Here is a 219,694-nt window from a genome sequence, read left to right as displayed (position 1 = left end):
CTCAAAAAGGGTGAAGCAGAAGGTACAAGTGACAACTTCTGGGACTGAATAGTGAAGCCAACGTCAAAGTGCCAAAAACCACAGTTCCTTAATAGCCACTTGAGGCTATTCCCATACAAGCCCATGTTAAAGTGCCAGAATTAATAGCAGAAATAAATATGTTTACAGCCTGATACAAAAAGCAGTTTTGGTCTCTATAGCTTATATCCCCCCTTCATGACAACTGTACATAGGGTGAATTTTATATAACTCACTGTTACATTTTATTAAGGTTTTAAGTTGCATTTAATTAAGAGCGATGCTGCTTGAGTGAGTCTGTGAGTCACCGCCACAATCTGAGTCAAATTCACCACTCACTCCTCCAAAGCGCCAGCCTCTCACCAAAATATGCTCACTTCTGGCAGCAAATAAAACCAAAATGGTGATGGACGAGATGCCGAACTCGAGGCTTTAAAATTGGAGTCCGCAATCCAATGGGTGACATCACAGTCAACACATTCTCACTCCAACCTCGTCACATATTGACCTTTTGGTCATGGACTTTCCACGTCCACATATGACGTGAAAGGTATCCTGGGTGCATTGGTCGTTGACGCTCTGGGACACTGTGTCAAGTTCTGCCTGTTACATGCATTGTCATCTTTTAAAATACACTTCCATTTTCACAGGAAATTTAACATTTACAGACAGTCCCTTAAAAATAAATGCATAATGTAGGTACAAGACAGTGAATTGAGTTTTTTTTCCCTTCAACAACAAACACACATGATTTGGTTTACGCAACAAAAGCAGGTGGTTAGGTTTGGGAAAAAAGAACAGAGTTTGGCTTTAGAATCTTACTGGATGTGACCACTGCTCTCTGGGGTGAAAGCTAGCATTTGTTGGACCCATCCACCACCCCTCCCGCCCACCCCAGTCAGACTTTTGCCACCTTAACTGTCCTTGTCTTGCTGGGCGCTGGTAACCTATAACGGCAACTGGCTGTGTGTCATGCTGACGTGAAAGGACGCCTTCTTTCACTGGTTTCTGATGCTGCAAGTCTCTGCCCAAGCGCCAGATTTCGACAGCTTCGCGGTGAGACTGGGTTCTCACAGTAGCTACGTCCATTATTTTTACACTCTGTGGTACCACTTCAGCTAGTCAGGGAAGTTATATCTGAACTTGGCACTGAAATGTAGTTCTTCATGTCTGAAAGTGTCACCGCAACTGTTGATGGTTAAGAAACAGCAATAGAATAAAAAGAACAGAAGTCTGGTGCTGTAAAGGCTGAATGCTTAAGATGCATACCACGTAACTGCAACGTCCTCGGGTTGAATCCATCCAGGGACCTTTGTTACATATCATTTCCCTCTTTTCCTCTTTCTTTCCTGTCTGTCCAATTAAGACAAAATAAGTGCTCATATACATATTAATATCCCCAAGAAAAGGGCCAGACTTGATAAAAGATCTCAGAAAATAAAGCATATTTTGCAGTTAGTTACAATCAAATGAATAATCGGTTATCAAAACTGCTCTTAATACTTTTCAGTTCCTCTATGAATAGGCTAAAAGCTTTTGATATGTTGTTGTAGAATTTCTGTAAGTCTCAAAGGCCCTGAACACCCACATGTTTTTAATACTTATCCTGACTGAGACGACCTGTGCTCAAGTTAACTTTAGGCAATGCTATGCTGAAAATAATATGAAGTCACCAAATCCAATAAACTAATAACACTAACAGTTCTGTCACATCTCTCATTTAAACAGAAGGAGACCACAGTTGATGTTTTGTGTTCCCATGTGAATACAGCTGCAGGAGGACCTTGGATGTGGTGCTTAACCAGGGCTGGAAGCTGACAACTGGCTCATGTGATAACACTCATAGTATGTCAACAAGCCAAATCAACTGTTGGCCAATTCACTATTGTTGGCTGCTCCTCTGCCCCTCAGCAATGTGTGTGAGACAGACATGGATAGGAGGAAAACAGACAGACAGACAGAGAGTAAGACAGACAGACGGACTGAAAGACTGACCATTGTGCAGTTTTGGCAGGATGCGGTAGATGCTTTAAACACATGCCAGTGTGACTCATAAACCAAACACACACACACACACACACACACACACACAAAGAAACACAGAACAGAAGCTGATACTGTGTGTTTCATATTCATTTTAATATTCTACAGAACTGCAATTGATGTTTGTTTGTGGTGTGTGTTTACCCAGGTAAACATTAGTTAATCATTAAGCTACATTACAGTGACGTGACTCACTCAGATAATACAGCTTGTACAATGACTTATCACATTCTTATCATACATGACTAGTTATCTACATTTGATAAACCTCAGCTTGACTCATTAGCATCTGCAGAAATGGTGTAATAAAGTAACAACATAAAGACTAGTTTAAGGTTGAGATGAAACAAAGATAACTTTCTCTAGATCAGTGAGGGCACAACATTAAACATGATAAGGAAACTGCAAGTTGGTGGTCAAGTCAAATGTTTTTGGACTACAATACCCAGAAATACAGGTGACATTAATAAACAATTTCTTCATCATCTTCTTTTTTTTGACAGCACACATTTTATATTGTCATAGCAGGAAATAGCCCAGTTGGCAGACAAAAATGTGGGCATTGTACTTTTCTGCAAACCACGAGTACATTACACAGCCACGTTCAATGTGTATTAAGATGTTTTCAAAGTGACATAGTACATCAGTTGACTTTGTCATCAGGAGGTGATGGGGTTGGTGGATGGCACATTACCTAGGCAAGATGCCAGTCAAGCTGCACACCACTGTTTGACACCAACAAACAACAAAACCAGTTCTTTTTAGCAGGTCATCACCGTGTTTCCAGCATCCAAGTGTGGGTGCAGGAATAGTTCCCCAAAACCAGGGTATTCAACACATTGTCACTCCGACCTCGTCACATATTGATGTTTGGTCATGGTCTTTCCACGCCCACATATGACATGCAAGGTACCCTGAGTGTGTTGGTTGTTGACGCTCTGGGACACCGTGTCAGGTTCTCTTTTTTCAAGATACACTCCAGTTTTCACAGGAAATTTGACATTTACATACAGTTTCTTTGAATATGAATGCACTACGTTGGTAGAACACTGCAAATTTACATTTTTTTCCTTCAGCAACAAACACACACTGTTGGATGTTGGGTTTCGGCAACAAAAGCACGTGGTTAGGTTTAGGAAAAAGATCCGGGTTTGGCTTTAAAATCTTATGGGACGTGAACATCACTCTATCAGGTGAAAGTTGGGAAATTTAACATGTACACAGAGTCTCTTTCAAAATAAACGCACTACGTTGGTACAACAGCGCAAATTAATGTTTTTTTGTCCTTCAGCAACAAACACACATGGTTGGGTTTAGGCAACAAAAGGAAGTGGTTAGGTTTAGGAGAAAAGAACAGGGTTTGGTTTTAGAATCTTACGGAACACGGACACCGCTCACTAGGTGAAAGTTGGTGTTTGTTGGACCCATCCACCACCATCCCGCCCACCTGCCCAACTAGGACTTTCGCTACCTTAACTTTCGTCCTTGTCCTGACTTGTTTCCCCTGACGCCACTGGGCGCCATTAAACTATAACGACAACCAACCGTGTATCATGCCAACGTTAAGAGCACCTTTTTTCGTTTGTTTCTGACACCACAACTCACTGCCCAAGCGTTAGATTTCAACGACTTCGGAGGGAGATCTTGGTTGGGTATTGTGAACCCAACATGATCTTTTAGTTTACCATGACCAAGTTGTTTTGGGGCCTAAACCGAACCACACATTAACCACAACATTGTTAATATGTAAAACTTTAATGTATCTACTACATAATAACATACAAGTGTGATGTATGCATGGTTACCAGAAACGTACAGTATTTATTCTGGACATTGGGTTGCAAAAGTAGGTAGCATCATCTTATAATCAGGTTCATCTTTCATTCAGGCCAAAATTTCTCATTCTCGTGGTACTCTGCAGTGTTTGAGAATGTCAGCCACAGCAGTTACATTACATCTCAATAAACCTTTGTTGCTTTTAAACCCTTGGTTCAATCATCTAGCATAAGGTATCCATGTGATCCTCTTTGATAAGTGTAGACCGTACAGTAAATCTCACACCACAGTGCGGTTGGTTTGTTGTGCAGTCGTTGTGCTGAGCCAGCTGTGGTGACGCCAGCTTCATCCATCTCAGTTCTGCTTCAGGCCCAGGCTGTAACATGTGTGTGTTCCTAAATCAAATCTCATCCCATGCTTGCTGAATGAGAGTATATTTGGAAATATTTCATGGCTGATGTAGCCTCAAGAAGTGACAGCATGCTGGCCAGGTGGTTGGTCAGTGAAGTCATTCCCTTTACCCTAATCGGAGTGCTAGGGTTCAGTTCATTACACATATGCTAAAAGTATCCTTTAGCAAGTCCTACTTGCTTCTAGTTAAACTAGGGAAAAATGATTTTCATGCCAGCTCTAAATGGATCCACAATGGGTGTAACACACTCTTGGAACAAGTGTTACATTAAGGGTTTGACAACAGTGGGATATTCTAATTGGTTATTGAGACAAAAAGCAGATAGAGATAAAATAATGCTGTGAGGCCAGACTAAGCGTTAGTGTGACTTGAGGTCTGGGGAATTTTCATCTTTTGCTCTTTCCAGTGTGTGGCATTGGCATTACTGGCTGCCAATTATTACTGTGAAATCGAGTTGTGGGTAGATTGTGCTATTATATGCAGTCTTGATTTGAGTTGTAAGCTCTTTCTTTTTCCTCAGCAGGGATATTTAGTTACCCAGCTAGGGTTTAGAGTTTCATTGATGCCCCTTGCTGAGTTCAGAAACTGTCAAGAGAAGTGTGCACACTGTGGGAGTGCTCAATGTCAGACATTTGAGCTAATGCTCCATGATACAGACCACCATAGTCTAGGGAGCTGTGTACTACAACTGCTATACTACTAATAACAATAATAACAATAACAATAAAAATGGTGTATAATGGGGCGGCACAGCGTCGCAGTGGTTAGCACTGTCACCTCACAGCAAGAGGGTCCCAGGTTTGAATCCACCAGCTGGCCAGCGGCCTTCTATGTGGAGTTTGCATGTTCACCTTGTGTCAGCATGGGTTTTCTCTGGGTGCTCCAGCTTCCTCCCACAGTCCAAAGAAATGCACGTTAGGATAACTGGTGACTCTAAATTGCCTGCATGTGTGAATAGGAGCATGAATCCTTGTCTGTCTGTATGTGCCAGCTCTGTGATATACTGGCGAGCTGTCCGGGATGTACCCCACCTCTTGCCCAATGACAGCTGGGATAGGCTTCTGCACACCCACAACCCTGTACCAAGAGGGTTATGGTGGTTATGGAAAATGAATGAATAAATGAATGAATGGAATATAATAGAAAACATGCTGGGAAGTGGATTTATATTAGATACACAATTACACATTGATAATGTAACCTTGTGGCTCCCAATATGGGGGTTGGGACCCCCCAAATGGTCACACGTTATTCTGTAGAGGGGTAAATACTGTGGTGACAGAAGTATTAAGATCCTTTACTCAAAGGAATAGTTTGCCGACTTTCAGCCTGGTCTGTGTCACCACAGTGTGTGGGGAGTGTGTGCAGATGAACAGTATTAAGGTATACCTTGTGTCTGCAGTGATGGGAACTCCCGGCCCATGCCATGAGCAAAAATCCACATAATGACACAAAATGCATCATTTTGCATAATCAGTGACACATTTCACAACATCCAACGGATTCAGCTGGTGGACAGGTGGGGAGCTCTGGGAGCTGGTGGTACAAAGGGTGCCTTACCACTGTTTATCTGCACACACACCCCACTCCATGGTGACACAGACCTGGTTGAAAATCAGTATCCCTTTAAAAAAGAAATAATATCAGCAACACACTAGATATACTCTATTACAAGAAAGAAATCCTGTATTGAAAATTTTAATTAAAAAAGACTAAAAACTAAAAAGTATCACCATCAAAGGGTACTTAGAATATCAAAAGAAAAAGCACACAGTTGGCAGCAGAATTGCAATGTCCCTGTTTTATATAATTGCATTGGTATTATTGATGCATTAATTTGTAAGAAGCATTTTTATGATGTAGTTGGTTGAGAACAAGCTAAGTTGAATTGGTGGTGTTATCTGTAGCAATGCAGTATATTTTTAAGATTATTATATTTTTGTATTAGCTCCCATGCAGGCAGAAGAGGCTCAATATGGACTCAAGGACACCACAAAAGAATTCCTAAGTGCAGAAAATGTATTTAGGTAAAGTTTCAATGACATTAACAACAAAGACAAACAACAAAGACCCTCCAGGGTAAACATAAAGCATACTAAAGAAAGAGTGGAGGGAGTGGAGGCTGAAGGAGCAGGAGCTTCTGATGTTTAAGAATCTGTGTTTAACCACGCCAGCAGCACAGCTCCAGGGATGGCGCTGTTTATCGAGTGTGGAAACACTGTATTTATTGAATGATGGACAAAAGTCCAGCATTCAAATTTTTACGTAAATAAAACTACAAACATACGAGCATCACTACTAAAAGTATCATTATTTAGGGTATCAAAAGTAAAATACTCATTTTGCAAAAATCCCCATTTTAAGATTTTAAGCTCATTGCACTTATGTGTTAGTAGTGCTTTATTTCCTCAATGCATCAGGATATTCACATTCTGTTCTTCTACACATGTAGAAGAAGCCCCTGCACACTGTCACACCAAATTTGGGATCACTCAGAGTTTGAATAATGAAATTATATGATTTCAAGTTTATCATCTCCAGCTCAGGCTGGCTTGGGATGTGTCACAAATTTCAGACCTAGGAGATTCCCCCAAACTCAAAGATGAAAGTAGCCTGTTGTTTAAAGAGTGCGCCACAAATCAACACTTTTATTTTTGTTTCCTGAATCAACTAACATTAACCCTATTAACTCCCAGCAACCAATCCAACAGCATCCTGTCAAGTTGCAGGAGAGGAGGAGAACAATGAAGAGCTAACGTTACGTCACTGTGGGCCATTTGGAGAAACATGACACCAAAGATAATTTCATTTACATAAAAAACTATGTCAACTAACTAAAACATAGCAAGCTAATGCTTAGCTAACATTAGCTTAACAGCTGTGTCATTCTTTTTAACAATTTTTTTGATTTGTGGAAATTTAGTATATTATTTTTCTAATAAAATGACATCACATTTGGTGAAGAGGTCATTATGACTTTTTTAGGACTTGAAACTCAAGCTTTAGGACTTGAAACTTGACTTGGGACTTCACTGCAAAGACTTGAGACTTACTTGTAACTTGCAAAACAATGACCTGGTCCCACCTCTCTTCCCAGCCTACCTCCTCCATCCCCATCTCTTTCTGCTCCTTCCTCATACCGCGCGCACTTGTTTATTCCTTTGCCTTATCCTCCCTCACTTCCTCGTCTTTCATGAAGTAACTTTTAAGAGAACAACCACCTGCCTACTGTAAAACCCAGGAGACTGAAATTTATTTTAACATTACATTAAGTCAGAAATGCTACAAAGCACCATGTGGGAGACGTATGAAAAACATCAGAGGATGTTCCATCACATCCTGTGTTTGTGAACAGGTTTGACCTCTGACCTCCACCCCAGTGCGGTACATTCATGATGCATGAAGGAGTGGGAGAAAGGAATGCTTGTGACTGGCCACTTCCACAGTTGTTTTTTGCAAGCTTGCAGAACAGGAACTATTTGGTGATGTCTTTGCCTTTCATCCAGGCGAATCAAATTCCTCATTGTCACTGGTAACTTCATACATCTCCCATTATTCCAGCTCGCCCAGGCTGTTCATTCAGATCATTTATAATCTTTAACAGTACGTCTCACAGAAGGATCAACTGTTTTTACATCAGTCAAACTTTAATTTTCTCTTGAACAGGGAACGAGAAAAACTTTCTTCAGTGTTTTTGCAGACAATTCCCAAAATGGTGCATGTGAGAGCATGTAAGAGAGTTTATAAATGAATGAGTGAAGGTGTGAATGTGTGCGTTTTCCCACGGTCAAAGGAGAAAACAATCCCTGAGGTTGTGTGGTGAGTTTGAAAGGCGACACTAGTGAGTTTATCAGGGAGTATATTTGTGTGTGTGAGTGTGTGTGGCTTTAGGCAGGTCCTGTGCAGAACAATTCCCCAGACCACACCCATCTTAAAGTCCCCCCTCACTTCAGCCCACTTGTCCTTATAAGGTCATACCCGCAGCTCGGCTGATGATTGGATGAAAAAAAAAAAGCATTTTGATTGAGGCACGCACACCTGTACAGGCTTGCACACACACCCACGACTTCACAGTGTTTCCTCTGCATGCACTGAGTGGGATTACTGCTGATAGTGCCATTAAATGAACACAATAAACACAACTATTAAGCTTAAGTATGTATTTAATTGACCTTCCTTTCTAAATATTATTCTAAAGCGAGCAGTGGTTCAGCTTTGAATGGCTGGAGTGATGTTGTAATTAAGTTGTGTCCACACACACACACACACACATTACACCTCTGGCACTTGTCTTGTCTAGACATGCTGCCAATAAAACTCCCATAGTCTGCAAAAACACAGTGCATACATGCATCAGCACACACGCCGCTGTTTATTTATCTGTTTCTACTAAACCCGCAGGAGGGTTAAGTGGGACAATGAAGTGCCCAAACCAGCATTCCTAACCGCCTTACATGAGACACACATGCAGCATTTTGAGGAAGTAGCTTATCAGTGGTTTGAGGAAGTTGGTCAGTTATCACCAAGACAAATTTGCTTCTGTGTCTTTCCCTCCAAGCCACATTTTTTATTGTCATGGATTCTGCAGAAAATACAAATGCCCTCAAGTGTGAACTTCACATTCATGAATTGCTGAGCTAAAAAGAATAATCTAATTCACAGAGCAGGACAGAAATTGTAAAATATGCTGAATAACTCTGAAGTGAGATACTTAACAATTCCCTGAACGAGGAGAAACAGTGTCCTCTAGCTGACACACACACAGACAAAAGCATTACAAGAGGTTCAGATTTTATTTATGTGACATACATTTTTATTACACAGATAATGACACAAGCACAGTCCATGAATTTGTGAGATTCTTTCATCAGTGGGTCGGCATGATGGTAGTTCACCCACTGTTGTCTCCTTCAGTCAGAGGGCTGTTCTGTCGACTCCAGTTCAGATAACACAGCTCTGTATGGGACACAAAAGCAAGTGTCTAATAAAGGCTGTCAGACAAGTAAATACATATGATACATTACAGAGATCAAATGCAACTAGAACATTTTCCACTGTAGTTCCCAGCTGTGTAACATCTGTCTCAGATGCTCCTCTTCTGTGTTAAAAAGGACAGGATATTATGTGGAGCTGCTGTGGCTGGAAACTTCCACTCCTAACAGAAAACTGATCTTCTTAATTTTGTCTCTGAGGCTCAAAAACTATGGATTGGTCACTGAACTGGTGTTAATTTGTTCATCCATCACACCTGACATCTCCACAGATGGGGTTCTGATTAAACCTGGGGAGACAATACGAAGCACCAAAGCTCTAACGAAGATCTGTTAGACTGCTCTGTAGCGTTCGGCCACTCTCAATGTCATCTTAGCATAAGAATTTGGCGATTACAGAGCTGTCCTTAATTAGGGATTTCCCATGTTAGGACTCCTAAATTAGGATGGTATAGCCCTATTCAAATTCAAAATAACTGCCAAAATGGCTGTCGTGAGGTCCACATGGAGATGACAATAACAACATGAACACTGAAATATAATCAACTGTATGATGACGTCATAAAAAAACCCAAACCTCCTGAAAAGGTGGGGTTTCCTCTCCTCCACTCACAATTATTGCCTTGCAGCTGAAATTGAACACCCATCTTTTTTGGTCCATGATAGCAAGCTAGCTCACCAGTTAAAAGTGAGTCGTTGATAAACATAGGAAAAATCCTTTCCTCCTATTACAGAAGCAATTTCTAAACTCGTGACTGTGTCCTATCCTACCTCAGATCTTATCCGAACTTCAAAAATCTTAACTACAACTGTAACTTAGATTCTTAATTTGGCACTTGCCCTGTCATGCTTTAGTGTACGTTGAAAACATACACAAACTGGTAGTCTCCTCAAGATGGACAAGCCAACAGCTCTCACTTGTCACTGGCTAGCGAGCTTGTTGCTATCATAGACAAAGAAGGGGCGTTTAATGTCGTCTACAAGGAGTCAGAGGCAGTAATCAGGTTGGTGGACATCGATCAAATTCAAAATAAATTATTGATTATTTTAATTATTATGCATTATTAATTAATCATCTTGACACTTGATATAGCCATTAATGCATGTTCCAAGAAATTTAAAGCTACATCGCACAATGTGAGTAGCCTGTCATCATTATATTTTGGTGTTTATGTCATCCTCATCGTCACTGCCACACAGACACATTTTTGGCAGTTATTTGGAATTAAGCACAGGGTCTATGCCCTCCTAATTTAGGAATCCAAACATGGGAAATCCCTAATTATGGACAGTTCTGTAACAGCTAAATTCCTATCCTAAGATAAGATCGGACTTTACTAAATGCAGTTAGCTTTGTATGTTTCTGTAACACCAAAAATCCTAAATGTCATCTTAAACTGACATAGGACAGGATTTCAGACTTTCTGTAATGAGGCCCCTAAACTAAAATCCATGTTTCCATGGTAACAATCAGTGACACTGTTGACCTGTGGCAAAGTGACAAAAAGAGCAAAACGTGGCTCATCATTTTTGCTTTGTAAAGTGAGTGATGAGAAGAGAAAGAGTTTTTAAAGAGTGCAGTAACGTGACAGAAATATCCAACAGAGAAGACGTTAGTCATTTTCATTAGACCAAGGAAACTTGACCCTGACCCTGACTGATGGGTTATAAGAAGTAATGAGCCCTGCCATATTTGTAAGCTACAGCGCCTCAGCTCTGCACTGACTTTAGATTCTGTGTTACTGGAATTTATTTTTATTGTGACATGCCTTTGCTGAGTCCTTGTAACTGTTTAATTATGCCAGACGGCAAACATTTCCTGCTGCAGTCAATGAAGCAGAGCAGGGTGACGATGTTGTTCCATCAATTGTCTTTAATAATTTACCCAGAATTCATAGCATATTAGCCCTACTTTAAAAAGGTAAGAGCCAGACAGCTGTATGCAACAGATGATTTTAGATGTCTATTTAAAATCTGAGTTTCAGTCTCAGTCATTGTCAGAGTGTGTCTTTGTGAAACAGGCCCCTGGTGTTTGTAAATGACAGTGATCGGCCTTTTTCTCTTTTTCCGTTATGTTTCCTGTCATGACAGTTTGTCCTTGGTTATTCTTGTTTCACCCATTATACAATGTGATGTTTTTGCAAGTGATTGTCCCAGATCAAAAAACATGTCCTGCTGTCATATAATACATCTTCTCACCTCTGTTCCTCAGTCAGATCAAACTCAGCCAGTGCTCGCGTTGCCAGCCTTGGTGTTGCAGACAGACAGAAGGCTGCAGACAGCTGAACCAGCTCCACTGCTTTTCCGGGAGATCTTTTGCTGTGACACACTGACATGAAGTCCTCTAACAGTTGCTCACTGACAGAAAACACACAGTCACAAAGAGAACATGAGCATTTATGCCAAATGTGTGCCATGTCAGAACAAGTGCTGGAATCGAATTACACGTTATACCTGCAACTTGTTTTATCTGTTGGAACAGTGACATCCTAAGTCACTCACATTCATAAATCTGATGCTTTACTATTTGTATTAATACACAATTACATTTTATGACCTTGCACTAGTGACACGTTTACCGGTTGTGTTGAAACCTCCTGTCATGATGAGTTTGAGATGCTGGAGCCAACAAAAGCAGTTTCAGTTTTATTACGTGTGATTACCAGTTTGAGGATGCCATAAAATTTCCAATGATAGTTTTTTCAAAGTGAAATATCAGTTACATTTGTTATAGTTTATATGTGAAAAATGCTTTAAATTAGAGCTCTTTGGTCACTTGAAGACTTTTTAAAGAGATTTTTTATGTTTGAAGTTGGGGCAGAGACTTACTCAGGAACTCTGTTGTTGGATTTGAAGAGCTTCAGCATCTCCCTGAAGATAAAAACAGAGTGAGGGAGAAGTCAGATTTATTTCACTTTAACAGTATTTGGCGGTGGACGTTAGCAGAGTCAGACTATGGTAAAAGCTCTCCTGTAAATGGACTGACTGACAGACAGATATACAACTATCTCCCTCACCAGGCCTGTTGGGTTCTGTTGGCTCGCAGCAGCAGGGAGATGATGTTAGAGAGGGAGGAGTTGCTCCACTCCAGACGCATCTTCCCTCTTTCCTCATCAAACACACTCTTTACATCCAGAGCACACACTGCAAAAGACTCCTGAACCTGCAGAAACACATTTATTCATAAATACAGCCTGGGTCTATGCTTCACTGTCTCCAGTCTGTCATCATGTCCCCGCCTCACTGACCTCAGGACTGTGTCTGTCTCTGGCCATCAGAGCGAGCAGCTCCTCCACCAGATCTGACTTATTATCATGACCCAGAGAGCAGATATCTGCAAACAGATTCAGAGAATAGACACAGACTCAGATGTTGTTCGTCTGACATCCTGATTTTTCTTTTTTATAACTCATTCAGTTTGTATCAGTGTCTCTGTCTTAAACTGTCTTTGCAGTGAAAAGTCAAGTTTCTAACAATGTAAACATAGTCTATGTCATTAACTGCCAGATTTTTTTTGAGTGATCGACTCAGGACATGTGCTGATATTATATCTTATTCCCACTGCATGGTTCACCCTGACTCAACTCAATTTTGGGATCAGGTCCTTTTCTCTATTTCATTTTCCCGTGCAGATGGTCTGACAGGTGGCATTAAACACTTTGAGGTATTCTGGATTTTCTTTGTTTGTTTTCAGATTAAATGAAAACTGCTTAAAGGTTATTTGGGCTGCCATTTTTTTTTCAAATCTAGGTTGAGTCAATAAAGAAATGTGGTTGCTCTTGGCAAATATTGGTAGCTTGGATATAAAAATTGGCAGGTTTGAGCAGGATGTCCCCTGTCGCTCTAGTGACAATTCTCTTTGTCCAGTGAGTGGTCTATAGTCTTATAAGTCCACCTTATAGTATCGGCTCAGCTCGCTTGGAGACTCAATTGAGACAGTACCAAAAAATACCAGTTACACCCACGTTTGCTTATGAAAACCCCAAAATGGCATGAGCCATGCTGAACCATTCAGTGAAAATGCATCATTGGATTCCTTTACCTTTCCATATAGTGGGCAGCAGGTCCAGACGACTGTCGGTGTCCAGAGCCTGCAGCAGGTCCCTCATTCCCTGATGGTGCGGGTAGTGCAACTGGAAAGACAAAATACAATCAAAAGTACTGTTTACTCCCATAAAGCAAGGGTAGATAGTAAATTATCCATCTCACTATCTCCTAGAAAGAATTACTGAGAGATAAATTCAAACATGAAAGATAAAGATTATCCCATTTTTTTTGCAAGACATCTTAAAGAAGTCTACTGTGTGTCACAGGCCTTGTCCAGGACTTAAGTCAAAGGGTGGTGACCTTAAACTGTGAACAAAACTCTTAGATAAATCTTGGTGACGGACACATCATTACACACACTGTAGAAAAGTGTGGGTAATTGCTATAATGATGAAGAATTGGTGACACAGTGATGACCTAGCTGCTGATGTACTGACCGAGGGAATGAGCTGTCTGTACCACTTCAACACCACGTCAATGTGCTCCATCATACACAGCAGGCTGAAGAAGCGACCACTGAAGAGGAGAGAGGACAGGTTCACTTGCATAGGACAAAAATGTAGGAATCCATCAACATAATTGGATCTATTCACTTTAAGTACAGGGTCCAGGCTACACTGAAGCTAATACATATATGTTCTATTACTAACATGCTTGATTAAATGACCAAAATCTCCCACAACATCCCAGTTGTTTCCTGCCACCCTGGTGCCTGGATATAGGAGGTACAGGGGACGTGTTTTAAGTCTGTGGAAGGCTTTTTACTTACTAGTATGTACTCTTTTGGTAGGGCTCTCCCAGAAGCCTCCAGTTCTGTCCCACTTCCACCAGGCTCTGGACCTTATAACTCAGCTCCAGGTCTTTACTATCCATACACTGTCATGACAAAAACAGGCAGGGAGGCAACAGGTTAGGTGGACAAACACATGAACCATTAATGTGAAGAAGGAAGGCAGGATTGATTGAACTAGAAGTTAAGCAGAAAGTGTAATTCACGATTTAACAGTAACTCTAAAGGTACACCAAAAAAAACTTAAGTGCTTGATAAAATAAAAGGCCTGAAACAACAGGCTCGTCACTAAAGACTCTGTCATAGTTCTAAAAAAGGACTTGCACTTTGCAGACACCCATTCCTGATAAATATTTAAACAAAACAGGTAATAAAAAAAGACTTACTATTCTCATTGCGCTCATGAAGAACTGAACTGGAAAGAAAAATATTCATTATTAGATCTATTTTAGACAAATGAAGGCTTATTTCCAAAAGTCATTACACACATGCACAACAACATACCATCATTAGGGTCCTGGCAGGTGAAGCTGGTTCCTGCCAGCTCTGACATCACTTTGTGTAAAATGTCAGTGTTGTTCTTGCCAGTGGAGGCTGGAGAGGAAATAAAAACCACTTAATACAACTCAGCGTGCGGACAACGTCAAAGACTGTACCAGTAATGCTCAAGTGTAATGTGACACCAAACTCTGTTTACCTGCTTTGTGAAAGATTGCCACGATGTGGTGGTAGGTGGCCAGGCTGGGAGCTGAACACACACAAACACACACAGTTACACAAAGTTGATTTTTCAGAGAAATACTATTATTGCCTCCCTACTGTACCCCTATGTGTGTGTGTGTGTGTAGTCACCTATTCCCAGAGCCTTCATCTCATTCAGAGTGGGTAGAGCTTGTGTTCTGGCCACATACCCACAGCGTCTGAGAGCTTTGAAAACGCTGTTGAAGGTCAGCAGGTTGGGCTGAACTTTCTGTTGCTTCATCTGTTTCAACAGCTCCTGCAGACGGAGAGAGAAACAACTGGGCGTTTAAACGAGCTTACCATCATGGAAACGCTTCCCCTGCCACAGGACGTGACTTTAACAGCCATGCATGTCCAAAGGAATTGCAAATTCAAATTTCACACTACAGTCTGTTCATATCTTACTCTCTCGAGTCTTAAAGTGTCTAAAGTTAAAGTAATTATCGTGCACCTCATAAAGGAATCATTAATTGGTTAAATAATTTTATTTGTTGGTTTATCTCCAATTCATCACAGACATCTTATTTAAAAATGCCATTTTTCAAAAGTCTGTTATGTCATAGAAATAGAAGAATAATGATAAACTAACATTTCAAATAAGGCTGGTTTTTAATAATTTCTTAAATAATTTCACACTTTATATATTCTACTTTTCTGTGTGAATAGTGTAGAGTAGAGTATTCATTTCATCATATCTTTTCTATTAACCTAATATCTAATTTAATGACACTAAAAGGTGTTTGATCAGGAAACCTGGTGATCTGTATCAAAGTTCTGAACAGTGAATAAAACAGTGCACGCGGTCTTACCGCGATGAGGTCCCATCTCTCGTTGAATTTTTCTCTAACATCTGGAGCTGCTGAAATCAACGCGTTGAAGATGTGGACGTCAGCTGGAAAGAGAAGGCTGGGTTATTGGTCATCTGTTTCCAGTACAATGTAACTTCAGTGAGTTACCTGCAGGCTTCAGAGAGCCACTATGTCTAGGATTTGATAATGTAATACTTTGGTACCATCTAATGGTCGTATCAGGAATAACACTGACAGCAATACACACTGTCAAAACCAATGGGCTGTATTTTCAATTGAACACACTTAAGTAAGTGATGAGCGATTTTCTCTTCCTGTTATCTGTTGAACTCACCGTTCAGCCTGTTGTTTAGCAAGTCTGTGTACATACTGAAGGCCTTTGCGTGGGCTCCATGCTGGGGACAGACAGAAAAACATATGCACTTTAATCTAGATGCACCAAAATAACTATTTTAGTGCCACAACAATCCCTCCACAACCCAGTACTCGCACTGTCAGTAATGATTGTGTCCATACCATCACCATGCCTCTGATCAGAGCGGAGTAACACCGTGTGTCTCTCTCTGGCAGCAGGTTAAAGATTCTCTCTGCATTGTTGTTTTCTCTCCAGGTGGATCTCAGCAGGTCTGCAGCCCGACCAAACCTTGTTTTCTTTCTCTTCACTTCCTCTCCTGACTCCTCCTGAAAACACACACATATATACTGTACTATTAATATGATGTCTGAAGTCTCTGGCTCAATGTATCTAGAGCTGCAACGATTAGTTGATTTTGTTGATCAACTAAATTAATGGCAGTTATTTTGATATTAACAGTTGTTTTTAGTCGTTTTTTAAAGACAAAATGCCAAAACTCCCAGCTCCCAGCTTCTCAAATGTAATTTGCTGGCTTGCTTTTTTTGCCTTTACAACTGTCAACTGAATATTTTGGGGGCTTTGGACAGTTGACTGGACAAAATATGACACTTGAAGATGTCATCTTGGACTCTGCGAAACTCTGATGGACACGTGACACTATTTTCTGACATTTTACAGACAAAACAATTATTCGAAAAATTACTGTGGATAATTGATAATGAAAATAATCATTGGTTGCAGTCTTTACTTGTCTTTGACCATCACCCTGACGTTTGGATCGGGGAGGACTCACCATGTCCTCCATCTGTGGTTGTCTCTCCTGGACAGGGTCTCTGTCACAGTAGAGACAGATCAGGTCTAACAGGTCATGGGTTGTTTCCATAGAGACCGCTGTGCCTGGAAGAATAAAATGAAAGAGTTAATGTGTGGCAACTATCTGAAATAAGAGAATATGTGCGTGCGTGCGTGCGTGCGTGCGTGCTCTTACCAGCTTGCAGGAGTCGATCATACATGTCAACAGCAGCTGTAACTCTCCTCAAGTTGATTCGTTCCTTCAGTGCCTCCTCAGTCACCTCCTCGAGAAGCAGCGACACAGTCTCTGGCATCAGACACTATACACAAACACACACACACACACACACACACACACACACACCAATGCAATGAGAATTAATTAACACTGTTGTCCAAGGCTAAATCAATAACCATAGATATTGTTTATTCTGTTAAAGGTTACATTAGCAAAGCTTTACACTTTAAAGATTCTGTATGTGACATTCAGAGCATAAATATAGCAGCAAACACCTATTTGCTGTGTAAAGATATGGAGGAGTGATGGTGTTAACCAGGGAATGAGGTCACGCCGCCTCTGTGTGTGTTGTAATCCGAGCACCTCTGTTCATTGTTGTAGCAGACTGTCCAGCCACGTGTACATGTGTGTGTGTGTGTGTGTGTGTGTGTGTGTGTGTCCCACTGGCTGGCTAATCACCACTCTGCACTGTGCTCATACGGTGGTTAGCACTGAGTGCAGAAGCTAAATGCTCGTTCTCAGGTTCCTCCCTTGTAACCACCACAAGCTCTGTCGGCACTGTTGCCGTTGTTAGTACTGTTTGTTTTAACATTTGCTGCTAGTCGCTGGATCAGCCACCTTCATGTTGAGAGCTGCGTGCAGCTATTTTGAATCATAAGCTGTTTTCCCAATGGACAAAAAACCCACTGACATCTAGGTTTTGTGTTTAATGGGAAAGGTTACAATCTGCATTCATTCTTGGGACAAGAGTCTCTGCAGTAGTCAGGGGTATTCACGTTGTCTCGAGCTTTGATGGGCTTCGATTGGCAGTGATGGAAATATGACCCCCGGGTGGACACACTGAACATAAAGGTATACTCGTCTACTGCAGAGCCGTATACACCTCTCTGCAGCACGGCAATGGGTAAGAGTCTATCGCCTATTTTTAGTGGGTTTTCTCTCACAGACACGCTCTGAATATTTTATAGAGCTCTTTTAAAGTGAAACTGGACAAGATATGTTAGACTGGGACCGAATAACTACAGTTTTCTGACATGAACTGTCCTCGATTTAAACTGTTTTCGCCTGCTGTGTAACCACGTTTGATGTCAATCCTGTGACTATGTGTTCTCCAGCCCCTCTGCATATTCACTCGTACATGTGTGTTTCTTACTGGTATATGTGGCTCAGCAAAGTCTTTGGTGAAGAACTTGGGATTGCTGTTGACAAAGTATTTAGCTGCAGATCTGCCAGCCTCCTGAGAGAAAGAGAACAGCTTCTGCAGAGAGAGAGGGACAATAATACGTCAGTTTTACTACATCCTAATTTGTTTTCGATTATTATAAATACAGTATCTCACATAAGTGAGTACACCCCACAGTGAGCATGTCCAAATTGTGCCTAAAGTGTCAATATTTTGGGTGCCAACCATTACTATCTAGCACTGCCTTAACCCTTTTGGGCATGGAATTCACCAGAGCTCACAGGTTGCTTCAGGAATCCTCTCCCACTCCTCCATGATGACATCATGGAGCAGATGGATGTGAAGACACCTTGCGCTACCCCACCTTCAGCTTGAGGATGGCCCACAGGTGCACAGGTGAGTTTAGGGCTGGATACATACTTGGCCAGTCCATCACCTTCACCTTCAGCTTCCTCAGCAAGGCAGTTGTCATCGTCTAGGTGTGTTTTGGGTCATTATCATGTTGGAAAACTGCATTGCGGCTCAGTTTCTGAAGAGGGGCGATCATGTGAAGAGCACCAAGACAACTGTCCCTTGCCTACAGTCAAGTATAGTGGTGGCAGCATCATGGTTTGGGGCTGCATGAGTGCTGCCGGCTCTGGGGAGCTCAGTTCATTTAGGGAAACATGAATTCCAAGCAGAGCATGATCGCCCCTCTTCAGAAACTGAGCTGCAATGCAGTTTTCCAACATGATAATGACCCAAAACACACCTAGAAGATGACAACTGCCTTGCTGAGGAAGCTGAAGGTGAAGGTGATGGACTGGCCAAGTATGTATCCAGCCCTAAACTCACCTGTGCACCTGTGGGGCATCCTCAAGCTGAAGGTGGGGTAGTGCAAGGTGTCTTCACATCCATCTGCTCCATCATCCATCTGAGAGGAATCCTGAAGCAACCTGTGAGCTCTGGTGAATTCCATGCCCAAAAGGGTTAAGGCAGTGCTAGATAATAATGGTTGGCACACAAAATATTGACACTTTAGGCACAATTTGGACATGTTCACTGTGGGGTGTACTCACTTATGTTGCCAGCTGTTTAGATGTTGATGGCTGTGTTTTGAGTAATTTTCAGAGGAAGGTAAATCTATACTACTATACAAGCTGTACACTGACTACTTTAAGTTATATCACAGTGTCATTTCTATAGTGTTGTCCTATGACAAGATATAATGAAATATTTCCAAAAATGGGAGGGGTGTACTCACTTATGTGAGATACTGTACATAGAGGGTTTAAACATTGTTATCAACTGAAATATAAAAAAACGTAACCAAAATTATGATAACATTTTTTCTGAGACACATCTGCATATTTGCATAATACCCATTTAAAATTAACGTCCATACCAAAATGCATGGACCAGAATAGCTTAAGCAACCCAGAGGTCCCCATATAGGCCTTTATAAATAACAGATGACTGCTTTCAGAAAAGAAATAGAGCACAAAATTAATCCAGTTGAGTAACATGATGTCAGTGTAAAAATTAGCATGTATTTGACGTACAAACTCAGCAGTGGTTCTGGGAGCGAGGTATGGATCATCCTGATACTCGTAGGGATATGCTGTAGGATCCTGGAGGTAGAAAACAAAACAAAAAGTTAACACACAGACAGATTGATACACAAGTAAAGATCCACACTGAAAGGTCATCAGAAACATGTGAAGGAGCTCTCACCCTGCCAACAGTCGAAGCCAGAGCCTCCAGCACCGCCTCCTTGCTCCTGTTCAACGAGAGGTGACATTCAGTCTGGGTGGTCTGTTTCAATATAGGGCACACAGTGTTGCCTGCACTGTATTAAACATTAAGATGTCATGTAACACACATACCATGTTTTCTTCCTGGGGATGACAATAGTCTCTGTCGATTCTGCAACGACATCAAGAAAAGGGTGTGTCTTTAATGCCACTTATATATTAAAATCAATTATAAAAAAAAACACCTTACCTCTGATGCAGTTAATAGGTGATTTGCTCAAATTAAACAGGAGCAGATTTTCTCTAAATTCTAGACATTTTCAAATAAATCAAATTACTTGAAGGATCGGTCTGTATTTTGTGTGTGTCGACAAATGCCATGTTTGTCCATCTCTTGATACTTCCCAACGTCCAAACCTATCTGTGGCTCACCCTTAAACCTTAAAATATGTAGTTTGTTTCTTTGTGTTTCTTTAAGGCTAACATGGCTAAATTATATCCTAAAACAGCTGTAAACACTGTATTTTTATGCAAAAATGACTAAAGGTGGAGTAAATAGTGCATTTGTTGGAGAGTTATTTCAGCTGTGTTTTAATGCACATTGCTCCAGTGAGTAGATTCATGGCTGCAGGATGATGTATGTCGGATCATCTCAAAATATACTGTAAATGTTGACCTTAATGTAGTAACCCTGTGCAACAGTGTGGCTCATGTTTTTGAAAATTAATAAACAGACGAATAAACCAAATCCTCCGTATATTTTATTACACAGGTATTGAAAACACGAGCAGTAACCTTTATACAAGTTTGCTGGAGGATTTAACCTCCTATAATGAGTGCATATATTAATGAGCCCTTGACACAAGGACGACAACACTTGAAATCACCTGATAAACATTTTAAAACAGTCATTCAGTCGTGGTACTTTCATCTGAGGAATAGTGCAAAAATACGTCCACAGTTATCCTTCCAGCAGTTACAATTGGTGATCCATGCCTTACTGTAATACTCTTTATTCCTGCCAAAGCCAAGACGCTTTTACCCAGTGACAGTTAGTCCAAAACTCTGCAGCAAGACTACTCACTACCACCTCTTATAGCTCTCACATCACCTTGATTCTGAAGTCACACCATTGGCTGCTGATTAAATTAGCATTAAATTCACAATCCTCCTTCTCACATATAAGGCTTTGAATAATTTTGCTCCAGAGTATATTAGTAAACTACTAATGCTGTATAACCCTGCTAGACCCCTCAGGTCCTCTGAACACGGCCTGCTAATTGTACCTCGCTGAAGACTGAAAACATGAGGGGACTGTGTGTTTGCTGTCCTGGGTGCCAGGCTGTTTAGCAGTCTTCCACCAGATCAGGTCAGCAAACTTTCTTGAGGAGTTTAAGTCACAGCTGACGACCTGTGTATATTGTAGGTGTTTTTTTATGCTTGGATCATGTACTCTGTTTTGAGCTGTGACACCGCTATATGTTGTGTGTGTGTGTGTGTGTGTGTGTGTGTTGTATTCCTCATTTGCTCTTTTAACCCCCTACAGCACTTTGTAACCTCGGTTTTAAAGGGTCCTATAGGAATAGCAACGTACTGACAACAATGTTTCAGTCATGACCAAAAATCTTACTCCAAATTACCTTTATTAGCTTCTGCAGCTTGTTGTTGTAGAGCTGAAGTCCAACCAAAACACCTAGAAAAAATGGGAAAGTAAATTAACCACTGCTACTTCAGTCCTCCGGTGGGATGTGTCAATTTATAGATCTGCTTTATGCACAATGAACATACAGTATCTATTATCCAAGTAGATTATTATTAGCTAAGATAACATCATAATAACACCCATGGTTGCAAATAATGTTCAACACAGAATGTACAGTGAGGATAACAGACAGCATTTGTCCTTCTGTAAAATCCTCATGCTCTTTTAACCGACAAATATAACCCGTATGAAATATTTGAGATAAGGTAAAAACACCTTTTACATGCCTAACACTAACTTCTTCCTCACATATATTAAGTATCAAATTTGTCAACGTTTGCTGCAGTGATGTAAGTTAGCTTCATGAAGACATGACCTCCTGTCAAATGATGCTAGCTGAAGCTCGGAGGCTCATGTAGCAACACAAATAAAAGACAATTATGTCGACTGAATAATATTCCGCTTTACAACTTTGTTTTAAAGCTGTCTTACCTGTGACCCCGCAAAAGCTCGACGTTATTCAACAAAAAGCGACTGTTTCTCTGGATGTAATGCCCTACGTGCCTGCCGGGCGCCGCCATGTTGTTACGAACTGAAGGCTTCTGGGAGGGAAAAACCATGTGGGCTCAGAAAAGGGGAGACAAAAATGACAACACTTTGTATTTTAAATGAATACGACACTTTATCCATATGTAACATCCTATTAGCACAACATTTATAAAGTTACGTTAAAAGTACAATATCCACTAAATTCGTGAAAAAGCATTGTCATCTGTATTTGTGTCCCCCCCTCTCATCTTTCGTGTGGTCTGACGGTCCCACGTGTGGAAGAGAAGCAACTTTGTGTCGCATGTGGTTTAACGCTGCGCTATGAATTTATATCAATAAACACCTCAAAGTTTGGCTAATTCTCCAAAATGTTGTTTGGAAAAGATGTGCCATGGCGGCGACTGGAGGGCATGTCGTTTGGCATGTACTCTGCCGAAGAGATAAGGTGAGACACAGCTTATTAGCTTTTGCCCTCAATGCTAAACATGAGTTCAAAACAACATGCCTGACATTTTCAATGGTGGTTTACCTTAACGTTTTGTTCCAGGACTCCAGTACGTGCAAATTACATACATATTTTAGCTAGGAGTTGCTAAGTCGATGTTTTTCATAGATGTTTCTCATCTGTTGTTTTGTGCAGCAACAGTGAATGTCAGTCAAATGGAATAGTGTCACCCTTCATTTTCAGTTTGTTCATTCTCACCTACTTTGATTTGATGTAGCAAAATGACACTAAACCAACTAAATACTGATTACACCTACACTGATCAGTCAAAACAGTACAACCATTGGCTGGCTAAGTGAGAAACATTGATCATTTCATGACAATGTATTGTTCTGCTGGGAAATCTTGGGTCCTGGCATTCATGTGGATGCCACTTTATGATCTCCACCACCCAAACACCTGCAGACCAAGTACCACCCTTCGTGGCAACGGCACTTCACCATGGCAGTGGCCCCCCAGCAGGTCAGTGCACCATGCCACCCCATAAAAGCTGTTTATAAATGGTCTGAGGAACGTGTCAAAAAGCTCAAGGCATCAACCTGACCTCCCAGCTCCCCCAAATCCCAATGTGATTGAGCATCTCTCGGAAGTGCCGGAGCCCCAGAGGCACCCCTGATCCATGGTGGGGCCTTCTTGGATCGGATTTGGCTCTGACCTGTCAAGGCTGGGCCACAGGACCTTTGGGTCGTGTCCTGTGGTGTCTGGCACCAGGGTGTTGGTGGCAGATACTTTGAGTCCTGTTGGTTGTGAGGTGGGGTACCAGCATATCTCACATATGCTCAGTCAAATTGAGATCTAGGTTGTTTGGAGTTAAGATTGATGCCTTGAGTTCTTTGTCACGTTCACTGAACAGTTTTTATGGTGTGGCATGTTGCATTGTCCGGCTGGCACGGAGAAGTGTTGTTGCCATGAGGGAGGGTACTTCATTCACAGCAGTATTTGGGTGGGTGGAGTGTGTCAGGTGGCATTCACATGAATGACAAGACCCAAGGGTTCCTAGCAGAACACTGCATTATAACAAAACGATTAATGTAATTCATCACACCAGCAAGTGGTTTTAATGTTTTGGCCGATCAGGAAACATGATAAAGCTACCAGTTATTCACTACAGTGATAGCTACCCCAAAAGTTGCTAAGAATCCAGTATTGTAGAGGCACTTAGTATAATAATGCATTCTTCTCCTCTCCTGGCTAGGAAGCTGAGCGTGAAGACGATCACTAACTTCCGGTTCCTCGATGCTGTTGGGAATGTGGCCCCAAACAGCCTCTACGATCTGGCCCTTGGACCAGCTGACAGCAAAGAGGTGCATCTCCACTGAAATCATATTACTTTATAGAGTAATGTAATGACTCAGCTGTAAAATGCCATACATCTGTCTGCTCCTGATCTGTGGCTCGACCTTACCGGCTAACTATTCTGTGTGTGTAAAGTTTAAGATTGCGAACCTTAACTTTCAGCAAGTACTTAGAATGACTTTTCTTAAATGTAACTTTCTGTTATTGTTTCTACCAGGTGTGTTCAACCTGCTGTCAGGACTTCAACCACTGTCCAGGACATCTCGGACACGTAGAGCTGCCTCTACCTGTTTACAACCCACTTTTCTTTGATGTAAGCATGTTCACAAATGCACCACACAACCATGCATATACATGCAGTACACACACGTAATGATGGACCAGCCTGAGAAATTAAGATCTTTTAAATCAGTATCGACTTTTAAATAACTTTCTGAATTTAATATTGTTTAACCTTTTCTCTTATCACCTCCTACAACTCTCTTTTAATCAGAAACTCTACCTGTTGATTCGCGGATCCTGTCTTTCATGTCACATGTTAACGTGTCCCCGAGCAGCCATCCACCTGCTGCTGAACCAGCTGAAGTTAGTGGACCATGGAGCCATGCAGGACGTCTACCAAATAGAACAAGTTCTCAGCCAGGTGGGTTTAAAGTTGAATTATAGCAGGACTGTGATGAAGTGTGATATTATTATTTGGGGTGTTCTGTGAATATTTTGGACAGGGTTTTTATTCATTGCTAATGTGTAAGTCTCGGGTCGCTCTGCTGGCTTTGGTTTCCCCACAGTAGTTTTGTAACTACCATAAACCAACAATTCTCTGTTTAAACTTTACTTATTAATTTGTGTGAACTCTGTGTGCGTGTGCATGTGCGTGTGTGTGTGTGTGTGTGTGTGTGTGTTAGCACCTAGAGGAGAATCCCAAAGCCACTGGAGATGAGATCGAGCAGGTGCTCAAGCAGTTTACAGCCACGGTAATTGGAGTGAATGCTGAAGCTTCAAAGAACACAAAACCAGTGAGTACACACTCATACACATGTCCAAAGACATGCAGAAACATGGTACTCAATTACAAACATTCACACACATAAAATCACTTGACGACTTTTTAATGTGATTTTAGATATGGAAACCATATTATTCTATACGCAGCCCTCACATTTACCTTATTTTCTGTGTGTGTGTGTGTGTGTGTGTGTGTGTGTGTGTTTCCAGATTAAACACCTTGTTGAAAAGAAGAGCAGTCTGATAAATGACTTCTGGAAGATCCACATGAAGACGAGGAAGTGCCCATATTGCAGGTAACTTGATAGAAGTGGTGAAGCACTGCACTCATTAAACGTTGTCGTGAAATACTTTGTTTATCAAATCTTAACCATATACCACCTTATTATTAGTTGTGTAGAGCCATTCATACTTACAGATGTGTATAGCATTCTGTGTACCAACTGATTTTAGGCCTTGTTTTCTACATCCAACAACTAACCATACAGGAGAAAATCTCTGAAATGGTTATTTGCTAAAAAATCAGACCAAGAGGCTAAAAATGTAGGTGGCATAATGATGAAGTGCCTCTTTACTCTGATGTAGATAATGGTCCATTGTATGCTGTAATCATGGTTTCTGTGTGTGTAGGGGCGGCAGGGTTACAGTGCGCCGTGAACACAACAGTAAGCTGATTGTCACAATGCCATCAGGAGCACAGACCGTTGTCAATACTGATGGTAAGTCATATTTGAAAGAAATTAGATTGAGAATAAACATTATTAACTTCTGAGTGACAGAGAGAGACAGAGCCTGTTCATGTCTTTGTTTTGTTGAAGTGGTGTGTAACTTGAAACTCTGCACCAACTTTGCACCCTTTGTAAAGCCCTGCCTATACATATATACATACAGTAAATTAATCTTACATTGCTTGCATTGTTTCTGTCTTCCTGTAGAAGATCTGATAGCCGGAAAGAGAGTCTACCTGACAGCTAGTACTGCAAGAGAGCACATCAACAAACTGTGGGAGAGAGAAGGTACGCCAAGAAAACAATGTCCCACCATGTGCGTGAAACTGTACTGTTTTACAATTACATCCCATTTAAAAGAATCAAAAGTGAATATCTGAAGTTTGGTTCCACCAGAAGGTCCATTAGACTTGATTGAGAAGAACATATGAAAAAACGGTCACATTTGAAACTCTATAAAAACTGAATTTTAGATTGTAAATATATAAGGATGAAAGAAGGAATCATTTGTGATGAATGACATGTTTTACATTTCTTTGTGTTTTTAGTCGCCCATTTATAACTCACTTTTTTTTTTTTTTTTTTACATTTTTTTACCACTTGTAGCTATTAGAAGGAATCATTGTCAAAGTATGAATCTTCTAACCTCTCTGTCGTCCAGGTTTCTTCTTGAAGTGTCTGTTCTCTGGGCTGGAGGAGGGGTCGGTGTCAAAGGAGGGAGAGAAAGGTTTCTATCCAGACCTCTTCTTCCTGGATCTGCTGGTGGTCCCACCTTGCAGGTACAGCGTGAGCAAACACACTCACATACTGTACATTGAACCACTGCTAGTACAAAATTATACAAATACTAGTGGAGACCTCCACAACAGTCGATACAGCAGTAATTTTGGCTCGATTTTCTTTGGTAGCATGGGAGCAAAACAAGCGTGTACAAGCTGGGAGGGATGCAAAATCAAAATATAATCTCATCTTAAAAATATTCTTTCTTTTGTGTGATCATAAATAACAGTAGTATTGGTATTAGCAGAGGATGTGTGGCCCTATTGCACTATCACACCCCTCCTCTCCCTGTCAGGTACCGTCCAATCAATCGACTTGGTGACCAGATGTTTACAAACGGTCAGACAGTCAACATGCAGGCTGTCATGAAGGACTGTGGACTCATACGCAAACTTCTGGCTCTCATAGCAGGAGAGAAAACTACTCAGGAGGAAGAGGTAGGATCATTTTTAAATCCATGTTTATGTATGATAAAGCATAGCTGCAGAGACAGAGTTAAACATCTTGATTTCTGTAGTACAGTCAGCCTCATGGTGTGTTCCCTCTCAGGCTCCTGAGCAGACAGACCAGACATTCCTGGCCGGGATCCCCGGACAGACTCTGACAGATAAACTCTACAACATCTGGATCCGACTGCAGACCCACGTTAACATCGTCTTTGACAGTGACATGGACAAAATGATGACGGAGAAATACCCTGGAATCAGACAGGTAGCACATACACAGATGCTGTTGGTAACACAAAACACCACAGAGCTACATGACCTAGTTTGTTCGCGTTTTAAGACATCCCAGATGCGTAAAAATCTCCTCTTCCTGCCAGATTTTGGAGAAGAAGGACGGATTGTTCCGGAAACACATGATGGGAAAACGAGTGGATTACGCTGCACGATCTGTCATCTGTCCAGACATGTACATCGAGACCAACGAGATCGGAGTACCAATGGTACACCTGACTGTGTTTCTGATTAATGTTTAGCCTAAAGGGAGAGTATAAAACGTCCTTGATGAAGAGGAAATATAAATAATATGAGCTCTAAACTTTTCCGTGCTCTTGCAGGTGTTTGCCACCAAGCTGACCTACCCCCAGCCCGTCACTCCCTGGAACGTGAAGGAGCTTCGCCAGGCAGTTCTCAACGGGCCCAACGTCCACCCCGGTGCTTCCATGGTGATCAATGAGGATGGCAGGAGGACCATCCTATCAGCTACCAACCTGGCACAGAGAGAAGCTGTTGCCAAGCAACTGCTGACACCCTGTCCTGGTCCACATAAGATGCCCATGAAGATTGTAAGTCAGACACTTTACCGTGTGGCGTGAGTTAACCTTTCAGTGTCAGTGACACAGCCCCTCACTCTTCTTCTGTGGTCTGCAGGTGAATCGTCACATAAAGAACGGAGATGTTATGTTACTAAACAGACAGCCAACTCTGCACAGACCCTCCATACAAGCCCACTGTGCACGCATCTTACCAGGAGAGAAGGTACAAGCTCATCCAGAATCACTTGTTTTTTTGTGTGTTTGAAAGAACCGTACGATATGTGACAAATTGTACTTGATCCTGATTTGATGCTACAGGTACTAAGACTCCACTATGCCAACTGCAAGGCGTACAATGCTGATTTTGATGGAGATGAAATGAACGCGCACTTCCCTCAAAGTGAGCTGGGCAGAGCAGAGGCCTACATGTTAGTCAGCACTGACCAGCAGTACCTCGTCCCCAAGGTGAGTTAATACACACTGTTGATAGAAGATTTTCATAGAGAATAACACAGCTCGCCACAATCCTAAACTCTGTGGCAACGACAGCTGCAGGTAGCTCTTTGTGTTTCCAAAGTTTTACAGTTTCAGAGAGCAGGATTACACAGTTATCAGGGTAACCATGCTGACATATGAAACTTCCTGCAACCACTGCAGTTTGTCAACTTAGTAATACCGTTTTGCAGCACGTTCATTAACATGACATAGCCAGTAACCACTGTTGGCATTTAGCTTATGTAATTGGGCGGACAAAGCCCAAAGAAGAGCAGACCAACTGACCTCTTTACAATGTTTTATTGTAGAATAGGCAGATTCACGCACGTAGTCTTGTCACAGTATTTTCAGTCTACCTCAGCAGGTTATTTCTAACTGGTTATAACAGCCATCTGCATTGAGGGGCTTAGTGCTAGAAGGTGCCGTGACATTAAATGAGCAACTGTCTGACTGTATAAGACAAATTACTTCATAGACCTTTGTTTCTATTAGCTAAAATGCAGCCTTGTCAAATTCAGTGCTTCCTCCTCAGTGGATGCCACTGGCCAAAATGGCTGCCACAGTGAATGTGTAGTTCATGGGCCTCGTGGTGCTCCATCATGGCCACTGGGGATAAATATGTACTACATACAAACACATACACACACACACATGTAGTGAAATGAACTGAACCAGTGAATAGTGCTATTAATCTGCTGCTGCTGCTACAAATGTTACAAAACCAAATGCACATGTTTTGCACATGCATTATGTTTTCAGATTGTTGGTCAGTCCGTCCCTCCTTCTCTTTCAAATTGGGCACAAACGTCCTTTTGGACTCAATGTGAACTGTCTAGATTTTGGCAGTCAAAGGTCAAGTTCATTGTGACCTTGCATCTGTCCCATTCTCATGAATGTGATATGTCAAGAATGTCTTGAGGGAATTTCGTCATATTAGGCACAAACCTCTACTTGGACTCAGCAATGAACTAATGAGAATTTGGCGGTTAAAGGTCAAGGTCACTGTGACGTTTCTAAACATGTTTTTGGCCATAACTTAAGGATTCATATGCTAATTATATCAGAACTTCACACTAATGTCTGTTAGGATAAGATGATAAAGTGATGACATTTTACATCTAAAAAGTCAAAGGTCAACTTCACAGTGACATCATAATGTTGGGCCATTACACAACACCATAACTCACCATAACTGTTACATTACATGACTATTCATTTAAAGCAGAAGTATATGCCAGGGTTTACCTGTCTGATGGTCGAAATGCTGCTTCAGAGCTTACATTCATCAGTAAGTGCAGACGACCTACTTCAGGCACAGGAAACTCCTTTTAGTGTCCTTCACATTCTTGTAAACACACACAGGTCCATACTCATGTTCTTCCCTCTGTCTTCAGGATGGTAAACCTTTAGCAGGTCTGATCCAGGACCACATGGTATCGGGTACAAGGATGACGATACGAGGCTGTTTCTTCACCAGAGTCCAGTACATTGAGTTGGTGTACAGAGGACTGACGGACAAACCAGGCAGAGTTAAACTGCTTCCGCCGGCCATACTCAAACCACAGCCACTGTGGACAGGAAAGCAGGTAACTGAACATGGGACATTTTAGTCTGCTAAAGTGGGTACTCTCCAGCTTTATGACATTGATAGCCGAAATGAGTAAGTCACTTCAGCCTAAATGTTGAAGCCAGATGTTCACTCACTCCAGCTTTCTTCTTGTCCTCCTTAACACAGCTTTGTCCATACTGTAATTGAATGTAATGCCTCTGCTAACTTCATTGTACTGTTGTGTCATTAACTTGGTGTTTGTCGCAGGTGGTGTCTACGCTACTACTGAATGTCATCCCACAGAATGCTGTGCCTCTCAACCTGATTGGCAAATCGAAAATCCCCAGCAAAGCATGGATCCAAGTCCCGCCACGAGCTGCTCCAGGATATAAACCTGACAGCATGTGTGACTCACAGGTACACACACATACATACAGGCTTGAGGTGGACAGATTTCACTTTCCAATCCAAATTCACACCTTGCCTTTGATTGAAATGTTGAAAACTCAGATGAACAACAAATTGAGTGTAGCTGGTGTGGAGCTTTTTAAATTGTGGGTACAATGTAAGCAATAGATCACTTTTTAAAAATGTTTTTTTCTCTATTTAGTAACCACTCTTTCTTCCTTGTTTTCTTTGTTTCCCAGGTGGTGATTCGTCAGGGGGAGCTGTTGGTGGGGGTTCTGGACAAAGCTCACTACGGCTCCTCAGCCTACGGTCTGGTCCACTGCTGCTACGAGCTGTACGGAGGGGAGACCAGCGGCAAACTGCTCAGCTGCCTGGCTCGACTCTTCACTGCTTACCTGCAGCTGTACAGAGGCTTCACTCTGGGTAAGAACCCACATACAGTAAATGGAACTAACACGCCGTGCCATGTGTTGCTCTCCTGACACAGACATGTTTTTTGTGTTTGTTTCTAGGTGTGGAAGACATCCTGGTGAAGCTGGGCGCCAACAGGCAGAGGAAAAAAATCATTCAAGAATCACTGAAGATTGGCACTAACGTGAGTTGAAGCACCAGTTTGTTCTGATAGTGTTTCCATTACTGATGTAACACCTAACAGGGTTAGAGTGTTAAGCATCTTAATGAAGATACTACAGTTTGTGTTATTCAAACCAATAACCAAAGGGAAAACATCCAAGGCACTAATCCACAGTAAATAAGCATTTAGAAATAAATGCAGCCTTGTCAAATTCAGTGCTTCCTCCTCAGTGGATGCCACTGGCCAAAATGGCTGCCACAGTGAATGTGTAGTTCATGGGCCCCGTGGCTCTTCATCATAGCCACTGGGGATAAATATGTGCTACATACAAACACAAACATGGAGTGAAATAAGCTGAAGCAGTGAAGAGCGCTGTTAATGTGAAGTTGCCACAAGTAATGTTTAGTGCCTGAACTTTTGTGCTTTCATCTCTGAGTCTTTGAAAATCTAAACTGTCTGTAAGGTGCATGTTCACTGGCAACCGGTGTGCAGTCTATTTGTTGCTTTCAGCTCTTCAACTTAGTGTATTCAGGTTGGATTTGTAATAAGGGGGTGGTGGCATCCATTACTGTGTGCTACACTCTTTAATCATGCTACCACTGGGTGGTGCAAGAGTCTGAATTTTTCTACCTCAACACATTGTGACTTTAAAATCAACCTTAAGCCTGCAATAACTGATCTTTTTGGCCTCTTGAGGATGGTGGAAAAAAGTTGCGAACACAACACTGACATAACATCTCAAACTTGTTTGCAAACAGGTGGTTATTTACATCAGCAATTATAGTGCAACATTAGTAGTCGTTGGGAATCATGTTTCTGGCCACCTGGCGAATGTAAACCCAACTATAAATGTTGCTGTCAGCACTGAGAGTGAACCAGAACATGTTTTAGGCTGGACTGCTAAACAACGAGCTGACACTGATAATTCTCTGATGATTCGTCACTACAAGTACCGACTTTTACACTGTCACACTGTCATTTGATATAAAATTACTGATTACAGCTAAAGCCCAATTAAAAAGAATAAAGAAATATTTTTACTTTCTGTCTCAAAGGCCCTACAGGCAGCCTTCAACCTGCCGTCCAATGTGGATCAAGCTGAGGCTCAGAGCCGCTGGCAGGACGCTCACCTCAACCCAGACCAGAGAGACTTCAGCATGGCCGACCACAAGTTCAAAGAAGTGGCCAACCAAGTGAACAACGACATTAACAAGGTAACCTGCCACTTGCAGTACCACCATCACTGCGACTACTATTCAGTGCAGCGAACAATGACCAGTACACAACCTCTCACTCCTGTTGGACACCATTATACCACCATAGTGAGATGGAATAGAAGTACTTAGGTTGTTTCCATCGCAGGATCTTTCCTAGGGGACCAAGAACTTTTTTCAGGAACTCTCTAACTTGATCTGTTTAGTTTAGATCCTGTTGGATAGGTCCAGATGTAAAAATGTCCCTGCCCCAGGGGTAGTACTTGCCAAAGGTTTAGTAACTATAGGGTGAGAGAGAGAGGGAGCTGCATTCGAGCCGGCTAGACAGTGTATAAGAGAGAGGGAGCAGTAGCTAGGGGACAAAGCTGCTGAACGGGAGAAATAAAACTTTATTCCCCAGTAGTTTCATGGCAGTAACGTTCTAAAGCAGGAATAAATAACCAGCAAACTTTTGTGCCTCCTTTTCACTCGTTCATTATTAATTCAAGTATCAGAGTCCAGCATTGCCCCAGGGTCAGGGGCAGGAAACCTGTGACCTTGGAGCATCATGCAGCTCTTTATGTTGTGTTCACATCGGGCACGAATAAAACAATTTGTGAGTGAATTACATGTAAAGTCATCGTAAGGACGCCATTAGATGAGAATTCACGCTGGGTGACGTGATGGATGCAATTAAGCGGTGCAAATGAAGCGAGTCGCGAGATTCTGCGTCATATGTTTATTTACGAGAACTGAAAAATCTGAACTTCAACCTAGTTGCGCCACAACAGCCAATCAGCATTGAGATCCTCCGGGTAGGTATGATGCCGAGGACATATTGGCAGAAGTTAATTAATCGATTCAGCGATTTCACGCATGTATGACATGAGTCAACCCAAAATATTCTAGCATTCAAACTAGCACTAAATTCGCATGGCGTTTACTGTGAACATTAGCCCTCTCCTGTGGCTTTGACAAAAATTATATGGAAATGAATAAAACATGACTTAAAACATTTTTTTTTTTAAATGTCCAAAAAAAAAAAGATATAACATTGTCAACTTAAGATATAACATTGTCAACTAAATTTTGCCGAACTTCAACAGTGGTGGCTGTTCTTGAGTGTCTCTAGCTTGGCTAGCTCTGATTCCAAATCCAAAAAGGAAAAATAATGACGGAAAACAGAGCATTTTATAGTGCGTGGACATATTGGTTGCTTCCATGGCCAGCGCTTCAAAGCTCATTCATTTCCGTAACCGCTTCATCCTCTTGAGGGTCGCGAGGGGGGGGCTGGAGCCTATCCCAGCTGACATCGGGCGAGAGGCAGGGTACACCCTGGACAGGTCGCCAGACTATCACAGGGCTGACACATAGAGACAGACAACCATTCACGCTCACATTCACACCTATGGACAATTTAGAGTTACCAATTAACCTAGTCCCCAATCTGCATGTCTTTGGACTGTGGGAGGAAGCCGGAGTGCCCGGAGAGAACCCACGCTGACACGGGGAGAACATGCAAACTCCGCACAGAAGGGCTCCCACGCCCGGGATCGAACCAGCAACCCTCTTGCTGTGAGGCGAGAGTGCTAACCACCACACCACTGTGCCGCCCCCGCTTCAAAGTTAAATTACCAAAAAAATCATGAATAGCTCACTGCCACCTAAAGTTAAAACACATCAATGAATGCTCATTTAGACCTTATTGTAATGTTGACAGGCTCATATCAACTTAAGAGGCTGTGTTGCCTTTATTATAAGGCTCAATTATGTTTTACAGCTCCAGACTGGAGGTAGAGGGGTGGTCAGGACGAGGGCGAAGTGATTGGATCGGTTACATGGTTGCTGATAAGTGTTGTGAACAAGCTGGGTCAAATCCTCCTGTGCTTCTCTGGTGGTCCAAAGGCAGCATATGATGTCCATGATGCATCACCTCAGCCTCCAGGCGGACAGCTTTCATCTCTTTTAAAGAACTTAAATATTGACAGATTCAAGGATTTAATTTTCTGAGAATTTCTCGTCACATTTTGATGATTGTTTCAAGGACTTCTTTTATTCTGGTGAAGTTATAAACATTGGAATGAAAGGGGAAAAAAGAACAGAGAAAAACAGCTGAGAGCGTAGTATGATAATTAATTTTGACAAGAAAATGTTTCCTTTCTTACACAAAGCTGCTGGTATTAAATTATACTGGAATGGTATCAGATAAACAGCAGCTTACCAGTATCTGCGACAGATAAATTGTTTTTGTTGTCCATGTAAAGTTTTGGTCCTCAGTTCAGATCAGACTTTGATATTAATTGTTTTGTGTTTGCTTCCCAAAAAATGCTACAATGATTATTGTAAAATGGGATCATATGTACCGTTTTGATCCGGTTTGTTTAAACTATATTTAAATCAGAAGTGAGGCTTCTTGTTATTGTGCTGAAATGAAATAACTTGTAAAACATGAAAATAACAACACAATGTTCTGAAATGTGACTTGAATTACATATGATTAAGGGACATTATTTCAACCTTAAATTTAAGTTTCTTTCTTAAAATCACTATGTTTATTTATTCCCACAAAAAAGAATGAATGAAATTGATAGTTCCTTGTCAGTCAGGTGGGGTGATGTGTCCAAAAAACACTGGTCTATAATGGTAGGAAGAAAACTGAAGTTATGTAACAGTATTGACAAAGTACACTGTCACTTTTAAATTCCTGGTTCAGTGAGTTTAGTTCCCCCCAAGAGCCTACAGGGGGAACTAAGCAGCTTAGTCCTATAGACTTATAGGAGGAACTAGTGACAGTCAGTTGCTGCTTCAATGTACTTAAACACGTGTTTGAATTCTGCACTGGCATTTGCTGTCTAGCACCTTAAACCGTAGGATGCAGGATTGAACTACCAGGTACAACCCCAATTTCAAAAACGCTGTGGAAAATGTAAATAAAAACAGCCTTAAAGGGAAATTGCAGTTTATTTCAACCTGTCTCCTATCATCCTAAATTTGTTTCAAGTGACTAGTGACATAAAAATAATAGTTAGCATGTTAGCCGTTAGCCTAGATACAGCTGGGGCGCATAGTAGCGTTAGACCTGTTAAAATGTAAGTGAACGGGCACACTTCAAGTGCAAAGTTAGTCCACTAAACAAGCTTTTTTTCCACAAAGACCGCCTCTTATCATTTGGATAAATGTCAGAGAACATATAGAAAACGACATGTAAACCTGTTGTCTTACCTTACCGGTGTGCTGCCATGTTTGTTTACCATTTAGCTCTGCTTTCCAAAGCGCGGCCGAAATATCATGAGAACGAGCAGCAATCTCCTAGCATGCCTGAAATCTCACGAGAACAAGCAGCAACAGCTGGAAGGCAGAAACGGACAGTAGCCTGAGAAGTTCATTCATTTATTTTATGAAAGATTTATAGAATAATGGCTGACTTTTTGCCAGACTTCGACTTTGTGGAGGAGGAATTTGATTTTGCAGAGTTTGATGGCTGCCCTTATTTATTTGAGCCAGAATACACTGAGGAAGAGCTTCGTGAAATTGAAGAACAGAGGAGGAGAGAGAAAGAGGCACAACAGGTAGAGGACGAGAGAGAAGGAATGGCTGCTGTGAGGCTGCGTAGCTCTGGAGATTGGTGGTGTACCTGTGAATGCTGTGCCCCAATGCCCACAGAAGAGGAATGCCTCTGTTGCAAGGAATGGGACCGGTTGCAGCCTTATTTTCAAGGTCTGGATGTGACCGAGGACGAGACACCTCCACCTGGAGTAGTATCCAGCTGGGCTTTATCTAGAGCTCGCGAGATATATTTTGGCCGCGCTTTGGAAAGCAGAGCTAGATGGTAAACAAACATGGCAGCACAGCGGTAAGGTAAGACAACAGGTTTACATGTTGTTTTCTATATGTTCTCTGACATTTATCCTAACGATATGAGGCGGTCTTTGTGGAAAAAAAGCTTGTTTAGTGGACTAACTTTGCACTTGAAGTGTGCCCGTTCACTTACGTTTTAACAGGTCTGACGCTACTATGCGCCCCGGCTGTATCTAGGCTAACGGCTAACATGCTAACTACTATTTTTATGTCACTAGTCACTTGAAACAAATTTAGGACGATAGGAGACAGGTTGAAATAAACCGAAATTTCCCTTTAAGTGCGTCTGTTTGTGATGTTTGTTTGTTTAGCATCATGAACATTTCCTCTAGGGATGAGCGAGTACACTATTATCTGTATCTGTATCTGTGTCAAATCTGTTTAACCAACTAAATTATCTGTATCTGTATCTGTGTCAAATCTGTTTAACCAACTAAATTATCTGTATCTGTATCTGTGTCAAATCTGTTTAACCAACTAAATTATCTGTATCTATACTCTGTGTATGCCAGAAAAGAGGAGGTAAAGTTATTTTAAGCCTGAAATGTATGTGAGTTGATGAGAAGCTGTAATATTTAGTACCCCATGAGAGAGTATTCACAGAACAGCCCCAGAATTGAGCTCCAGATCATTCTATAACAAGAGTAATGATTAAACACAGCTACCCAAATGAGGTTTTTCCAATATCACGAGTATAGATAATGACACATTTTACCCATACGATACTCGTATTCATATCAAGTATATTATCTGTACCAGATACTCATCTCATCTGAGTATTAGACTCAACCCTTATCAACCCCTTATTTTAACATTTGGAGTAAAGTATACTACACGGTTCTGTTTGTGTTATACGTCTTGCAAGGTAATGGATAAATGGAAATTTTGATTGTGGGTCTTTGAAAAGTCCTGAAAAGGGTATGAAATTTTGTCCATGAAAATGTGTGGGAAACTCATTCAGAATCCTTATCCTCCTAGGTGTGCATGCCAGTCGGACTACACACCTCTTTCCCTGACAACAACCTCCAACTCATGGTCCAATCAGGAGCCAAGGGATCTACTGTAAACACCATGCAGGTACCCTGCCCATCACTCACCTCAACTTTTGCATCCAACTTGAATAAAACCTTATGAGCCTTATGCTGTTCACCCACAGATACCATAACTCTGACTGTGTGTGTGTGTTTCAGATTTCATGTCTACTAGGTCAGATCGAGTTAGAGGGCCGTAGGCCTCCACTGATGCCTTCTGGGAAATCTTTGCCGTGCTTCCAGCCATATGACCCTTCACCCGGTGCCGGTGGCTTTGTCTCTGGAAGGTTCCTCACAGGCATTAAACCTCAGGTACACAAGGAGAGCTGTGCGTGTTAGTGTTGTAAAATGTGCTTTTACGTTGTAGCTCCTGGGATGCCAAATGGCGCACGTGAAAGAACTCTTTAGCTCTTAGAAGTTCTTTTTAGTGATATTCATGAATTTTGTTAATTAGTGATTTCTTTCTTTCTTTGAATCTCGTTGCGTTCAGGAGTTTTTCTTCCACTGTATGGCCGGCAGAGAAGGACTGGTCGACACAGCTGTGAAAACATCTCGATCAGGATACCTGCAGAGGTAAATCTTACTGCACAAAAGGCTGCAGTCATCTTTAAAGTGTGGTCATGTGAGTATGCAGGAGCATTAAATTCACATGTCTTCAGTCTCTCTCAGAAACAGAAAAGCAAACACTACACTGCACATGTCCATACAGGCCCAGTTCAACAGTAAACATCATTTACACAGTGTACACTATGACACATTTTTAGTTCAGCAAGTTCTTATCAGGTCTGGCGCCTGAGGTGTAGGCAAATGAAGTCAGTGTGGTTAACTTACAAAAGCATGGAAACCTTATTTACACATAATGCAAACACTATGATATGAGCAGTGGGCCCAGGACAAACCACAGCATTATTGAAATATCAGAGGTTTTAATGTCAGGCTGTGACAAGCCAGCTGGTTTTCAGACGTTACTTTGAACTGTTGAATTGTTATGCCCATTTATTTAAATGAGATCACAGACATATTAGCTCCCTTTGGTGGGAGTTTTCAAACCAACCATATATATATTTTGTTCTGTGAGGGAAATGATGCTCCAAGCAATAGTGTATTCATAATGCGGTAGTGTGAAACTTCTCTGCAAAGGTTCACAATATGCACCAAAGCAAAATCACCTCAGCACGTAGAACCTCATCCTCGGATGCATTGTCCTCTCCTTTCCCTCTCCTTATCTTGTCGCTCTTCTCTTCTATCCTCCCTTACATCCTCTCCTCTGCAGATGCGTCATCAAGCATCTGGAGGGTTTGGTGGTGCAGTATGATCTGACAGTGAGGGACAGCGATGGATCCGTGGTCCAGTTCCTGTATGGTGAAGATGGGCTGGATATCCCCAAGACTCAGTTCCTGCAGCCGAGACAGTTCCCCTTCATAGAGGACAATTACGAGGTAAAAACAGAGAAAAAACCCCCACAAACACTGTTGTTGTGAACATGCAATATATAATAACATAAACATAAATAATGCAAATGGAATTTTGCTCAGTGAATGCTAGTGCCTAATGGTGGTATCTGTTTTTGGCTTTGGTGAGAACACCTCGATGCAAGTGCACCACATATGGTATTAAAACAAACAATGAAAGGCTGATGGACAGCTAGACTAGATGTATGACCTTAGGAGGTGAAACACACAGAGAGGAACACACTAGACTAATGCTTTACTTCTCAGACAAATGGTACTTAAAGGGATAGTTCACCCCCAAATCAAAAATGCATATTTTTCCTCTTACCTGCAGTGCTGCACGTTAATACAGTTAGCTGGTGTAGTTTGGTAGAAAGAAAATAGTCCCTATATGAAACTGCTCACAACAAAGTCTGTGGATTATCTTAAGTAACCAGGTCATGATTTCTGGAAAGAGACATTTCTGTTGAGTTTTTCAAATGTATTTTTTTGGTGCTTTGAGCACCACAAGTTGAGTGCCATCTAGCTCTATTATATTAGAGAGAAGGCAGACATCTCTACAGCTGATATCTCCAACACTCTGCAACTCACACCAAAACAATCTAGATTGATAAATAGCCCTACAGGTAAGAGGAATAACATGTAATCTTGATTTTGGGTGAACTGTCCCTTTAAGAAAATTTATAATTCAGATTTTACACTTCAGCTGATCATATAACTAACATCTGAGAAACTAATTAAGAAATAGCTAATTATTTATAGCAGAGGTTTTTAAAGTCTGACACTGTGAAGCAGCCCTTTAGATAAAACTGAGACAACTGTGCCCCCCACTTCTCATCATTACTTTTAATAATATATAGATTTCAGTGTTACTTGAATTTGGGGGATAAACAAGCTGTAGATTATGGGTCTACAATTCCCATAATTTGGATAATTTTGAGCCTGTATTTGTTGTCGTTTTGGCAAATTGGCATCATTAAATTATGCTTAATTAGCGATTAGCAGTTCATAATAGTAATGTAGCCATGGATGCACAGGCAGCCAGTGCTGGATTAGTTTGAGATCCAAATAATACAGTACATTAGGGCTGGGCGATATGATCAAAATCTCATATCCCGATATAGGTCATTTCATATCCCCATAACAATACATATCCCGATATAGCACATTTTAATCCAATGAATACATTTTTTTTCCCCCTCCCATCCCCGCTCCCACACCCCTCTTTGGTGGAGGGGATTTTCCATTGGTAGAGGGCTAAAACAGCTTTAGCGGCCACCAAAATATTTTCTATGCAACGAAAACCCTGAGTATTTATAGAGGTGTATTCATGATGGACGTGGGAGATAATGATATTGTTGTAAAAGTACATCACATTAAATTGATCTCTTCAGTTTGTCAGATAATCTGTAACCTGTAACTGGGGTGTGATACTTTTGGTCTATAATTATACAGTTACATTGGCCACAACAAAACAGATTTTAGCCACGTAAAAGAACAAAAACAAAAAAACTCCAAAATCCTCAGGTTAAACGTACATTATATTTGGAATATTTTCACCACTTAATCTCGCACTCTAAATGATCGAAGCAGCGGTAGACCAGCACCTCCTGTGTTCTGGGAAGTAAGATTACTGTTTTTGTCCATGGAGTCTGGTGGCTTTACAATAGCTTCAGTTCCCCGTTGAGAAAGGCTGTCAGGCAGCATGTTCAAGCAGGGAAAGTATTCTAAATATAGCATACTCTCAAACTGATATAATCTCTTTCACTGCTGCTGCTGTAGCCCATCTGCTCAGAGGTTTGATGTGTTGTCTGTTCAAAGATGCTCTTCTGCATACCTCCCTTGTAACGAGTGGTTATTTGAGTTACTGTTGCCTTTTTATGAGCTCAAACCAGTCTAGCCATGCTCCTCTCAACAAGGCGTTTTCGCCCAGAGAACTGCACCTGCTGTTCACTGGATATTTTCTCTTTTTCGGACCATCCTCTGTAAACCCTAGAGATCTTTGTGTGTGGAAAAACCCAGGAGATCATCGGTTTCTGAAATACTCAGACCAGTCCGTTTGGTACCAACAAACATGCCACGTTTGAAGTCATTTATATCACTTTTCTGATGCTTGATTTGAATTTTAGTAGATCCTCTTGACCATGTCTACATGCCTAGATGTGCTGAGTTGCTATCATGTAATTGGCTGATTAGACATTTGCATTAAGAAGCAGTTAAACAGGTGTACCTAATAAAGTGGCCGATTAGTGTAGAAGTATATAGAAAGATTGCAGCCTTGTCAAATTCAGTGCTTCCTCCTCAGTGGATGCCACTGGCCAAAATGGCTGCCACAGTGAAGGTGTAGTTCATGGGCCCCGTGGTGCTCCATCGTGGCCACTGGGGATAAATATGTACTACATACAAACATTAGTTGGCCTGTACTGAACTAGTGAACAGGGACAAAAATAAGCATCTTAAAAGGCCTCCTCCCTGCTCCTCACAGTTTTTCACCTTAGGAGCTCTTTTAAGCTCTAAGACACTTTGCAAATAACTTATCTTTATAAGGAACTGGTCTTAACTGTAAGGGAAAATTCTAAGAATTTTCTTTTATACTAGGAGCAACTCTTAGCACTAGGAAGCTTTGTGAATATGGCCCCAGGGTCATTTTCTACCCAGGAAATCTAACCTTTTTTTGCTTTATGTGCCACTCAGCAACTGTCACAGGATTAAACATTGTCCTCACCTCCAACACTGTATCTAGTTCTCTTTATACACTGTTTCCAAAGTTAACAACATGCCCACCAGCATGTCTAAACTCACCAGTTAACTTGATGTACCCTAAAATATTTGCAGTTAGTAACTCCACCTAAATCAACAAAGAGTCATTTTACATGTCTGTTTGTATAAGTAACAAACCAGATGATTAGTCTGCAAATACGCCTGTGTTCATAGGCAAATTTTTCAACCTAGGACAGAGCAGTGCCAGCTGTTCTTTCCTGCTCTTAGAGGCTAGGCTAATATTCCTATGCTCTAGTGTTAAAATAATGGATAATACAATGAATAAGCAATTAATTCAAAGTTAAGTTTAGGGTTCTGCTTTTAAAGGCCTCAAGGGGATCAGATTGTATAATGTCATGGAGTTATGGAGGTTATTCTGGACGAGGGGGGCACGACAGGTAAAGGCCCTCTGAGCTCTGTGCTTAAAACACAGACATGAGTGATATCAGTATTCTCATCTAAATCTTTATACTAAATAATAATGCTTCCAAATGTTTATAAGGAATCTTGACCATTTTGCTTAGCTGAATCATCTCATCTATTAAAGCTCTTTTTTGTCAGTTGGAATTGTTCGTCCTATCATTATAAAAAAATCAATCAATCAATCTTTATTCCAGACACAGGGAAGGTCCATAGTACAGTACAGACATACAAAACATTTTCATGTTGTACTTTACATGTTTTCATTTTCCAATAAGCAGTGCTCTGTGATCAAGCAGACAAAAACATCAAACTGCTGCTTTGTGGTTCTGTATGAGGCTTTTACAGGTAACACCTAAGTGTGTGTGCGGCATCATCAAAGTGATGATAATGAAACTGCCAAAAAAAACAAACCAAACCAACTGGGTCGGAAACACCTGGCCCCGTGAGCTTCATGTGCACACACATTGCCCTATACCCCACAGGGTATATGAGAGTAGATGAACTTGCAAAATGCAACATGCAAGCTTTGATGCTGGCAATATACTGTTGTACAGGCATGGAAGGTTTTACAGTTCAGTAGCTGAATAAAGTTTGCATCATACCATGTGGGCCTGGCCTACAGGGAAGAGCAATATATAGACTGTGTGTTGTGTTGGTCATACTATGGAATGATTATTTGTTTGTGCTCAGTGAAAAATACAGAAGATGAGGAACTTTTTAAAAAAAAAATGCATCATAATACTGGTCTAAAAAATCTTATTTAGTTTATTTTCCCTTATCATCCAGCCCTCATTACCACACAGTTGGCAGAAATATTAATCCGAATCATCCATTCCTCTTAGGTCATCAAGAGGTCCCAGGGCCTGGATGAGGTTTTGGCACGTTTGGACCCTCAGGCTGCCAGTAAACACTTTGCATCCATCCAGCGCTGGAAAACAAAGAGAGAGATGGCATGTCCACGGAGAGGTAGATAACAAAACCTCTGTACATCTTTGCTGCCCAGATGTCTGTTGCATTTATAATCAGATTTCAGATATATATATTTATATTGACTAAGATGTATTTATTTTACTTTTCCATCAACAGTTAACCCAAGTTACATTCTTTGCTACTACGCAAACGTGTCTATGAAATCTGGCTTAAAGTGCTGTTGACAATAACCAGATATTCAGCTAAGCAAGCCTCAACAACTCAGTACAATCTTAAACATGACTTTAAGCATAGATTAACTGCTTTATGATATCCACATCATTGTGTATATGGATATTTGTCATGTAATGTTTATGTTTGTGTGTTTTAGGAGCGTTCTTGCTGTTTTCCCAGAAGAAGCTGGCCAAACTGAAAGAGAATGAGCAAATGACAGAGCCAGATGTCCACGGCAGAAATGCTGCTGTACACCAGGTACTCACACACAATTAAAATGTACTAAGATCTGTCAGTTTTGGTTTTACGCTCCCTTCAGCCTCAGCTCATACAGTATGAAGTGGACCGCTGACCTCTAATCTCGTCTGACCAATTTGTAATTCGACCTCTGCTCCCTCCTCAGCTCATACAGCAGTGGCACTCTCTGGATGAGTCCAGCAGATCAAAATACAGCAGGAAGTCAACCCGCTGCCCTGAGCCCTCTCTGGGCTTGTTAAGGCCCGACGTCTGCTTCGGATCAGTTTCGGAAAACTTTCACAACATTACAGAGAAATACCTCCAGAGCGAAGGCAGGACGAGGAAAGACAGCCTGGACACCCACAGGTACTGAATGTGAGAGTCTGTAAATAGGACAAAAAAGAATCCATACTGTAAAATGTAAGATAACTTAAAAAAGACCAAAAATCCAAAGTACTGAAACAACATTGGACAATTCCATCATATTTTAACATTTTTCTCATGTGAGCCCTTCTGATCCTCAGCAAAGGATTATGGTCATGGGATCAGTGGAAGTTCAATCCATACAACCTTCACAACCAATAGAGGGAAGAACTGCTGTGACCAGTGCTCCCTACTCCAAATAGTTAAAAGACTTCAGGCCTTTTTTTAATTGACTGCATTTGACATGATTGATAATGTAATGTTAATGAATCATTCACTTTTACTATCTTCTTAAACAACTTAGATTTGTAGGACGGATTCTTCGTCATAGCACATAGCATTGGACACTGAAGGTGCACATTATTAAGCACATTACAGGAATGATCGCTGATTCAGAATTGAACGTAAAACTAGTAAAATAACCCTCGTGTGTCTCTCTCTTTCTCTCTCTCTGTGTCTTCAGCCTTCGGCAGCTGTTGAACTATAAGTGGCAGCGCTCACTGTGTGACCCAGGTGAAGCAGTGGGTCTGCTGGCAGCTCAGTCCATAGGCGAACCCTCCACCCAGATGACCCTCAACACCTTCCACTTTGCTGGCAGAGGAGAGATGAACGTCACTTTGGGAATACCTCGGTAATGTCACCTCAAGATCGGAGACGTACTTGCTTTTAACTACGTGTTTGCGTGCACATGATGGCTGCCTTGTGTTACCTGTGTCCGTTTGGACTGTTGGTTGTGCACGTCCTTAGAAATTTGTGCAACCTGTCCTCAAGATGTAGTACACACGTGAACAATTAGGGCAGTGTTGGCAGAACAAGAGAAGGAAACTAACCATTGTCAAGTTCTGCTTTAGACATACAATCTATGATGGTGCTGCTGACACTTTTTTTGCCTTGATCCACCCTGATCTTAGAATTAACTAGAAAAGCACTCAGAGAGTGCAGACCTCCACCAAGTAGGTGATATTCCCTCCCCCTCTGCATCAGATTTTGCAGCCTGCATCACAATTAGGTTATTTGCATCACTATCATTATTAGGTTATATATGCCTTCACCATGGAGACATTTTTCTTTTTGTATTTTTCACTTTCTTTTTTCCAACACAGAACATTAATTTCAACTTTAGAATTACAGCATTTAGCAAGTAGAACAAGACATGCTTTCCGGCCACCAGATGGCGCTGTTTTCACCGTCTTTAGAAATTGGAATTGCTGCTGAGGCTGTCAGACGACAGATAGATTTCAATTTCATCAAAATCCGGTCATAACTTTTTGAGTTACTTTGCAGACAATCAAACAGACAAACAGACCAATGCCGGTGAAAACATAACCTTCTTGGCGTAGGTAATAATACAGTAACCTCCTCGAGTGTTGCTGTGTTTATTGTTTACACCTGGCAAATCTGGAAGTTCTGTATGCTCTAAGTTCTCTGGTTAGCTTTTAGTGAAATCCTCCAGTAACGCATAGTTTTCAGGCAAGTATGTGAATAATTCTGTTCATGATGCAGCGGGAGTTTATGCAAACGCATGGTTAAAAAGCAAGTATATCTCCAGCCTTACACCTCACTCATTCACTTTTTATATTCGTATGAACACGTTTTCCTAGAAATACACATTTCTTTTAACAGATTATTGTTATATGAAAAATTGCAATCAATGCTTTATCTATTTTTCTATTTTATGGCACACAGCGATGCTGCTGTGTTTGGCTTTGGAACGATAGAGTTTAATCCCTGTTGTTAATTTCAGTGGCTCCTCATCAAAATGAGGCGATCGTTGGCAAAGGAGTGTAAATAAATCCTCCACTCTGCTGCTTTGTATTTTATTTATGTAGGACCTAATGTAATGAAAATGTCATTCAAGACAGTTAATTATTGTATATGGAGACTTGATTTTATCATGCTGCCATACCAGCAATAGCCATGGCCAGAGGCATTATGTTTTTGGGTTGTCAATCCGTCCGTCCCATTCTCGGGAATGCAATATCTCAAGAATACATGAGGGAATTTCTTCAAGTTTGTCACAAACGTCCACGTTGAGTCAAGGATGGACTGATGAAAATTTGGTGGTCAAAGGTCACTGTGACATTGCGTTTGTCTCATTCTCGTGAACATGATATCTTAAGAATGCCTTCCCTCACGTTTGGCACAGACGTCCTTTTGGACTCAAGAATGAACTGATTGGAATTTGGTGGTCGAAGGTCAAGGTCACTGTGACCTTAAAAAACATGTTTTAGGCCATAAATCAAGAAATCATGCTAATTATTATGAAAAAGAATCATGCAGAAGTCTCACAGGACAAAATGATTAAGCGATGACATTTTTATGTAAAAGGTCACCTTCACTGTGACATCATAATGTTCTGAAAAAGATTTTTCTGATCAGTATTCAGTTTAAGTTTAAGTTTAAGTTTATTTACTTTATTAATCCCCCTGAGGGGAAATTCAATGTTTTCACTCTTGCTTGTCAGTTACACACAGGTCTGAAAGACACACACATGCACAAACAGGACCTATACATGCACAAAGTGGAGAGATGTCAGAGTGAGGGGGCTGCCCTTTGGTCAGGCGCTCCGAGTGCCTGACCAAAGGGCCATAACTTGGCAACAGAAGAGGTTACTCTTGGTCAGATACTGAAGTAGTGACACTGCTGATTGTGTTGTAGCCTGAGTGTCAGACTGAAGCTCTCAGAACCTTCAGTCTGACATCGCCTCCATTGAAGGCGATTTACAAGGGGGAGTGAATTTGATTTTTCCCTAACCAATCAGTAGAGATCAACGACTCACCCAGAATCTGACGTCATTAGTATCCATGCCTCGGGGGTGCCGAAAACAAGCGAGCTTTGCCAGTTGAAAAAGTCTGCATCGTTGTGCAGGCCCAGCTGCATTGCCGTTAAATCCAGTTTAGCAGCTTCCTTAATTTGGTCCTCCATTAACGCGAGTAGTGGCGAAATACCTCGATAGCATCGTTAATGTGGTCTGTAGGATCTGTGCCGGTCGCCATTGTTGCTATCCTCACCAGTTACCCACCGGCGTACAGCTTTACATCAGCGTGGCGCTGATTGGCTAATCGCTAGACCCCCGGCGTTCATTGGTCCGTCCATTGTTTGGACGAGATAAATCGCAAATTCATTGAAGTATGCCAGACCAGAGATGCAAGCCTACTCAGTTGAGTGGGCGGGGTCTATGGTCTGGAACCAGGCTAGATTGTGTTGATCTTATGTGCTGTTGCGGGAAGATGTGCGTGAGGCGTCAATGCTTTCACAGACATGACTGTAAACTGTAACTGCACCGTGACTGGTTTGCAGAGCCATGCAACCATGAGGTGGTACAGTTGCAATCAAAATTATTCAACCTCCATTGCATATTAGGCCTATTGGCAAAATATACAATTTCTCTGCTGTTTGCAATAAACAAATTACACAAGAACTGTTTAAGTAGTTCAATGAAACTAATATTACAAGGGTTTTGATCCAAATTCAACACAAAATGCTACTTTTAATGACTACTGCAGTCTCAAAATTATTCAACCCCTTCATGACGAGCATCTTCAGTACTTAGTAGAGCACCCTTTTGCTGTTATGACCTGCTGCAAACGTGGTGCACAGCCAGACACCAGCTTCAGACAGCGTTCCTGAGAAATCTTAGCTCATTCCTCATGGGCAATGGCCTCCAGTTCAGTAATATTCTTGCGTGTACGTTTTGCAACCGTCTTCTTCAAATCCCACTAGAGATTTTCTATGGGGTTCAAGTCAGGCGACTGTGACGGCCACTCTAGAATCTTCCATTTCTTCTTTTGAAACCAAGCCTTGGTGGACTTTGAGGTATGCTTGGGATCATTGTCCTTTTGGAAGGTCCAGTGACGCCCAAGCTTCAGCTTCCTCACAGATGACATGACGTTTTTACCTAAGATTTCCTGAGACTTGACTGAATCCATCGTGCCCTCCACACACTGCAGGTTTCCAGTGCCAGAGGCAGCAAAGCAGCCCCAAAGCATCACTGAGCCACCGCCATGCTTCACTGTAGGCAGGGTGTTCTTTTCAGCATATGCTTCATTCTTCTTCCTCCAGACACACCGCTGTTCCATAGACCCGAAAAGTTCCAGTTGTTTCATCGCTCCGCAGAACAGAATTCCAAAACTTCTGTGGCTTATTTATATGGTTTTGAGCATATTGGAGCTGACTTTTCTTGTGCTTTTGGGTCAGTAGTGGTGTATGTCTTGGAGTCCGGGCATGGAGCCCTTCAGTTTTTAGTATGCGCCTTATTGTGCAAACTGAAACCTCAGTGCCTGCTGCCACCAAGTCTTGCTGCAGGTGTTTTGCAGTCACTCGAGGGTTTTTGACCACTTGCCTCCTCAGGAATCTGCTGGCATCCAGGTAGTGTAGCCACTGTTCCTTTAACTTTGAACTTGCGAACTATGCTTCCAACTGTATCTCTAGGAACATTCAGAGCTTTTTCTATCTTTTTGTATCCTTTTCCTTGTTTGTGCAAGGCAATGATTTCTTCTCTGAACTTTTTGGACAATTCTTTTGACTTAGCCATATTTCTAACATGCAATCAAACGTCATTCTCAACAAAACCCTAGTCAGTTGAGGTATTTATGTGTTCTTTCTTAAGCACACCTGAACTAATGAAGCCCTTGATTAGTTGCACCAGGTGTGCTTGAAACAGGGGGTTAAATAATTTTGAAACTGCAGTAGTGATTAAAAGTAGCATTTTGCATTGAATTTGGATAAAACCCATGGTAATATTAGTTTTATTAAACTATTTCAACTGTTCTTGTCTACTTTGTTCATTGCAAACAGCTGAAAAATTGTGCATTTTGCCAATAAGCCTAATATGCAGTGGGGGTTGAATAATTTTGATTGCTACTGTAATTCTAGTTTTCATAAGTAGATATGCAGCATGCAAACATAAAGCCAGTGTGAACCGTTTCCCCTTTAGCTTTCAGATGGGGAAGCACAGGGGACACTTTGTCTTGCCTCCAGTGCTGAAATTGATGCTCACTTCAGAGTTACACTGTTTTTGTACCACTACTGAACAGTTTTACTGCTAGTTTCTCCTCTGCTCTGATCATCAACACCTGGCTGCTCTCAGCACATCCACCATCACCCCCTCCCCTACCATCATCATTTTTTCCAGAGCTGTCAAACACACTGCTGCAGCCGCAGGGGAGACCCACTGCTATAGATCAAGAGAGCTGATATTGGCACCTCTCTGTCACCATCTTGCTTTGTGAGCAAGAAATATGAGCTGAAACAGAAGAAACTGTCTAACAGCAGTAAGATCTAGACGGCTATGCTCTCATTTTCCATGTCTTTCTCCTGACATTGGAACGTTGTGTTCAGGTAGACACTGTATTTGCCCAGTGGATGAACACACTGTCGTTGCTGTATTTGCAACATTGGCTTAAAATCCCCTCGATCGTGGGATCTAGCAATTATGCAACATGGTCTCGGTCAGCTCAAATAGACACGATCACGTTATGTAATAATTGCGACAGGCGTAGTCACATCAAACAGCTGTAGACTGTTGTGTCTGTCTTGGCTGTCTGGCTTTGCTTCCAGAGAGGAGAAAAAATGTGAGAAGCAAAACCATCACTTCTTCATCAACACCTCTTCTTCTTACTTACGGGTCACCCAAGCCCTCCACCATATTTTGTCTACATTTGTCACTCTGTTTTTATATTTCTGCGTCTCACAGACTGAGAGAGATCCTGATGGTGGCCAGCTCCAACATCAAAACTCCCATGATGAGCGTTCCAGTGCTAAACACCAAGAAAGCCTTGAAGAGGGCGAAGATGCTCCGTAAGAAACTCACCAGAGTCTGTCTGGCTGAGGTGAGGATCAGCTCCTCTGGTGTTTCCTTGCCTCCTTTTGCTTTCCAACTTTTAACCTTCTGTTATCTCCTTTTGTTTGACTCATTTTGCCTTTCATTTTCTTTGTGTAGTTTGTTTGGGCGTCTTTTTTTTTCTTTCATTATGGCAGTACTTGCTCCTGTCCTCTTCAAACAGTCTCTGTTTGCAAATGTCTGTGGTTGTGTTACTAATTGGGTTTGGACAGGTCCTCACCTGTGAGCTTGTCTCTAACTTTTACATTGTGTGGGGAACTGAAAAAAGTAGGACTCACCACAACTCTGTCTGTCTGTGTGTGTGTGTGTGTGTGTGTGTGTGTGTGTGTGTGTGTGTGCGCGTGTGTGTGCGTGTGTGTGTGAGCAGGTGCTGCAGAAGATAGATGTGGTTGAAACGTTGCGGATTGAAAATCACCACAAGCTGCGGTCGTTCAGAGTCACCTTTAACTTCCTGCCTCCTGACCGTTACTGTGACGATAAGCTGCTATCACCCCATCAGATCCTCCACTATATGGAAACTAGGTGTGTGTATATATATATATATGTGTGTGTGTGTGTGTGTGTGTGTAGTTTCTTTTGTATCAGATGCCTCTAAGAAATACCTGATTTTTACCTCTCATCTTCTCGACACTTTGTTGTTTGTCCTCCCCAGGTTTTTCCGTCTCCTCCTCGAAGCCATTAAGAAGCGCAGTGCCAAGCTTGCCTCCATCGCCGTGGAAACGAGGAAGGCCACCCCCAGAGATAGAGACAATGATGGCGATGGAACAGCTGACACAGCAGGGGTCTGTTTTTAATTTGCCTGTCTTCATTTCAGTGTCCCCTATTGGATTTTCAGTATTAGTTTTGTCACTTGTATTTTTTTTGTTTGTTAATGAACCTTTCTTCCCCTTCCTTGTATATCAACAAAAATCTGAAATACCTTTGTCATGTTGACAATCAACAGTTAGATGACGGCGAGGGAGAAGAGGAGCGAGAGATTGTTGATGACCAGGCGAACGAAGGAGACGCCGATGCTTCAGATGCCAAGCGAAAAGGCAAACAGGAAGAGGAGGTATGAAGATTGAAAATACTTCATATTAAATACTATTTCAGTCTGGATCCCTTGATGTTCCTGGATATAGGAAGCTTGGAAATCTACCTCATGTACTTCCAGTTAGTTGACATAGCTTTAGACTTGTCTGAACATTACCATCCCATTCACATTAAACTCAATTGCGTAAGTATCTCAATGGACTAGTATAGACTTGAACACGTAGCCGCCCCTGTTAAGGAAACATACAGGTCCGTCGTCTGCAGTCTGTCCTGGAGTGAATATTTAGGCAACAAGTATAAGATCTATAGATGCTTTTCTTCCCTCTGTTAATCTCCTAGATTAAAGTCATGTTAGTACTGGTCTAATCCCTGCATCCCATAATTTCATCATAGACATTTAACAAGTCTAAGAGTCCACAGCCATGTCAGCAGCTCTGTGAGACACAGTGATACTTGCCCACTTGCTTGCATGCTGATCTTCAGGAGATACAATGTTTAACATGTTCACCATTTTAGTTAATGTGTGCATGCTAACAGTTGCTAATTGGCATAATACACACAGCACATCTGAGGCTAATGTCAGTTCTGTAGTTATTTGGACATAACAATATAAATAAACTTGATTTGATTTATAGAGATGTATTACAAGCGTGTCAAACATCTTTGGTGATTTGAATTGCCTGGAACATCCTGAGGAATAGACCCCATCTGTATTATTTTGATTTTACCTGCACGCCAGGGTCTTTGCAAACATCTCCTTCACGGGAAGCGCCCTTCAATTTATGTCTGGCAGACTAGTCACGGGAACTACTGCCCCTTACTGCCTTCCTTTGGTTAAAAACAATGACTCATTTGGTTTTGGCAAACAGAAATAGATATACTGTACATGTTTATTTGCATTTAGATAGAGTGGATCACCCAAGATACATGTTAATACTAGGTGTAGACACTGGAGCTCTAGTGCTGTTGACTATTAAACCATGGTAATAAAGACATATAACAAATCCTGCACAAATGCAATCACTTCCATTATAATACCATCAATGCCCGTCTGGTGTCCTCTGCAGGTGGACTATGAGAGTGAGGACGAGGACAAAGCTGATGACGGCGAGGATAAAGAAGATCAGGGGGAAGAAGAGGAGGAGGTGGAGGAGAATGTGGAGAAGACGACGCTGGAGGAGTCCCAGTCAGAGTCTGCAGGAATGAGAATGGAGAGGAAGAATAAACGAGCCAAAGGAGGGAGAGGGGGCGGGGATGGAGAAGCAGAGGAGGCCCTGAATCAGATGAGGGTGAACTCTGTTCTGGAGTCCAACTCGGCAATAGAGAGATACTGCTACGATCAGCAGCATGAGCTCTGGTGTGAGGTGAGTTTGTGCATGTTACACAAGCAGATTGAGAAACTTTCCTGCTATCATTTAAAAAGATTTGTATAATAATTGAAATTCTGATTCTGATTACAGAAGTCCTTTTAATCAAGCGTCAAAGTATTATGTTTATTCAGTCCTGTCACTGAGCTCTGCCACATAATATATATGTAATAATTCCCTAGAAAGTGTCCTCCCCACAACTATAGTATAAGGAATGAATGCCAAGTAATTATGGATTATTACATCATACAATCCTGTAGTTGTTCCTATGATACAAGTCTATCCACCATCTTTGTGGTAAGCACACGGCGCAGAGTCTTATCTTGCACACACCCTGGCTACTTGCCAATAAATGTAAATTTGTGAATCATAAATCATCACAAAACAGTCAGACGTTTACTTATGGAACCCCTTTATGATGCTGTTTTCAGTGTTAAATGTTCTGCCCTCTCTGTACCTTGAAACTCAAACTGTCATCCATCACTGTGCAACATGTTACCTAACATCAAGCAGCCAATGGTAGGAAGTGGTGAAGATGCCTTTGACTGAAACATTGTGCTTGTACTCGAGTTGTGACCACATTTCAAACTGCCAAAAAATAGAGATAATAAAACTGCACCCTACAACGTGACGTTGTCAAGACAGTAGAGATATGAATAACCTTGTTTTCTCAATAACACACACACACACACACACACACACACACACACTCACACTAATTTAGGTGAGTTCTGCCCAAACATTTGAAATTAAATGTGTGTGGTTGTCATAAAGCAGTTAATCAATTTTTAATTGGTCACACAGATAACACAGTGATCTCAGCAAAGTCTCACTGTTGCTTTCCTTACCTAGAATTCAGTACTGGTTTATTGATTTAAAAATGTGTCAGGCCGGTCACAGATTAGATTTCTCAGTAGCTTACTTATGAAATAAGGACTGTGTTTACAAGGTCTTTAGTATCCTGGTTTTGAGGCTTATCCCGGCTTTGAGCATATCCGGGATATGTTTACATGGAACACAGAGAAACCCGGTTATTCACATCCCTGTATACACGATAAATACCAGTACCCCGTTTTCTGATCACTGCATCCTATCTGCGCAGGCGTGTGTTACATCTTTTACGTCTTTTGTTTGCAACAGATTGAGCGGGAAATGTGATATATTTATTATATTTAGAAGTAAGACAAAAATGACACCTCTGTGGCTTCTAGCGGGCTTAGCATTAGTTAACACTCACGTTGCATTACAGCTATGGCTCATCCACTTCATCTTCAGCAATGGGAGGAGAGAGCGACAACAAATATTTGATACTTTGATTACCAACTTTGATAGGTATTCGGCTGTCACTGCCACCACGCAGTACAAGGCAACAGTGGATGAAAATACGTAGCTGTGACTGGTGGGATAGGATCGTTCTCATGGAGTTTACAGATTCAGAGTGGAGAGAAAACTTCAGAATGAGCAGGGCATCCTTCAGCTGGCTGTGTGACGTAGTTGAACCATTCATGAAACCGGGATAAGGCGTATACATGCTCCAGTATCCCGGCTTCTATCGGAGTACTCCAGATGGCAAAACCGGGTTTCTTGAAACCGGGAAAAGGGCATAACCCGGTTTCTGAATTCAGGATATGGTGTTTACATGCACAAACACAAAAACAAGATACTTAAAAAAACCCAATCAAAACCGGGATACTAAAGACCTTGTAAACACAGTCATTGATTGCCTAATATCTAGTTTATTTCCACATGCATAGATGAGCTCTTTGACAATAAATGGGAATTTAGAGACAGAGCGCAATGCGTCATAAAACAAGGCCCACTGAGGGGGGAAACTGTTGGAGCCGCAATATGCAACCAAGGCCTGAAATGCTAACAACACTCCTGTAGATAGCTTAGACATTACATATCAGCATTTCAAAGGATTGATTTAACATCTTGTGTCTTAGTGTGCTTACCTTACCATGCTTATCTTGGAGAAATTACATTACATTACATACTTCAATATTTACAGTTATTTGATTGGTTGACCAGGTAAGATAATCATTTAAGAATATAATGATCCCTTTATCCACCTTTTGTCTCCCTGTGCATAGGTTGACCTGGTCTTACCGGTGAGCAAGGTGCATTTTGACCTGATCTCAGTCCTGTCAACTCTGGCCCAGAACGCCGTCATCATGGAGACCAAAGGCTTGACACGCTGCCTGCTGAGCGAAACTACAACAAAGACGGGAGAGAAAGAGACAGTCCTCAACACAGAAGGCATCAACATGCACGAAATGTTCAAGCACAGTGATGTATGTCGGAAGTTTAGACTGTCAGACATTTTGGTTTTGGTCTACATTTTCTAGCATGAGACTACACGGTGGTTTTAAGGGTGAAGGACAGATTGCAGAGTGGATTATGAAGAAATTCATCATGTTTTTTTAGAAGAAGGTCCAACACGGCAAAACCCATGAGCATGCTAAGCACTTCCTAGTTTCATTTTGAGTCTAGTCTTTTATGTCTGTTGAAACTGATTTGTAAAGGAACCCCCAGTGGAAATATCTGGTAAATATATATCATATAATCTGATCAACATTATGTCATTTGATAACAGTTTGAGTTGTTCCATGCTATTCTGACTGCAGATCACAGTGACAGTTGGACATATCCATTTCAGATTTGACTGTCTGAAATAATATTTTTAGATAGCTGACTCAGACTTGTTACTATTCAAGTCTGTTGGTCATGATGTGACTCATACAAGTCTTTATTGTGGATTCGAGTCTTGCAAAGCATAAGTTATTGTACATTTGGATTACAATACTGTTTAAATACTGGACAAAATCTAGTTTTTCAATAAATTTTGCACATTTTTGTCATTGTTTGGTGATCATCCCAACATTGAGACTCTGTTTTCTCTCCAGATCTTGGACATCAAAAGACTGTACTCCAATGAGGTCCACGCCATGGCTAAGACCTATGGGATTGAAGTGGCTCTGAAGGTCATAGAGAAGGAAATCAAAGATGTCTTTGCTGTCTATGGTGTGCGCACGCACACACACACACACACACACACACACACACACACACAATTGCACACAGGAAAACCCAAGAGAGCAGACCACGTGGCTGTCACAATTCCTCAGGTTTTGTCTCTTTGTATTTCTGTGTCTTTCTCTAGGTATCGAGGTTGACCCCAGACACCTGTCACTGGTAGCAGATTACATGTGTTTTGAAGGTGTATACAAGCCATTAAACCGGCACGCTATCCGGTCCAACTCCTCCCCTCTGCAGCAGATGACCTTCGAGACCAGCTACAAATTCCTCAAACAGGCTACCATGCTGGGTGAGGAACGGAAGATGATAATAATTCAAAGAGAAAAAAGAGATTTCTACACATAGATTTATTTTGTAATTCTTTGTGGCATGACTGAGGGTGTGAGCGGAGATATGTTACACTACTTAGCAGATAAGAAATCGCTGTAGAGATTGGAGAGGGTACTTATTGATCAGGGGTAGTGAACAAAGTGTTGAGAGTATAGAGTGTCCCAGGAATGAGTTAGCAGTTTAGCACTCCTGGTTCCCTTATCCTGAAGTCAGTTGGTTTTTGGTTTCTGGAATAAAGTCTGTGGTTAACACAAGCTTAAGAGACTTTCACTGGGGCGCCTAGTGGCTCAGTGGGTAGAGCGAGCAACCCATGTATAAAGGCAGTGTCCTTGCCACAGCGGCCATGGGTTCTATTCCAGCTTGTGTGACCCCAAAACTGTCCTGTCATTAAAGGCAAAAGAGACTTTAATGTTTTGTTCTATGACATAAAATATGTCAGTTAACACCCCACTGTGAATTTTGAAGCTTTATGTGTCTTTCAAAAGGCGGTTGCTAACAAGTGGCTAAATGAGACTACAGAACATCATCATGCCAAACACAGCTTTACAGCCTTACTGTGGGGGCAGTGTTAAGTCATGCAACCTTGGTATGGTTTGTTTGAGCTCTTCATTAGCTCTTTGCTTCTAGCAAATGCATTTAGCCTTCAAAAATTATTAAAAGCGGTGTTAATTTCTGAAGATTTTCTTGCTAACCAAAGGTAAATATCATAAATGTGTGTTTGCCATAGAGCTTGTTTTCTGCAGTAATCCAAAATCCAATGGAAAAATCCCATACGCTTTTTGACAAGGGAACCAGAGCAACGCTAACTTCCATATTGGCCTACAAAGAAATGTAAACCCTAAAGAGCTCGCAGGAATTTTATGCCTCCACACCAGTTTCCGTAGTATGAAATGATCCAGATCTTCCATATAGTGGAGCCCACAGAACAAGGACAACAGAGACTTAGGGCAGCAGCAAACTTCCGGTTTAACACTCTGCTAACTTTAATGGGAATAAAATAATCTAGTCATAGACTGAATGGATCAAATCTGGATACCGAAACGATTTACAGGGGTTGTGACGCTAAACAAATGTATCCACTGATTGATAGACGTCTCTTTTTGGGCCCAATGACATCGTGTGATGGACTTGGAAGTTGTAATTCCATGTTTGGCCAGTATGTAAAATAAGCTCCAAAGCCTGGCACTGTTCCTGAGGGTTTGGTTCACTTCAACTCAAGAATGAACTGATTAGATTTTGGTGATCAAAGGTCACTGTGACCTCACAAGACATGTTTTTAGCCATAACTCAAGAATTAATACACTTATGACAAAACAATTCACACAGTTGTCTAACAGGATAAAAAAAAATGAATTGATATCCAAAAGGTCAAAGGTCAGCTTCACTGTGACATCATAATGTTCTGCATTAAACACTTTTCTGGCCGTCATTGAACATCATAATTCAGGAACAGAAGGGGAGACATTTGGTCAGATACTGAATTGGTGACACTAATCGTGGGTGGTTAGCTTGAAACTGTGCTGATTGTATAGATTTTACGTGCTGCTGGGATAAAGACGTGTGTTAAGCATCAATATTTCCCCAAGAAATACACTTTACTACATATTATGAGTATGGACAGCCATGGATGTAAACTTCAGCTTGACTGGTTGGAAGAGGTTTACAGTCCAAGGTAATAATTCTAATTTGGTTTTATGATATGGTCATGCTTTATATGCACAAGATTGAGCTTGCAGGAAATCAATGTCCCATAACTGAAGAGTGCAGCTATTCTTATATGTTCGGCTATGTTATTGTACTCTGCTCCACACTGGGAACAAGTTATTCGAGCTAAGCAGGTCTGACGGGAGATGACAGGATACTTTCAGAGGCATGTTGCCATTGCTGTTTATTGTGATTGTAGTTTGTGCATGTGTAAAACACACACTATGTCCCCTGCAGTGGAAACGGGGCCACCATTTTTTGAGATTCAGATAAGCGAAGTCTATTTAAAATGAATGTTGAAATTTGATTTTTAACAAGATTCATAATTCAAGGCATAGAAACTAGTTTCCTTTATGACAGTACCTCAGGGAAGTTGGAACCATTTTGCATTCCTTTCACAAGTCCTTATCTTTGTGTTTTTGTTCATGGTGTTTTTCCTCCTTTTTCAGGGTCACAAGATCAGCTGGTGTCACCGTCAGCCTGCCTGGTGGTGGGAAAGGTAGTCAAAGGTGGAACAGGACTGTTTGAACTCAAACAACCTCTGCAGTAGGAGAGGAGAGGCAGTCAGATTTTGTTGGACAGTATGGACACTTCACATGGACTGATGTGACCAGAGAGCTGGAGCAGTTTCTTTTTCAGTTCTGTTGCCTCAAACTCCTGTGGCTCACTTTACTTCTCCAACAAATAAATAAGAATAACATGTTCCTACTTAGTAATGTGATATGGCTGTCTTCTCATGCCAGACGTTCTTTAATATTTGTGTTTTGAAGAAAATGTAATTCAGCTTTTGTGAAACAGCTAAAGCTCTCTATTGGAGATGAATGAAATCTCTGAGCAGTCACTGAATCATACTGTAACATAAAAGGATGCATATCCACTCATGGTGCCATAAAATCTGGTAGAAAAGCAAGCCTTTTCTCTTTGAAATGTAATTTTATTATTAAATACAATGTCTTTATAAAGATGTCCTATTGTTTTTTTTTTTATTTTTTGACAGTGTTGGGCCTGTTTTTTTTTTTTGTTTGTTTTGGGGTTTTTATTGTTATTTTATTTTATTTTTTTTAAGTTTCTTTGTTCCTCAAATGAAACTGTCAGTGAACACAGAGGTATTATGGTCAGCTAATGGGACAGATGTCAGAAGATAGTGGAGGGCTCTTATTATGAAAGGGCGGAAGTGATGGCGAGTGTTTCCGGTGTTGGCTGATACACGAGGAAACTGTCCTCGACCCAACAACGGCCGCTGATTGGCTGATCATCTGTAAGGAGGCTGAAAAACTGACGCCGGGATGAAAAACCACGGGACAAATAGCTGATTATTTATTCTGCTGGAAGGATTCGTCATGGCGACCCAACTGAATCCATGGCAGGGTAAGTGAATAAGTATAAGATAAGAGATAAATAAGATAGAGAAATTTGGGTTTAGACGATAAAATTGAGTGCAAAACGGCTTGTGTTGTGGTTAACACGGCTCACCGTGTGTTCCGCTGAAGCAATAAGTCGGCTAACGGTTAACGGTTGACGTTAGCACCACCAAGGAACGATGTAACTTAGCTACGTGAGCTGCATTGTTAGTATTTATTGTGTCTGCTGCTGCTGTTAGCCACGCATTGGGGCGGTGAGGCTTGGCAGCTCCTCGAGTTAACAGCAGAGTCCCGATGCGTGACGTCTTTAGTGTTCCTAGGCCATATTATTGGAAATATGGCACTTAAATGACGCTTTGCTAATCAACCAAAGCACAAACATAGAGAACAAACAAACAGAAGCGCAGTATTTAATACAGCAGATGTTAAGTAGCAGCTGACTTTTTGCTGTAACTGTACTCTTCACCCTGTTATCTTCACCCTGCGGTACAGTCGGGAGGAGTTGACTGTACGAATGGTAATTAATAACACTGAACGTGTACCTTTCCTGTGCCCAAACTGCTTAAAATATTCTCTAGTAGCAACTGCTTTGTTCTAATAACCACGTAACAAGCTAACGTGACATATTTAAGACTGTAGAGAGATGTAAGAGCAGCTGTGTTGGAAGTAACGTCAGCCTACTAACGTTACCAGTAATCAACCTTAGCTACGTTACGACGTTATGAGTCGTCAAAGCTGTCTTGATCCAGTGGTAGTCGTGAAGATACATATACTCAAGTAATGTTACTGTTACGTAACTTAAGAATATTCTTAGGTACCTGTGCAGTAAGTTACTTTAGTATTTATATTTTAGACTGCGTGTTTGTGTAACGTAGGGACTGTTCGACATTTATGAAAGGGGAGGGGATGGTGCAACATGAGAGCATGTTTGCTCCAAAAAAAGACAAAATTCAGTCGTGTAGGGAGTATTCAGATCCTTTACTTAAGTAAAAGTACTAATACCACACTGTAAAAACACTCTTGTTAAGTAGGTTAGTATAATGAGGAACCTGTATTTAAAGTATTAAAAGTAAAAGTACTCAATGCAGAACTTTTTTTTTTTTTTTTTTTTTTTTTTAAAAAAGGTCACAAACTTAATTTAGAAAATTAGAAAACTTCCTAAATGGCAGTTAATTTCCTGTCAATCAGCTAGACTTGACATTTCAGCTGCACATCTGTAAACTGTTGTGTAGTTGAATTTATAACAAAACATATTGAATAAACTTTTCTTATGTTTTTTTTTTCAATGCAAAAATCTTAATTTGCAAAGTAAGTAGTGACCAAAGCTTTCATACAAATGCAAGAAATAAAAAGTACAATGTTTACTTTCATACAAGAAATGCAGCACAAAGTGCTTTACAACAAGGGCAGTATTAGCACTGAGTGCTCCACATGAAAATAGACAGAATGAACATAAAACAGAAGTAATACATAAAATCATAGAATTGTTAAACTGTAATTCATAACATTAAGTGAGACTTTGAAAGAGTCGCAGCAGCGTGAAGCGTAAAAAAGAGTTTCAGACCTGTATCAGAAAAGTCAGAGCTAGTTAAAGGCTGAAGTGAATAGATACGTTTTTAGCTTCCTTTTAAAATATTTAGTGAGCTAGCTTCCCTCATATCTATAGGTAGTGTGTTCCATAGCTTTGGGGCATAATTGACAAAGGCTAAATTCACAGTCCTCTTCCGGCTGTTGCTGGGAGCCTCCGATGAACCAGCAGCAGATGATCGCAGTGTTCTTTGGGGCAAGTAGTTAACAAGGGAGTTAGAAATGCAGCTTGGTCCCAGCCCATTTATAGCTTTGTATATAAGGAGGAGGACCTTAAAATCAATTGTAAATGTAACAGCAGGCCAGTGCAGAGCAGATAATACTAGCCTGATGTGCTCTCTCCTCTTGGTTTTGGTTAATAGCCAAGCTGCAGAGTTTTGAATGAGCTGACATCTCACAGTGGTAGTGGGAGGCAAGGAAAAAGTGTATTACAATAGTCGAGTCGACTTGAAATAAAGGCATGAATCAATTTCTTGGCATCTTTTTCATTGAGAAATGGTCACATTTTAGCTATGTTTCTGATGTGGAAAATGATGTTTTCATCACCTTTTTGATGTGGGACTTGAGACTTAGATCTGAATCAAGGATGACACCAAGATTTGTATCCTCAGATTTAATCCAGGGAGTTGAATTCCATAGATTATAAAACAGCATTTCCCTTTTTGTTTTAGACTCAAGTAAAGACAAGTATCTCAAATTTGTACTTAAGTACAGTACTTGAGTAAGTTTGTTACATTCTACCACTGCCAAAATTACGCATTTGTCATCGATTATTGTTGAATTTTCCCTCTGTGCTTTTTGCTTGTTGCATTGGCTCCAGTACCAATATCTACACTTTGTGTGAATGTGACAAAAAGGGAACAACAATTGCAGCTCCAGGGAGGGTCAACATAATTAAACAAAGTCACACCTCAGCCAGTCCCTTCAACCCACAATCCCTACGTCCGCCACATTGCAGAGGGACATTTTCCCTTCTCGGCACCTGAGAGATGGAGTTATACTTGTTACGTTGAAGATTAAGATTTTACATACAACACAAATGAACCACATAATTTATGATGTATTTACGGTATTAGTTAGAGTATCCAATACTTGTATAAAGTAGTTACAATGTGCTTTACCTTAACCAGGTACGACATTAAAATGCTGCATGTATGTTACTGAATAATAATCCACTTATAGAACGATGATTGCAGCAGCCTGAAAGGAGCCATTCTGCATAATGAGTGTTATTACTTTTGATACTTCAAGACAAGTATATTGTACTATATTAATATGGTATAGTTTCTTATCAGTAATATTCTGAACACGGGACTTTTACTTATAACAAAGTACTTTAATATTGTGGTATTTATTCAGGTGATACATTCAAATACCTTTTTCACAGTCGGTCATTGTGATAATGTGCAGGCATTAGCTATAACAAAAAGACATTCCAAATACAATACAATATTTATATACATATTGTATTGCAGTCCCCAATAAGCCAGTTTGTTTGTTCCACCATTAGAAATTGCACTGCTGTGAGACAACAGCCAATATTACCTCAAACAGCTGTTGCATGCAATCACTGAGCATTATAGTATTAAAAGAATTATATTCATAGAGGTACTGCTGTTGTATAAGTGTCCCATGATGCACTGGTCACTAATGTGGCTAATAGACCTTGTCTGTCTGTCCTTCTATGTCCAGGACTAGATCCCTGAGAGCCAGAGGGCATCGGGCTTCATCACAGGTATTGGAGGATTTCCCAGGTTCCACTGTGCACGAGGACAACATGAGGCTTCCTAAACGCTGGGCGACACACAGGTGACGTTCATATACCACAGCACAAAGACTCCTACTGTTCTCTTCCAACCATGGTGGTTAGATAGACACTGTTGGTGAGGTCATAAATAGGGATGCACTGAATATTCGGTAACTGAATATATTTGGACAAATATTGCAAAAAAACACACATTCGGTATCCGGTGGAATAAGTGAAAAGCAAGGCCGAATAATAGCGGCGTGTTTTGATAACGCAATCAAACAGCATGCGGTGATGGATGGATTAAAATGTCGAAAGTGTGGCGATATTTTACTCTGTCCGTCAACGCACTCGCATTTGCGACTAAAAATAGTTTTGTGTGGGCAAAATAAATCATTCAGCATGCTGTGCGAATACAGATTTCAACCAGCAGCAGAAACAAAACGGCCAATCCCATCAGTTGTGGGTTGAACGGGGGTCACAGACACGGACGGGAATACGTATTCCTGTCAGATACGGCCGCACATTATAATGGCTTACCGGGGACGGAGAAGTCCGGCTCCAGGTGAATAACTTGTTGTCATGACTGCCCAAAAGTACCTGAACAGCCGAGCCGTGGCGGCACACAGTATGTGGCGTATCAGAGGAGAAACGAGCTGTTCACATTTCTCTCTTTGTGTCCACAAACCTCACCGCACTTTAGGGACTGTCCTTTACTTATGAAGGGGAGGAGGGTGGCTGGTTGATTTTTAATCCATTTATTTATTTTATTTTGATCCTCCCTATGTTCATCACTTATTGATGCTGTTTTTGAAGTATGAATAAGTCAATAAGTAATTTATTCCACTGAAATATCATTGATGTATTATAGAAAAGTAATTTATCTTTTTATAAATGACAAAAGGCACATCTGCCTCATTTTCGCTGTGATATCGTGATACTACTCAGTGCCGTGATACTTTCACTGGTATCGTACCGTGGGTCCCAATTTTGGTACCATGACAACACTAATCTGGAGGGGGTTCATCTGCAAAAACTAATGAAAAACTAAAAAACGGCATTCGGTATTCGGCCAAGCATTTAATATTATTCCGCTTCCGCTTCAGCCACAAATTTTCATTTTGGTGCATAGTCATAAAGAAGAACACTGGTATCATTTATAATCACAGCCCGTTTGTTTGTATCTACGTTTTTGTCTGTGCATGTGGATTACACTTAGTTTTTGAAAGCAACATTTAAAAAACACACCTAGTGAAAACGCATGCTGTAACTCTGCAGTGTCAACACACACGTGGCAGTAAACTTTAACTCCAAAAGCTGACATCTCTTCCTGTTTCCAGCAGCAGTAAAACTCACCTCTGTACAAGATAATAAATTAATTATCCCACTCTGTGGAACTTGTTTTGTGTGCTTTAAATAAATTAATATCAGATAATGGCTGATTCTGAAAGGAACCCTCCTGGTATCCCCAACTATGCTGACTCTGTCCACACAATGACAGGAAGACTGAGGGCAGGCAACTTGTGAGCCATTAGCACAAACTAAAAGCATCGACACAATCCTTGCATCCGTTGTTGAAGCGATGAGCACACAATGTTTTTTCTTTCTCTCTCATTGATTTACCAACAACTCTTCCCTGAACTTAAAAGTGTTTTCAAAATGCATTCCATTTCTTAACCAGATTACATTTAGTTTTGGGTAGTTATACACAGTGCTTTCCTCTTTCACTTCCTAAAACTTTGTTACTCTCCATTCCTATCTTGACCCACTTGCTACCTCTTTTCTAAGTCATGCTGCTGTGTTAAAGAATATGCAGTTGCTAACACCTCAGGTTTTAACAGAGTGAATGTGGATAGGAAAAGACAGAAAGGCGAGTGCAGATGAATAAATGATGTGTATGTAAATGGTGATGTGGTAGCGTTGCATAACCATAAGCATTTTTACTAAAAGGCCAGACAGAGTGCTTTCCGCCAAAACAGGGCATCTAAAATTCACTACTCCACAGGGATAAAGGCTTTGGCTTCTCTAAAGGCTTAGAGAAGCCAAAGCCAGCTTATTGTTCTACACACACCAGTCTCAAACCTTTCTGTGTTTTTAAATGTTGCTCAGTGAAGCAGGAAGGGCTGGAAGGACCATAGCAATCAGATCCATCATGCACTTACTGTAAAAAGATCCCTGCAGTCCTCCAGGTCTTAGATTAGTCTAATGCACATTAGACACCTTCCTAAAATATAACAGTGACTATTAAAGAGCCTAAAAGCTAGCCACCATATCCCCAGGTAATTGGGAAATATTAAGGGCTTCCTATCTATAACGACAGTTAGTACAGTAACAACAGTGAACGCAATGCTGTGTGTTCTAGACTGATTGCTTTTTTCATCACTGTATTTGCCCAACATGTTGTAACTTTTACCTAACTTTAAAAAGCACGTCTTTGCTGCTGGAATGAATAGAGCTTGTATTAGTCAACCTCATCCTGTCTTTAAGCCAAGTTTTAGTTCACCAAAGGTCTGGGAATTTTAGTCTTAGCTTATTCAAAGAAATGGTAACAATATTAGTACAGTTTTAGTGAATGAAAGCTGTTGACACTTTAGTCTTTTAGTCATCAGATTAAATGGAACACTTCATTCAGTCTAGTCCAGCCAAAACCAACAATTTTGTTATTTTAGTTATTTCACATTAGATTTTTATCTTATAATTGTCTGATGAAAAACACAGGTTGAATGATTAAGGGTGTTTTCACACTTGGTCCTTTTCAGCCCTCTCAACAGAATCAGAGCTGTGACTCAGCATTTTTTTGCGCGTATGTGAACAGTCCAAGAGAGCTCAGACACCTCTGAAGCAAACTGTACTCAGACCATCTTGGGAGATGGTTTGAGTACGTGTTGCTTCAAGCCTGCTGTGCAGTTTGCTTAACCTGTGCACTGTGAACACAAAGCACTCCAGGTTTGCTTTGCTTTTTGCCATTGTATTCAGCCCTCTAGATCACATGCTATTGCACTGAGACGCTTGGAAAAACAGACAAAACTACATCAGCCTGTAACGCTTGCAAGGACTCGGGACGAGGAGTAGTTTGGTCCACGGAAGATGTTGCACGTCTTCAGTTGTGGAATGTAGAATACATCAAACGGCAACTGTCTACAGCACAGAAACGCTAAGGTTTTCCTTAAATTTTAAGTTGATCTGAAAGCAAGGGGCTTCATAACCACACTGCAGTGCCTCGTCAAAGTAAAAACAGAACAATGTCAATATGTAATATATATAGGATATAGTGTGAACAGAAAGAGGACTAAAGCCCCATCAGAGCTGGCGTTGACCAGACCACACCCTTAGGGTGTTTTCACATATAGTCCTCTTGAAACATACCGAAAACAGTCCTCATAAAGTGGTCCAAAAAATGGACTAACAGAAAAGGGAGTTCTTTTTCTGTTTACATTGTCAGTTCATTTGAAAGAGGACTCAGTTCTCTTTGTGGTCAACTTCAGCTCTGATGGAGCCTTCCTGTTCACACTATATACTATAAATGGATGGATGGATGGATGGATTGAATTGAATTTGAATCGAATCTTCCTTGGACCATTAAATTCCCCCCTTGGGAATTAATAAAGTATATAAAATTAAAAAATTAAAAATAGATGCGTCAGCATTTCTGTGTTGTAGGCTGTTGCTGTTTGATGTGTTCTTCATTTCACATCTGTAGATGTGCACTATCTAACAAACTAGTCCTCGTCCCGTGTCCTTGCTAGTGTTACAGGTGGACATGGTTTATCTGTTTTTTTCTAGTGTCTTAGTGCAATAGCATGTGATCTAGAGGGCTAAAAACAAAGGCAAAGAGCAAAGTGAACCTGGAGCACAAGTTAAGCAAACTGCAAGGCACACTTAGAGTGAACTGTGCTCAGACCACAGAGGGCTTTACAGCGTAAAACATCCCTCTGTCCTTTGGACCCTCACAGTGGATAAGGAAAAACTCCCCCAAAAAACCTATTTAACGGGGAAATAAAATGGTAGAAACCTCAGGAAGAGCAACTGAGGAGGGATCCCTCTTCCAGGACGGACAGACGTGCAATAGATGTAGTGTGTGTAGGTCAAAATAGTAAATGATACATTAAAAGAAGGAGATACAGAGAGAGAAATGGAGCAAACAGTAATGACAATAGCTACAACAACATTAGTTTTAGTAATATAATAATAATAATAATAATAATAATAATAATAATAATAATAGTATTTTAGTAGAATATATGTAGAAGGCACCAGGCAGGATCTAAGCATAGCCGCAATTCAAGGGAAGTAAATAAATGCACAGCTGAGATGAGGGGTCGTCGGCTAGGCACAACTATATTTTGACATAATTTCAATAGTTTTGGAAATATAGCCAGATTCCAGACATATATAGTTGTTGCACTTCAGGATCTGCATATCATATGAAACTGGACTAAAGGCCTAGTAATGTTTGTTTTGTGTTTCCAGTGATTAGATCATGACACAGTAGCTCCATAGCACAGGCATGTGAGAGATGGTGTAAGACAGGAAGGTATGGCAGAGCAAGGGTTAGTGTGTTCAGAAGGCATTTAACCATACCCTTTATAAATGACTGTTAGATTTATTTCTTCCATTTTCATTTTATACTGGCACCTTGACCACAAGCAAGATTCCCAGAGTAAAAACTGCTCTCTGGCTGTTTGGATTGTATTGGTACTTAAGTGGTGGTACTTAATTTTGGTCAAAACCTTATGAAAGTGATCAGCTCCTATATTGGTGAAATATTCCCACATCTGAAAGTTTCCATCACTGTATTTAAAGCTTTCACGCACTGCTGCGGTAGCTGTTCTCTTGGTTGAACCTTTAACTTGAAAGCACAAAGTTCAGTTTGTCATTTATCTCATTTATCTGTTAATACTGATGTTGGCCCATCCTCTGTGTGGAATATATTACATGTCATGCTTTACATAACTAAATGCTTGATTCACCAACTGTTGTGGTGCTCTTCTTTCCCAGGTATGCAGTTGGCTGGTAGATGAAGGAAGCTACTTGAGGTTGTGTTGGCTAGGACTGGATTGTGGAGTGAATTTGGGGTTTTTAGGAGGTCTTTTCTGATGTTAAAAAAAAATCATGAATTATGAAGCAGTGTATTGATTTTCTCAGCTCCTCTCTCTTACTCTGTGTGAGATTGTTGAGACCTTTTAACAGCTTGATGTCGGATGTTGTCTGCTGCTGCTGTGTTAGCTTGTGCGAACCGGGCAGAGAGAGCAGGAGGAGAGCAGCTCACCAAGACAGTCAGGGTTGGAAATAAGTACCAGCTACCAGACAAATGTGGGTAAAAGTAAAACTGTTGCACAATGTGTCAGACCGTTTATTCCCTATAAATCTTTCATTAAAGTGATATTATTTTGTTTTGTTTGTACAATTAAAAACTTGTATTATGAAGCCGCGGTACCAACAAAATGTTGAGTTTCCGTCAGCAGTAACATGACTCGATAGCTAACATGAAATGGTAAGATAAAGTAGATATCTGAAACTACTAACAGAGACACAGGAGAGAAACTGAACTCTAAACAGAGATTTTCATTTAGAAGCTACACAAGTGCTGACAGTTGAAAACACAGGGACTTTAAAAATATCTTTCTCTCTGGTCTCCTACACAGACACGAGTCTCGCGACACACGTTCAAATTCAGATTATCTTTATTGTCCTTTACAGGGAAATAAGTTTGCAGCCAGGATTCAGCTAATCAGTTCATAACAACAACAACAACAGGACATAGTTTACAGAGTGGTTCAGTAGGACGTTCTACAGTATTCAGGTCAGAAACACATGTAAACAATTAAAGCAATCTGTGCAAATGAGCAATAGGTGCAAATTAACAACAGACAACAGTTAAACCCATCTACCGCTTAACATATAAAGGGCAGCAGGAACAAAGGAAACATTATATCTCTTTGTCCTGTAACAGTTCGAACTCTGACTGAAGGGGGGGATCTTGGCAATCCAGAAGGGAAGTAGCCTCCCTCAGCACCTGTGTGTTTATAGGTTTGAATGCTGGGCTTGACTGCCCCCTGAAACCTTACCAGCCACCGTGATAAGGCCACAACACAAAACATTAAGACCGATTTGGTCAAACTCTTATAAAAGAGAGCCATTATCTCAGAGGAGACATTGTTGGACCTTTTTCAGTGTGGAAGCAGCATGGGCTTCATAACACAGTTTATTATAGAGACTGCTGCCCAAGTTTTTAGAGCAATCACCAACTTGGCATCAACACCTTTGTTGGTGGTTAATACAGGATTAGGAACGGCCTTTCAAAAAGCATGTCTTTTGTTGTACACACATTCAATAGAGGAAATGAGTTAGCATTTCTGTACTCCAGGTTCCCCTCTCTCAAAGTCAGTGGGTTTTTTTAATGGGTTTTTGTTTAGGTGACTAAAAGAACGTCTGTGGTAAACACAAACTTAAGAGACTTAAGACACTGTTGCATGCAAACTGTCACTGTATGTCAAGTGACTATAATGAAGCTTTTCATAGCCAGTCTCATTCTGATAGTATAGTCTGTACTTCATTCTGTTGATCTCAGCCATTGTTTCCATTTGTCTGCTTATCTCCTCCAGCATTTGAGTCAACCCGTGTGCTGGTGTAGTTTGTATAGCTGTCATTTTAACTCAGTGTTTCACACTCTAACAGAAATGTTTGTCTCTTCTTCCTCTCTCTCCGCCCTGCAGTGTGTGTGCGCGTGCGTGTGCCTACAGGCGTGTGTTGGCACTGGGTGTGGTTTTAGGTTTGCTGTGTTTGGGGATAGTCTCTCTACCAATGATGGAGAAGACCGAGACAAGCAAACCTCTGGACTGGCACGTCAGCGATGCACATAAAAAGGTGAGAATAAGGCGGAGAGGAGCGGCTTGCAGGCTTCCGCATCTGCTGTATGCTGAAAGTTGGCAATATTCAGAAGTGAAAATCAAGGCTGATAGTGAAGTATAGATATCTATAAGGGCTAAAAAAACCCATTTTGACCCATATTCTTGTATAACAACAGATAAAAGAAACAGCATAGAGGATGTGTGTAAACGTTGTCCTTGTTACGTGGTACCATGCCACTTAGCTCTTCCGTTGTCCTACCCCTTTTTGCTCTCTCCGGTAATAGTTGAGCAAGCTTGGTACCTGACAGAACCCTGATCAGCTTTCCCCTTCCCTCTCAGATAACGTTATGCTATATGTCTGTCTCACATAGAGTGTTGAAAAGACCACATTTTGAAAAAGTTTAAATCATGTCTCTGGGGGACTGTCACAATTTTTATACATGTTAGGTTGTATATAGTCACATCTTGAGTTAGCTGCTGTTAAGAAAATGCCAGCTAAGTAGCTAACTAACATCTAGCTAATTTTCATTGAGAGGAGACGGCCTAATGTCAGCTCATCCATATCAGCCAGGTTTGCTTCCTCCTTATTTCTCTTGTTACTTTAAAGAGATTTGGAAAAGGACAAATACCTTGGATGCTGACATATTTTTAAGATGACATAAATTGTTAGCCAGAAAAAATCAAGGCTAAAGTTCCTTTGTTTATATTATCTCTGTTAGGTCAGCACCATGGTGTAGTAAGTTATAAATACTAGATTACTTTGCTGATCTCCGAAAGGGGAAATGAGGACATAACACCTAGCAGTGTAACGGTTGAGCAATGGGGGGAGGGACTAAGATCGTTCAGTTGTGTCCAAGCACAGCCTCACTAAGCCACTACCAAAGCTGTAGACATTTGATTAGGCAAACATCTATTCAGGGATGTGTACTTCCAACTTTAGTTACAGCTAAAGGAATATCTCTTTATGTCTATGCCAGCTAGCAAATTATGTTTAAATAGAGTTTGAATCTGATATGTTTGGATAATGCTGTCAGTGTAATTTTTCTTGTCGCTTCCTGAGACTAGAGCATTGTATTTCGAAATTCAGGAGCATCCTTGTTCTTGAACATATTAAGCAAGGGCGGCTGTCAGCTGTCATTGTACCTGCTGCAACACTGACCAGAGAATCACTCTTTGAAGTGGTTGCCTGTGGTCACAGATGACCCACAGATTGATGTGTGGAGGGTAAAAAAAGCATGCTTCTTTATGATACAGCTTCCTTTTCTGTGAAATCTAGGTACTCACAGTTTCTCAGCCCTGTCTGGTGGACAGAAGACACTGCTTTTTAAACTGCTTTAAGCTGTAACCACTAAACTGCTTCCTAGTAGTGACCAAAACCAACCTATACACAAAAGCATGCGTCACAGTTCTTCCACGCACACTGAAACAAGCTGCCATGTTACCATGACCTGTTAATGCTATGCACCGTTGACAGTTCTTTGTCACTCACAGTACCAGTATTTACACTCTAACCACCGGTTTCCCTGCTGATGCCGCTGAGCAGGACGCCTTGGGTCATGCAGAAATGACAGTTCAGTACTACTGACACGGTTGATTTACATTTACATGGAAAAGATAATTATTGTGGAACAGGTTCTGCAGGGAAACAGGTTGTGGCATTTGGCAACGTCAGTCAACCTGTCATCGTAATGACACTGTCTTGAAGCTTCCATTGTGCTTTCATAACCTGTCTTTTACCTGCAGCTGGTGCACGAGCACGTGCACAGGGTTCTGGAGAGCCAGTGTCATCCCAGTGGCACCAGGCAGAGTTTGTTAGCTCGACTCCCCGCTTCAAGTTACATGACCCAGGCCTTTCTGTGGAAGGATGTGCCACTCCCTGACGACCTTTTCCTGTATCCACCACCTTTTGGATTCAGAGGTCTTCAGAGCAGAGTAGAGAACCTGCTCAAGCAGGTGAATGCAACGTCTTTCTCTTTCACCTTCCATTATTTCTATCTGATATGGTTTGCAGCTGGTAATTTACATAATACAGCCGTATTTACTTAATGGCACCTTGTGTGGTCTCAGCTACGTGACAAATGGACATTCCAAGACACGCTGAGCGCATCATATGAAGAGCCTAACCTTGGTTGAAAGCAGCCTCTGCAACACATCACATGCAAATACAGCCCAATGGCACACCACAGCTGTTGGAACAATACAGTGGAGTGATAGGTGGACGGGATTCACATTACAAACATGTTTTGTTTCGGACTAATCAAAACAAACATTTATGAAATCTCTGATTACATTCTAACCAATGGTGCAATGAGGTTTTGCTATTAATCTACTGACAAGCTAATCTTCAATTCAAGATATCTTCAATTTAGTTTTGAACAGTCATACATTATTTCAAGTAACGATACTTTAAATTTGTCACAGTTAAAGACAGTTTAAAGATTCTATGTATCTGTGGTTGTTTTCAGTCATATGCACTTGTAGATATGTACAACGGTCATGCTGGTTTCTATTCTAGTAGCAACTTAGACCAGAGTCAAACACATAACTGGCAGAAGACTGCAGCTGCTCCTTTCGTTGGAATCAAATGTGGATAATGAAGTGAAGCTGTAAGGCTAATCAGTGAAGGTCAGCCTCAGATAGGGCCTGGTCACATGAACCTGTCAGAGTAGTCAATCATATATTTAGTCTTATAAGGTGTAGAGGATGAGCAGTGTTGCTGTTGTTTCTCTGTCAGACGCCTAACGAAAATTGAATTAAAGATGGATATAATATATTTTATTTTCTAACATGTTTTACATCCCATCCTCTTACAGAAAAAATATTAGTAACTTGTTTTCACTACACTCACTTAAGTATGGTATAATTATAATAACATACTATACCGCATCAAAAAAAAGGAAAATCCAAGGCACTCTTCTTTAAATGTATAGAAAGCCTTCATTCAAAAAATGGCTGTTTCATTTAGAAAAAGTTAAAACATGAGGAAAGTGGGTTACAGCCCACGCGTTTCGGCACAAAAGCCTTCCTCAGAGGCCGTTTACACGTTGCCGGCTATTTTAATAAACGGACATTTCACCGTCTCCGTTTTCAAAAAGATCTTCGTTTACACTTACCCGTGTATATATACACAAGAGCACGCCAAACCTGTAGGTGGCAGTGTAACGAGAAGCTCAAGCCTTCCATGTATCCATTGTCACCATAGCAACATAGGTCGCACTTTTGACACAGGCGCAAGTTCCGGCGCATACTGTGACGTCGGCTGCCTATAACTCCATTTATCTCAGTTTACATGCAAACGCGCAACCGGAGTTTTCCAAAATCTCCACTCTGGCCGGAGTTTTTAGAAAGACTTCGTTTTCAGAGGAGAAATCTCCGTTTGCGTGTAAACGAAGGGCACAAACGAAGGAAGATGTCTCCGTTTATCAAAATCACCGTGTACGTGTAAACGGCCTCTCAGGGTGTAACCCTCAGCACACTAATGCTCCTTACGTAGGATGATTGGAAACAACTGAGTAGGTAGGAGGACAATGAAAACATGAGAAATAACAGATCAATAAAGAAACAGAAAAAACACTGTATCTGTAATGATAGAAAAAAGTTAGAAAAAAAGGACTGAAATCAATGTCTTTATTTAGACCTGGATAGATAGTGGCTTTCATTTGGTAAATATAAAAAGTCTCTCTCTGCAAAAGTAATTTGAGTCTGTCACCACCTCTAATGTTTTTTTTGAATACTTTCTAGGCCTTCAACCTTAAGTGAGCCCGGATTGCTGTCATGTGCTTCATAAAAGTGCTTAGCCATTGGGTAATCAAAGTTTGCTTTTCTGATAGCATGCTTATGCTCAGAGACTCTGTCTTTTAAACGTCGCTTAGTGCGGCCTATATAAAAACAACCACAGGTACAGGACAATCAATAGACCACAAACTAGGGATGCACGGAAATGAAAATTTGTGGCCGAAGCTGAGTAATATTAGACGCTTGGTCGAACACCGAGTACCGAATACCAAATGCCATTTTTTAGTTTTTCATTAGTTTTTGCAGATGAACCCCCTCCAGATTAGTGTTGTCACGGTACCAAAATTGGGACCCACAGTACGATACCAGTGAAAGTATCATGGCTCTGAGTAGTATCACGATACCACAGCAAAAATGTGTCAAAAATGTGCAGATGTGCCTTTTGTCATTTATAAAAAGATAAATTACTTTTCTATAATACATCAATGATATTTCAGTGGAATAAATTACTTATTGACTTATTCATACTTCAAAAACAGCATCAATAAGTGATGAACATAGGGGGGATCAAAATAAATAAATAAATGGATTAAAAATCAACCAGCCACCCTCCTCCTCCTCCCCTGACAAGTAATGAACAGTCCCTAAAGTGCGGTGAGGTTTGTGGGCCGTTACTGCCAGAAAGAGAGAAATGTGAACGGCTCGTTTCTCCTCTGATACGCCACATACTGTGTGCCGCCATGGCTTGGCTGTTCAGGTACTTTTGGGCAGTCATGACAACAACAAGTTATTCACCTGGAGCCGGACTTCTCCATCGCCAGTAAGCCGTTATCATGCGCCGCCGTATTTGACAGGAAAACGTATTCCTGTCCGTGTCTGTGACCCCGTTCAACCCACAACCAGCAGGATTCGCCGTTTTGTTTCTGCTGCTGGTTGAAATCTGTATTCACACAGCGTGCTGAATGATTTATTTTGCCTGCACAAAACTATTTTTAGTCGCAAATGCGAGTGTGTTGACGGACAGAGTAAAATATCGCCACACTGCCGACATTCTACTCTGTCTATCAGTGCACGCTGTTTGATTGCGTTATCAAAACACGCCGCTATTATTCGGCCTTGCTTTTCACTTATTCCACCGAATACTGAATGTGTGTTTTTTTGCAATATTTGTCCAAATATATTCGGTTACCGAATATTCGGTGCATCCCTACCACAAACATAGTATTGCAGTTAATGAATGACTTGATGTCATAAGCCTTGTTAGTGTTAAAGTCACTGAATTGTTTACATTCTTTGATATTGGCACGTTTGCACAAGCCACATTTATAAGTACCCTTCACAGGTCGATGAAGCCAAGTTTTTTTTTATCTGAAGCAGAGAGATGGCTAGGCACCAGCCTGTCACATAAAGTGGGGGCCCTTCTAAAACTGGTTTGAGGAGGAACAGGAAAAACCTCTCTGAGCAGAGGGTCACTCTTGAATAAATTCCAATTGGAATGCACAATCGTTTTTTACAGAGTTTGCAAAAGAACTATATTGTGTGACAAAGTAAATTTGCTCTGGTTTTGAAGATTTTTGTCTTATGACATCAAGTCATTCATTAACTGTAATACTATGTTTGTGGTCTATTGACTGTCGTGTACCTGTGGTTGTTTTTATATAGGCCGCACTAAGCGACGTTTAAAAGACAGAGTCTCTGAGCATAAGCATGCTATCAGAAAAGCAAACTTTGATTACCCAATGGCTAAGCACTTTTATGAAGCACATGACAGCAATCCGGGCTCACTTAAGGTTGAAGGCCTAGAAAGTATTCAAAAAAACATTAGAGGTGGTGACAGACTCAAATTACTTTTGCAGAGAGAGACTTTTTATATTTACCAAATGAAAGCCACTATCTATCCAGGTCTAAATAAAGACATTGATTTCAGTCCTTTTTTTCTAACTTTTTTCTATCATTACAGATACAGTGTTTTTTCTGTTTCTTTATTGATCTGTTATTTCTCATGTTTTCATTGTCCTCCTACCTACTCAGTTGTTTCCAATCATCCTATGTAAGGAGCATTAGTGTGCTGAGGGTTACACCCTGAGAGGCCGTTTACACGTACACGGTGATTTTGATAAACGGAGACATCTTCCTTCGTTTGTGCCCTTCGTTTACACGCAAACGGAGATTTCTCCTCTGAAAACGAGTCTTTCTAAAAACTCCGGCCAGAGTGGAGATTTTGGAAAACTCCGGTTGCGCGTTTGCATGTAAACTGAGATAAACGGAGTTATAGGCAGCCGACGTCACAGTATGCGCCGGAACTTGCGCCTGTGTCAAAAGTGCGACCTATGTTGCTATGGTGACAATGGATACATGGAAGGCTTGAGCTTCTCGTTACACTGCCACCTACAGGTTTGGCGTGCTCTTGTGTATATATACACGGGTAAGTGTAAACGAAGATCTTTTTGAAAACGGAGACGGTGAAATGTCCGTTTATTAAAATAGCCGGCAACGTGTAAACGGCCTCTGAGGAAGGCGTGGGCTGTAACCCACTTTCCTCATGTTTTAACTTTTTCTAAATGAAACAGCCATTTTTTGAATGAAGGCTTTCTATACATTTAAAGAAGAGTGCCTTGGATTTTCCTTTTTTTTAATGTCTATATTCCCACCAAAGAGCACCTTCGTCACATGATTAGATGAACCTTCTGAGCACTCTGGACTTTCTTTTTGACTGAGAACATACTATACCGCACATCAGTGTCAAGCTTTTTTTTTTGTTTTTTTTTTTTGTTTTTAGATAATAATATACTGCATATTATGGTGCTAATTGAAAAACAAAACAATATAGGAAGGCCTTTTTTTACAATGCAAACGTTGTCCAACTGATACCCTTGACTGACCGGGGACTGATAAACGTGCGAATGTAGACAAAAGTCCTCTCTTACCTCAGCGTTTGGCATGGGGCCAGAAGTGCAACAGCTTTAATCATTTCAACCCTGTGTATACTGTATATGTATAAACTAAGGATTCAATTACCAGTATGTCTTCCACAGAGATTATTTGGCACACTACATACACACACATGCACACACAAACAAAATCTTCTATGTTTTAGATTAGTTTACCTTCACTCAGGTGCAACCCCAAAATTAGGAGAGGAGGAATCATTTCCTGTTGGAAGATTTTAATTTCTTGTTTGGAAATTTGAAACACAAAAGTGATTTCTGGCTGCACCTACAGCTGAGGGACTGCCTATCCAAAGCTAAGCTCAGATCCTCAATGCACATTGATATTTGCTCACAAATTGGGTGCCACTGTTATCGGCAAATTCAGCACTGTTAATAGATGCCTTAAAGCAGCATGAGAGAGGGACCTGGTGGTCTCATATAGTGAGTTGGAGGTGGGAGGTGTTGATTAAGCAGATGTTTGTCCCAAAAATCAAGTTTAAACTAAATGTATTTTGTGTGTATAACTAAACTGAGATAAACAGCTGGTGCTGCTAATTCTCAAGTCAGCTCACAGCAAGAGGGTTGCCGGTTCGATCCCGGGCGTGGGAGCCCTTCTGTGTGGAGTTTGCATGTTCTCCCCGTGTCAGCGTGGGTTCTCTCCGGGCACTCCGGCTTCCTCCCACAGTCCAAAGACATGCAGATTGGGGACTAGGTTAATTGGTAACTCTAAATTGTCCGTAGGTGTGAATGTGAGTGTGAATGGTTGTTTGTCTCTATGTGTCAGCCCTGTGATAGTCTGGCAACCTGTCCAGGGTGTACCCTGCCTCTCGCCCAATGTACCTGCGATAGGCTCCAGCCCCCCTGCGACCCTCAAGGGGATGAAGCGGTTAGAATGAAGAATAACTCAATCCCCAAACCACTAATGTATATAGGTATTTAGTTATGTTGTCTGTTATAAAATATGCATAGTGACTACCCTCTACTGGTTGAAACCCAGCTATTGCAATTACAGTTTGCTGGCTGATGTGGTGTCAAGCAATGTACCATATGGTGTGGTGGCATATATGATTCATATACTTCATAAAGAAAAGTGAAGAGCATGTATCTGTAGAAGAAACAAAACAAAACCAAAGTGCATTATTATCTTCCTGTCAGTACAGCAGCACTTTTCAGATCATAAACCTGATGATTCTGTGTGTTCATTTTCCTTTAAAGCTGCCAGACTCTGACTCCGTGCCCCTGCCAGAAAAGACATCAGATAAATGTCAGCGCTGTGTGGTTATGGGAAATGGAGGCATTCTCAGAGGCCTGGAGCTGGGCCCACTGATTGACCGCTTTGAGACCATCATCAGGTTAGAAACAAATATAATGATGTGACTGTATTAATCCAGCTTGATTTTCACTTTAAATCTGCTGCCGTGTGTTGTGGTAATTGTTATCATCACAGACACTTCCCACAGTGTGAAACAAACAAAGCCACATGACTTAATTATTTACATTAAAAACCAACAACTTTGTGTGTCTCCCTTCTTCAGGTTAAACAGCGGTCCTCTGGGGGAGTTCAGTGTTGACGTTGGAAATCGAACCAGCATCAGGATGAGCTACCCAGAGGGGACACCGCTGCACTGGATGGACTCAGACCCACACACTCTGTTTGTGACTGTGGTTTATAAAAGTGTAGACATCAGCTGGATCTCTGCTATGGTCAACAAGCTCTCTGTGGTGAGTACTGGTGGTGTGTGTGTTAATTAAATAAAACTATGATGCAGTTTGTTCAAACATAAGCTCTGAATAATGAAACAATATTCATTTTATTGTGTATAGGATAGCCTTAATCTGAGTTACTTTAAAGGTCCAGTGTGTGAGATTCAGGGGGATATATTGGCATAAATGGAATATAATATTCATAACTATGTTTTCATCCATTTATAATCACCTGAAGCTAAGAATCATTGTGTTTTTGTTACCTTGGAATGATCCATTTATATCTACATTTGGAGTGGGTCCTCTCCAGTGGAGCTTACAGTCCCAGGGAAATTCTGAATTCTTAAAAATTTAAAGATAATGAATAGCAATGAAAAATTATCAGCATGATTTTTGACCATGAGAAAACTCCACTAAGTTGGCTGCACCCTCACATGTAGCAGTATTTTACAGTAGTTTATTGTACTAAAAGGTCAGGGATGTAAGGTATCTGTGTTCAGGTCAGAAATCAAGAGGCTTTCCTTCATCAGATATCAAGCAAAATGAGTAAAGTTATATTTTCATATATTTTCAGTAGATAACAGATTTAAAACATCTGTAAGAAGCAAATAAATTAAAATCTTGTGTAAAGTGAATTAAATTACAGATTAAAAATCAGGAATTAAGAACTCAAATTAGTTTAGCAATCTTACAAAGTGATGATGATCAACAATATAAATTTTAAATTTAACCTGAATTTGGAAAAATGTGAAAAATGATCGAGGGATGAACAGGGACTTTTGAATGCAGTTAAAGATAAACTGGAAAGAGCAGAGAGAACATTCAAAACCTGAAAAGTGAGCAAATAGTAAAAAAAATTAAATCACCTAAATTGTATAAATATGGGCGGCACGGTGGTGTGGTGGTTAGCACTCTCGCCTCACAGCAAGAGGGTTGCCGGTTCGATCCCGGGCGTGGGAGCCCTTCTGTGCGGAGTTTGCATGTTCTCCCCGTGTCAGCGTGGGTTCTCTCCGGGCACTCCGGCTTCCTCCCACAGTCCAAAGACATGCAGACTGGGGACTAGGTTAATTGGTAACTCTAAATTGTCCGTAGGTATGAATGTGAGCGTGAATGGTTGTTTGTCTCTATGTGTCAGCCCTGCGATAGTCTGGCGACCTGTCCAGGGTGTACCCCGCCTCTCGCCCGATGTAGCTGGGATAGGCTCCAGCCCCCCCCGCGACCCTCAAGAGGATGAAGCGGTTAGAAGATGAATGAATGAATGAATGAAATTGTATAAATATAGCTCAAAATATGAAGTGTTTCTAAGCATAATGTACATAAGAAAAAAAGTAATGGATCTGTTAGCACACAGAGTTCAGACAGTAACTTTGAAAATGAAGCTGCACATAGATGTGGAACAAGGATTAGACCCAACTCACCACCTTCATTCAGTCAGACCTAAAGGTGTCAGGTTTACTCATATGTTATGCTTTGGAGAAAGATTCAGAAGCTGATCTGTTGTCTTGAGAAATAATTATTTAAAAAAGCTTGCAGTGTTTAAGACACTTAGGACACATGTGTGCTTTGTGTTTCAGCCTCTGTGGGACTGGCTCTTCTTCTGGCAGAAAGTTCCAGATCAAATCCCTGTTGAACGCCACAGGTTCAGACTTCTAAACCCACAAATCATCAGAGAGACTGCAATAGATCTACTGAAATACCCTCCACCCAGACTACACCTGTGGGGAAGAGACCAGGTAATAGACTTCTACACTGGAGATTAAATCTGTCTGTCTGTGTCTTAAAGCCAAAGTTAACTGAATACAGAATCAGCACAATACAAAGTGTATACAGTATAATTAGTTATTTTTTTACAGACACTTTTTAAAGCCCCCCTCCACCCAAAACTCTGTCAGTAGCCTGACCTGCTTCTGTGCAAAGTTTGTTACAAGAGAGGTGTTTTGACATTCCTCTGCTGAAGGGGGCGATGTCTGTGCACTTCCCTAAAATTTGAGATTCAAGTACACAGCAGGCAGTCAGATTATATCTAAGCCAATCACGACTAAGGGAAGTGCATATAGACAAGACAGCAGACCTCAACACCTCCAGTGCAGAGTGGACTTGTTACAGAGAGCAGAGTTAGTATCAGCATAGTGAAAGTTTTGACAGCAAATATGTTAGAACTTGCGGTTTTCAGGCGTTAAGTGGACCCTGGATCTTCCTTCTACCAAAAACTTTATCGTAGCAGATGTTATTGTATGTTTCACAAACACTAAGGCTGTGTCAGCCACTGTCAGTTACGAGCTAACAAGCTAAAATAACAACATAAATAAGAGATGCTAATTACACTCACCATTCCAATACGTCTGCTAGTCGCTGATTTTGGTGCACAACAAACTCCTCATTTGAGTCTGGGTCTGACTGAGGCTCAGACATGTATGGCTAAATCTCTGCAGTGTTACCTTTGACGCTCATTCTAGCCATCTTGATGCACACAGGAAGCAGTGGTGGGGCTAGATCCAGAACCTCTTAATCAATAATTAATTAGCAGACATTTTCTCCAGCCTTGTCAAAGTATTATGTGGGAGAACCATTTTTTATTTGTTGTGTTATTTTGTTAAGTTATTTGGACACAGATTTGACATTTGAATTTAAAACCCATCAAAGTTTCATGTCCAACTTTACCACTGGACCTCCTCCAGCTGCTGCTCATGTTGTGAACAAACATATTATTATCAGTACGCAAAAAACCCCCACCTAATAAAAAGTGACGACTATAATGTATTCGCCATGATAACAGTTTCACATATTTGTTTTGTTTTCTGGCAGAATGTGCCCACCATGGGGGTCTCTGCACTGAATTTAGCCAGCCTGCTGTGCGACGAGGTCAGCCTGGCAGGCTTCGGCTACAACCTCTCCCAGCAGGGGGCACCACTGCACTACTACGACCACCTGCCCATGACTGCCATGCTGAAGCAGACTTCCCACAATGTGGACAGAGAGACTGAACTCTTACAAGAGCTGGTCCGAAAGGGCGCCATCACTGACCTGACGGGAGGGATTCACTGCGCCTTCTGCTCCAGCTGACAGCATGGCACTTCTTTGTTGTAAAGTGCTTTTAAAAAGAAAGAATACATTGTACAAAAACACACAAAGACAACGGTAAGACCAAAGGACTTACAAACGTGTGAGAGACAAGGAAGAAGAGACAGGTGAGAGAGAAACTTGGAATAAAGATAGAAACAAATGTAATATTTGTCACAAAGTGCTTCTTGAAGAACAAAGGACACGATTACAGAAAGAGAGTAACATGGTGTCCACAGGCCGTACATGTCTGTCAGTGTTTACATTTTACAGTTCTCTTTTTGCTGTGTAGCAGCAGTCTCATTGATCTGATCTGACCCATCAACTTTTAAACCAACAATTGCTCTTAAAGTGTCTTTGCTGATGAACCCAACTAAAAGTCAGCGTGCATATTGAAATGTTGAGTTAGAATTCTATTATTACTTTAATCCATATCAGCATTTCTGACTGTTATGGGCCCCAAACATGCCTTCTGTAGGTAGTGTTAGGGCCTTTGCACATCTGAAAGTCCGAACCAAGTTCACATTTTTGTTACACTGTATAGATTTTACACATTTAGTTTTGGTTTCACATTGCAATTGTGAGAGCACAGTAAAGAAATATACATGACATATCTGTGTCCTTCATGAGCTGCCTGTACCAGCACTTGACATTTGTTGGTTTGTAGATGAGTCAGTCCTGTAGTGTCCTTTCTCTCACATCCACTCGGAAAATAACTGAAAAGTTTGTGAGATTTTCCAACTGACTCTTTATAAAGTTGTCCCCTCCTCTCTCCCCATGTGCCACCATGGCTCATTTTGTTATGTGGCGTTGTTGATTGACAAACTGAAACTTACACTGTACATTTACTACATCTTGATAACTGCTCATTTCTGCTCGCAAATAGCTGTCTGCCCTGAGTGCAGCAACCGTCGCTCTCTCTGTCGCTAAACCACACACATTACACACTGAGGCGCTACACTACTCTTATCACTTGACCATAGCCTGTCAAAATTTCCTGTAATTGGTCTGAAAGCCCAAACCATCCTGAAATGTTTTCGCAACAGAAACAAACAGAGCCATGCTTCGGTTATATCCAGACTGAGACCACCTCCTTTCATCTGACCTAAGGTTTGGCTGTTTGGCCCAGACAGTGGTTTCACACCTGTAATTTTGGTTCAGATCAAAGTCCAAAAGGCCAGACCAAACAAGGTAGATGAGAAGGGGCCCTCAATGTGTAGATAAGCTCACCTACTTTTGAACAGAGGACTGCTTCAATTGACGATACGATGTTGTCTAGTATCTTGTTAGTTCATGATAGTAATTACATAGTAAAATGGTTGTATCAAAACATCCCTAGTAAGCAGACTAAACTGAACCAAGCCTGTTTCTCCACTCGTTATAAAGACATTTTGTTCACTTTCAAATGAAATGACAGAGTTAAAGACAGAGTTAAATATGTTACCATGCATATTATTTATTCCTATGAACACTGGAACAGATGGCTCTGTATGTGAAGTTACAGAGGAATGTAAAAAGCGGATTGTTCTGCATCAGTCTAAGATGTCTTCAAATAGCTGAAGTTCTATGTTGCTTACAGAATATTGTAGCACACAATATTTATCAGCACATCTGTATTATTCCACTGCACATTAAATTGTACTTGTTTATTCTGCAGTCTTATAAAATGGCTGGTCGGTAAAACAGTGCACAAATGAAATGTGTTATAAATTGTATGTTGTTGCTCTTTTCTTGCATTATTTGTAATGTAGCTAATAACATTTCCAATCACTGCACACACACTTGTTTATGTATGTTTATGTTAAGCTTTAGATTTCATCCATTTCAGTCGCCACAACATATTGTTCTTTCAGTGAAAGTCAATTTTTATGTATCCATTCAAATATTTAACACAGCTAATATCAGCATGAGGTATTTGAAAAGAAGATGTAAACATTAAAAACAGTCATATTCAGATGTGAATTTCACATTTCCAAGGAGTTTACAATCATGTAGCCTTGTTTCAACCAACTGTCTGATCAACAGAAGGACATGAATGCACACACTTGCACGACCCTTGTGTGACCTCAAGAGAGACTGATGTTTTATGATGCGCTTTTCATTTCCAGGACAGTTTTAGATTTTTATCATACTTAATTTATTGCACTGCTTTTGGATCTTGTTATTAAAATGTACATATGGTTGAACACGTGAATGATTTTTCATGACTCATTTCAGAAATAGCTCTAAAGATTCACGCTGAAGAAACAGAAGTGAAATGTGCCTCAAGCGATAAATGTACTTTTCAAAGTATAAAGGAGAGTGTGCAGCCCAGGTTGTTCCAGGTTAGATATTACTACAAATCAGAGTCAGCCTCTCTTTGTCTCAGAGACAGGATCAAACAGCTCATACACTGCACTTTGTGAAAGAACTAACCACAGTCATAGACTGGCAAGGCTTGAGAGACTGCTGGTAGTTCAAATTAAGGTTTCCTTTCAATAAAATCGGTTGCACAAAAACATCCTTAAGTCTTCTTAAAGGTTTTTTTTCTTTATCTTGGTCTTGAATTTAAGGAATTACTTGAAGTTTGTTAAACAGAGGACCTTAGGAACCAAAATAAGGAAAAAAACATAAGGTACCTCTGATTGCATCGTAACCACGACATGGCTGAGTTTATGGTGACTGATAAGGAAAAATGAAGGCATCCTAAGATGTAGCATCTGTAGGCTATATTCACCTGTTTCGCTCGCCATGTTTTTATTTAGGCCTACTTGTCTTTTCAATTGATTTTCACTGTAGGTCTTTTGCTCCAAAGACTGACCATTTAATGAATAGGCTATGCAATGTTTGTTATTATTGAAAACCCCCAATATATTATTGTTAAAATACTTATAAATAGTTAGTGTAATTATACATACATAATACGTAATAATAAATATGTGATAATGGTCACAAGCACAAATGCAAGCAAACAGATGTTCTTCATGGAAACAGTAGTTTTACTGTTGTGAAATCTCTTTCAGTGCAGTAAATGCTTTAATGTCTTTTATTGACCTTTTAAGAGATTATCCTCAAACTTAAGGTGCCTTGTGACACCGGCCCCAAGTGACAATCAGTCAAGTTGAATGTGCCACCCTTAAGCCAAATCAAAAAACATAACTCCCTCCCCCAGTGCTTAAAGATTACTTAAGTGCTTCCCCTGTTTTGTGCCAGCCCCTGCCTTCTCACAAATAATGAACAGTCCCTTATGTCTTGATTTGCCTCTGTTTGGAGATTAAATAAATAAAGGTTACTATCCCATTATCTCTTTATGAGCTAATGAGTTTCTTCTTTATTGTAAAGCCTCAAATTAATTAAGAATAAAAATGCAATGGAACTGTTTAGCATAATATATTTACAATATGATTTACAAAAAAAGTCCTTGTCATTCATTTTTCTTATGTTTCTATTTTTTATTATTATTTATTGGCAACATGGTGGTGCAGTGGTTAGCACTCTTGCCTCACAGCAAGAGGGTTCCTTGTTCAGTCCCAGGAGGGAGCCCTTCTGTGTGGAGTTTGTATGTTCTCCCCATGTCAGCATGGGTTTTCATCAGGTACTCCAGCTTCCTCCCACAGTCCAAAGACATGCAGGTTAATTGGTGACTCTAAATTGGTGTGAGTGGTTGTCTGTATGTGTCAACCCTGCTATAGTCTGGCAACCTGTCCAGGGTGTACTCTGCCCCAAGCCTAACGTCAGCTGGGATAGACTCCAGCCCTCCCAAGACCCCCAAGAGGACAAGTGGTTATGAAAATAGATGGATGAATTACTTTTTATTATTATTACAATTTTATTATTAAATATCTTATAAAATGTAACAATTCAACATCTTGTCTGTTTTGTCTGTTTGCTTTTCTGTTTGTTATGCACCTGATCCTTTTGATCTAATGCAAACATGTTAAAGCCATGTTGTTTGTGGGGGAGACCAGGGTTGGTTGTCACACTTTTTACTCTTGTGTGAATTGCTCACCATCAAAACATCTTTCAACAGTCATTCCTTCATTAAATGAAAGTTTAAGGACCTGGCTTGAAATGGGTATCCCTTCTATTTTTACAACTTACAGTAACAAGAGTATAGTAGTAACAATAGTAACAAGAAGTAGTTAACCATCAAAGACACTCTGACATGAGGTAATAATAATAGTGGTAACCATGCCCCTTGAGTTTAAACCATGAATTTGAACAAGATGATTGTTTGAATTATCCTCTGTAATTGAAATAAAATGAGGAATCTGCCCTTAATTAAAGCCATTCTGTCATAAAAAAAAAGTACTTATGAATTCAATTTTAAATAAAATAGTGAGACTGATGAAATGTTTAGATACACTTTTCTTATGAGGAACTCTAGCAGCACTGAGTGTGTGTGTGTGTGTGTGAGAGAGAGAGAGGGAGAGAGATCAAAAACACCTGAGAACATATGGACTACAACATGTTTGCCATGCTGACTATCTTTGTGAACTGTCACATGTGTGACAACCCACTCCCAGAGCAATGAGACAACTGTGCCCAACTGACCTCTTGACAAACATTTTAAGCTAGCTTTAGCTTGCTAGCTTAAAGTTGACTCAATCAAAGCTATTACCTCCAACTTTTTAATACGAGTTTGATTTATAAATGACTAATAACCTACAAGCTTTTAATACAAAAACAACACCCACATGAAAAATTACTCTGGCCCATAAAAATTAAAAAGAAAATGTCTTCACCTCACTGTTTTGTGTGTGTTCCACACAATGACCAGTGCAAAACTGAGCAGGATGTCAGGCCAACTGTTTGATATCAACACAGTGTCACAGCGCCCTCTAGTGTGGCTGTGATAAGCACAGTGACAACAACTCCTGTGACAACCAACTCCAGTCTCCACTCCATGAAAAATGTAAAATAAATAAATAAATAAATAAATAATAATAACTCATCAACCTCCTTCATACCAAAGCTAGTGACCGGAAATCAGGCAATTTTACCTTCAAACTAGAATGTAGAAAAAAAATCTTTAAACTATCAAAAGACAATCTGGGAACACTACTGCAGCTGTATTTTAGTTTACTTGTGAATCAGAATCTTTCCAATTAAATCTTTTCGCACTTACACCCTTTCCAAAAGTTGTGTCAGTACAACGAATTTTATTTTGAAACGTTTATCCGGAAGTTGTATTTTTTTTTTTTTTAACTCTAAAATTAGGTGCGCGTGGTGAGGAACAAGAAGCCGGGGAGATCTGCCGCTAACAGGTGGGAAACTACTCTAAACTAGCTAGATATTGTTGCTTTATAAACACTGGACCAAATAATAGCTTGTCCAGTAGTTTCTTATACTACATGTTTAGTAAAAAAGTACAAATATATCATAAGAAACGTTTGTGTTCAAGTTGGGTCAAGACGAACTCAGTTTAATGGCACTTTGTTAATGAGAAAACATGAATACTTGTGACAGAAAAACCTGCAACAGAGTCTCATATGTTTTATTTTAAGCGTTAAACACTTTGTACACTTAAATAATGTTTCTCGTAGCCACAGTCTCCTCTCACTGAGACAGGCTTCACCGCGGAGCCAACCAGTTGTGGTTGACATTTAAGTTAGTTGATAGACGGTGTCATAAGAAGTGACTGGCTATGCGTCAAAATGGCTCCAGGCAAATTTGAATGATTCTGTACGAGTTGTCTTCACTTCTCAAAAGACTTGAAAGCAGTTTGCCACTGACTCTACTCAGTCTGCTGTTTGCTGTTGTAACGGTTCCCTGAATGACCTTTAGGTCCCGTCACAGCTGTCAGCAGGACTAAAGGCTGGCAGAGCAGCAGAATGAACAGTGCAAGTTGTATTCTGTGAGAGTTACACTAGTGTCCAGAGTACAATCAAGATAAATACAGCATCAAGATTAAGTTTACCAGTGAGATATGAGGTCAGTGACTGGCTCGGCATGGACTTGCATTCTGGTGGCTGGCGGGTGTGTGTTTATGCATATGTGTTAGTTTGCATTAATGCAGTAAAGATAATATTGACCTTGTGTAGAAACAGCAGTACACACAGCAAACATGAGGCAGGTGGACAGAGACCTTAAAGATGACTGCAAGTGGCACTGTGCAGGTTTTGAGGTGAAAGGTGACTTGTGTCTGATTGGCTGCCTCCATCAACCCACCCTACTGCCATTGGTCCTTGGACAGCTCTGCCAGTGCCCCTCCTTTATGTGGTGGCGCTCGTTTTGCTCGCTGGTGCGCTCAGGCTAGAGTGTAGATGGACTGGCTGCTCTGATAAAGAGATCAAGTGCTTTAACAGCATTGATTTGATTATGCAGTAGCTGAATAATATTTTCTAAAGATGCTGCATCTGCCCACCAAACTTTCTCTTTCTAAATTTTCAGAGTACTCTATTGAATGTGGTACTTGTGTATCCTTGTACTCAAGTTTTTTAGCTGATCGAATAAGACCCTTTACAAAAGTACCAATACCCCATTACCAGTAAACAACCTGCGTTTAGAATTATACTTGAGAGAAAGTACAGAAGTATCAGCAAAATGTACTTTAAGTATTTGATACTAGCCTTGGTAACTGATCTTTTAGCATGTATTACATGATTGTTAATACAGTGCATAAACAGCATCTTACTGTTGTAAAGTAATGCTTTTTTTAACGACTTAAAACACTTGGGTTCAGTCAAGTTTGTCTAGTTAAAATAAATGTATTGAAGTAGAAGAGGGCCTGCTACTATAACTAGTTTCCTGGGACACTATTGCTGGACAATATGGTGTCCCAGAAATAATTGTGATAAACAATATTACTGTCATTTTAAAAAAAAACTTTATCCTAATGATATAATGATAAGAATATAAAGTTCATTGCTCTTTAAAACAGAGTGATTGCATTATCATGCTATTATACTATGAACACTCAGACACTGAAATTTGAAAAATATCTTGAAATATCCTAAATAGATAAAACAGAAATAGAATAAAACCACACAACCAAAACAATGAATAAAAACGAGCTCTGTTAACAAAAATGCAGCATCTGTAATAAAATGCTCAGGACCTGTGCCTGAGTCTTTTAAGTTTTTATTCTGGCATCGACTGAAATATTAGTACATTTCTGATATAAGCAAACATGCATCAAACACGCAACGGACAATATTAATGTCAGCAAAACATTTGAGGTCATGTCAGCCCAGGGGTCTTGGTGTTCCTGAGGGTTTAACCCTTAGGTATTTTCCCCCTTTTACCTGTTTGATAATCCAGCCTTTCATAGAATGAATGCAACAGCAAATTTAATCTTATTTTCTCCTTTGTCTCTCTCTAAGTCAGTCACTCACTCACTCATCTGATCCACTGACTGATTGAGACATGTTTGTCACACCATACTTATCCACCTTATTCTTAACCAGCATGCTACCTTGCGTGAATTATGGACATGACTGTAGGCGCTGAACCTGAACCGACGTTTTCCGTCAGTAATGGGACTGAACAGTACGCTAATCCTCTTTCGGAAATAAAATGTGGAACACACCACTGTTACACCTCAGGCGGGATAATGTAATCACACCTCTGTCATGTCTGACAGCCATCTCAAAGCATTGGTTGTTTTCCTTTTTAACCAAGCACGTTAGCGATTAGCTTGCCTTGCTTTGTTAACACGTTAAATTTAGTAAAGATCTACTTCTTATTAAAGATGATTTAAGGTTTCTTATGACTTACATTTAACATAATTCTGCGTTCATTTCAGCTCAGTGTAAAGTGAATAAATGTGATGTTTCTCGGCTAAGTTTCTGCTCATCCTGAGTAAAACATGATGCCAAATTTAGCAGCAGACCTCAGTAATATAGGGTAATTGTAAAATAAATCACTTCAGGCATTTGTCTTATGCGATGTGATAGAAGTACGACAAATCAGTGACACAATTCCAGCCTAAACACTTAATTAAAGAACACAGCAGATGTTTTCCAAAGGTCCTTGACAAAATCTTAATGCAATGTGATTTTAAATGCTAATGTTTTCACAGTTAAAACAAATAGTCGAATAAGAGATTCATTAATTGACAGAAAATAAATCGGCAAGCTTGCAAGCAAAAACCCTAAACATCGCCTCAACTGTGAGGATGTGAGAACAACTACATATCTTTGGGTTTGGAACTGTTGGTCAGACAAATCTCACACTACAACTTGGAATATAGGACATTGTGGTGTGCATTTTTCAGTATTTGGAGACATTTTATGGATCAAACAATTAATAAATGGACTCTTAGCACAGACCCAATGTGGTGCAACAGAATATGCCACAACTAAATAAGTCAACAGGACAGCTTCCTCACTACTCTGCAGTTTTCCCCTTTCATCAGCGTTTATCTCACTTTGTCTAATCATGTCAGCTACCCACACAGGGGTCAGAGGTCACTGGGGGAAAGGTGAGAGGAGCCAGCAACTGCTTGAACCTGCTGGCTTTTGCAAGGCACTTAGTTAGGGAAGTCAAATTTCTATTCATGTCTACTAGAATCAGATTGGCTAATGCAGAGATGAGTAAGAAAACAAGGTGTGTTGATGCACTATGCTGTATTGTGGTATTAAATAAATATGCGATTTGTTTTATTGTGTTGGTAACAGCAATCACAAAGATCCAAAACTCACAATGATTCAGTTCCCCAACTTTTACTATCTCATTAATCTCGTCTTTGGGTCATTGATTGTTTACATCAAGTCTCTGAGTCAATCACAATGACTGTCTTGCAAAAGCCAGCCAATCAGAGCCCTCCCTGGAGCCAGACTGACCTTTGATAGGTAGATTAGCCAAGGTTACACATCAGCCTGTAACAAGAGCAGTGCAAGTGTTTGGTGCCAGTAGTATATCTGTGCATCCTCCTTGTGAGAGCAGAGCGTGCCGGTTGCTGTAGCACCAGTAACGACTGCATTCCCAGGGACGCTGTCACGGGAGGTTTGGCTGGAAAAGGAAAGCTTGTGGTTCTTGTGGCTGCTTTCTGTTACAGGTGAGTGGGGAGGAAAATCAGTGGGAACAGAACGGCACGCTGGCATACAGAAATAGCTCTGTGCTTATAGAGGATAGAGACAATGTGGTTGTAGTTATTGAAATCTATAGATAAGTGCGGAGCGGTATGACCAAAAGTTTGTATCCCAGTATTGTTTAAAATTCTGTTGGTTTCATGGTGGCTAACTTTTTTTTAAAAAAATTTGTTTGTTTTTTGTATGACTGGGCCTTTATATAGGTCTATAGTGGCTTACTGTTAGGAGTACAAATATCACAAAAACATGCTAGGGGTGTCACCATTCTCCAAATCCACAATTTGATTGGACTTTTAATTTCAAAGTCAGGTTTTGATTCACTTTTGAACTTAAACATTTTTTTCCACCACTGAAAGCCATACCATTGTTAGACCACTGAGTCTGGGTTCCTAAAGATCAACACATCAGTGGTTTTATGCCCTGTCATTCACAGTTTTAAATTCTTCTTTAAAAAGACAGGCATGGTAACAAGTTTGATTATATATTAACCATGTTATGGGGGGAATTTACCACACCAAGGCCAACTTGAAAAATGAAAAATATTTAATAATGTTAGATGTTTCATTCAGTTTTGTGCGACATAAGACAAATAAGAATCCTCTTATTTTTATTTAAACTAAGAAGATTCATGAGAATGTAATCTCCATGCTTTATACGTGGAAACATTCATCATCAAGTGAAGAATGACAGTAACAGACCTGTGGTCCCTGGACCATGGATGACTGATTGGATGTTGCAAACTTTTCTGTCAGGTCAAGGCCGTCACATCTTGATGTGATCATTGTCTCCCTCAGTTTGTATTGTTGACTTGTAATGTGGGACTAAGGTCACTGTCTTCATCCTCAAGGTTCACATGGAGGTGGACCTGTCCCTTCTTTGTCCCTTAAAGACCTCAGACTCTGTTTCTAATCTGTTTATTCTTAAACAGCTCCTTCAGTCTGTCACCTCATCTGTGTGTTCACAACACTGAGAACCTCCTGTCTAACAGGAACACACACCATGGGAATACGACACCTGCTAAACTTGTCCTCAGAGAGTCTTTTAAATATATGATATAAGATCTAATTATACTGCAATATGAGCCCCTGTTATTATTCTATGGTAGTAGCTGTAGAACAGGTTGCTTAAGGTCTCTGGACTTGGCAGTAGAAGTAGAAACACAGTTTCGCTGGCGGTTTGCTTTGAGTGAGTAATGGAGTCAAGAATTTAAAAACTGTACAAGTGCTTTTTGTGCCACATAATCAAAGAAAGCATTAACATATTGGTACGCAGAGTTGTGTTGGACTGTATAAACCCAGAACTGAAAAGCTGTTAGCTACTGTAAACATTAACAAATATATTGTGTCACTGTGGGTGTCTGCGGCATTCCACCAATCAGGAACAGGCCTGATGTGGGCATGGGTGTCTTACCAAACAAGCCTAACAGGCCCAAGGGCTCAGGGGTCCCCTAAGCCAGAGCCTCTGCGTGAAGTAGCTGTTAAGTAGGGTGTGTGTTAACGTAGCATTTTTCAGCAGTGATAGGGTGCTGGGGAGCGCTTCATCCCAGCAGTTCATAATGGTAATGATGCTCAGTGTGTGGTTTTTGTTCCCTTGACAACAATATTGTGACGTTTATGCTACTCTCTCCTCATCTCATCAACTATTGAAATAATACCCCAGCACAGAGAAAAAAAAGTCCTCAAAAAGGCAAATTGAAGCAGCAGCCTAAACATTCACTTTGAAGGTGACACAAGAAAGAAAGAAACCATCATGATACATTTTAAGAGTGTTCCTAACCTCTCAGTTTATCTACAGGACTTTAAATACGCTCAGTGCTCAAAGCAATTTGGGCCATTTAAGTACCTGCCCTGAAGGGGTAGGGGAGTTTTTTATGCTTCGGGCCCAGGGGCCCATTTAACATCATTTGCCAATGGTAGTTGGTCCCTGCACCTGCTAAAAATGTGTAGTCTTCCAAGTTGAAGTGGAAACTCAGATGGCTTACACTCTCAATGTTTACATCATGGAGTTACACACTACCATAAGGGGTACATTTTTGGTAAACAAAAAAACAAACAAATGTGTTGCTTGCACTGTACTACCAAAGAAAATCCTGGTTTATTGAAATTCCACCTACACTCCAGCCAAGCGATTGGTCAATGGGCAAAAAAAAAAAAGTTATCTTCAGATCTAAATCTGTCTAAATCTGTTGAACACAGTTGGCCACAGTGCACTCCAGTAGTTAGCACTGTGTTTCCATCAAAGAGTTTGTTTTGTTTTTCCCCTGTGCCAGTGCAAATTCTTTGCAGTGGGAGTGTCACCTATTTACACTCTGCCAGCAACGTTGACTTAGGACTCGCAAAACAACAATTTTGTCTCACCTCTGCTCATTTCTGTATCCTGAGGATACAACTGTATGTATGCTTCATAACTAGAGGCTAGGGTTGTGTTTAACAATCACAGTATAAACAAACCCAAAATGACACACGTGATGGCTTAGTGGTTAAAAGTAACAAACCTCCAAAAAACAATTAGGGACCATAAAACTTGCTGTGGGAACTTGTTAAATGTAAACAAATGAATGACCTGTCTCCTCCTCCTCCTCCTCCTCCTCCTCCTCCTCTCCCTCTAGGTCCCCTCCTGGTCAGCTTCACTCCACACACACTCCTCCCTGTAACACACACTCTTAACTTTACCTCAGGGCCAACAGAAAGTGCTCAGCGTTATCAAACACAACCTGTCAACCATTTAAAACACAAACACTTTCCACTCCACACACAAGCACTAGCAGGTTCACTCTCCACAAACACACACTCACCTTTTACCTCATCAGCAGCATCATGCTGAGCCAGGAGTTCTTGCAGAAGTTGAAGTTGCCAGTTCTGGATGATGTCAGCCAGTACATCAGGAATGTGTCCACCCCAATGTTAGTCAGCATGGGAGCGGTGGCTGCTGCGACAACCTACTACCTGGCAACACGGCCCAAGGCCCTCCTGCCACTCTGCGACCTCAACATGCAGTCAGTTGAGATTCCGGTGAGTTAAAGATTTTTTCAGAGTCAGTTATCTAAGGCCTTGTTAAGACTGGCAGTCTGAATCCATTTTTTTTAATATCCAGATTGTATCTAGATTGATTTGCAAAAAGAACACATGAAATGCAGTTCTTGCAAATTAGATTTGACGATGTGACTCCAATTAGATTTATATAGATATGTCTCAGTCCGGCCGCTGTGGCTGCTCAAATCAGATTTCATAGTGTCTTTGAATGTGACACACAATGACAGCATTAAATTTAGAGTGATGGAGGTGCTGAGCAGAATTGATGCTACCACCAGCAACGTGCATTAGAAGACAACATGGAGAACAACAGTCTGTGAAGCAAGTTTATTATCTGTAACTAAAACTAAGGTAAAAACTAAAGCCAGAGGCGAAAAAACATTTTAGTTCTCTGAAATAAAAATTCAAACTTGACTTCAGAAAAACTGAAAACTAAGTGACATGATATTGTGTACTTATAAAACTCATTTAAATTAGATAAAGATATACAGGAACTGTCTTTATTTTTATTCTTTGTCAATTTGGTCAAAATTGCCAACACAGCAAGCCTAAGAAGGCAACGGTGCATATGGTAATGTCTACATGACTGTAGTCAAGTGCTTTTGCAAAGTGTTGTGTTTGTATTGTCATACCTATTCTGAACCTCTGACAAATACCCCAAGCTATCAATAAAAAAAACCTAAAACCAATACTGCAACTAATAAAAACTAAACATCTTTACAGTGAAAACTAAACAGACACAAGCAAATAAACTGAAAACTTACTGAAATAAACTGAATTGAAAACAAACATTTTAAATGAAATAAAGTAAAATCTAATGAAATATAAAAATCATAATAACTCCACTGTGGACAGACACTGAAATACATTTCTCGTGCTTCTGTGTTGGTAAGTTGTGTCAGCAGCACTGCGTTGTTAACACAGCAACCCCTGCAGATAGGTCAGTGAGGTCTGGACACACAAAAAGCTAATTTGATCACTTGCAAAGAATAGTGTGAACAGTCTTTCTTAAATATATGATTTTAGAAACAACTATGATTTGTCTGCAGTATGAATGTATTCTAAAGGGTTGCAGGTTAAATGTATGGACTTTATCTCAAAAGCCAGATGAAGGCATCATTAGTTTTTCACACTGTAATTGTGCTGTTGCTGAAAACAATGAATGGAATGTAAAAACTTCTGAAAAGTGATGAAGATGTTATCAGAACTAAAGCAGGATAGTTACATTGATCCATGCAGTGTCTCATAAATGATCATTGCTATTACTAAGAAAACAGCTAGGATAACCCTACTATACGCATCTGTTTTAGCAACAAATGCATACAGACAGGCACAACCCTGGCCCAAACAGCTGGGCTGTTAATGTGTGCTGTTACTGGTGCAGCTTGTTTCACTGTGTGCCCCACCCTTTTTTTTCAAAGAGGCAATCTAAGTACACGCCAGTATAAACAAACAAAAGCCCCAAACAAACGTCTAAAAACAAGCTGGTACGACACTAACTAAACATAAAAAACTGCCGGGTATTAAACCTAATTGAAGTGTAAAGCCCATGCTGTGTTGGCTGATCACACAGGATGTAAAGTATTGTCACCGATACTTTACTCACAAAAAAGACAAATGCATGTGTATTCTAAGACACCCACTTTAAGTTTGCTGCCAGCCCAGGTGCAAGTCATCAGGTCAGATGACACAGAGAGGGACATTGACAGAGACTGTCACAGTTGGCGGTTAATAAAACAGATAGCACTGCTGTTAAAGTGAGAATGAGAGGGCACTGAGTTCCACTGTAGTAACACCACTCGTGTATGTGAGGCAAACAGGAATGTGCAAAGGGTGTGTGTGAGCTTGTCTCATCATTAAAATATTTTTGCTGATTTCATTTGGTTGCAAACCTTCAGAGCACAAAGCCAAACATATACCATGGCTGTGAAGTTAAAGAGGTTCCAGCTCTTAGAATTGAGTTGTTCAGGAACTGAAAATATCTATTTGGGTTTGGAGTTGAGGTCATGGTGTGAAGGGTCTTGTAATGTGACTTAATCACTGCATTAATATAAGACCATGTTCAGTGTGAATTCAAAAAGGAAACTACATTTTAGAACTGCAGTTTCATTTTTATGTGACAACTCGTTGTTGTATTCAGAGGCATCATGTTTTCATTCTGTTTGTTCATCACATTCTTGTGAACACGATATGTCAAGAATGCCTTAAGGGAATTTCCTCAAATTTGCCCAACACTGAACTATTAAGATTTTGGTGGTCATCAGTCACTATGAATTCACAAAACATGAAGAATTCATACACTAATTATGACAAAATTCTACACAGATATCAAACAGGCTGAAATGCTGAAGTGATGACAGTTATCCTATCCAAAAGGGCAAAGGTCAAACGGTGACATCACAATGTTTTCTGACCTTTATTCAATGCCATAACTCAATAACTGAGGAACAGAAGGGGATACACTTGGTCAGATACTGAATTGGTGACACTGATTTGGGCTGACCACTTTGAAACTGTGCTGATTGTATAGATCATCTGTGCTGCCAGGTTGAAGATGTGTGTGAAGCATTTAGAAATTTTAGCTTCTTTGCAGCAACATCCACATGTGAATGAATCTGGACAGACATGGATTTAAACTGTAATCTGACTGGTTGGTGGAGGCATTCAACCACGAGGCAGTAATTCTAGTTTTGTAGCAGCCAGCATTTCTACTTCCTGTTAACAGATATGCAGTATTTTTTATGTTTATTTTTTAATACACATGGTGAACTGTACCAAAAGATAATTAAAACATATATAAAAGACAATACAGCATGATATATGTATTTGTTAATCAATGTTCCCCTCAAAACCTGGAAAATCACACATGAAAGAAATGTAAAAAATAATGTTTTTTGGTTTAGTGCTGTTTTTCAGCATTTAAATGTCCAAGCAAGAGTCAAGAGACTGATGTTTGCATTACTATAGTGTCACTCTTAGATTTCACAACCCATATTTATCTATTTTATCAGGGCGGAGAGTTTGCTCGACGATCAGCTCTGCAGAATGGAGACAGTCACCTAACACACGTCTACGATGATGCCAGAACAATATATGAGTTCTTCCTCAGAGGGGTCCGACTCTCCAGTAAGTCACAAATACATTGTTGTATGACTATATATATGTTGTATATATTTTCTGTTGTTACTCAAGGGCCTGTCAGACTTGCTGTTGACCAAAAAGTATAAGCCCTTCCTCATACATGGGGCTCAAACATCATCTGCTTAAAGGGATAGTGCACCCAAAAATGAAAATTCAACCATTATCTACTCACCCATATGCCGATGGAGGCCCTGGTGAAGTTTTGTGCTCCGCGTGCTCCGAGGCTAAAAACAGAGTTCATATGATGTTTTTCCAAACAACTTTTTAAGTTGGGGCTGCAGCACACTTGGATCACTACGAATGGGCAGTATGGAGATACTTTGTGGTTTCAATTTTGTGTTCTTGGACGTTAGTCTGGGGCGCCGTCTGCCATTAGGTGTACTGGCTGCTCCCCCCGCCGATCTCTGCAAGGGATGTGAGCACTCTAAAACTTCACCAGGGCCTCCATCGGCATATGGGTGAGTAGATAATGGCTGAATTTTCATTTTTGGGTGCACTATCCCTTTAATCTCCTGTAACTACACTAGAGAGAGACTAGAGATCTTGATTTAAGATAACATTTACTTTACTTCTACTTTCACTGAAGTCGATTCTTTATTCTTGATTCTGGACATTTAATATACTAATTTAAGATTTAAGAATTTAAGATTTAATATACTTAAAATTCTCATTGTTTTTGATTCCTCTTCTCTCTCTCCTCTTCTGTTGCTCTCCTTCCATCTTAAAGATAATGGTCCCTGTCTGGGCTCCAGGAAACCAAAGCAGCCCTATGAATGGATGTCCTACAGAGAGGTAAGAGTCACCATGAGCAGCTCACCTTATTAACACATTATAGCCTTCGGTTCGACAGCAATAGAGCCAAAGGTTGACATGGTGAGGCAGATAAAACCTGCATGCTTTTATGTTTGAATTTAGTGTTTAAAAAAGCTTATTTGATTAATTTTGCTCTGTAAATGATAATTAAAGGGGCATTTCACCAGTTTTACCCATCAAGTCATGAGTATCACTTAGCTTGTGAAAACAGTCGTCCGATGTCCTCTGTGGCTCTGAAGTTTTGTCAGGTCTAAGAAAATAACCCAGGTTATGTCATCAGGGTTATTTTCTCAGCTTGAGGTGGGAGTCTACAGATGTGTAACAGAAAGGTTATGTTACAAACTAGGATTGTGAGGTTTAAAAGTCATGGGAATTTATGTGGCAGGAAGAGTTTGATGGAAAATGCTACCAAGGTGCATTATGGGAATTGTAGGTTCAGTATTTTCAAAGATTTACCCATACCAGTCATGAAAAGTCAGGATATCTCAGCTTCTGTTGCACAAACATTAACCATTAAAAGAGTTCCTACTAAGTCTACTAACGTTATGGAAGTGCAACATGAAATCTCTCAGTTACCCTGTAAGTGTGAAATTAATTTTATTATAGCTATCATATTACTGTTATGTAAGCGAGGCATGTAAGAGGTAATGTTTTACTGTACTATCAGTAACATGTCACTTTAATATTCAACTCTTCATTGTTTTGATGTGAGGAAGAGTTTTTTAAAAAAAAAAATACAAAATAAAAAGATGTCACCTGGTAAGTGAAAGTAATTGTTTAATTCAGATGTATGTTACAAGTATACTGATAGTAAATGCCATTAACATGTATTTAATCTGGGCCACTGCATTCACTTAGTTAATCATTTTGAGCCTTGTTTAATATCCCTTTAATGTTTCTGTATGGACTATGAGGTTTCAGTGATTTAGTGATTTTTTTAACCACAACACATTTAAAATTAGTTTGCATTTACTAGCTATTACTTTTTATAGGGACGAGAATTGTTTGTTAATTGTCTGTCACTGATCGTTTGAACATTAATTGAGCTTGGCAACTATTGTTGAAATATCAATTAAACATTCCAGTGTGAACTGAATGAGTGAGTGAACACATTGTGTTTAGGTGTTACTTATTACCGCCAACTGCTGCAGGCACATGCCCTTATGTTTGATTTAAAAGAGGTCAAACAAAGCTCAGTTTATGTCGTTGTTTGTTGCTGCAGCATTAACAGGTGTGTGTGTGTGTGTGTATTTCTTAGGTAATGGAGCGAACAGAGAATCTGGGTTCGGCATTTCTCCACAAAGGACACTCCAAGACCACCGACCCCCACATTGGCATCTTCTCTCAGAACAGACCGGAGGTACAGACATGTACCCTTTACCCATAGTGCCCAATTACTAGGCGTCAAATTTGCATCAAAATCACACTCTTTCTCTGACTCATAATTCCGTTAAATTTGAACACATAGACACGTGCATATTTTTAGATTCAGTGTGACTTACACTTACTGAGGATATTGTTATTTCCAATGTCCACTGCACATAAACGTCAAAAAATGTGCTTAGAAATCAGAGCACTTCAGAACTTGCCTGACGTTTTCTTCAGTTTCTTCAAACGGGAACTTGTAAAAGCTAGTTCAGCCTATGTTTGGTGCCATTTTGCCATAATTAGAAAAAATGGTTCACACCCATAGTGTGTTTGCTCTGGTTCAAGTCAGTTGGTGAGTTTGTAAACCCTGGTTCGCTTTCTTTTCATTAAGAACAAGACTAGGCCAGAACCTGGTATATAGCTGAACTGTGTATGAATGTTAGAGGGCTTTTAATTTGAACGGATGGCTTTAAATTTGAAACAGGAAGTGGCGAAATAGTCACAGATGTTTGTCCACAGCACTGGCCCCACTGTGGCAGTCCAGGCAAAAAATTAATGTAAATGCATCTGAAAAAGGAGAAAAGTACACTTGTGCACACTCACACAGCAGACAGGACCTACTTTCTCTGGAGCTGTACCTACTGATCAAGCTCTTTTTGCTCCATTTAACACAACCCTCCCCTCTTCAGCTCTGGCTGGTGATGTAAAGGCAGATTTATAGTTGTAGACTATCAAGTGGCCTACGCCATTGTGAGCATTAAGCTTAAATTGTATAAGGATTTATACATGTGCAGTGATGTATCGAGGTCACTATACAATTACACCGCCCTCAAGTTGGTGATGGGGTTTCATTGCCATTGTTTTGAGTTTCTGTGAGGTGCAGTGAAGTTTGATTTATTCAACAAACACACCTAAAACACATGAAACATGGCTTAACCGCAACAGTAATAAACAAAGTACAGAATTGGGCTCAATTCAGCTCACAAGGTTCACAGATAAAGCAGTCTGCAGGACATGTATTCCCCACAAATCCAACATGCTAACGCTATAAGCACAAGCCTATGATATTTACCATTGCATTAATTAGCCTAGCAGCTAGTAGACTTTTAGAGTAGACTCTACTCATATGAAGCCAGGATAGATCACGCACAAGACTTCCAATGCAATGGGGCGTCGGTGGATTAGTGGTAGAGCAGGCGCCCCATGTACAAGGCTGTTGCCGCAGCGGCCCGGGTTTGAATCCAGCCCGTGGCCCTTTGCTGCATGTCATCCCCCCTCTCTCTGTCCCCCTTTCACACTTACCTGTCCTGTTCAATAAAGGCAAAATGCCCTAAAAAATTCCAATGCAATTTTATGGGGGCTTTATTGTCTTTACAGTTTGTTGTTTCTTATCTGTGAAATAGAAGTAGATCAAAGTTTTGTTTCCACTGAGGGACATAGTGTTCACTTTATAAAACGAGGTCTTTAGCGTTTATAGAGCTGGTACTGCTGTTTTGGTCTTCACCCAAGTTCTGTTACTGTGTTCATACCTACCTGTTCCACCAAGAGAAAAAACAAACCATAGTCCAATTGAGGCGGGCTAAAAAGCGCAACTAAACATAGTAGTAAATTATTTGTAAAGTCAACTATAAACTCTATGAATGGATTACCCTATAATGCTTGTGTGTGTGTGTGTGTGTGTGTGTGTGTGTAGTGGACCATCAGTGAGCTGGCATGTTACACCTATTCTCTGGTGTCAGTGCCTCTGTACGACACTCTGGGAACAGAAGCCATCAGCTACATCATAGACAAAGGTAAACCACAGCATCATCAACATAATCTCATACATTCCGATTCTTCATATATGTCAGTGTTGTTGTTGGTGAAGACCTTCATGTAACCTTATCTGTCTGTTGTTTCTGCAGCTTCCATCTCGACTATAGTGTGTGACGTAGTGGATAAAGCTAACCTCGTACTGAACTGTGTCGGGGACAGGGAACACACTGTGAAAACCATCGTGCTCATGGAGACCCCCAGTGACGAGCTGGTCAACAGGGGAAAAGAGGCTGGAATCCACATCCTCAGCCTGCAGGAGATGGAGGTCAGCTTCGGTTATTTTACTCTAACCTTCCATTTTCTCTTGTTTTTGTTCCTCTTTAAACTTAGTTCTTCTTCGGGGTCTTTGCATTGTTGTTTAGTTTTTGTTTTGTCGTGCTTTTTTGTATTTTTGCATTAATTTTCTTGCCAGCTTATTTTGTTCTTACTTTCCTTTCATATATTGCTTTTGTTCAAATTCATTTAATTTGTGCTCTCTTCTTGCTAGTTTTCTTCTTGTGTTTTCTTCATTCCATTTGTCTTGTTTTTCTTCTATTAGATTGTCTTTATTACTTGCTTTCTTGTCTTACTTTGTCTCTTTATTCCCTCTACAATGCCTTCATAAATGTGTTTTTCTTGTTGTGCAGGCCATCGGGAAGGCCAACCATCACCAACCAGTGGTAAGTAAATACCGGCCAGTAAATGACCTAGTACTAGTCACCCCTTAAATGACGTGTGTTATGTAGCGATGTTTGACTGTTGACACCCCCATCCCCGCAGCCTCCACAACCTGACGACCTGGCCATTATCTGCTTCACCAGCGGAACAACAGGTGACACACACACGCACACACACACACACACACACACACACACACACACACAGAATTAACTGCACCTAATGTAATTTCCATGAGTATTTGGAAATTCATACCCCATGTACATTCAGCCTCTAAAGATGCGTGTGTGCTTTGTGTGTGTTTGCTTTCAGGAAACCCTAAGGGAGCTATGATCACACATAAGAACATTGTGTCCAACTGCTCAGCTTTCATCAAACTGACAAAGGTGAGGCGCTGATGTGGCACTTGAGCAGTTAAAGTTACAGTGAAACAAAAGTTAGAGCATCTTTAGTTTTTGTGATATAAGGAGCCCCTAAAGTCCTGAAAGATGATCTTTTTTTAATTTTGTGGTTAATGATCTTGTAGGAAAAAGTTAAAGAAATATCACCTTTCAAGACTTTAGGATCTCTGTAGTAATACAAGTTTTAGAGAGATTTAAATCAACCAGGAGGTAGATTTCCTTCTCTGTCTTCCTGGACATTTTTTTAAGATAAACATCAAACATGACATTAAACAAGAGATAACTAACTTCACTTCACACAGGGACACAGGATAAGAACTTGTAAAAAATATATTTATTACAGTGTCTGTAATTCTGCCATATTACAGGTATAACTAACATGCTGTTGTCACTGCTGTACTTTAACAGATTTACCACGAAAAAACGCAAAGGAGAAACCAAAAATTAAAATGTAATTCAGGACAGGAGTAACTCAGATTTGGTGTCAGATTAAATATATCTTGTGAAAGGTCATTGTGACTGAAATGATGACTTTGAAAATAAATCAATGCAGAGATGATGTGTGTGTGTGCGGGAGCTGACTGTCTTCTTTGGAAATAAGTCGGATTGGCTGCCTGGAACATGGTGAGATGCAGTGACAGCACAGATAGACAGCAAAGTAAACAAAACAGAGTGGGAGGTTAAAGCAGCCTGACTGCGATGAAGCTTTTATGCCTCCATGCTGGTGATAGCTGTGGCCTTAGGCATTCTGTTTTCAGGCGGTCTGTCTGTCACATTCTTGTGAACATATTATCTCAAGAATGCGTGAAGGAAATGTCTTTAAATATGGGACAAATATTTGGTCAGGCTCAAGGATGAACTTATTAGATTTTGGTTGTCAAAGGTCAAGGTCACTGTGACCTTGCAATTGTCTCATTCTTGTGAACATTATGGGCTCTAGTTTCGCAGACCGGGCACAGCGGAGGCGCAGCGCACCTGCGCTTCGCCAACTGGGTGTGGCCAAGCGGATTTTGCAAGTTTGGCACACCGTGCGCGCTGGCGCAGCTACTCCCACCTCCGTCCCTCCTACCTGCGCAAGTCGGAAAGAGGGAGGAGAGAAGGCATGGAGTGGGTTTTACACACATCACACCAATCAAATGAGCCCCTCTCCTCGCCCTTAAATGCACTGCGCGAAGGTGTAATGAGAGTTTACTCAATTCGCTATGGCAGAAGAGAGCAGCAGAGGCAGACGGCCAAACTTCTCCCAGGAGGAAACTGATGTTTTGGTCCGGGAGGTCCAAGCTCGCAGTGTCCGAATATACGGAACTGCGAGCAGACCTCCACGGGCTGATGATGCAAAGGTAGCCTGGGAGGAGGTCACCACATTTGTAAATCAATGTTGCGTTTCTCTCATGTGCGCGCTCTCTCTCTCTGTCTCTCTCGCAGTCTCACTCTGTTTCTTTTCTTTTGGCTTTTCTAAGATGACGGATGCTGAATATATACTCCCTATCTGATGCTGTGGCTGTTTGTGGTTGGCTGAGAGGGATGTGAACTCATTAGTTTGCAGCTGTGTTAATCAAATCAGGTTGGGTTTCCATTACGCGTGCCAAACGTGCCAAACGGTGCCAATCCCCTTTGATCTGACATCAGATGTGACGGGACAGTCGATATAGAGATACATTTATGTGCTGATTGCAGATAGTTGCATTGAATGGTGGTTTTTGTGGCTATTTATTGCATCGTTAATGTGCCTGATATTCTGGAAACCTGCCTGTGAGGTTTTGGTAACGTGTGCGCACTGTCCGCCGATCAGCCAAACTTCGGCTTACACCGGCTGCGCTCCCCCTGCGCTGACAGTAGACCTGGTTTCAGCTGGTGAGCTTTTAGCACACCTTCGACGAAGCCTTTTGGCACAAAACTGTCACTGCGCCAAGCTGGATCTGTCGACACCTCCCCCTGCTGCGCTGCCACACCCATCTCAGCGCACCTCGGTCTGCCAAACTACCAAACTGAGCGCGCCTCGGGTTGTACTGCTCGAAACTAGCTCTGCGTGGGGTTCGCCACCCTGTGCTGCGCCGGGAAACTAGAGCCCAAACTTGGTTGCCCACCTTGAAACTTTGTTGATTGTATAGACCTTCTGTGCTGCCGTGTTGTGATGTGTGTTAAGCATCCACGTTTATAATAAAATAATATTCATAGCCTATTTAAGGCATTGTCAACAGTCATGGCTTCTTATGAGTCTGAACAGACATGGATGTAACATGTAACTGCAAATTGACTGGTTTGTAGAGGCATACAACTGCAGGGCGGTAATTCATGTTTTTTTGGTTTTTGTAAAAAGTGTGACCATAGTTTCAGAGGTAAAAACGTCAGTGTTATTTTTGAAGAGCAAGAGCCTTTGGTAAACTCTTCCTTCTTCTCTCCAGTCTTATGTTCGGGCCAACACAGATGATGTCATGCTGTCTTTTCTACCTCTGGCCCACATGTTTGAGAGGGTGGTGGAGGTACAAACATTAACACTGATTGCTTTCTCTTCCTGTGTGTGTGTGTGTGTGTGTCTCCCTGTCTGTCTGTCCTTCCGTCTGGGTCATGTCCATTGGCATGTGTTTGTACAACAATGTCCCCCCATGTGTGTGTGTTTGTATTTCTGTCTGTGTGTGCACGGGTTTTAGGTTTCCTGTCCAATATCTCCCAGTGACGTCCATATATCCTTCCTGCCCCTGGCTCACATGTTTGAGAGAGTAGTACAGGTATTGTATGTTCCCTTAGTTCCCATAGTCACCCTGTGTTAAAGATAGATTAATAATCCTTCAATCCCTGTGTGTTAACCTCTCTTAGTAATGCTTTCATAGTTATGGTGACCTCTTTGAACTTTAACCCTCTGTGTCTTTCTGGAATTGCTGACAGGCACTGATGATAGTGGAGGGAGCCAGAATCGGCTTCTTCCAGGGAGATATTCGTCTGCTGTCAGATGATCTGACCACACTAAAACCTACTGTGTTCCCTGTGGTACCCCGACTCCTAAATAGAATGTATGATAAGGTAGGTGGGCACGATGATGACAGGCTTACAAACAGGAGTGTCAGCTCAGATTTTAGATGAAGCACATGCTTCATAAACATTCAGGATAGTGATGAAGCTGTTCTCAGTAGTTATGGCGAGCTTTTGTGTTTGTGTGTCCCTGTAGATTTTGGGGCAGGCCAACACCTCCTTGAAGCGCTGGCTGCTGGAATTTGCCTACAGGAGGAAGGAGGCAGAGATGAAGAAAGGCATCATGAGGAGAGACACTATCTGGGATCGACTCATCTTCCGGAAGGTCCAGGTACGTAGAGCCAGCACAGTTAAAGGGAACTATTATGTTCATTCTCAGATTCATACTTGTATTTTGCCTCTGATTTGGTTAGTACTCGTTTCCTTCATTAATTGGGTTGGTTAGGTTTAGGCATGAGAAGTCAGATTGGTTAGATTTGGGGTGAGAATATAAAGGTGAGCTTATCGGAGGGGAGTGGGGCAAGTCATGTCTGTGCCATAGTAGGAAGAAAGATATTGACCGTAACTGAGTATAGTGTCACTTTCCACCATGAAAAATCCCCAATAAAAATGTTAAAACCAAAATCTTCACAACCGGACATATTCCAGCAGGATTATCATCTGAAATCAGGAAATATAGGCAACCAAGATTACATGTTTCCCTGACGTTAGCATGTGGCTACATGTAGCAGTGTATATAATGAAAACACATGCCGTAGTGTGCTTAATCTCTATAAACAGACAAGATTATAGTATCCGTGTTCTGTATGTTCTGGTTTCCATTTGTAGTTTGAGTAGTATTGACCAATCATATTTGAACGGCATGTGTATGCAGATGGCTGTTAATAAAGATTAGCTGAAATGACCGGAACATGGAGGACGAAGTCTTAGATCAGGTCTCCACTGGCTGCACTGAATCAGCACGAAATATTGGCCCTTGCCCCTCGAGGCTTATGGGTTCCAAAATTGTAGCATGCCTGAAGGAGATGAATCATATAAAGAAATCCACAAACAGCTGATGTCAGCTTGTCTCAGACGTAGAAGAAAACAAGAAGTGTTTGTTTACAGAGGTTTACTTCATTATTTGAAACTTTGGCCACCTTGTTTGATATGAACATGTGACATTGCTTAATGTTTAGACTGTGAACCCTGAGTTATTACAGTGTGCCCAAAAATGCTACTTTTAGTCAAAAAGTGACTCATCAGACAACATCAGACTTTTGCCACAACTGCTCAGTAAATTCACTCAATAAGCAGAAATATTTCTTAAATTAGTCCTGACCGTTTGTTTTTAAAATCTTCCGCTCAAATCATGTTGACCTCTCACGTTTGGCCTATGTGTGGTAGTGATTTGTTATTGAGCTCATACATGTTGTGTGTAGTTTCAAAATCAACCAAGCGTCTGAATTTTAGAGTCTTTTAGTAACAGCTTTGGTATAAACATGATTTTTTTTTATTAATTTGTTGTGGGTGCAACTGATGCGTGTCATCTTTTATTAATGTGGTATGCTGCCATCTACAGGCCAGCCTTGGAGGTCGCGTGCGTCTCATACTAACCGGAGCTGCTCCCATCTCTCCTGCTGTCCTCACCTTCCTCAGAGCTGCAATGGGCTGTCAGGTAAGAGTTTAGCCCATGTTAACATGTTATCTTGTCTCTTATCATCACCTCTCCTGGAATCCTGCCATGCACCACAGTAGGTAACGTGTAGAAATACTGCTGTCTGATCTGAAATCATTTCCTCTTCCACACTCCTCTGTTCCCACATTTTACATAGCATTACTTTATGCTTGTAGCAGCAGTGATAGTAATTACAATCATAGTTTTTTCTCTCTGTCTCAGTTCTATGAAGGCTACGGACAAACGGAGTGTACTGCTGGATGCACCATGACCATGCCTGGGGAATGGGCTGCAGGTAATGATAAAAAAAAAGCTTCTTGACATAACTTTTATATTCTTAACTTACAGCATGTAGCCTTGTAAAAGATGACTGATAGACTGATTTGAAGTAAATAAACTTGACCTCATGTCTGCAGGTCACGTTGGAGCTCCTCTGCCATGTAACTCACTTAAAGTGGTGGATGTGCCTGAGATGAACTACCTGGCTGCAAACGGAGAGGGAGAGGTGAAGCACAAAGACAAACAGACGTCGTGCCTCTTATTTATGTTACGATGATGTACGTCATTCATAAGTGTGTGTGTTTCTAGGTGTGTGTGAAGGGTCCTAACGTGTTCCTGGGCTATCTGAAGGACCCCGAGAAGACTGCGGAGGCTATTGATGCAGATGGATGGCTTCACACTGGGGACATTGGAAAATGGCTTCCTGTAGGTTCATTTATTGGTTGAGTTCAAACTCACATATTTTTTGTGTAAACCTCACTTTGTTCATCTCGACTTTACTCATATAGCTACAGTCATAAAATTCTGTATCTCTGACAGCTTAAAATGTAATTCTGTGTGTTTACAGAACGGCACGCTAAAGATCGTGGACAGGAAGAAGCACATTTTTAAGCTGGCACAGGGGGAGTACATTGCTCCTGAGAAGATAGAGAATGTCTACATTAGGAGTGATGCATTGGCACAGGTCTTTGTGCATGGAGACAGTCTGCAGGTAGGTGGAGGAAATTCGGTGTGTGTGTGTGTGTGTGTGTGTGTGTGTCCCTGAGTACAGCTGGAATTAGAGTGATCAAATCACAAGTCGACAGCTCTCAGTACAGATGTAAATGTACATGGCCACATTCTTTCAGCAGTATGTACGCTAATGTGTCCTGGGCCACATTAAAGGGCCACCTACTCAGATAACTTAAACAATAATTAACAACAACACATTTGGTCCATGTTTATTTGCATATAGAACGGGGACATGAGATCAGATCACAAGTCATGAGTCATGAGAGACACATGTGGAGACACTTTTCATTGCCAGGTGTGAACTGACAGACTTTGAGCTGTCTGCTTGTGATTAGATCACCAGGACACATGATAAGACCAGGTGTAAGCATGTCTGAGCGCAGATGTGTGTCATATTGTTACCTTTTCAACTGTCAATGAGAAAAATGCTCGGCCCACAGTTTTAGTCCTGACTCATTCTGATCTCTGTTCTCTTTGTTAAACCTTCAGTGTCTCTCAGTTAGGGCTGCTCAATTATTGCAAACAGCATAATCACAATTATTTTGGTCAGTGCTGACATCATTACTCAGTGACTTTTGAAACATAATGCGTCATCACGAACTTTTTTATTTAAATTTCTTTTTACCATTGGATATTCTTGAACTTTATATATAATTCAACTGAAAAATAAAAAAAGTAAAATAAAAACTGAGATAAATAAATGAAATAAATAATATACTATCTATATCGTAAACATACACACAGTGCAAGGGGAGAGGAAGAGACCCGGCGCTGTTGCCACAAGAGCCATAGACTGCGATAACTTTTTCCTTGATGATGTGAATAAGTTGCTAAGTTTGTCACTAGTTGGTTGTTAGAAATAAAGTCACCAAGAGGGTCTGAAAAGTCGCTAATTCTAGCAACACTGTGAGTACGTCTGTAAAGGAGAGGTGTGCACTGGATTTATAACACAAGACAAAACAAGAGCATCATTGCAAAACGGCATGTGTCGTTATTATCTTGTTTTCATCATCGTTTGAAGCCAAAACCATAATTAAAAAATAAGACTGAATTAATCGCCCAGCCCCGCTCTTAGTGGGATTGGTGTACCATGAAACATGCTGTATTTAACTTGTAAACATTGTGTTTATCTCCAGGCATGTCTGGTAGCAGTGGTGGTGCCTGATCCCGACTTCCTGTGTGGCTGGGCCAAGAGGACCATGGGGCTTGAGGGCAGCTACCAGGAACTATGTGGCAGAGCGGTAATACTTCACAGAGTTTGGTCACAGTATCCAGTGACATTCAGACTGCATACATGCTGTTTACACACACTGCCTACACTGTAAATCCATTTCCCTTCAGATTAATAGAGTTAACCAACCAGTCTCTTCATAAAGAGCAGTGATACCAAGGATACATGTACACTAAGAAGTACTTCTGCTGTTGAAATAATTAACTTGTGATCTTGAGAAAACAGCATTAAATAAAATAACAACTGTTCTTGGCTTGTGTACAAGACTGCAAAAATTGCCTGGAATGAGAATCTAGGAACTTGGCTTGAGGGTTGTGAGTTGGGCCAAACACATATTTAATCTTGATTTTATTTTTAGAAAACCATAACCCATACACTGAGTGTTAACTGAAAGAACTTATGACATCATCATTCTGAGGTACCTCTCTCTATCTGTCTGCTCAGGATGTCAAGAGAGCCATCATGGAGGATATGATACGACTGGGCAAGGAAGGAGGCCTCAAGTCCTTTGAGCAGGTAAAACACTAACTCATAATCCAATCGGGATTTGACGTACATTTTCCTGAGTGTCTCTGTAGCCTTTGTAGTGTTCCTCTTTGTTCAGGCACAAGATGCTGTTTTATCATGGTCTCTAACAACCTGCCCACACGTGTGTGTTCTTTAGGTGAAGGCCATCTACGTCCACACCGAACTGTTCTCAGTCGAGTCCGGCCTGCTCACTCCGACCCTGAAGGCCAAGAGGAACGATCTGCGGCAACACTTCAGATCCCAGATAGACGAGCTGTACGCTGGGATCAAAATGTAGACGGAGAGGAGGAGAGCAAACTGTAATAACAGACACTAAAGCTCCACCAAAGGTGTTTTTAGATGAAGGGAAAAGGTAGACCACACGTGGGGAAGCAAATGAAGAGATCCTGTCAGACCTTGAGGATTATCATCTGTTGAGTCCTCATGCTCAGTAACATGAGAAACAACAGGAACAGTAGGCGACATAGCTTTTAACAGAATTTGATTCAGAGCGTTTAGAACATAATTAATGGCCTATAGGGTCTATGGCACAGAATACATGACCTCTGAAGGTGCGGAGTAGATTTTATGCGTAAAATAATATTGTCTATGATGAAATACATTTGCCTAAGCCATGTACAGTACGAATTCAGAGATAATATGTTGATTTTTTAATCAGCTGTTTTGCTGATAATAGTTCCATTAAGGGTGTTTTAAAGGGAAATGTCAAAGTGCAGCTCAGACTTCTCAGGACTTTAGTGTCAAAAACCACACACAGCACCTCCTACACACACACACACACACACACACACACACGCCTTTTAACTTCAAGGATAAAGACGGAAGACTCAGGCCACTAAAACGGGTTCACTGAGGGTCAAATTTGGATGAGGAGCCATGTTGATCACTGTAACCCAAACAGCTGTACACACCACAATTTAAAGTTTTCAGATCCAGGATGAGATTTATTTGTCAGATGTTGTTGTTTTATTTTACTATGTTTATTGAGTTTCTTTGGTAGAGATGTGAAATCTCCTATGGATGACAAGATTGTTAGTGTCCTTAAATCTGTTAACGAATAAGATGAAGTTCGGTTAGGACCTGGGGAACCAGCAGAGTAAGCCATATTAAAGATAACCTAAACAAAGCTAACTGTAAACAGGGGATTCAGGTGCTTGAGAACAGCCAGGGATACTGTCAATGTTTTAATTTATTTATGTTGCTAACACAAAGGGAAAAGATTTGCTGTAGGAACCAGTTTTCTTAAATTATTATAATATGCTGCCATAGGGTGAAATACACATATACATTAAAAATGACATTGTTCACAACCCGAATTAAATCCTTTTGAATGTTCGTAGTTTTAATTTCATGGGAGATCCTTTGATCCTTTGGTCTTGCTGTAATTTTTTTGTTGTCACCTCATTTGTTTTGTAAAAAAATTTAATTAAAAATCATTTAAAGAGCTGTGTGATCTCATGTCTTTGGCATCATCATGTACAGAAAAACCATTCAGATGTATGGTTCAGTTGAAGTGAGTCATTTTATATTTACAAGAAGAGATCTGTATGTATGATATTAATCAGGTCAGGACGTATGTACCCTGATGATATTTGATATGTATTTTATTGTTCCTATGCAGTGGACTAGGGAAAACAAATCAAAAAACATAATTTTGTCTTGTTCAGGTGCTGGAACTATAATCGTCTGTGTTTTGGGCCTTACTTTCTAATTGCGCTGCTCTTTATAAACTCAGGAATGTAGACTTTTCTGCTATACTTCGCTCCCTTGAAATAAAGATCGGTCAGGACAAATATTGAACCCTTTCCCTTCCCGTAGGGCCGACATTTATGCGAATCCGCAGGGGGTGGATACCTTTTTAAACATTTTCGGTGCAAATATTTATTTTAAATAAAACGTATCCATATTATTTCCCGGCAAAATTAAACATTTCGCGTTCTAATTTCATCCTCACAAACTTTAATTTTGAAACTGAATTTTTCGTCGTAATAAATTGTACTACCGTCCACCCCTGTTTATCTGGAATGGTACAGTCCGGAACTTGAAGCAATTCGCGGGAAGCGGTTTCAACCAAGCTACGGAGTGTTTACAAAACAAAGTCGCTACTTAGCTGAGCCAAAGTGGGTCCAAATGAGGTGAGAAAGATTAATTATGAGCTATACGTTAGCAAAAAGCATATGTATATATGATACACACCATTCTCGTTTGTTGGTAAAGTCACATTTCCTTAAGAAGTATGACGTCGCCCTACTTACCTAAGTTACTGGGAAATTTACCTTTACACATTACGTATGATATTAGTAACGTTAACGTTATACACTTGCTTTACAAGCCGGGTCACCTTTTGTGCTGCTAGTTTGGGCATGTACACTCATGTACACCAGCTAAGCTACAACTTAATGAATTAAGTCGTGTTTTCGCCACTCAGTAACGTAAATAACGTAAAATAATTTGGAGTAAGACGTGCGTAGGAAAAGAACAACAAAGTGGTCAAACTAAGTTAGCTGACAGAATAAGCCCCCATTGTTGAAATAATTTCCTTAAAATAACCCCCGGAAATTCTATAAAAATTGCACTTACCTTGATCGAAATGGTTATATATATATATATATATATATATATATAATGTAATATTTTTAAGTGGTAACTTAGTTCTCAAACTTTTTGAGTCAGGCAAGTTAAAAACTAGAAAATCTGTGATTGGACCTCCTTATCATAATCCCTGGGGTTGTAATTGAGTAAAAGTCAATACGTTTCTACTTTTAAAGGAAGAAAGGGGGTCCAATTTACTCAAGTTCAAATTCAAAGAAGAGATGTCATAAGTAGATTTGCAACAGTAGATTTCACAGTACCATAACTGTCTCAAAAAACATCAGGGTTTCATGGTATGACGGCATTACAGAATTATTATTATTTTAAGTCAGAATGGCCCTTAAAGAAAACAGAAGAGTTTTTTTTTTCTTGGTTGAACAAACATTTAATTCTAAAATTGAAACTTGACACCATTTTTAATGTAAGTATATGTAAAAAAACAAAACAAAAAACAAAACTTCCTTTTGTCAATAACTAAAGGTGAGATTCTCTATCCAGTTTCATTTCCTTTCAATATCATACATAAGCAGATGTTCACGGTGTGATAATTGTCAACTTTCATTACACAGTATATCTTGAAACCAGTATACAGCTGCAACCTTAGTAATAAGATCAGGCTAGATATCACCTGAGGCAAAAAATCAGTGCAGACTCAGAATGACTGGTATCAATTTGAACGTCTTCATTGTTCACTTGTGTAATGTTAGTCATCCTCTGATGGTGTCTAATCTAAGATCTACTCTAGATCTAGTTTACATTACCAAAACATAAAATCAGCATCCAATATTAGTGTTGTCAGTAGTCTAACATGACACTGTAAGTATTATAAACCAACATACTTTACATTTAAGAGGGGAAAAAAACACACTATATTTTTATTACATTTTATTGCAACAAAAAAAAAAAAAAACACGTGAAAGGTATTACATTAGTGGTAATGTTACGACAGTATCAGTCAGGACTTTGTATTACAGTATTGGTCAAGATATTACATTATTCGATTTTATTACATTTTCGATTAAATTTAGCTCAAATTTGATTGGATTTAGATTTTCAGGCTCTATTACACTTTCAAAAATCAAACACTAGCTTGGAGTTGGTGGGAACTGTGCTACTTCAGCAGGGATGATGCTCATCAACTTGGGAACAAGAGTCGTTTGGTTGTAGGTGTCACCTGCTGGTGGTGGCAAATATTGAGACTCATAATGATGAAGAGCCCATGTCTTCTTTGTTTCCACAGTGCCAAAAAGCGCAAAGGAGCTAAAGTGCTCCCTGTGCCACAACAAAAGAGTCAGGTGAGTTGGTTAATGGTCATTGTCATATTTGCTCCACTGATTTGATGAAAATTCCTATAATTTGTTTTTCAAAGGAATGAAAATATGGAATTCCCTTGTCAACTGTATGTTTTTTTTCTCTCAGTTAAAAACACAAGCAGGAAATTTTCCATGCAACATTCTGATGTCTATGTCTGCACCTGTGTTATCACACCTTGCTGTAAAGCTGTCCTAATTGACTGTAAATATTGGATACTTATTGTGCTATGTTGTGCTCACATCCAGAAAGGTTCATCTAATGATCATATGGATTCTCCCAACCTGTCTGCAATAGACATAGCTAGCTTCCTGGATGGACTGCAGAAAGATTCTGGTAAATGTTTACACTGTACTGTATCCATCTCAGTGTCATTGTGTCTCCTCAAGTCTTGAAAAAGCAACAAACCATTTGAATTTAACACCTTTTTGAAAGGGACCAGTTGAAGCCAAATGGATAAATGGATAAATAGTGCATTGTATTGTGTAATAGGTTTTCTACTTCTAACCTCATGCTGTAGTTTCGACAAAGTATTATTTTAATGCAGCAGATTTCACAGTTACACTGGCAAACTCTTTTCTTTATCTTTGCCTCTGTTTCTTCATAAATCTTTTATGTAACCCTAGAGTCTAGCATAATGACAAACCACCAATCCTGTGCTCACCAGAGAACTCTCGTGTTGTCTAGGTAACCCTCTGCACAGTACCGCCGTGGAGGAAGACTTAAATGTTGCACAGGAGGGAGGGATGAAAAGGGGAAAAGCTGGGAAAAAGGAAGTTCCTCAGACGTCGAAAAGTAATGTTAAACAGCGCGGAGCTGCCATGAAGAGGAAGGAGACAGAGAGAGACGGAGAGGATGAGGAGGAAGGGGAGAAGAAAAAGAGGAGTAGAAAAATGTGTAGAAAATTAAGTATCAGGTATAGAAAGAATGTATTACTATTATTGAGTAAAATAGATAAAATGATTTAAAAAGAAAGCTCATATTCTTTCATACTCTTGAATAGAGACCTATAAACCCATGTCAGTGTGTCAACAAATATACAGTTATACATATACACACAAACACTCACATTTATAAACACAGTCATAACTTGCCCCCAAAAATACATCCATTATTCTTGGTCAAACACTAAGTGCAGTAAATCCAGTATAAAAATCCAAGGGACTGTTGGGGAGCAGGACAGGGATTAGAGATAAGGCTGACAGAGACTTGAAGAAATTATGATGTGGCACATCATAGTCTGGCTGATGTGGGTGCACTGGCCATGCATTTTCTGTTTGTTAATATCCTGTCTTGCCATTAAACTATTTATCTGCCTCTGTGTCCCAAAAAGGCCAGTGAAAAATCAGCAGGTGAAGAAAGGCAAGAAGAAGAAGAAGAAGAAGAAGAAGAGTGAATCAGGAGGTGGAAGTGCCAGTGACCCAGAGTCAAAGGTAAAGAAGTGAATCATGTCTTCAGTAACTTGGAATTGTGTTACTGGAGACATAATGAAAGCAACATTAGAGAAAAATGGGGAAACAAACATCTTGTGTCAGTAGTTAAATGTTCTGTTTGCAACTTTCAGAAGGGCCTTGTTATTAATGACTCGGGCTGTCAAAATTGCTCAAAAATGACATTCGAATATTCCTTCTAAAAATAACTCATAGGTTCGAACCATTCGAATTTTTTTCGCATTATGTCCACAAGAGGGCAAACTAATACAAGGAAACATACTTGTATATGTATTAATATAAGGAAACATAACTACTTGTAGGTATTTTTATTTCAACATAAACGTCTTTGAAAACATTTACATACCTACACATTAAAACACACAAAACAATTATCTATAACATTATGTTATAAACGACTGCGGACCTCTCGCCCCCCCCTCTCTGACCCGTCAGGCCACACCACGCATGGAAGCGCTGCGAAGAGCCTCGAAGCACTGCGCAGCTCCGTGGCCGGCTGTGGTCTATTTTCTGCGCGATGGATGTGGATGTGTCAAGCCGGGTGACAGAGACAACAGCTGGGAGCAGAACCGCTTGTCCACTGCTTTCAGTGCAGCGGCCCAGGCCAACGCCCACTCACAAAGAGGACAGCTGCGGTGGTGGGTTTTTTTTCTCTCCACAATCGAATATCAATTTTCACATTCGAAGGTCCATTTTTTTTTTCAAATTCGAATTTAAATTCAAATTTAGAATATTCGTTGACAGCCCTATTAATGACACTGGTGGCCACACTGCAGTCAGCAATCCATTGCTCATGCTAGCACTCTGTTGGCTTGAGCAAGCACCTGGGCTGAGCCAAAACAAACAAAAGAAAAAAGCCCCAAAAAAGTTAATGACTTAGAAATTATGGCGAAAAGGTAGTTTCTTGCAACCCTAGAATTAAGATAAGAATATTCACAAACAAAAAAAACACTTCTGGTTGCTGATAAGTAGTGTTTGACTTTTGATTTAACACTAAAAATTAAAACCCGCTGTGCGCACTGCAGCACAAGCAGACAGATGCGCAACCCAGAGCAGCATGTGTCACTGACACCAGACTCAGAGCGCAGCGGACCGGTGGAAAATGTGACCATCAGCATATTATTTTACATCAATAAAATCTATTTTATTATTATTTTGAGTCGCATTGTTGAAAGAATTTAGTTGTCTGTGTTCAAGCAGGACAATAGGTCTCCATTCATTGCACGTCGGGCTTTCTATTTCCTTGTCATAGATGGTGTTGCGTCCAAGGTCCCCCCAAAAAAACAGGAGAATTTTTTTTCACAATCGAATCCCGTGCCATCGAATGAAGCTTTGAAGCTTTGAATTTTTTTGGGTCAGCCCCAGACCTTATCCATCCATAACAGTATTTTGCTACATTAGCTAGCATTTGGTCGGCATTAGCAAGCAAGCAAGCTAGCGTTAGCTAACATTAGCCAGCTAAAACCACAATATCACAATATATTTCGCACGTCAATGTTTCCTGTGGGATTTTTCTTCTTACCAGGGGGGCGGTGATTTACTTTTTGTCAGACAACACATGAAACAAGGATTAGCTAGCTATTGCACCCAGCAGTCCCTCTGCCTCACTCCCCACCACTAGGATACTACATCGCTGGAAGGAGAGCAGACCAGACAGACTGGCCAGCTCTGGTCTGCAAATTTGAGTTGCTGAAGGTCTGTCTCCAGGCTGTCGCTACAAAATGTATATAATGGGAACACAGCATGTGTGGATACTGCGTTGCGGTGGGTTGTTTGTTGTCGTTTGTAGACTCGATTTCTTAGCTAATGTTAGATAGTATTGTACACTGCTGGCGCTGTAGCAGAGCTAAAGGCAGGCAAGGCACTTGGGATCACACATAACGTCAACTCTTTTGGATTTTCTAAAAAAATTCCTCCCAAGTCTTTACAGTAATCAGTCCACAGGCTGTTATAGGCAACAAAGAGAGTCAGGTTTTTTAAGTAACGTTACAGTTTGTTCACCTGTTGGCAATAAAAAAAGATCACTACATGTTGAAAGTTACATACAGCACCTTTGAGTGGAGACTGTACTTACAGTATACTGAGGCAGTGTTATGCTGTTTTTTTTCCAGGAGGACTCTGACGCTGGCACCGCCCAGCAGAGACGTAAGAAAGTCCTGTCCTCCTGTGAGGAGGAAGAGTTAGATGAGGACAGGAGTTGGGTAAGGAGCGACTTCCACAGATTGTTGTAGCCAGGAACCTAGCATCAACAGGAATGGGGCCAACATTCTGACTCTTAACTTTGTTTGTTTTTGTTTTTTGCTTTATGTTATTTATAAAGTGCCCAAGTCCAAATAAGGCCAGGGTGTATAGTCTTGGCACAACTAAAAAGTCTTCATCTGATAAGTCTAAATCTAGAAAGTCTTCATCAGGTAAGGGAAAAGAGCTCAAGAGGCTACGCTGCAAAGTCAGACATCACTGTTTACCATTCCTCATGAAACTTAAACTACCGAAACCTAATTCTTCCACATGAAGGCAGTGCGTCTGGAGAAATTGAGAAGGCCAACACTGATGAGCAGAGACAGAAGAGACGTCGTCATCAGGGAGGAACAGAGTTAGATGTGGTGCTGGATGCCTTCCTTGACTTCTGTGACCAGTACAGGTATATTTAGACATTTAAACAAGTAGCCTCTAATCTACCCTTCCATTTCATGTCACCATATAATAAATACTTCTATTCTCACTTCTGTTAACAATTTTAATATTTCTTTTGCAAATCTTGCAGTTAGAGATGGTTACATTGTTTTGATGTGCGTTTGTTTTTCAGGGAGTCCGTGGAGTCTGCAGCAGTCAAACACTCCATCAATTCTTTCTCCTCCACTGTGAAAGAGGAACTATTGACAAAGGTCAGTTTAGATTTACTGTTGTTCACCAGAGATAAATGAATATACTGAACATACACTTGACTCAGTCAGGGTGTAAAGAAATAGACCCCCAATTAGAGAATCTAGGACAGAATTACAAACAAATTTCTAAACTGTTTAAGCATTGTGTCGCACGTGACATTGTGAAAGAGTTGTTTGTTGTGAAACACAGGAAGACAGTGCTATGCTTTATCAGTTTTTGAATCATCAGGCTAAGGCTAATGTGCATGAATTCTTGCAAGGTGTTGTTGATTTAAAGTGCCAATTAGGATCTAAACACACTGGATTTTAAACCGCAGATTCACAAAAACAAATTGATAATTTATAACCACCTTTATGTGCTAAAAAAATGGTACACAAAGAAATGAGTTGTTTGGTGTTTTACTCGAAAATAAGCCCCTAAGACACCAGCGTGATATTGAGTCAACAATAAATGTGATCATACTACGACACAGAGGTGAATGATGCTGATTAATATCAGAATTTAAATCAAACTCATGTATGTTCTCTGTTTTTTGTCTTCCAGATCTCTTCTTTCAAGGAGTTTAAGGTTTTAAAAAGAGAAAATGCCAAGGTAACTATGACGACTAAGTTTTTGCTAACACACCACTACGAAAGTGAACATGGTAAACAGTATGCACTTAACATTAGCGCCATTATGCGCATGTTACTGTGCTGATGCATTTAGCACAAAATACCACTGTGTGCACATGTCTAGCCTCACAGAGCTGCTAGCATGGCTTTAGACTCCGACTGTGTCCAAAATTCCATACAAGCATGCCATTTAGTATGCTAAATACAGTATATGAGATTTGATACATTCTAATGTTAATTTATCACAAAAGTGTGCTTAATGACAGTACTCATATTGTGTTTGTAGTGCAAAGTATATGATTTGGATGCAGCAAAAGTCTTGTTACAGATACCATGGTCTGTGTTTACTATGTCCTCTGTCCTGTGTGTCAGGTGGGTTCTTTGATCCGTACAAAGACACAGAAGCTGTTGAATGCCAAACAAGAATTAATGAGGTGAGAGGGAATTCAGATTCACACACACACACACACACACACACACACACACACACACACACACACACACACACACACACACACCCCCCAATTTTATTTCCACAGACTGAGATTAATGTAAGGATTTTGTGTCTATAAACTAAATGTAAATCTTTCTAAAATAATTAGCCATTAAGGCATCCATGGTGTTACTAGTTAGATGCATAATTAACACAAAAATATCTTTTCATTGCAAAAAACAATCATTATTGACCTGCCTTTCCTCAAAAGTAAATATTCCTGTAAAGTTTGTTTCCATCCCAGTACTCACTATGATCTTTACACTGTGTGACTGGTCAGGGCCGAGAGGCAGGTGTGGCTGCTGCAGAAAGAGAAAGCTGAACTTAAAACCCGATTAGCTGATCTGAGACGAGGCCAAGCCTTCCTGAATGACATCAGAGAGCTCAACAGACAATACCTGGACTACCGACACAAACACCCCAAAGCAAAAGAGAAGGTAAACACACACATTACACACGCTCTGATGATGTGAATAATGACTTTAGAAATAATGGAAATCATGACCTGAATACTGCCTCGTTACTCATGTGTCTTGGCCACAGCTTTAGTAATACAATCTTTTTGTCTTAATGCACAGCTGATGCTTTTCAAGGGTTTTAATAAATCTTTTCCCTCTTCTCCTCCTGTCCAGTATGGAGCGTCCAGCTTGCCGGCTCTGTTGTTGGAGACCAAGCATATTCAGGCAGTGAAGCATCAGCTGGGAGGAACCAATAACCGACTGACGAAGAATAAGACTCAGAAATAATTTGCTGTGTCATACAAACATGCAATCCACACAATAAAGACTTAAGATATTATAAGCAATACTAAGGCTGCTGGAACCTTTAAAGCCTTAAAGGGATACTTCTTCTTTTTTTTTTTTAAGTGCGGTCATATGAGTTACTTATCCATGGTCAATGTATTACCTACTGTAGATGGCAGTCAACACGCCCTCCGTTTGGAGAAGCAGGCAGAACTACGGACACAGAAGCTCAGCAATGTACTGCTGTCAATAGAGTAGCAATAAAACATACTGTAACCATCCAAAAGGTCCCACCTAAAACAGTCAGTATCAGTTTAAGTGCATTTAGAGTATTTTCACTGCTTTACCTTTCCGACAGACAGCAATTTCCATCGGGGAACTAAAGCAGTTACATTGCCTTGATTTAAAAAAAAAAAAAAATAGTGATTTAACATCGCTGAACACAGGAACTGCTGGTCAGAGTTATTTTTCTTGTTATTGTGTGACATTGGTGAATCTGAACTGACCCTATACACCAAAGTCACACAATAACACAAACTAACTAAAGGCCCAGGCACACCAAACCAACAGGGGGCGACGAGGGGTAATGGTGTGAGACACACAGCTGCGACAAAGTCGGCAGACGCTCACCAATGGCCCAACTTTGACCAACGGTTGACCACTGGCTTGGAGTGTCAGGGTCTTAACTGATCAACACAGTGGTAGACCACCAGCTCCTGTGTTCGGTAAACCAAAATTACTGCTTATGTCATTGGAATTTGGGGCTAGATGTGGAGCTGTTGACAACTTCCCCGTTGGAATGGGTTGTCTGAAAGGTAAAACAGTTGTAATACTCTCAATATAGCTTACACCTAAACTGATATTTATTGTATAAGGTGGGATTTTTGGGAGGGTGGCTAAAATATGTTTTGCTGCTGATCCCATCCACAGCAGTGTATTGCTGAGCTTCTGTGTCAGCACTCAAGCCCTTTCCCCAAACTGTGGGTGTGTCAATAGACATTTCCTGTAAGTAATACACTGACTATGGCTAAATACCTGATACAACCCCTCTTTAAAAAAAAACTGAACTATCCCTTTAATACTCAACCAGCTTGAATTTTTTTTGGATCATAGGTTTGGATTTAGAGTCACTGCTAGATAAAATCAATACTGTAAGTATTATAAATACAAATGCAAATAATAATTGTAAAAATAATGATAATAAGAGGATTTTTTTCCTGTGTTTTTCTTACAGAAGAATATAAAATTTAATTAGGGGGTGTAATTGAATATTTGTAGTCAAACTGGTTTCATTTGTATGAGTAATTTTCTCTGACAGGCGCATTAAATGCTCATGTTCATTAAATACGGTATTTTCGGTTTCTGGATTCCTTAACATGTACTGACACGTCTATGATTGGTCGGGATGATACATGACAATCTTCAGGGCTCTGTGTGGTTTCTCCCGCCCACATAGGAATCGGCGTTCCTGACTGGCTGAGAGTTTTAGCACAGTACTTTGAACAGTTTAACATTTCCTTGTATTCGTGATAAGGAGGGAGGCTTGCTAACTATTTCCATCGACGTCTCACAAGAAAGGTACGTTAATTTTGGTAGAAGTATATACATTTTTAATTATTATCCACACGTAGTGTTTGACGAAGCGCTACTTGCTGTAGTTAAACAGGAGTGGTCATATGAGTTTGCACTTCTGGAAACTTCGCCCACTGCAGGTGACGTTAATGAGTTAGCACCTGGAATAAATGAGTTTAAATATGTGACATTGAGCATGTAACTGGAGGCTGTAGTTGTGACTTCATTCGGTGTTTAAAACTTTACAGAGCTGACCGAAATGTCTCTTAGGACAGATACTATAAGTTAGTTGGATGTCACCTTACGTTATATTTGTTGGTCATTTGTAGCCCTGTGAATTTCATGTGTCAGTTAACGTTAGCTAGCAGCGCTAATATGTGTCCGTTGTACTTTCTGTTGCTTCCTGGAGGAGAGAGGCTAAGGTCACAGTTCCTATGTGAATGACCACACTGTTTTTGAATCGATAGAGGCATACAGACATGACGCTGTAAAGACAACAGAGGTTACATTAACCTTTGTACCAATGCTCCCACTAACCTCTTTAACAGAGAAGAGTAAAGTTATCTGTCAACATTAACGCTACACCCCGGTGTGCAGCATGGAGCTTGATGAATGTGTCGTTAACTTCAGATGCATTTGACAGGTGGATTACGCCTTTTGACAGTTAAAAACAGAGTCATGGTGATAAAGAACATGTAGCATTTTTGGTTCTTACTGACCAAACGTTGCACAATACAGGGCACTATTACAAGTCTTACTGGCATGTCAGAGGAGTTTCACTTTGAGTTACATCATAACCTAACACTGTTGCATGTTCCCCACGTATTTATTGCAAGGTGTACATATTGTTTTATAAATAATACATTTAAGGTTTTTGGTAAAGCGCAAGATACCATGGTGTAATGAAAGATTTATACATTATCAGGTACAGGTATTATCCCTCCATGGTGTTCACCATACTAACCACAGTAAAAAAAAAAAAAAAAAAAGACTGTGATCAGCTTCCAGGAAGTAGTAGTCTGGTTTGTACCAGCCATCGTGGTTTTGCTCTTTGTGGTTCACTGGTTTTGAATTTGAAGTCAGATTCTGTATGAAACTCAATGCAGAACATTTTAAATCAATTTAATAAATCTAATTAACAGAAATGATTAAAAGAAAAGCAGCAGGTCTTCATGTTTGCAAAGCTGGAACCATAATTGTTTTTGCATGGAAAAAGTCTTAAATGATTATCAGAATGTATTTAATTTATATTTAACTGACTAATCATTTCAGGTGCACTTGTATTTTTTAACATTGGCTGCGCTCAAACATCTTAATTTGTAAAGTAACTAGTAACCAAAGTTTTCAAATAATACATTACACTTAATAAGTTGATGCCATTTGTCAAGGAAAAATATTTTTCTTTTTATAATCTTTAAACGGACGTCATTTACTTCACCAAAATTGCAAAGTAAAAAAATACATTTTCCCAAATAGCCTAGCTGTCTTCTTGGGTCTCTTTGAAATTCCTGCTACCATCCTTGATGGTGGTAAATAAAATTTTGTTCAGCTGCCCAAAACACCAGACAGACAGACCTCACTGTCACAAGTTTTCACTGGAATTGCTTTCTACTTAAGAAATAGTCCTTGTGTGGGAGGAAACAAGATCTGTGCCAAAATATCACTTGTGGTGAGTAAGAAAAGTGTTTCTGTGATTTTTGTGAGCAAACTTGTTACAGACTAGCTAAAAACCAGTAAATATAGCAGTGTTTTATAGAAGAGCAGAGATGGGCCACCTCACTTAAAACAAAGACCACCGCCTTTAACATAGAATATATTTCATGTAACTGGGGGGACACAAACAATGGGTATTCCATAGCACATGCCATATAGAGGGTGACTGTTCTGGTTGGATCTGGATGACAAACCAACTTGGCTAAACTACTTCCTGTAACGAAAACCTGTCGAGTTCTTGGAAATCTAAGGTTTTTTTTTTTGTTTGTTTGTTCTTTTGAGGGCTTTTGCTTTCTGTTTATGTCATGGTATTATGTTACATAGCTATTGTTATAAAAAAAAAGGGATAATGACATGTAAACTCCTCAGTATTGTTGTGTGTATCAACGTGAAAAATCCAGTATTGGTCATGCTATAGCTGTCATTGTTATTTGCTTTTTTTCTGGAAAGATATTAAGAGTTTCATTCCAGCATTCAGCAGTATTTGAACAATTAAAAAATAATCATGTGAAAGCTCAGCTATCGAATTGTATATATTAATCAGTGTCAGTGGTTCTGAAGTTGCTTTTGCCGATAAGAGAAAAGGTTTATTTTAAATGGCATTGAAAGTTCTGTAATTTCATAAACCTTGCACACGCTTTGACAGAGTGCAAGGTACATAATAGCAGGAAGTGGTTGAGAAAGATAGATGTGAATCTAGAAACGAGTTGGGCTCTTCATGTGGTTCCTTCTGATCACTGTCTGTATGCATTCATGCCTGCAGGAACATGGCTGAGCCTCGTGGCGATGGTGGCGTGCAGAGTGGTGGGGATACTGTGGACGCCTTAAAGCTGTTTAGAAAGAGGTAATTATTGTTCGGTGATGACTATCTGATTGCACATATATTCTGTAGCTAAACCCGTATGTATTATCTGTTGAAAATAGAGTCATTAGTCCCATGCAGGTAGCATTTGATGACTCTGAGGGCCCTGCACACTTGCACAGATATTTTGACTGAGACCTCTACTCAGGTTAAAGGTGGGCAGAGCCTTGCTGCACTCTGTGCATGATACGGATGATGTAGGTGTAGTTTGTCCCGCCCTGGCTGATGCAACAAAGCTAACGGGAGTGTGAGGAAGATGTAAATCAAATGCAGTCTGCACACTCCCACACAATCAAGTTGAAAGAGGCTGTGTTCGTGTACTATAGGTGTGCAGGCCCTTTTAAAATTGCTATGTGTAATATTTTTATTTAACCTCTCAAATTAGTCAGAGTCAGTCACTTTCATACATAAACTGCTAGATGGAAGTTTCTGCCCTTGTTTTTCGTTTTTGAAAGAGTTGAATGCCTGATAGATGAGAAAGGTGTGAAAATGCTAAATTTAACATAAAAAAAAAAGATTATGTCACAATGACTCAGTTGTTGAAACATTTATAATACTGGTACTTTAACACATCACCCTGTATAATGAGATATTCCAAAAAATAGGGATGCACCGAATATTCGGTCACTAAATATATTCGGCTGAATATTGCAAAAAAACACACATTCGGTATTCGGTGGAATAAGTTAAAAGCAAGGCCGAATAATAGCGGCGCGGTTTTGATAACGCAATCAAACAGCGTGCCGTGACGGGCGGATTAAAATGTCGGCAGTGTGGCGATCTGTCCCTCACTGCACTCGCATTTGCGACTAATAATAGAAAATAAATCATTCAGCACACTGTGCGAGCAGCCTACAGATTTCAACCAGCAGCAGAAACGAAAGGTGAATCCCACCGATTGTGGGTTGAATGGGAGTCACAGACACAGACAGGAATACGTATTCCTGTCAAGTACGGCGGCCATCGGCGAGGACAAGTCGGCTCCAATAATATCCTCTTCTTGGTGTCATGACTGCCCAGAAGTACCTGAACAGCCGAGCCAGCCGAACACAGGTATGTGACGTGTCAGAGGAGAAACGAGCCGTTCACGGCCCACAAACCTCACCGCACTTTAGGGACTGTCCTTTACTTATGAAGGGGAGGAGGGTGGCTGGTTGATTCTAATTTTATTTATTTATTTTATTTTGATCCCCCCTATGTTAATCACTCATTGATGCTGTTTTTGAAGTATGAATAAGTCAATAAGTAATGTATTCCACTGAAATATCATTGATGTATTATAGAAAAGTGATTTGTCTTTTTATAAATGACAAAAGGCACATCTGCCTCATTTTCGCTGTGGTATTGTGATACTACTCAGAACCATGATATTTTCATTGGTATGGCACAGTGGGATCCAATTTTGGTACCGTGACAACACTAATCTGGAGGGGGTTCATCTGCAAAAACTAATGAAAAACTAAACAACGATATTCGGTACTCGGTATTCGGCCAAGCGTTTAATATTATTCGGCTTCGGCCACAAATTTTCATTTCGGTGCATCCCTACCAAAAAAACATTAGGACTTCCATGCATGTTGTGTGCAATCAGATAGTACAGACTGTGGTCGAACAAGTTTAGACACAAATGAGCTGCTGTCAGATTGTGTTAAAATGTTTGTGTAAATGTGACGTTGCTAAACAAGTTCCTCAGATTTCAGACTGTTGTTGTGTGTGTGTGTGTGTGTGTGTGTGTGTGTGTGTGTGTACATTTTCAGGTCGGATAAAGAACCCGCAGGCAATGGTAAGACTCCTGAGGAAGTGGACTCTGCCCCCAGCGGTAAAACAGCAGGCTCTGACCCTTTCCGCTACAAGATGGACTACCCCTGCCTCGGGAAGTGTCTCATTATCAACAATAAGAACTTCGACAGGGGCACAGGTAACTGCACCCATTCAGCAAGTGTCTCACACACACACACACACACACACACACACATATACATGCACACACACCTGTCTATTTCATTTCATGTTCACTTGAAAAATGTTCTGTGAATCTAATGATGTAGACAACAAACAATTCTCGCATGTGTCTGTATATCACCCAGATTTCCATACTTTCTAAAACCATTGTCTAGATATCTATATCAGAATCTAGAGCAATGACCTGGCACTCCAGATTTAATCTCAGGAGCCAGATGCACAACCTTGTAAGAGAGTAGATCGATTTTAGATGGGAGACGGGATGACCGAAACCAAGATGGGAGGAATGTGACTGAAACCAAGTTGTGATTTCAAGCCTGCAGTTTCGCTGCAGTTTGTGACACATGGCCTCCTTACAGTCTCCTTAGGTCTGTGGGTTGTCATGGATTGTGTACATGTACACAAACCAACAAGCTGACAGTTTGTAAGACTGTTGTGTAGAGATTCTGTCCAAAAGAAAAGCCCACATTTCTGATTGGAAAGAGAAACACAGCTACTTTTAAATATGAGGAAGAACTTCATATAAACAGGTTTTGGATATGTGCAAATTTCATAATCGTGACCTTTTCAGGAAGGTGGTTAAAGGAATGAAATTGGGAGGCTGTGCTGGAAAACTTTGAACAAATTCTGGCGCAAGCGACAGCTGTTTCATTATTCCATTTAGATGTGGTAACCAACATGTGAGATTACATTATTCGAAGTATGTTCAGCTGCATGTAAACAGGAATATTAGTGGAATATTCCTCATTCATTTGCCATGTCAACAGCTTAGTAGGAAAATTGTCTTCTTCAGAGTAAGGGCAAAAACCAGAATACTATGTGCATTTAAAAGTTGTCACTGTTGTGGCTTTTTGGGACCTTTGAATAGAACAGAGCCTTTAATAACACCTGTTCCTTTCCAACTTTGAAAGTCAAAAATGTCCGCTGTAAGGAAAAAAACAAAAACAAAAAACCTTTTTGATGGACCTACTTGTTCCACACATCTACTCCATATTTTTGAATTAAGTGCGCATAACTGGGTGCAAATAACAAACAAGAAAAAGCATTAGTTGTCACGAGTGCATTTGAAAGCCTCAACATAGCCATGCTACGTCTGCCTCCTCTGTTTTCACTTACTAAGTGAAGTCACAGTAATTAGGTGTGTTTGCCATTTCATTTACATGAACACACACACGAAGAGTTAAGAGACAGCAACAGGAAAAGTCAGTCAGTCTAAACTCTCTGCTCTCTTTGGTCTACAATATAAAACAGTAGCTGTCCAAAGTGTCAGGTAGTGTGAGTTCAGAATGTTCAGGTTGTGTTGCTTTAGTCTCAGACTCAGTGCTGGAGAGCTCACATCCCTGGTCATTGGACCATATTGTAGCTGCTGTCTACTGCATTTGTCCTTGTGTGTTTGTGTGTCTTTTCTGTAGGGATGAATGCCCGTAACGGGACGGATGTGGATGCTGCTGCTGCTATGCAGATCTTCTCTAAGCTGGGATATAAGTGCCAGGTGGCCAATGATCAGACCGTGGAACAGATGAAACAACTGCTGCGAGATGGTAATAGAAGTTACAGTTTTTCATTTACTTGAAGTTGCCACTGTGTCAAAGGGGAAATACACATTTTTGAAATTCATACATATTATTACTATTACACGTTCATACATGTTGTCCAAAAATATTAGTAAACATGAAGAATGCTCTCCTAAATAAAAAAAGCAAAACAGGGTGCTAAAACACAAATAAGTGATGTTATAGGGTATAAAGTCTAGACGAGAGTTTAGACAGCTAAAAAGGAACCTAGTAAGACAGCGCTTTCTCAAAGCTGTTTTTTTTTATGTGTGTGACAGAGGAGTTCTCTACCGAAAGTCTAAACAACCAAATATTGTCTGTATGGGTACATTTTCTATTTCAAAGCTAAAAACATGAAAATAGAATGAAATCAGTCTCCTGTTCATTGTTTATGGAGACGTTATACTTGATGACATCACAAGTTTGAGACTTCTCTGGTTTCTGGTTTTAGAGAGAGTAGCTCATGTTCACAAATACTGATTGAACTTTCCTAGGCCACGGAGATAACATATTGGAGTTCCCCTTTAAAGAAAGATGCTATCTATTCTCTTACACAGCAGAATCAATATGTAAACTGATTAGATTATCACTGACTGTTGACAGTCATGTTGTTTTTCCATTGTTGGTGCTCACTTATCAGCTGATACTTGCTGCACTTGTATAGACTCAGGAGCATGCAGCCACCACTAGATGGCAGATTCTGAGTGTAGCTCATCATGAGTTCCCAAACACACTCAGCAACTCTACAAAGGTCTTTGGGAACTGTAGTATTCATCTATGCCATCCCTGTATGTTCTTTCAGTCTGCGCTAAAACTGCCAGATGCTAAAATATCAGAGCTGTCTTCAAGACAGCTTGACAAGGGAGTGAGGAAAGAGTATCTGGACAGGTGATGTGACTCTTGTTTTGTTTTCCATCTATTCTTGTGTCTCTAGTATCCATGGAGGACCACAGTAAAAGTGCATCATTTGCGTGTGTATTGCTAAGTCACGGAGATGAGGGGATAATATACGGCACTGACGGCTGTGAAAAGTTTGAAGAGCTGACGAAATACTTTAAAGGAAATCGCTGTATGGGTCTGGTGGGGAAGCCGAAGCTCTTCTTCATACAGGTTAGTCAAATATACCAGTGTTACCACACACTTAGACTTGTAGGGGCTGACACATACCTGTGCATCTTAAGCCATCACTTGCATCATGTGTCTTGAAATGCTTGAAGAGGACACTGATTTCCAAAATCCCTGCTACCACTGTTTGTAGATGCTCGTCATGTAGTGTAAGAATTTATATACTTTGTCTAAGTTTGCCTGTTCGGAACGGGCCAATACTTGGCCCGTTCCGAACAGGCATGAGATGTGACTCTTAACTGACTGTTAATGTACATTTTAAACAACAAGCCCCATCTACAGAGTCTCAGTGCTACCATAAAACACCAGTGCAGTTAATGTACGCATACCTGGATTCCCCTTAAGGCGTGCCGTGGGTCAGAACTGGACGATGGAAGCCTCATCGAAGCCGACAGTGTAGAGGAGCAAACATCAGCAAGGATTCCTGTGGAGGCAGATTTCCTGTATGCGTATTCCACTGCTCCAGGTAACTTTTTTTAGTCCCGTTGATATTTCTGCCCTTTCAAAAAAACTACATTGTATACATTTAATCACACACACACACACACACACACACACACACACACACACACACACACTCTAGCTTAAATAGAGCTGGTATCCAGTATGTTTGTACAGCGTTAACACAGTACTGTGCTTCAGGCTACTACTCATGGAGAAACACATACAACGGTTCCTGGTTCATGCAGTCGTTGTGCGAGATGTTGGAGCGTTTCAGTGGAGAGCTCGAGCTGATGCAGATCATGACCCGGGTCAACCGCAAGGTGGCACTATACTTCGAGTCCTCCTCCAACCTACCTGGATTTAGTGGCAAGAAGCAGATACCCTGTATCGTCTCAATGCTGACCAAAGACTTCTACTTTCCCTCATAAAGATGGATATTTTTTACCTATAGAATATACTTACCTGTGAGCTGAGTCCAAAGTAACGGGGCTGATAGTACCGATTTCATATCCATCTATTCAAATCCTTCCATCCTTTAAAGGTGCCTGATTTCTACCCTCTTTGGCCAAACACTTCAGTCCTGCTGTGCATAGTTCATGTAAAACAGGATAAAATTAATTTTATTGTGACTTCAAGGAGAACCCAAATGTTCTCTCAAAATTAGGATAAAAGGAAATGAATCAGTGAGGTTCATGTTGAGCCTCAACTGTTTTTCATGATATATTTGTAATGAGGTCTTTAGTTGCGTCTTCTAGGAACCCTTAAGCGTTTTTATTCTATCTTTGATCATCATGTGATGCAGAAAGGATACTATAGGGTGTTGGGGTGTATTTTCAGTGATTAAATACTTGTGGAAATGTGGACTTCTACTTCGACTACACAAAGGCAATACTGTATAGTTATAGAATAAACAATGAGTTTACCACATTCAACTTCTCTACATTTTATCAGTTTTTGGATGCAATAAATGCACAAGCACAAATAGATCATCACAAAATATCAGGCCATAACACACACCAGAAAAAAGTGCTTCCAAAGGTTACATATAGACTCCTATCACTGTCCTTGTAGCAATTTAATGTTTATGTAGCTGTGATGATGGCAAGTCCATCTTAACTGAGCAGAGCAACACAATGCTAATGTTAATGATAATAATAAATAATATGAATACTGTTGTAGAATATCTGGAGTATTTATTTTCTTTCTCAGGTGTCCATAGGTCTTGTTTTTATGTATTACTGCATTACTACTGTCATTACCTCTGGGGACGTCTATATACCAAAACAAGAATAGATAATAGATAATAGATAAGGATTTATTTAGTAATAATATAGGTACATGCAAGACTGTAGTCACTAGTCCTGACATACACTTACATTGTTTAGAATATAAACACAATAAAACTACAAATTTATTTTCATTATGGTCCTCGTTACAAAAGGAAAGGTAAAACAACAGATCTTAAATTTCTTGGCATTATATCTGTGTTAATGCTGAGCCTGCAATGAAACTTCTTAACACAAAAAAATATTTCACATGCTCTGTTCATCTTATGTTCATCTTTTGTTACTTTTTTTTTTTTTTTTTTCTTCAAGCATATTCTCCAGAAACAACTCTAAAAAGCAACCAAGTAAAGAGAGGAAAGAAAATAGAAACCATAGGATCAGGTAAATCACAACCAGGACAATTTATTTGTCTTAATTATTTAAAATTACATTTGTTTCCTATTTACCCTGGATTAGCCGGTTTTTACCTTTGCTTGACACATGGTACTTGAATTTTGGTTTCAATATTCATTTACTGAAGTGTGGCTGAACAAAAATTAGGAATTGTAACAATGGACCAGTTGGGATTTGTTTCTATGTAAGAATGTATTGTATTCTGTGGACAAATCAATAAAAAGGATAAGTGGAAAAAAAAGTAGGTAATTTCTGATTGGCTGTTTTGTGTCCAGTCCGATGGCCGGTAGTCACTAAGGGAGCACCAGAAGAATGGTATCTGGATCAAGTTAATATGGACGTTAATACTGAGCACTTACTATTTGTGGATAGTTGCAAATATGAGAATGACTTTTCTCAAATTAAATTTCCAACAATTTCTCTGCAAAGCATGATTCATGTGCTTTAGAATGTCCCTTTGCAAACCAGGGATTTTGACACAAATATGACTGCATGCAAGTCAGGTAAGAAAGGTTAAAAGAAAACATGCAAAACAAACCTGTGATGTACTATTTCACAACCAAGAAAGTTTTAAATTCCAGTCAGTCTGCTTTTGCTTCAGAGATCCTGGAAGCTTTGTGAAAATGTGTTTTTGTCCCATAGCTCCTGAATCTTGATCCAGAATCTAAAAGACTAAAATCTAAAATAACAGTATAGTCAGGTTCAGTATGTCCTGATTTCAACCTTTGTTCAAAATCTTATGAGAATTTATAAACTATACATTTTTGGAAAGCTTAGAGTGCGACAAACCCCAAAACCAATGTTTCTTTCTTTTTCTTTTTTTTTAAGTCTCTGTGGCAGTCATCTTGGACTTTCAAAATGGCGACCATCAGTAACCTGTTTTTAGGTGGAGTTTAGGAGTTAACTGCAAATTTTTCTAGCCAAAGAAACAGATGGGGCCATTTCCAATACATTAAAAGTAGAATCTGATGCTGCACCTGCCTGTAATGTGTTTTTTTTTAAATCAGGTAATTAATTGCTGTATCTCTTGTTAATGTGTCTCTTATTACTACACTTGGCAAGTAGCTAGGTTGTGTTAGCAGCTGGCTTCAGAACAACAACAACAACAACAACAACAACAGCAAAGATTACCTGAGTAGCTAGTGTTAACCACTGGTTGACATACCTAGCTAATGTTAAACACAGTAAGTTATTTAGCAGTTACAGACTATTACTTTCACGAGAATTACGGTGTCATGCTTGGATGCCTCCGCATACCAGTCAAGTTTCTCTGACAGTTTCCATCCATGTGTGTGAAAGCATGGACGCTTCACACACAGAAGATCTATACAATCAGCACAGTTTCAAGATTAGAGTCAGCAATTCAGTATCTGAATGTTTACCCTTGTGTTCCTGAGATATGATGCTGAATAATGGCCAGAAAAGTGCTTTTGCAGAGCATTATAGTGTCACAGTGATGTTGACCTTTGACCTTTTGGATATTAAGATGTCATCACTTCATCATTTTATCCTGTTAGACAATTGTGTGAAATGTTAGAAAATTAATTCTTGTGTTACAGCTATAAAGATGTTTTATGATGTCAAAGTGACCTTGACCTTTGACCTTAGACCACCAAATTTAATTAATTAATGTCCAAGTGATTGCTCTTTGTTTATGTGAATATCTGAATAAATAAATTGTATATAAAGCCATGAAAGTAAACACCTGCATAGCTTGGAACTTGACCTTTTTTTTCTTTCTTTTTTTTTTTAAAGGTGTTTTGAATGTTCACCCTTTTTAAAATCCAAAATGGCCACCATAGTGAGTTTGAAAAAAATGGAAACATTAGCTTTCATATTCCTCATGTTCTAACGATTCCAAAAATTAAAAGTTTGTAGACTCTCCAAGAATTTTGAACTAAAAATACATCAGGAACTGAACTATTTGTTAAATGTTGCTGTTGTCCCAGGCTTCATATGAGCAGAGGAAATCTATCTGAGCCTCTAGGCTAGTTTATACAATGCAAAATGCCATACACTTGGGCTAAAACATTAGCATGTTGTATTTGTGAGGAAAATGTGTCCAGATAAAGACAAGTGTTTTGTCTGTGAATGCTGTGAGTTACATTTGAGCCGATTTTTGTACTTGTGTTAAGTCATGTTTAATGTGTGTGTGTTTGAAATAACTTTACAGCACTTCACAGAAACTCCACCACCAACTAGTGTTTAAGAGCTGTAACTGCAGAGTGACACAGACCAGCACAAGTATAAATGCTCACAATGGCGTAGGCTCAACAAAAATATGTATGTGGAGTCCAGAGGGTTAAAGTTGGATTTTGAGGAAGAAGGTGAACAAGGAACATCTCATTACTTCCTGCAGTACTCTAGGCGGGACAGGCATCGACTTAGCTGGTGTTTTAGTTCTAAAATATACTACTTGCATTTTAGTGCAGAGAAACTTAATGGTTTACTTTGCATGGACAGTTATCACAACCCAAGTGGCTGTGCAAGTCTTAGCGTAAAGTCACCTCAGTCTTTTCCCCACTGCTCAGGTAGCTTAACATTATATTGAAAACCCTTTTCAGTGTTTAATGATTTCTGGTCAGGAAAGTTGTGCTGATCAACCCTTTTTTTCTTCTTCTTGCTTCTCAAAATGCCCGGCCCCAATCCATTGCTGTGCAGCACCTATAATCATTTCATTTCATTTTTAATTCTTAATGTTAAGTAAACATTCAGCAGTTTTACTTTCAAATCCTTTATTTTGAAATCTGGAACTACTGTCACCTGCAATCTACCATTAACATAACAGTGAGAAGAGAATAGTTATTAAAAAAATCTGGCAGGATTAAGCCAATCTGTTAACGGTCTCACCAACCGAGTGACTGAACCAGCTGACAGAGTGAACTGTAGAACTGCTGGTCACAGCAAAAAACCATGAAGCAAAACACTTTTCTCAATTTCTAACAAATTATGTATGAAAGGATTCAGCAACTAAAAATCCCCCCATTATTTCTTTTAGTCATCTTTGTTGAGCCATGGCTACCTTTCAGTATTCTTCCAACAAAATATTTTCACATACCAGATCAAATTAAAATAACATGAAGATCTGAAGGATGATGGAATATCTTCGTTCAATATTAACAATACCAACTAACACTAACTGCTCACAACTGGTGATGTGAATCTAACTGCAGGCAGGACAAGAAAGATGGATAGAAACTTCAGAAGAGCCTGGACAGCTTCACAAGAAGTCACAAATGCTGTTCACTGTCATGCACTTAGGGTGGATATGGTCTGGATTTCCTGCTATGCTCTCATGTTCTCTTGGGAGACATCAAAAGCTCATGGTGATCACAAATCCTTCAGTGCCTCTAACTCCAGAAGAATCCAGCTCAAGCTATTCAAAGACCCTCATCCTCCACTAAGGTCTCTTTTTGACAGAAAGGTTTTCAGATACTTTTGTTAGTCATAGATTTTATCTGAGATCAAAAGATTATGATTGGTGTTTGATGGAGGAGGAGCCAGTCAGGACATTACTGACAGTCCTCATTCTCTTATAGTTGGATGGAGATCTGCAGCAGAGGAGGAGTGAGTGAGGCACATAGCAGATGTTTGACAGGAAGAGACGGCACAGTGGCCAATGGCACAGAAAAAACTGATCAAAACATCACTCTTTGTAGATCTACAGAAACCTGTACACTGGTGTACCCCATACTGTATATAGGCCCACTTTACAACACACACACACACACACACACACACACACACACACACACACACAGTCACATTTTTTTAATTTATTTTTATTGTGATTGTTGTCTTATTTTTATGCACTTTGTGAAGCACCTTGTAATCTTGTTCAGATAAGTGTGATACAAATAAAATTATTATAATTACTATTATTATTATTATTATTATTATTATTATTATGATTCTAACTATTATTATTATTACTATTATTATTATAATTATAATAATAATAATTATTATTATTATTATTATTATTATTATTTTATTATTATTATTATAGCTATTTGTGTGTGCTTGTAGGTGCATGTGAGGAGTGCCATGAATCCACCAGTACAGAGGAAGCAAACACTAACAGCGTCCTCTGAGCTGGTGGGGACAGGGCACTCCTCGTTTCGTCTGGAGCGAGAAGAGGGTGGGTGGTGTCCTGGGTCAGGGTGGAGGGGCAGGGGCGTGCCGGACTCACTCAAGTGCTGAGAGTGGGTCAGTGGTCTGCTGTGGAGCTGGGTCTTCCTGAGATGATTGACGTCCACTCTCAGCTGCCCCAGGAGCACCAAAACCTCAGAGGAGTCCGGTCCTATAAAACAGACACACACGTAATGAAGACTTTTGAACTCAGCTATACATGGAATGATATTAAAAAAAATGAATGATACTCAACAAGGCTCCTGTAATAAAACTGATTCACATATGTAAAGTTAACGTTATCTCAGCACCACTTTATGTCACTATGGTACTTTTGTAGTCTAGTGAGGAGATTGCTTACTGAGCCCACTGAATGAAACATGCCCATCACTCTCCATCTGGTCCTGGAGTCATCCATCCTTCTCATCTGTTCCTGTCTTGGTCTTTCACGTTGTCGCATCTTGTGTGTGGGGGGATCTGGTCCTAAGTAATACCTAAGTAAAAGACACTTGGAGACTTTTCTTTCTGTTAGTAATAATTACTTTCTTTCTGTTTGATGTATCCACCTCCACCTGAAAACACAGGACAATTCAACAGAGTGAGCAAAAAAGACAATGACATTATTATACTGGTCAGTGAGACTTGTGTTGATGTTGTCATGAAGTCCTGACTTACCGTTCCCGGGTATAGCCACCTCTAAAGGAAAATAGATAACAGTATGGCATGCTTCATCTGTTATCTGGACTCAACCCTGACATCCCAAATAACTTCAGGTCAATCTCCAACCTACCCTTCTGTCTAAACTACTGAAACATGCTGTAGCCTCTCAACTGAAACACCACCTCTCTGTCAATAACATGTATGAAACAGTCCAATCCGGATATCAATCAAACTATAGTACTGAAACTGCCCTGCTTAAAATCACTAACGACCTCTTTCACTCCTCTGATGCCAGACACCTCAACATCCTCATCCTCCTCGACCTCAGTACCGCCTTCTACACCATCAATCCCTCCATCCTTCTCACCCAACTTGAAACCGTCTTTAACATCATTGGCACTGCTCTCAACTGGTTCAAATCATATATCTCAGACAGACTTCAGTTCATCGCCATCAATAACTGCAAATCCCCCACTGCTCCCCTTCTCCAAGGTGTCCCCCAAGGTTCAGTTTGGTCCCCTCCGCTTCATCTAATACCTGTTCCCCTTGGTCACATAATCCGCCGTCATGGTGTCCAGTTCCATTGCATCGTCAATCATATCCATCTCCTAATCTCCACCAAGACAATCTCTACTGCCACCCACTCAACCCTGACAAACTACATCACTGAAATAAAATCTTGGCTTCAAATTAATTTCCTTCAATTAAACTGCCACACATCTGAAATGATCATCATTGTACCAAAAGCACTCACCAAATCAACCCATAACTTCACCCTCAACATCGCCGTTACCGCAGTATCCACTTCACTCACATCCAAAATCTTAGCGTCATTTTCCGTCAATTCCTGTCCTTCGACCGGCACATCAAACACATCAACAAAACAACCTTCTTTCACCTCAGGAACATCGCCCGCCTCCGTCCATCCCTCTCCTCCTCAGCTGCAGGACTTCAAAACTCTCCTCATAACACACAAATACCTGCCTGAGCTCCTCCACTATCACATTCCAACCACACACTCCGCTGTGCCAATGCCAACCTCTTGTTCACTCCCATCCGGTACAAGCACAAATCCTGGGGGCATTCTCCATCGCTGCTCCCATCCTCTGGAACACACTCCCCAAATCCATCTGAGACTCTCCCTCTCTCTCCGTATTCAAAAAATCAATCAAGACTCACCTGTTTAACGCTGCTTTTATGCAATCGCTGACAGTTTCTTCTCCTCATCCCTTATTTTTCCACTTGCTTGTCTGTTTTTTGTTGTTGTTTTGTCCCTGAATTTGTAAATTGCCTTTGAGTGCCTTGGAAAGCGCTATCTAAGTATAGTGTATTATTATTATTATCATTAACTTACCACTGGAACATCCATCCAGTGTCATCAACTAAAATGGAACAAGTAAAATGTAAATAAAAAGCCCTGGTGCAAGACGCTACCGAGGGCTGTGCTAGCCTCGCCAGACGGAAAGGCTGCCTGGGACTTTATCAGTCCTTTCAGGCACAAAGGTTTCCCAATCACTGGTAAATGCATCCAGCAGTATCGACTGGTTCCTGAAGTGGAGGGTCTTGGCTCTTCATCGCAGTCCTCACAGGTCTTCCGCTGCCTCTTCACACTTACCTGAGGTGAGTCGCCGTCCTCCCTGCTCCTCTTGGTGGATGAGCTGTAACACACCACCTGAGGGGAAAAAAAAAAATCTAATTATAATATATTAGCCATATATTATAAGGATTTCTGATTAAGTCTCTCTTTAAATATTTTGGATTAAATTAACAGCAAACAAAATCTAAATTGGAAAATACTACAACATACACATATACTAAATACAGCTGCACTACATCTGTATCAAAAACCACCAACACACAAGGGGCTACACCTTCTAACAGTAATATTAGATTAGATTATTTTATTCATTTCGAACATGTTAAAATAACAAACAGAATATATTTGCAACAAACAAACAATAATAACCTTTCAGTGTTCGAAAAGTGTGTAGGATGAAGTAGAGAACTTTTCTAGTCCTACCCCTTTTTTAATTTTTTACTCTGTACATGATTTGAATAGTTTTAAATGTCAGTGCATTTAACTTGATGAAAAGTGGGTTTGTTGGTTCTCTGTAAGTGGTTTCATTTATGATTCTTATGGCTCTTTTTTGGAGGATGAAGATTGGATCTGTGTTTGTTTTGTATGTGTTCCCCCACACTTCCACACAGTAGGTCATGTATGGGAGTATGAAGGAACAGTACAAGGTGTATAGTGATGGTTGATTTAGGAGATCTTTGACTTTATATAATATTGCAGTTGACTCTGATATTTTCGCCTAAATATACGTTATGATGTACTTTATTGTCCCTTAGGGAAATCTGTCTTGGACTCATATGCGCTGCATACAATAAAAACACAGACAAACAGCACAGTAAACATAACAACAAATAACACCTCCTCCCTCCCCAGTGCAATACAGTAGGCTGTAAATAACATCAGATAACACATACATAATTTGTTGTCCATTATTAGCCTACTCCAAGAAATTTGATTTTAGACACTCTTTCCATTTGTACATCACTGATCATGAGTTTCTTGCATGATGATGAGTTAGTTGAATGATTCTCAAATATTATGAATTTTGTTTTGCTTAAATTTAGTGTTAGTTTATTTGAATCAAACCAACTCTTCAGTTTCTTCAATTCATTTCCTACTCTATCCAAAAGTTGTTCCAAGTTATCCCCACAGCAGAGTAAATGTGTATCATTGTTTTCAGTGTTCTGGAAACCTCACATATATCATTAATGTACAATATCAACTACTGTGCAGCTCAGCCTCCTAGTTTGAACAGATGATGGCATGACAATCAATTAACGCTGCATTATATAGCATAAAATAAAGCTACAGTAACGATGTGATCACATTTAGTGATGAAAAAACGCCCAGTGGTTTGCAATAAACAGCGTAAATGTATTTCATATGCGTCGCACACATGCGTCATTACGCACAGCGCACCATGGCCACATTAATCCAAAAAGATTATGAGCTGTAAATCACAATGCGTGTAGCAGGTGATCTCATCCTGGACGCAGGACGCACACACACAGTCAGTCACGCAGTTAACGTTACATAACAAATCCTTCTCTTGTCTCTCGCAAACAAAATACCACACTAACGAGCGAAGCGCGTTTCAATATTAGATGTTGAAAATAAGTTTATTTAATAAGGTGTACTTTGAAACTAAGAGAACCAGATACAAAAAGCCAGGCTTCAACAATCAAAACAAACGAACTCAGGAGACCGTGCCCTGGTCTGATTACACCTGTGCGTCCTCACGTCCTGACTTTCCATCGTTGCCATTTTTGATAATGTTTAAAATTCAGCCTGGTCGCCATTTTTTTTTCTTCAGTAAAACTCATCACAGATTGTCACATGTCGATAATTTGATACCCTCAAACAAAATTAGCTGTGATTTCAAATCACTAGGCTATATTAATTATTAACACATCCCGCACCTGTCCCGGTAGATTTAACGTTAACACATCCTGTCCATCAAATACATCAATTGTGATAACTAGAATGTGATCAGTAGAAATTGGCTCTGTTTTCACCAAATCTGGAGTTTTCCGACAGACCTAATAACATGCCGTAAACGGTCCAACTTTTAAACCCAAACATTTACACTAATTTCTGCACCGATAACCCTTTGAACAATTTCAACCAGTAAAATGCTAAAAATAAATCTAGAAGTTGTCTTACCTGGGGGGTTGACGTCCCTCACAGACAGGTGGTCCGCCGGGGGTCCGCTGGGGGCCATCTTCGGGTTTTCCACAAAGTTGAGTGGTCCGAAAGTTTGAAAAGTGTTTCTGAAAAAGCTGTGCTTTGTGCTTCAAATCTCGCAGAGTAATCTTTCCACAGGTTGGTTCTGGTCCAAATCCAAGTGCAAAGTGAGAGATCACAGTGATCTGAAGGCCTTATATTATAACCCATATACTGTTTGTGTGCCACCAAACAAACAAACAAACACATGAATAATCCATACAGTGCTTGGCTAGCAATCCTTATCCCTTGAACAAAATATACACATCATTTCAAATAAAGCCAATACAACACACTAAGTGCTTTTATTCTGAAAGTGTCAGAATGATTATTAGTGTGTCCCCCTTAATCACTTTCTGGGGGCCGTGATGAGGAAAAGGACATTAAAGCCTTAAGAATTATCTTATACCATAAAACCTTTATAAACACAAACGCTAAGCAAGTACAACTGAAGCATTAAATGTTAGATACAAAAAGACGTTAAAAGTCATTACAAGACATATGAGAGTCATCCATGGAAGAAGTCCGTCCTTTATTTAAGTAAAAGTAGCAATACCACACACTCCATTATAAGTAACAGTACTGCCTTCATCAGTTTTATTTGCTTAATGTACTTTAAGTATCAAATATAGAATAACTCCTTGATCCCTGTAAGTGTTGTATTATTGTACAGACCTGTTATTTGATTATAATCTCAGTGCATGAGCAGCGTTTTAATGTTGCAGCAGGTTGAAGTGTAAGTACTTGATGTACTGTTGGATAAAGTAATACATTACAATGCATCTTTTGTGATATGATTGCAGGAACCACAGGGCTCAGTTCTTGTCTCTGGTCTCAACCTGTGTCTTGGGCTCTCATCAGCTGGAGCTTGCCGACAGAGTCCCCGACAGGTCCAGATACTCAGCATTTTAGATATCTGGAGTGCATCTGCATTGCATTGGCAACGTTTGGCCTCACATCTTTGAACAGTTAGCGTTCGAGTACCAATTTTACAAGTGCAAAGCCAACACTGATCTGCGTCTTATCTAGAACCTCTGTTAGGGAGCTCCAACAACTATTTACAAGTGGCAAATCAGGGCTTAAGTCGAGTAGTGTTAACAAGGAAGGCACAAGGTGACATGGTTCAAGATCTTCCTCAAAGCTGAGGATGACATCACTGAACTCCGCACACCAGTCAAGTTTCTCTGACAGTTTCCATCCATGTGTGTGAAAGCATGGACGCTTCACACACAGAAGATCTATACAATCAGCACAGTTTCAAGATTAGAGTCAGCAATTCAGTATCTGAATGTTTACCCTTGTGTTCCTGAGATATGACGCTGAATAATGGCCAGAAAAGTGCTTTTGCAGAGCATTATAGTGTCACAGTGATGTTGACCTTTGACCTTTTGGATATTAAGATGTCATCACTTCATCATTTTATCCTGTTAGACAATTGTATAAAATGTTAGCAAATGAATTCTTGCGTTACAGCTATAAAGATGTTTTATGAGGTCAAAGTGACCTTGACCTTTGACCTCTGACCACCAAATTGAATGAATTAATGTCCAAGTGATTGCTCTTAGTTAATGTGAATATCTGAATAAATAAATTGTATATAAAGCCATGAAAGTAAACACCTGCATAGCTCGAATTTAGGTTGTTGTTTTTTTAAAATTAATTTTTAAGTTGAATTAAGCAACAAGGAACTGCACCCTTTTCACATTTGTTAGTGAGACCTAATTTGCTTTGAGTAATTTGGCTTTCCACTGTAAAAAAGTTCCTGGAAACATGTCAGGTCCAAGTGTATACAGAGATGGAATTTAGATACAACATTCATAAGCTTATTTTGAGACATTTGTTTTTTTTGATTTGTTTTTTCACCAGAAGGTGGCAGCATATTCAAGGTGGCACCAAACAAAAGGACATCTTTAATGTACTGTCTTGCTGGGCTGCTTTCCTGGCCAAGAATTCAGCCTATTGACATTAAGGTGTGGAACCATAACACTCTCTGCTGGCTTACTATTAAAAAGTGAGACGTGTCCTACATTTGAAACTTTTTGTGTACCTTGTTCCAAATTATCAACACATTACCTGGAACTTTCTGTCCATGCATGAAGACTGATAAAGCTAATGAGCCTGTCATTGAGCCTGCTGTGTACTTTGATTTGGACTATTGTCAAAAACAGTTTAAATGAATGAATGATTGACAGTTTATCAGGCTTGTTTTCTAAGTTAGTGGCGACATGTGAACGTACAACCACTAGAGGAAGCCAGAGAAACATGGAGAGTAGCTCTGGGGGGCTTAAATGAATCAGCAGTGCTATTCCAGGAACTGCAATTCTGGCTGCATTTAACCCTTAGTGCACAGATAACATGCATCACATACGGAATAAATAAGGTTTTCTCTATGGGGTGTGTGTCTGCAGATGAGCAGGTGCCATATTTGACTCCAGCTGCCACTCTTGTCTGTGTATCTCAGTAATTTAAACAAGGGTTTTTGGTTAAATCCCTCGTTATGTATAATGCACACTAAATGTATGATGTGAGATATAACTGTGTTTCTACCTGGATATATTCCCTCCTGTCTATATTGCTGCTCTTGTTTTTGACCCATCAGTCTTGTTGTTAATGTGTAAACTTCCTCTATTAGTTTACCCAGTCTTGGCTGCTGCAGTGTGTGTGTGTGTGTGTGTGTGTGTGTGTGTGTGTGTGTGTGTGTGTGTGTGTGTTAGAGATAACCCTGAATCTGCCAGTCCAGAGGGCTGTGTCCTGACAGTATGACTGCTCTTAACAGCCTCCTGATATCGTTAGCACGTATTTAGTTTGTAGGTCGTAAATTACAGTGTTTTTCAAACATCATATTTTCAGTTCCTATTTTCAAAAGCTAGTTTCTCTTTGTTGTAAACAGAAAGGGCCATGCACGGAGCAAAGTGTGGCTGAAATGACAGGAATTTCATGATCATAACCTTATCTAAAAATGCATATGTATACTGCATGTCAAGCGTGGATAGCTGCTATTCATATATATATATTTTTATATATATTTTTTTATTTTAAAGTGCATAAAATTAAATAATTCATAACATTAGACAAGATATAAATGCCATTGTTATACTTTTGCAGAACTGAAAAACTGTAATATAACTTTGGGGTTTATCTACATGTAAATACTATTACAAATTAATAATAAATTCACATTATTTGTATTGTATTAGCAATATCATGATGTACTATTTAGACACAGTTGCGTTTTTAATCATGCACACATTTTCATCAGAAACTGCAACGGTGCAGTTCTAGTCTATAAGCAGACTTCCTTATTGAAACTCTTGTGTTCAGTTTAAAGTGCACTTTGGCCTTTTTCTTTAACCCATCTTTAACCATGGGACAAAGGACACAGGCAAATATAGTGAAAATGTGAATCTTCCAATTAACTGCAGGTGGGGCGTCTAATCACACACACACACACGCACACACGCACATGTACACTTGCTTAAAGTTTCTTGTTTCGTTTCCAGCTTCTGCCATGCAGAAATGGGGAGATTGTGGCGAGGAGGGGAGGAGGGGAGGAGGAGAGGTTAGAGGAAGTGAAAATGAAATCCAGCTCAAAGATCGTCTATGCTTCAAGAGAATACGGTGGGCCGGGCAGTTTTCCCCATGTGCTCCTCTGCAGTTAGACTATATTACCAGTGGTGGTTCACACTGTTGGTTTACTCAACCTTACATCCTTTTAATGGATGGCATTTAATAGTATTTGTCATGTTTGGTAATTTAGCTATGTACAGGTGGAATATCAACCATATAACCAGTGGTATGGACAGTGTCTGAGGTGCATGGGGGAACATAAAACAGCAAACCATAACCAAAAGATATAAAAGACACAGGGGCGTTGAAGTTGAGGAAAAGTGGGACAGATTATCCAGGCCCCCCATGGGAGGGGGGCTCAAAAAGCCTCGAATGATAAGGGTTGTTTTTGTTTGATTTTTTTAATTTTATTTCGAAGTAATTAGTACCATAACTAAATTAAAATTGGCTAAATAAATTGGTTGAGAGACTGATCGTTGTGTAAAAAAACAGCTGAAGCTCTGTAAGGCCCCTCCCACCCAGATGTCTCTAAATGCAGTCAAATACAAGCTAGTGACTGCTTATGTTGCATGGAACACCAATATACACTGTCAGTGCCAAAAAGGAAAATAACTAAAGGAAGACAGGAAGGAAGGAAAGGTATAGAGAGCAAATAGACTCGGTGAAAAAAGAAAATTAAAGGTGTATGAGTGAGACATGGATCGAGAGATAGACTATGTAAAGCTCAGAATTTGGTGCTATGCCCCCGATAAGAAATTAAATGACACAGAATAATTAAAATTTCTAGCTAGGTACTTCACCAAAACTATACGATCATAAATGATACTGCTTGGTAATATGCTGAAGCACATTTGCCACACCAATACAAGACAATGCATTAGTGCATGTCTCATAGGCTATTGGTATGGCAATGTGCTTAATCCAACACATACATGGTGTAATTTAATTTTTAATTCTAAAAACTGATTGGCTGATAATGCAACATGTTCCAGGGATGACAGATGAAAAAGCCTTCTTGCAAACACTAGTGTATTTACATATATAATTATAAGAATGCAAGGTTGTAGCCATGTAGTCATCACTGGGGTGGGGGTGTGACTAAATCTGCTAGGGGGACTGGGGTCTCTCCCCCATAGAAGGAAACTCAATTCCTACTGTATAACAGTATATTATTTATCATAAGCAAGTACAGCCATACAGTATGAAATAAATGAAAGCTACTACTGTCTACAAAAATTACACATGCAGTGCAACAAAAGTTACTGACACTTTACTCAGACTGCATATAAGCTATCTGACAAATCTAACATAATGAAGACATTAATGTTGGTTAAATACACCTGTAACAGTGATCTGCTATGGAACAGCAAAACCACCTGAACATGCATAACTGCAATAATAATTGAACCAATAGTAATAATAATGGCAATTTGTTGACTTTATTTATGATTTATAATTATGAATATTTGCATGGCTGCCTGTCATATGCCTGTCATAGAATAGGATTTTTAAAATAATTTATTAATACTTTTTTTTATCAATGACATTTGGAGCATATTTGATTTTTTGGGGATGTGTCCCTCCACTATATATTATTATTGCTGGCTTGTAATTATGTGCTAAATGAATAAATAAATAAACAAAGCATGAGATCTGGCTTGTGTTGGCTGTTGTGGTATCAGGAAATAAGAACAGAGTGAGCCCTCTTTGTTCGCTTTATTTTCAAGGGAGCGCGCACGCGGCCAACAGACTTCCGCGACGCCGCTCGCTCGCGAGCCAAAGCGAGAGCACGAGAGGCAGGAGGGGGATTTCCAGCTCGAGCCCCCACTTCCCGAACCAGCCGTTGTTTTGCTTTCGGTCTGGACACAGAAACAGAAAAAAACGACGGCCTCGCTTTCCTTTTTCACTTAAAACCCTCAAATAACTTCACGCGTGCAACTTGTGCTGCGCGTGTCAGTGTGACAGCAGGACTGTGAGGCTCCAGGCCGTCCAAACTGAACAGGTAACATTTTATTTCCGCATATTAACGCTGTTGACTTGCGCTCTCAACACAGCACACAGGCTTCCCTGTGGACGACATGACGGCTCCCTAGCTCGCTCTGTAAGTGAAAGTAGTACTGTAGTTTTTCTCCGCGTTTGTTGACGAGGTACTGTATTTATTTTCACTTTTGGCTTGGTTGTTTTTGGGTCAGCACGGCTGGCAGACAGCAGACAAACAGACCGCGGTTAACTCTTGGCTGGCTGAGCCCCCTTTGCTAAATCGAACTTTAATCCTCAAATAAACCTGTTAGTGACATTTACCAAAAGTCAGAGGTGATATGGCTGTAACGTGGCATATGTTAATGCTTGATAACATGTAACTTTAGTATCACAGGGTCTGGTTTTGTTAGTTTGTCGTATTTTAAAGTATTGTAGTTGTATTTTACGTGAGCAAAAATTTGACTTGTGGACAGTATTCATGTTGTATTCAAGGCTTCGTGCATGTGTTAGTAAATCAGGGTATTGCAAGAAGTTTCTTATTTCAGCTGCATTATAGGTAACATATCCTGTTCTGCAAGTTAAAGATGTGTGTTGTTGACATTTAAGAAAGAATTATATGCACTTGGGTGGTTGACAGTAAGCAGGGCAAGCCATGACCTCAAAACCTTACTTAGACTTACAAATGGTATCATTTGTAATGCAGAAATTTACCATTAGACTTTTGTGACTTATTATTAAATAAATATAGGGTGTAGTTATGAAGGTGAAATTGTAAATATTATTTAATATAATTCATACAGCCTGTCTACTGGTGCAATTTATGTACCTTTTTTTTTTTTTTAAACAAAGGGTAGTAAATGTGACTCATTGTGCAATCAGGGGAAAAGAAACATTGCCACATAGTATAATGATCTGAGTGAGTGAGTTAATGACTTTCCCACAGGATTTTCTTACTTTTTTTTTTTGCATCTTAACCCTGAAATTTATGACTAATATTTCTCACAAACACAGCCATACAATCTACCAACTCAACATACTACCACCCTTTTAAGCTGTGGTTGGCCATAGCAATATAGAGCTGATGTTATTGTACTGCAGTTAACGTGTGTGTCCTGTAAGCTGGATGCAGCTGGAAGTTTCAACCCCGTGGCTCATAAAAAAAAAAAAAAAAGGCTTAATATTTTGTACTTGATGCTGTGCCATGTCACCATGTCTGACCTGTTGCGGAGCTCGCTCACACATCAGGAGGCAGTGTGTTGGCTCACTGTACCGTGCATGGGGAGTGTCTAATCAGGCCCACCGGACTTTGGACACATCAGACCGCAGTGATCATAATCCTGCTCTTAAATCAAACGTGGTGGGGTGGGGTGGGTCAAGTTCCCTCTTGGTGTTTTAAGATAAACATGCTGTATTCATTATCTTTCTTAGTTCTTTCTGTCGTCCTCCCTCTGGTCTTGTCTTCTAAAATATTATATTTGAAATGTAGATCAAGATTGTCAATATGTGGTTATGGGCAGGAGTGAGCTACACGGCTGCAGTTACAGTTGTGATAGTGCAAGTTCACTGTCTTATCTTTACAACCACAGATAAAATGGATTCAACTCTCAGCTTTGTTGTGATCAGAATGATTATTCATGAGAAATAACTTAAAGTGGTTGCTTCCTCTCACATGGGTTGGCAGAGGGGGCCACATGCCATTATGTTTTGATATTTGTACTGTTGCCTGTACTAACTACAACCCTTTTTGCTGTTAAAATCAACTTTTCATTCTATACTATAGTATAGAAAATTCTTTGAATAGTTAAATGTTATCAGTCATCATACTCAGATGTTGCAACGTATGATATACGTACATGCTTATGCGTTTGTGTCTGAATTTGTGTGCATGTGCTTACAGACACAATGCCAGTAGAAAGAATGAGGATGCGGCCATGGCTGGAGGAACAGATCAACTCCTGCCAGATACCAGGACTTAAATGGGTTAACGAAGTAAGTGTACATTGGTACACATATACACACACGCACAATAATATTATAGTTCAAGGCCTGATAAAATGTAAATGTCTCCAGGAAAAAAGAATCTTCCAGATCCCATGGATGCATGCAGCGCGTCATGGCTGGGACCTGGAGAAAGATGCTCCGCTCTTCATGAGATGGGCTGTACACACTGGTAATACACAGATCTACCCACAGACACACTCACAGTGGTTCTCCTTTTCAGTGAGTTTCATTTTCATGCTCGCAAAACACCACACCAGTTCTCTTTCTAAAATCAAAGAAGCTTTCGAATTGCGTAATATTTTTAGGAAGAAATCAAAATGATTGAGTTTCAGGAGCGTCCCATACCGTCAGGCCACGGAAAGCTTCCTGACAGGTACATTTGTCATGAAGCACACAGTGATTCTGTAAGAGTAGAAAGTCCCACAACTTTTTCCTGCATCAGTTAAGAGGAAAATGTATTAAAAAGCAGCTAGATTCTTGCCAGGGGTGTGTCCTCAGGTTCAGAAAAATATTCCACAAATGAAATAGCCAGAAATGCAGACACTGTTAGTGAGAAACATGACTGTATTTTCAGTTCTACACTTCAGGAAAGCAGCTGAAATCAACCTGCTTTTGGCAGTCAGCTGGAGTGTACAGATGTAGCTTGTTGGCGATATTAACACTAGTAATACTTAATTTGATTACCAATATAAGCTGAAAAAAATCCTCAGATTTCTCAGAGCCAGCAGGTTCACTGAGTTAAACCCACATAAAGTATGCTATTTATTGAGGTAACTATTTTTAGGACAGAGCCATAATGTTTCCTGGGTTGTCCTTCTGTCCCGTTCTCGTGAAAACAGTGTCTCAAGAACATCTTTCTGTGCATTTGGCACAAACGTCCACTTGGACTCAAGAATGACTGATTAGATTTTGATATTCAAAGATCACTGCAACCTCAGGAAACACATTTTTGACCAAAACTCAAGAATCCATACACTAATCATGACTACATTTCCCACCCATGTCTAATAAGATAAAATGATAAAGTGTTGACATTTTATATCCAAGTGTTCAAAGGTTAATATCACTGTGACATCATAATGTTCTGCCAAAACACTTTTCTGGCCAATTTTCAACACCATAACTCAGGAACAGAAGGGGAGACATTAGTCAGTTACTGAATTTATGACACTGATCTTGGGTGTCATACCAAACAAAGAAGTATTTTTGGACATACAGACATATGCTGTCTGGATAATGTATGAAGAAATCATAATTAAATAATGATTTACCTGGAAAATGATGGTCACTTTTGTGATGTAGACCATCTACAGTAATAATTAACCACTTCGTCAAACTTCTGTGATTGTCTGTTTCTGTGTAGGTAAATACCAGCCAGGCGTAGACCGTCCAGATCCAAAGACATGGAAGGCTAATTTCCGCTGTGCCATGAACAGTTTGCCAGACATCGAGGAGGTGAAGGATAAAAGCATCAAAAAGGGAACTAACGCCTTCAGAATGTATAGGATGCTCTCCTCCTCAGAGAGAACCTTGAAGAAAGGTGAGTGCTGCTGCTGATCCTCGGCTCAACACTTCTCTACAGTTGATCCATTTCTCTTGAAAGGACTTATTTATAACTCCATATTCACTGTATTAAGACACTTGGCAGACATCATATTGTGGCTTTTAAATCAGTGTCTGAAAGGTGTGTGTCTCTGTCTGTATGTCTGTTCAGGAAAGAAGAAGACAGACAAGGAGGGAAGAGCCAAAGGAAATAAAGAGGTAGATAAACACATCGAAGCCCTTTTACACATGAAACCAGGGTAGATCTTGGTGTTCAAAGGTCACTGTGACCTTAGAATACAGGTTTTGGCCATAACTCAAGAATTCATACACAAATTATGACAAAATTCCACACAAACATCTAATAGGATAAAACGATGAAGTGACACTAATCTTGAAACTGTGCTGTTTAGATCTTCTGTGCTGCTGGTTTGAAGATGTGTGTGAAGAATCTTTGTTTTAGAAAATGTAGCGTCTTTGCAGCAACATCTGTATTTGAAGCATTGTCAGTTGTCATGGCTACATATGAGTCTGGACAGACATGGACGTACACTGTAACTTGACTGGCTGGTGGAGACATACAACCGCAAGGCGTTCTATGTCTCAATATTCTAGTTCCATAAGTGGCAGCACTGCGAAAGAACAGCAGCATAATTGGGAAATAATAACACCTGAAAATAAGTGATTGTCCTCTTGGTTGGTTTTGTGACATCACAGAAATATTTTCGTTTACAGAGAAATGCAGCTGCCAAAGCAGAGCAAAACATATTCAGTCCTGAGCTGCAAATCACCAGAATATCTGACGTGAACAATCATCTCTGGCTCTGGTTCCCACATGACAGACATTTGCCAAAGAATGGGTGCAGTAACCAAGCCTTCCTCCCTCATTTGGTCCTGACTCTCCAAGCAGTGTACCAGTAAAACCAGTAGCTGCTACCTTCAATTGTAAATTGATAGTGAAATTGATTCATTTTAGGTATAGTCCAAAATACACTTAAGTAAACCCAGATAAGTTTTATACTGTATTTCCTCTGGAAACATTAATTTCAACTAAGCATTTTAAAAGCACTTAATTTAATAAGTTACAAAGAATTAAATCAGTAGAGATGTTATGAATCCCAGCTACGCCCTCTGAGACTGTTCAGTCTGAGAAACAACTTGTTATTAAGTGTTAAGGAGTGTGCATTTGATATTCGGCTGGTTAGTTTAGTACATTTTGGTCACAGTAACTAAAGTGTTTACATGTCTGGAGCTCCAGACATCAGTTAGTATCCTGGTTTGGTCTTAGCTGTTTATAAACATCACTTCCAAGTGTATTTTTAAAGCTTAATACCTGAACCATCAGCATAAAGCTGACTAATGTGTGTGCACTGGGTCACTGCACCCCTCCTGTCTTAACACAGCTGCTCATCATCACAGTGTAAATGTTATGAAGTCATTACACTGAGGGTTTCACGTTTCAGTGGGGGTGCGAGTATTGATGTTCATGTAACTGGTGTGAATGAAATTAAATGTTTTTCTGTCGTTATTCTTTTTGGACACAAATGCACAATTGAATATATCAGTCCTCCATCATTCTGAGTCTTCTCCCACTCTGCCCTTCTCACCATCAGGTAGCTTCTCCGTCTCGAAACAGGACTCTTCCTGACGCTCATGCTGGACCTATCGACTACACCAAACAGGAATCGATCAAACACGATTGGGTCAAGCAGGAGCCACTAGAGCTCACAGTGACGGACAGTGCCTCAGGTACAACACCAGTGGCTGCTTTATTCTTATTTTATGGTTATGTTGGGTCATACTTGGGCCTATTTTTAGAAAATATTTCTGTTTGGATGTGTTGACATTGTGAAAGAGTTAAATCTAAGCACACACAGTATGAAATAATGATAATAATAATAATGATAATAGTAATAACAGCACTTTTTGTACAAGAGATGTAGCTCAAAGTGCTTCACAAAAAATTGAAACACATTAACAAACAAGCAAAAAGGACAACAAAATGAGCCAATAAAAAGACATTAGATGATAAATATCATAATTGATCCATATGCTTTTTTTTTTTTTTTTTTTTTTTAAAAATAGAAAAAATTAGTAGAGATCACACGTGGCTGCTTTCTGGCAACTCACTGAGAGAAGACCTTGGTGCTCAGGTTGTTTTTAACTCAGTGAATTCGTAAATATTGACTCGCTACTCTTGGATTTTGAAGTGTACAAATAGCTGATGCAGATGACTCTTTATCTTGTAACAACAGCGGGTAGATGTGTAACTAAATCCTTCCACACACTGGAGATATTTTTATCAATAATTCATTTACAGCAGTAGAGTGAATATATGTCTTCAGCCTGTCATAACATTTACGCCCATCCATCCACAGCCATTCACAGCTCCGTAGATGGCCATGTGATCACCAGCGAGCAGCTGCCGTTCGTCTGTCAGACGATTGAAGTGACCACTGAGAACGAAGAGCAGACCGTCAGCTCCTCTCACTCGTACCCGCTCCAAATCTCTCCTGTGTCTTCATGCTGCGGTGAGACAACACACGTTTACACATCACGCTGTACCACATATTGTTATATGAAGGAGCTTAAATAGGTTAGTGACACGGGAACAGGCTTGTAGAAGCAGTCGCTGTACACGTTGTTCTGAACCACAGTTTTCACCACACTCGCACAGTGGTTACTATACGTGCAGAGGAGACACTTTCTAGGGCACAGTTCATGGCACATGTGTGTGTGTATAACGAAACACAGCCTAATGTGGCTGTTAAACCCAAATTGATTTCTGCTGTTCAGTTTGGATTAATTGTGTTGATTTTGAATAGCCAGCTAAAAAACAAAAGTGTGGTTCAGACGGTGACCCTATGAACTGTTAATACCTAGCATTACATCATCCCCTATTACATCATACACATTAAGTGTCTGCGTCTCCTGTATCACAGTCCTCAGATCTTATCTTCAGTGCAGAACAGTGTGGGTAAATCAGCTGCTGGAAATAACCAACGATAGAAAAGATGATCATGAATGTGAACAGTCCTTTAGTTAGACTTGTTAGGGCTGTTTTTTTAACATTTAGTTGGAATAACAGAAATGCTTTTGCTGTAGTTAAATACAGGCAAGTGTCAAGTATAATGTGAAATGATTGCTTTCTCTATTAAAGAGATAAATAACCATACAAGCTCACTGGAAACTAAACATGGGGATTACCTTATTATTTTGTGATGCTCACGGGTCATTACATAATGCACTATTTTTCAGCTTACAGTAATTGTTTCATTGCCACCCTGTGATGTGTTTATCTCACATCTCTGATCTTTTCTCTTCCCCAACCGGTCATTCAGGCAGAGTTGACTCTGTCAGTTTACAGATGTAATCATTCCACCTCTCGTTCTTTGTCTCTATGTCTCTCCTTTTTTATCTTTCCCCGTCGCTGCCAGGACTTGAAGCGTCAGGGTTTAAAATCAGTCATGTATCCCTTCTTTTCTTTGTTTCTTTTTTTTGTATTTTGCTTTGCTTGTTTTAAGAAATGCTTACATTTAATTTTGTTATTGTGTGCAGGTGTTTGTTTCAACTATTTTAATTTGAATACTAGTGGAGAATGCACTGTGGGATGTGAGCCCAGCCATATGATTTACTGGTTTAATTGAACTTGTCCTTGTTTTACCACTCCTTATGTCTTTGTCTACCTGTTTCTCATCCTCCCTGGTGTGAGCAAAAGATGGCTTGTTGCAAAATGTACCTGAATACTAATTTATAAACAGTTTATCTGTGTCTTTTTATTTCTTTTTTTCTACAGGAAGCGACACAGACAGTGACACAGAGGACACCAAAGAGGTGAGTCTTCCAGTATACACAATTATACAAAGAGGAGAGAGTGATGAATGAATAATTAACTGCTCCCAGCTGCAGATAAACAGGTTTTTACCTGTTTCAACTTTACAGCTGAAACCGGGCGTGTTTGTGTGTGAAAGTGTGTGTGTGTGTGTGTGTGTGTGTGTGTGTGTTCCTTCCTGTAATGTTGCGAGAGACTGAGAAAGGGGAGGGCCTTGTCAGGAACTGAGGCTGTCAAACATTAACTGTTTGATCTGAGGTTGTCCTTTGTAGCTAACACACGCTTGTACGTGCACACACACGCACACACACTGTACTTCTCATCAGTGGTAACAGTACAGTGTTCTTTACTATGTTGTCATATGGGAACTTTTCTTGAAAAGTTTTTGCTGTAAATAAGAGTATTCAATAAGAAATGCAGTAACATTGACACTTTTTAATGGTCGCCAGAGCAACAGCATGTGAAGCATATATTGTACAAATATTGTGACTGCATCACAGACATGCTGATTCAGCTCTGGTCATTTTTGTGGTAGTGTTTTACCACAACATACGTCAGATATTAGCCACAGCCTTTGTGTCTCTGTATGTGACTTATGCACTTATGGACCTCTTCTCCTTTTTTCATCGTCTTAACTGACAGGGTGTCAGTGCAGTGTGGAGGCGGGACTACAAACCATCAGTTCTCAGGGTTCCCACTTGTTCTCTTCCCGGCATGGCCACCTTCGTCAGTACAAGCAAGACCAACTTCAGGGTCACCAGCACGCGAGACCCATCCCCGCTCATCAGCTACCACACTGACGGCTGGACGCCGGCCTACAGCCAGAACTCTCTCGCGTCCGCCGCAACCGGCCACACCCATGAGATGCGCGCAAGTGTCATTATGAAAACCTCGGATGTGACTTCCTCCTGACCTCTTACCCTAGATGAGGGAGTATCATCACTGCTTCCAGGGCATAGGAATGACAGAGATAGTTTGTTTCCTCCATCAGGGCTGCGTGGAGCCAAAAGAGATCGAGCTTCAAAACCTTTGATTTTTTTGTAGCTTCCTGTCCGGGCAATGAGTTCGAACTGCTGCTGACTGGTGTTAACTAAGTTCTCCATGGCTTGGCAGGCCCACTAATTGGTCAGGACATGCGCCCAATTAATTATTGCTGCATTTGTATGGATGTGAGGGTCTGTGAGATGTAAATGTCATCATCTTCCCATGTCTGCAAGGGTTTGCGGACCATCTGTGTGCAGCTTAGAATTTATGGATACATGGACAGCACACACCAACAAACATGTATGCAGACATGTAGAATAGGCAGAACCTCCTGCGTGTCATCCTTGTCCCTTTTGGGTGACACCTGGTCTTTCAGACACCATAATCATCCACGTGTCACTTGTAGATTGTGTTAACACTTTAGCATACATTATGCCTAATGAAAAAAATGCTTTTAGTTGTGAAAATTTCTGAATGTTTTTTTAAATTGCACAACCTGTAGATAAATACGTGTTTTAATGAATCATCTTTGAGTTAGTATTGCCTCACTGCTGGTTTGAAACTACATCCACATATTCATCCACTTTGTTGTGATCTTTAGCTAAACAATCAACTAATAGTCCCTAATAGTTGATCACAGGAAGATTTTTTTTTTCTATGAAGGAATACTTCACTCACAAAATGCCCATTTTTATATCAGATACTCACCCCATGTTACCTTGAATCCCTGAAGAAAACTTCCTTTTTCTGGTACGCCTCCACATCAGACTAAGAATCCAAAAACAGAGAAAAGTCCTGATGAACTGGAATTAAATGGGCTGGCTTTAAACAGCAAAATTATATCAAAACTATCTCAACTCGTGCAGTATAATCCAAGTCTCATTTATCCGTCGTTTGCTCAGTACTTCCCAAACACAGGCATTTTGGCTAAAACATTTTGAATAGCTGAGCAGCTTGCTTGGGCTCCTGTGTGTGCTTATTTGGATTCTCCGTTCAACGCGAAGGCATACCAGAAAAACAAAGATATCTTCCACAATCAAGGTAACACGGGGTGAGTAATTGATATACAAATGCTCCTTTTGCGTGTTAAGTATTCTGTTAAGACTCCTCACCATTAAGTATTAGGACAGTGCCTGCTATCTTAAAATATTCTAAGCTCAAGTGTAAGCGTGAAACGTGGCATGAAATGTTTTACTGGCACACATGATGGAACAAAGGTGTTCATAACAGAACAATGAATGCAGCATTTCATGGGGAATTACATCTCTGTTGGCGAACCAGCTTTACCGGCAGCAAGTTGCAAAAAGAATCAAAGGCATGTCGATATCTAGATTAAGACTGACAATCATCATGAAGCCCTGATTGGCCACGCAGTGGCAAGCAGACGTGTGTGTATCTGTCTGTCTGGAGACCTCAGGACAATCTACCCGCCAACGTAAAGACAGATGAACAGACAGGACTGACTTGCTGACAGACAGACTGACAGACTGTGAACAATGTATTCATGTCTTCTGCTCTCTTCTGCCTCCTCCTGGTGTTAATAATGTACATAGCTCATATGTATGCAAGCTGCTTCAGCACCTTACAGACAGCACTAGTGTATGTGTGTGTGTGTGTGTGTGTGTGTGTATGTTTGTGTGAGAGAAAAAGCCTTACTGAAGATGTGTGCCTTTGATAGCGTGTGGCTGGATTCAAACTATCTGTGCTTTAGTCTGCTAGTGACTCATGCAGGTAGCTTTCAGGAATGTAACGCGGCCTTGTGTGGATTGCAGTTGAATGATATGTGGGTAGTATGGAGGAATGAAGAAGGGGTTAATGCATTTTTGTGTACACTATGTGCAGGTCTTGACCTGGTTAATTGAGCAACAATGTAACAAACATCCTCATATGTTAGAATATTTTCTATTGAAGCTTATTGGGTTAAAGGAAAGAGACTGAATCTCAGGGTTTCATCTTAACTTGAGTAACAAGTGAGTGCAATTGGCAGTTAATTTTGCACATTTAAAGTGAATGTCTTGCTCTGATAAGAAGTAATGGGGAAGTCTGGGCTTGAGATACATCCCAGAGGGCTGTGTCATCAGCAGAGGCTGAGCTCTGATGTTTATAAGTCACACTTGTTTTTACAGTCTGGTCTCTTAGCTCCAAACTTCCTGTTTCCTAGGTGACTTTAGTACACAGAAGTCTTCCCTCTGTCTTCTCGTTGTGTCCACCTCTGCATTCTCCCTGTCTTAGAGCACAGTAGCCACCAGCCTTAATCCTGATGTATTTGCTGAAACTGTCACTCCATCCACACAGTAGAACATGAGACAGTCTTTAAAGAAAATCATGTTCCTCCTCTTCCTCATAGTACTTCTAATGGCATTTGCAAGAATCCACTGCTGCTGAACGAAAACAACCAATCTGAACTGAAGAGTCTCTTCAGCTGTGAAATAAGAAGTTTGCTGCTTCAGTTTGGCTCGACTGTTTCTAACTTGGTGGCTCAGTCAGAGACGTTCTCATTTCATAGCTAAACAGTACACTAAAATATGTTTCTGAAAACATTTGAGGTAGAAATAGACAATGCAGTAGCAGAATCTTGATTCATGTTTGATCAGTGCTGCCTAGTTTGACAGTTGAACCGGGGTTTATGAGCAGCGATTGACATCTGCGCTACATACTCCTCCTGTTTTGTTTCCATATGCTGTTTTCACTCACGTACGGTGGATTCTTTCAAGTGCCTCTGGTGGCACTATGAGGAGGAGGAAATGATCTGTCTCAGGCACTATTGTGCTGATGCAGTGACAGTTTCAGCAAATATACAAAGTTTATAGAAGTTACCAACTATAGCTTGAAATGCAAATTTATGCACTTGATGAACTTTGGGAGCAAATGGAAGATATTTTGTGTATGTCCTTTTGACAAGGCATTATTAGAGCAAGGTCAGTGACTTCAAAATTATTTAGCCACATGTAATTTATCCAAAAAAAGTCACCAGAATATGAAATATTCATATTAGGTCCCCTGAGAGTCCTCAATTATGAAATATGGTGAGTTTATCAGAAAGCTACTTGTGTTAGCAACTAGCAGGCTAAAGCACAGTCCTCATTCCCAGCCTGCCTTAAGCAGAGCTCCAGTGGGAACAGCTCGACAAGTTCCTGAAGGAAAGCAAAAAGGACAGACAGGAATCTGCCATGATTTTTTTGAACCAAACCACTAGAGAGACTTACACTGGATGCACATTACCATCATGGTGAATTTATTTAAGAAACTCACTGAATCAAGGGGGTTTGGTCTTACTTGATAGCAGACGTGGAATACGCATTGCTTTACCAAATGTTTCTTTTCATGTGCCTTTTTATTGTTAACTTGCATCACATACGTAAAGGTTGCTTCTGTTTCTGTGTGGTTCTACTTCATAATTGATGGTAAGGCTACAACACACAGATCATACTCAAAGCAATGCTAATGACTTTGTCTACAGCTTTCACAAACACCTGCCTTTTTTAAAACCATGAATTTGTCCTTGTGGGCTTTTTTATCCTGAGCAATTTTATCTTAGTGGTCACATCCTCTCTCTCAGTTGGGAGTTGCACAACCCTGTAATTGACCAAATCAGATGCTGTTAATTGTTTGTGAGACTTAAATGTACCTAATTACCATGAGTGTTGCTTGGCATATAAACAGCATGATCCGTATTAGGCCTTTACATCTGATCAAAGGGATGTCGCTGCAGCCAAAACTCAGCAGTGAAAGTTGATGTCGATGAGTTGTGTAATGTTGTTGAAAAGTCATCTATAATGTTCCAACCTGCTTTTGCTTTACGTGATACAGAGCCACTGAATCACCCTTCAGTTAAAACCAAGGTGTGTCTCAGCACATACCATAAAGGACATTATTACCTTTCAGCTCAAAGAAAAACAAAGGTATTGCTCAACTACTCGCAGTGCAGCAAAGATGTTCTCACCGCAACATGTCTCCACTGTTTATTCTCTGTACATTATGAAAACTACATGTGAATCAACATGTAAATCTAAATAAAGACTGTTTTTGTATTTATTCTGAGGTGTTCAACGTGCTTTATGACACAAAGGATTGCTGACAGTTTATCTTGTGCACTCATAAAGATCAGAGTCTAGTTTTATGGCTTCTGAAAGACTGAGAACTTTTATATATTGCTATTAAGCAAAATAACTTTCTCTACTATGTAAAGGACATGCTGCCTGTCCTTAGGGGGGAAAAATGGGGTTAGAGCTCAGGTTTGAGATGAAAAATAAAGCTTTGGTGCTCAGGTATGCAAGTTTGTACATGTAATGACTACACAAGACTATTGAGGGGTTTGTGTGCCGAGTGGAAAATACTTGTATTCGTGTGTGTGGTTTAGCTTTGTGTCAGAGCAGATGTCTCCATGTTTCACACATTTACACACAGCTCACTCAGTTTAACCAGAGCACTAACTGCTGTTTCAGTTTCAGTTGCTGTTCTCAGTTCTCACTCCGCTTCCTGTTTGCCTCTGAGGCCTCGGTGGATGGCTGGCCAGTTGCCCCGATGACTGCTAACCTCATGCCATGATTAGTCAGAGTAAACAGCCTGTTTTTTGTATAGTACATCTACTATATTTTACTCTCTTTCACCAACTCCTGTGTATCCACATGTCTTCTTTTCCTCCCCCCTGTCCCCCACTTTTATCTTCTGGACCACAAACAGTAAGAGTCATCGCAAAAAGTCCCTTCTCGACTTTCTATTCCCTCTAACAGCAGTTCTTCAAATGCTAGAAGAAGCAAAGTAGCACCTTTAAAAATATCCTCATGTATTTTTAGTGGACAGTGTGGAAGTGAATCCAATGCTGTCATTTTTTGGGGAAAAAAACAAACAAAACAAAACCCCCAAAACACAACTTTCACACCATATTCACAAAAAAAATTATAGAGCACACCTAGCCATTGTTATAATGTAGTGATGGTCATAATCATAGTTCATTTTGCCACATTTTCTTTAAATCAGTTGTCTGTCACGTAAGATGTACAGGTTTATATCTAGCCAAGAAGGGAAGTTGAACTGTTCTGCGAACAGCAGACAGTTAGTTCTGCAGTGCTCCTGCCATCTAGTGTCCAAAAGTAAAATTTCAACTTTATTCCCTGATAGACATGGGGCAGACAGGCTGTACTACTAAAAATCAACATAATGCTTATCATTGTATTCAAATGTTAAAACAAGTACCTGTGTGAGTATATTAACAATATCATAGTAATGCAAGAAGGAAAAACATGCCTCTAGATGTAATATAAAGTGTAATAATCACATGGAATCATTTACTGAGCTCAACAGCTAGAAGTCAAGTCAAACCTTTGTTATCCCTCCTGGGGAAATTTGGTTGCAAACAGATAAAAAAAACCACATCCATCATACTAAAAAAACCAAAAACAAAACAATACCGTAATGCAGCAATCCGGACCAACAACAAGGACAAACTGTACAAATGTGAGATCACCCCAAACAAAGACAAGAAGCTGCCAAATGCTGAATACATAAAGTACTTAGGTGCAAATTCAGGCTACTAATTGCTAAGTGCAAGCAAAACAGCCTATATGTCTTATTTGTCCTCTGAGCAGTAACCCCGTATCTACAGCCTGAAGGTAGAAGGTCAAACTGCCTCTGCAGGGGGTGTTCAGGACTCTTCAGTATGGCCTGGGCCTTCCTTAGGACCTGCCTACAGTAGAGGTCAGAGAGCTGCAGCTGACGCACTACAGTAACTTTGCCGGCCACTTGGACAAGCCGGCGACAGCTTTTCTTATTGGCCAGACTCAGATTTGCAAACTATGCTTCAGTTTCGAGGGACAGAAAAGACTCAATGAAACTTTTTGAAAACAGTCATCATTGGTGTGCACACAGTAAAAAAGTTCATTTTTCTAAGGAAATACAGACACTGTTGGACCTTTTTAGAAATTTCATTTGAATTTGGTTTGAAGCTCAACTCGTCAAATATACTTGTGATTTTCCACCAGGTCAGTTTCATTTCCCTCAGTATTTGTCAGCGTTTGGTAGGGTGCTGACTTCCATAATTCAGTGATCATGTCCTTGGTTTTAGACAAAAATAAACTCAAAAAAAGACTCTCTGTACCAAGACCAAAAGTCGTCAACACTGAGAGTTGCAACACCTGCTGATGGTCACCACCAAGAGGCAACCTCCAGGGCTGAAAAATGAAGCCAACAAAGAGCCAAAAACTCCAGTTCCTTAACCACTTGAGGCTGGCTCCAGAAGCCAGTCAATCCCCATAGACTCCCATGTTATAATGCCCCAGTTACAGCAGAAATAAACATGTTAACAGCCTGGTACAAAAAACAGTTTAGACTCTATAGCTACCTTCCCCCTTCATGACAACTTCATAGGTGGTGAATGTCTATTTAACTCACCCATTTTCATTTTAGCCATTTTGAGTGACAGGCTGTCTGCCCATAGTGTCCTTGGCTTCTTAGTCTGATCCACCCCTCGCTCCTCCAAAGCTCCACCCTCTCCTCCTGATAGGGTCATTTCTGGCTCCAAAAATACCAAGATAGCGATGAAATGCTGAACTCAAGGCTAAAACATAAGTCAACAAATCAACGGGTGAAGTCAAGGTAGCTATATCCATTATTTTTTACAGTCTATGGTTGCCACTTGCGCAATGCCACATTTTCCTTGTGGGAATATTATATATGAATATTGTTGAATTTACTGTTTTGTATCAACTGTTTTGTTGTATTTCATATCATGGTTTGAAATAAAATCCTTAGTCTGGTTAAGATATTCCATCATCCAAGATCAGTTCTGCTGGCTGGTGGGAAGTATGAGGTAACTCACCTCTGCTGCAGGGTGATGGAGAGGCTACATGTTCAGGCTCTGAACATGAACATGATGGTCAAACTGTGCTTTCCCCTACATGCTTCAATTGCCAGTAGTGATATCGACAGTGAGGCTGCGTGAAGACAGCTGAGGAAAGGCTCAGTAATCTTCTCCTGCTCAGTAATACCAGATGTGTTTGTATTTTGTGATGTTGCAGGGCCTCTCCAGGACAGTCCCTCCTCATCAAGTCAAGTCAAGTAAGTTTTATTTACATAGCACCACAAAAGTTATCTCAGGACACTTAACATAGCGAGCAGGTCTAGACCATACTCTTTAATTTACAGAGACCCAACAATTCCCCTAGCCTGGAAATCCAGACCCAAATCTAGAAAGATTTAGGGTCTGGCTATAGGTAATGAAAATGGCCCAACTCGAGGGGCGGCACCCAGCATGCATTTGAAAATATCACTGCATGCAATTGTATAACACTACGACCAATCAGAACAATACTTAGCGCTTAGCTACCAGTGGAGCTAACTGGTAGATTAGACTCTTGCCGTATCCGGTCGGCAAAACAGCAAAAACATCCTTCTTGCAAAGGAAAGATTCGAGCGCCGTCTTCTGTTCCTCTTCTAGAGAAAAAGCCAAGTCTACCTTGTTCATTGTAGCGGCCAAAGCCGTTTCATCTGTAGCCATCTCCGTCATCATCTGTTTAGCTCGCCTCTGGCCCGCCTATATCAGATACACCGATGTGATTGGTGCAGCTTGGCTACAAGGGCATGGGTAATGAGCATCATTACTGATTGCCAGAGTGACTCGCTGATTAAATTCAAATTGTGCTCTCGCGAGAACTCTGGATTTCCAGGGTACAATTCCCCCAATGAGCAAGCACTTTGGTGACGGTGGCGTGGAAATGCTTCCTTTTAACAGGCAGAAACCTGGAACAGAGCCAGGCTCTGTGGGAGTCCATCTGCCTTGACCAATTGGCTTGAAAGAGTGAGATAGTACTGCCTTTGTAATCTCCTGTCACAGAGCAAATATAAACACACGTCCCTACATTATCTTTGGTGTGTCTTGGTGCTTAATTGATGTGTCTCTTCTACTCAAAGAGCTCAGACCTCAGCTGATTGATTCTTTAGCTCATCTTTAGCTCTAATGGCCTGTCCCACAGTCTGCACCTTTGTCATCAGAGCTGCCGTGTGCTTGGTCTCACTCTCCAGTCCTTGTCACAGTTGGGTCACAACAGATTTTTCCAGAGAGGATTTGCTGTCTTTACTCTCATGGGTTAGATGAATACTTTTCAGCTTTCTTCTGTTGGGACTGAGCTGCTGTAACATCAATCTGCTCTTGTTTTCGTTCTTCAGTGAGGTCTGCGACCATCTGCTTTGTGTTTGTCTTTGGTGAGAGCAGCTGATGGTCTTTAGCTCTGACCTCTTAAAGTTTCTGTACCTGGAACTGGGACGCTTTTGTGTTTAAGTGTCTCTTTTAAAGCTGAATGACTTGGTCCTGAACCTTCTGGATTTCCTTGTTTTTCTCCTAAGCTAGCCTGTCATTTGCATCTACTTGTCACAGCTTTTGAGTTGAGATATCGGTCTCCGGACTTTTGCAGAGTCATACTAATTTCCTTCAAGTGTAGCCTGAAGGTCAGAAATAATGTCCTCTTTTCCTCTTTTGCAGAGACTTCTGGAGAGCTGCTTTGTCTGCTTTTTTTCTTAAGCAGTGCCTTCTCAAGAACAACAGTTGCTAATTTTTCCTAAGCCAGGACTTTGTCATGAGTAGCTGTTGATAATTTCTCATTAGCTCAAAAGCTTTCTTAAGAGCCATTCTAGCCATTTTTCGCTTTTATAAGCCCATTTTCACTGGATAAATGGATATAATGGATAACATCTACACAATCTGCTCATACATTGTAAAATACAAGTAAAACAAACAAATCTAAGTGCAGTGACCGTGGAAATGTGCGGTGCCTCATGCCAACTTCATGGCTGGCGTATGCGCGTTTCTACAGCTGTTGATCCTTTGGCGACACTTAGAGGTGATGCTGGGAAATGGTTATAATAAACAAATGTGAAAACAATTAGTCCTCAGAGTGATGTGCACATCAGAGACACATGAACAATTAACACTGATGAACAATTAACACACCCACGTGTCTGCAATTAGATGAGTGGATATAAAAGCATGCGCAAAGTGGTGCAGAAAATACAACAATGGCTGCTTTAGCAGTATTAGAAGACATTGTAAATGGTGCAATACGAAGAGAGCGTGTGTTCAGAGACAGAGAGGATTTACTAACACATGATGACAAGTGATTCATCAGCTACTTTAGGTTCCCGAGGGCAGTCCTGAAACTGCGTGCAGAGCTGCGGCCGGCCTTGGAGCGCGACACGGCGAGGAGCAGTCTACCTGTATCCATACAGGTGTTGACCACACTGGTGTTCCTAGCAACAGGGGCATTCCAGAGGGAGCTGGCCGACCGATCGGGACTGTGCCAGCTGTGGGACGGAATTATCCGCATGTCAGCCAGGTATAGCAAATTCCCATACAATGCGCAACTTGCAGCGACAGCCGGTTTCCCTAATGTAATGGGAGCTATTGACTGCACACACATTATAAAAGTGCCATCGCGGGATGAATTTGTTTATGTCAACAGGAAGCATATTCATTCGATCAATGTACAGATCATATGTGATGCGCAAATGCTATTAACCAACATTTTGGCGAGGTGTCCTGGTCCAACGCACGATTCATACATTCTGAGTAACAGCATGGTTGGGAACAGACTACTAGCTGGCACTGTGCGCGATGGGTGGCTTCTTGGTGAGTAAATAATTTATTCGTTTAATTGTCCTAATATTAATCCCCCTGATGCGCACTGAGCATGTGCGCCCCCAAATATTATCCTGTCTTCTTCACAGCATCAGTACTAGTCAGTGATTAAAGGGGCAAAAAGCGAAATCGTTTCACCACTAGGTTTGCTGTTGTGCACTGCCTGTAGACCAAAACAAAGTGTGTCATGAGCCACTCCTCCCTCTACCTCTGCTCTCCACCCCCCACCCCACTCGCCTGCTCTAAACTTAGTTTAGCAGTTAGCCATGTCTTTCATTCAATCTTGGTCTCTGCTGTGTTTAGCTATTTCCCTGCCTACTTCAATGATGATGGTACCTGTAATAAATATTTGCTGAGATGGAGGCGAGGCTCAGTGACTAGAAGAGCTGGTAGAAGCGCTCCATAGCTGTAAGTTAACGTTACTCCAGTAGCCGGTGGCAGCCGACTTGGCTAGAGCCATCGCCGGATCCCGGCTAGGGCTAACACCGGGAGCTAACGCTAACATTCCTTCTCTTCTCTGTGAGTGAGAGCGATGTTTTAGCTTGGCTACATTTTACAATGCTAATTGCAAATGTTAGCTGGGCTGCTGGGCTACTCACCTAACACAACCATAACGCCTGACCCATTGCTGGGACAGAGCCTCTAATAACTCAAGCTCCTGACATTAACCCATGCTACCATTGTAACATTAAATTTGATTGAATCGACATAGCGACATGCGCCTAACGTTACTGTAACACTAATTAAAACAGACATTTGACTTTATGTTGTTACTTAATGTTACCTGTCCAGGAGAAGAAGAGCTAGCTCTGAGTCAAACTGTAGCCCCTCTAGCTCTTGCAGTGCTCTCCACCTTGGAAATGCAAGGCCAACGTTAATCTGAGTTCTCTCCTTTTCTTTATCTGACAACTTCTTCGCCAACAACCTTTGTTTCTTAAGAGGTAATGTCAGATCCTGATCGTCTTCAGGTGAACGTTTCGTTCCACTCTCTGCCATTTCACTTCGAAAATACACCCTGCCATTGCTCACTGGCTGTAGCCTTTTTGGGGGGGTTCACATGAACGTACATGAACACGCAGCTGGACCGGCTTGTAAACAGTGGGCTGGAGATCAACACAGAGAGAGGGTGTGTGAGGTCATGCTATACTCCAGATGAAATTACACCTCTAGTTCTTCACATAGCAGTTTTTTAATTCCTTCAATCTAGAAATGATGAATTTCCGCTTGTTGCCCCTTGCCCTGCCGTTTTTTGCTGGTTAAACTACAGCTTCAGGGCTTTCTAACAAGCCCCCTGATTGTCTCTGTGTGTAAAGTACTCATGTCAATAAACCCGTGCGTCAAGTGTGAAATTTCTTAATCAGCCTCACCTTTTCCCTGGCGCACTTCTGCATTCTTTTACAACAGTGTGTGATCCATGTAAGTGGTGTATAAAATTAACAAATGGAAACTGTAAATCCAGTTAACATAATTAATTGTCTGCTTTCAATTGACCACAGGCGCCGTGGCTACCCACTTAAGACCTGGCTGATGACCCCTCTCACCAACCCTCAGACTGACTAAGAGCGGAGGTACAATGATCTCCATTCCTGCACTCGGTCAGTCGTTGAGAGGACAATCAGCCTGCTGAAGGGATGGTGGCGCTGCCTGGACAGGACTGGGGCTATGCTGCTGTACAGAGAAGGTGTGCCGCGTTGTGATGGCATGCAGCGTCCCCCTCAATGTGGCACACTGGCACGCCATACCACTGCCAGAGCAGCATATCCCCCACCAGACGAACCAGAAGCTGGACTCATGATTGTAAATCCTACCTGGGAGGCCATTCGGTCCCGGCAACATTTGTTTTCAACCATATAAAAGAGGCAAGGACACAGAATTCACTTATTCACCAATGCATTTATTGATTCATTGATATTTGTGAGGACGCCTATCAATTGATCTAGGTTAAGGTGATCATTTATGTCGCCGCTTGCTCTCACTATTTCTTGTGACTCCAGCACAGCATGGGTGAGGACACGGCCAGTTGGGCGGACAGCAGCAGCAGCCGGTGGTTGCGGCGCACTGACGCCAGGGACGATGGAGGAAACGCCGGGGATGGTGGAGGAATCCCCTGACTCTGTGGCACATGGCTGGACCGTGTGTCCTCTGTCTCACTGTCCGTTTTAAAATAATTGGGCAATTAAACATGAATCAAAGTCTTTGATATCCTCTTTGATATACTGGCATGTTCAAATTTAAATTCAAAAGATTTATTTTAAACCAAATAATACCATACATACAACATTTACGCATGAACATCTATAGGGCTGTGAGCAGGCTATTGTATGACCCGTATCACATTGCTACACAAATGTATAGGCATTTACCTTGGGGTAATCCGAGCCACCCACATGTGCTCCCACCACCCCTGAGAGAGCACTGTCATCTACAATTGCAGCGACTCTCTGTTCAAACAGGGTGAGCTCCTCCTCTCCTGTCCCCACACTTTGGCGATGGGCAGCCGTCCTCCGCTTCACGTCCACCTTAATGTCGGACCACTTCTTTTTTTAATTCTGCATGTGTCCGCTTTTCTGACCCCACATCATTGACAGCCTCAAACACACTCTCCCACTCACTCCTCTTGCGTTTAGTATTGATGCTGGAGGACAGCGTGCCAAAAAGTACATTTTGCATTTTTTTTTACATTTGTCTTGTTTTTACTCCCTTATAGATCTGCCCAGGTGTGCTGCATTAGTTAACGAGGTGCAGCACACCTGGCATGGAGGAGGTGCTTAAGAGCTCCTGTGCCAGCAGCAGAGGGGAGAGGCTCTGGTGTGGATACTGCTGGTCCTGCTGCCTCTGCTGCCTCTCACCATGGGTTTTTTGTTGTTTTGTTGCTTGTTTTAACTCTAATAAATCCCATGGATTTGAGTATTTTAAAGGTGTTTATTTGGTTATTATTGGGTCAGTGTTTGGAGTTTTGTTCGCCCCATAGGGCCGCCTAAGGGTGGGGTGTAACAAATCCATGTGGTGATGTAAATGTAAATGTGAGTTGTGTGTATCTCGTGGCCTTTTTTGTGTAGAGGTAATCTCTTTTGTTAAATTCTTTGTGGTTGTTGCTCTATGTTTAGTTGAAACCTTGAAACTAGGTAGTCACCGGGCAGGTAAGATCTTGCCACTTTGTTATTTTGCCTTTTTTATTTTTGGTGGTAATCCTGAGTGGGAGCACGCTTCCATATATTACAGCTGGCTATTTCTATGGTCTTCTGCAATGCACTGAGTTCAGCGTTTAAAGCCGCCTCGAGCTCTGCAGGCCACTGAAGACTAGCTAGGTTAGTTAGCTGTCTTGGTAGGCACGTCAGGGTAGGGATGCCTCAACAACTTGTTTCCTAGTTTTTGGCACTTTGCAGAGCAACTTGATTTTGTTTTGCTTGAGATGACTAGTTTCTGTTTGGTGGTGGTTTTGTGTAGCTGTGATAAATACTTGTGTGCAGTAACTTGTGGTTTGTGACCGTTAGGATTGTGGTAACTACACTCCACATTTGTTGGGTCACTTGTGGGTTGCTGCTTAGGTGTAAGTTGGCAACATGTGTGTAGTGGTTGACTACATTGTGACCATTGTGTTCTGTGGTTGTTGCAGTCCACTTTTTGGTGTGGTCACTTGTGTGTTACTGTTATTGGGTATTTGTTGTAGCAAAATTCGTTGTGACCTTGTTTTGTGGTTTGGGATGTACTCACCCCCACAGATCATTGGATCTTCGAGTGGTGGGTGTGGCTTCCCAATTCATCAGGTCCATTTGTGTTGCTGGTTTCCTGCATCCATCACAGTAACTTGTGTGCAATCTGGAAATCCATCGATTACAAAAAAAAAAAAAAAAAAAAAAAAGTTTTTCTTCCTTTACCTCTGGAGGCACAGCCCGGAGTTTTTCAACTAACGGAAGTGCAGGGGCCTCACGCCCTTCACTTCCGGCGGTGCCCCCAGGGAATCGCCGTGTTGTTTACAAATACTTTGGGTAGAAAACCAGCAGAGTTTAGCTATATATCACATTTTTCACGTCACTATATCATCGTGTAGACTAATCTGATGTTTGTTAAGTCTATAAACACAGTGATTGAATAAACGTTACTATTTCTGTGTGCACGTTTTGTAATTAATAACATGGTTATCGTAGATTAGCAGGGCTAACTGTTAGCTGTTAACGTTAGCCGTTAGTGTGTCTGTAATAACCATAGACTGTATAAAAATAAGGTAATAACTCAATAAACGGTCCGTGAATAAAATATTTTTTCCAGCCGATATCTTAGTTACAACATGATTAAGCTAACAAAGCAGTTTTGTGTTGCTATGTGTGGTATTTATTCAGTTATGGGAAATCACGATGTCTAGAAAGCATCAGTGGCTGCAGCTGACAGGGACAGTTAGCAAGCTAACATCAGGGCGTCATCTGTTAAAAGCCTCCCATTGCCGGATACGACATGAAACTACTCCAGTTAGCTCAATCATGTTGTAACCCAGACATCCGCTGGAAAAAAAAAATGTTTTCACGTTGACGAGACGGTGTTTTGGGTGGAGCGGTTGCTATGGACGTGGAGCTTGCTGTTTCTGTAGGTACACATTTCCTGGGGACACCTGACCGTCTCGGCCGCGCCCCCTCCATTGTGATTGGCTAAAGCGCAGCATCGTTCAGACTCAAAGCCCCCCCCCCCCCCAGTCATCTTTCACACAGAGCTGCTGACAGATTCTACAATATAGATTGCAGAATCTGTCTTGAGAGATTAACTTGTGTGTGGTTGAAGACCATAGGGTGTCCATTTTGCGTTGTGGTAGTGGCAGTTCACTTTTGTTGGATCTTTATGTTGCTGTCTGTATGGAAGCAACTTTGTAGCTGGTCTACGTGTGGTGATCCTTTTGGTATGTGGCTGTTGCACTCCACTTTTGTGTTGGTTGTGTTACTGGTGTTGGTAAATGCAGTAACTTTGTTTGGCATTGGGTTGCTTTTCACCTCATGGTCGTAGCTATTTGGTACCTGGTGGCAGTGGCACCCACTGATTTGGCTACTTGTGCAGCTGTTGCTTATTCTTGAACTCAGTGGCAGCAGCTTTGTTGGCCCTGTATGATTTAGATCTTGTTTGATCCAAATTTGACCCAAGGTGACACCTTATCAGTGCTATTAATCTGTTTAGTTGTTTATCTTAACATACAGCCTTGGTAAGTTCCACTCATTTCCTCTTACATTTCAATGAATAAATAGCATTTGTCAATTAACTATGGGGTGTTGTAACAGTAATGTTGACCTTAACTGCCTTATTACTTGTGATTGACAGTGTGACAAACTATTTATTCATTGTTTTAAGGGTGGGGGTGTTACAGCTGTGTGTGTTCTGTGCTGCCCAGGTGTGCTGCATTAGTTAACGAGGTGCAGCACACCTGGCATGGAGGAGGTGCAAGAGCTCCTGTGCCAGCAGCAGAGGAGAGAGGCTCTGGTGTGGGGACTGCTGGTCCTGCTGCCTCTCAATGTGGGATTTTTGTTGCTTGTTTTAATTCTAACAAATCCCATGGATTTGAATATTTTAAAGGTGTTTATGTGGTTATTATTGGGTCAGTGTTTGGAGTTTTGTTCGCCCCATAGGGCCGCCTAAGGGTGGGGCGTAACACGCGCCTCCACTTCAGTGAGAAGCGCCTCCAATTCGCATTCTGTGAAGTTTCTTTTTTCCCTATCTTACTTATTCTTTTGTTAGTTTTCTGATCATGCAGAGAGGGGAATCTCAGGTGTGGGGCTCATTTAAACATGATTTGTGTATTTAAATGGGGTCATGGACCGGGAGGGGTCGGGTACGCCCAACATGTGCGCTCAATCCCATGTTGATTGGGATGTACAAAGGTAATGTGCTTGGATTCATGCTTATGCACAGATTCATACATTTGGATGTTTTTGTGCGTACAACATTTTCTGGATTTAAGCGTACGCCATGTTTCAGTAGGAAATCCACGCAAGTCTTTGTACATGAGGCCCCAGGTCTGTTTATATTGAAGAGAAGGCACTTCTTCGGATAATTTGGCTACTGGTAAAAGCCTTCTGAACATCTGGATCTTAAGTTATCAAAGAAAAACAGTGAGCACACATTAGCAAGTGCTGGGTTAATGGCCTGTCTGCCATGTGTCAAACAGCATACAAGAAACACTGATTTGTACATTGAAACTGCTAAATTTAGTGTTTTTACTGGTTTTAACCACCTGATCCATTTGTTTATGAGAGGAGGAGGAGGAGGAGGAGGAGGAGACATTTTTGGACAGTTCAGCTGTCAGTAAAAACCTCCTGAACCATGAACACTGAAGGAATTCTAGCTGGGAGAAGTGGTTGCGATCTGCAGTCCTCACCACTAGAAGCTGCTAACCCTCTCTAAATCTTACACACTGCTCCTTTAAATCAAAATTGAAGTCTCTAAGCTTGCAGGAATGACATGATCTCGTTTTATATGTTTTATTTGTTATTGAGAAAGCAGGAACGCAGAGATGAAGACAGAATAGCTGAAGCCTTGAGGGAGGTTTGATCCCGGGCCTGCAGGGGAATGCAAGGTTTCAGAGGATGGAGTTGCAGCAACAACACGCAAGAGACAAGGAAATCATACTGTATTTAGATGTTGCCGCTCCTTTCTCTCCTTCTACATTTCTTTTATTACTCTCAGAGGAGTAAGTTGAGGTGATGTTCCAGTAGGTCATGTGTTACTGTTAGGTGGAGGGTATGTGCATATGTTAAGCAAACATTAAACATGTTTTCACTTTGCTTAGAACGGTGACTTTGAGCTTTTTGTTTGTTTGTAGCGCTACGCTTGGGTAAATGTGTGTCTGTGTGTGTTTTAAAGTGTCAGTAACGTCTCCGTCCTCTAACTCTTTCTTCTGACTTCAGAGGAAGCAGAAGAGGAGGTGAGGAAAGAGGGGAAGGAGGAGATAGAGTGGGGGGGTTAGAGAAGTTTAGGAGGGGATACAGCTGGAGAGGTGACTTGAGGTCGGGGATCTGACAGCCAAGATGAGCGAAGTTGAGGACAGGAATGTAATCATTGCTTCAATCTACCCCACGCTCTGAGATATGGTATGGCTCAGCCACAGATAGGCGTGCAGCACGAAGAGTCTCCTTTGTCTAATAAATATGCTGGGATAACATGAGGATCATATTTTCATGTCACCGTATTTCAAATACACTTTTTAAACAGTGTTTCCAGGAGACCAGTCCACACAGTGTGGGCTGATTTTCATTTTCACTCCACAGTGTGATAAATCCAGAGGTATAGATGTAAATGGACTTTCAAGAGGGGGTTGTACCATGCATTCCAGACTCAAGGAATCACTTTAATCTGTTTCATAAGGGCCTGAATGTGTCCACAGGGCTGTACGATTCTCCAGCAGGAAACAAATAACACCATGTTCCTCTCTGAATTACAGGTACATTGTGTTCAGTGGCGCTCTGATGTGATGATGTATAATGGAGAAAACCTCTTACGGATTTGGAATTCTGGCAGAAAAATACTTTTGTAGAGATTTCAGAAGTACGTGGCGCAAAACCTTTCAGTTTTATGTCCAACAGAGACCTTGCTACTTTTATAGTGCGTGCCTATTTTCTAAAGAAACAGAACATTCACTGTGCCAACTGCTGACAGCTGAAAACATTTCGACCTTATCACGATGTTGTGTGCTTTCTTTCCAGGCTCGTAGCAGCAGGCCAAGTACTTTGCAGAAGTAATTGAGCGCTGCAGATCAAAACGAATGTTTTCGGATGAAGATAGGAGGACATCCTGGCTATATCTCATGAAAGCTGGAGAACTGTGATTGCATTGTGCGACATATAGGCTGCGCTTGAATTCACGTACCAACACATACCAACATTCTATTTATACTTGGTATGATGCTGTTACACTGCATAGTATGTGGGTTTTGTGTACACGAGAAATGCTCGGATGTACACTACATTAACAAGAGTATGAGAAGTGAGCTTAATGGACATACAACTATCCCACAGTACAACGACTGGCAACAGCAGAGAGTTGCAGCCAGGCTGATATGTTTTCGGGCATAATTAGTATTTAGAGTCCCAAGATATGGTCAGTTTATCCAAATAGCTCTTGTTTGGAAAATGTTGTGAGATGTGAGAGTCCTGTCATACAATCATGTTATACACTGAACAAAAATATAAATGCAACACTTTTGTTTTTGCTCCCATTTTTCATGAGCTGAACTCAAAGATCTAAAACGTTTTCTATACACACAAAAGACCATTTCCCTCAAATATTGCTCACAAATCTGTCTAAATCTGTGTTAGTGAGCACTTCTCCTTTGCCGAGATAATCCATCCCACCTCACAGGTGTGGCATATCAAGATGCTGATTAGACAGCATGATTATTGCACAGGTGTGCCTTAGGCTGGCCACAATAAAAGGCCACTCTGAAATGTTCAGTTTTATCACACAGCACAATGCCACAGATGTTGCAAGTTTTGAGGGAGCATGCAATTGGCATGCTGATTGCAGGAATGTCCACCAGAGCTGTTGCCCGTGACTTGAATGTTCATTTCTCTACCATAAGCCATCGCCAAAGGCGTTTCAGACAATTTGGCAGTACATCCAACCGGCCTCACAATCGCAGACCACTTGTAACCACACCAGCCCAGGACCTCCACATCCAGCATGTTCACCTCCAAGATAGTCTGAGACCAGCCACCCGGACAGCTGCTGCAACAATTGGTTTGCATAACCAGAGAATTTCTGCACAAACTGTCAGAAACCATCTCAGGGAAGCTCATCTGCATGCTCGTCGTCCTCATCGGGGACCTGACTGCAGTTCGTCGTCGTAACCGACTTGAGTGGGCAAATGCTCACATTTGATGGCGTCTGGCACATTGGAGAGGTGTTCTCTTCATGGATGAATCCCGGTTTTCCCTGTTCAGGGCAGATGGCAGACAGCGTGTGTGGCGTCGTGTGGGTGAGCGGTTTGCTGATGTCAGCGTTGTGGATCAAGTGGCCCATGGTGGCGATGGGGTTATGGTATGGGCAGGCGTATGTTATGGACAACGAACACAGGTGCATTTTATTGATGGCATTTTGAATGCACAGAGATACCGTGACGAGATCCTGAGGCCCATTGTTGTGCCATTCATCCACGACCATCACCTCATGTTGCAGCATGATAATGCACGGCCCCATGTTGCAAGGATCTGTACACAATTCCTGGAAGCTGAAAACATCCCAGTTCTTGCATGGCCAGCATACTCACCAGACATGTCACCCATTGAGCATGTTTAGGATGCTCTGGATCGGCGTATACGACAGCATGTTCCAGTTCCTGCCAATATCCAGCAACTTCGCACAGCCATTGAAGAGGAGTGGACCAACATACCACAGGCCACAATCAACAACCTGATCAGCTCTAGGACATGTGTTGCACTGCGTGAGGCAAATGGTGGTCACACCAGATACTGACTGGTTTTCTGACCCCCCCCCAGAGCCCCCCAGTAAAGCAAAACTGAACATTTCAGAGTGGCCTTTTATTGTGGCCAGCCTAAGGCACACCTGTGCAATATTCATGCTGTCTAATCAGCATCTTGATATGCCACACCTGTGAGGTGGGATGGAGTATCTCGGCAAAGGAGAAGTGCTCACTAACACAGATTTAGACAGATTTGTGAACAATATTTGTGGGAAATGGTCTTTTGTGTGTATAGATAATGTTTTAGATCTTTGAGTTCAGCTCATGAAAAATGGGAGCAAAAACAAAAGTGTTGCGTTTATATTTTTGTTCAGTGTATGTAAGTATACTTGAGTGTGAACTCTCTGTTGGTAATGGCATACATAATTGTTCATTTAGTAGGCAGTATGTAGCACACACAGATTGAGTATGTGGTAGGCAGTGCATTAGTATGTGATTCTGAACACAGCCTGCTCATGCAGACTGAAAGTGAGAGGCCTTTTAAAGGTTTATCAGATGCCACTGATGGGTCAGGACCATGGACTGTACATAAAGATGGACAACACGTCCCACTGTACCAAAGTGAAGCCAAAATATCCTGATACGGCCGCTGCCATCTTGCGCTTCTGATGCCATTTGGAGCCTGAGTCTGTGCAGTAGTGATCTCTGTGGTGTTGAGTCCTCACCCAATCACCCGTCCAACTAATTGAGAGCAGCGCCATTGATCGTGAGCATACTGAGTGGCACACTTTGGTGCTAATGAATCATGATATCAGACCCCCTTTTAATAGTGTTCATTACCTGTAACCACTCATCCAATTCAGGGTTGCAGGGGGGCTGGAGCCTATCCCAGCTGACGCTAGGTGAAAGGCAGGGTACACCCTGGAAAGCTCGCCTGACTATCACAGGGCTGACACATAGAGACAGACAACCATTCACACTCACATTCACACCTACAGGTAATTTAGAGTTCCCAATTAATGTAATGAGAAACCCCATGCTAATGTGAGGCTACACTGCACCACCACACCGCCCATTTTCATAGCATCAAATAACTAACTAGAAAAGCACTCAGAGAGTGCAGACCTCCGCCAAGTAGGTGATATTCCCTCCCCCCTCTGGAACATGATTTTGCTTGCCTGAGTGTCAGACTGAAGCTCCCAGAACCTTCAGTCTGACATGGCTTCCATTGAAGGCGATTTACAAGGGGGAGTGAATTTGATTTTTCCCTAACCAATTAGTAGAGATCAACGACTCACCCAGAATCTGACGTCATTAGTATCCATGCCTCGGGGGTGCCGAAAACAAGCGAGCATTGCCCGTTTAAAATGTCTCCGTCGTCATGCACGCCCAGCTGCATCGCCGTTAAATCCACTTTAGCAGCTTCCTTAATTTGGTCCTCCATTAACGCGAGTAGTGGCGAAATACCTCGATAGCATCGTTAATGTGGTCTGTAGGATCTGTATTGGTCGCCATAGTTGCTATCCTCACCAGTTACCCACCGGCGTACAGCTTGACATCAGCATGGCGCTGATTGGCTAATCGCTAGACCCCCTGCGTTCATTGGTCCGTCCAGCGTTTGGACGAGATAAATCGCAAATTCATTGTATGCCAGACCAGAGATGCAAGCCTACTCAGTTGAGTGGGCGGGGTCTGTGGTCTGGAACCAGGCTATGATTTTGCAGCCTGCATCACAATTAGGTTATTTGCATCACTATCATTATTAGGTTATATATGCCTTCACCATGGAGACACTGTGGTGTATCTATTTCGTTATGATATGTTTTTTTTTATTTTGTATTATGATATGGTTTTTTTTGTATTTTTCACTTTCTTTTTTTCCAACACAGAACATTACTTTCAACTTTAGAATTACAACAATATTTAGCAAGTAGAACGAGACGTGTTTTCTGGCCACCAGATGGCGCTATTTTCACCGTCTTTAAAAATTGGAATTGCTGCTGAGGCTGTCAGATGATAGACTTTATTTATTATTTTGTCCACTTTGCTTCAACCGATTACCACCAAAATTTTATCATCTGTTCCCTGTCCCACTGTCCACCTTTCCTGAAAATTTCATCAAAATCCGTTCATAACTTTTAGAGTTATTTTGTAGACAATCAAACAGACAAACAAATAGACAAACAGACCAACACTGGCCAAAACACAACCTCCTTGGAGGTAATTAAAACCAAACTTTTAAGTAAATTGAACACTTGAACACACATCAGAGTGATATGAACTACCTAAAATTACAGAACCCATCTTTGGGAAAAATCCTATATGACATGTAGCTACTAACAGCCAGCAACCAGGAAGCGATCAAGATGTCTTGGCTTCACTTTTGTGACACTGTCATGTTGTCCATCTTTATATACAGTCTATGGTCAAGACTCAGGAGCAGCTGATTGTTGTTTGGACTTCCTGAGACAAAGTACCAGAACAGGCAGGTATACAGGCGCAAAATCATCATCATCATTTCTGGCATGAACGGAGCACCACAGTTACACGGCCTGGGAGTGTTTTTTAAATCAAGTTTTGGAATTACACTTGGTATGTACAGGCTGGCGTATGAAAAGTTGTACTGTGTGAAAATCCTCTCTCGTGTAGCACACTTGTTTTACTGTTCACCTCTCTTCATATAGTACATACAAATGATATTAATGATATTGTCCTCAACTAGATCACTTCTACAGTAAGTTCTACTGTACTGCTTAGGAACAGCAGATGGCACTGTAATACCATTTATCACCCAAGTCCCTCGGCTCTTCTCTCCTTTGCGGTCTCCTCTTCCTCACCACCAGAGAAACTTCTGTAGTATTCCATAGAAACATGCCTCCACAGTCTTATTGTACTGACACAGCCTCAAGCTGATGCACTTTACAATAACTTAAATGGGATATTATAACTTCTTAAGTGTTTGCTTATTTGCAAATGGATGTTTTTAATGTAAAACAACAGATTTTTGATTTATGTATAGACCATTATTAATACTGTTATAGACACACATACAAATTAGACTTCCACACTTTGCTTTACACTGCTTTTCTGTCCTTCATTTTCCCATCTCATCCATAAATGCAATATCAAAACACAAAGAGAAAAAATTCCAACTTCTTTTGGCAGAGAAGTGCAGGAGCTCAGCAGGAATGCAGGCTGGTGCATAAAATATGTGAATCACAGATTCCACGTATTGTGCCGTGTGGAGGCTCATTCATTTCTAATGAGAGGATCCTCTCCCACTGCATGTTTCTAACACCAGTGTGTTGCAGCAGGGAAGGTGTTGCACTGGATTAATTATGCACAAAGTAAAATAAATGAATAGATGTCAGTGATTGGCCCTCGCTGTGACTCCACTGCAGCTGTGTTGCAATGAGGCAGCAAGATGTGGCTCAGCATACACAAATTCACACACACACACACACACACACACACACACACACACACACACACACACACACACACACACACACACCACCACGCTCAAATTGGGAAGTAACCAGGTATTGTGAGTCATCAGCAAAGCTCCGTATAAAAACCTGACTGAGAGGGAGAGAGACAGATGGGTGAGAGAAAAGCGAAGCACGAGAGGAGGGTGAGGAGAGGAGAGGAGAGGAGAGGAGGGGGAGACAGAGGGGGGGAGGAAGAGTGAGGAGAAAGTGGGAGAGACGGGGAGCGCAGAAGAAAACAGACGGAGAGATAGAAAGTGTCACCGAGGGGCGAGTTAAATGACATTAATGATGCATTGGTGTGAAGTGGCTGTGAATCTCAACACTCTCCCTCTCTCTCTACTTGTTACCATGGTTGCTGCTGCTGACATCCTGATCGCAGAGCGCAGATAATGAAGTCAGGTGTGTGTGTGTGTGTGTGTGTGTGTGTGTGTGGAGAAGAGGAGTGAGAGCAGACGAGGGGACTACACTCTGCATGTATGTGTGTGTGTGTGCTGTACCATTTCACTCTACATATTATGTGCATTGTGCAGCGAAGTGGTATGGCTTCAAGTGTGTGTGTGTGTGTGTGTGTGTGTGTGTGTGTTTGCATGCCTACACTAGCTTGGAAAGTCTGCACATGAAAACTAAAGGGAAAACCTCAACTCCAGATATAAAATGAAGCCACGCACAAATACAGGTGGACAAAGGTTATACACACACACACACACACACACACACACACACACACACACACACACACACACACACATAAAGGCTTGCAGAGGTACAGTAAATAGTAATAAGTAGAGCACTGAATTGATGGCCGTATGAATTAATGTCAGTTACCTTGGCAACCACAGCGTGTGAAATAATACAAAGAAAGCACAAGCTGAGAGAAGAGAGAAGAGAGAAGGAGGGAGAGATCGAGGAGAAACAACACACTAAGAGAAAAGCACAAAAGTCCAGAAATTCAGAACATTAGAATAAAGATGAACAGCATGTTTCGCTTCTGTGGTCCGACCCATCAGGCTGTATGTGAGTGCTTCAGTTTGGGAAAAGCAACGCATAGATCAGATATGCTTTTCCCATCTTTGGTGCTTTGCGCTGCTCGCTGTATTGTTTTCGTGCTTCCCACAAATCATCTGTCACTCAAGCGTTGGGTCTGCAGTGTCTTTCTCCGCCTGGAGGAGTTTCTGCAGGTGCCGCTCTTCTCTGTCCATGTCCACACTGACTGGCTCCTGTAAAACACATCTTTTTCTCCCCTTCTTGGCCTTCAGTCGTCACTATGTCAGTATTCTTCCAGGTTTACAGAGTGGATGAATCCCAAAATGTCAACCTGTTTAAATGTGGACGGGGAGAGGAGTTTTGCAAATCGATGATGTATGCCTGCTCAGACTTGCTTGGTGCTGTGTGGCAGTGACGTTAAAGGTTCACAATGATACAACAGTGATTTGATCGATGTTGGCTTGCAGCAGCAGTGGGGTGGCTGTGGCTCAGCAGGTAGAGCAATCCGTCTATTGCTTGCATGTCAAGTGGTTCAAACCCAGGCTCCTCCTACCTCTGTCGGCACTGAACCCCAGTTGCTCTTGAAGATTGGCAATGCAAGGCACAAAGCTTATTGTCATCAGTGTGTGAGTGTGTGAGAAGCACTTTGGATAAAGATGCAATATAAATGCTTTCAGTCAGTTTAACGATCTTTGCTATGCCTTTACAGGTTATGAGCCACAGTCACATCACTATTTTGTATTCGCCCAGTTGTCAGACAACAGAACAGGTTAATATTTAAGTGAAGAAACCATGAGCTGCAGTGTCCGACTGTCAGAATATCTGCCATTAGGAAAATATGAATGAAACTTTGTTTGTTTGGTCATGATGGAGAGCAGGAAGGTCCGTTAATGTCCTTTTCGCCAGTCACATTCCTGTTTAAGGAACTACTTAACTACTAACTACTTATGGCTGTTTTTAGAGATGGTAACAGACCTTATTTCAGAGGGAGCTGCTGTAGAAATAATTATAGGTGCAATGTACAGTAAGATAGCGGAAGTAGTAGCCTAGTAAACTAGTTACTCGCATTGACTATCTATGGTTAGTCCCAGCCAGTGGCTATTCTGTGTGGCTGCCAACTGTGGTCCTTTTTAAAAGTAATGCGCCTTTAATTTAGCAAATATTGCTTTGTTTTTTAACAAATATGCAACTAACCTTAAATCAGCATGTTCTGAAATGTCCTCAAGGTGGTCTGGCTCTTGTTGCGCTGTCCATGTCTGTAACAACCAAACTAAGCTAAATGTGTTGCTTCAACAACAGTATTTGAACATGCACCCAGAACAAAAAGGAATTGTTTCTGTAACCATACAGTTTCCATCGCCTGTGTATAGAGAGGAATAGGTTGCCACCCCAACTGCATAATGTAAATATCGAATCGTCCTGTACTGAAAAATGAAATATGCTGATCGTATCATCGTGACGCACCACAGCACTTCTCGCTATTGTCCTATTTTCCAGTGTCGCCGCCCCTGAGAAAGTGCTTCTTTTTCAGAGAAAAGCCTATTTTATACTTCCCAGCTCCCGTAGTAGCAGCTCTGTTGAAGAGCAGAAAAGAAGAACTTTGGCGCTATCTATCGTAAGCAACTCACATGGGTACCGTCGTTAACGGGTTGTCGTGGTCGTCCTGCGTTGTGTCTTTTCTTTCTCTTCCTTCATCTTCTTCCTCGTCTTTTGTTCTAATTGGCGGTTGGCAACCAGTTAGTCACATTATCGCCACCTACCCGAGTGGAGTGTGCAATAGAATTCCGGTTGACACCCCACAACGCGATGCTTGTGTGTGTTGGGGGCGGCACTTGACTCCTGTCAATGACACCGCTGTCATGTGACGCCGCCAGTGTGTTTTGGACTTTACTGAGTCAATATGGGATGAGACTTTTTACCTCATCTTTTCATGCACACCCTGCTCTTAATGCAAACACTACATTTTATGGAATGACACAAGATATAATGAAACGGAAAGAGTTTTGAAAGCAGAGAAGTATTAAATCTAAATTTGTGGAAGACAATGACACCTAGAATGACAAGACTGTCACTCAGTGTCAGGACATGATATCCCTGTCTTTCCTTGTCTGACTGTATTCTCAACCTACATCAGAAAACTGCTCATTATAAAATGAGCAGCACCTTTAATTATGTGTTTAGTCACTGAGGCTGAGAATGTGTGATTTACCATACTTCTTTCATTTCATATAAAATGCTTGAAGTTATTTATTTTACTGCTACTTTATATTACTGAGGTCTGCTGCTAAATATGACGTCATGTTTCACTCAGTAGAACTCTGATTTATCAAATCAGCAGTTATAAATATGTGTAAAGTGCATTGATAAGGCAGATGAGTGGATCATTAACTCGTAAACATCACGTTTATTCACGTCACATAACACATTACATTGAAATTAATAAAGAATTATGTTAAATGATCGCAGTGTGTGTTAATGTCTGTTTGAGTTAAAAAAAATCATAAATAATCATAAATATTTACTGTAAGTTAGCTCAGGCTCTTAAATTCAATAACTAGTTAATGTAGCAAGGTGAGCTAATTGCTAACGCACTGTCACCCTCGGAAAATGCTGTTTCTGGTTCAGCACTGGAAGTCGCGCCCATAATTCATGCAAAGTATCATGGCAGCTAGGAAGAAGGTGGATACTTGGGCCACAGTTTTGTGGCCTGTGTCACAAAACTTTCAACTTTTTTAACACCCCTACGTGCAAAAAAGTTAACGACCAGCCCTGTTTGAAGTCTCAGCTTAGACTGGGAACATTTGGAAATGCTCTGTAAAGGCTCATGTGGATGCTCCATGTTGAAAGATTTAGCTGGCTTAGTGTGAATATTGTCTTCAGCCATGATGCTACTAACCCCATTTTCCTTACCTTTATTTCAAACAAACAAGAAACATAAAATAAAACATGTCTAATAAAGTGGTTATGAGCTGAATTTTTGCTGTGTGTCAGTAGTGTAGCAGCAAGTCACACAATATGTAATTGCCAACAGCTCAGTGTTTTCTCTGTTGATGTTATTGTATGTCTCCTTCACTAATGTTAGTCCCCACTGCACATTGAGAATAATGAAAGGATTATTTAATCAGGTGTACTTCTATGCTTCCAAACATCTCATGCTTTGGTTGCTCCTCTCCTCTTGGTGCTTTTATATTTTCAATTCAAGTCAACATTTCTACACAGATTGAAAAGAGCTACATTTTAAAGCATGCCACTGTGTCACAGTGTGGTACATTTGTATCGTGTATAAGAAATGCAGTGCCTCATAGAATAAAAAGCAGAAGAAATCAAATGACACATATCCAGTACTTCTGTTTTCTAAAAGGATAACACAACTGCAATGGATCAGATTTACATGAAATAGTTTGTCAGATGCTGATGCAAACTTTCTACCAGCATCTATCCCCTCCACCAAGTTTTAGTGGAGGGTTCAGTGGTTTGGTGCCGCAACTGCAGTGATGCAGGCGCTGTGTTGGACTGTTCTGGTAAAAAGAGAACTGAGCCAGAAGGCAAAGATTTCAATTTACTGGTGGATACAAGCGGCCGAAATGAGCTTTCTCTGAAGGGTGGCTGGGCTCAGCTTAGAGATAGGGTGAGGAGCTTGGACTACTGGAGAGAGCTCGGAATAGAGCTGCTGCTCCTTCACGTTGAAAGGGGTCAGTTGAGGTGGTCCGGGCATCTGATCAGGATGCCTCCTGGGCGCCTCCTGTTAGAGGTGTTCCGGGCACGTCCCACTGGTAGGAGGCCCCAGGGCAGACCCAGAACATGCTTGAGGGATTAGATATCCCGTCTGGCCTGGGAATGCCTCACAATCCGGGGTCATCCCTTTGTTTCCCAGGTTCTATGTTTCCCAGGTTCTATGTTCCCCACTTAACCCTGCAAAAAAAGCCTCTATGTTCCCCGCGTACACAAAAAAGGTTCTATGTTTCCCGGGTTCTATGTTGCCTGCTCAACCAAGTGGGGACCATAGAACCCGGGAAACATAGATACGCTCTCCAGAATCCCCCAGGAGGAACTGGAAAGCATTGCTGGGTAGGGGGGCATCTGGAATACTCTGCTCAGCCTGCTGCCCTGTGACCAACCTTTGGATAAGCGGTTGAAAATGGACAGATGGATTTATTTCTATTAGTGTGAAAATGAATCAGATTGTTTGAGATTACCTGCTAAAAATGTGAAACAATAAAACAATGTCTGTATTTGTACATGTGCATTTGTTGTGTGTATGTGTATTCTCTATGGAAGTGTGTAGCATACTCCATTGTGCTTATGGTGTATCTGGAGGGTGTCTGTGTGAACTTGTGCATCTACCTTTGTGAGAACTAATGTGAGTTTTAGATGTTGAAAGTGGGGACATTTTTATGACCTTCAAATGTCTGTTTGAAGGTCAAGACTCAGGTTAGAATAACAGGATAGTTAGACAGGATAGAGGCTGGGGTTAGGCATTGTGTCACTGAGGGTCCTCACAAGTACAGAAGTACAGGGTTTTGTGTGTGTGTGTGTGTGTGTGTGTGTGTGTGTGTGTGTGTGTGGTAATGTCAGGTCAGAAGGACAGGGCCCACAGCTGCATCATGTCATTATGACCCAGACTGTTGTTTACTTTCCATCTATCAATCTATCCTCTCGCTCTGTCCCCATCTTCCCCTGTATACATCTGTTCTATTCACTCGTCTTTTTTTTTTTTTTTTTAGCATTTTTTCCTTACGTAATTTCTTTTCTTGTTATTCGATAGTACAGGTGAACATGAAGAGGAACGAGAGAGAGGGGACAACATGCAGCAAAGGGTTATATGGGTTGGAAGTGATGCTGCTTGGGACTCAGCCCACATAGGGTGCACGCTCTACTAGGTGAGCTACCAGGGTAAAGAATATTTATGCCCATTCCCTTCTTCCTCCCCTCTACTTTTTTTTTTAGATGGCCATGGCCGCAGCCATTATGTTTTGTGGTTGTCTGTCCATCCGTACATATGTCCGTCTGTCAATTCTCGTGAAACCAATATCTCAAGAATGCCTTGACGGATTTATTTCAAATTTGGCACAAATGACCACTTGGACTTAATGATGAATTGTTCAGATTTTGGTGGTCAGAGGTCAAAGTCGTTGTAACCTCACAAATCATGTTTTAGGCCATAACTCCGGAATCTGTATGCTAATAATGACAAAATTTCACACAAAAACTAACAGGATAAAATGGTTAAGTCATGACATTTTATATTGAAAAGGTCAAAGGTTACCTTCACTGTGACGTCATAATGATCTGGAAAAACACTCTTCTGGCCATAATTCAACATCATATCTCAGGAACAGAGAAGGAGACATTTATTCAGATACTGAAGTGAAGACACTAATCTTTGGTGTCCATCTTGAAACTGTGCTGATTGTATAGATCTTCTGAGCTGCACGGTTGAAGATGTGTGTGGAGCATCCATGTTTTCACACACATAGATGTAAACTGTAACTGCGAATGGTTTGCATACAATTGTGAGGTGGTAATTCTAGTTTCTCTTGTATTTTTCCTTTTCTCTCCATTCTCTACTTGTAGTTTCCCCTTCTAAAGCTCCTGAATTCATCACTCCTTATATTCCTCTTCTCCTTTAAGATATTTCAAACTCTTCTTACTCTTTGTCTTCTTTTTTCCACTTTTCATCCCTCACTCCCCTCTTATCCCTACTCCTACAGTCTCCAGCCTTGTCTTTTATATCCTCTATTCTGGCCCAATCTTAGTGCTCCTCCACTTTACACTGACATTTTAGATGCTCTGGCTTGTACCCAGCAGTTTAAAAAAAGACATCTTTCCTCTGATATTAAAGCTCCTCCCGCTGTGTGAATCTCTAACAGGATAAAAAAAGCACACCTAAAGTAGCTGAAATGCTCCGAATTATACAAGCATGCACAAAAAATTGGAATCAGAAAATGTCAAGCTTCTTCAATGAGCTTCTTTTTCTCTTGTAGGTCAGTTTGACCATGGTGCTACAGTATGACTGAAATGAAGTGCATGCTCACAGTGCTCTGGTTATTTGGGGGGTAAGCTTCTTAAAGCAACATTTCAGCCAAAATACTGAGTTTTAATAGCCTTGTTTACATTGGTTCAGTAGTAATCAGTGTATGGATGAAAATAAGAACTAGTTTTCCCAGAATTCCTTGCACATCAAAGCAGTAAAATATTTGAATCATTTTTGGTTCTCAAAGTTTTTGACTATTTTGAAAGCTGATAATCAGTTTACAGAGTTTTAATTTACATTTGCCGTGGCTCATTCATTTTTTATGGCTAATCTCAAATTAAGAGCCCAGTTAGCTCGGTAATTACTATCAAACTGTGAAATGTCGTGACAAATACTGACATTGAAATTTGGTAAACAGAAGGGACCCAGATGATGTGGCTCAGTGACATTTTTTTCTACTGCAAAAAATAGCTCATAATTTTCACCTATCCATTGCTTCAGTTTCAAATGACCAAATTCCTATCACCCTCTGCTGCTGTACTTTGTACAATACTAACATAGCAACTGTTTAAATGCATAATGTTAAACGTTAGCTAACAAGCTAACCTGTTAACATTTCTTCAGAGTGCAGCTAAGCTTATACACATGTAACTGACAAAATAAAGCTCAGACTGATGAAATGTGAAGCAAGATGATGTCCAACAATGGCCCAATGTTTCTTAAACCTCTTTTACACTGCCAGATTTCCTGTGAATGTTGGACCGTTTTGCCGCCAAACTGCGAGCGTTTAGACAAACAGAGCCGGATTGGCGAGTTGATCCGAGGTGCCCGATTTTCCGCCTCGTAGGGTAGACATACTGACAGAACCCTTTTAGTTTAAACAGACCGAGGCGGCCTTCCGCAACGGGAGGAGCTGTTGATGACGCCGCACGTGTGACCCACTGGCAGTGGATAAAGAGGAAACAGCTGATAGCAGGAATTAGTGAGCAGCTAGTAGCAAGAGGGAAACACAAACCTGACAGACACTGTAAAGATGAGCAACTGAAGAGGCCATTAACTGTCAGATGACGGGAACGGTGAAGAACGGGCCGACTTATGAGAGAATCACTGAAGGACTGACTAGCCGCAGCTTCCCTCCCACGCAGCGTTGCCAGGTGGGAAATGTAGGATTATTGTACCAGAGACTCAAAATTATCGTATTTTGGGGGAAATTATCGTACATCTGTCATAACCAAAATAACAAACCTACTGATGCGCTATAGGCAATTATACAACAGTTATTTCCGACCGAGTAATTTGATTGGATGAGAGGCATTCCGTGAGTGTTGATATAGAGTATAACATCACTGGAACTTGTAACAGTAAAATCACTCCGCTCACAGGTGTTATAAATATAAATATGACCGTTAATTAACCAACTGTCACACTCGCTACATTGATGCAAACTGACACTATCGCTAGGGGTGTAACGGTACACAAAAATCACGGTTCGGTACGTACCTCGGTACACAAGTCAAGGTTCATTTTTTTTTCGGTACAGTAATGAAAAAAATAGACAACTATTAAATATCTTTTACTTATTGGTAACCTTATTAAAACGTACCACCATAGCAGTTAGAGGGAGAGTGGAAGCTGAATCCGGCCGTGCCAACATCCAGGTTTGCCAACGTTTCAGCAGCCGAACAGGAGGCAGTGCAGATCAATGTAAATACAAAGTAGCTTGTGAGTTCCTGGTGTGTGTACTGCGTTGCCTGGCAACAGACTGGGGGAAATGTTTGTTTTCACGGAGCTACATAACATACTTAAATAATTTATTTCATCACCTTTTGTTAACATTTCCTTACTCAGCATTGCTGTTTAAGTTGTTGTTGACCTGTTGTATAAAAGCAATATCACAGGAGAGGTCATGATGTTGTACTGTGTATTGTCACGGCTGTAATTGTCTGCGCCCATGACTGCATCACAGCCGTGACAATATACATTACAACATCACGACCTCGAGTGTGATATTGCTTAAATATAGTCACTCTAGTCAAGAGTTCAAAAACTTCCAGCGCACACTAGAATATCAGGATTGACACAGAGTTTATTGCGTCATCAGGTTCTGCGAACCTGATGACGCAACAAGCGAAACGTGTTGTTCGCTCCTTTTGTTGTTAAACATTTTTGAATAAACTCTGTGTCAATCCTGATATTCTAGTGTGCGCTGGAAGTTCTTGAAATCTTGATTGTGATTTATCCTGCACCAGCTGGCACCTAGAAGAAGCACTGCGCTGCTGTGCACAGGGATTTACTATTTTTTTATAGTCACTCTAGTGTTTACTTTTTACCATTTTCCTTGCTTCTGTTTTTCCTCTTCTTCTTCTTCTTCTGTTTTGAATCTCATTCTCGCTCAACTTCCTGACGGGTCCTAACGCCTCGTGAGGCGGGTACAGCTGACCATTCAGCCAATCGTGCTCATTGTTCAGAGACAAACATCACCCGTATCTCATGCTAAGCAAAGTGAGATTGGCTGGAAACATGTCACATGGGAACAGATGCATTCAGGCCTCACAAAAAAAAAATCTCCGGCATACTGATTACAACCACACATTCATCAAATGGTCAAATTATCATACATTTGGCCTTTTTTGGGATTATTGATCGTACATCGTACAGAGGGCCATATTATCGTACAAATACGATAATTATCATACAACTGGCAACGCTGCTTCCACGTCACTGGTTACGTCACACACTGAGCTACATGTTTTGTTACTTGCTCACGCCCCCTATTGCCCCGAAAAAGGCGCATTTTGTATAAACAAAAGTAGGTAGGCGGCATTTTGCCACACTCCCCGATTTTGTTTTTATACTACCAATGCTGAAAGAAGACTGATTGGGCTTTCAAGCAAATTTGCACAACTCCTGTTTAAAAAGGGCTATAGATATACTTTTATGACACCACCATCAAGCCCTTTAGTCTAACTAGTGGTAAGATCAGCAACTGTCCCTTTAAAAATCAATTCAGTTATCATTTTTCTTTTCTGGTGTGTAATGAACATTACAGCCTCATTGCAAATTGATCTTAGCAGAGGTTAAAGATGCGTTTCAGACTGATAAACCATAACAACAGGAAATGACCTGCAAATCAAGGATTTTCTGGCTCTGGCACATGAAGGTGGTGTCCACATTGTTAATATTGCCGATGAAATTCTGATTTGCTGGGATGTTTTCCTTGAAGAAACAGCTGTCAGTGAGCGCAGTTAGACCTTTTTTTAATAGCTTAGAAAAATGGCGTGAAAATTACTAATCATTTTGCTAATTTAAATTGGCTGTTAGTAACATGCTGTTTATCACGTCTGACAATGCCGCTGTCAGACACCAGTGAGGGGAGCTCCGCTGATAAAAGCTACTGATTGGGTCACTCACAAGAACACTTTGTACAGAACAAACGTTTAAACACATTAAAGATCTGAGACTTTTTATGCACACAATAGATATATTTCCCTCAGATTTTGGTCATACATTTATTAAATCAGTGTCAGTGAGAACTTCTCCTTTTCTAAGATATTCCATCCACCAAGCAGGTGTGACACATCAAGATGCTGATTAACCACCACTCACTACTACACAAGTGTGCCTTGTTATGGTCACAGTTTAAAGACACTCTAAAATGTGAAAAGAACAAAATGCCACAGATATTCAGTTTTAAGTGAGCATGCCATTGGGATGCTGGTGCAGGATTGTCCACCAGAGCTGTTGCCCGTGAACTCAGTGTTCATTTCACTACCATAAGTCGTCTCCAATGTTGTTTCAGTGAATTTTGCAGTTCATCCAACCAGCATCAAACCACAGACAGTAACCACACCAGCTCAGGACCTCCACATCCAGCCTCTGTGCTTGCAAGATCGTCTGAGGCTAGCCACCTGAACAACTGATGCAATAATTTGTTTGCCCAACTATAGAATTTCTGCACAAACTGTTAGGAAGGGAAGCTGATCTGCATGCTCGTCATCCTCACAATCATGATATTGATATTGACCTTGTGTGGAGTGAGGTCGGTTGGATGTACTGCCAAATGCAACATTGGAGACGGCTAATGGTAGTGAAATGAACACTCAGTTCATCTTTGGTCTAAACCTGTGAAAAATCCGAGCAAAAACAAAAGTGTTGTGTTTAAATTTGGTAAAATGTTTGTACATGTGGTGGGCGTCGATTTATAACTCTGGCAGGCAGTTTCTGTTTTGATATCCAGCACTTCAGCAGTCACCATGCTGTGTTGAGTTGTTGCTATCAGCATCTCCCATTTCTTTCACTTTAATTCACACTGAATGGGCATTCAACTCACAATTCACATGAGATTAGATTTTCAGATTTAAGGACTTCCATATCCAGCTATCCTATAGCATTATTTCAATAAACTGTACACAGGCCCTTCATCTTTAACAATCTCTTTGTGATTTCATTCTTTAGTATTGATTCATGCACAATGAATTCCAGAGACTGCAGTGCACTCAGACCTGCTGGGCCATCAGAAAACCCTGTGTTCAAATATAGTTTTGGACAGGACGGGTGCCATCAATTACACTAATGCCACTGAGCTAAAGTTGGTTCCATTCCTATTCAGCCCACTGTGTGTTCAGCCAATAGCATCTGGCACATTACACACCCAGCTGTGTGTGTGTGTGTGTGTGTGTGTGTGTGTGTGTATGAGAGAGAGAGAGAGAGAGAGAGAGAGAGTTTGTTCAGATGCTGTATGCTTAGGCAGTAAACCTAGTTGCCTCATTAACTCACATACCATCTTATTGGCACAGGATGTAATGACTCAGGTGTGTGTGGATGTGAATACAGATCATGACTGGTTTTGTAGGGTCATAAAATGTTTGTTATGACTTTTACACTCAAATGAATTTCATTTCATTGTCCTGTCCTGCAACATAAAGCAGCTTCATCACACCAGAAGGGTATTTTCATATGTCCACAACACTGGTCTCTGCTCAGCTCCACTACATACTTACAGTGGTGCAGTCCTGGATCTGCTTTTGTCAGTTTAAAAAAAAAACCCTCAATCTTTCAAATGTTGCCCATGGTGAGATGTGTAGAACTGGAGCATAACTTAATGCGCATCAGTGCCTTTTGACAAATATAGCTGATGTACTGATGCAATTTCTTCGCCATACGTGTCACTGACATGAATTTCTATTGTTAGATGATGCTACAGATTACCTAGCAACTTCCTGGCATAATAGACCTCTCAGATAATCAGAAAGATGTAGTATGTCTCGCCCTCACTGTATCAACAAAAGTGAGAGAACAGTGATCGAAAAGTCAATAAGGCTCGGTTTGGACCCTCCCACACAGGCCTAAGAGGATGTCTAACCAGGCAAAACCAGTAAAAACACCAGTGTGGGTGGACCAAGATGAATAACCTGGGCTTCATCCAAAATCACTCTCTATCTACTTTATGGTGCACTGTATTAACTGTCATGGCAATGTTTTAAGAAAAATGCTCTAAAAACATACTTTATACGACCTGCTCAGCACCAAACAGTGGACTGACACAGTTAGCGACTAGCTGGTGAACATACTGTAGTGGAGCATTTAGCAGCTAATGAGACAGACATGTCTTCCTGGAGTTGATAGAGACCAAAAACTGAGCTAAAAGGAGAGTGAGTACTGGACTTACATTCAGGTGGACACAAACATGACTCCCATAACTCTGGTGTTGCTCTGGCTCTCTCTCCAATTGGACCCTATCTGGCGTCGGCATGCTTTGACCTTTGTATGGTTTTGCCTCAGAACACCTTACACTTCACTATGTTCACTCACTCACATCTACATCACTGACTTACTGATTGGCCACACTCCATATATAGTTATGTTTCAGTTTCCTTTCCAGTGTTTGTCATGGCCTAGGAGGGGGTTATGACAAACTGGGGGCTCGTCCGTCTTTTTCCTATTTGTACCAGGAATTCTAGGTAAGGTTTGCAATTTTGTATGCAGTTTGGTTTCAATTAGCAATGGCCAAATAATGCTTCCTGAACCATTTTCTTTATTTTTTGGGTCCACTCTGGCACTCTTTGTTCAACAAAGGGTTGAAACCAAACTGTATTGCCATCCCTTGAGCCTTTTCATTACACCAACAGCGCCATCTAGTGGGTTCAGCAAATACAACTGGTGGTTCATGAAGCTTCATTTGGACATCACTAGTTGAAAGCACAATGCATTGTTATTCTTTGAGCCTCTCTCTTTAAACTTGTAACACATTACTACCCACCCCTGGCTCCTATAACTAAAGACCGTGCCTCATGGTTACTCATGGAGTAAATTGACCATTGGAGGGTTGCACCATGTGCTACTCTACTATTAAAAAACGTAGACCATTAGGTTAGTAAAAACAATTTAATGGTATCATCATTCACACGTATAGTAGGTGAGAATCTTAATCTCTCCATGATGAGTAAAGAATAACTGTAGCCGTTTTCAATCAATTTACACACTCTAACTGTAAAAAGTAATTGTGACAAATAAGCAGGTTGATTACATTAGCTGACTACTGCTTTTACTTTGACTGATAACAGGTTGCACCCGTATTGTGAAACCAGGCAGAGTTTATGAATAGATTTTTCCATAGAGTGTGAAAATAAACAATATATTGTGAATGATGAGTTCCTTAGCGGCAGCACAGCCATACGACCATTTGCATAACCATTCACACTATCTGCCTTTTACCCCCAGCACTGCTCTCTGGTGTTTGGAGCCACTAATGTTTCTTGATCGCTCATGTTTATTCATTATAATTCATTAGTCATCGCAATAGTTTGTTTGTGTTTTGTAAGACAGGCCTCAGTTGTTGTGGGAAATAAGTAAACTTAAACCTTTCATGAAACTGAAGACTTACCACCAGGTTTGGAAGCCCACGTAGATGTGAGTCATAGCATCTCACAGGAGAGTCACTGACTCACTCACTCATTAATGGTCCTGCTCTCTCACTTTATTCTCTTGCCACTGTTTCAGGAGGAAATTCAGACAGGAAGTCCCCAAAACAGTCCAAAAGTCCACTTCCCAGCAGACACTGATTAGGCGTCCTCTGTCAGGTTGGATTGGTGAGTGAACAGCTCAGTGAGTCGTGTGTGTTCCTCCCCCAGTCTGTGAGTAATGGAAACGATCGCTGATGTTGTCACCCTGACAACATGGGCACTCCACAACACACCAATACACAGGCATTCAGAAAAACAACCATTTGAACATGGAAAAAATGTCTTCTTAGTGATTCCTATCTTCCTCAATCTTTCTTCTTTGCTTCTGTCTCCTCCCCTACCCAGCATGCTTTGCCCTGTGTGCCCTTACATTAATAAGCCCTTATCACTAATATGGATAACAATATTTGACGGTGAGCTTCTTAGCCAAGACACTTGGCAGATTTGCTTCACAGAACTCATTCAGGTGATAATCGCAACAAGGAAAAATTCATCAACTTCCTCGTTCTCAGCCAGGTTTCTGCGACATCACATTATGTTCCCTGCAAATATAAATATGCTTGAATTCAATTTAATACATTTTTATCGCACTTTATCTAACATCTTTCATGAAATGGGGCAGCAACAAAGAAAAGTGTCACTATTCCTGCTATTATCCTGCACCTGGCCTAAATAAATGAAGTGTTGTCAAAGAGGCTGGGTTCAAACAGCTTGGGTTAAGAGAACATCAAACAACAGGAAATATGAATAAATGTCTGAATAGCTACTGATATCAGAGGTGTGTGATTGATGAAATGAAAAATACACTAGCAGAGACTTGAAACATGGTTTTATTGATCCATCACACTTATTATATTTATCAAGCCTGAAAACTCAAGTGGGATAAAAAAAAGATGACAGTCGCAACCTGTGAGGTGAAGTGCCTAGTTGATCGACAAATTTAATTATCCACAAATCATTTTTCAGGCATTTCAGGCAGGATTTTAAATAGTTAACAGTTAGTCTCCACTTCTGTTCCTGAGTTATGACATTGAGAAAAGTGCGCTTTAATTGTGTAAAGCACTTTGTCTTGCATTCTGTTTGTATGAAAAGTGCTAGAAATAAAGTATGATTGATTGATTGATTGATATAGCTATGTCCCACCCCCCTCACCATCTGATTTGTTGGCCACTATGTATCCAGCCAATCAACACCGAAGGCTGAATGCACTGCTGAATGTTTGTGTGACCTCATCGAAGCTAGGAGTTGCGGCATGTTCAGTGTTTGCAGTGAGTTTCAGCGGTGCATGCCTGCATGGAGTTATTTTTCCAAGGTTTCCAATGAAGTTGCAAAAGCACTACGTCCTATTATCCGCCTAGTAGGCTAGCCTACCCAGGGAAATTGTCATGCACACGAAAGACACGTATTTTATAGTTCTGCGTTGAATCGACACCGTAGCTATGGCGTAGGCTCCATGTTGATGTAGAGCCTATGCCATAACCTACACTGTAGCCTGACGTGCACTTCCCCAGAATTGTAACTACGCATCGCAGTGACACAGACCTCCTGTCTGTTTCTGTATACTGACACCATTTCCCTCAGTGGAAACAAAGCTTGTATTTACTTGTATTTCACAGATAAGAAACAATAAATTGTGAAGACAGTAACTAAAATAGCATTTTAAGTCTTGTGTGTGATTTATCCTTCAGGGATTTATACTTTGCAATTTATCCAGGTTTCATATGAGAAGAGGAAATCTCCGCTCATCACTAGGCTAATTTATACAATGTAAAATGCCATAGGCTTGTGCTAATAACGTTAGCATTTTGTATTTGTTTGGAAAATGTGTTTAGTATAAGACAGTTGTTTTGTCGGTGAACTTTATGAGTTGTAATGGAGCCAAATTGTGTGCCGTTACCTTTGTTACATGTTGCTGTTATCCCTGGTTTTATATGAGAAGAGGGAAAGATCACCGGTCGCTAGGCTAATCAATACAATGTAAAATGCCACAGGCTTGTGTTAATAACGTTAGCATGTTGTATTTGTTTAAAAAACCTGTTTAGGACAGGACAGTTGTTCTGTCAGTGAACTGTGTGAGTTGTAATGAAGCCAAATTTTGTGGCGTTACCTTTGTTAAATGTTGCTGTTGTCCCTGGCTTTACATGAGAAGATGAAAAGATTGCGAGTATAGGCTAATTTATAAAATGTAAAATGCCATAGGCTTGTGCTAATAATGTTAGCATGTTGTATTTGTGGGGAAAATGTGTCCGGTGTTTGTTTGTGAATGCTGCGAGTTGTTGGCCAAGTGAAGCCAATTTGTGTACTTGTGTTTGAAACTGTCTCTATTAAGCCATATTGTGTGTTTTGGGTGTTTTTTGAATCAACTAAACTTTACAGCACATCACAGAAACCTCCGCCACTGACTAGTGTTTTGGGGGTGTAACTGCAGAGTGACACAGTCACACCACCGCAGAAGTGAAAATGCTCACAATGGCATCTAGGTGACGTGCGTTGGGTCTACGCACAACCATAAATCTCATTTGAGACCAACCTCAAACTAGCTCACATGAAGAAACGACTGAATCTCTGAATTACTTCTACAACTGTAACTAGTCCCTGTGTAGCGGTAAAACATATTAAACAATCTCACCATTTTGTAAACAGAACGTAAAGCTATCAATTTGGTGACATTACATCCAAATAGTTTACCGACAGGTGTGTGAGTGTTTCGGAGAGTTCGGTAAGTTAAACAGAACATTGCATAGACCTACGCTAGCTCTAGGTTTCCATTTGACTACCGACCCGTTTAGTGCAATCAAATAGACTACAGCAATGAACCTGAATGAGTGTAAGGTGCTTGTAAATGCTCAATTTTAAAACCGAGTCGCGGAAAATATCTACAGGCTGTAGCCATTGACTGATATGACTGTAACGCCAGTGGCAAGGCTGTTATTAATCCCCAAAGCTACCTTGTCATGAAGTCATGGATAACGTGATTTATGTCCTAAAAGGCATATAAAGTTAACCTGGAAATCCAGATGCCCCGCCCCTAACAAATTCGAATTTGCTCTGCATGGGGATCTGGCCCTGATGAGCAGAGCCCGTTGCATCGCCATCGGACCAATCAGATCAGTCTATCTGACAGAGACGGGCTCTGGGCGGGCGTAACATGATGAGGACAGCGCTGCGCCGTAGGAGTCGAAAAGTAAAGAGCCAAGATGGCAACTGCCAAAGGACTGCGTCCATTCAATTTAGCTTTGGAAGAAACGCTAAGCCAGCTACACTTATCAGAACAGAAGACTGCCCTAGAAGCCCTTGTTTCCAGGAAGGACGTTTTTGCCGTTTTGCCAATGGGATACGGCAAAAGCACAATATATCAGTTAGCCCCACTGGTCGGCAAACCAATGGGGCTAACTGCAATGAATACGTCACCTTGTTTTTTGCTCTGATTGACTATAGTGCTATCCAATTGCGTGCGGCGGCATTTAATATGCCTCAGTTAGTGCCGCCCCTTGGGTAGGAAGGGTGTATCAGTGAGGGCTAGACTCAAAATCTTTCTAGATTTGCGCCTAATGTCTGTGGCTAAACCACAGTATTTACTAAAAAGTGAGAAGTTCTACCATAAGAAAAAGCTTCCTGAAATCCATAACAAAGTTGTGCGCAAAATAAAAGATCTGATCCAGCCAGAGAATGCTGGCTTTTCACTGTCTTTTACAACAGATTGCTGGTCTGGAACAACAGAATCACTGATGAGCCTTACATGCCACTTCATTGACAATGAGTGGGTCAGAAAACAGTTTGTTTTAAATACTAGGGCGATGCAAGGATCCCACACTGGGGCTTATATTAGTGAGATATTCCTTGACATGCTTCAGGAGTGGCAAACTGGCAAAGACTGTGTAGCTCTTGTGCTTCGTGACAATGGAGCCAACATGGTAAAGGGAATGACTCTTGCTGGACCTTAGTTGCACAGCCCATACTCTGCAACTGCTAGTGAACGATGGCTTGACAAGTCAAAGAGCAGTGACAGACACAATTGCTAAGCTAAAGAAATGTGTCACACATTTCCAGCACTCTGTCCTGGCCAAGCATCGCCTATGGAGCATTCAAAAGGACCTTGGTCTTCCAGAGCCAGGTGGAATTCCACACTCCACATGCTGCAAAGGGCACTGGAGCAAAAACGAGCTCTAACTGTCTACTCTGGGGAGTATGGGGGGTTTTCCTGTCCAAGGTCCCACCAGTGGGAGCTTGCCTCCAATCTGGTCGAAACACTAACTCCTACTGAGGAGGTCACTTTGGAGGTGAGCAGCAATAGCTTATCTGCATCATGTGTAATCCCCTGTGTGACCGTGTTGAAGAGGGCCAATTCAAGATACTTTCCAAAGAGGCAAGAAGTTTCTCTGCGCGCCACCCTCATCTGTACCCAGTGAGAGGCCTCAAAGGAGAACCCGCAGAGCAGCTCTGTTTCTTGCACCACAACCTTGTCTTTTTGAATTGGGAGTATTAGACCTAGATATTATTATCATTAGATATATTTGGAAATGATTATATCTCGTATATTGTATTAATTATACGATAACATGTCAGAGAGTGATATTTTTATGTATTTATTATTATAGGTTAATTTGTTAACAGGATTGTTTTTTGTTTGTTTGTTTTCTTCAAAAAATGGGCTGCTCCCTGCACTTTTAATTTTCATCTGCTGTTCATTGTTGTACTCATTTACTGTTCAGTGTTTTACTTATTACAGTACTTTAAACCTCAGGGAGTTCTTTAATATTTTTCTATTCATTTGTTTACTTGTCAAAGTTTTTTTTCAACATGCTGCTGGCAGCTCCCTGTACTGTTTCATTGGAAAAGTTCTCAGAATAAATATATGCTTAATTGCATTTGAATGTAGTGCTTTGTCAGTGTTTATTTTTTTAAATTCTGTGTCAACTATGATTTTTACAGCAGATATTTATCGGTTGTAAATATCAGCTATCGGTATCTCTGTTTCATAATAATCAGTATCAGCATCGGCTCTGAAAAAAACATACCGGTCGATCCCTATTCTGGAGTCCAAGTGAATGTTTGTGCCAAATTTGAGGAAACTCCCTTAAGGCCTTCTTGATATATTGCATTCACAAGAATGGGATGGACACAAGGTCACAGTGACCTTGACATTTGACCACCAAAATGTAATCGGTTCATCGTTTAGTCCAAGTGGACGTTTGTGCTCCAGTGTTTCCCACAGAATTAGAATCTTTGTGTGGTGGTAGCTGACAACAGGGGGTGGGAGGTGTCGCTAACTTTTCCGTTCTGTTTTGTTATGATTTTTTTTTTCCTTGCCTGTGTGTCCTTGTGTATCAGTCATTGTCCCCTTTCTAAATTCAGATGTTTTTGCAGGACTGTGAATGCAGCAGAGGCATAAGTCTTAGTGAGTTCACTTTTTTCCTCAGTGGCAGTTTATGGAGTTTGACTCATAGGGTGGATAATTGATTACTCAATTAGAGCTGATCAGATCAGATCAGATCCATGGCTAAGAGGAGCAGCTGTTTATGAGTTACAACAAACTTTTAGCCTGAGCACAATCAACGGTTAAGTTTCACTTTCACTGCACCTGCACCTCTTTGCCCAGAGTATGCTCTGCACTGTGAGTGTGGAGGAATGAATAACCTAACGGTGTATATATATTCCAACAGTGCTCCTAATGACCAGTCCAGCTCCAAAAATAGAGTCACAATGTGGTGGCAGGTGTTTTAATCATGGTGGGTTGTCGCAAATAAATGAATTTTTGGGAAACCCTGTGATTAATTAAAAGACATCCCCTCAAGGTGTTTTTAGGATATCGCATTCATGAGAATGGGTGGCCGGACAGATAGACAACCTAAAGACATAATGCCTCCAGCCCATCAATCATCTTGAGTTTTGTTTATTGTGTATTTTTCTTGTGTTTTGGCACATAAATTACACTCAAAATATGAGTGTAGGGAGGTGGTTTTCTACCATAACTGTACAACAATGTACAAAAAGAGCAATTACACCTAATGGATTATGAAACTAGATGATGTTGGGGTAGCGAGACAAAGCGAGAATGGAAAGAAATGGAAATAATTTAAGAGGTGCTGGATTATTTGCATGATATTATCATTTATGGATTATTAACATTATAGTAATATTTCCTTTTTACATATCACAGTTACCATCAATACTAGAATATTGCAAAAACCCTACTTTGTTACTTGAGTTGTGGGGCAGACCCCGCATATGGACAACTGAAACAACTATGGATAATTGTCTTTGGTGTTAAGAGCCCAGTTTATCATATTTCTCAAATTAATGTAAATGTAATGCAAGTTGCATTGTTTTGTTACTCATAAACAAACTAAAGTTGCAGTTAACTGAATTCACTTGTGTTTATGGTTATTGCACTCAAATACTGGCTCCTTCCAAACCGAGAGTGAGGTGTACTTACTCAGGAGTGGGTTACATATGCTTCAGGGTACATGCTTTTTTCCTAGATCCAATATGACTACCATTAAGGCCTTTCTGATAAGCTATAAACCACACACACACACAGACACACACAGACAGACACTTGGCACGCTCCTGCGCCACCGGCTGCTCCCTCAGTGATACAAGTCACTGCCGCTCCAAAAAGCATTTTGGCTCCACATTTGTAAACCATCTAATTCTTTTCTCATTGTTGACAGAAAAATCTCTTTTGTTGAAACACCAAACAGGGATTTCAAGCATGTCAAATATTGACAAAGACAGTGAAAGAAGAGAAGGAGAGCATTATACATCTGACACAAGGCACAGGATTACAGAGAGGAAGGCCATCTGTGTGTGTGTGTGTGTAGAGGGGGGGACTCTTTCCCTTTATCTGAATTGAGATATTTTTCCTTAAAAGACACTTTAGCACACAGAATGATAAATAATCCCGGGCACACAGCTTTATCTCACAAGTGAGACAGCTTGCAGCAGCTTTAAGGCTGATGGTTAGTAATTGTAATGACTCATATCTGAACCCGTCAGTGTTGTTAAGCAGTTTGGTAAAAAGAGAAAATGGGATACACTTTAAATAGCACAAGATCTCTCTTCCTGTGAGACTATGGAAACAACTTTAGACTGCACAGGACGGATGGGCTGACTTAAAGAAGTATTTCACTGCTGGAAGGATGATCTTTTCATAAAACTGGGCTGCCTATGCAGTAGAAAGACTCAAATACTTTAGAAATTGCCATGGCATGACCAGAGAAAACTGATGAAAAGGGCTGTGGCATTTGCTTTTGCTCAAGAGGTAGAGAACTCACAATTATCAGAATACACAACACTGCACCAGACCAATATATGCTCCCACTGGTAGGTGATGTAATGTGCAGTTTACCTCCTTTTGCTCCGAACAGGTGCTGAATGGTGCATCTCACCCCAAAGCTGTGCAGCCAAGTAATCATGTGCGACTCCTGACTTTGACCGTGGGGCCTGTGCGAAGCGCAATACCAACTATGGGAGGCAGCCCCAGGGCGTCTTCACCAAACGGTTCAGAGAGAAGTTTAATACTGTGGAATTACCTGCCTCCATTCCTTGCTGTAGTCTAAATATGCACCAACTGAATTTCCTGCTGTGATTTTTAAGTAATTCAATCTTCCCTTTTTAATTGTTCATTCATGGCCAGCAGGGTTTTGCATTGTTTCACCAATGTAGACTATTGTTTTTCCATATCATTCGCAGCAGCTTCCAAGTCTTCCACTTTTGAACGACACGATTTAATAGTCACTTCAAGCTTTTCGAGTTCCTCATGGATGGGCTTGAGTTTGTTGTCGAGCGCAGATGAGATCTCCTCTCAGATGATTTCTCTGATCATTTTGCCAAGAGACTCAGGATCCATTACGCTGCTGCCAGTGCTGTGAAATTTGGACGGCATAAGTGTTTAAAATGTCCAGAAGATATTCCACCAAAGAGAATTTTTGGCTGAAAGGATATCTTAATTTCAAATTAATTCGTTTGAGGGGAATGGCATAGGCAGAGGTTGGCATCCTCCTTACATGCCAACGAAAGTCGTCTAGATAGGTATAGACCAGAGACGGCTGGTATAAAGAATATAAAGAATCAGCTTCCAATCATTGTTGTCACATTGTGAGTTACAGGTCTCTTGACAAGCCCCCTTGATTTACTGTCCAGTTGGGCTAAATTAATTCAGCCCAGGCCACTGACTTTTGGCCAATGATAGTGCGTGGAAGTACAGTGCGTGGGCCTGCCCGCTGTTACTGTAGTGGGAGAGTGAGCGTTGAGTCTTGTGAATTGTGTTAGCATCATGCTGAACTAAGTGGGTTATTTTAAATGCTGTCTATCGAGCGGGACCTCATCTTAAATGACGTGGTGATTAACCTGTTTGCATCCCAGAAAGGCCGTTGATGTGAGCTTCTCTTTAAACAAGGTAGGCTCAAGTAGGGCTGGGCGGTATTCACGGTGATGGCAATCTGGAAATCCATCGGTAAAAAAAAGAAAAAAAAATTTTTTTTTTTCTTCCTTTACCTCTGAAGGCACAGCCCGGAGTTTTTCGACTAACGGAAGTGCAAATACAATACTTTGGGTAGAAAACCAGCAGAGTTTAGCTATATATCTCATTTTTCACGTTACTATATCACCATGTAGACTAATCTGATGTTTGTTAAGTCTATAAACACAATGATTGAACAAACGTTACTATTTCTGTGTGTTTTGTAATTAACATGGTTATCGTAGATTAGCTGGGCTAACCGTTAGCTGTTAATGTTAGCCGTTAGCGCGGTCTGTAATAACCATAGACTGTATAAAAATAAGGTAATAACTCAATAAACGGTCCATGAATAAAATATCCAGTGGATATCTTAGTTACAACACGATTGAGCTAGCAAAGCAGTGTTGTGTTGCTATGTGTGGTATTTATTCATTTATGGGAAATCACGATGTCTAGAAAGCATCAGTGGCTGCAGCTGACAGGGACAGTTAGCAAAGCTAACATCAGGACGTCATCTGTTAAAAGCCTCCCGTTGTCGGATACGACATGAAACTACTCCAGTTTGCTCAATCATGTTGTAACTAAGACATTTGCTGGAAAAAATATTTTTTTTCACATTGACAAGACAGTGTTTTGGGTGGAGCGGTTGCTATGGACGCGGAGCTTACTGTTTCTGTAGGTACACATTTCCTGGGGACACCTGACCGTCTCAGCCACGCCCCCTCCGTTGTGAGTGGCTAAAGCGCAGCATCGTTTAAACTCAAAGTAAGTAGTACAATGTAAATTGCAGAATCTGTCTTGAGAGATTACGGTGGCGGTAACTTACTGCAATAAACATGAGCCGCGGTACTGCTTTTGTTGTTACCTTCATACCGCAGTACTCCGGCTACGGCGGCAGAACGGGGCCCGGCAGCCAACCAGCCTGCCTGCCTGCCTCATGCACCTCCCTTGCTACTTGATTGAGGTGGCCTGGCCAACCGCACCAAACCCAGGACTGCGGGAGAAGGGGGCCCGGGAGCCGCCGGCCCTCCGTCTTTGTCTAATGTTCATACATACAATATAATGTTTTATACACAATAATAGATGGATTAGCAACCATTTTACTTCTGACTATAAATAGTTTCCATCCTAGACTTGTATGGCTTTTTAAATTGTTTTATTTAGGGTGTAACAAAAGAGAGAAGATGATACCGTACCGTCACCGCATCCCCCCAGAATAATACCGTTGATATTGCTGATACTGATTTTAGGCCATACAGCCCAGCCCTAGGCCCAAGCCCTACCCTCTTATTAAAGGAGCATTACTCCTTTCCTTTCTTTACCTTTCCTGTCTGTGTGTACAATGGAAAATAGTCAGTGTGTGTGTGTGTGTGTGTGTGTGTGTGTGTGTGTGTGTGTGCGCGCGCACGTGCGGACGAGCCAGAGAGAGAGAGAGAGAGAGAGGAGAGAGGGAGAGAGAGCTTTTGGCATCAGAACATTTTTGTAGTTAGCCTAATTCTCTAGTTTTGTTGTAGTGGATTGTTGCTGTCACCTGGTACTGTATCTCGGTGTGATGTTACTGTTACTGCAGCTGAACTATTGATCAGTATAGGCCATAGGCCTAATGCGTTAGCCCTCCCTCCCAATTCCACCACAATCTGCTACTGGTATATAGACATAATGTTAACTTGTTGGTCTGACACAAATATAGCTTGCTGGTAACAAACAACCTCGTATTACAATTGAACAGTAAGCTAAAACATGTTTCTGAAAACATTTGAGGTAAGAAATAAATGCTTTTAGATTGAGGGAAGTTTACCACAGATCATCTTACTATATAATGACAAAAACTCTGTCTGTGTGTGTCTGTTCCACGTTTTTTCTCCTCACTGACTTGGTCAATCCATGTGAAATGTGGCACAGTGGTAGAGGGTCATGGGAGGATGCGAATGAAGCAGTATTATATCAATTGGCCAAAGGGGGGCGCTATAGCAACCGATTGAAATTGCAAACTTTGAATGGGCATATCTCATGCCCCGTATGTCGTAGAGACATGAAACTTTGCACAGAGATGCCTCTCCTTGTGGATTTTCCGCCATTTTGATTTTTTTGAAAAACACTTCAAATTGATCTCTTCCTAGGAAGTTTGACCGATCTGCATGAAACTCAGTGAACATAATCTAGGGACCAATATCTAAAGTTCCCTCTTGGCAAAAGTTGGAAAACTTACTAAAACTGAGCTTCTATAAGGCAATGAATATTGCAGAGGGCGTGGCTCATCACATAAAGGTGTATAACATCTCAAGGGTTTCACCTATCACCACGCAACTTTGTAGGCATATGACCACACATAATCTGAGGGGACCCCTCCATTATTGACCCCATCAAACAAAATGGGGGCGCTAGAGAGCTAATTTCTTAACTAGGCCTAACCGCCATATCGATTTTTACTAAACTTGGTAGATGTGTAGAACAGGACGCCTCAAGATGACTGGAGAAATTTAACTCTAATTGGCAACTGGGTGGCGCTATAACAACAGAAAAATACTTAAAAATGGCTAAAATGCGACCGATCACTGTGGCTCCCCCTGTGGCCCAATGTTGTTTTTCTTTTTTTTTTCTAATTTTTGGTATGACTAAGTCATGGTATGGTATGCTGTACATAATCATGGAAACTGTCAGTAGCCATGTTTAGATGCACATCTAGAAGTATTGCATCGGAAAATTATGATAGAAACGGCAAAATTTGAATTAAAATCCCCTGATTCGCACAAACTAAAATACGCTCGCTTTAGCTGGGTTTTGGTTGATTCAAAAAAATGTTGATTCACAAAACGGGGGATGGAAACATAGCTAGTGTGTCATTCTGTCTACTCACTGACGTGGTCAATCTATGTGAAACTGCACATAGGCACTGAGGATTGGCATAGGTAGAAGGTGACAAAGCTACCAATGGGTATGGACTAGTTTAGACATACTATTCAGATTGTTATGATACAAAGCTGGTTGGAAATTGGCAAAATATTCCTTTAACGCATAGAGGTAGAAGTTGGTGACGACCTTCAGCAAATGCTACATCTTCATACTTTGGATAATGCTATTTGAATTTAATACCAAGCTATATGGTGCTTACATAATGCCAGGAAAAGGTAAAATTTAGCTTCAGCATGATTTTGGGGTCCTCAAGTCTAAGAGAGATTTCAATGGGGAAACCAATGGATAGTCAGTCTGCTGGATTTGTTGGAAACTATTTGTTAGCATGTTCAAAATTTCAACTTCATAGGTCTGTGGGTGTTATTCCGATCAGCACTTTAAACAGACTGTTTGAGTCTAATCACATTTCAGTCATTTCTGTGCTGTGGTGTCTATACCTTAGAATGGGGGAAACATACATTAGGCTATATATTTTAAGTAGAGTTCAGATCCACAAGATGCTCCACTACAGGGAAATGAATGACACCCACACAGTGCCAAAATAAACCGAAGTAAAGGTCTGCTTTGCTGAGTGCAAAACAAGGTGAAATTGGAAATAGAGTTTGTGCTGGAGGCAGTAATATCTCCATTAGATTTAAAGGGCTGATTTATTGGTAGTGGAACACTCTGCTCCTATTGCTATTGCAAATCAACTCAGTAGAGGAGCATCATGAATCCTTAGTCTTCTGTCCCAAAGCCACTTTGGCTTGTGAACAGTAAGTGTGTGTGTGTGTGTGTGTGTGTGTGTGTGTGTGTGTGGGGAGGAGGATGTAAACTGGCCAAAGCACTGCTGTCCCAGTAGAGTCACTGAAGACTTTCGACTCGAGTCATTGATTCTAATTATAATTTCATCTGGGGGCTGTAGACTTAGAAGGAAGAGGCTACTCACACACATACAGCACTCCCACAAGAACACACACACATACACACTCACACACAATTGATTTGTAGTCCAATGGCTCTACTGCTTTGATGCTGGGCATCTGTTCTGAGCATTTGGTTAATTCCATTGTCAAATATAGAACACACATACAAAAGTGAACAAATGAACACACGTTCAGTTACAGATACATATGGAACACCAACAGTCAACAAAAACAACTCAGGATTCAAGTCTTCAAAGTCATGGTCAGGTGATAACTTATTTACTTCAGGTACTGGCAGAGCTGGTGCTACACTGGACTAAAGTAAATGATGTCTTGACCTCTCCTGGTATGAGCTGCTTTTGGTGCTTTGAGGAAGAACATAGTAACATCCAGTATGCAGCCTGTCAATGGTTCCAAGAAACACATGTAGTGGCATGGCAAGGTCAGAGGTCAGAAAGGTTACACTCAATGACGTTGTGGTGTCAAAAGGGTCAAGGGTCAAAATTAGGACTACTGGGAAGTCGGCTAAGGCTATATCGTAGCCACTGCCCGCTACTGATCTGACCAATGATAAATTGAGAGGCTGGTGGTGGAAAATTAGCATCCTACCAAGGTGGTAACTCATGTCTAATCTAGCAACCCACTGGATTTGCTACGGCTTGGTTGGTCATGAGCTTCCAAGGCTGGGTACTAGCATGCTGGTCACCTTCTTCTTTCAATATTTTTTGTTGGCAAAACAGTTTGGAAACAGTTTGCAACCCTGCATTAGTTTGTTAGTTTACTCTGGTCCTGCCTCTCTCACAATCACACTATCATTTTCTCTTATTTGCTTCCTTTGCTTCTCATCATACATAAACAAAAAGCAGTTTCAAACAGCTGAACAGTGCCATAAAGTGTTATACTGTGGTTATCCAACTCACTCGCCAGAGTTAAATAATATCAAATCACGCCCACACAAGCTCACACCCACACACACTAGCTATCACTAAAGAGACATGGCTGAGCACCAAGACCCAAGGCAAGGAAAAAGCCACCTCTGAGAGAGCCCACGGTCCATGGCCACAGGGAGTGCCGCCGTAGAGACCACCCCAACCCGGGCAGACAGGAGGCTCCACACCGAGGTGCAATGCCCTTCAGCCACTCAGGTCAGAGCTGTCCACGAGACGGCACCTCCATCGGTAGACCAGGAACAACTATCAGTGTGGTAGGCCCCCATGAGGAAACACTGGAGCTAAAAACTGACTAAAACAGTAAGATAGGATAAAAGGTATAAAATAAACCAAATAAACAAAAAGCGATTTAGCTCATAAAATTAAGTTAATAGCTAGGTAAGAATGATCTAAAACAGAGATATAAAATGCATCAAAACTAAAACCTATAACTAAAATAACAAAAGATAAAGATTAAATGAGATAAGAACGTAAAAAGAGGAAGGGTAAGAGCATTTTTAAAAAACAAACAAACCAATAGATAAAGAGATCAGTTAAAAGCCTGATTAAAAAGATGAGTCTTGAGCCTCTTTTTAAAAACATCAACAGTCTCTGCAGCCCTGAGGTTCTCCGGCAGGCTGTTCCACAATCGGGGGCCATAATAACTAAATGCCGCCTCCCCGTGTGTTTTAATCTTAACTTGTGGTATGCAGGGCTGTTTCAGCCCTGGGGGCCCCTGGCAAGAGGCACCTTGGAGGCGGAGGTTATTGGACGGTGCATGGACACTCACCCTCTTGCGATTGCTCTTTGAACTCATCCCACAGTAGTGGTACCGTGAGGTACCATAGTACTACAGTACTCCAACAATGCTAGCGCGGCTGGCAACCAATCATGCGGGACATGGTCTCAATTTGCGTGACGCATGAAAAGAGACAGAAATGCTGTGCAGTCCGTCTGGTCACCCTACTTAGCCACTCGCAAGCAGCAGCTAGTAGGGGGCCCCATTAGGGGGGATTCCAACGTGTTGTCATTGTTGCAGTGTCTATAGGGGTTCCATCATATTGTCATTGATATGGACCAATGTCAGCCGTCTCTGGGGGCCTCCTTCCAGCTCAGGGCCCTCGGCAATTGCCTAGTTTGCCTGTCCGGTTTCGGCGGCCCTGGTGGTATGGTTAAAAGGCCTGTGCTGGAGGACCTCAGGGTCTGCGAGGGTTGATATGGTAAAAGCAGGTCAGATAAATAAGAAGGCCCAAGACGGTTACATCTAAAATCTAAAAGTTTTGACCTTGTCACTCCCCCAAAGTAAGCACCACGGTCAACCAAACAGTGAGAGGGCAGTGATGATAGGAATTTTTCTCAAGAGTTGGAAGCAGAAATGTCACCATATGTATTTCTTTAATGATTCGGCCTACTTACTGATTTCAGTGTGCAAACTTGTTATTTTAATGTATGAACATGATCATGAATTTAAATAGACTTTTCCGAAAGAACTACTTGATTCATGTTTGATGAATAGGAGGCATGTTTACCTTCATATACCCCACCCAAACATACAGTATTTACAGCTCGACATCCTCCCCTGCAGTCTTTCATTAGTTGGAGCACCCAGTAGATGAGTAAAGCTTGCCTGTTAGTGTATCTGAATGTGTACATGTGCATTAGAGAGTGTGTGTGTGTGTGTGTGTGTGTGTGTGTATGCGTGCGTGCGTGCGTGCGTGCATGCGTGCGTGCGTGTGTGTGTGCCCTATGTGTTCCAAACAGCAGCGTTTGAAGAGCTCCAGGTAATTACTGCCTCCCTCTGCTCTCGCCATAGGAAGCATACTTCATTAGAAACAGGGCCTCCAACGTTGACTGTGTATGTGTGTGTGTGTGTGTGTGTGTGTGTGTGTGAGAAAGAGAGAGAACATGGCTGTCTGGGGAAAACACCAGTAGTCTCCTAACTAGCCAAGGTGGAGTTTAGTGTGTGTTGAGCAGTAAGGAGAGAGAGCTGGCTGAGGGAGGGCCTACTGGTGTGTGATGTAGCACTTAGCGTTGATAAGGCAGAGCTAAAGCTTTGAGATTTGTGGCTTGAGGCACCACAAGCCAGAGTGTTCAACTGTCACCGACTTTGGCTTCGTTTAAAAAACAGCACGCCCTTTTGTTTCAGGCTGGGCTGTGGCTGGGGAGCTGCATCCCCACAATGCCACACAGATGGAAAAAAATGGGACAAGGTTCTTTTTCAAGACAAAGCCATGTGCCCTGTGTGATATTTTTAAAATTCAATTGAAAGTCAGCGGTGGTTAATGCTTTCTTTTGTCACAATTCCTTTAACCACAAATGTCTGCATGCTCGATAAGGCTGTGTTCATTATTTTTGGTTTGCATAGGAAATATTGCAGTTGACAGAAAAACAAAAAGTAAAAGAAATACTTTGCTGAAAATCTAGCTTTTAGTTGGCTTGAATCACAGCTCTGAAAAGTCTGTCTCCTGCTTCCATGTGGAGGACAGCGGCTGTCGGCCTGGATTCACAACAGTTACAATGGATTCCATTGGGTGCCCTCTATTCATGCATTATTATCATCATTATTCTCTCTGCTGTACACCACAGCAAACATTAAACTCAGCAGTTCTAATGTTGCTCCACATGAGTCCACTTCCACTTTACATCTACATAACTGCCTCAGTGGCCTCAGAAATTAGTGTGCAGAGGTGAGAAAGTATAAATTGGACATACGTGAGGTGCAGAATTATCCGACATGACCTGCAATTTTATGGACACACTGGGCTACCTGTTCTCAGCTCGCAGCATGAGAGAATATGTATTGCTTCCTACTTTACAAGGTGTGAATTGGTGTCACTGTCATAAGTGTCGTGTCATAGAACAAGCTACATAGTCTACACATCTGTTCAGTACCATAATCAGTTTTATAATATGAACTCCAAACAATAGTGGTAGGCGATATGGCCGAAAACATTAGTTAAAAACTAGGGGCGTCGGTAGTGTAGTGGATAGTGCCAGCACCCAAAGGCGATTCATCGTCGCCACAGTGGTCACAGGTTCAACTTCGGCTTGTGACCCTCTCTGCATGTCATCCCCCAACTCTCTCTCTCTCCCCCCATTTCACCCTGTCTCTGTCCATTGAAGGCAAAAATCCCTGAAAAAATAATCTACCCCCCCCCCCCTCCAAAAAACCTATTATTATTATTTCAAAATGGAAGCCATAGGGTTCCTAACTATTCGAAGCGTCAAGGTTTCTGTATTTACAGCGTCACTCTCTTCCATGTCTGCCCCAATGACATCACCTTGCGAGACAACTGGATTTACGAGATCACGTCAGAAAATTACGTTAAAAAGACGCTGGACTGGTACGTTGAATTTTGGTTGTTAGAATTCCACGTTGTGTGGATCTTCACAGTATGGTGTTTTGCAGATGTTGGGTTTCGTTCTCCATACCTTAAAACAATTTTTTTGTATTCTACATCAAGATGACATCGGCATAGGACGTTTGGAAGGTGGATTTTGGTTATTTAACAACACAACTTAAAATGATAAAACCTCAACTTCATCTGTCGTCAGTATTCTACATCTAATGATGTTGCAATTAGACATTGTCCTGACATTAAACTTTTGGTTATCCAATGTCACAACCTAAATTCAACCAAATAACATCAAAAGTTGTTGATGGCCAGCTGGGATATAACGTAGCCTTCTCTGAATAGCTTACAGACATAAGTTCCCGAATCTCGTTGTCTCCACAGTTAAACATTTTTGTCGATGTTGTGTAAATGATTCTTCTTTACCCTCGAATGCTTGTGTTCTTCTGGTTTTGCAACAGTTGCATTATAGAAACATCATCAACATGCCCACTCACTCACTGTGAATTCTCCTAACTACGACCTGCTCTATTCACTCAATTGGACATTACACAGGCCCCTTTCACACATGTACTGCAAACCTAAAACTATCTAGACATTAACCGGGGGAGCTGTTTGTGAGAACTCAAAAGTCCCAATCAGTTGGATCGGACATTAAATGGCTTGAATCCTGACACCATTTAGGACAAAGGTAACTGTCTGGAGGCTTGTAATAACACACACACACACACACACACACACACACACACACACACCAAAACAAACATCCAAGGGTAAAGACGATGAGTGATTTACACGAAGACGGCAAGAAAAATGTCTTACTGGACAGATGGTGAAATTTGGGAACGTCCGTCGATAAAGCTGAAGCTAAATCGTCACATAAATTAATGTAATGGCAAGAGACTCTGTTGTTTATGACCAAATTATAAACCGGCTACATGACTGCGCTGTAATCCATATCATGTCCCACCTCCTGCAAGCCCTACCCAGGGGCCAACCCCAGCCTAAACCAAACAGAGTAGGTGAGAATGCTTCTGACACAGACAATGTCCTATTGTGTATTGCATGTATGAAAGAGAAACCGGATTATTTGCACACTAACTGCAGTTCAGGAGTCTATAGACTTTGTACCTGGGAGCTAGCAGCGTAAAGTCAGTTTGATGTCCGGTCCAATAGATTCAGACATTTGCGCATCTGTGAAAAGGGCTGTGGACTGTGTGTATAACAGCTCCCCAAAAGTGAAGCCGAAACATATCAATCACCCCCTGGTGGCTGGCTACAGTACTGATCATATACCCTGACCCCCAGCAGGCGATGTGTACATTTTTAACAGGGGGGACTTACCATAATCTAACAGCCCCCCCTTGAGCCATGTATGATTTCATATGATGAATAAATGGATTGATGTGACTTCCTGTGGGCTCAGTTCGGATTTGAATTGATATGTTTTCTCAAAAGATGCTCTCTGCTTTGTCTCATAGTGGCACTTCACATTGCCACTTTCAGTAATCACCATGGTCTCGGAGCATATGATGAGACATAGTGGTGTTGAACAGCCCGCTGGGAGAATAAACATGTATGAGTAGCATCATGTGAGATGATTCACCACACGAATGTGCAGTGGAGTGGTGCAAGAATGAGTCCTAAAACATGTAAATGAGTTAGCATTTTAGCACTTCCTGTTCTCTCGTCTTGAAGTCAATGCATTTTTTGAATGGGTTTTCTGTTAGATGCCTGAAATAAGCTCTGTGGTTAACACAAGCTTAAGAGACTTTCACGTTTTGCTCTACGACATATGATACGTCAGTAAATACTCAGCTTGTGAATTATAGGCTTTTGCACGTCTTGAAAAAGGCAGAACAAGTGGCTAAATGAGGCCACAGAACGTCATCACACTGAACACGGCTTTACAGCCTTGTTGTGGCAATGTTACTCATGCAACTGTGGTGTTTAATTTGTTTATAGCCGAACTGTAGCTTTTTACTTCTGTTGATTGCATTTACACTTCAAAATTCATGAAAGTGGTGTTCAATTTGGAAGATGATTTTGCTGAACAAATGCATAGTATCATTAACTTTTGTTTGTTACAGAGCTTATTTTCTGCAATAATCCAAAATCCAATTGAAAAATCAAACTGGCTTTTTGATGAGGGAACCAGGGCGATGTTAACCTCTGTGTTGGCCTACAAAACCATCATCCCTGCAGCACTCCATTGAGTCAGTGAGAGGACGTGGAGACATGTCAATTGTCTTTGTATACAGTGTATGTTCAGCATCCACAATACCAGCTGTAATAGTTAAGTAGCGAGGCATTCAGCAAACAGCAGAGTTCTGTGATGAGAGCAGACACGTTGTCAAATCTCAACTTTCCAGATTGCTGTAAAAACTTTCCCTCCTTCTCTTTCCTCTTCATCGCATCTGTGCTTACATTAGGCTTGATCCATCTGAAAGTTAAAGTACAATCAGCGGTTCATCCATGTGTGGGGAAGCACTGAAGCACAGTGCAGAGCTGTGGGAGGCTACATAACTTTGGGGGATTAAAACCACAGAACAATCAGAGACTCATTTCCACTGTGGCTCACTACTACAAGACAGGACAAGGCAAAACCACTGAACAATATGTCAGAGACGTACCAAAACACAGGACACTGCAGCACCCAATTTATCACTCCAATTTGCAGCATCCAGCTCTGTGCTTTCATTCTCTATTCACTGTGTTTCCTGTTGGTATCACAATCATAAACAAGATTACCTAAGTATCATAAAAATATGATATTCTCACAGCCTGCAGATTATGTAATCATATTATTCTGAGACTGCTTATCTGGTCTAAAAAATGATGGGTACATTGCATTTTTCCTTCAGTCATTATGCAACATCTTTCAACGTACTGAGCAGCAGATGTATTTTTCCTTAAAAAACCTTTGGACTATTATGACTTTCATTACTTCTCAAATCTTCCAAAAGTTTCAGACAGCAGAATGTTTCTACTCTTTCTCAGTTGACCCTTCCCTCAGTTGATACTCTGTATTTAAAGAGTTTTGAGGGTGGTCTTTTTTTAACCTTTCTAAATCCAAAAACACAAGAGCAAAAGTTTAAGGAATGGATTAAACAATGTGATGCTTGGTCACTGACTACAGCAGTAACCACTTCCATATTCAAAGAGCACATCACTAGCTACATTAATCTGTAGAGAAATAAAATGCCTTGTTAATGACTAGCACATTCACTGTGTAGTATTTTCCTCAGCATGTGGAAGCTTTGACACAACACCAGTCCTGGATTACTACGAGACTTTAGACTAATGTTGGGTGCCTGTCCCGGTCTGTAGTGGATTTGGAAAAGTTTACACTCCATCTACTGTAGCTCTAATGTTCCCAAAGATAGCTTTGCATTTGCCAGATACATCAGTTAGTGCTCATCCTCTCCTAAAAATCTTTACTTTTGAAAAATGAAAAGAAAAACATGGTCCAATATGGTTTAAGCTAAACTGGATGTGGCGACTGGTAAAGCCACCAGTCTTTTAAAGAAAACATTAAGATTTTATGTCTATTATGAGTTGATGTTTTGTGATGAATTAAATTACCCACAGTGACAGCAGGAAAAGCTTCGTGGTTGTGGTCAAATACTCATGCACTGATTTGCATGAACATGGACAACTGATGACAGAACAAATCACAGTGGAGCACACAGCAGAGCATCCCTCCTATGACCCACCAGACCATCTATTCTAGCACCTTCTCCTCTTCAGCCAAAATTGGCACATATTTGGAGGTTATTTAAACATGCAAAAACCTGCTAAAAATAGGCAATAGACTCCTTTCCCAATGCTAGTAGACTAGAGCCGTGTACACGACTCTGCAGCAGTCTTTCAGCAGCATGCCTTGCCAATTTTTGCCTCAACTGTCTAAAAAGTGGGGCATTTTCAAAATGTAGGGGGCACTTTAAAAAATAGTGTATAAAGTTGCTGTTTTAAATATGAACTGAGCCCAGATATAAATGCATAAAGGGATCACCACCTTGTGCTGATGTGATTAAATAAAAAATATTAATGATAATATTGCTCTTTCATAGAGAAGCGTGCAATCATCTGTATGTGTGAAGAGTACCACCTTTATGTGTGCGAGAAAGCAGGAGACAGTTCTAACTACTTAGGCTTTTATTTAGCCTCCATCTAATGCATTAAAAACTCTATCATAGTCTTTCATTTGAACTCATTGATGGCCTTTTTTTTTACTCTAAGTCAATAGTTAATTTAAAGGCGGTGCTTCCATTTAGCACATTTGTGAAATAAAACTGTTGACTCGACTATTTAGCATTCCATCATTCGTAAGTAGATGGAAAAAATATGTTCTAGATTTGAGACAAGCTTACTTCACTTTGGTGCATTGCGCTCAGTGATGTTAGTCAGTGGCACCCCAAAGATTATTCCATCCAACCACCAGTTGGCAAATGCCACATGTCAGCTGTAACCTTAACATTAGCTAGCTAACTTTTGCTGCCAACTTGCTGACACTGATAGCTAACGCACCAAACCAAAGATATTTTAAAGTCTCTGCAGCATTAGCATTAATGTTACTTAGTATTATGCAACTGGGTATTTGGTGATGATTTGCAGAATACCTCAAATACAATACAAACAATACAACAATACAAAGTTGTGATTAGATTTTAGCTGTCTCAGGCTGTTTGGGTGGGTGAGCCCTGCATGCTTTACAGAAGAAAAGAGTAACAGTACAAGTCTATTTTTGATTTTTCAGTTGTAGGAACGGCAACTTTCTTTGCCGTCTTATTTGCTGTGGGTGGCATTGGTGACAACCCAGGATTTGGGTTGCTTTCTTTGGTAACAGCTGGAATTTTTTTAACGAGGTATGTAGCGGTCCATCGCAGCAGCCAACTTCACTGCAGATTGCCTGGCTTCTGCCAGGTATCACAACAGCAGCATCCGCCTGCAGCACTCTAAGTGTTAGTGTGTGTTACAGGAAGAAATTAAATTAAATGAAGTTAATGGAAATGAAATGATGGTTTAATGCAGGATTAGGATATTGGCCTAATTTTTTTATTTTATTTATTTTTTTAAATGTTGGAGGCAATATTTGCCCCTTGATCACAGTTTTTAGGGCCATTCTGGGATTTTTTTGGGCGTATTTCCCTTTGCTTCTGCTAATTTCCGACAATGTCAAGGACCCATTGTTTCACAAATATCCAGTAGTTATGCGCCACTGTTATCATAGTAAACTGCATTATTACCTAGCAAGCAAGAACTGAGAGCTTAACAGGCCGAGCAACAGTAAAGGGGATGGAGCTTAGTGAACAGTGAATTAAGAGCATTTCAGTGATTATTTTGCTGCTGCACTGAGCCTAAACATTTTGGATCCTCCTTTTCACTCTCCAAAGCTGGGGAAGAAAATCCAACACGAACTCCTACTCTCAGCTCAGAGGAAGCTGTGAGTGCCTTTTTATATTCCTCCATTTCGTTCTCTTTTCATGGAGGCGAGGGTGAGGACAGAGAAAGAGGATTCTCATTAGTCCAAGTGTCTACATTGTTCCCCTTCTCCCTCTGAGCTCTCAGCAGGAAAGGTGAGCTTCCCTCTCATTCTTTTTAATCTGTCTCTTCCAGTTTTCACCCTTTTGTTCCAATAGGACAGATTTGTGGACAGATGACCCATCTGAACCCTTAAAATGGTTCATCATTTCACAAATCCTCTTTTTCTTCCACTTCACTCCATCCTGACGTTTCCTTTGTTTTGGATTGTTTCCTTCTCCTTACTTTTCAACAATATTTTCTCTTTATCTGTTGCTCTCTGCACCAGTCATAGCATTTTCCTTTCCATTGCCCCTTTGGCCTCCAGTTTGAGGGCAATGAATTGGTGCAGTTGTTTGATCACAACCGCTAAATACCATAAACTTACTAAGTACTGCAGAAAAAGCATACAAGTTACTATATGTAATGTGAAGTTAACATCACGCCATGTTGAAGTTTGGGACGGGGCGCCATCTTGTGATGAACATGCTCTGTTACCTGTGCCAGCTACAATGGTTACCTACTTACCTGTTGTTTGTTTGGCTAAAAACATACAGTTCTGTCAATTATATGGAGAAGGGAAGAGATGGAGAAAGGAGAAGAGACAGACAAGAGACCACACTGGGAAAAAACGAAGTGCATTGCCAAGCAACGGTATTTGTTCAAACTAATCTTGATAAACAACACAGATCCATATAGCTTGGCATCCCAAGGCTGGATTACAGACCCCGATGCACTACCTCCACTCGCACACATTGTAAACTATGTTGTTTTTGGACGGAGTGCATACACTTTACATAAGTTTCAAAGTTACAAATCCCTTGAAGCTTATAGACAGTTTTGCAGTGGCTCGGTGCAAAATCTGCTAATTCACAAGCTGGCAAACTGCGGGAGCATGTCATACTCATGAAGGTAGGTAGCACTCCCCTTTTGGCCCACTTAGTCTATTAAACCAATCAAAATACAAAAGGTGAGCGGAGAACTGCTGTAGCAAGCACAGGTTACAGAGCGCATTCCTCACAAATGGCGCCCCCATCCCACATGTGGTGATGTACCTTCACATTCCCTATAACTATGGCGTGATATAAAAAAGATAAAAGTATAATTCTGTCAGTAAACTCAGTACCATGACATATTCCATAAGGCACCTTTAATTCTGTGTGTATCAGGTGATTGACAGCGGAGTGTAATGTAATGCAGAAGTGATATGAAAACACTCAACTCTAACAGTCAGATAATGACAACGCAGTAATGCTGATAAAACCAAATGGGTGCTCACTGTGATGGATGATCGAGCTGGGGCAATTTTCACACCTGTCTGTATTTGTTCTTTCTGTACAAGAGTGAAAGGTGGTAATCACATTTTTCTGAAAGTCAAAGACTCAGACCTAAAAAACCCAACCATATCATATCCCAGCCACTGCTGGCTGGGGATCATTTACCTGGGTGTGGCTGCAGGGTTCCTTCTAGCTGGATGTGCAGCAATAGGCCCACTTTCAAATTTTCTTAAAACGAGAACTTTAACTTGAACTACACCAAGTTAACCCTTGTCAAGAGTTGAATGACAGATGTTTTTAGGAGTAAGGACCACACCCGTGTCTAAATGTTACATGTTGCTTAATGTGCTGCTTGCAACCCGACGTGAATAGAATGCCAAGCCGTTGTTCTGATGGCCTGTTTCTGTGACAGCCAAAAACAAATGCCCAGAGTCCCATTTCACCAAAAATACACACTGCCTGCAGTTAGTCTCCTGTCCCTGCTTTCAAGCAACTTTTGTGCCACCAAACGCCAGCCTTTTAAACTCAAACATGATCTTTTCTTTTCCATAACCAAGTGATTTTTGGACTAAACCAGACCACACATTCACCACAGTGTTGTTGACTAATGTAACATATCCATGGTTTACAGAAACGCAATGTGAACATTTTTTTCCTGGCGATTTTGTTGTCCAACTGCGGGGAGTGTGTATTTTTAGAGAAATGGGAGTGTGGCAAGCACGGCTGGGTCTCTGCTCTCCTTTGCTCTGTTTGTGAGCAGTCAGTCGGTTTGGGGCAGGCAGGAGGGTGCTGCTCGCTGCTGGAGAGGGAGCTCAGTTGTCGTGAGTTTCTGTGGTTATATGTTGATGCTCTCGCTCCGAATCTTTCCCTAGATTGGAACTTCTGAATGTGTGAGAAAGTGGTGTTAACAGGTTTAAGCAGCCACACTGCCTGCGTGAGCAGTGCTGCTCAGGCACAGCTCAGCTGCTACCCAGCTGCAGAACACTGAGAGAATGTGAGTCTCACCTAGTTTTTCTGCATGCTGCGTGCTGCATGCTGCGTGCTATGTGTGCTTTCAGCAAAAACTGCCAAGGAAAATGATTTGTTAATAATGATATTGGCATTATACCACATTTAACTACGGTTTCAATTTCAATATCTGTCAGAGACATGAAAATGTGTGTTTACATTTTAAAATAAAAGCCCTCTGACAAAGTTTCTGTGAACAAAATCTCTTCATTTGACACAAAGCTTTTTATTGTGAAATAAAATACAGTAGTTATAGCAGCAGGTCGCTCTGAAGAGAGGCATTGATCACATCGTTTATTGATAAAAAAATGTATTTGAAAATGATTTACTAGTCCTTGAAAATGAAAAGAAAAAAAATGCTTGAAAAAGTACTTATAAGTCCTTCAATTTTATTTATAATGTCTGTATGAACCTTGTATCAAGATTATCATCTGACTCAACAAAAGCTTAGATGTACTCTGTTTTTCTTTTGGCTCTTTGTCAGAGAGGTGACTTATACTTTAGTTAGTGGTCGTATTTTATTGGACTGTCTTATATTAAAAGATGTTGTTAAAGTTTTGTCTACTCCTCTTCAGGGCACCACCCATGCAACCTCTATTGGTTGTAACTCCTTTGGTGTATTTTTACAAATAAACACAGAGGTCCAACCAGGATAGGCTGGGATATCTAACACATAACAAGACTGCTATTAATCAGATATTGCTGCTATTGAAAGATACCTTTTCTCCTTGCCAATATGTTGCGGAACACCTCTCTGCCAAGGCCTTATTTTAAAGTCAGTTACCGTACACACATACACCCGTGAGAACAGTGCTGACACAGCAGAGACTCAGGTCAGAGGAAATGTCCTTTGTACCCCTGCGACAATATCAAACTCCATTCATTATTTAGCATATCCTACATGTGTTTGTGTGTGTGTGTGTGTGTGTGTGTGTGTGTGTGCGTGCTCTTTTGTAAATTCAATCTTTGCAGCTTTAGCAGGGCAGAAGAGGAGAGAGAGAGTTGTGTTACAGCTCCTAGTATAACAAAACTCAGCTGACTCTAGTAATCCTGTTAGCATAACACATTTCCCCATTAAGGTAAATGCTAAATCCTGTGAGTGTATAAGCTTTTTCTTATTAATGTAATGTGGTGTAACAAAGGTTGCCTCTCAGCAGCCAGCGGAGCAGCACCAGGCTGTTTGGCCCAAAGAATTGGAATTGAGAGTGGAGAGCTGCATTTTCTAATTCACAGGAAGGAAAAAAAAATCTAAAGTTCAGGTGTGCAGGTTTTTCTTGGGTTGTTCTATTTCACACACGTCTTGGCCTTTAAGTTTGAGGTCTCCACTGCCTGGTGCAATGTGGACAAGCTGCCACACCACAGACCTGAAAACTAAAAACAAGCAACCTTGGGTCCCTTGTCAAAAAGCCAATTCATCAGATTTTAAATTACTGCAGAAAAGAAGAAACATTTTGATCCTTTATGTTTTGTTTAGTGAGGTATTCACAAATTAACACCACTTTTTATGATCTTTGAAGTGTAAATGCAATCACCATAAGTGAAAAGCTAATGTTAGGCTATAAAAAAAACTAGCACACAGTTTTGTGACTTTGGTGTTGCCACCGCAACAAGGCTGTAAAGTCATGTTTAGCGTGCTGATGCTCTGTAGTCTCATTTAACCACTTGTTAGCAACCCCCCCTTTTTTTTCTCACTCAAATTCAAAATACTGCCGCGAGTCGTGTCCGCCCCCCATTCGAGCAAGTCCGGCTTCTTCTCTGCTGCTAACGCTGCTGCCGGGATACAGCGGAGGAGGAGCCGGCTGCTAATGCTATGTACCGGGACACTGCTAATGCTGCCTGCCGTGCTGCTAACGTTTGTTTCTCAAAAAAATGACCCACCTGCACATGGGCTACAATGTATGATCGAAAATGAATAACAGTTGAAAGTATTCGAAATGTTCATCCCTGTCTAGCTATGATGCTAGTTAGCCAACTTTGGCTAAAGCTTACCTGTCAAGGAGAAGAGTAGCTACTTCAACATCCAATTTCAGATTCTCCTCCGCTTTCAACCGTCTCCACCGTTCAAAAGCATCTCCTACATAGACCCTCGCTTTGCCTCGAGTTTTGTCTTGGCATTTTTGGGAATCATAACGAGGTCGTTTGGGTTTAGTCGCACTGTCAGCCATTGTAGCTCAGTCATAACTGGCAACTCGGATGCTGAGACTCTACTGACTGCGTGACTGGTAGATGGTGGTGGGTGGCGCAACAGGCCAAAACACAAATTCAAAACATAAACATGATTTGCGGACTGCAAAAAAAGTTTTTTAGATGCAAATATTCTGGCTGTACTATTGTTGTCGGTGAGATCAGTATGTTATATTAACATTATTCCTTAGTCTCTGTGACATATTAGGATGATTTTACGACTATTTGCTTTAGATTTCTTACATATAGCTCCTTTAACTAATGTATTTTATGTTGTAGAATAAAACACGAAAATCTCTTAAGCTTGTATTAACTTTGACTTTGAAACAAGGGAACTGGAAGATCTAAAATGCTAACTCATTTTGGGGTTTTTAGACTCATTCTTGCACCACTGGTGTCTTGGACAAGACTTTTTGTCCTCTCACTTTTTGTGCACACAAGAAGACACCAAGGATTCAAACCAAGAGGCACAGCCAGCTCACAGTCACACTGCAAAGTGCATTGGGAATGTGCCAAACACCCCTTTGGTAATTCTGTTATCAGGCTGCCTTGATGGACCTGTTGTGCACTTGGACATGGGATGGGATCAGAAAGAATGCATTATTATAGGCATGTATGTTACAAGCTGTGACAACCATGGCTTACTGCATTCACTGCTTTCACTGTGTTTAATCACAGGACTCTTGCCTTCAACCCTGGATAGAGTTTTCCAAAGAGGAAACTTTTTTTAAAGATATTTTTTTGGGGCATTTTGAGCCTTTAATGGACAGGACAGACAAGTGTGAAAGGGGGAGAGAGAGAGAGGGAGTGAAATGCAGTAAAGGGCCACAGGCTGGAGTCGAGCCCAGGCAGCTGCTACAACAGCCTTGTACATGGGGCGCCTGCTCCACCACTAAGACACTGACATGCCCCAAAGAGAAAACTAATTGTTGTCTGTGACATGAGACAGAAATTATTCTTAAACTTTAGTTTGTATCCCAAGTATTCTCTACCACATCATGTTACTCACACCACACCACCACACATTTACCTGTGGAGCTCCAGGCAACATTTTGGCCAGCACTGTATAAAAAAGACATTGGGCAGCTGTTACCCCTGCTTAACCAGTGTTTAGGATGGATTCACTGGGTGAAAGACCGACAGCAACAGTCAGTCCTGACAGAGTTACAAGCGCAGAGAGAAGTTTTAAAAGATTCCCAATTTTCCGTGGAGCTGTGTGAACTTTTAAATATGTCCCATCTCCAACACGCTTGTTGATGTGCGTAAAAAAAACTGTGTCGAATAATTCATAAAAACATATTTCATATGCTCACATGAGCACAGGGGATCTGTGGTTATTTTACAAAAGTCTGATGCACAAAATGTAAGCAGGGGATCTGCTGTGTGTAATTGTGGCTCGACAGTGTGCAACATCATTCCAGTTAAAGACTGCAGATGGAACAGATACCTGCTGCCTTCAGCTGGCCGTAACATAACAGAAACTGTGCATTGCACACTGGGACTGTAGTTTGAAAGATGTGGCCGTGTATCTGGCAGGGGGAGGTCTCATGCTGTGCCCCATTTACCTCAAAAATCTGAGCTGGGAATGACATCACACTTGAGTCGACTGCATTCCAGTACAGACGGAAAACCCCAATGCTGTTATCATTATGGGTTCTAGCCAGATTAGCTGTTGTTAGAAATACTGGTTGATCACAATGCATTATGCTGTGTTTTGCACATTCAGTCACCGTAGCAACATGTGCAAAAATAGAAGTAGAACAGTACTGTGATTGAGTGTTTTAATGAGACACAAATAATACAAATGCGTTAATAAACAGTATAGTACTGCAGCTTCTAACAACTGCTGATGCGCTGAGCAAGGCTCATGCACTGTTCATATATTTTCCTTCAAAAAGTAATGTACCAATGTTCGTACATATCCCTCCTTATGATGAGCCTGTAATTCTTGTATACTTCACGTAGTCTGGAAGGCTGCGATCATGTGACCAGTGTGTTGGCGGGAGTAAAGAAAGAAGCGGTCCTGAGTGGTCCAGTTAGGAGGCAGGTTAGGATGGTGGATCAGGCACAAAACACAGGATTTTCCCCAGTCCATACTATGTTTCCTTTCCTAAACCCAACCACAGTAACTTCACTTACCTAAACCAAACCTCTGTAATTTTAAGTTAGGGATGTGATGTCATTTGTGGGCCATTAATTCGTAGGATATCATACGAACTGTTGTATGAGGAGATGTTGGCAGAGCAGCCATATTGGATTTTGAGGTTGGGACTGGTGCAGTTCCTTCAACTTTCCGAATCTTTAGGGTGCGTTTCAGTTGAAATTTCCAGCTAGAACTCAGAAATCCGTACGAACACACTACAACATTGCTATGCTATGCTATGCTATAGAGTTGTATCATGGGAAGTGTCCAGCATTTTTGGAATTTGATATAGGGGACCAACAGGATATCACAGCCTTTGCTGCTGCATTTTGAACATTCTATTTTTTATGTGTGTCAGTTTCCCCACTTTGTGGAATTTCAGTGTACAGTCTCTGGAGTATCTCTTTACAGTTCTTTATTTCTGCAATATCTGCACATGATTGCAAGGTTAGGGAAAAGATCATGCTGATAGTTTAAAAAATAAATAAATACAGCAAACATTGTCAGTCTGTAGTGGGACACAAATGTTTGAATATTATCAGTCAGATGTACTGCATGTGCTACTTTTCACCACCCTAATTTCCACACCCTTACGTTCTTCTTCACTGCATGCAATGTAACATTAATGCTTTCTGCCCTGGTTTGTGGGCTGAAATTGTGAGGGGCAGAATTGTTCAGAAAACAATTCCTAGGGACACTGGGCTGACACAAGCGTAACAATATGGGCTAATGGTAACAGTGAAGAGGGTCCAACACAACATCAGAGTGTAGCTGCAAGCATGACTAACCCGTGATTGGTCTCACAAGTGTCAAAGCAAAGTAAAACACTTGTGTGTCCCAGCAGGGAGCACAAACCTAGACATGGTAAATGATAAAATGATGAATGGAGCTTGACTTTGCACTGTTGTGCTAATTTCTTTCATTTCTCATTCAGCTGAATGCTGCTGCTGATGCTAATACCCCTCTCATACAGTAGCATAAGCCTGTGTGGCCAGTGGAAGTGTATCTGCCTGCCAACACATACACTTATGAAATACCTTCACTGAACAGGGAGTGAGCCTCTGTTTTGATTTGGTTTGTCCCCATGGCACACAATAAACTACTGTGCATGCTGTTTGCTCAGTAGAGCATGCCAACACACACACAACGGGCACTGACCATGCGATGTCTCCTCTCTGCCCGGAGTGTTTGGATGCATCCAGCTGAATCATCCTGGACCGAAAAGAAGCATTGTTGTTCACAGGACTAAATGATTGGATTGTCTGAGTGTAGTTGCACCCAAATCCCATTTTACCACAACCAGCTGGAGTAGATGGGTGCACAGTTTCCTCAAACTTTGACGTCATCGCCAGGAGCAGCAATTGAAGACAGATCTTTTTAATAGACTCTCTTGGCTTGGAGAAGCATAGGCAGTTCTCACCAGGGGGATACAGATGCATTACCAGTCAATTCATTCATAGCCCCTGCAGATATGGTTTCAAGAGAGAGTGGACAAAAATGGTAAAAGGAGATTGCTCTTACTTTCATATTACATGGAAGATGTGTTTCTTCCGTAAGAGGCACTGATGGAGGAGAACGATGCACAATTTGATTACAAAACCCACTTATAAACACTTTTTTATGAACATGACATGGAAGATTGTTTGTATGTGCTCCGACCAGGTGCTTCTTCTACAGCACATTCTTCTGACTCGGACATAGACTGCATAAAATACTCAATATAGCCACCCTCTGGTTTGTGGACTAAAAGTGACCAAATTTAGACAAGAGGGTGGAGCTAAGGAGTGAGGGGTGAAAGAGTGATAGATGTGGTGACGCCTCGCACACAGCCTGTCAATCAAAGTAGTCACGCTCGTAGTTTGCATAACTTTAAGCCTTAAAATTGAATGGGGAGATAAATAAAAATTTGTGACTATAAATAAAGCCTGCTTAAGGCAGGAGGGACTGGAGGGAGTGGAGGTGAAACGGTCATACAAAAATAGGACTTTCATCTTGGAGACCGCTGTTCGTGTCCTGGGTGAAACAAAAGTCAGCATTGCGTTATTTTAACAACCTTACTTAGTATGTTGATGTATATCATGTGGCGTATGTTATGTGAATGATGTTGTGAGATACATCACAAAAGTGTTACTGTAGAAGAAATATACTAATTATAAGCCAAACCATGTTTTTTCCTAAACGTAATCAAATAGTTTTGGTGCAGCTGTGACCCTTTTATAATGTTAAGTCCTCCGTTACAGGCCATATACGAGCATCCTGTCATCCACTAGTAGGTGCACCATTTTAGAGGCCGACATTTCACCGTCTCCGTTTTCAAAAAGATCTTCGTTTACACTTACCCGTGTATATATACACAAGAGCATGCCAAACCTGTAGGTGGCAGTGTAACGAGAAGCTCATGCCTTCCATGTATCCATTGTCACCATAGCAACATAGGTCGCACTTTTGACACAGGCGCAAGTTCCGGCGCATACTGTGACGTTGGCTGCCTATAACTCTGTTTATCTCCGTTTATCTCAGTTTACATGCAAACGCGCAACCGGAGTTTTCCAAAATCTCCACTCTGGCCGGAGTTTTTAGAAAGACTCATTTTCAGAGGAGAAATCTCCGTTTGCGTGTAAACGAAGGGCACAAACGAAGGAAGATGTCTCCGTTTATCAAAATCACCGTGTACTTGTAAACGGCCTCTTAGGAATCGCTCCTGTGGGTTGAGTTCCTGGGTTGGAACATACAATCCATTTGGTGGTATAGGCTGGATTAGTTGTTAAATTCACCCCCTGTACAGTTGTCATGAATAGTGAAATTAGCTGTGGAGACCAAAACAGTTTTCTGTACCAGGCTGTAAACATGTTTATTTCTGCTGCCTTTTAACATGTGGGTCGATGAGGACTGGCTCGCCTCAAGTGGCCATTAGAGGAACTGCAGCTCCGGCACCTCCACATTGGCTTGATTTTTCTGTACCATAGGTTACTGTTTGGCTGCAATATCAGGTAGAAGAGCTGATGGGTGGAAAATCAGGAGAGATAAGTGACTTGTATTCATTGGTTTATCTTAAAAATTCAGTTACAACCTCTCAGAAATGGACAGAAAACATATCAAGCCAACATATTTAGCCAAGAGCTAAAGAAGAGATCCTCATATCTTTGCCTGAAAGTATGAAGGATAACAGGTGCGCCATCTCAGAGCTCCATATGGGATATACATATAATTACTGTATACTAAGACATCATATTGACAACAGGTAACACTTTACTACCCCCCCCCCCCCCCCCAAAACTTAGCATGTATAAGCACTATATAAACATTTAATTTATGATTTATAACACACTAGAATGTAAGCAGAGATTAGGCCATAAAATATAAAGTGTTTTTCATATATTGTATTGTATTGTATTTGTCAACGATTCTAACTTCTTATGTGGGGGCATGTTTTATATTAATACAGCTGTTTATACACAAGTCTCCATTTATAGCTGACCAAAGGATAAGTTATAGTTTGGCTTATGTAGTTATACATTAGTATTCTTGTTACCTGACAGGGATGTATTCATGTTTCAGGATGTTTTTGCAGAGACGTAGAAAGAAGGATGGAAATAACAAATGAAGAGAAATGATGAGAATACTGTACTATTATGCAAAGATATTTACTTAACGGCTCACCACCGCTCACAGTCAACATTTAAATATTTTGTGCTTTAACTGCATCACATTTAGCCCGGTCCATGACTCACTGTTTTTCTTTGCTGTGTGCATGTGAGTGAGAGACAGAAAGAGATTGCTTGGGATAGATTAACATTTGAAGCCATTATCTGCATCCTAATAATAACTGCTTGATTTCCAATAAGA

At 40.9% G+C, this 219,694-nt stretch overlaps 7 protein-coding genes and 3 non-coding genes across 12 annotated transcripts; 9 read left to right on the top strand and 1 right to left on the bottom strand.

Annotated features, from left to right (window-relative positions):
• Positions 1-9,023: 9,023 nt before the first annotated feature.
• ptcd3 (pentatricopeptide repeat domain 3) lies at positions 9,024-22,270 on the bottom strand. Its single transcript, XM_049585681.1, has 23 exons — positions 22,123-22,270; positions 21,569-21,621; positions 20,061-20,100; positions 19,909-19,954; positions 19,737-19,805; positions 18,166-18,270; positions 16,971-17,094; positions 16,776-16,879; positions 16,144-16,308; positions 15,962-16,022; positions 15,628-15,710; positions 14,930-15,074; positions 14,775-14,825; positions 14,582-14,671; positions 14,464-14,492; positions 14,057-14,163; positions 13,725-13,803; positions 13,283-13,373; positions 12,489-12,574; positions 12,258-12,403; positions 12,070-12,111; positions 11,440-11,598; positions 9,024-9,205 (listed from the first exon to the last, which is right to left on the bottom strand). Exons 1-23 carry the CDS (start codon positions 22,248-22,250, stop codon positions 9,160-9,162), a joined length of 2,049 nt encoding a protein of 682 aa, XP_049441638.1. The 5' UTR covers positions 22,251-22,270; the 3' UTR covers positions 9,024-9,159.
• An 84-nt stretch (positions 22,271-22,354) lies between these two features.
• On the top strand, positions 22,355-57,541 carry polr1a (RNA polymerase I subunit A). The gene is made up of 37 exons (XM_049585679.1): positions 22,355-22,624; positions 23,880-23,988; positions 24,198-24,293; positions 24,474-24,623; positions 24,886-24,996; positions 25,196-25,281; positions 25,616-25,704; positions 25,921-26,001; positions 26,375-26,492; positions 26,789-26,930; positions 27,043-27,204; positions 27,317-27,439; positions 27,554-27,781; positions 27,867-27,974; positions 28,070-28,216; positions 29,641-29,832; positions 30,063-30,212; positions 30,443-30,626; positions 30,716-30,798; positions 31,833-31,991; positions 36,807-36,905; positions 37,019-37,171; positions 37,350-37,432; positions 38,133-38,298; positions 42,336-42,459; positions 42,794-42,894; positions 43,040-43,239; positions 43,760-43,927; positions 48,992-49,127; positions 49,506-49,660; positions 49,791-49,920; positions 50,082-50,189; positions 51,238-51,534; positions 53,631-53,831; positions 54,444-54,561; positions 54,701-54,865; positions 57,060-57,541. The coding sequence occupies exons 1-37, from the start codon at positions 22,548-22,550 to the stop codon at positions 57,158-57,160; spliced, it is 5,100 nt and encodes a 1,699-aa protein (XP_049441636.1). The 5' UTR covers positions 22,355-22,547; the 3' UTR covers positions 57,161-57,541.
• LOC125895089 (small nucleolar RNA SNORA5) lies at positions 28,745-28,881 on the top strand. Its single transcript, XR_007450148.1, has one exon. It is a non-coding gene; the product is annotated as a small nucleolar RNA SNORA5 (small nucleolar RNA).
• On the top strand, positions 30,974-31,110 carry LOC125895087 (small nucleolar RNA SNORA5). The gene has a single exon (XR_007450146.1). It is a non-coding gene; the product is annotated as a small nucleolar RNA SNORA5 (small nucleolar RNA).
• On the top strand, positions 40,582-40,718 carry LOC125895088 (small nucleolar RNA SNORA5). The gene has a single exon (XR_007450147.1). It is a non-coding gene; the product is annotated as a small nucleolar RNA SNORA5 (small nucleolar RNA).
• Positions 57,542-57,819: 278 nt separating the features above from the next.
• On the top strand, positions 57,820-82,444 carry st3gal5 (ST3 beta-galactoside alpha-2,3-sialyltransferase 5). Its single transcript, XM_049585874.1, has 8 exons — positions 57,820-57,978; positions 61,251-61,367; positions 68,022-68,172; positions 69,900-70,109; positions 76,037-76,173; positions 76,357-76,543; positions 78,100-78,258; positions 79,331-82,444. The coding sequence occupies exons 1-8, from the start codon at positions 57,971-57,973 to the stop codon at positions 79,586-79,588; spliced, it is 1,227 nt and encodes a 408-aa protein (XP_049441831.1). The 5' UTR covers positions 57,820-57,970; the 3' UTR covers positions 79,589-82,444.
• Positions 82,445-84,774: 2,330 nt separating this feature from the next.
• On the top strand, positions 84,775-108,669 carry LOC125894630 (long-chain-fatty-acid--CoA ligase 1-like). 2 transcript variants are annotated; one of them, XM_049586176.1, is made up of 21 exons: positions 84,775-84,831; positions 91,208-91,610; positions 94,643-94,757; positions 95,500-95,564; positions 96,844-96,945; positions 98,647-98,746; positions 98,858-99,033; positions 99,395-99,427; positions 99,528-99,579; positions 99,738-99,811; positions 102,478-102,555; positions 102,713-102,847; positions 102,993-103,127; positions 104,358-104,453; positions 104,676-104,748; positions 104,870-104,958; positions 105,042-105,158; positions 105,301-105,444; positions 106,601-106,705; positions 107,140-107,211; positions 107,360-108,669. In XM_049586176.1, the coding sequence occupies exons 2-21, from the start codon at positions 91,416-91,418 to the stop codon at positions 107,498-107,500; spliced, it is 2,097 nt and encodes a 698-aa protein (XP_049442133.1). In that variant the 5' UTR covers positions 84,775-84,831; positions 91,208-91,415; the 3' UTR covers positions 107,501-108,669. The 2 variants fall into 2 exon arrangements, with proteins under 2 accessions (XP_049442133.1, XP_049442132.1); XM_049586175.1 differs by lacking the exon at positions 84,775-84,831 and adding an exon at positions 88,410-88,565.
• A 462-nt stretch (positions 108,670-109,131) lies between these two features.
• cenpu (centromere protein U) lies at positions 109,132-118,638 on the top strand. The gene is made up of 13 exons (XM_049585669.1): positions 109,132-109,358; positions 111,056-111,110; positions 111,375-111,462; positions 111,814-112,042; positions 112,460-112,559; positions 114,689-114,778; positions 114,898-114,988; positions 115,092-115,218; positions 115,384-115,462; positions 116,007-116,054; positions 116,447-116,508; positions 116,848-117,004; positions 117,200-118,638. The coding sequence occupies exons 1-13, from the start codon at positions 109,354-109,356 to the stop codon at positions 117,311-117,313; spliced, it is 1,245 nt and encodes a 414-aa protein (XP_049441626.1). The 5' UTR covers positions 109,132-109,353; the 3' UTR covers positions 117,314-118,638.
• Positions 118,639-118,770: 132 nt separating this feature from the next.
• casp3b (caspase 3, apoptosis-related cysteine peptidase b) lies at positions 118,771-128,132 on the top strand. The gene is made up of 7 exons (XM_049585982.1): positions 118,771-118,888; positions 121,359-121,439; positions 123,215-123,375; positions 124,832-124,960; positions 125,907-126,082; positions 126,443-126,563; positions 126,740-128,132. Exons 2-7 carry the CDS (start codon positions 121,363-121,365, stop codon positions 126,967-126,969), a joined length of 894 nt encoding a protein of 297 aa, XP_049441939.1. The 5' UTR covers positions 118,771-118,888; positions 121,359-121,362; the 3' UTR covers positions 126,970-128,132.
• Positions 128,133-142,137: 14,005 nt separating this feature from the next.
• irf2 (interferon regulatory factor 2) lies at positions 142,138-154,753 on the top strand. 2 transcript variants are annotated; one of them, XM_049585596.1, is made up of 9 exons: positions 142,138-142,379; positions 144,255-144,346; positions 144,428-144,527; positions 145,722-145,898; positions 146,073-146,119; positions 147,514-147,649; positions 148,279-148,431; positions 149,697-149,734; positions 150,375-154,753. In XM_049585596.1, exons 2-9 carry the CDS (start codon positions 144,260-144,262, stop codon positions 150,642-150,644), a joined length of 1,008 nt encoding a protein of 335 aa, XP_049441553.1. In that variant the 5' UTR covers positions 142,138-142,379; positions 144,255-144,259; the 3' UTR covers positions 150,645-154,753. The 2 variants fall into 2 exon arrangements, with proteins under 2 accessions (XP_049441553.1, XP_049441554.1); XM_049585597.1 differs by lacking the exon at positions 142,138-142,379 and adding an exon at positions 142,387-142,478.
• The last annotated feature ends 64,941 nt before the right edge of the window (positions 154,754-219,694 follow it).

Source organism: Epinephelus fuscoguttatus, linkage group LG9, assembly GCF_011397635.1.
Source record: "Epinephelus fuscoguttatus linkage group LG9, E.fuscoguttatus.final_Chr_v1".
In the NCBI taxonomy this organism is placed as follows: Eukaryota; Metazoa; Chordata; class Actinopteri; order Perciformes; family Serranidae; genus Epinephelus; species Epinephelus fuscoguttatus.
The sequence above is the reverse complement of the archived record's forward strand: the minus strand, read 5'-3'. Positions and strand labels throughout refer to the sequence as shown.

Bases quoted from the DNA above. Each gene is read 5' to 3' on its own strand.
- ptcd3 (XM_049585681.1), bottom strand. From the start codon at position 22,250: ATGGTTTTTCCCTCCCAGAAGCCTTCAGTTCGTAACAACATGGCGGCG. The intron at 14,493-14,581 runs GTATGTTGTTGT...TTTTCTTTCCAG, and splicing joins CTGCCAGGACCCTAATGATG to TTCAGTTCTTCATGAGCGCA. The intron at 12,404-12,488 runs GTCAGTGAGGCG...GTGTTTCTGCAG, and splicing joins GAGACAGACACAGTCCTGAG to GTTCAGGAGTCTTTTGCAGT.
- polr1a (XM_049585679.1), top strand. From the start codon at position 22,548: ATGTTGTTTGGAAAAGATGTGCCATGGCGGCGACTGGAGGGCATGTCG. The intron at 24,294-24,473 runs GTAAGCATGTTC...TCTTTTAATCAG, and splicing joins ACAACCCACTTTTCTTTGAT to AAACTCTACCTGTTGATTCG. The intron at 54,562-54,700 runs GTGTGCGCACGC...GTCTTTCTCTAG, and splicing joins AGATGTCTTTGCTGTCTATG to GTATCGAGGTTGACCCCAGA.
- st3gal5 (XM_049585874.1), top strand. The intron at 61,368-68,021 runs GTGACGTTCATA...TCCGCCCTGCAG, and splicing joins AAACGCTGGGCGACACACAG to TGTGTGTGCGCGTGCGTGTG. The intron at 70,110-76,036 runs GTGAATGCAACG...TTTCCTTTAAAG, and splicing joins TAGAGAACCTGCTCAAGCAG to CTGCCAGACTCTGACTCCGT.
- LOC125894630 (XM_049586176.1), top strand. From the start codon at position 91,416: ATGCTGAGCCAGGAGTTCTTGCAGAAGTTGAAGTTGCCAGTTCTGGAT. The intron at 104,959-105,041 runs GTGAAGCACAAA...GTGTGTTTCTAG, and splicing joins CTGCAAACGGAGAGGGAGAG to GTGTGTGTGAAGGGTCCTAA. The intron at 105,445-106,600 runs GTAGGTGGAGGA...GTTTATCTCCAG, and splicing joins TGCATGGAGACAGTCTGCAG to GCATGTCTGGTAGCAGTGGT.
- cenpu (XM_049585669.1), top strand. The intron at 111,111-111,374 runs GTGAGTTGGTTA...GCTCACATCCAG, and splicing joins TGCCACAACAAAAGAGTCAG to AAAGGTTCATCTAATGATCA. The intron at 117,005-117,199 runs GTAAACACACAC...CCTCCTGTCCAG, and splicing joins ACCCCAAAGCAAAAGAGAAG to TATGGAGCGTCCAGCTTGCC.
- casp3b (XM_049585982.1), top strand. From the start codon at position 121,363: ATGGCTGAGCCTCGTGGCGATGGTGGCGTGCAGAGTGGTGGGGATACT. The intron at 123,376-124,831 runs GTAACTGCACCC...TCTTTTCTGTAG, and splicing joins GAACTTCGACAGGGGCACAG to GGATGAATGCCCGTAACGGG. The intron at 126,564-126,739 runs GTAACTTTTTTT...ACTGTGCTTCAG, and splicing joins TGCGTATTCCACTGCTCCAG to GCTACTACTCATGGAGAAAC.
- irf2 (XM_049585596.1), top strand. From the start codon at position 144,260: ATGCCAGTAGAAAGAATGAGGATGCGGCCATGGCTGGAGGAACAGATC. The intron at 145,899-146,072 runs GTGAGTGCTGCT...ATGTCTGTTCAG, and splicing joins AGAGAGAACCTTGAAGAAAG to GAAAGAAGAAGACAGACAAG. The intron at 148,432-149,696 runs GTGAGACAACAC...TTTTTTCTACAG, and splicing joins TCCTGTGTCTTCATGCTGCG to GAAGCGACACAGACAGTGAC.